At 55.2% G+C, this 249,678-nt stretch overlaps 20 protein-coding genes across 39 annotated transcripts; 7 read left to right on the top strand and 13 right to left on the bottom strand.

The window, feature by feature from the left end:
• The first annotated feature begins 14,514 nt into the window (after nucleotides 1–14,514).
• SOX10 (SRY-box transcription factor 10) lies at nucleotides 14,515–25,450 on the top strand. 2 transcript variants are annotated; one of them, XM_075051519.1, is made up of 4 exons: nucleotides 14,515–14,725; nucleotides 15,916–16,374; nucleotides 22,325–22,590; nucleotides 22,993–25,450. In XM_075051519.1, exons 2-4 carry the CDS (start codon nucleotides 15,965–15,967, stop codon nucleotides 23,706–23,708), a joined length of 1,392 nt encoding a protein of 463 aa, XP_074907620.1. In that variant the 5' UTR covers nucleotides 14,515–14,725; nucleotides 15,916–15,964; the 3' UTR covers nucleotides 23,709–25,450. The 2 variants fall into 2 exon arrangements, with proteins under 2 accessions (XP_074907620.1, XP_074907621.1); XM_075051520.1 differs by having other exon boundaries at nucleotides 14,515–16,374.
• A 3,221-nt stretch (nucleotides 25,451–28,671) lies between these two features.
• On the bottom strand, nucleotides 28,672–32,817 carry POLR2F (RNA polymerase II, I and III subunit F). The gene is made up of 5 exons (XM_075051522.1): nucleotides 32,659–32,817; nucleotides 32,495–32,564; nucleotides 32,210–32,340; nucleotides 30,538–30,609; nucleotides 28,672–28,865 (listed from the first exon to the last, which is right to left on the bottom strand). Exons 1-5 carry the CDS (start codon nucleotides 32,676–32,678, stop codon nucleotides 28,775–28,777), a joined length of 384 nt encoding a protein of 127 aa, XP_074907623.1. The 5' UTR covers nucleotides 32,679–32,817; the 3' UTR covers nucleotides 28,672–28,774.
• Nucleotides 32,818–32,838: 21 nt separating this feature from the next.
• On the top strand, nucleotides 32,839–37,302 carry C19H22orf23 (chromosome 19 C22orf23 homolog). Its single transcript, XM_075051521.1, has 7 exons — nucleotides 32,839–32,957; nucleotides 33,219–33,301; nucleotides 33,617–33,802; nucleotides 34,278–34,412; nucleotides 35,600–35,700; nucleotides 36,008–36,624; nucleotides 37,101–37,302. The coding sequence occupies exons 2-6, from the start codon at nucleotides 33,241–33,243 to the stop codon at nucleotides 36,110–36,112; spliced, it is 588 nt and encodes a 195-aa protein (XP_074907622.1). The 5' UTR covers nucleotides 32,839–32,957; nucleotides 33,219–33,240; the 3' UTR covers nucleotides 36,113–36,624; nucleotides 37,101–37,302.
• Nucleotides 37,062–59,963, bottom strand: MICALL1 (MICAL like 1). 4 transcript variants are annotated; one of them, XM_075051516.1, is made up of 16 exons: nucleotides 58,924–59,963; nucleotides 52,014–52,062; nucleotides 49,980–50,121; nucleotides 48,752–48,855; nucleotides 47,884–48,020; nucleotides 44,952–45,538; nucleotides 44,359–44,422; nucleotides 42,879–43,264; nucleotides 42,059–42,537; nucleotides 41,445–41,579; nucleotides 40,989–41,115; nucleotides 40,554–40,644; nucleotides 40,101–40,174; nucleotides 39,640–39,754; nucleotides 39,260–39,306; nucleotides 37,062–38,937 (listed from the first exon to the last, which is right to left on the bottom strand). In XM_075051516.1, exons 3-16 carry the CDS (start codon nucleotides 50,062–50,064, stop codon nucleotides 38,816–38,818), a joined length of 2,553 nt encoding a protein of 850 aa, XP_074907617.1. In that variant the 5' UTR covers nucleotides 50,065–50,121; nucleotides 52,014–52,062; nucleotides 58,924–59,963; the 3' UTR covers nucleotides 37,062–38,815. The 4 variants fall into 4 exon arrangements, with proteins under 4 accessions (XP_074907617.1, XP_074907615.1, XP_074907616.1 ...); XM_075051514.1 differs by lacking the exon at nucleotides 58,924–59,963 and adding an exon at nucleotides 58,264–58,449; XM_075051515.1 differs by lacking the exon at nucleotides 58,924–59,963 and adding an exon at nucleotides 52,972–53,042.
• A 2,280-nt stretch (nucleotides 59,964–62,243) lies between these two features.
• EIF3L (eukaryotic translation initiation factor 3 subunit L) lies at nucleotides 62,244–72,433 on the bottom strand. The gene is made up of 13 exons (XM_075051000.1): nucleotides 72,326–72,433; nucleotides 72,182–72,230; nucleotides 71,891–72,101; nucleotides 71,228–71,307; nucleotides 70,882–70,943; nucleotides 69,443–69,512; nucleotides 68,654–68,727; nucleotides 67,478–67,649; nucleotides 67,066–67,220; nucleotides 66,111–66,281; nucleotides 64,319–64,816; nucleotides 63,251–63,331; nucleotides 62,244–62,495 (listed from the first exon to the last, which is right to left on the bottom strand). The coding sequence occupies exons 1-13, from the start codon at nucleotides 72,356–72,358 to the stop codon at nucleotides 62,457–62,459; spliced, it is 1,695 nt and encodes a 564-aa protein (XP_074907101.1). The 5' UTR covers nucleotides 72,359–72,433; the 3' UTR covers nucleotides 62,244–62,456.
• A 326-nt stretch (nucleotides 72,434–72,759) lies between these two features.
• On the top strand, nucleotides 72,760–80,651 carry ANKRD54 (ankyrin repeat domain 54). 2 transcript variants are annotated; one of them, XM_075050925.1, is made up of 8 exons: nucleotides 72,760–73,015; nucleotides 73,441–73,488; nucleotides 75,721–75,867; nucleotides 76,331–76,402; nucleotides 76,804–76,851; nucleotides 76,976–77,100; nucleotides 77,996–78,103; nucleotides 78,839–80,651. In XM_075050925.1, exons 1-8 carry the CDS (start codon nucleotides 72,781–72,783, stop codon nucleotides 78,911–78,913), a joined length of 858 nt encoding a protein of 285 aa, XP_074907026.1. In that variant the 5' UTR covers nucleotides 72,760–72,780; the 3' UTR covers nucleotides 78,914–80,651. The 2 variants fall into 2 exon arrangements, with proteins under 2 accessions (XP_074907026.1, XP_074907027.1); XM_075050926.1 differs by having other exon boundaries at nucleotides 75,769–75,867.
• A 6,709-nt stretch (nucleotides 80,652–87,360) lies between these two features.
• On the bottom strand, nucleotides 87,361–93,365 carry GALR3 (galanin receptor 3). 4 transcript variants are annotated; one of them, XM_075051244.1, is made up of 4 exons: nucleotides 92,134–93,365; nucleotides 90,734–90,849; nucleotides 90,478–90,599; nucleotides 87,361–89,869 (listed from the first exon to the last, which is right to left on the bottom strand). In XM_075051244.1, exons 2-4 carry the CDS (start codon nucleotides 90,833–90,835, stop codon nucleotides 88,987–88,989), a joined length of 1,107 nt encoding a protein of 368 aa, XP_074907345.1. In that variant the 5' UTR covers nucleotides 90,836–90,849; nucleotides 92,134–93,365; the 3' UTR covers nucleotides 87,361–88,986. The 4 variants fall into 4 exon arrangements, with proteins under 4 accessions (XP_074907345.1, XP_074907343.1, XP_074907342.1 ...); XM_075051242.1 differs by having other exon boundaries at nucleotides 90,478–90,849; nucleotides 92,134–93,364; XM_075051241.1 differs by having other exon boundaries at nucleotides 90,478–91,049; nucleotides 92,134–92,190.
• A 20-nt stretch (nucleotides 93,366–93,385) lies between these two features.
• On the top strand, nucleotides 93,386–94,374 carry LOC142041955 (noggin-like). The gene has a single exon (XM_075051245.1). The coding sequence runs from the start codon at nucleotides 93,395–93,397 to the stop codon at nucleotides 94,175–94,177; it is 783 nt and encodes a 260-aa protein (XP_074907346.1). The 5' UTR covers nucleotides 93,386–93,394; the 3' UTR covers nucleotides 94,178–94,374.
• A 2,627-nt stretch (nucleotides 94,375–97,001) lies between these two features.
• GCAT (glycine C-acetyltransferase) lies at nucleotides 97,002–102,857 on the bottom strand. Its single transcript, XM_075051668.1, has 9 exons — nucleotides 102,636–102,857; nucleotides 102,426–102,556; nucleotides 101,697–101,798; nucleotides 101,021–101,167; nucleotides 100,565–100,719; nucleotides 98,865–98,947; nucleotides 98,313–98,484; nucleotides 97,752–97,873; nucleotides 97,002–97,348 (listed from the first exon to the last, which is right to left on the bottom strand). The coding sequence occupies exons 1-9, from the start codon at nucleotides 102,838–102,840 to the stop codon at nucleotides 97,197–97,199; spliced, it is 1,269 nt and encodes a 422-aa protein (XP_074907769.1). The 5' UTR covers nucleotides 102,841–102,857; the 3' UTR covers nucleotides 97,002–97,196.
• A 577-nt stretch (nucleotides 102,858–103,434) lies between these two features.
• H1-0 (H1.0 linker histone) lies at nucleotides 103,435–106,270 on the bottom strand. Its single transcript, XM_075051161.1, has one exon. The coding sequence runs from the start codon at nucleotides 106,085–106,087 to the stop codon at nucleotides 105,512–105,514; it is 576 nt and encodes a 191-aa protein (XP_074907262.1). The 5' UTR covers nucleotides 106,088–106,270; the 3' UTR covers nucleotides 103,435–105,511.
• Nucleotides 106,271–112,128: 5,858 nt separating this feature from the next.
• On the bottom strand, nucleotides 112,129–134,539 carry TRIOBP (TRIO and F-actin binding protein). Of its 7 annotated transcripts, XM_075051662.1 has the most exons (22): nucleotides 134,324–134,396; nucleotides 133,436–133,563; nucleotides 132,848–132,981; nucleotides 132,339–132,450; nucleotides 131,742–131,997; nucleotides 130,961–131,312; nucleotides 130,015–130,147; nucleotides 128,654–129,637; nucleotides 128,295–128,390; nucleotides 122,684–122,740; nucleotides 122,260–122,328; nucleotides 121,742–121,831; nucleotides 120,774–120,883; nucleotides 119,767–120,325; nucleotides 119,010–119,120; nucleotides 116,881–117,028; nucleotides 116,231–116,342; nucleotides 115,576–115,735; nucleotides 115,111–115,224; nucleotides 114,712–114,798; nucleotides 113,688–113,851; nucleotides 112,129–112,950 (listed from the first exon to the last, which is right to left on the bottom strand). In XM_075051662.1, the coding sequence occupies exons 5-21, from the start codon at nucleotides 131,932–131,934 to the stop codon at nucleotides 113,690–113,692; spliced, it is 3,537 nt and encodes a 1,178-aa protein (XP_074907763.1). In that variant the 5' UTR covers nucleotides 131,935–131,997; nucleotides 132,339–132,450; nucleotides 132,848–132,981; nucleotides 133,436–133,563; nucleotides 134,324–134,396; the 3' UTR covers nucleotides 112,129–112,950; nucleotides 113,688–113,689. The 7 variants fall into 7 exon arrangements, with proteins under 7 accessions (XP_074907763.1, XP_074907761.1, XP_074907762.1 ...); XM_075051660.1 differs by lacking the exon at nucleotides 133,436–133,563 and having other exon boundaries at nucleotides 134,324–134,539; XM_075051661.1 differs by lacking the exon at nucleotides 133,436–133,563 and having other exon boundaries at nucleotides 131,742–131,943; nucleotides 134,324–134,538.
• Nucleotides 134,540–136,979: 2,440 nt separating this feature from the next.
• On the bottom strand, nucleotides 136,980–143,168 carry NOL12 (nucleolar protein 12). The gene is made up of 6 exons (XM_075050833.1): nucleotides 142,967–143,168; nucleotides 142,755–142,860; nucleotides 142,491–142,539; nucleotides 141,911–142,053; nucleotides 140,813–140,913; nucleotides 136,980–140,133 (listed from the first exon to the last, which is right to left on the bottom strand). The coding sequence occupies exons 1-6, from the start codon at nucleotides 143,041–143,043 to the stop codon at nucleotides 139,962–139,964; spliced, it is 648 nt and encodes a 215-aa protein (XP_074906934.1). The 5' UTR covers nucleotides 143,044–143,168; the 3' UTR covers nucleotides 136,980–139,961.
• Nucleotides 143,169–143,330: 162 nt separating this feature from the next.
• Nucleotides 143,331–153,225, top strand: LOC142041744 (arf-GAP with dual PH domain-containing protein 1-like). Of its 3 annotated transcripts, none has more exons than XR_012653537.1 (11): nucleotides 143,331–144,623; nucleotides 145,617–145,747; nucleotides 146,658–146,749; nucleotides 146,839–146,921; nucleotides 147,634–147,746; nucleotides 149,314–149,460; nucleotides 149,883–149,966; nucleotides 150,300–150,362; nucleotides 150,475–150,624; nucleotides 150,874–150,945; nucleotides 151,461–151,621. XR_012653537.1 is itself a non-coding variant. In XM_075050831.1 (11 exons), the coding sequence occupies exons 1-11, from the start codon at nucleotides 144,083–144,085 to the stop codon at nucleotides 151,806–151,808; spliced, it is 1,587 nt and encodes a 528-aa protein (XP_074906932.1). In that variant the 5' UTR covers nucleotides 143,331–144,082; the 3' UTR covers nucleotides 151,809–153,225. The 3 variants fall into 3 exon arrangements, 2 of the variants coding, with proteins under 2 accessions (XP_074906932.1, XP_074906933.1); XM_075050831.1 differs by lacking the exon at nucleotides 150,475–150,624 and adding an exon at nucleotides 151,780–153,225 and having other exon boundaries at nucleotides 151,461–151,692; XM_075050832.1 differs by lacking the exon at nucleotides 150,475–150,624 and adding an exon at nucleotides 151,780–153,225 and having other exon boundaries at nucleotides 151,618–151,692.
• A 2,136-nt stretch (nucleotides 153,226–155,361) lies between these two features.
• Nucleotides 155,362–156,468, top strand: LOC142041891 (urotensin-2 receptor-like). The gene has a single exon (XM_075051124.1). It carries the CDS (start codon nucleotides 155,362–155,364, stop codon nucleotides 156,466–156,468), a length of 1,107 nt encoding a protein of 368 aa, XP_074907225.1.
• Nucleotides 156,469–158,803: 2,335 nt separating this feature from the next.
• On the bottom strand, nucleotides 158,804–162,279 carry LGALS1 (galectin 1). The gene is made up of 4 exons (XM_075051216.1): nucleotides 162,181–162,279; nucleotides 160,874–160,953; nucleotides 159,399–159,570; nucleotides 158,804–159,012 (listed from the first exon to the last, which is right to left on the bottom strand). The coding sequence occupies exons 1-4, from the start codon at nucleotides 162,187–162,189 to the stop codon at nucleotides 158,869–158,871; spliced, it is 405 nt and encodes a 134-aa protein (XP_074907317.1). The 5' UTR covers nucleotides 162,190–162,279; the 3' UTR covers nucleotides 158,804–158,868.
• Nucleotides 162,280–185,120: 22,841 nt separating this feature from the next.
• Nucleotides 185,121–187,652, bottom strand: PDXP (pyridoxal phosphatase). Its single transcript, XM_075051159.1, has 2 exons — nucleotides 187,054–187,652; nucleotides 185,121–186,760 (listed from the first exon to the last, which is right to left on the bottom strand). Exons 1-2 carry the CDS (start codon nucleotides 187,628–187,630, stop codon nucleotides 186,435–186,437), a joined length of 903 nt encoding a protein of 300 aa, XP_074907260.1. The 5' UTR covers nucleotides 187,631–187,652; the 3' UTR covers nucleotides 185,121–186,434.
• A 360-nt stretch (nucleotides 187,653–188,012) lies between these two features.
• Nucleotides 188,013–199,085, bottom strand: SH3BP1 (SH3 domain binding protein 1). The gene is made up of 18 exons (XM_075051157.1): nucleotides 198,319–199,085; nucleotides 196,434–196,476; nucleotides 195,960–196,064; nucleotides 195,050–195,126; nucleotides 194,645–194,756; nucleotides 194,471–194,547; nucleotides 193,665–193,800; nucleotides 192,932–193,000; nucleotides 192,456–192,546; nucleotides 192,031–192,173; nucleotides 191,832–191,943; nucleotides 191,655–191,736; nucleotides 190,862–190,942; nucleotides 190,637–190,753; nucleotides 190,107–190,204; nucleotides 189,790–189,919; nucleotides 189,508–189,623; nucleotides 188,013–189,023 (listed from the first exon to the last, which is right to left on the bottom strand). Exons 1-18 carry the CDS (start codon nucleotides 198,378–198,380, stop codon nucleotides 188,677–188,679), a joined length of 1,998 nt encoding a protein of 665 aa, XP_074907258.1. The 5' UTR covers nucleotides 198,381–199,085; the 3' UTR covers nucleotides 188,013–188,676.
• A 1,395-nt stretch (nucleotides 199,086–200,480) lies between these two features.
• GGA1 (golgi associated, gamma adaptin ear containing, ARF binding protein 1) lies at nucleotides 200,481–211,912 on the bottom strand. Of its 3 annotated transcripts, none has more exons than XM_075050891.1 (17): nucleotides 211,669–211,912; nucleotides 210,853–210,937; nucleotides 210,468–210,543; nucleotides 209,749–209,847; nucleotides 208,312–208,435; nucleotides 207,697–207,797; nucleotides 206,516–206,596; nucleotides 205,972–206,109; nucleotides 205,747–205,828; nucleotides 205,223–205,330; nucleotides 204,764–204,919; nucleotides 203,923–203,987; nucleotides 203,601–203,779; nucleotides 203,204–203,487; nucleotides 202,817–202,986; nucleotides 202,456–202,566; nucleotides 200,481–202,278 (listed from the first exon to the last, which is right to left on the bottom strand). In XM_075050891.1, the coding sequence occupies exons 4-17, from the start codon at nucleotides 209,830–209,832 to the stop codon at nucleotides 202,168–202,170; spliced, it is 1,794 nt and encodes a 597-aa protein (XP_074906992.1). In that variant the 5' UTR covers nucleotides 209,833–209,847; nucleotides 210,468–210,543; nucleotides 210,853–210,937; nucleotides 211,669–211,912; the 3' UTR covers nucleotides 200,481–202,167. The 3 variants fall into 3 exon arrangements, with proteins under 3 accessions (XP_074906992.1, XP_074906990.1, XP_074906991.1); XM_075050889.1 differs by lacking the exon at nucleotides 211,669–211,912 and adding an exon at nucleotides 211,504–211,656; XM_075050890.1 differs by lacking the exons at nucleotides 209,749–209,847; nucleotides 210,468–210,543; nucleotides 211,669–211,912 and adding an exon at nucleotides 211,504–211,654.
• Nucleotides 211,913–225,847: 13,935 nt separating this feature from the next.
• LGALS2 (galectin 2) lies at nucleotides 225,848–228,112 on the top strand. Its single transcript, XM_075051852.1, has 4 exons — nucleotides 225,848–225,853; nucleotides 226,298–226,380; nucleotides 226,654–226,813; nucleotides 227,907–228,112. Exons 1-4 carry the CDS (start codon nucleotides 225,848–225,850, stop codon nucleotides 228,051–228,053), a joined length of 396 nt encoding a protein of 131 aa, XP_074907953.1. The 3' UTR covers nucleotides 228,054–228,112.
• A 1,296-nt stretch (nucleotides 228,113–229,408) lies between these two features.
• CDC42EP1 (CDC42 effector protein 1) lies at nucleotides 229,409–237,609 on the bottom strand. 2 transcript variants are annotated; one of them, XM_075050887.1, is made up of 3 exons: nucleotides 237,417–237,609; nucleotides 232,910–233,794; nucleotides 229,409–231,880 (listed from the first exon to the last, which is right to left on the bottom strand). In XM_075050887.1, the coding sequence occupies exons 2-3, from the start codon at nucleotides 233,349–233,351 to the stop codon at nucleotides 231,075–231,077; spliced, it is 1,248 nt and encodes a 415-aa protein (XP_074906988.1). In that variant the 5' UTR covers nucleotides 233,352–233,794; nucleotides 237,417–237,609; the 3' UTR covers nucleotides 229,409–231,074. The 2 variants fall into 2 exon arrangements, with proteins under 2 accessions (XP_074906988.1, XP_074906987.1); XM_075050886.1 differs by having other exon boundaries at nucleotides 237,317–237,609.
• Between the last annotated feature and the right edge of the window lie 12,069 nt (nucleotides 237,610–249,678).

The following is a 249,678-nucleotide window of genomic DNA, read 5'->3' on the forward strand; positions in this document are numbered from 1 at the left end:
CCAGGTGAGGCTCAACTTGTCCCACTGTCCTAGCACTTGGGTGGTGTTGCCGATTACACCTTCTACTGTACGTTCCTCCAGCTATCATTTCTTCCAAGCTGGCCTTTCCTAGCTTAGAAGCTCAGGATCTTAGTCTCCACTCCATAAGACCTTCACCTTTTCCTGCTTTACATATTCCCCCAAATGCATTTCTGCTGACTGCATTCTCATCCTCTTCTCTCTTCTCTCTTCTCTCTTCTCTCTTCTCTCCTCTCTCCTCTCTCCTCTCTCCTCTCTCCTCTCTCCTCTCTCCTCTCTCCTCTCTCCTCTCTCCTCTCTCCTCTCTCCTCTCTCCTCTCCTCTCCTCTCCTCTCCTCTCCTCTCCTCTCCTCTCCTCTCCTCTCCTCTCCTCTCCTCTCCTCTCCTCTCCTCTCCTCTCTTCTTTTTCCATCTGTTTTAGGAAGAATTTTAAAGCAAAGTCCCTATCTTTTTTTTTTTTTTTAAGAGATCCATCTGGATTTGAGTCAAGAGGATCTGCTGGAGGCAAAACAATAGGGCGCAAGGTGTGGGAGAGAACTGAAGAATGAGCGCGTCTGTATTGGTACAATGTGCAGCGCATTTCAGGGGGACCAATGCTGTTAACCTGTTTGAGATAAAGTGCCACAAGCTCTTAAAGCCATGGCAACCTCTGTAAGATCCAGACATTTTTACCTGAAAACACATTTCAAGTGTCTCAGAGCTGAGCTTGTTGCCTTGCAGCTGGCACATCCTGGTTCTCCCCCTTACTGGGTTAGACTTTGAGTGCAACTGGACAGGCTAGACTATACTAGTCCCGGAATGGAGTGTGGCTTGAATTTGGTCAGAATGGCCTAGGTATGGCTGGCTTGGCCTGAGTTACGCTGGCTTTGATCTGACTGAGCTACACTTACACGGATTGAGTGCAATCTGAATGCAGGTTTGAGATGGCAGCTTGTGATAGGCATGTTCTGGGTAGGCTAGACTGGACTGGGTTAGCTGCCTTAGAGTGTGTTGAATTTGGAGCTGAAAATGGGACTGGTTTGGACTGAGTTAATATTTACAGTGGATGGGAGTGGGCTGATGGGAAGAGTTTGCCTGGATACAGTGGTCCTGAAATGGGGTAAGTGACTTCACTGTGGCTGGTTTAAAAGCCTTGTTTCACTTATACCAGAACCTGTGGCCTCATCTGGGAAGCCATTTGCTGGACCAACTTTCAATGGATAGGAAAAAGATTATTCAGCAAGTACTGAAATGGGATCCCCAAAAGGCTGACAAAAATCTTTAGTTCCTCAGTGTCCAGCTGCTCCAGGCCATCTCCTTCTCCCACAACCTGTGAGTGGTTCATGCCAGAACATCTGCATCTTCTTCCCGATCTGGTCCACCAGGTCAAATCTGTTCATCACTCAACATCCCAGCCTTAAAAAGGAAACCCCCCCTGTCTGAGAAATTTCCCAACCAGGGATGGCTACCAGTGTTTGGAGTGAGGAAATCGGACCTGAAAACCTCACACGTGACTTCTTTTTTAATGACTAGGTTTCCTTGATAGTGCAAAATTCCATGCAGTCTAATATGGTGTGTGTAATGCATTGCCACGGTGTTCTTTATCAAGGGGATAAAATAAATACTTGACCTGGACACAGGATTAATCCCCAAGTAAAGGAAAATTCAGACTGTTTCCAAATAAACAATGTCTCAACATAAAAGGCTGTACCTGGACGATCTGGCAAGTCAGTCTAGGTGACAGTGCTGCCAAATCCCTTCCCTTCCCACTTGTTCTGGCTCTGCTTTTAAAAAAAAAATGGAAAGAAATGTGTAGCGATGGGTAGGAGATGGTGTGGTCCTGGGGAGAAGCAGAGCCCCATCTCCTTGCACAGCTAGCAGAGAGTGGAGCAGGAGAGCGGAGGGTAGCACAGCGCTGTACAGCTGCAGGGCCGCTCACAACAGGGCAGAGCTCCTGGAGAATGCGCTCTTTGTTCCCTGCCTTTAAAGGGTAAGAGAAACACTTATGCATGGCAAATTAGCCCAAAAATGTATTTCTCTAAAACACCCGATTGTCTGGCCAGCTCTGCAGCTGCAGGGAAGTTCCAGGGAGAGAAGGGGGAGGCGGCGGGAAGGAGAAGGAGGGAGGCAGGGAAGGAGGATTTTGATGGCTGGAGGGGGGGGAGGCAAGATGATTGTGCGAATGAAGGAGAAATTCTCATGCCTCGATTCAAACAGAGCTGACCAGTGAGCAAGGGGACCCCTGACAGAGGGGCCACGTTGGTGGCCAGGGGACCACGGATGCTGTGCAGTCTCCTGGGGGGTAGGGAGAAGAGGGGACACGAGCCAGCTGTGCTCCGGACAGCGCGGGAGCAGGCACTGGTGCAGCCGGCGGTGCCGGGGAGTCCTGCCACCCAGCAGGTTCAGCTGTGCCATCTGGGCCGGGATGCTCAGCGAGCAGTGCCATGCTCCTCTAGTCACCGTGTCGTGCGTCCCGGGGGGTGACGGGCTGTGACTTTTCTCCTGCTTTGGAGCAAAACGCGCAGGGTGTGACTCTCTGCGGAGGTGCAGGGCCTGTGCTGTTCCCAAGAGGTGGCACTTGGGTTTAAAACGTCCCAAATGTACTTCTTGATTAGGAGCTTGATCTGGGCTTGTTATGAATTTCCAGCCTAATGCTGATACCCATTTAAAAACTCCCAGACCATCGCTGGCAGACAAGTGATTCCTTGAACTTCCCTGGGGTTCGCAAAGCAAAACCTAATGGTAAGATTCTTGGCAACTGCTCAGGCTGTGAAGTTCATGGCGAGTGCCACAGTCCTGTCCCTGCCCCAAGGGATGTCACTGAAAGCAGAGTCAGGGCCACTATGAGCACAGCTGAGAGCTCAGTGTCCAAGGAGCATCTCCCATACTGTCTGGGATGAGATGTCCTCTTTGTGTGCATGATGAGAATTTATTTTCTCTTCCATTATCTGCTGATGTGGAAGGAGAGGTGCTCCCTGCTGCAAACTACAGTGCTTTGCAAGCACAGCCTTGAGGCAACCTGACTGGTCCTCATTACTGCCCACTGAATGCTCTGTGGTGTGATCCAGATGCCGCTCTCAGGCTAGACTTTGCCTTTGGGGATGCTCGGGGGTGCACTTCCCTGCTATAAATCCACGTCCCAGCGCTCTGTCCTTTCTGTGACGTGACATGACCTACTCTGGGCAGACAAGAGCATCTCCTTCAAAGCCACCAGTGCCACCGGCTCCAAGGGCTGATGAGATTGGTGGGTAGCCTTAGGTTAGGCAAAGTTTAGACTGCCCATGAGAAAAAAGAGAGACGTGAGAGTCTCAGAAAGGGATTTGGCTTCGATACATTTCTGTGACTGTCCAGCTCAGGTGTAGGGTTGATGTTGCCACCGCTTCACGCTGGCACAGACAAACTGTACTCTGTTTCCAAGTTGCTGCTAAACTCATTGTGTGAACAGATTTTTCCAAGGACAACCCTGTAACTCTTCAGGTTTGTAATCCAGAAGCTCTACGAAGTTCCCTCTCACTGGACTGGAGGAAGGGAAGGGCAGGTGGACCTGGATGTTTTAGCTGAACAAGTAGTGATACTGACTGCTGGTGGGAATTATTCATTCTTTCTTTTCAGAGGTTACATGAAGATGCTTTGGATGACACTGGTTATGGAGGTACCTGCTGGCTATGGAACAGTATCTGACTGGGGGAAGCCAGCACTAGGTTTGAGAATTTCCCATAGTGGAGAAGCTGATCAGACTTGTGTGGGAGAAGGAGTGTGATGGGTAGAGGAGGAGGTGGGGAGCTGAACCACTCTTGAAATGAGGGTTTGGGAAGCTGTTGACAACTGTATAATCCTGTCGTCACTACCTGGCTCATCTCTGTGTGGCCACTGGGATGGTTCACTCTCTCATTTTATGTTTACATGGGAGAAGAGGGTACGAAAAATGTTAACTTTAATCAAGTCAGCAGTATTTCTCAGCTTTGACACACTTCATTTTCCACTCAGGTGAAAAGGGGTCCCTCTGCGTGCATTGCCGTGCATCCCCATGATAAGGGAGAGTCTGTCCCATCCCCTCCTCTCCTCCTCTCCCCTCCACTTCTCCTACAGTATCAGACCTTCACATCTCTGCCACCCAGCTCTTCATACGTCTCTTTAGAAACACCCTGAGCAGCAGCCGCACAGACATGTGCCACTGTGTTACGTGAGTTTAAGCCTCTAGTTTTTAAGGTCACAAAGCTACAGCTGTGCCAGCGCTGGGCTCCAGGCCCGACCTTCAGGGAGTGGGTGGCACAGATTGATGGCAGGCCTGCCGTGAGTCCCGAGATCACTTGCGGCAAGGTGGGACTTGGGGAAACCAAGAATCCAGGCGCACTCCAGCATTTTGTGGAGACCCTGAGACCTCCCAGGGATGGCAAGGGTGTGGCATCATCTGAGGGTGGGAATGACTGGTACCAGGAAAGTATTTATTGGTAAATAATTTGCCAAGAGATGGGACTTCAGGGGAATGAAACCAGTTGCAGATCCAGACCTAATTCAACAAGTACTTTTGGCTGGAAAGTGACTGTGGGAGGAGGATTTTTAAAATATCAAAACATATCATTTCAAGACAATATTCCTGAATTATTCTGTTTTCTAAATGCCAAAATGTTGTGAATGGACATTTTCAAAGCGAATTTCTGACATTTCATTTCAAACCAGCATTTTGCATTTAAAACTAGACCCAGGTTGAAAGATGAGAAGTCAGACATAAGAACCTAATAACCACAAAATAAAACCTGTTATTTCAAGTTCAGGGAAAAAAAAAAAAATCACAGCAGAGCTCCTATGTGTGTCCAGATCGACATGTCCCTACATGAGACCTCTGAGGTGATGGAGACACTGGAGCAGAAACAGACAGTGTGGTTGGGATAAAACCAGCCAGGTAGTGGCCTGAGATGAACTAGAAAATGCCCTTGAGCATCCCAGACAGAACTTTACTCTTATCTCAATACATTTCACTCTGATCTCGATAAGGCTGTTTATGGTGGGATGTGCATCTCTTAGGGGTGCTTGCATCTGTTCAGCTCCATGCATAGCAACAGGCAGAGCAATGACGAGCAAAGCCCCTGTGGCTGTGGCAGTTTTACCCGTGCTGTCATCTAGCTTTAGGCAAAGTGGCAACCAAAGTGCCGTTGTCTTCCAGCACTGTCCCGCTGATGCCTATGAAAACCAGCGGAGCTCTCCATAGGCATGTGTCCATAGGCAGGTCCAGGGGAAAAAATGCAAGTGTAAGCAAGATCTGGGTGCAAGAAAATCTCTGCTAATTAGCGATGGGGCCCTGGTACTTCTCATAATGGGTAGTTAGGTTGGGGTCGATGACCAAGCGGGATGAAGGACACTGCCAGTGCTTTGAGAAGATGCTGTGCCCCCCAACTGCCTCTTCTGTACAAAGGCAGGTTGAGACTCGAGGGGCGTAAAGAATAGTCTTCCTCCCCCTTCCCCGCTGGCCCCAGCCCCTCGCTCCTGCCGCCCCATCCTCTCTGCCGTGCACACGTGGTCCCCGCTGGCCATGAATAGAGTTGGCACGGGTGGGCCCAGCCCGAGCCACTGGGGCTCACGACTCCCGACCTGAATAAGCAGCATAAAGGCACAGAGCAGCCCCGTCGCGGCTCCGTCCCGACCCATCCTCCCCAGCTGCAACAGCATCCGCTGCGGGCCCAGACCGGCCATTCTTACCAAGTCCTTCTGTGCCGTTTGTCTTTCTCTGCCTCTCTCGTCTCCCCCCTGCCTCTTTTTTTTTTTTTTTTTTTATTTAATCCCCTTTTTTCGAACATATCATTACAGGAGCAACAAAAAAGATGGGACAATACAGCCATTGATGAACTGCTCTCGTCCTCCCGTCCCGATCCCCCCCCACTCCCTCCCTCCCCTCCTCTGGTGCGTGCCAACACTCTTTCCACCCGCCCAGGGCTGGAGCCAGCGCCAAACAACCTCTGCTAATAAACAAGAGGAACCAGATAAACCAGGAACACAATAGAGGGATTTGTTGCACTTTAGTGATGGTGGGAACAATGTCAACTCCGTGGCGCAGCTGCATGGACCCCCTCCCATCCTCTCCCCCACTGCCTCGCGCCCCCCGCGCACTTGCAGCCCAACACTGTGATTTATGAAAGGCCAGAGGTCACCGTGCATTAAAGGGCTTCTTTCTTGCATCATTTATTAACCCCTCTACGACAAGGCGCACTTATTGTGGTGGTGGTGGTACAGCGAGTGGGGAGGGGGTAGAGGCATCCATCCTGGCGGCACCGCGCATCTCTCGGAGGATACTGAGATGCAGAGCTGGTGTTTAAGCCTGGTTTTGTGCTGAGCTGGTGTGTGCAGGAAGGAGGGGAACCTTTGGTGAGGTGCATTTCGGCCAGCAAAAGCAACTCGTGCACTCCAGCATGGCTCCATTCACATTTCATGCAGGTCACCGTCTGCCTGACGGCTGGTGAGCTCAGATCACAGTCCGTGCTGTGGCCATGCGCACACCGAGGACTGACCCGAAAGGTTGCCCTGAAGACCCCATAGTCCATGTGGTAGGGTTGACCATGTTGCATCACCAGAGCCTTGGGTCACTTTGGGCTACCAGGTGTGGTCACGTGGGCCAGGCAGAGGGGAGACAGGGCACCACGGGACAGGATGGACCACTCCAAGGTATCCTTCTCAGGCTAGTAGAAATGTGGTCAAAATCTTTCCTTGTCTCACCGGAGCTGGTTGCCATTGCAGGCAGCGCTGCAGTGTCACCATGCAGCACTTTCAAGCCTTCCTGTGTGGCTGTGAAGCAACGCCGTGAAACACCAGCATGATAAGTCGCTGGCCTGATCTTTTTCTCCTGAAATTGCAGTGACCAAGTCAGATTGGGCAAGAAGATGCAGCGGCAAAGGCTTCAGTACCGAAATTTGTGGTCCCCTGAGCTACCGCCCCATGTCCCCAGCCATGCTTGAGGGCTCCCTGGAGACCCTCTCCATGGGCAAACTTGCTTGGGAGGACAAACAGCATGGCCATCACAGGCTGGGGGTGATGGGCGAGCCCTGGAGAGGGGGTCTCTGCTGGAGTTCACGTCCACCGTGAGGGCGATGGGTTTGTGCTGGCGCCTGGTTGCCTGGCCCACCCCTCCCAGCTCAGCGGAGGGGAGGCTGCGGTGTTGACGGGTTGGGACATCTTCCCCCCCGGAATGAAGCGATGGGGAACAAGGGACAAGCTTAGGAGCTGGTGGGAGCCCTTTGAGTACGGGTGTCGGGGTGAGCCCCTGCACAGGGCAGAGGGGACACGGAGGCTGGGGTGAAGGGGAAGATGGTCCCGCTGCCCAAATGCCGGCCAGTAACGTTGGTAACCAGCCAAACTGCTCCTGCCCTGGCTTTGGTGCCTCAGCCTCAGGCCGTGCTCCCTCGCTCGCTCTCCCTCGCATTCCTCCGGGAGCTGATCAGGGCTTGAATGACACCCCAGATGACTCTTTGCTATTAATTCCTGTGAACAGAAAGGGCTCCTTGTTCTCCCAGTCCTACTCTCTGGAGGAATTACAGGGGCCAAGGCAGCAGGCTGAAGCCTTCCCGACTTAACCCTTCCCCCGGCTCCCCAGGAGCCTCCCTGCAGCCAGAGGACTGGCAGAGGTGAAGATCACCCTGGAGCCACCTCGGCCACCGCTGAATGAGCCCACCGGGGTCACCCAGCACTGCTACAACCACAGGTCCCATTGGGAGAGTCCCCTTTTCTGGTTGTTCTGCCCAATCTTGTACAATTCCCTTCCTCTCCCCTCTAGGCATCTCTCCTCTGTTGTGCAGACCGACAGCACCCAGCTCCCTCCATTACATCACACTGGATATGCCAGACTCCATCCGAAAAAAGGCGAACCCAGTCCCCTTCTGCCCCAGCTCCCCACCCCTTCAGCGCTTACTTTTTGGGGTTCGCTTTTCGGGAGTACACCTGGCCTCTCTGGCAGGAGACGAGGGAGTTAACAGCCAGGGAATGTCCGTGCCACCCATCAAAGCAGGTAGCAGACAGACATGCTTGCCTCGCTCCTCTTTGATCCTCCCAGACCCGAGTAATGCAGAAAATTGTCCCGTTTAGCCATCACAAGTCCTCGGCATGCCCGTGAAACATTGGGCTGGCCAAGACAACGGGCTGGGAGCTGCCTGGGGTCTTTGCAATGCTCAGAGGTGATTCTCCTCTCTTCTTTCCACGAGGTTTTTCCCTACACCTCCTCCCTGAAGCAGCTGGCACCGTAATCCACTACTTTAAAGCAAAAAATGCCTCTGAGTGAAGTCTCCTGCTCGGGCACATCAAGGCACACACCCCAGCGGCAGTGGCGTGGTTTCCTGCACCTGCGGCAGCCCTCACCGTGCCTCGGAGAGGGAACAGGGTTTCTGCTGCTCCTGAGCCGGGTGGGACTCTGCAACCACGTCCCAGACCCAGTCCCCAAAATGCTCCCATCCCATCCTGGAGCGCAGGGCCACGCGCTGATCAGCATCACCCAGATTGTGTCGCCCATAGGGAACGATAACCCCGGAGGAGAGCAGCCACCATGACATTCCTTTTGCTGCCCCGTGCAGGACACTGGGTTAACAACAAACCTGGTCAGGCTGTAAACAACTCCAGGCATTGCCTGCCTTTTGTTTCTCCTGATACCCCATGGCAAAAATTACTGCACACCCCCTGCAGCTAACTCTCCTCTAACCACACGAACATGGCGTGGTGCTGCCAAAACCCAGGCAGAGCTACGGGCAGCTCTTTGCTTTTCCTTGGTGAGCCACACCACTTTCTTTCTCCTCAGGCTGCCTTGTGGGCAGCCAGTTCACTGACACCCATGACTGGAAGCGAAGAAGCATCTGAGAAGGGCTAGGACCAAAATTGGGAGCTTCAGCCAAAAATGGCGAGGGGTGATGAAGACCAGAGCCTGGCACTGGCTCCTGTGCCCACCTCCCTGTTGGGAGGATGCCTACGGCACAAGGCAAACTGAAGGGCTCTTTGGAGATCACAGCCACAATAGAATCGCGGAGCGTTACACAAACGTGGGTTTTGGGGACCCTCTGCTTCTCCTGTTCACGGAAAGGCCTTGAAAATGACCCACATGCTGGGGGCTTGGGAGGCCAGCCCTGACATCAGATCAGGGAGGAATCTGCAGACAAGGGCATGAGGAAGTGGTGGAGACAGGGCTGGGCTTGGGTGTTCCAGCAAAGGGTACGGCCCGGTCCTGATCTCTCCCAGACTGCCATCAGTCATGTCCCATGATAGCTCATGAGTGAGACTGGCTGCAGACCCATAGATTTTCCAAGCATTATGGTGGCCTCTCCCTTTGCTCCTCCCCGCTTTTCTTTGGAGCATCACACTCAGGCAATCTTCAAATAAAGAGTAACCATTTGAAACCTTGCTATTTTTTTCCAATTCTTTCATGACTCCCTCTGTGGCTGGTTCAGATGGTCACCTGGCCATCCCCTCACTAGTCTCCACTTCCCCCCAAGACTGAGTAACCAGCTTCCCAGCTATTTTATGGTCATGGTGATGAGGCGTGATAGGGCCCCGTGGCATCTCCACACCAAAGGGGACATGCAGTCCTCACTGAGGATGTTGGATATACTATTTCTGGCTGGGGCAGCAGGACTTTGAGCATGGGTCAACTGTCCCTGCCATCCACAACCTTCCCACGACTGCCTGGGTTGCCTGGTCCTCTCCCTTTCTCTTTCTCCCTCCTGGGCCACAATGGGACTAAGCAAATCCATTCAGATCTCCCCACACCACAGCTTGGGCGGGGAGTCATCCCCTGCTTTCCAGCAGGAGGGCTGCCCCCCTTCCTCTTCCTCACCAAGCCCACCCCTCCAGCCACGGCGGGACCAGCAAGCCTCATGCTGGCGAAGATGCAAATCCCACGTGGGAGCCGGGAAGGGTCAAGGGCTTGGCTTTGGCACAGGAAACCTGGTTTCCCTCCCCGGCAGAGGGAGAAGGGGAGACTTCTGCATCCCCTTCCCCAGCACGATGTTGGGATGGTGACCCCCTGTCCTTCCTACAGCATCATGGGGGGACACAGCCAGTGCAAACCCTGGCCGGCACGGGCGAGAAGGCAGCAGGGACAAGACCCCCACCCACCCCCAAATCCCAAACCTTGCCCCCCCCACCAGCCCTCCTGTCCCTCATTGCCTCACGTGCCCACCTCCACGGGAAGGGGAGAGGCGGTGGCTCGTCCATCCCGGTGGCCGTCCCCATCGCGGCCACCGCCGCCGCCTCAGCTCCTCCTAGCCCGGGTTTCCTCTCCCGTCTTCGGGTCTGGAGAAAGCTGGACGCTCTTAAAAAGCTTTTTATGTGCGCGCGCGCGTGTGTGTGAGTGTGTGTTAATCACATGATTGTCGTTCACCTGTATCCCGAACAAAGACGGCGCACTGTTTAAGGCCCAAACAAGAAAGCCGGCAAGGGAAGGAGGGGGGGAGTGTTGGGAAAACTGAAGGGGCCGTTGAGAGAGCGGGCGCGCGCGGGAGAAAATCCTTATCAAACTCCCAATTCATGGGTCTCCCTTTCCCTCAGCACACTGCGGGTATTGTTTGGCTGGGGTGTGTGTGTGTGTGTGTGTGTATTTTTTCGAATGTCTGTGTCGTCCTCCCCTCGCTCCCCAGCTCTGACGCTCTTTTACTGTATGGAAAGATTTCATGGGGAACCCCTCCCATTTTCCCAGGCGGTCTTGGGACAATACCAGCGCTGTGTCCCCGATCTGGGCAGGGGACAAAAGCTGGCCCTGGCTCTGGTGCTGGGGATCCTGCTGCTCCTCCGTTGCGGACAGGCTCTCCCCTCTTACTCCTCTCTTGCCACAGGTGCAGGGGATGGGTGTCATCTAGCAAAATCCCTCCCCAGCAACCTCAGTGGTCCCACCTTGGTGGTGGAGGTGTCCCACCAACGTGGTCCCCTCATTGAAAGCCTACTAAGCAGGTGCCCCTGCGACGATGCACTTCGCTTGCCAAGCACCCAGCCCGGAGCAGGGTCCCCTTCCCATCACCCTTGGGAGCAATGTGGGTGTAGGGGCACCTAGCCTGGTGGGACATCTCCACTTCCCACCCACTTTTACACATTGCCCACCCGACATGGCTGTATGGTGGAGAGGTGGCATCCTTCCACCTTTGCATATTGAGGACTGAGGCCCGAAGAAAGCATTTCACTGATGTGTCACAAGAAATTCGTGGCTTAGCAAGGTCTCTGGCTCATGAACCACCTTCACTGGTTGGTCTTTCATCTGCAAAGGACCGTCCCTTTTTATGGCCCTGGGCACCCCATCCATAGAAATATATGCTGAAAAGAAGGGGTGAAAACCTGCTATAAGAGCATTTCCCCAGGAACCAGTCATTAGGAAGACTTGCATTTGGAAACACCACTTCTGCAATGTTAGCTGCTGTGGCCAGTGGTGGCTCTTGGAGGGTCCGTGTCTCTAAAAAGGGCTCCCAGGGGACACTGGAGGAAAAGACATGCCACCCCAGTGATTCCTGAAACAGGGACAGTCTCTCGCCCTTCCCCTCTGCCTGTCTTCTCACCTCAACTGAAGAGAAAGTATCACACCTCTCCCTGCTGCAGTAGAGGTATATTTTCCACAGCACTTTCTCCTGCATCTGCCTCTTTGTAGCACAAGAGATGACACATGAACAGAAGAGACTTGGAAAAGGATATACGAGCAGTCAGTGCTGTGAGAGGGGGGTGGAAACAGGGGAAAAGGCATTACAGGGAAAAAGAGTTCAGAAAAAGGAGGCAGGACCAAAGGAGACAAAAAGCAGGAACTGGAGAAAGGCAGAATGAAGGGAAAAAACCCTTCCCTGCCATTGAAATGTGAGGAGACGCTGAGACTGCAGATTGCAGAGACTGTGTGGCCAGTACACACTCCTTTGAGGATGTCCCGGTCTTCAGCTGAGGCACCCACAGCTCTTCCAACAAGGCACGAACGGGACCCGGCTCCTGTCTGGCAGGTGGCAGCAGCCCCTGACAGGGATGGCGAGCAGTGGGACAAACACGGGTCCAGAGCCCTGTGGGTTACTGAAATCCCTTCTGGGCTTGATCCTTTTCTTGCCCTGGTTCGGAGTGGTGGGTCAGACACTCTTCTGCTCACCCAGACCCTGGGCATGCAGGAAGATGTGAGCCCCACCACTCCCTGTCCTGCCAGAGTCAAGTACCGTCTCGTTCTCCCTGCAAAGCTTGCCAAGAGGCCACTGCGTTTGGGGTATGAGCTGAGCAGGCTGTGAAGTTCCTCTCAGTGCCCTGTGGGGTTCCTTTGTCTCCTGGTTTGGGATCTTCTCCAACAAAGCACTAGGAAGACCCCCAGCCTCTCGCTCCCTATCACTTAGTGCCCAGCACCCTGTATCCCCACTCCAGAGGGAAATGAGAAATCCCTGCCCCGTCGTCTTTTTCCCATGGGGTCCACAGGAACCTGTCACCTGAAGGGAGGGCAAATAAACACCTTTTTCTGGCCATTTTTTTGTGGCATTCTTCTTCCCTGCCCCTGGTTGCAGCCAGGGGAACAGGCAGGACAGTGTTTCTCAGCAGTGGCTATCTCCCTGTGGGCTAGACCAACCCTCCCTCCAGTTCTCCCACACCTCATATGCAGGGTCCCTGCAGCATGAGGAAGACCCTTGCTGGCTGGAGGAAGATGCCATGAGCTCTGCAGCATCATTGACTCTTCATCCAGTGGGCCACGGACAATTTTGTATGAAGCGACCATGCCCCGTTCGTTCTCACAGACAGAGGGTGAGCTGCCAAACTGCCTCTGTCTGTGCTGCGAGATCCCTTCTCGCAACAACCACAGCCGAGGTCTGTCTTAGTGAGAGAATTAATGCCGTACTGCAAGACTTGAGGTTCACCAGCTGCTGCTTTGGTCAAGGAGGCAGGGCCTCGATGCTGTTTTGCTAGGCTCTCCATTGGGTTTTCTCAGCATCCAAGCAAAAGGCACCTACATTCCTCTCTCACAAAGAGAAAAAGGCATCACGTGAAGAGGAGTATCTGAGCCCATCTTTTTTCTGGAGTAGGTAATGCTGAAGAGAAGAAAGGTAGGAGATGATCCCTTGGGATCTTTCTTCTGAGGGATGCAAGAGGCACCTTTAAGCACCTCTGCCTGCTTGATGCCAATGGCATGCAGCCATCCTCCCTCCCAGCTCTGCTCAGTAAAGACTTCTCACTGGGCTCCAGTGAGGATTTCCCTGCAGCCACCGTATGGTTTGAGAGCTTTACTTACTCCAGACAACGGCAGACATGCAGGGAAATGGCCCTGTGCTGTCAGCCAGGCCTGCAAGGGCAGCAGCCAGTCCCGCAGGTTTGCTCTGAGGGCTTTAGCTCCGGTGCTCAGCACCATCCTTGGCACTGGTTCCCTTATGCTTCCTGTGGTGCCAGCCAGTGGTTTTTGCTGGGCCTTTCTAACACAAAGTTTCTGGAGAGTGAATGTCTGCTACAGGAGTTGAAAATGTTCCTGAAATCCCTTGAAGCTGGTTCCCTGGGTCACATCCACTCATCTCTTTCTATTTTCTGACTTAGCACTGAAGCGTCTTCAGGTTGGCTCTCCAGTGAGGACCTGGGGCAGGAGCTAGGTTTATGTCATTGCTAACTCAGGAGGACCTGGGAAGGTCATCAGATTTTTCGTGGGTGACCTCTCACGGTTACAGGGTTGGTATTGGGCTATACCAGCCCCAGTGACAAAGGAAACTGAAGAAGCCAACTACCAGAGGCATCTGGGAAGGAAAGCGAGCTAGAAAATGGAAGATGTGGTGAAGAACATCCTAACCCATTGAGTGCCGAGATCCTCTATGTGTCCCAGTGCATGAGCAGCAAGAATGAGGGTGAGCGAGTCCTTCTCATCAGGAGACCTCCCTTTCCTCGTGAAAGACCCCACATTTGCCTTCAGGAGCAATTCAGCACGTCGGAGGAAGCAGAGCCTGCTTGTCTTGGCAAGACCCCACAGAGACGAACGTGTTGTGACGAGCCCATCCCTCGGGTGCAAAAGTCCTAAGAAGGTTCAAACTGGGATCCACTGTCCAGAAGCACAGTATTTTCCCTGGACCTGATGTCCTCCATCCTTGGGACACCCCTGACCTCCTGCATCCCTTTCCCCACCCTGCAGACTCAGATCCGAATCAGGATGCCCTTTTGGCAGCATCTTGACCCCGGGGTCCTGGGCCAACTTGTTGCACAGTGGGGTCCCCACGAGATTCTTTGACAGGGACTGGGGACTCATTCGGCACATGGGGAGCGCCAGAACCCACAGGAGCAACCGTGCTAGCAGGGGAAAGAAGGGGGATCCCAGTCCCGGGGTGAACACCCATCTCCCCAAACCCCCCCAGACCCCAAATCCCCCCAGGGTTGAATCCTCCAGCACCATCTCTGGGGCGGCCACGCCGCCGAGACCAGCCCAACGCCGGCGGCTCTCGTGAAGAAGCCGGCATCGGGCGAAAGCGGGGAACGTGCCGGCAGCCGAGGTGGGGTGGGGGGCTGCCCGCGTCCCCTCCCCGCCGTCCCCCGACTGTATTCTGGCTCTGAGGACTGCTTGGCTCCACCTTCCGCCCTTCCCTCCCCCGGTGCTAAGCAGCAAAGCCAGCTAGAGACATCCAGCCGGGGTATTAGTAAAAACCAAGCCTCCCTCTAGGAATGGCACTCGCCTGAGAGCCTCCCTGTGCCGTGCGCCCCGACGCCGCCGGGGCTGGGAGGGAGAACAGGGGGGCTATTGGGATACAAATCGCAGCCCTCGCAGGATCCGCTCAGCACACCGGCCAGCAACGTAAGTTTTTCCTACCTGAGCTCGCTCGCCCGCGCGCACGCTTTTTTTCCCCCTTTACTTTCTCTTACTTTTTTTGCGATTTCCCCAGCGAGGGTCTGTGTCACCCTCTGAAACTGGAGGGATAGCAGCCCTTGGTCTGCGCTGGCTGTTTTTCAGCTAAGTCAGAGGCATGCTTTTCTATCACTTCTTTTTTTTCTTTTTTAATTTCTTTCTTCTTTTTTTTTTTTATTTTATTTCTGGATGGGGTGTATAGAGAGGCCTTTCTTTTTAGAATGTTTCTTTCTCCAAGGGGGGAACTGCTGCACGGTGGCAGGGACTTTTAGAGGTGACTGCAGGCAGAAGGAGAGAGGAGGAGTGTGTGGGGCAGGCAACCCAAAGCCTTGTCTTGTCTCAAAGTTAAACTTGGTCTGTGTTTGTATCTGTGTGTATATATATATATATATATATAAAAATGTGAATACGTACATGCATACGTAGAGAGGCGTGCGTGTGGGGATGCAATGCGGATGTATTTTAAGTCTTTGGTTTATGAGCAGCAAGAGGAGGGTGAGGGATGGGGTGTCCCCGCAGAGGCACTTTCCCACAGCTGGGATCGGGATCTCTGGGTGCGGGTCCGGGGCCCCGGGCTGGTTCCCTGCCCAGTGGTGCCGTCTGCTCAGCTTCCCCCAGTAACCGGGATAGAGATCCCTTCTGGTTTATCGATACGGTGCCAGCGCACCCCCTCCCACGCCTCCCCCTGAGCACCGCGCTGGCATTTCACCGCATGTCTTCGAAAGAAAGGGGCACTTCCCCACCCAAGTTTTGGGGCCACCCCCCCCATCCCGCTCCCCGTGGGGAGCTGCGCCCAGGCAGGACGGTCCACGTCGCTCTCCTTTCAGGTCCCCAACCCCCCTTATCCCTCTTGCCGCAGGCCCCTCCACACATCAGCTCCAGACGACGGCAGAGATAGGGAGCGATATCTCAATTAATCAGGGGCCCCGACCCATCCCCACCCCCATCGATCACGGGTTTTGCGGTGTGCACGGCAATTGCTTTGCTTGCGCTTTTATCGAGCGGCCCCTGTCTCGTGGTCAGCTCTTCAGAAACCTTGGAGTCCCTTTCAGATTTGGTGGTTGCTTCTCCTTTTCTCTCTTTTCCCCCTCTCTTTCCTTTCTTTCCTTTGTTTTTCTCTTCCTCCCTCCCCTCCCCAGTGAGAAGAAGGACACCAAGAAGGAAGAGAGAGAGGGCTCAAGAGCAACAATGGCTGACGACCAAGACCTTTCGGAGGTGGAGATGAGCCCGGTGGGGTCTGAAGACCACCACTGCCTCTCGCCAGGACCCTCTATGGCATCGGACAACTCCCCGCACCTCACCGGCTCCGGGAATGGGGAGATGGGGAAGGTCAAGAAGGAACAGCAAGACTCGGAGGCTGACGACGACAAGTTCCCGGTGTGCATCCGTGAGGCCGTCAGCCAGGTGCTGAGTGGCTACGACTGGACCCTGGTACCCATGCCCGTCCGGGTCAATGGAAGTAACAAGAGCAAACCCCACGTCAAGCGGCCCATGAACGCCTTCATGGTCTGGGCACAGGCTGCCCGGAGGAAATTGGCTGACCAGTACCCACACCTCCACAACGCCGAGCTCAGTAAGACCTTGGGGAAGCTCTGGAGGTAAGAGCGGGCGGGCAGAGGGGGAGCACGAGGGCTGAGGTCCGGAGGTGTCCTGGAGAGGACTGCGTGGTCACGTGGAAGGATGGAGACTTAGCGGGATGGAAGGGGTGTCCCTCGAGGGGACTTTCTTCCCCATGGGGAGCTCCCTCGCAGGAGGAACGGTCGGTGACTGGGGCAAGAGCGGTGGTTGGATGTAGTGAAGGGCTTCCGCAGCAAAGCTCGTCTCCATCCTGGGCGGCAGCCCTTTCCACATGTTTCCCACTAACTTCCCCTGTTGTTCCCGACTGGGACACTCTTGTCCTGGTCCTCTCCTGCCTGACTGCCAGGGGAGATCTTGTTTTATTGGCTCACCCTCTCTGTTGGACCAAGATGTGCACTAGCAGGAACCAGGCTGAGCCCCATCCAGCTTAACTCACTGGTGGGTGCCTCAAGCCTGTTTGAACTCAGGTTCCAATGCCAACAGGGGTTATTTTCCACACAGTGCCGCAGAGCAAGCGGGAAACCAAGTTACGGCTGAGGAGGAAGGTCAGGGGAAGGGAGCCAGGCGGCCAGAGCCCCGCACCCATCCTTCCCAGGACGGTCCCAGTTTTGGCAGGCCATGCAGGTGCAGCGAGATGGACAAGGAGAGCCCCTGCTAGAAAGGGGGACTGAGGCTTAGCAGAAAGGAAGAGACCTGCAACAGTCCCAGCCTTAGCAAGCTCTCTTGCAACATGCTGGCTCAAACCAGCCCCGACTCTTTTTTGCACCCAGAGAGATACCCTCCCTTCTTGCCAGCACACACACGCTCGTCCTTCTGGCCCCACCAGTTTGTTGCGACCATTTTAATTTTGGCTTCGTGCAGATCCCTGGGTCCTTTACGTACCTTCCCCAACCCGCTCCTCCTTCCTCCGGCAGACCGACACGCTGCCCCAGTTGATCGCAGCCAGCCTGTGGGTGCGCAGAAAGTGCCCGAGCCAGCTGTGTCAGGCTGGCCGTGCCACTTCTTTCCCATCTGACGGTCTCTGCCGATGACCCCATCAACCTGCCACAAGTCCCCAGCACCGTCCCCCCACTCACGCTAACCAATGCAAACCAAGGCTCATGCAAACGTGCCCTCTCATTCTCTCTCCTGCCCTGACGGCATTTTGTGGAGGAAGCCCTCAACCTTGGGTGGGCCAAGAAACATTTTTCCAAGCAGAAGCAAAACCCATCCCGTCCAGCAGCTGATGCCGAGGTGTCCTCCTGGCTTCAAACCTCCTTGCTCGCAAGGAACCAAGCCCTTAGGTACTAGCTGCTCCCTCTGCTATGTCAGCCCATCTACCCCGACCCATCAGTGTCTAGTGTAACCCCAGCAAAGAGATTTCTCTGGGAAGGCGAAGGCAGGGCGTGATTGTGGATTTCTCACCTGATGCTCTTTCCCGCTTTGTTCCCCGCTGCCATCCCTTCCCTTTACCACGGCACTTGCTCCCGCCTGGGACTCTGCTGCCAGCCTCTGGACTGTAAAGCTGTGCTGGAAGGGGTGCGCGTGTGGGGGAAACCCACCTTTTTTGTTCCCAAAGTGTTATTTCAAGGTATCATTCCTTTATTGCAAAATATTGCCAGATTTTAAAGCAACGGTCTCCCTCCAGACACTGCATTTCCCTTGAAAATACAGCAGAGCCGGGAAACCCTCCATACTTATCACATTCAGAGCACAGGGAGATACAGCCCCGTTGGCACACTCACGCATCCGAGTGTCTTCCTGCTCCCAAGGCACAGCTACCGCCGTTGGCAGCATGGGATTCGGAGCGGGGGGACGCTGCCGCCGGACGATGGGCGCCGTGCAGCCAGGGAGAATGGGTCAGGCAGAGAAGCTCGCAGGATCAGGCCTGGGGTTGTTACGTGCTGCTGGGTTTGCCACCCAGCTTCTTTGCTTGAACACATCTCTCTGAGTGTCCCTAGTGCAGGCTGCGGCTCCCCAAGCCGTGTCAGCCCCTACAGGGACCGTACAGCAGAGTAAGCTGGGTTAAGGGTGCAGTCGGTGTCTGGCCTGGGTAGGACCACATGTGTGTCTTTTTGCGAGGCTGGGGGGGGGGAATATCAGCCCACAAAACTCCAGGGGAGGTGGCCCAAAGGTTAGCAGGATAGTAGCCTGAGCCTCCCCTTCCAGCCACTGTACGGTTGGGTCTTCCTCCACTGAGTTTCCCACTGCCCTCATCTAAGCCGTCCCCAAGGTACAGCTCCTACGTGTCGGTACAACTGCAAGCACTCGGGTTTTGCTCTGGATGGCTTAGTCTCAAATATTTGACGAGGGTCTCTACAAAGGGCCCTGGCCATTTGCGTATCCGCACCCTTACAAGGTGGCCACCCAAACCCTACAGCCTACATCGCTAGTCGCTTTGGAAAATGTGGGTGACTTTTGTTTCCACATGGGCTGCTCTGAGCTTGTACAGGTAAAGGGCACGTTAGGCAGAGAGAGACGAGCGCTGGCGAGCACGGAGACTGCCTGCAGAGCACCATTAAACCAAACACGTCCCCAGCAATCAGCGCTGGGTGAGGACGGCAAAGGCTGGGAAATCTTGAAAGGCATCCAGCAGATTCCACAATAACCCCAGTGCCGTCTCACGTACTCCTCTGCAAAAATGGGCTGCAATGGCCTGGGCTTTTTTTTTTTTTAAGCCTGGTGGTTGCTCCGGCTCTGTGCTACCACCATGTCCTCCGTGGGTCCCAGTGCTCGCTGGGAAGGGCTGCAGGACATGCCCCGATGGCCACGCTACCCGCCTGGCCCCAAGTACGGTGCTGGGGGGGCTTATGGCCCCATCCACCTCCCTCCGTCTGTACCCACTTAGGGTGCAGTTGATGAACCGAATGTACTGGAAAGGAGGAACGGAGTGTTTCTGTGTTTGACAGTCATGAAATCGCGCCTTGGCTGCTTTCTTGCCATGGGGTGGGACAGGGAGCAGCTCTCAAATGGAGGCCAGCTGCTGAAAATGTCGGCATGACTCTCAGCCAAAATGCCAGCCAGCACCACCTCCGGGGTCGAAAACAAGCGAGGCATGGGAAGAAGGGGAGGAAAGCTCGGCAGGGAGGAGCGAGGGGACCCGACGGATGGATCTTTGCATGGGGTGGCAGCACGCAGGGAATAGGGTCATGCCCACAAAATCCGGGGCCGTGGACGTGTAGCAGAGCTCGCCTGGCTGCTTTCTGCTCCCTTGCCTTGCATCAGCCCCGATGCCCAACCCTATCACCGCACTGACTCATCGGCAGCTGAGTCCCAGCACAGGATCAGGCCTCTGGCCGCCGACCCAGTCACCCGGCACGCAGCGCGGTGCAATGCCAAGCGACAGAAGGGGAGGCTGCAAGAGGCGGGCAGGAAGATTTTAGCCCTTCTTTCTCCCCCCCCGGAGAGGAGCGCTGGGTGCTCGCCCCTCTCCCCTGGCTCGGGGGGTGAGCATTCGGTGTCGGGGAGGGTGGCGAGGGCTCGGTTAAGCCCCATGAAGGGCTTTGCTCTGTGATCCATAACTTCTCTGCCCGTGCAAGATTCCTTTGCATTATGGCCTGGGGAGTGTGGGGGGTCAGGAGGGGGAGGGCAGGAAGCAAGTGAAATCCAAATCCCCCCAAATCTCCTGGCCTTTGCCTGCTCGCACCAGTTTCACTTTGCTAAAGCCGATTTGAGCTCTGATCCCAGTGGGAGGGAGGAGGGAGCAGGCAGCTTTGGAAAGGAGAAGGCAAAGACGCGGGGAGTGGACTTGCCGCTGTCCTGCTGGTGGCATTGCCCATGGGCTGCTGTCAAGGGGAGAGGAGGTGAGGCACTCGGGCATAGCTCAGAGGGCAGGGGTCTGACTCCCGCATAGCCTCGAGTGGCTCTGGTTCACGCCATCCACGAGATGGATCTGGGAGGCTGAGCTTTGGTCTCCATCGGAGGCTCTGCTCCGAGCTCGCCGTGCGGTCCGCCCTGCAGATCAAAGCTGGTTGGGCAGCCTACAGCCCCCTCGCTCCAAGAGGGGCCCACATAGAAAGAGACCTTTCATTCCCGACCGCAGCATCTTATTAACTTTAGCACCATCTGGGCTGGGAGTGCAGGGACGCCGGAGCCTGGCTGCCTTGTAGTGAAGTGCCCTGGGTTGCAAGGCTGCAGGTTTTGCCTCTACTCTCCATCTCCTGTGGAGATGGGGCGTTTTGCAAGGATGAAGGTTTTGCCAAGGCAAGGTCACCTCCCAGTCCACGACACCTACAAGGGTTGGCCATGACACCCCTTTGGACCCCTTGGAAGTCCATCTGGAGCAGCACAGGCTGAGGGATTAGACCCCTCCAGGATGTGTGAGCACGGTGTACGGTGGTGGGAGGGAGACAGGAAAGCTGGTGTTGGATTCACGGTGGCTCAGTTGCTTTAATCTCCGGGATTAAGGCAGTGGAGGAATGTGGTGTGCGGCCGCGACCTGCTCAGGCTGCCTGGAGTGAACCCAGGTCAGCACCGTAACAGGCTCCAGCCCGTGCCATACACCTTCTGGCTGCCAGCCGAGGGGATGCACAAGGAGCAGGGGGAAAAGGGGTGCTTAGGAACCGACCCGTTACTTGCTGGCAACCCCTTTGATCCCCAGCAGATTTATCTGTGTGCTCCTTGAGCCATGCCTCCTCTTCATCTTCAGTTTTTCAGGCCAGTTCAGGCCTTTGTATCTTCCTCAGTGCCTACAGCTTAACAGAATTGGTCACATTTTAGAGCTAAGGGATTCAGGGGTACCAAGGTGCTGGCACAGCCTCATCTCTAGGTAGTTCTTTTGTTGGGGAGAAGAAGTCGTGGACGTCTCATAAATGGAGTATTTTTTGCCCTTTGGGAGCCCTGCCATTCCTAACAGCTGCTGGAGTTGCAAGTCATGCGAAGACTGGTCCCTTCTGAGAGCACTGGTTTCGGGTTGGAAGCAGGATGACTGTGAGTCACAAGAATATTTGAGGGGAAAAATCATAAAATGAAACTGAAGTGCTTCCAGCCAAGATGCTGCTAAAGGCTTGAGTAATGAGGTTGATCTCATCTTCAGATGCTCTGAGCCATCCTGCCCGCACACTGCACCACTTCCTCGGAGAGCCTATCTTAACTAGAGCAGCCCATGATCTGGCAGGAATACAGAGAAGGAGCTTACACTTCTGCAGTGCCTTTCATCCAGAGACCAAAGCTCATCTATTTCTACAAGGCCAGCAATGTAGCAGCTAAATTTTTTACAACTGCTTGGCTAAGTTCAAGAAGGGCTGGTCCTTTGTGCTTCAGCCTTTTGCATTATCCATGTCTAAGGTGAGCAGGAGCCCCAGGAACAGCAGAATACACTGCTTCCCCCTGTTCCAAATTTTCTTTAATTCCCTTCTAGGATATTGTAAGATGCTTAAAGGCCCAGCAAACTCCACGCAGCAACATGGGTACTGTGGAGCCAACACCAATTGCTGACACTTGTGCTCAATAGAGCTCCAAACTTGGAGCAGAGCCTGTGGAAGGGTGGGAGGTTAAACTGGAATAAATACAGTCTGGGGAAGAGCAAGAGACATGTAGGAGGCAGCACTACAGGTAGCAAGGGTGTGCCACACTGCTTTAGTCCGAAGGATGATCCCAACTGCCCTCAATCTGCCCAAAGTCTTTGAAAGCAGCTTGTCCAGCCTTATTTTACACAGCTATGAAAGACTGTTCTTTGCCTTTGGACAATGTAAGAGAGCGTTGAACTTACTGAGGTGAGACACATCACGCAGCCAGGGAAGGGGGACCCAGCGCTGGCACTAAACAATGTCAGGGCTTAATAATTAACGAGGAGGAGGAAAACATTGCTGTCTCCACTGAAACACTTCCAAGCTCTCCCTGTTGTTCTGGGAAATACCCTCAATGGGACAACACCCTGACATCTGGATTTACATGCTGTGTCCCACGATGCTGTGTATAGGTGGGTTTTTTTCTGACATACCTGCCCTTCTCCTTCCCCTCTTCTCTCCTTTACCACCTTGGCCTCTGCAGGCTGTTGAACGAAAGCGACAAGCGGCCCTTTATCGAAGAGGCGGAGCGGCTGAGGATGCAGCACAAGAAGGACCATCCCGATTACAAGTACCAGCCCCGTCGGCGGAAAAACGGCAAGGCCACGCAGGGCGAGGGCGAAGGCCAGGTGGAGGGGGAGGCTGGCGGGGCTGCCGCCATCCAAGCCCACTACAAGAATGCCCACCTGGATCACAGGCATCCCGGCGAAGGGTCGCCCATGTCCGACGGTCATCCGGAACACTCCTCAGGTGAGTGCCAGGTCTCCGTGAACCTACTGACAGGTTACAGCCAACTCAGAGGCTCAAAAAAGACAAGTCATCACGGTGAAAGCCTTAGCGACGTGGCTCACATCTTGCCTGTGACCCAACAAACTCTGCTGGAGTCAGCAGTGTAAGGACATGCCTGAGTTTCACGGGCACTTGCATTCCTCTGGTCAGGCAAGGTATTGTTGCACCCTCCCTCTTTTACCACAAGATGATATAAAAAGGTTTGGTTTTGGCTGGCTATTTCTCTCTCCCTCCACTGAAGTCTCCAGCCAAACAGCTGCTGGCATACTGGGAGGAGCAGAACTGGGCTGTATAAAGCCAGGCATAAAGCATTAACTCACCTCTTCTCTCTTTTTCCTCCTCAAAATGTTTTTCACGTTGCAGGTCAGAGCCACGGGCCCCCCACACCTCCTACCACCCCTAAGACCGAGCTGCAGGCAGGCAAAGCCGACTCCAAGCGAGAAGGGCGTTCCTTGGGGGAAGGGGGAAAGCCACACATTGACTTTGGCAACGTGGACATCGGGGAGATCAGCCACGAAGTGATGTCCAACATGGAGACCTTCGACGTCAATGAATTCGACCAATACCTGCCGCCCAACGGACACGCCGGCCACCCAGGCCATGTTGGGGGCTACGCGGCAGCGGCAGCTGCTGGCTACGGCCTCGGGAGCGCCCTGGCTGCGGCCAGCGGACACTCTGCCTGGATCTCCAAGCAGCACGGAGTCTCCTTGTCCACCGCCACCTCATCAGTGGTAGACTCCAAGGCCCAGGTGAAAACGGAGGGGTCCGCCCCTGGAGGGCATTACACCGACCAGCCCTCCACCTCCCAGATAGCGTACACGTCCCTGAGTCTGCCCCACTACGGTTCGGCCTTCCCCTCCATCTCCAGGCCACAGTTTGACTACCCGGACCACCAGCCCTCGGGACCCTACTACAGCCATTCCACCCAAGCCTCCGGCCTCTACTCTGCCTTCTCCTATATGGGACCTTCCCAACGTCCCCTTTACACCGCCATCTCTGACCCTGCACCCTCTGTGCCACAGTCCCACAGCCCCACACATTGGGAACAGTCCGTGTATACGACTCTCTCCAGACCGTAGGGAATGGGGAACGGTGACCGAAGCAGCGACGGAAAGGCTCCGAAGAATCAGCACAGGCAGAAGAGCCTCCGAACTCCGAGGTCACTCAGTGCCATCCAGCCACCAGAACCCACTGAGTATACAGAAGTGCCTTTCTTGACCCCGGCTATCGCTGGCTCACCCGCCTAGAGGAAGGTTTTTCGTCCTTTCACCCTTTACCAATTTCACGCAGGCCACGCGACTGGCTTGCGACACCTTATTGGCCTTCTAGATGAGGAGGATTCTAGACATGGAGTGACTGGTCCGTGGTGGGTTTCGTTGTGCGCACCCTGGGCTGTACGATGAGAGAGACTGTCCTTTCCTTCCCCTCCCCAAACTGCTCCAGGGAGTTAGCAAGTGTTTCCAACAGGCCGCAATGGCCAACACTTTGTCACCTGCTGCGGGTGAAGGGTGGTTGCTCAGCCTTGGTGAACATGTTATGGGAGGAGTAGTAGGGAGGACGGCACGGCCGGCTTCCTTGCGATCAGCGTCGTGCAGCAGTCCTGCCTAAGATTCACACATGCATGAATCTTGAACCCCGTTGGAAGACCAACCTACGCTTGCTTCCCTGCTGATTCCCACAGCTGCATCCTAGCTTTTCTCCCCGCCTCTCCTCTCCATCCTGTCTCTGTTTAAACCCACACTCTTTCCTGCACGGAGATTTTAAGGCTTGCCTGAACAACACGTAGGACTCAGGAACCGCATTGTTGGTCTTAGCGTTGCTCATATCACAGCTTGTGTGCACATGCGTGTTCATGTATGGAGGTGCAAGAGAGGTGGGGAAGGGCCAATGAATCATTAAGGTGCTGTGGGTGAATCCTCCTGTCTTACAGTTACTCTATATCGTTCATTTATGTCTGGCATTTCTGGCATCTCAGTCTTTTCTAATCTCTTCAGTATCCCAAACAACCTCTGAGCAAACTTGGCCCTTGCTCTTCCATGTCTGACTGTGCCTGCCTGAAACAAAGAGGCACCAAGAAAGCTACTATGCACTTGACAACACCCCAAGTTGAATCCAATACTCTCTTTGAAGCCCCACTCCAAACTGAGGCTGATGGGGTGTGCATCCCTGCTCGTTTGTTCATCACATCTTCCAGTCAGTCAACACCTCCCCTCCTACCTACGCTGAGGACGGAAAGATACTCCAGCGGCTATATGCAAGGTAGATACGCACCCAATCTTGGATGAGTGTAAAGAAAAAAAGCCTATTTAGGTGCAAAGGAATTTGTTTTCCCCCTTGGGTTTCAAACTGGAAGCGACCAGCTCTCGCAGTCAGATCAACCTCCTTTTTTCAGCCCAACACCTGAGGACAGTCTGCTTACTTCTCCTTTGTCACCTCCAGGATTGGGGTGGTTTGTCACGCCAGGGAGTGAACTGGCAAAAAAGTTGCTGCAGGAAAAGATGACCCCTGGCAATTGATCGCAGAGACGTGTTGTGGGACCTTCCAATGGATATTCCAGTCTAGAAAGACAAAATACTTTGACCAAACATGGACTTGATCGGTGCCGCTGTATCCCCCTGCTGATACGACTGTCAGATGCCCTTCCTGCCTCCCTTAGCTATGGATGACTTATCCTTGTGGTGTCCGAAAAGACCATGTAGAATGTTTGCTCCGTGTACGCATGTAACCTCTTCCAGCCCTGTCCCCTTATTTATGCAAGTAGCACCTTCCGCCCCCACCTCCCTTTCCCCAGTCTCTATGCTGTCCTAGCACCATTAACTCTGCATTAAACATATGGAATAATAAACTTAAAAGTTTCATTTTCACATGTCTGGGTTTTTTTGACCTCTTTCCTGCAAGTCTCTGTTTTTTTTCCCCCAGGAAGTATATGATGGGTCACACCACCACCACACAGATCCCATGCACAGCCTTCCTCTGCCTGTCATGAACAGGACACAGGCAGAACTCTGACTGGCTTACCAGACTCCTTCACAGAGATGAAACTCATCTTCTGTTCCCACCCCAGCTGTAGTCATTTCTTCAGCAAGAAATGTAGTAACACTGACTTCTGTCCTCCAGCTAAGATTCAGCATGTGCAATTAAGAAGAGCACCATTTTGCACGTGCTTCACCCAAGAATTTCTTAGTGTGATTGTTAATGCTCTCCAGAATAGGAATGTGGGGTTTCTAGTCTTGGTTCCTCATCACCAGGTGGCAGATGATGTACCTTCAAAAAAAAACTTCCCCACATACACAAACTTAATGTATTTTGGAAGCAACCATTAGTCTCTCTGTAGAAACTCTCCCCCCCAGACCTCTTGCCTTCCACAAGCAAGAACCTAAATACAAACACTCACACACGGAGCGTATATTCGAAAATAGATGTATACACCTTCTTACTTGTTGAAGAAGACATCCTGGGCGTAGTCAGGTCCTGGGAGGCTATCTCAAGATGTTTGGAAAGAAAATGTACAGCAGGTATTGGTCTGCTTAAGAACATCTCTCAAGGCCAATGCTAGCAAGGTAGGATCCCAGTTAACACAGAGACTCCACAACAATTACAAACTGATTCCACAGGGTTTCAAGGCTGATGCATGTGATCGATCCAGTGAGTTTGTGTTCCCCAAACGCTTTATGGGTGAGTAGTGTAAGCAGGATGTCTAGGAACTGTGGAACACGTTCAAAGCTTTTTAAAACTCACAGCACTATTTGGATGAAGTCCGGTATAGGGCCAAGAGCATCATCAGCAGAATGGCTTAATGGATCTAACAGTGGTGATGCCAGCTGAAGAGCTCCATGCAAAGTAGCACTGTGGTCATTCACTGGAGGGGAGGAGAATCACCACCCCAAATTACAGGCTGTGGGAAGAGTCCAGAAGGGAACTATGCACTGCTGAGCAGCTCAGGAGCGTGTGTGGGGAAGAAGAGAAGCCATGGTGGAGTTAGGGGTAGGAGAGCTGATCACAGGGGTGGAAGAGAGAAGGGACATGGTGCGGACGAACAGAAGAGCGGGAGAAGAAAGTTCTTAACCACACACAAGTACCCTTCTCCAGCTCTTCAAACAACAAATTAAGAAAGCGAGTGGGCTCTGCCTCAACCATTCTCTAGTGGAAGGGGATGCCTCCTCTCATTTAGGAGGGTCCTCACAACTGAGACAGGACTGAGAATGTCGCTGGTAACAGAGGGGTTAACCACTCCTCCTGCAGCCTAGCAGGAGCTGGCCCGGCATCCTTCCCTATCCCTTTAATCGTATCTGATACAGATGCAAGGCTGGGGAGGGGAGGCGGGTAGGGAACAAAGAAGCCATTTAAAAAAATAAAAAAAAAAGGACAAGAAAACGACCCCCGCCTCCATGGCGGACGCCAAAACGATTGCACAAAGGCACCATTTCAGGGCTGAAATTTCACCGCACCAACGTGATTAAAGGATTCCATGGAGGGTGGGGGGAGAAGGCTGAAGGCCACAGTGCTGCAAATTAACCTTTTCTTAGTAAGGATGGCCTGGACCAGGAAGCGTTTGTGTTCCTCACAGTCAACCCCCTTCCCACACCTGCAAGTGCCTCCACATTCCCTTTGACCTGTCATTTCGCCCAGCGACCCATTCAGCTCTTGCATTATCACCTCCAAAACCAGCCCCTCCTGTGCACACCGACAGAGGAAGGATGGACCGGTGCTTTTACAGGGAGCAGTAAGAGAATGACATTCATGGTTGGTTATATGAGCTGAGTTCTCAGGCAGGTGGATATAAACTCCCTTTGGGACATGGATGCTTATGTGCAGGCACCGACCACACATACAGCATGGGGAATGCACACTTTATATATAAGCACGAGCTTTAACACAAACTAGTTGGAAATATTCTTCCTGGACTTAGTGTAAAGAGAAAAATTAACGTAAAGCAGAACCCACAGGTTAGGTGCACCTTCCCCCTTCTTTTCTTCAGAAAAAAGACAACAAAAATTCCGAGAGCGCTTTTTAATAAGATAATTGAGAAAGACTCAGTGTGTTCTGCCCAAAAGCTCAGATCTTCCTCATACAGAGCAAGAACCTTGGAGCACACAGATCAAGAAATGAAAACTTGGTAGTGGCTAGCTGGAAGCCCTTGCAGATTGTAATGCATGCCCCCAACTCCTGACTTAAGCATGTAACCTCCCCACGCATCCGAGGTGAGAGTGCAGGTAGCTGAAGGGGACAAACGACTGATCTTTCATCACACTACAGATTAAAGAACTCTAGGATTTAACTACTGTTGTGCCACCATAAGAACCACCAGAGTACGTACAACTGAGATGGCTGGAGAGCACCTGCACCCCCAGCACCATCAGTTCCACCGTGTGTCAGAGACCAGCTGTATGAGTAACAAGCGCAGCGACAACCTACAACTGACGAGCTGGTGGGACAGTGAGTGGCGACTGCGCTTCTTCCGGCTGGGGCAGTGCCATTGAAAGGGGATCCCCACTTCTGATAAGCAGCAGGAGCAGGGAAACAATAGGTGATTTGATGAGAACTGCTCTACGATACTCCTGAGAAGCCCCAGAGCCAGCCCCAGCCAGAGAGGAAATTGGGGGTTTCCACAGCAACCTGCTCAGGGCACAAAGGCTCAACTGTCTAGGGGGAAGCAATGGAGGTGTCTCAGCGCTCCCGTTTTAAGAAGGGACAGGGGTTGAGGGCTGGAGTCTTTCTGAAGCCAAAGTACCTGCAAGAGTGTTTTTGTACAGCAGGAGTTTAATTGGCTATCGGTCCTACAACCAGGGAGGAGCTGTGCTGGAGGAGGAGGAGGTAGTTACTGCAGTCTTTAGCCTAGGTGAAAGGTAGGGCATTCACAGGTGAAAAAAAGCTGCAAGAAAAGCATGGCACTTGGCTCCCTAACCTTACCAATACAGCCCATGACACAGAAAGAAAGAATAATGACGAAGCTGGTAGAGAGAAGTAAGAAATTCTTCTCTTGGGCATGTAGGACTGAGATGAAAGAGAAGGTGGGAGGAAAAAAAACCAAACCCAAACACATTTAACTTAAAATGGGGAGGTTTATAATTTATTTACACAAATATAAACAAAAATAGAAACATCTCTGGAGAAGGAAAGAACCAAAACAATGGCTGGAGGCAGATCAGTCTGTGATAATTAACTCATCCACACCCCAGTCTTCATAGCTCCCATCTGGTAGGTAACGACGGATGATTATGGGGATCTTGCGTGCTCTGAAGGGAGGACAGAAAGGTGAACAGAAATGCCAGAGCCTTCACTATGCCACTTCAGCAGGCAATGGGAACTGAAGTGCTTTGTGGCTTCGGTAAGCTCATCAGGTTTAACTAAGAGATCTGTGCAGCACCAGTGATTTGGTATTACATGGTAGAGGGAAGTCCCAACAACCTGCTCTCTTTCGCAGGTGCAAAGCAATGAGCACCCTTAGACTTGGAACAACCAACGACCTACAGAGGGTCAGGCCTCTGTTGGTACTGCAGGAATTGAGCCCTGTGACCTGAAGCCGCTATGAGACAACACCAAGCATCTAACACAGATAAAGGGAAAAAAATAAATAAATCAAGGGACTTGAAGAACAAATCCACTTTTTGTTTGATGGAAGATTTTTCCCCACAAGACACTACAGAAGTGGCAGAATTCTGAGAACCTTCAAGACAAACTGATATTTACAGAGTATATTGCACCCTGAGGGCATCAGTTACATTTTAAGGATACATGAAATAGGGCCTATTCAGGTACCAAAACCTGGTACAGCTTGGGGGGAGCACAGCATCTGCTAACAGTGCTTCCAATTAGAAAGCAAGAAAATGCTGAACACAATTTAACTTAATGGAAGTAGATTTAAGTCAGCAGCATGTAATCAGACAGTCTGGAATCTAACCAGGGCATCAGGTTTCAACCGTATCAGACTTGAAAAGTAATACAACTTCTTTAATGATCACATTCAGGGCCACTGTTTTTCCAGTAGCAAAATAGCTCCCTCATGCCAAGAATTACAACCGAATTTTGGCACAGAAGAGGATGCCACTATACTTTGTCACACCCTGACTTACTTTCTAGAGCTCATGCTCAGACAGTGACCAGAAGCAATTCAGTCTGAGCTTGGAGATCTGACAGGAACGTGACCTAAGGAGCTTTTGGCAACAATAAAGGGAGCTGTAATAGATACAAAATCTGCAAGAGCAACAGCAATGCACTGAGAAACTGGGGGAGCAGAGGGACAATTCAGTTCAAGAACAGGGATTTAATCAGTCACGGAGTCCAGTTGCTCTGCTTGAAGGATACCTGCATGTGATCTAGGTCACCGACCATGCAGGCAAACTGTGGGCCAGCAGGGAAAGGGGGGCCTGTAAGTGGTCATCCAAAAGCTGCCTCTGCTACAGTCAGAAAGGACTTATCTTTCTGTAAGCAGGGGACAGGCCCCCTTGCAAGCACAGTAAGCCAAGCGTGCAAGGGTGCAGGAAAAGAACATTCTTAACAGAGTCTCCACACCATCAGCCTGACCCTTATTTTACTTTTTGCCAGCACTTCATATGAACACTGGTCTGTTCAGATGGCTGTTTCGAATCAATTCCATTCAGGAAATTAAACCAATTCCAGAAAGATGAGGACCTTGGGTTCTCATCATAGAAATAAAGAACACTTCGACTCCAAAGTAAAACAGGTCAGAGCACTCCTAATCATCAGTACTTTGTATGAGCAACTAGGATGGGAGAGAGCAGCTGTGGAGAAGTCCCTACGTGAAAAAACAGGGAAGGCAACTGTAGTGCTCACTGCTGTCGGGGGAAGACAAGTTGCGTTGGAATAAGCTGCTAAATGCTGGGACAAGGAGAGGACTGCTGGCTTTATGGAAATCAATACGCTCACCTGCCAAAGCCCGGGACTTACTTGAGCTCTTTCATGGCAATCAGCAAGGGGTCCGTCTCTCCTTCCAACTCCACCATCACAGGGGCACACATCCTGGGACAGAACATCAACAATCATTTGAGCGAATGCACAGAGAAGGAAGAGGAACAGCTAAGCACATGCCTACCTATTCACCTGCACAACGGCCAGTGAAGTAGGAGGGTGGGACACTACCTTGGCAAATCTGATTTGCTCTCTTATGCACTTCAGGAAGAAAATTACCCCCAAGTGGTTCCAGACTGAGCTTTTACTTGCATATTCTTCTTGCCCCATCCCTCAGCCTCTGCTGACCAGCTGGTGCTCACGGGCTGGCTACACCCTCCTAGTCACCCTCTGCTGTACTTCAATGTGAGGAAAAGAGTGGTTCTAAAATTAATCCAATGAAGAGGGTGGAAACGCTGTAAAATGAGCATGCCTCCCACGACTCTAACACATCTCTTGCGTTCCAATTCGCTCACACCTTCCAGGCTTTGTTTGGGGGGAAGCGAGGGGCTGGATTTACAAGGCACTCTACCTCTAGGAATTAAAAATTAAGCATTTTGCAGTGGGTTGTAACAGCAGAGCAAACATGGGTGACAACATCTGCCCATTAGACAGCGGCAGCAAAGAAAGTTCACGTTATACGTGGATAAGGCCACTGGGGGCTGCTGCTGGCCTAGGTTCAGCACTGAAGGCAGAATCTGTAGGTGAAGCAAAACCAGGCGCCAGAGTGTTTTGGATTAAAGGCCTGGCACGGGCCCATCTCGTCTCCCCCATTTTTCTGGCCTTCCACCAGTTGACAGAAGTGCACAAAATAGCTTCACAGAGTGAAGACTGTGCAAAGAATAGCTTGGCAAAGCGATGATTAAGGAAAGATCTGATCACCACCTACGAGCTTCTAAATGATGTAGAGGAGAGACATCATTTTAAGGGTGGATATAACCAAGATGAAAGTCATAGATGTGCTTTCAGACAAACCTTGACGCAGCCTAATAATCTCACTCATAAGGCAGTTTTTCAAAAAGCACAGAACTTTTTGACATGTATTATTAAAACAAGTCTAGACAGGCAAATGGATGAAGTTGAGAGCAGCCAGCCATTCTTAAAATAGAATTTAAGTGTTATTACCTATTATAAATCAGGCCTTCCTATTCCAAACACTTGAAAAAACTTACAGCTTGCCACAATGCAACTGCACTTAAAACAGATTTTGGGTTGGTTACTCCAGTCCCAATTCCTACAGCCCTGTGGTATCAACTGAAGATGTCCTGGAGCATCCACCCCTCCCTCTGACACTGGCTTTTGCAAACCGGTTCTCAGCTTTCCAGCCCACGCTGGCTCCCTTATGAAAGACAGAAACCAGGATCAGCTTGCCACATCCCCTACTCATTTCGCCTGCAACCTAGGAAAGGTCCACTGCAGCTCCTGAATACCCCCCCTCTCTAGGCACAAGCACCACAGCCTCAGCCAAGGCAAGAGCCAAGAGACTTCACAGGCAGCTAAGAGCAACATGGTCCTGTGCTTCAGTGCTGACCAAGACGGTGATCTGCAAGCAGAGCAGTCGTTTAAGGGATTACATGAGATCCAGGAGTTTTTAAGGAAGGAGGAAAGCAGCTTTCAGCGGGAAGGGAGGAGAAGCTGTGGCGATGCTTGGGATACGGAGTGAAATACTCACGCTATCTGGAGGGCACGAGTGCCCAGGACTCTGGCTCGCTCGTATTTGGTCATGTAGGGGGTAGTGATCCGCTTCTGGTTCGCCTGCTGCCGCTCTCCCGAGGGAAGGATTTCCACGTTCTCCTGTCCCTCCTGGGGAAAGCAGACCAGCGCTGCACCTCAGCTGCGCCCATCACCGAGGCCTCACGCTGCTGGCAGAGCCCCCCGAGGCCTCCCCAGCCCCAACCACCGCCTCACCAGGCCTCGCCCGGGCCGGCCGGCGCGGTGGACCCGCGGGGGCACCCACCTCCTCCGCGTTCTCCAGGTCCTCCAGGCCTTCATCCTCCTCCACATCATCGAAGTCGTCCCCGTCAAAGCTGCGGGAGGAAAACGGACGTCGAACACCGGGCCGGGCCGCCCCCGACCCGACCCGAAGGCCTCCCCCCCCCGGCTTCCCACCCCCGGCCTCACTTGTCCTCGTTGTCAGACATGTTGCCTCCTCGCCGCCTTCCTGCCCGCCGGAAGTAAGAACCACTTCCGGGGGCTCGCCGGGACGCCACCGGAAGTGCCTCGACGGCGCCGTTACCGGGGCGACGCTGCTCCGTTCCGTTCCCTTCCGGGTCGCCGCTTCGTCGCTGTGGAGACGTCGGAGCGCCGCGGCGTGACGTCAGCGCCCGTGACGACGGCAGCGGCGGTGGCGGGGCCGGGGGGAGGCGGCGGCGGCGGCGGGCCGGCCCGGTACAGCCCGGCGACCCGGGAGCTGCTGAGAGGTAACGGCGGAGCGGGGCTGAGGCCCGGCCAGGCCGTTCGGCCTCCCCGTAACCCGCTCACCGCCGGAGCGCCGGGATCCGGCCGGTCCTGCCCCCGCCGCGGGGGAGGAACCCGCGTCCAACCCCGGGGGAACCGGGCGGCCTGAGTCTTCTAAACCTCCATCTTCCCCCTTGGGTTTGGGTCGTGAGGTGGGGAGGGGGAGCGGGGGGGAGGATGGCCCCGGTGCCGGTTCCCCAGCCCCTTCCCGCTGCCGTCTTCAGGCAGCCGTCATGTTTTTCAGCGATGATGGAGGAATCGAAGCTGACGCCTTTCCAGAGGCGATACCTGATGGACCGCGTGAAACGTGAGTGACGGCCCTCTCGCCTTCGTGTCCCACCTTGAGGCAGCGGCGTTCGCCCAAAAACACGGGGATGTCCGGGAGTGAGGTGTCCCCAAGGGTCATCCAGGGAACGGGACGCGATGGCGTGACTTGAACAGCAAGTGTGTCTCGTGTCAGCGCACACCAACAACCAGCACGGACGTCTGTGGCACTCCTGGGGTCTCCGCTTGCGGTGCTACGGTGGATCAACAGGCAGATCTGCTGCCAGTGGTAGCTTGGGGCCATCCACCCCGGCTCCTCTCTTATCTGACCTACCGTTATTTTTGGTTTGTTCTCCAGGAGGAGACACCCTGCCCCTCCAGTGTCACCCCACATCCAGCAAAGAGCCAGCGCCTGCAGCACCTGCTTTCTTCACGCCAGTTTGTCAGCCATGCAGGCTTTCGGCGAAACCACATCTCCGGCCTGCCGAGGTTTGCCAGGCAGGAGATGCCTACACCCGAGAGAAATTCAAGCCACGGGCGAGGCGTAAGTCAGCAAACACCGCTAATAAATAAATAAATAAATGCCACCGCCCGCTCCCTCTCTTCCCCTTATATCCATCCCCTGCCTGCAATCTCAGTAGCGGCAGGGAGTGTCTTAATTGCTCTTCGTCCTCACATTTTCTGTCTTCAAAGATGCTTTAAAAATGGATGTCTGAGGGAACATCTACTGTAACCACTTGCTGACTTCTGCCTACTGGCTGGGAGGGTGACAGGCAACAGGGACTCACGCAGCCCTTGCGTAAGAGGGGAACGCTGTGTAATTTTCTAGCTTATAAATGTGAATCAAACCTCTGATGTCAGTTTGGTTGGCTCTGTATGCCTGTGCAGTGCTTGCGCAGTTCAGACTGGGCTGTCGTTAACGTAACGCTTCCTCTGGCATCGTTAGCCGGGAAGCGGTGTGGCCAGGCTCCTCTCTGAGGAGACAGGCTGATAATTTTTTTTCCCCTTGGCATTCACAGGAGATTTGGAAAAGGAGAAGCAAAGGCTCCAAAACATCTTAGCGACAGGGAAGGATGTGGTGGAGCACAAGGTGAAGCAGATCCAGGGTCAGACAAAGAAAGAGGAGATACCTGAGCCTGACCGGTTTGAAGAATGTACGTCTTCACGTAGCCCTGAGGAAGGCAGGCGGGAAGCCTGGGAAGGGCTGGGGTGGCAGGCCATCTTGCCGGTAACCTGAAGCCTGTTGTGGAAGGAGGCACAAAGCCCAGTTTCCAAGAGAAAGGACTGGCTGCTCTGACTTTGTGATCCAGCTGTCCTCGCAGAGCTTACCCTGCAGAGGTTTGCTGGCAGATACAAGCTCCCTGGGCTGCCCATACAAAATGAATTCCGCTGGCAGGGAAATCCCCTGGGGATGCGCAGGGTGACTTGGGCAGGAAGCCCGGGTACTGCAGGTCCTTTTTCCAGCCAGCGTAACTCAACATAGACTAGGACGCTTGCCAGCCTGACCATGGTTTGGGCTCTGTTTTCTTTCACTCCAAGATCAGAGCAGTTACACTAGGAAAGCTTAAATGTCGAGCAGAATTTTAAGCAGTGAGGGACTTTGGCCTGCAGAGTATTCTGGGATGGCAAAACCCCACCTAATACCTCTCTGTGCTTGAATCTTCAATGCGTGTGTACACCGCAGCTGGCCCTTTGCTAGTGAGGGCAGCACAAAGATGGACAACGCTAGAATAACGTGTACAGGAGGGGTGCTTTGGTCCCTGCTGCAGGGAAGCCAGCGCAGCTGGCTTCATGCATGCTTTGTATCCTCTAAAACGTGTTGCAAGCTGAGTGCTGTCCTTGACACATCTGAGATACCCATGTACTTTGTACTGTGGCAAGATTTGCAGCAGCTGGCTGCAGGTCTGTGCTGCAAAGCAGCAGCTAACGCTCTGTGCCTGTGCTGGTCCTGGGACCAGAGATGATTGCGGTCACTGGGTGATGCATGGCAACTAACAAACCTCAACAGCTTTAAGCAGGTTCTGTTTCCATCCACAGGCTGGTTAAATTGCCCACAAGCAACAGAGAATTGTCTGTACAAATTAAACTAGAAAGTCACCATTCCAGCAAGACGGGGAATGGCAAGAAGATGGGCAGGGGGGACATTTCCCATTGCGGAAGGGACTACTGAGGTATTTTGATGACATGCACAAGATGAGTGTTAGAGCAGACATCACCCTTCCTCTGGCGGGACCGCCGTTCAAGCAGAGCTAGGAAATTGGGAGTTCAGATCCAGACAGAAACATGTTTTCTTGCTTTTTGGTCAAATCCTGTTTCCACAATGTTTTCTCTTATCCGTCAGTGGTGAATGAAATTCAGGAGAGAAGGGAATTCCTGGCAGAGATGGAAGCTCTAGGACAGGGCAAGAAGTATCAAAGGATTGTCCTCACTGAAATCTCACAGGTATGCAAGGGCCCTGGCAGCACTGGTCGTACAGTACATGGAAGGAATCCCTAGTGTCCAAGACCTTAAAGCAGACTCTCCTCCGATACCCAAGGGGTAAGGGGGCAGAGAACTGAGTGTTTCCCTTCATGGCACAGGACAGGTGTGAATTTGGGGAATGTGAATTAGAGGTTTTTAGCCTTTCTATCTCTGTGTGTAACTTAATCAGGGAAATAGAACTTTTGTTCTTGGGACTAGCAAAAGAAGAAAAAAAAAAAAAAGCTGCTGGCTTTCTCCCTGTTCAGCCCTTCCCCTTTGTACTTTGCAGAAAATGCGTGAGATGGAGATCATTGACAAGAAGAGAAGTGAGGAAATGAAAGAGATCATGACAAAAGACTTCCCTGGTGGGAACAAATCCGATCCCCATGACTAGGCCTAGGGAAAAACACAAGTGCAATTTGTTCCCACCTCTTCTTCCCAGACTCTTGGCATTGGAGTCTCAAGGGCTTTGTCTGTGCCTGTGCCCGAAGAGGGGGCAGCACCACCTGTTGCCTAAAGCCAGAAGGCAGGAGCAATTGGTACGTAACTGGTGACAGAAGAAAGCTGTTGTAAAATCCTACCCAAGCACCGGATCCCTTCTCGCTTAATGATATTAAAAGAGACAAAAACACACAGCAGTGGCTACCGAAACATGACAAAGCAGAGCCTCCCTTTGCTTATGCAATGCCTCAGAGTACAGCGATCCATCGATAAAAACGTCACTCCTTTCCATCCACCCAGAAGTGGAGGTTTCTCCTGACATGATGCTAACGCTCGTGTTGCCACCCACATCTGTGACCCCCTCCTGCCCCCACGACTCTGGGATCGGCTGTGCTGGCAGACGGCGGGGAGGAAGATGCAGCCGCGTGGCCTTGCGCAAACAACGAGCCTCCGGCGTTGCTGCAGGTCAGCGTGACTGTGTGCATCATCAGCAAACTTCTCAGCGGCAGCTGAACTGAGCAGGCGCTCAGGGAACACAGCTGTGCTGAGGAGGGAGAGGGGATTTCAGCCCAGCGCATGCTGCTTTTTGCTGCTGGCTTGCTGTGGTTTTTTGGTTCCTGAAAGCCTGGTATGCAGAATAGCCATCGGTCTCCCACAGAGCCTGGAAATGGCTGTTTGCTCACCTCATGCATAATCCCCGCCTCTGTCCTCCAGCAGGCTGAAGCATGATGCTCTGCTATTTCAGCGTAAATCCCAGCATAAAGTCCACCTCCCAATTTCCTTAAGATCCCATCATCTGCTTCTTAGCAATACTCTTGTCAGCCACTCCCCAAAGCCAGGCAGCACGCCCTGTCCCCAGGACAGCGCAAATGCGCAAAGGAAATCAGAAACCTAAGCCGTGATCGGTTTTTAAATCCAGCGTTTCTTTTATTTCTGTTCAGGTGAATGGAAGTCACGGAGTTAGTACAGTATAATTTACAAATCAGAGTTCTGACCGGGCGCGGGGCCAAGCGGTGTCAGGCTGCAGCGATCCCGATGGCCTTTGGCAACAGTGACGTGACAGCAGGCTCTAAAGCAGATGTGTTTCTCCTTGGAAAAGAGCTGTGCTTTGGGATCTCCCCTCCCCTCCCACTGCTCCTCATCAGCCTGCTGGAATATGGCAAGAGTGAGATGGCGTCACCAGCGTGGGGCTGAGCTTGCCACCTCCCAGCCACGGGGGCCACGCTGGGATTGAGGAGGGACTGGGGTCCCTCAGGTTTTGGGAAACAAGGATCCCCTTCCAGAGTGCTACGCCAGCCACCTTGCAAGGCACTGCTCTGAGAGCGTTTTGGCTAAAGCCTGTTGGGTTTTTAGAAGGGACTGCAGCAGTTTGCTTGGGGCTGGTTATGTCTAATTTGCTAATGAGAAGGCATGATGAACAGCTGACCAACCAAACACCCTTGTAACTCTAATTCAGACCGATCCAACAATTCAATAAATAGCTCCTCGCCTTGGAGGAGAAGGCAGGAAACAAAAATGGAAAGAAGAAGGGATGGTTGGAAGAACACTGCCCCCCCATTCCCTCCTCCAATGTACACACACGCACACACACATGACAAATAAAATAAGGGGTTTAAAAAGTTTTAGGGTGGGTTTGAATTCATCCAGTAAAGGAGGTGTAAAAAATAACCAGCCAACCCCTGCACACTTTAAAAGTGTACACAGATAAAGCTGAGTAAAGGTCAGTTGTGACCACGCCTCTCTCCCCAGCCGCTCAAGGGTGGCACTGGTGAGCAGGGGCACAAGTTTCGTGCCCCTTGCTGGCACTGAGTCAGTCTTGAGCTTTTCTGCCCTTGCCTGGAAAAGGAACGTTCCTCCCTCCCCCCGAAGGCAACAGAGTCAGCGGTGTTTAGCAGCAGTGGGGGGTACGATGTCCTGAGTATGGCGCTTGAGCTACGTCCTAGCAGCTGTACACCGTCCCCTTGGGTCCTCTCAGCCCTGTAACGGAGCCCACCCAGCCCTGGCTTGCGAGGGAGGGGACAGCTCAAAATAAATAGGGCACCAGTTATTTTTTTGGCTATGGCTCTACAGCCTTGTGATGCGGGAGTGTTTTCTTAACATTTTTAGTTTAGGCCAGTAAGACCCAAAGAATCCTGATTCTAATGCCAGAGTTTTCTCCTGAAGTTAAAAAATGGGACAGAAAAGGGACAAGAGCGGGTGGGCAGGGAGGGACAGGCAGGTCCAGTCCCTTCCCGGCAGAGGTCGGAGGCACGTGGAACTGTCACAGTTAGAGCGGGAGAAGGGACGGGGGGCAGTTAGTGCAAGTGCAACACCAAACTCCTTGGCTTGCTTCTCAGTTAAGAACACGCAATGGGGTAACGTATCCGAAAAGCGAATCCATCTTCTCCCCGCCTCGTTAGCAAGGCTTCACGAAGGGGACAGTCAGGCTCCTCCACAGCCTCGGGAAGGGGAGCGCTTTGGTCAGACTCCCCCACTCCGGGCAGAAGGGCTGGCGTCTCCCCGGGACAGCAGCTCCGGTGCCTGGGGAGGGAGTGGGGGGAGAGGCGAGGGGAGCGGAGGGAGACAAGCCCCCCTTCCTGGCAGGTGTCCCAGCCAGCTACGGAGAGGCCGGGGCAGTCGGGCAGCACATCCCTCCCACTGCTGGTGTTCCCCTGCTCTAGCTTTTCTCCTTTGGCGACTTGCTTTTGGAGTCATGCTTGTTGCCCAGCAGCTTAAGCACCTTCATGGGCTTGAATTTGCCTTTCTTCTTGCTCTCGGTCTCCGTCTCCTTGTGAAATTCTGGGGTTGCAAAAGGAGGTTGTTACTGCAGGGTGCTGATGGTTGTACACGCATGCACACACACACGTGTGACAACAAGGGCAAGGGCGAGAGCCGTGAATCAAAGCCCTCCACTCTATGCACACTTCTTCCTGTGATAACAGGGGTACGCAGCACAACTGTGCCCCAAACTTTAACCGACCCTACAGGAAAGGCTCCAGAGTCTACACAGAATAGATTCAAGCTCTCCTTCTGCACACAATTTCATGAATGGCTTATGCTGTCCCTCACTGGGGTCAGCAGTGAAAACATCACTCCAAAAATCTCCCCAACTGTTTCTTACCTTTCCTTTTAATCATGGCTTCCAACATTTTATCCTCCTCCTCCTCTCTGAAAGAAAGAATGGGAAATAGGTCAGCAATTCAGCCCTGAAAACAGCTGCTGTATTGTTTAAGGCTAGAGAACCTCCTACTTAAAAGCCATGGAGGGGCAGATCCATCACTGTCTTGTGAGCATTTGCTACCAGCAGGATAAATCCCATGTGCTGCACCTACTGCCCTGTCTTTCCCACACAAGGCATTCAAATAGAAAGAATCGGGAAGCCTGGAAAAGACGTCAGCAACAGAGACATCTTGGGACACCGCCATGAGCTGTTCGTGTGATGCTGAGTCAGACAGGCTATGTTCTTCCCCTCTCCCCCAGCCCACCCCACTCCTCACTCACCTCTGCCGGTCCTCATCCAGGCAGTTCACAATGGCGTTCCTCTGCTCAATGATGGTCACCAGCTCCTGCATCAGCACCTTCTCCCTCCCTCGGTCCTCATCGGTCCAGTCCTTCTCTACCCAGCCAAATCCCGAGAAAGGACAGGCAATTAAATGGCTGAAGGAGCTCTGAAATTCAGAGCTTTGGGGCAGAGATCCCCTAGCACGATCCCCTGCTACCCTGCCGTGCTGCAGGGCCAGTTGGGCTAGCGGTGCTGTGGAGGGAGAACCCTGTAGGTGGCATCCCATGGGGACAAAAGGAGCACTGGGGCATGCAGTGAGACCGGACAGCAGCTCCAGAGCCAGCTGATTGCGCTGGCATCCCTAAAGTTCTGTCTCTCTTCACCTGAGACCCACCTAGACAAAGGGGAGATGATGCCCAGGGGAAAAATGGAGGTAACTGCACCCAGAGCGATGCTTTACCTGGCTTGTTGAGAAGGCAACGCAGTTCATACTCCACGTCTGACTGCCGCTGCTCCAGGTTCTGCTGCTTGAAGCTGCAAGGGAAGGGGGCACTGCTGGGAACAACTGCAAGGCTCCAGAGAGGCAGAACATCATCCCAAGGTATGGGGTGAGCTTAGAAAGAACCGCCAAGATGCTGATCTTATCCTGTATAGCCAAGGAGCCAAGCACCAGCAAGGACCAGCCCTGGCTACTCAAGGCCTTCCTGGAGGAGATGCTACAGGGGCTCTGGTGATTTGCAGTGGGTCAGTTCTGAGTGTATTTGGATACATTTGTCTGCTTTCCCTCTTTCCCTCCCTTCTCCAGGCAAGGAGGCTGTGTCAGGCTCTCCCCTGGAAGCACAATTTCAGGAAGGCTGAGACAGGACTCCCTGCAAGAGCATCAGTGCCTCCCCACACGCCTGCACACACTTACATGTAGATGAGCTCCGATTCGTGGCGCACCAGCATGTGCTTCTCATGGATGAGTTTGAACCAGTCCACCAGCAGGCTGTCCTCAGGGCTGTCTGCCGAGCAAGGGGACAATTCAGAGCCATCCCCAGCCCTGCAGGATCCCATCACCCTGCAGCACGATGGGCTCTGCCACACCAGAAGGGCACTGGGCTAGAGCCAACCTGACCTCAGCCTGTTCCTGAGCCCCAGAGAGACCTTCTCTCTCACCTGTTTCCACTCTAGGGACATCTCCATGTCCAGGGTATGGCTGCGACCATTCTTGTAGCCCAGCACAGCCCCTTGTGCTCTTCCAACCCCAGCATCAGCAGGAAGCCACTGCTGCTATCTCCTTGGCTGGACACAGGGCAGCCCTAGGGTCCATCCTGCCCCACACCCGCAGACAGCCCACCCCACGTACCATTCTCAGCGCTGCGAAGTTTTTCCTCCAAGGCCACCCCACGGTGCTCCAGCTGGTCCAGCTGGTGCTCGATGGCATCCATCTCCCCATAGATGTCTTCCTCCGGGATGTACTGATCTGTCTGCACCTGCCAAACCACAAGGCAGAGACTTCCATTACCACCAACTTCCAGTCTCCAGGGGTAACCCAAGGGCTGGTCAACACTAACAGGGGTGGGGGGACAGCAGAACACTCCACCTAAGCATGGATCCAAAATCCCCACCCCACTGTGGAGCAAAGGGAGACCATGGTGCTGCCATCAGCGTGGTCTAGCCTAGACACCATCCTCCCCAGCCACAGCCACCTGCTGCAATCCCTACTCACACATCCATCAACAGGGTGCATGTATACAGCTACGGTCCTGGGGGATAGTACAGAGCTGGCTTTTTTCCCCCCTGCTCCCAACGGCCCTTTTACCTTGCGTTTAATCAGTGGGAAGCCATGACCCGGTGCAGGAGGACGCACTGGCTTGGAGCCCTTGGGAGGTTTCTTTGCGGAGGGGGAGGCGGCAGGCGATGGCTTTCGGTTGAAGGGGTTCTCTTTGCAGGAAGACTGGAGCGGGGGGACAAAAGGAGATATCTGAGGGTCCAGGAAAGGGAAGGGATATAGCATCCCAACAGCGGGGACTGAGCAGACAGGGCAACCCTAGGGTTCATCCTGCCCCACACCCTTCTAGAGGAGGAACACAACTCTGATCACCAGCAGCCTAGCCACAGGGCAAAAACCAGGTGTGCTCCTGTTTGGCATCAGTTCCCCAGCTTCTCTCTAACAAGCATGCTGAATTATTTTCCTTCACAGTTCCCTTCCTATCTGCTCTGACCACAGGACACCCTGCCTCTTCTCTAGCATGCAGGGCAGGCAGAGTATGAGCACAGCCACCATTTAATGAGCACATGCCTGGGGCTTGCTTTTAGGGGGTCACATGAGGAGACCTAAGGGACAAGCCTGGACTCATGATCCCCACTGTGACCGAGTGATGGATGGGGAAGAAAAGCCCCCTGATATGGATGGGAGGAAGGTCACCATCTCACCTTCAGTTGTGGCTTGGGTGAGGAGGGTGTCTTAGGGCTCCCAGCACCCCCATCTGAAGCCAAGAGAATGGGTGTAGGGCTAGCCCCAGCAGGAGGTTTGGGGGGCAGCCGGCTGGGGCTGGTCTTCAAGCTGCCGGTGGAGACGCTCCTGCTGGCATGCGGGGTGCTGGGCTGCGCCTCCGCACTGAAGCTGGCCAGCTCGCTGGAGGACGAGAAGGAGGAGTTGGTGGAGAGGCTGGCTGGGGCAGCAGGGCTTTCACTGGAGGAGACGCTGGCCAGCGGTGTGTCAGTGCTAGAGGTCTTGGTGGCCGTCGGTGTGTGGACAGTAGGCTCAGAGGAGCTTTTGGGCACTGAGGCCTCATCGGTGTCACCCAGCACCTTGGCTGAACTCTCAGAGTTGATGCTCTCGAGGCTGAGGGCTGGAGATGGGGTGGAGGATGATGGCTCGGAGTGTGACAGCCTGGAGATGGGGTGGTGGGCTGCAAAGCAAAGGGAGAGCTCAGGGAGGACCCGGGGGGAGGCAGCCAGGAGAGAAAGGGAGAGTGGTATATACTGGAGGCAGGGGCAAATGCAAAGGGAACCAGTCAGTGTCTGTCCATCTCCAGAGAAGACAGACGGGACCCTCCAGCGCTAAGGTTTTGCCTGCAAATGCTGTGCTCCAGTGGCCAGAGAGGACATGGCTAGCGCAAGTCCCAGCACAACCACCACTGTATAAAGGCCTGGCCTGCCAGGGTGATGCAGAGGTGCCTGGGAAGAGGGAGCCTCCAAGGGGCCGCACAGGGGTTGTGGAGGAGGGATAAGGGAGTGGGGGCAAGCTCACCTAGTGGGGAAGCACTGGGGGCTCGAGGAGCTGGCCGCTTCTTCGCCTTTGGGCTGCTGGTGGGAGTGATGCCATACCAGGGGTGGAGAGGCTTGGCAGCAGTCTCGCTCTGCTCCTGCTCAGGCGTGCTCTTTTGGGTGGCAACACTCTCCTCTTCCTCCTCGTCTTCCTCCTCAAAGGGGTTGTACGGTTTGGGCTCTGGGGCATCAGACCTGCTCTCCTCGCTCCTGCTTTTCCCCATCTCCTCCCCATCCTCCTCCTCTGAAGTCCTACTCGGAGTCTCATGGCTGCTGCCTGGGGGAGGAGGGGGAGCTGGCTTCTTCTTGGGCTCCGCTTGCACCAAGGCCATCCACGGTGGGTCCTTGGCTCTCGCAGCAGCTCCAGCACTGGGAGGAGAAAAAGAGAGATCAAGGTGGCAGGGAGCAGAGGCAAGCTGGGATGGCGAGGCACAGGAGAGGGATTTAGCCCTCAGGGGAAAGGACAGATGGAGCAGGATGTCTCCCATGCAGAAGCAGCTTTCTCATCCAAGGGTGCCCCTAGTCTACCCCAGATACAGTGTCTTGTCCTCTATGGGCAAACCTATGGGCCTGTGGGAAGCACAGCCTGCCTGACTTGCCCACTGGGCTCAGGATTTTGGTTCCTAAATATTACAGCCCCCCTCTGCTAAAGGCTGAGCTTTATGAGCACAGCTGTTCTCCCCTCCCCAACACCATTCCTACACCCAGCTCTGCTCCCCAGGCTGTGGATGGAAGGGAAGTCAAGATCAGATACCTGCCCTCTGTGGTCACACTCCCTTCCTACACTTCAGAAGGCTGTTTGTCACCTTATCATCCGAGTATCCCAGGGATGTCTTTGCTAACTCCCGCAGCTGGAAGTGCCGCTGCTCCTCTGGGGGCACAGCCCACGGCAAGCCTGCACCATGGCTCAGTGAATCACCGCTCATCAGGAAAGCGGCCATCACCTGCCACACGCACGCAATCCTTGGCTGTGGCAAATGCGGGGTGCTTGTGCAACCTTTGTTCCATGAGCAGGCAAAAATGAACCAACACCAGCGGGCTCCAGTGTAAGAGCCCAGGAGGTGTAAAGTTTGCAGCCAGGCACTCGCAATGCCCCTGCACTGGACCTTTCCCGGGACAAACCCTCCACAAGGTAGACAAAGTGTCCCCTTCTCAGCACCAACAAGCAGGGCCATTTCAGAAGGCATTTGGCCATCTGCATGTGCCACAGAAACGCCTTTCTAAAGCCCGCAAACTCTACAAACCCTAAGAGACAAAGACCCTGGGAAGTACAGACAAACACTGTCAGCCTGACTGTACTGGGCTGGCACCCATTAGGTAAGGGAAGAGACCTGATGATAGCCTATATCCTCCTAAGAGCAGGGGCTGACAGAGGAGGTGGGAGAGGAGACCACAGCTGAGCCGTCCCCACAGCCCAACCTCGCTATGGGGTTTGCAGGTGATCTGTGAACAGAAGGACGTACCGATCAGAGTAGCAGGGTCTCCCTCGGGGTTTTGGGACAGGGGGGCTGGGTTCAGGTACCCTACCTAGAAAGACACAGGGTCAGACTGTCACAACACCAAAACGACATAAAGAAAGAGATTAAATCAACACGAGGCACCTTTTGCACATCTCCCCACAGGAGGCGGCTATTCCCACTCTCTGAAGACCTCATGGCGTTTCTCCCACAGTCGGTGCAGTCAGTCAACTGCAAATATCCCTTTTTGGCTTTTTCTCTCCACCCCACCCCGGGAGCTGCACCTGGAGAACTGACATGCCCCTCTGTCCCCACATCTGCAAACTGCTCTAGCACTGCCACCTCCCCTCCACACTGGCAGCAGCCCTTGGAGAGCTCTGGAGAAATATAAGGGAGCAGGCAGGTGTGAAACCTAGCACTGCTCTCCCCGCTATGGGGATGGCTGGCAATCGAAGGGTCGGTGTCTGAGCCTTCGATTTATTCGGAGGCAGAAGGGCATCAGGCTGCAGAGAAGGAACAAAATTCGTCCAACCTGCAGCCAACCACCTTGGCCCCTGGGGAGGTGGAGGGTAACCCCTGCCACCACTGTGCTCTCTTACCGTTCATCATGCCAGGTCCACACTCGCTGCCCTCACCCTGGAGGGTGGACCTGGGCCGAGGGACAGGGTGAGAGGTTGGAGGGGAGAGGGCTGACAGATCGGTGGCCCTCCTTGGGGCAGGCGTGGGCCGTGTGTCTCTGAGCCGTCCGTCCAGCGAGCTGGCTTTGTCCTGGGTGAGCGTTGTGGGCTTGCTGGGAAGGGGAGGTCTGGGGGGAGTTTGGGAGACGGGTGCCCCACTGCCTGCGTGAGCAGGGGTCATCACTGTCTCTGCTTTGCTGGATGTGCTGTTCTTCTCTGCTGGGCCAGCTAGCCCCTCTGCAGGCATATGGGTCTCTGCCGTACTCTCCGGCGAGTCACCGTCGTCCTGAGTCACCGTCACCTCTGCTCCTGTGGGAAGGGCATCCTCACCCACGCTGCCAGCCCCAGTTTCAGTTCTTAGCTCTGGCGATCGTCGGTCCGGGCTGGGCCTCCTCTCTGCCTTCCCACTCACGGCCAATTTACCACGATGCTGCGTGCAGACAAAAGTTCCTGCCTCTGACCCGGGCTTGTATGACCCCGGGAGCAGCGTGCTGGAGCACTCCTTACACCTGCCAATGAAAAGAGAGAGCCCCGTGAGATGGGGGATGCCATCCTGCCCCTCAGGGAAGGCAACACACCTGGGAGGATCCTTGCTGGACCGTGGAGTTAGTTCCCAGCCCTGCTACTAAATCCTAGTGTGGTTTGCGGAAGTCACTGGGGAAAGGAGAGGAACAGAGAAACATCACTATGCCACTGTATGAACCCATGGGGAGTTCACAACTCAAATACTGCACGCATTTGGGTTCCTCCTTCAACTCAGAAAGGTTTTAATAGATGTGGAAGGGCAACAGTTGGTATTGGGATACAGCATGGTTTCCAGACCTGGAAAAGTAGAAATCCACAGTTTTCCTGGAAAACATGCAGCTGGTGGGGGACAGGAGAGAGAGCTAAAAGATCACAGGTGGCCCTGGGAAAGGGAGAGGGATCAACCATTCAGAGACATGAAACAGGGAGTATCAACTGGAATCAGGGAACAGCTAGTTCAGAACCAGCACAGGGAGGCTACAGGCTGCCTTGTTGGGGCCAAGGGTGCAGGTGGGTTAAAGAACCATCAGACACATTTGTGGGGAAAATAAAATAAACACCACCACCCCCCTCCCAATCTGAGTATTAAGTAAAATTATGCCAATTCCAACTCAGCAAATCCCTATGCTGGAGGCTTGAAGAGTCGTCAGGAGAAGCAGCATACAAGCCTAGCCTGGTCTCACACTCACCCTTGCTGCTGCTGACCATGGACCCCACCAGGGTCAGGGCATTTGGCTGGAAGGACGAGGGAATGACGCAGTAGGGCCATTCTTACACTTTGCCTTGCCTGTTGAAAGTGGGCTAATAGCGTCCTTGTCCCTCACTGTCTGCCACATGTCCTTAGATCATCCACTCTTTCCCCACTGAGCCTTTGAATCCTCCCTAATGAAGACCTCCAGGTGTGTGATACACAGCACTGGCAACCAAGTCAGCCCTTTTCCACCTGGGAAGGGAGGCAGATAGCATACATGAACAACAGCCAAGGGCAAGGGGCTGATCAAGCACTCCCATGAAAACCAAGCTTGTTCCTTCTTGTCCGAATACCTGGCGCTCCCAGCAGCTGGCTGCCCTACACTGCAAGCAGATAATTTTGGTGAGGAATTCTGCTCTGGGTGTCCAGTTGACTGGCATTTCCTTTGAAATGTAGAGCAGAAGTATGAGGACGCATGGGCTCTAGAAACAAGGGATATGATGAAATGAAGAGATGGCAAGTTCGGACAAGGGGAGAAAGAGGTTTGTTTTGGATTTATCTTCATCAACCCTCAGAAAATGCTGCCACAGGACATTCCCGACCAAACAGTGCCCATGAATCAGCAGGGGGCGGGGCAGAAAAACAAGGACAAGAAAAGCATAAGGAGGCAAAACACTTGGGATAAAATTACAGTCTAGTAATGCTCTAGTCTGAAGGGCCATGAGTTGTGCCAAGGCAGACATGGCACCTCTCCTGTTCCTGGCCCACGAGCAATGCTGCACCTGCACCCCAAAGCTCCTGCTTTTGCCCCAGCTGCAGATGGGAAGCTTGATGGGCGGCAGCTCTGCTCCCCTCCTGCGACGCTGTTTCTATGACACATCCCTGGCTGGCTTAGGCAGGAACTGTTGATAGAGGTGAATGAGGCCTCCCATATTTTCCCAGTGGCTCAATATTTCTGTCCTCAGATGCCAGCTGCCCACTTGCCAGCTCTTGCCCTGTGGCCCACAGGAGAGATCTCACCCCTTCATCACCAGAGCAGGGAAAGTAAAGTGAAATGACTTCATAGGTACTGCAGGTAAGGACCTGCACACAGGGAGTAACCACAGAGCTGCTGACGTCTAATCCCTCATTCCTTGGTTTGGTAACAGTCTGCAGCTCTCCACATGCTCCCCTGAGAGCTCAGCACCACCCCAGGCAGCGTGGGAACCTGTATATCCAGTTGAGGACATGGAGTGTAGATGGAAGGAGGTCTGTAGGATGATGTCCTGGCTTAGACCTCATTGGAAGGCATGGGGGGGCGGTTCTGGTGATAAAGAGGCAGAGCATCCTGGTTTATGGAGGTGGGAGAAGCACAAGGGGCTGGGATCCCAAGTCAGTGAAGTGGAAAAGCGCAAGAGAGCAGGGGAGGCAGGGAGCAGGGGAGGCAAGCAGCCCAGGGCTGGACAAAAGCGGACCAGTCAGACCTCTGGGACAGGGGGCTGGCAGGCAAACGGACCCTCTTCAGTACCATTTCAGGCACTGTTGTCGATGCTCCATGTTGCCCAAGGACACGGACACACAAAGACGGGGTGCAGCTGGCCACAGACCTCCAGTTTGCCAAAGAGAGCGGCCACCCCACCAGGCCTGGCCATGACATACCTAAAGCACTGGCGGTGGTAGAGCTTGCCCTCGGCCAGGTAGCGCTGGACCAGATGGACGTGCTGCTGGCAGGCTGCGCAGGTACTGCTGAGCGTGGTGCGCTGGGACTGCTCCGATGGGTCCGAGGGGGCATCGTCCTGAGACATAATGCACGGGGAGCTGAGGATGGGGGCCACAAGCTGCTCCCCAGCCCATGGCTCCTCCAGAGCAGCTGCTCCCTGTGCAAGGCCCACTGCTGAGCACTTGTGGCACAGCTCAGGGGCTGACCTCAGGGGCTGACAATGCACAGAACAGCTGCCCCCAAGTCCAGGCACAGGCAGGCTGCCTCTTCCCAAATTAGAAGAGGCCACTCCAAAAAGTGCCTTGCCCCTGTCTAGGGCCGAAGGGCTGTGGAAGGGACTAATCTAAACCCCGGGCAGCAGGGACCTGCAAGAGGAACCCCCTCTCTTTGGAAAATGTGCCATCCCAGACATCTGCTAAAACCTGAAATAAAGGGCCAAGAAAGAAAAAGGCGTATTTTCTGCTCTTCTATTCCTACATTCCTGCTCATTCCTCATCTATGGGGTTATCCTCCCATAGGAAGGAGGGTGCTTGTGCCCTGGGTGGCTCAAGGAACCATCCGGCACCAATCCACCCAACCTCTTGCCTGCCATGGACAAATTTCAGTCCACAGACTCCTAGAGATAAATCACTCCCTCAGCTGGGTCCCCCAAGGCACCAAAATCCCAAACACCCCTCCCACCCCAAAATACATAGGTAACCCCCTGCAAAGATCCATCCCGCTGTGACAGGCTCTCTCCTGTCTCCTCACCCACAGCACAGGGAGCACCACTGCCTCAGGCTGGCTTTGAATCAAGAAATTAGGTACCTGTGGTGCTGGGGGATTCTCGACCGCAGCCACGGGCTTCTTGTGGGACAGCAGTGGAGGCGAGGAGGCAGCAGCTGAGCGCTTCATAGGCGGAGGGACTCTGGCTGGAGGCAGAAGGCAAGGAGGATCAGACACGAAGAGGAGCAGTGACTCACACCACCCATGTGGGGGAAGGGGAGGGGAAAAAAAAGAAAAAAAAAAGTCATCTAGCCTTGTGACATAGGACGGGACTTGCCGCTCCCGACACTTCAGTGCCTATTTTAGGTGGAAGAGACAAACACAATCTAATAATGGGACGGCTGCGAGGCTGCCAGAGAGGCTAGCCCTGCTGTGGATCCCCTTCTGTGGCCCAGGGACACCAGCCTCTCACTGTGATTTGATTTACTCATCAAATGCTGCTTGGCTTCCTTTTAACAAACTCCCTAAGCAATGCTTAAAGCCCTGAGCACCCTGGGTAGCTGCTGACGTATTGTTGTGACCCGCTGGGCCCCAGGGCTTCTGTGCTGTCAGCAGGTCTGTGATGCATCCCTTGCCTGTCAGGGCTGGCACTCACACACCAGTCCCCAGCGGGAGGCCAGCATCCCTGGAGAAGTATATGCACATAAAAGAGATTTATCTGATGTTGTGACTAGAGAGCAGAGCAGAGGAGACCTGGAGCCCTCATCTCCACCCGGGAGGGATGCCTTGGACAAGCTGTCTCAGAGCAGCACTCAGCTCAGGTTGCAGTTGCAAGGACAGATGAGCTGATTTGAGACACTCCACCCTGGCTTGCTTCCCTCCCTCTGTCCTCCAGTCACTTTACACTTACCGATGTGATAAAAACTAGCTGGGGTAGACAGGTTGCCTATCTAGCTTTCTCCTATTTTAGTGGGTTAAAGCAGATCACAAAGGGGTCTGATGAGCACCAGGGGTGGTGGCCCAACCCAAGCGGCAGGAATGCAGCCCAGAGGGAGGAGAAGAAACAAGGCGTTCCTCCTTCCGCAGCCGGAGCTGTTAAATCACTCCCCACCTCTTGTGAAACCTCGCCCTACCCCACTCCCTGTTGCAGGCCTTCCTCACCTGCACCAGCCAGATCCAGGAGAGGCAGGCACTACCCACTCCTCTCCCCTTCCCCACAAACACACACAGCTCCCATTTGCCATAGGAAGGAGGAAGCACAAGGTAATGCTGGGTGTCCTGTACTCAAGTGGGGGCAAACTGGAAGCCAGAGGGGTGGGAGGACACTCACCTTGGCTGGGGTTGTTGAAATGGTTGTAATACTGAGACACATAAGTCATGATGCTGAGGCAGTCGGGGACTTTCATGGAGACCATGTCATTGGGATCTAGCAGGGCTGGGATGCCCAGCTCCCGCTCTGCCAATTCAAAGGCCTGCAGGAACAGCAGAGAGGTGTTAAGGAGAGAAAACTGATGCTCTCTGAAAAATAACAGAGAAATCAAGTTGGAAGGACCCTGGGGAAGGTTAAGTAATAAGCCTATGGCATCCCTGACGGACAGAGGCTCCCAGACATGCCGCTTGACTGGAAAGCTGGCACAAGAAGCGAGGGAACAGGTTGCTGCAGCTGTCCTTTCCTCCAAGTCATTTCAGCTGCCTGTGTCCCTGCAGCTCCCACCTGAGGGGTCTTGGTGTTCGGCTGCTGCACTGGGACAGGGAGGGTAACTCTCAGGAGGTCTCAGTTTTCATTGGAAAAAAAAACCAGTGTTTTTTTCAGCCCGTGAAATGGGCACACCACCCTCACGCAACAACCCAGCAGAGCCTTGGTGGACACTGTGAAGGGCCTAGAGCTGGCAGATACTTCCAGCGACACAGCCAACCACCAGCTCTGCTGAGCAGTGTCCCCGACCACCCCAAATGCTCACCCCACAGAAACACCGACTCTGCCCATCCTTTCATGCTCTGGGGTGCCACATCTTCCCTTCCCACAGTTAACATAGCCATCCCAGCTCAACAGCCAGCAGCTTGTCACACACAAGCCACTTCAGTACTTTTCTGTGTCTCAGCAAGCAGAAATGACAAAGACATTGTGGTAAGAAGCACACAGCTCCTACAACTACATACATGGCTACTTGAAAGGAAGGAGTGAAGGAGGAAAACAGCTGTTTGAGAGCTTCCCACTTAGCAGCGTATGTGGATTACTGGCTATAGACTGGCCATCCCGCTGTTGTGCCAAGGGCAGTGTACCCACATTGATCTCCAAGGGAGGGGGAACATGAGACTACAGCAGGGATTGAAGAGAAAGCGAGTCAGGAGGAATGGATGAGAGCGGTGTGGGCACTGAATGGTGAGGTACCAGGCGCAGGGTGTGGGTAAAGACTGAAGGTGCCTGGTCTCTGGGGCACAAGATGCTGTACAGGGTGTAGGATCTAAAGAAAAGGAATGGAGAGATAAATGAAAACAGGTATTTGCAGTAACTGGGGGTGTAAAATGCACCCTGTGGACACCCAGCTCTGCTCAGCCTGGCTTTAAGCCGGTTCTCTGAACTGAGTCTTGCTGAAGACAAGGGTGCAAGCAGCAGGGAGCAAGGAGAGACCCCAGCTTAGGGGTCCCTAATGGGACAAGAAACCCATGGTGTGGCTCTCAAATGAGAAAAGATAGCTGCTAATGGCTGAAAGGGGCCAATGGATCTAGAAAAGGGCATGGCCAGGACCCAACTGGAGACCTCTAATCCTGAAAACCCAAACAACCTAGCTCAACTCGTCTTGGGAAGCTGATGGCCCATGTCTCTCCACGGACCATCAGATGGAGCCTGCAGCAATTAGGTCTTTCTCTCAGAAAAAAACCCAAGTCTATTGCTGCTCTGTCCTACCCCTAGCCCCTGAGGTTGGGCATCTCCCCATTCCCCACTGCCTGCTTCTATTGTTGGCTCCAGCTGTCCCAAGCAGGAGGGGAACATTGCAGATCAGCCTAGGTCCAGCACGACTTTCCTCTCTGCTTATGCCTGGAGTAAAACTAGCTTCCTGCTTCCATTGCCTGCAAGTCTGGAACAGCTGAGGTCAAGAAGATGTTGCACCATTTTAATCTTCACCTGAGATGTTGTCTTGGCAACTATCAGGATAACCATCTTATCTTCTCTTCAGTACATGCTGGAAGCTGATGTTTCAGATTCCCTTATGCTTCCAGAGAAGCTCCTGCTTGTTACTTACAAGCACAGATTTTTCTTACACCCTTGCCACCATCAAGAAGTCCTTCCACACTACGTGACCTCCATCAAGTCATTCTCACGTCCCTTCTTCCTTCTGTGCACTGCATAACGGGGACTTACCAAGCGGTTATTCTCATAGACGTCATCCTTGGAGAGAGAGTCAAAGTCTCTGAAATGAGAAAGCACAAAAAAGCCACATAAGGTACAGAGGAAAAGTGCCCTAATGCCACCACATGCAGGTTCTCAGGACAGCCAACCTTACAACAACTCAATATATAAGACCCTAGATAAACAAAACCTTGGCAAAGCAGATTTCAGGTTGTAAAGGGACAAAGAAACCAAAGGGAAATTGCAATTAAAAAAAGAAAGCAAGTCCCAAATGGGTGGTGACCAGGAAACTAACATGTCATTCTTGTCTCTCGTTACCCACTTCTTCTGCCCTTGCAATTAAAGGCTGCAGAAATACCAGGGCCATGTTCTGATTAGCATCACATACCGCTGCACTGAAGTGTTGCACGACATCACCCCAAACTTGCCCCTCCAAGGCCACCAGCACAACAGCAGGAGGAGGATGGGGAAGCAGATCCCCCACCTCAAGAGAAAGAGCCACCTGTGCTAGATAACTCCCTCCTATGAGGGTCCTTAGACAAATCTCCCTGCACCACCTTAAGGGATTTGAGGTCACCCCAGGATTTGGGGGTGACCAAGAAGGTCTTAAACTGCACTTCTGTCCTCACTTGCCCCCCAACACTCGCAGTACACAGCAAACCATCCTTGGCCATAGCCTTTACAGCGAGGCAACTTGCTGAATGCAAGGCGCTCAGGGCAGAGAGAGAAACCCCAGCAGCTCCCAACTCGGGCACTTTGTGGCATCTCACTTGTTCCCCTGGATCCCTTTGGGGGATAAAATCAGCCCAGCCACAGGGATCAACTAGCTGTCTTCATCAGAAGAGCTGAGGGTAGAGGGTTAAAGCAGTCTGCAGGTTTTCAATAGAGGGCAAGAAATACAGGAAGGAGTTAGTTATGTCTTTTGCACGTGCACGTGGGTATAATGTGTGAAAACAGCATCACACTAAACTGATTACAGCCTCTTCCTGCCAAGGATCTCAGCTCTGTTACCAAAAAAAACCTCATGCAGCAGCTTGGTGTGCCTGCGAGCTGGATTCACAGAAGAGGACACAGCCCAGAGAGGTTTAGGGTCAGGCAAAGCCATCCCAATGGCCCAGAGAGAGGTGCAAAGCTTGGCAGACCGACCTAGAAAGACAATTCAGATTAGAGGGGGCGAGTGTATCCCCTGCCCCAATGGTGGTGTGCAGGAATCGGGTGAGACAGCAAATCCTCAGCCATGTGCCGTGGAGAGGGGCTGCGGGAGCCTCCCTTCCTCCATCCCCCTTTGGATTTTATTGCCTTTTCCTGTAACACTGACCCAACCCACCCCAGCACCGCACCGCAGGTCAACCGGCCCCTTCTCGAAGCCCCTCTCCCAGTGCTGCAGAGGAAGTCCGTGATGAGCTCAGGAAGATTTTCCCAGCTGCCTGCGCCACCATAAAATTACACTTCCTCCGTTCAAAAGCAAGAGGCTGCTGGTGCAGTTTCCTCTCAGATAAATGAAACTGCAGCAGCTCGCTGCTGTGGGAGCAAATGCGGCACTCATGCAGAAGATGGGCTGGACGTTCAGCTCTGTGCTAAGCACCTTTCTGAAAGCTCATGCAAATACATGCACAGAACTCAGCCTGTTCAAAATACCGCAACTTTTCCCTCTCTACACGCTGCTGAGAAAAGGCTTCAGCTGCAGCCTTCGCTTTGATGTGAAAACTAGTGCGTTTTTTGTATTTATGACTAGTTTCCACTGGGAGATGTTTTTTCCCCAAGTCATTATTTTTTGCCTAGAGAACTCCTGTAACCTTGCTGTATTTTTTTTTTTTTTTTCCCTTTTAAAGAAAATACCAGCTTGGGAACACAGGAGAAGTGATGACAGCAAAGTTGATATATCAACTGCCCTCTAAACATTCATGACCTTCATTTTGAATGCCCTTACTTTCAGGATATGGGAGTGGTGCAGCTGGAAGCTCAAAGACTCCTTGGTGGCCTGGGCTGGGATAGTATTTTATGACGGGCAAAATATCATGTCCATTCCACTCTGCCCCAGCAAACCAAAGCTGTTCTAGTAAACCAAGGCAAATCTGCCTGGGAAAGCGGATGCCAGCAGAGAGGATGTGAAGCTCAAGAGGTAATGGGGGGGGGGGGCTACCAAGCAGCAAGGGAACAGAAGATTTTTTCCACTAACATAGGACTGCAGACTCTCAGTTTTTACCCGAGATACTGAAGCCCCTCAGTACGAGGCCCCAGAGATCACAGTTTACGCAGTACCTCTCCACTGCATTTTCCAGCTCCTTCTCTGAACAAGCCAAGCAGGACCGTGCTGATCTCCATCACTCCTGACATGAGCACTCCCACATGCCACTCTGTCGTGTGGCATCCCTGCAGCTCCGGGCACATTCCCTGTACCAACGTGCAAGGAGCACAGCCTCTCAGACATGGGGGAAAGTCACCCCAGACATACCCCTTTCCTCTCTATAAACTGCCTCCTCTGCAGAAAGACCAGAACTTGCCATCTTGGAGCTCCGTGACATGTGGCTGCATGTCACGTTATTTCCTTGCCCTGATCTCAGCAGCCTTTCATCCAGCTCTGCTCAGGCTCCTCTCCTGACGACATACCAGTCCAAGGGATCGGATGTAAGAATAGGCGAGACTCTGGCTATCCCAGTTGAACAACTGTCTTGACTCAGCAAACCCCAGCGTCGTAGCATATCCTGGAGTAATATTTCCATGCAAATAACATCCCAAGCGCTTACCTAATTAGATACATACAGAGCCACTAAGCACTCCGGGGTTTAGGGCAGCTGCCAGGGAGCAGAGCAGACCCAGGGAAGGGGGAAGGGTGCGCCATACAGCTTGAACCAGAGCAAATTCCTGGATTCCTCAAATATAAATCATGAGCACTTTAACGGCAGTGCCGCATAATAAGCCCTTCAGTTTTCTAGGTCTTGTTGGGGAAACGCGGGCAGTACATGGGAAGGAACAAATGAGATTTGTGATCCTGCCTGTAACCGAACCTCATGGCTCTAGGGACACAAAACAGCGTTTCTAATGCATGGCTCTCATCTCCTGTTTTCCTCAAGCCTCCATCTCTCTCAGCACTCAAAAAGCATGTGCCATGCTCTCTTATTCTTCTCGCCCCTGAATGCGTATGCCAAGAACCTCCCCTGAGCTTCGGGGAGGCTGCACAGCTTGGGACGCTGAAAGATGCTTTTTGCTTCACTAAGCTGTGGCAAATGCCTTGTAAACACTAATTTCGTGCTTTAGATTTCTAAAGCACTGAGCAAACAAACTCATTAATCCCCACAGTCCACTGTCAAGTTGGCCTGGATGCTTCCAGCTTAACTGACAAGGGAAAAGAAGAGATTAAATGTCTCTCCTCGAGATCACACAGCCAGCAGCGCAGTCAGAAGCTAAATCCAGGTTGCCCATTTCCCCGATTGGGAGAGAGGCAGTGAAACCAAGTGAAGTGCGTACACCAGCAGAGCTAGAGTCAGGGACTTTCAGCTTCATGGTTCAACACACAGGTCCCACAGGTATGCACATCATACTTGGTGGTCAGTTGAAGACACCTTTAGCTGGAGTCAACAGACACCAAGCACTTCCAGTCTACTTCTTTAAAAAAAAACCCCAACAACAACAAACCAAAAAACCAACCTCTAGTGTTTCCAAGAGCTCCGCAGGAGCTGCTCCAAAGCTCTCCAGGGGAGCATCCCTCTGATGCCACCTGCCTTATCCCAAGGTGGCTGTGTTCAAATCAGGAGCCCCATGGAAAACTGTCCTCAGCCTCACTTACCCGTACGGCCTTTCATGACAGCCTCTTCCCCAGCACATCACCTACCAGCACAACAGTGCAATGGTGGGGCATCTGGGCAGGGTCAGACAACCAGGACAGACCAACAGCCACAACAGCAGCAAAAGAGAGCCCCGAGGATTAGGGTGCCAGAGGAGTTGGTGCCATACAAGTAGAGAAGAGAGCTCTAGCTCAGCTCTTGTATGAATGTGCTCGTTCCTCCCCTCTGTGACCCAAGGGGAAGGCAGCAGGAAGCAGGGAAGCAGCTGAGTACAGAGGAACTTCAGCCTTCGGGGAGCCATGCGGCCGCTTCATGCGGGCCAGGAGAGCCCCGCACAAAGGAAGACCACGCAAGGTCAGAAACGTACTCGCAGGTCCCTGCCAAGTCCCATTATCAGGCTGACTGAAAGCACTTTAGAAGAAAAGAAGGGCAACCACTTTTCCTCTGCCGTCAGACGATTTACTGCCTCTGATCCAATCTTCCCACTTCCAAATCGGGACAGGCTGAAGCAGCTGGAATCAGATGAAATGATGCTACTCTCCTGACCACCCTCTGAAAATCCTTCTACAACATGCCATGTCCTTGTAAGGCCCTAGGCTTTGTCTATACAATACAGCTCGTGCAGAGGACCTGTGAAGCATTTAGTTAGGACATCTGCCAGGAGTAGATTTAAGCCCACTGACAACTTAAGAGCTGCGACTGCTGCTTAATGGGATGGTAAATATGGTTAATGGGAAAGCATCAGGTGGTTTTAGTGGTGTTTATTGTAAGCTTTTGCTGAACCTCTGCTTTTCAGTTCCCAGTTACTGTGCCACTTACCAAAAAAAAAAAAAAAAGAAAAAATTTCAGAAACACAGTAATTGCAAGTGTTCTGTCCTTAATTTGCCTCTTCCTCTCCAGCAGCTTTGCGACTGGGAGCATTTTCAGAGGCTCTATCCTAGTTGGTCAGAGTGAGCTGTACTACCCAGGAGCTGCCGTGACAAGACCATGCAGCTCCCTCAAGACCCAGAGTGATGCAAAGCCACTGTACATCTCGGCTCTCGGTGGTTCCCAAATGCCACACTGAGGGTTTTGTGGAGGCCACCTGAAACACAGCAGGCAGCAGTTTGCTTTCTAGCCTAACTGTTCAGCTTCTGTGTGTAAGAACACAAGCCTGTTTTGCCCTCTCATGGACACCACAGCTCCACAGCAGAGTCACTGTCAACCCTCCACCTGCTAGAGGTTGCTGTCGTGACATAAGGCTGTCCTAGGGCCAGCTTAGAAAAGGGGATTTGGTCAATTCAGGCAACCTCAGAGGAAGAACCACCAGTCCCGGAACAGAATGTGACAGGGGACAGACACACCGCCGGGCTTTGCTGGCAGGCGAGGAGCACGTGCATGCCAGAGGCATGGCAAGGTGGAGCGATGCCTACCTGCACTGTGAGGGCTACGAGGGCTATGGAAGATTAGAGCAGACAGGAGGCGGATTCCCAGCAGTGCTGGGGCATGCAGGGTTACAGTGGCAGGTCAGGGCAGATTCCTTCCAGTAGCTCAGCCAGTTTCTCCAGCCTGACACCGTGCCCCCAAGCAATCCCGAACTCACCAGCTGCCTCTTGAAACTCGCATTCCCCCTCAGAGTTGCCCTGCAAAAGGGAGGCTGACAGAGGAAACTCAACTCCGAGCCATTTGCCAGGGGAGGCTAGCTAGGCTCGATATCCCTGCCGGTATTTACCACCTCCTGCTTTCACTATGGCACCCACAGGAAACAAGCTGGAAGCAAATGCAAGAAGCAACCTGGTCCTGGGCTCTGCATGTGTGTTTTGGAGTGGCTGCCACTGGCAGCCAGGAATGCCCCTGTGCCAGGCAGGTCCTTGGGAAGTGGGAATGCCCACCTCCCGCAGAGGTGAAACACCCCCACGGCCAGCTGCCAGTGCCATGCCTCCTCCCGGGCAGGCACCCGTCCCAGTGGGCTGTATGGACCTAGCCCACCTCCACGCTCTCCTCGGCCTTAAACCACACGACTCCTGCTAACCCTGACCTTGGTGGGTCTGCGAGCCCGGGTCAGAAGATCGCTCACCGGAACACGGCATCCTTCATCCCGGTACCCAATTATTTTGGAAGGCGACAGAGCCACCGCTGGGCTCTCTGCCCCTGAACCCCCTCCACAGGGAGGCTCTGTCCCTCCCTGCCAGCCAGCCTGGAGCCGTTCCCTACGGCACCTCCATCCCCACCTTCCCTGGGGGGGGGGACTCCCTGCGAGCCCCCCCACCCGCCCCGGCAGAGCTGCAGAGGGGCACGACCGGCCCAGCCCCTCCAGAAACGCGGCTCCTAGCTCCCCCCGCACCTCCCTTCCTCCTCCTCCTGCCCTCAGCGACCGCAGGCCGGAGCCGGACCCCGCACCGCCCCGTCTAGGCGCGGCGGGTGAGGCGAGGCGAGGCCGGTGCGGCGCGGCCTGCACACCCCCCCCCCCCCCCCCGCCCCCAAACCCCTCCGCTCACAGGAGATCGGGCCGGTGGCGGTGGAGGATAGCGCAGAAGGCTAAGCCGTCGCGGAAGGAAGAGCTGAGATCGCGGATCTCCACCCCGCGGTACCCCTCGCACTGCCGCCGGCACCAGGCTTGCAGGGCGACCCGCGGGCCCGACATGGGGGCGGCCGCTCCGACTGCCGCCGCCGCCGCCCGCCGCCGCCGCGAGCCCAGGGGCGGGGCGTCGGGGGTGGGCGGAGCGTGCGGGGGTGGGCGGAGCGTGCGGGGTGGGCGGAGCGTGCGGGGGTGGGCGGAGCGTGCGGGGGTGGGCGGAGCGTGCGGGGGTGGGCGGAGCGTGCGGGGTGGGCGGAGCGTGCGGGGTGGGCGGAGCCCGCGGCTCCTGGGCCACGCCGCCGAGGTCTCTCCTTCTTCTCCCCCGGGGCTGCCCGGTGCTTGCCCGGTGTTTACCCGCTTTTCTCGGAAGGAAAGAGCACCGTAGAGTCTCCCCGGAGAGGAGGGGGAGGGCTGGGAAAGGGGTGGTAAAGTCAGACCGCGAGGAAGCGGCGGGGAAGGTAGGAAAGAGGGGAGAAAAAGGGGGCAGAGCGGTAGGTTAGAAAGAGGGGGCCCAGGGCTTTCTGCTTGCAGGGGTGTAGGGCAGCAGGGTGGGGAGACATACCCGCCCCGTGGTACTCACCAGCTCAGGGAAGGCGGAATTCTCAGAGAAAAGCCCTGAATGAAAGCTGTGTGGGTTGGTTTTTTTTCTGCTCAGTCCCTGAAGGATGGGGGAGGACTGCAAGCAGGAACTGGAAACAGTTGGGACTGAACTCAAGTGTAACTTCAGCTAAAAGAAAAATAACACCAGGCAACCTCATTTCTGGATCTGAAAGGAAAAAAAAAACACCAGGCAACCTCATTTCTGGATCCTAAAGAAAAAAAAAAAAAAACACCAGGCAACTTCATTTCTGGATCCAAAAGAAAAAAACATCAGGCAACCTCATTTTTGGATCCTAAAGGAAAAAAAAACAAACCACCAGGCAACATCATTTCTGGATCTGAAAAAAAAAAAAAAAAATACCAGGCAACCTCATTTCTTGATCTTGTTCAGGCTTAGACATAGGCTGCTGTAGGCAGAAGCAGTTCTCGGCAGTCCTAGGGGCATAAGCTGCGGCATTGGGGGACATGGAAACATCAGACAGCGGAGTATGCGTGGGATGTAGGTGGTTCCCGGTGTAGGCACGGGGCCAAGGAGGGCTTTGAAGATAAGGACATTTGGAGTTGCAGGCAGCACTTCTCAGGAAGCTGTGGAAGAAGTGGAGGAAGGGTGCGATACGATCTCAGGAACCCACGACATTGAGGAGATGGACTGTCACGAGAGCTGGCTTGCATGCTTAGTGTGATGGTCTGACAAGGGGTGGGGAGAAAGCACACTATTAAATGTTAGTTTATTTTGCTAAACATTTTTTTCATTTCCAATTAGGCAAGGTGGGGGGCAATAGCTACCTCTGTGGACGACTGATCCATCACTCAGATGTTGAGCTTATTGCTGGCAGTCCCTCCCTCCACTTTTTTTCTCTGTTAATGGGCTCTATATCCCTTTTTCCAGTCAGCTCTCATGCTTAGCACCCTCCTTCTTCTATTCCACTGTTTCATTCTATCACTCCACAGCCCCACAGCTGTAACAAGTGAAAAATAAATTCTCCGAATGGCTTGTGCAGCCTCCCCTGTCAGTGCCCGGGATAAGCTGTGATATAAATCACTGGAAAAGCTACTATGTAGAGAAAAAGGAAATGAAGTATTGTCTTGGTTTTGCAACGACCGAGCTGCTGCTCAGGATCCCCCAGACCTGCCTGACGGCATCTTCCTGATGTATCCTAAGGGAAAGCAGGATCAGGGATGTTTTCTCAAGTGTCTTTTCCAGGGTCCATAATCACACTGACTCCGTTCACGACCACAGGTCAGAGACACAGAGTAGATAACCCTGTGCTGTGGTTCCCTCTGATAAAACCGTTTTGACCAGAACTGCCGGAGAACATTTCCACTAACCTAATGCTGCTGCGGCAGGCAAGGCTCGAGCTGTAACAAACCCACCCCTCCTCCCTGCAGAGCGCCTTTCCAGCAGCAGCCAGGCTCTGTTGATGCTGCTGAACGCCCTGCATTCCTCTAGCTTCAAGCAGTGCCAGGCACCGCAGCTCCCTGAGCCCATCTTTCCGCCCCGTGAGAGAGCTGCAAGCTCTTCCTGGCTTCGTTCCACCAAGTGCCAGTCCCGCTCAGTTAACCTTCAGCAGTCCCTCAAACAAGGCGTGGAGCCAGGCAGACCGGCGGATGGTCTCTGTGCATCCTCTGGAAGCCACTCTGGCAGACACAAACACAAGCAGCAGCATATTCACATACCTGAGAACAGCCTGTAACCGCTAGAGTGTTTAAGATGATCCACATATGCATTAAAAGTCTGTAACTCCAACATGCCAATCACAGATTAAAAATGGACCAAATCCCAGTAACACATTGGATTCCTTTGCTACGCTATGAACTAGAACTGATCAAGGAGATACTGCCCTGCCAGAGGTTCTCCTGTTGTGTATCACATCTATCTTACCACATGTTCTGGGCAAGATTTAGGCTTTGGAAAATAAGAAAGCAGCAGAGAAGTTGCTGTTGACAGTATCCTCGGTGTGCTGCTGTTGGTAAATACACCCAGACAGAAGTGGCAGCCCTAAATATAAGAAGGACCAGATTCACTTTGTATGATACCCAGCTCCCTTGGGCTGCTGCAATGCAGTGGTATCTCAGTCCTGTAATTTCTTTAATCATATGGCTGCCTCAAATTCTTCAGAACTGGAGGCAAGTCCTTGGCATGAACAATAGTTAACAGCAGCAGCTAGAAGGCCAACAGGAGTTGCCCATTTAATCTGACTCTGCGCTGCCTGTACCCTGCCCACCTGAGTTACAGGAGTTTGGGATGGGAAATGCACTTTTGAGCAGTATCTAGGACACTAGAAACTTGACCCTCATTCAAACACAATTCAACAAAGGCTAATTATTCCTGACTTCTAAACAGAATCGTATACGAAGCCAAGCTGGACTGCCAGGACCCCTCTCTCAGTGGAAAGGAACGAGAGGGAGAGGTACAAAGAGGCAGATGGTATATATGAACCACGCTTTGTCTAGCTTTCCTATTACGCATGCAGGTTTTTCTCTTGCACCTGCTTCTACCACTCAAACACCAAACTATTTAAAGACAGCAAAACGAGAAGGGAGAGAGGGTGTGGAGGGCAGATGAGATGCGATTCATTCTTTGCATTCTCTTCCCCAATATTTACAGGTCCTTGATTCCCCTTTATAGGGCTAGTATTCAACTGCCTTTTCTAAGGCACTGCAAGTTTGCCTTGAAGAATCCAAAGTGGCTGGAGAGCTGGGAAAATTAGCATTTAAAGGGTTTTAATAAATTAAACACCCTCAGGGAGTTTTCTGGAGAAACTGAACTCCATTAAATTAAGGGCCAGGACTCGGGCATCACTTGTGCTGAAATAAAACACAACCTCCAGCAAGGACATCTGATCAGATGACCAAAGTTAATGTTGGTTGAACGTTTACAAAAATCCTCCCCCTTCCTTTAAAAACATGTCAATCCATTTGGGAGCATTCCTACTTCATAGTAACTAAAAAAAGAAAAGAGGGGTGGGAAGGCAAAATGCAACCTTCTAGGAAAGCAACTACAACTCAGGTGTATTCAATGTGTGGAGCAAGATCTAGAAGGAGTAATATTACCTTGTACCTCTTTTCCATATCCTGTGGAAACACTGTTGAACAGCTAATTTTCTCCCTGCTAATCAGTTCTGCAGCCTTCCCTGTTCACTGTGTGCAGTGCCTTTACAGAAAGAGATCTGCTCCCCACTGTTACCTGCAACAGCATGGACTAAAGAGAGCACAAACGAGCAGCAGCTGCCCATGTCTCCAGATGCAATTATATTCTTCCACAGAGGAAAAATAAATGAGTACATCAGATACTGAATGTTCACCAGGAAAATTCTACTAATTTATTAGATGTCATGTCCTTTGTAGGATAGTTTGAGCCAAACGAGTCTGCTCATTTAAGTACAAAAACCCTTCAGAGTCACAGGAGATTCCAGAAATGCCAGAACCCTGAGCTCCCCTCCCTCACCACAAAGAAAATAATCTCTCCCACCCACTTCTCTGCTCAGGCCGATCACAGCATCCACAGAAGTTTTAGGGTCTCTGGCCCATCTTCTTCAGGGTTCGATTCAGCTGGAATTAGAGAAAGCAAAGGTCAGAAAAATACATAGTGATTGACACACACTACTGTTCCCCTCAGCAGCCTTTATCCAATGCCTCTACCCCTTCCTCTCCAACTCATGGACAAAAAGAGCTCTCGTGCAAGTGCAGGCAGTGTGTGAAGTAGAAGGGGAACTAGTAAAACTCCCTCCTCCTCTCCAAGACAGCAGAGAAAGATGTGGGGAGAAGAGAGGGTGCAAACTTCCAGCAGTGGTATCACAACCCTGTATTGCTCAAATCCTCATATCTCAGAATTTGCTGCCTAAGTTTCCAGTGTGCAGCAGCCTCTGTCAGGAGAGTAGAGCACTGACAGAATGTCACCTCCTGGCTGAGCACAACACTGAACTCACCTATGCTCCAGAAATGTTCAAGGCCACTTTTTAGAGCCATAGTTATGAGGTAGAGATATGATTTTGGTTGTGTTACTGACAGGAACACCACAATTGTCTAGGGACAATGGAGTCAGTCCCTTTGGACAGTAAAATCCTCCTCCTTTTCCACTGTGGCTCAGATGAGCACTTCTCACACAAAAACATACCATTCTTCAAAGGCCAGCAGCTGCTGCTTAAACCACCTGCTTTTGCCCAGTGCCTTGCAGAGCCAGAGCTTGCCCCAGCAAGGCACCACACAGCTGTCTCACACAAGCGTGGCTCCGCCAGGGCCTGCACAGCCCAATGCTTGCCTCACTTTTCCTAAAGAGCTACACAGCCCTCCTGCCCAGGCCTCACCTCCTCAAACTTGTGGATCTGGCGGATGAAGAAGTCCCCATAGCGTCGAGCAACCTTTGTGTCTGCGATATGGATCATGTCCTGGGGAGGGAAGAGCATGAGGTCAGGAAAAGGACTGCGCTAGCAGGAAGACAGCAAGCACTGACAAATGCGAGGAGCTTCACTCCAGCCCTGGTTCAGCATCACACATATCTGACCTGTGTTGGTCCCAGCGCAAACATTCAGTTCTCTGTGGGCTATTCCTTCGCCTGGGATGGGTCCCAAATTCACATTGTATTCACTTTTCGCATCCTTGCACACTCTGCCTATTTTTGTCTCTCTTTGCAGCAGTTTGACAGTCCCAACCCCGATTCATGCTCTGCTTCCCTCTACCAGCAGCTAAGAGTCATGTTATCTGCCAGGAGAGCTAGGCTGAGACATAGCATGAGACCTTACAGCAAGAGGTCTGCTCTACAGACCAAGAACAAGGGGCAACCTGTTCTCCTTTGTAGCAAGAAACCTAGTTGTTACTGCTATCTTCTTTGAAAATGAAGTCCTAAAAGACTCTTTGCTATGTTTCCTGCTGCCTGGAGCTCCAAGGGCAGGATGGTGACAGGATCATACCTTGTGTTTAGATTCCTCCAAGAGCAGACAGAGCTAAATGCTGCTCCAGTGAAAAATGGACCTGTAACACGACCAAGCAAGATCCCTGCTTTGTCAAGCAAACCAGAGATGTGGGTGAAACCTACAAAGCTGACAATGCCACCTGACAGACTGACAGCACTGTCATCCAGCTGTCACCTCCTGAGAACACTGACAGACAAACAGTTACCTCTGACCAGAGGAAGACATTTAGGACCTTTACTTTCTGGGTACAATGACTGCCAAAGCTGCCTGCGACATCCCATCACTGTTCATCCACTGACACGCCTATTAAGCAGGGCTACAACTTCACTGTGGGCAGCGAAGCCCTTCACATGGCAAAGAAGGAAGGGATGTTTCCCACAGACTGCAGCAAAACTAGGTGCTGCCACTTCCAGAATTTCCTGGGTGAAGGAATTTCCGAGCCAGCAAGGGGCAGATACCAACCTTATCAATATAGAAGTCGACCTCAGAGGCAGACTGGAACTCCCCGTCCAGGGCAGATATGCCACTGGTCCATACCAGGTTCTTCATCTTGTGCTTGAAGACAAGCAGCTGGATACGAAACTCCTGCTCCGTGAGGTCTAAGAAGCCAGCCAACTTTGCCACAGGCATGGTGGTGTAGAGTTTGAGGAAGCTACGGATGGTGGAGAGCTGGGCCTGCTGCTGAACCTCATCAGCAAACACCTTGAGCTGCTGCAGGAAGGGCTCCTTGTGGTAGTTGGGGTGCACGTTGTCGTAATTGGGCACCACGGGGGAAAGGAACTTGGGGCAAGCATAACTGAAGAGCTCCTCATAGACTTGTGCATCACCCTTCTGCATGCGCAGCATCTTATCCCCGTATTTCTCTCGCAGCTGCAGGTGGATGCTCTCATCTATGCGCATGGGGTACATGGTGAGGGCGATGGCCAGGAGTGCATGCATCTGCTCGTTCTGCTTGTTAATCTGAGAGAGAGAGGAGAACTTGTTAGCTGGTCAATGGCTCAGGCTTTACGGTGCCGGAAGAAGCTGGGAGCTGCATTTTTGAGACAGACCCTTTACCCAGTGCGCTGATGGTCCTAATGCTCAAGGAAGACAGCACAAAGAAGCAGTGCCTCTGGGCAAAGCAGATAGATTAATGCTGTATCGAGGCTCTCATCAATGAAAAAGAGCACTGGACAACAGGAAAATACAGAGTGAATGTATCCAGAGCCATAGAGAACCCGGACGGCCAGAAGCAGATTTGACTGTTTTGGTGCAAAAAAGTGTAGAGGAGAAGAGAAGGCAGATAGTTTAACAATGATCTCCTGGCAAGGGACAGTTATCAGGGAGGCCAGTGAAGAAAATACTGAGAAGGAAGATTTATCTGAGTATGGGATGAAACAGACAGCTGTGTGGCTGAAACAGACATACCAAATTTTGGAAGTGTCATGAAATTAAGAACGGCAGGATTTGGCTACACAAAGAATGAGAAGTGAATCATAAGGATGAAAAGGAGACAGCAGCAGCAGGGGGTAAAACAGGCACCGGAGACAGCTTAGGTGGAAAGAAAGATTTGTTTCAGCCATGCTGAATTAAAATAGTCTGTGAATGATTATCTGATAATGGAAATATATCTGACAATGGCAGTAACCTGAAATGCAGGAATGGACTAGGAACAGGGCTGAGTTTGAAGAAGCATTGACAAGCATATCATTAGCAGCTGATATTCATTATGGGTGATATTCATTGTGGGTGCTGGTCTCTTCTGTCAGGTGGCTGGAGATAGGACAAGAGGAAATGGCCTCAAGTTGAGGCAAGGGAGATTTAGGTTAGATATTAGGAAAAAATTTTTTACTGAGAGGGTTGTCAGACATTGGAATAGGCTGCCCAAGGAAGTGGTTGAGTCACAGTCCCTGGAGGTATTCAAAAAGCCAGTAGACAGGGTACTTCAGGACATGGTTTAGTGGGCATTGTGGATGGTTGGACTCGATGATCTTGAAGGTCTTTTCCAACCTAAGTGATTCTATGATTACCAACACTGCCTAGAGGGAGAGTGCAGATGGAGCCCGGAAAACTGCATGGTGAACACCCAAAGGAACTAGTAACACAGTTAAGAGAAAATATTGCCGCAAAGGAGTTCAAAGGATCCCCAGTCACAAGCATAGTCCAGGAAAATAAGGCTGGACTATTAGATGTAGTTATCAGGTAACAGAGGACGGACAGGGAAGAAGAAAGCAGCTTTTTCTTTTGGGAAGTCTAGACCTGTGCTATCTCTTACCATCTCATACTTGTACGTCGTCCTCTGAAACATGCTCTTGGTCCTCTGGATGTAGAGGAGGATGTTGGCAAAGACACGGATGGCATCCTGGTAACGCCGCATCATAAGGTATGCGAAGCCCACATAGTAATAGGTGGTCACCTGGCACTCAGGCACCCGGGAGTACATGCTCTGAGAATGAAGGATCAACACACTGCGTTAGAGGGGAGACAACCACCTTTGATCCAAACAGCTCATTACCCAGAATCCAGCCACCTCTGCTTTCACTCCCATCCCAAATATAGAAAGGAGAGGGTTAATTCAGGATACCTCACCTCCCACCGATCCCTGCAGCAGCTTCCTCAGGGTTTATTAGATCATCCCATTTCCTATATTTCCCAGTTTCAGCTTCCTGCAAGCAGATGACTTTTGCCTTGCTCAGTTCCCTTTCCCCCTATTTCACTGCATGTCCTGTCCTGTGCCAGACAGCACATACATAGACCTGTGCCAAGCCTTGGGCCAAGCCTATGTTGCAGCTGGACTTTTGTTACCCACTCTTCCCACAAGTAGCACTCAATTCTAGGGCAAAAACATCCAAGGTCAGTGTGGGCACAGTGAGAATGAGAGTCAAAAATAAAAGAACAAGCCATTGACCAAGGTGGGAACAATGTGTTAGCTAGCTACCACTGCATTCCCACTTACAGTTCAACTGATATTCTCTATAACAACACTGCCTTGCACAACACAGCAAACCTCCTAAGAAAATAGGCATTTGTGCTGCAACAGCATCAGGCATTATCATATGGCTTGATTTAACGCCAAAGCTCCAGCTGTGTTCAACTACAAACTCCTGACAACTACAACAGCTACAAACAGCTCCTCAGCTGCAAGATTCATTATGGCAATCTTTCACCAGCATGTTTGAACAGAGGCATTTGGAAAACCGCCATGGAAGGTTTAAAACATGTTTTATTACCTTCTTGTTGAGCTCAATGTTCTCCAGAACCTTGATCGCTTGGTAGTAATCACCCAGCAGAGAGTGCAGACGCAGTAGCCCAACCAGGCTGAAATAGCCCAGCATCTTGTAGAGGGAGTGACGACCATATTCACCAGCCACGCTTTCAGGGTCACCTAGGAAAAAAAGGAACAACGATGCTTTCCTCCAAGGAAGCAAGCTCCCCTTTCAACACCTCAACAAGCAAAGGGAGCAAGACCTCAAGTGTAATCACCGGCACTTCTCACATAAGGCCAACAGAACTTGTGCCCAGTCAATCCATCCACCGATTAAGGGTTTAATCCAGGTCCCAAACAAAGCTAACAGAGCTTGGTCAAATCAAAGCAAGGCAGCAGAGACACCAGTCTTGCTTGGCATCACCCAGCTAGCTCACCTCCACTTGTATAAACTTCCAGCTGTCGGTTAATATTGGATTTATCCACCAGAGAGTGCAGCACATTAAGGACACTGTGGACGTTCCAGATCTTGGGGTTGGAACGAAGGAAATCAATCTCCTCTTCAGACTTCTTGGCTGTCTTGCAGCGGTACTGGCTGAAAGACTGGAACTACAGGAAAAAGCAGAGATTCAATGATGAGAGACTAGTTTGGAAATGTTCAGCTAAGTGCACTAAGCTTACAAGTTGATCACACAAATGCATTAGAATAAGCTACAAGTCACATGAAAAAAAGTTTTATCTGAGATCACCCGGCAATCAAAATGGCAAATTACACCAACTTTAAAGCACCTAGGGAAAAAATGATACAGTGCAGGGGAAAAGGCCAGAAGACAGAACAGAACGAAACAGAGAAGGATCTCTTAGACAATTAGGACAGGCAACTAAACACAAATTTGCCGTCTGAACAGGTAGCAAAGAGAATGACCAAGTCATAAAATGTGTCTGCATACACACACATCTTTTTCTATATATGCACATGTCCTTTTTCATCCTAAAGCTTGACAAGACTGCACTTGAGGAATTCCAGGCAGCTCTATAATAAAAAGTTACAGACAAAGGAACCAATAGAGAAAAAACAACAGCATTTGCAATCTGTATTGCTGCACTCAGAACAATAAGTGGAAAAATATTTCCTAACGTCAAGACCTTAGACCATAGATTATTTCAAATCAGGTCAGCAATCTCTCAGTGCAAGCATAAAGGCCCTACTGACTAAGAAGTACAAAACTAAAATAAAACCATAAACACAATAAAACTAATTTGAACAAGTATCTTCACAAGGTCTTTGTGATTATAGCAGACTTCACTCAGGCTGCTTTGAACAAATCAGGCAGAAATGAAGGTGAGTTAAAAAAAAACCCCGAAGCAGCAACTGAAACAGAAATATCAATAGAAAGCCAGGACTCCCCAAAGAGCTCCAGGTAACTTAAAAATCTGTACATTTACAACTACTTCATCTACCTGGTGACCCAGGAATAACAGTGCTCACCAAAGTTTTTTGACCTGCAATGGTATCCTAACTATGAAAAACACAGGGAGGGAGGAGATGGAAAATTTATAGTGCTAACAGAGGCAAGGCCACCCCAAAATGGCCCAGTCTCATAGTCATATACCTGGTATATGAATTCATCGATGATATCCCAGAGCCATTGGTTGGGCAGTTCCAGAGGAGCAGGGCCATCAGCATCTGCAGAAGAACCCAAGTAATAGATGAGAGGCTTAATACCTTCAGCAAGAACAGTGGCAGAACTGGAGGAACAGACAAATTAAAGAACACAAGAATTTCCCTGAAATGGGAGATGCAGCAGCAGGAGAATGAAGCTTCCAGTAGGGCGGTGATACGTAGCTTCGGCTATCTCAACTGCCTTCACTTCTAAAGAATACGAGCATGTATGGGGCTAATCTCTAGAGTGCAACTGCTCAGCAGCAACGACTCTCAGAAGCTGTGCACAGATCGTGGGGGTTTATCCTAATTGATCTATTCTCCCCTAGTTGCCTAGCAGGGAGTCACAAACACTAAAATTTGTTCTGAAGGGAGTCAACAATAGTAAGCAGTTGTGAAACACTGCAAATTTTTTCTAGCTTACAACTTCATTTTGCTTTTTAATAAAGATGGGTGAAGCGGTTCTCAGCAAGACAGAAAGCTAAGTAACTTTTATTCTTTACAGTATTTCAGAAAGCACTGGAAACTATCTGCGCGTTTTGTTGTTTTAAATACGTGGATGTAAAGTGTTCTTCATTCAACAAACTCAAAACATATGGAAAGCTTGTAGACTGCTTCTCCCTATATGATCTATAAACAAACACGTTCTAGTTCTTTTGACCCTCTCTCCAGCTCTGCCCTCTCCATCCACTCTCCCTCTCCAAAATTCACAAACCAGAAACAAATTGGAGCAACTCACTGAGGATGTAGTTGAAGAGATTGCAGTAGTTGTAATAGGATTCAAATCTCTGCTCCAGCGTGGGCCCCCCCTGCAATGAGAAGTCAGCACAGTCTGCTTAGTTTCAAGCACGGCAGGAGTGAGTTAACAGGCAACAGCATATGAAGGACAGTCAATAGCCACAGCAGTAGAGGGTCTATTTCAGAAATGTTAGAGCCAATATTCAACCAAGACACCCACCAGCACCACCCAGAAAACTTGAAATTGTATCACTACTGTCCCACAGAATAGGACTGACTTTTCATGTACAGGCAGCTTCTCCCATGATGACCGAGCATTCAAACCTTCTGTGAATAGGATGCATTAACCTTCCTTGTCCTCCCCTCTACTGTCCAGATTTAAGAGCTTCCTATTACCTTCAACAGCTTTCCTTCCCTCTCCCCTCATGAGAGGACTTAATAAATCAAAAATTCTGCATCTGGACAGTATTTCTAAATGCTTTGAAAGACCAGTAAACACAGTAGGGAATCACTCATCCTAGAATCATCTTCCTTGTTTCACCTGGAGACACTCAACGGCAGTCTGAGAACCACTAACAGCACAGCTTGAGAAACCAGTCTCTCCTGTTAAAGCCTGACTCAGGTTAATACAGCAGCCTTTTTAAAGTGCCCATTTCTCCACCCTCTGGTCCACATCAAAACTGCAGTTATTACTTATTTACTCTGTAAACCATGCTTCTGTTCAGCTTCTTTCCTTGAAGATTTTCTCACTGACTTCAAATTAGCATAAGAAAAAAAAGTCATGTTTGTTTTGTTTTATAGAGCATTATTCCTTCTGTTTCCTTCTCCTGTATCCTTTATGGTGTCCATGCTTCCCTCTCCACAAGGCACTCTGACCCCGTGTGTTTTTTTAATCATGAATATTGCACCCTTTTCTTGTGACACTCCCTCTCACCCACCTGCTAATCTGAAGAACAAAGAGCCACAAGAAACACACAAAACCAACTGATCTATAGGTCTTACAATTACAGCTCTATCAAAAAGAAAATTCAATTACCTCCCAACACTTCCTTCTTCTTTAACTCACTAACCACTACATTTGATGTCAGTAACAAACATTTACATAATAGCCTCCTGAAAACTCAGACCAGGTCTTCCGATTCATATAAGGTGCCAGGGACACCTGCACACTCATTACAATCAAGCTTGAGGACACAGCTAACAAGCCTCAGAAAAACAGTCAAATCTTTCCTGCTTTTCAGCAATCTGTGAATCCTTACTAAAATAACAAATGGCAAGAATTTTAACTTCCCTAAAAGCACCTTGACTTATAGCTTATCCAATCCTGTCTTGCAAAAATTATGGAGCCACTGATATCGTGGTGACAGCAAGATTTGGGAAGTTTTATGGCACGGAGAAGGCAGCATGCAACCAACAGGAAGACACAGGACAAACACTCACGCTGACTTTGGCGTAGATGTGCCTATAATACAGCTCCTTGTATAGGATGAGGAAAACAGCATCTGGAAAAGATGACAGAACTGGACATTAGCAAGCCACAAGGCCTAGGCAACTGGATCTCTCAGGTACGCCAGCAATGCTCCTCCTGCCACAGTAATAAAGGGAGGCACAAAAGGATACTTCATTCAAGTTTGACTTCTTGCCAGGCATCCACTGAAGGAGTTGCCAGAGCAAATGAAGACGACTGACTCAGGCAGCAGCAACACTGTGCACCTGCTCACTCATGTATCAAAAGTGATTTATCTCCTTCTCTCTCTGACAAGCAAAAAGAAAGTAAAAGACTTACCATTTCCAACCTGAGAGGCAATGGCCTCAGCCTCTGGCCATGGGGTATTCTTAAAAAATCTTTCTGTCAGCTTTGTCCAGCTGAAAGATAGACACAGGTGTGGTATTAGAAACTATATCTCCGTATGACAATGCTAGAGTTAGAGATCACAATACAGAGGCCTTGGACTTGATGAAAGTAGACCACTGCCACCACCATCCCCTTTTAGTAAGTCCAGTGTTGAAGCAAAGAATGAGAATTGCAAACTAAACAATTAAAGTCTTTGATTTATCCCCAAAGTATGGAACAGTTGAGTATGTTACTTTCACATCCCCTTTATGGTAAGGTAACACAGCTATATGCACCAATTACACCTCACAGCTTTCTGCAAACTGCCTAACTAGCACTACTGAGGTCACTTTTTGCTGCATCCACATCTGTTGGGCACAGCACTGGTATTTTACTTCAGATAGGTCACAACTCACCTATATTTATGTGAGCCTAATGGTCTGGAAATACCTGTTTTTTTCCCCAGTAATCAAATCAAACCTTATGCTGTATTTTAGAGAAAGCCCAAGCCTGGAACAAGACAGGTAGTAGTCTGCCTTTCCTTTTAAGAGCAAGGGTGCACTTTCATCACAGTTTAAACAGCGATCCCCCCTTGCAGGGAGAACAGCTTTGTACCTGTTTTCATAGATGTCCTGGATCTCGTACACCTTCTGGTCAATAACATCACTGGAAACACGGCTGGCCTGGAGCTCGTACACCTTCTGGTCGATGAGATCCGACACCGTCTTGTGAAAATACTGGATGAAGTTTTTGATCACTTCGGGGATCACCTGGTAGGTCTGCTGCTCGTACTGGCGCTCGTAGGCCAGGTCTTGCTTCGGGTCTCCTGAGGAGAAAGAGGAGCAGTAAGGCGGTTACTGCCCGGCCCGGCCCGGGCCTGCAGACCCGGCCGAAGCCCGCACTCACCCGTGTGCATATCATAGTCGTTGGAGTAGGCGTACGGGTCGTAGGCGGCCTGTGGAGAGAAGGCGGCAGCGAGTCAGCGCGGACACGACCCCCCCCGGGTCCCCAGCCCTCCTCCCCCGCCGCCCCGGGACCCCGGGCCCGCACCTCATTATCGTAATCCTCCCCCGGGTAGGCCATGGCGGCGGCGGCGGCGCGGCAAAGAAAGGAGGTGGGACCAGGGGCGGGGCTCCGGCCGGTCGAGCGGAAGGACTTGAGGCGGCGAAGCGGGGCTGCGCCCTTCTACTGGTTAAAATAACTGCCTGTCTTTCGGCTGCTGAGCTGCCATAGGCCTGAGACGGCCCATGGCCCCGCCCCTCCTTCTGATTGGAGACCGTGCCTGTCCGTCAGACCTCCCTGGGCACCGCCTCCACCTCCCTCTTCGCCTCTCTCCTCGCCTTCCTTCTACCCCCTCCCTCTGCCTCCCCATTGGCTGCGCGCACACGGGGTGCGGCGCCTTCGATTGGTCGAGCCGGCAGAGCCCGCCCCGTTGCTATAGCGACGGCCCTCCCCTCTCCCCGGCACCCCGCGCGGCGGCCCGGCCCGCCCCGGCCCGTGAGGGGATGGAGGGCGGCGGCGGGGCCGCAGCAGCGCCCGATGCGGGACCGGGCCCCGGACCGGGCCCGGAGCCGGAGCCTGGGACCGGGCTGGCCCTGGGGGCGGTGACGGGTGCCCCCCTCGGTTACCTGCACGTCCTGTGGCAGCGGGAGGAGCCCGCGGGCAAGATCCCGGCCCGCCGCTTGCGTAGGGCCGCCCGCCTCCACCGTAGGCTGGGGCCTACGGGCAAGGAGAGCCACGGTGAGCGCCTCTCCCTTGGAAGGGCCCTTCTTTCGGCCGGCCCCGCTCCGGGCTCCAAGAGCGGTCCCGCCCAGGCCTCGGCGGGGTGGAGAGCCTCCGGTGTGGGGAAGCCGGTAAAGCTTCGGCTTTCCCGTGTGTGGGGCCTGTGGAAAGAGGTCGGATCTGCTCGGTGGGCGGCTTGGGAGAGGCACCCTTGCTCCTGTCAGGGGAGGGTGGCCGTCAGGAGGGGGAGGGCCCGTGGCCAGCCTCAGGAGGAGGAAAGGAGAGTGCTTCTTACCTGGCATGTTGATCTCCTGCTTCCCCTTCTCTGGGCTGAGCCAGCACTAGCCCTGCACCTGGGCCTGAGCACCGGGATGGGATGTTTCGATAGGGAAGCGCTCCTTTTTCCTCCGTGCTTTCCAGTAATTGCTTTCTTTTCACCATAGCTCTGAAAAGGCTGCGTGAAGCTGCCAATAGCAACGACTTGGACACAGGTGAGACTTCTACCAATCCTACTTGGGATCTCTTCCTGGAAGGGCATTTTTGTCGGGGACCTTTATTTTAGGAGAGGAGGAGCAGGGTGCAGATAGTTTGCAGACATGGTGCCTTAGTTTCTGCAAATCTAGAAACTGCTTTTCTGGAGCCTTGTTTTGTTCTCTGAGCAGAGTGAGCCTGGTTATAGTATTCACTTTTCACTGCATCTGGTTCACAGTGTTAGTTTTCCAACAGCCTCAAGCTAAACCAGCACTGCGCTGTTTCAGCTTTTTTGGTATGTAACTTTTGCCCATTCGTAAGCAGCAAGAGAGTAGTGTTTTGGTAAGGTGGAAAAGTTATGATTATCTAAGCCGTACCCTGTATGATGAGACAGTGTGACCCGGTAGATCAGAACCAGGACCAGTGCTGGACTCTGCTTCTCGCTGTGACTTCAGAGAAGGCTTGTGGCCTATCTGTGACTCCCTTTACCTCTCTGTACTATAGATCAGAATTGGAAACTGGTTTGACTGGTAGAAACTCCTAGTATATCAGAACGAGGGTTTGTCTGGCATGCTTCACCCCTCGGCTCCACGATAAACCTTGTTTCATGAACTGATGGGTAAAGCTCATCTGTGAGCTCTGTCAGTACAGAAAGGGTTGGCTTCAGTCACCATGTCAAGAGGAAGAATGAAAGAATCAGGCTTTATGAAAGTCTTGGTTTCAGTCCATCTTAGAGTTTTACACCTGTATTTGATACGCAGGTTCCCCTGTTCAAAATCCTGCTGTGTTTTGTGTACTCTGCAACTTGAGGAAGTGTCTGATGATGAATTTATTCTTCATCAACATGTAAAAATCTTTGCTGTTTCCTGTGGCGGCACTGGGTGGGAGAGGTTATGTCATTTCCTACTGGCTTCAGGGAAGAACTAGGTAAATCGTTCCCCATTAATCTTTCTCAATGGTGGCACTGTCAGTCTCCCCACCTTTCTTCTGGAGTATCAAACATCCCCTGTTAATGCCACTTCCATCTTGTCAAGTGTTCCTTTCACTTCTGGACAACACTTAAAGCAGTAGGTGTACAGGAAGAAATTAAATTTGACTATAATTTGATCTCTGGAAGCTGAGACAAATGGTGACTTTCAGTGGTCTGATCTGTCTAGCTTCTTGTCTCAAATACTGGTCAGTCTTGACTGTTGCAGGATATGCTATTAAAGATCTCAAAATACAGTGAATCTGTCTGTATTTTTAACAGCTGTGGAATGACCTTTATTTTGCACGCTGATTACTATATCAGGATAATCTCAAAACAGCAGGAGTAATAGCCCTTACAGTTGCCCTTACACATGTTGCTGTAGATGCTACTTTTATGTCCCTAATCTTTTCAGCCTTTACTGGTCTCGTTGCCTTTGTTATACCCAATACTGGAGAGTCACACTAGTTTCTCTATCTTTCTGTGTGAGCAGGTTTTTCCTTATCTAAGAAAAGGAGGTAGTTCAGGTTACCAGAAGTGCCAGTGGTGACATGGAAGAAGTAGCTGAGGGGAAAAGCAGGGGGCACAAGTGTGAGTAGATGATGGTATGGCTACTCGGGCTGTTCACTAGCTCACTTCAATACATCGTCTCCTAAGGGTATATTTGCACTGCTATTGGCAGGTTGGTGCACTCACCTACCAGCTTCCCAAACAGTAGCCACCATTAGTATGGCAAAAACTAGTAGTTTCAGCTGAATCTAGGAAGGGACGTATTCAAAACATGTTGTGAAGAGGTGGCTTTTCTCGCTGCATGTGGTTACACTGTCAAACTTCTTGCCACGGGTCCATGTTGCTGTGAAAAGTTTACACAGATGCAGAAAATGACCATGCAAATCTACGGAGAAAGCCCATGGAGGGATAGTAAGCACAGGATGCTAATTCTAACTTGGGAAGTGCCTGAGATGCAGCTGACTAAAGGCTGTGAGAGTTAGCCCTACATCCTTGCTATCTTTTTACACTCTTCTGTAGGCATTTGCTGCTGATTGTCCTTGGAGCATGAAAATTTGGCTAGATGGATCCTTAGCCTTAGCCACTACAGCTGTTGGCTTATCTTTTGTGGCAAAGATGGTGAAGGCTGCAACAGAGAGTGGAGGGTACACTGCCTAGGCTGGTTCTGCTGAGCCGGGAGGCTGGCTGGAGCTGGTTCACGTCCAGTTGACTTGGCAGCTGGCAGAGTGTGTACCTACCTGCAGAAGAGCAGATAGCATTACCTCTTTCTGATCAGGTGCCCCTTCAGCTTACCCGCTTATCTTCTTCTCCTTGACACTGTCAGTGCAGCAACTGTTGGAGGATGGAACTGACCCCTGTGCTGCCGATGACAAAGGCCGGACAGCCCTGCACTTTGCATCCTGCAATGGCAACGATCACATTGGTGAGTGGGGAGGGGGAGTTCTGGCTTCCAGCCTCTCTGTGGCAGAGATTTCGAAGGATGCTCTTTATTTTGATTCAGCACGTGACAGAGATTGCTGTTTTCCATGTGTTTGGTGGCAGGGTTGCCAGCTGAACTGTGGCTCCAGGACTTGCTGTGTCCCCCTGCTGAAGGGGGAGCAGGAGCCCCCAGCTCTAGGGCTGTACTGGTGCAGAAGGAAGGATGTCCTTAGTCCCAGTTCTTCCCCTCAGGGAGCCCAGGGCTAGCGGCACTGCCTGGCTTTGTGCTGGGTCCTTCTGCATTGCTGCGCAAACCTCCATCCCCTGTCTCTGGCAGGAAGCTGATGAGCTGAACAGAAGCACCCGTAAGGCAGCATGGTGGCTGCCACGTGGACTTGCGACCCATTTGGGCCTGACCCGTGGGGAAAAGGGAAGGGACTGATGTGGCTCTGTTTCCTTGTTTGCAGTGCAACTGCTTCTGGACCATGGGGCTGACCCAAACCAGAGAGATGGGCTGGGAAACACCCCCTTACATTTGGGTAAGTGCCACACAGATGAGCTTTGCATGCAGACAGGTGAGGTGAACACTGCCTTGCTGTTTCTTTCCTCTCCACCTTCCTCTTTCTTGTGCATCACAGTGTGCATCCCCAGCTTTAAGGACCTAGGAGGGACTCTTTCACTAGCTTCACTCCTCACAAAGGTTTAAGGGTCAGAGTTTGAGAATATCAATTTCCCTCCCTCTGCCAGCCCCAAGGAATGTGAGATCTGTTCCAGAGAGAGTACTCAGGCTTGAGTATGAGGTTACCCTTAGCAGTTGGGCTGTTCCTCTTTCCAATGGCAAAGAGCCCTTTGGGAAGCAGCAAGCTCCACACTTGAGCAGAAACTCCTTTGTTGTTTGCTAGTACCTCTGAGTTGTGTGTCCTGTGTTTTCCCTCCCCAGCTGCCTGCACGAACCACGTTCCTGTCATCACCACGCTGCTGCGCGGAGGTAACATTTCCTCTGTAACAATTACAGCCTGTCCCTTTCCTGCCCTGCCTCGGTTGATACTCCCCAGGGACACTAAGTCTTGAAGACAGACCTCACTTTCTGTCCTTGCTCATGCATCTTGCAGGGGCTAGAGTTGATGCCTTGGATCGAGCTGGCAGAACCCCGCTGCACCTCGCTAAATCAAAGCTAAACATCCTGCAGGAAGGACTGTCCCACAGCCTGGAGGCTGTACGCCTTGAAGTGAAACAGGTAAAAGAAACAGTTCCATGTTATGGTAAGGTGGTGCAGCCCCTGGCAGTCTCCTGCACCCTTTAAGGGTCAAATATCATTTAGCAGCTGTGTTAAATACCTGTCTGTAGGCTCTTAGCTGCTCTGGGGAGAGTTTGACTTCTTCCTTCTGTTTTCAGAGACCTTCCTTTTTCCCAACCACTACTCTGAATTTTTGCAGGACCTCTTTTGGCTCTGGTAGGCCAAGGACGCATTGCATGTCTTAGTTCTCAGGCTGTATGGAGCACTCTCTTTTCTTCAACCACTGTGTAAGACAGATGCCTTGTGGCAGGAGAGGGACCACAGCATGGGGCTATAGCTATGGCGTACACATGCAGGGTCTCTGCATTCCTAGCACATTCTGCCCTGCTCCAGTATGTGGAGGTGTGGAATAGGAAAGCAGTCACAGGGCTATGCCACAAATGCACAAGGTGGGGGCCTCGCTTCAGGAGCCATATAGGAGCCACAAGGATTTTCATCCTCGGCGCACAAGCGGATCTTGCTGGAGCGGGATGTCCCTGCTCCTCACAGCGAGGGAAGCTAGTTAGCCATAAAGAAGAGCTTGGTGCTTTCAGGGCTAGACCTTATGCTTCTTCAGCTGGGCCTGTCTCTGTTCCCTGTTCTTAAACCAGGCACAGGGGTCACGACTAGTCCATCTGTGGCTGATCAACGCCTCTGGTGACTCACTGGGCTCTGATGCTGCCATTAGTGCTCTCCAGTTGCTTTGCATGTGTTCTTCTCTATGGGTCGTATTCTGCCACATACCGCAGCATCAAGGCTGTGCTTGGCAACTTAACTGCAATTTAATTGTTCCTGTAAAAACATCCCAGCCTGGTGCAGCTGTCTGATGTTTGCCTCTTACGCCTGTTGGTTTCAGATTATACAGATGTTGCGGGAATACCTGGAGCGTCTGGGGAGGCATGAGCAAAAGGAACAGCTGGATGACCTCTGCTCCAGGTTACAGATGACTAGCACAAAGGAGCAGGTAGGAAGCGTTGAGCTGCTGTGACTCACCTACTTGCATTGTGACTTCTGCGTTTAGGAGAATGCAACTGCATCAGCAAGGTGACATTGAAGACATGGTTATGGAAGTGTTCTTGCTCACATTGAGTAAAGCGGGCAGGTTATGTGATGACTCATGGTACTCCTTTAGGTTGAAATTCAAAATGCAGAAAGCCTAGCAGTTCACCAGAGAAGCTGAAGATCAGATGGGCTGAGGGCACAAGCATTTTAAGGCCAGGATCAGCACAACCACAGAGGGTTGCAGGGCCTGGTAGTTTTTTGTTGGGTTTTTGGGTTGGTTTTTTTGGTTTTGTTTTTGTGTTTTGTTTTTTTTTTTTTTTTACAAAAGATTGGCCCTTAGAAACAGACTTAGAGGAAACGGCCCTGATACCGTTGTTGAGTTCTGGGTAATGCAGCAACATGCTTCTATTTTAAGTACTAGATAAATCATGCAAGGTGGAGGTCAAGCATTGACCTCCTGAGGAATGGGGAGAAGCTCCCATTGCCTTGGGTTAGGACTTGTTTGATCAGGAGGACAGGAGCCCTTCTACACAGCTGTGGGATCAAAGGGATCCTGACCTAGTATAAGCTCAGCATGGGCTTTACTGGCAGTCCTGGTGCAAGGGTGGTCCCTGCTGCATGGGGGTTTCTTCTGTGGTGGTGGGAGACTGCACAACTGCATTCCCCTGCCTGACAGCCAGCTGTGTTCTTCTGGCAGGTGGACGAGGTCACAGACCTCCTGGCCAGCTTCACATCACTCAGCCTGCAGATGCAGAAGATGGAGAAGAGGTAATGGGCTTCCAAATCATCTTCCTGATGCAGCAGGAGAAGCCATAGAGAGAAAAAGAGGAAGCTGAAGCTTGCTTCCCAGATCGCTGAATGAACATTACTGCCAGCAGCTGCTCCTGCCAGATCCACTCTCCTGTGGTGCCCAGACTGTTCCTGTTGGTGCTGCCACAGCTGCCTTATGGGGAGACAGCGGGCTTTGGACAACAGAGACAACGGAGTGCTACAGCTGAGACTTTTGGAAAAAAAGACCTGCTCTTTTTATCAGATGGGCTGGCGCTTAATAGGATACCCTTCCAGAGATATTTTGCCTTCTCCTAAGCACTTCAGCTCAATGTAGGTGGTGGCTGATGCCATGTGCAGTCACTAGCCCTGACTATTGCACTCAGCAGCTGGCCAACATCACAGAAATGCTTGGAACAGGCACCTCTTGCCACCTCCGCAGTACTCAGTTGCATGTGGGAGAAAGTAGATGCCTCAGGCAACAGAAGGCTTTGTGCTGTGAAAAGAACACACACTTAATTCTGCATGCTAGCAGCTGAGCAAACATACTGTATTGAGAAACACTCACCGAGGCTTAATCCTAACCTTCCCCAGAGCCTGTGGTCAGAGGGCAGAGAATCAGACTGGTTACAAATGGGATACAAAGCTTTTAATCATTAGACTAACAGCTTTCACTGGCCCTGGTTTTTAAATCACTGCTGCAAGTTAGTGCTTAAATACTACAGTGAAACACTTGCAAAAAATACCCAGGTAGACAGCTAGCAGGTCAGGGCTGCCCTGATGCAAGATTAAGGTTTTTTGGGGGGGTGACTTAATGCTAGCACAGTTTTAGGCAGACATTTACATCTTGAAAACAAACAAACAAACAAACCAACAGAAAACCAAACCACCATAACTGACTTTTGTGTTTCCTACTAGTGGCAGTCTCAGGCAAGAGGTCTAGTTGCAGCAGGAGGTGTTGTGTATTCAGCCGTATTATTGAGCTGGGATGGAGGTGGATTTACGGCTGCCTCAGCAGCACCAAACCCAGAGCTCACCCATACTGTGTTTCTTGCTTGTCATGGAGAGGTGCTGCTCCAGGACCTTAAGTGCAGTGCAAAGAACGAGTTATGACCTCTGCTGGGAGCCCGAAGTGATGCAGCTATGAAGGATGCAGGGAATTGCCTTTGCTAATCTTTTGCTTCTGCCCCACTGTGGTTAGTAATGAAGCTGTAGATAGCTTTGTTTTGGAGCAGGTTTCCATAAATTTTGTAGGTAGGGTGTGAATAGCAGCAAGGTGACAAGAACATGTGCAATGGCAATCTGAGTTCCCACCTGTGTACCACACCTAAATGACACAGTGTGCTGGTAGTGATACCCATCCCACAGCTTGGGAATCACTGGTTTGGAAGTGTTCATTCTTAGGATTCAGCTTAACCGTGCAACAGCCACGGTCTGGAGCATTCTTCAGAGACCTTCAGGTCAGCGTGTTCTCTAATATCTGGCCTCTTGTCCAGGAAGAGGCAAACTGGACCTCCCAAGCTGAGATACCAGAAATACACACAGCTTTTAGATGGGTTCATCCATGGGGTGCTGGAGGCTATGACTGGGACTGACGGTCTTGTGGTTTGGCTGGAGCTGTCACTGTGAATACTGATACTGCATTACGATATGCTGGATGGAAAGGATACTGAGGGGGGTGGGAGACAATCTGACCTTTTTGTATGCTGAACTTCAATAAAATACTGTCAGCCTTTTCAGACTCCTCAGCCAAGTTCTCTCTTTTTTTCCAGAGCGGCTCATTCCTCTTTCTTTACGTAAGTTTCAGTCCCCATGCACAGCACCAGACTTGGCAATTGCTACTCTTATACCTGGTCCTGAAATCAGAAGCAATGACACAAAGTTGTTTGAACTCAAACACCAGTGTGTTTGCAGATCGAAGTACATGGTTGTTGGCTCACCTTCTGATCTTCCACAGCCAAGAAATCCAGACTTTAAATCTAGTTAGTTGCTGTAAAACTGTACAAATAGAGGAAAGAGAATCTCGGCGGGATTGCTTCAAGCTGGAAGACAGAATGTTTTGCAAAGAGGAAAAGCAGCCTTGCCCAGTCTGTACTGCTGCAAAAGTACGGAGCTGGTTGGGAGAAGGCGGCTGAACTCATGCCTTGTCCCGTGCTAGATAAAATGGTTGTGCTGTGAAGAGGCAGCAAGAGGATGAGGGGCTGGGGAGGGACATCTGGGCAGGACAGAGGATTTCCAGGCTGGTCCCTGTGTGAGGAACAGCTTTCGCGTCCAGTCTTTACTTGTTTCTTCCCGTCTTCGCAGCCTAGTCTTGGTGTCCACATACACCCAGCTATCAAGGCTTCTGCACTCAACAGCCTTGTTGCTGAGGAGACCATTAAGGTCCCCCAAGAGCAGGCGGCTGAAATGCTCTTTATTGCTGCACTTACTTACCTTAGTTGCTGATGTGTCTGCTAACTAGATGCAGCTTGGAAGCTTTCCTCAAAACCAGGAATACACCTACCTGGGACTCAGAGCGAAGCTTTTAGCCTGAGCACAGGTGATGTTGTTGTCCACAGCTCTTCAGGCCTTTGTCTTGCCTGGCGCTGGAGCTTTTTGTAACTGCTCTTGACTTTACGCTCGGAAGGGAAAGGTGGGGGGGTCCTGCAGCCAGCCAGGAGCAATTGCCTTCCCTCTTTTGCAGCACTGCTCCTTCCATGGGAGGTGAAGCAGCACTGGCAGTCCCCTGGAGACTGGCACAATGAACTGAGGAACAATAAAATGAGCAGGCTTATAGGAAGTTTTGCCACTGCTTTAGTGATAACAGCAGATAAGAAAGAGAAAAGGGGTTCTGGTTTTCAGCGGGGAAAAAATTGCATCATGTAGGACTCGTATTCTGTGAATCACTGCAGTCAGTTCTGCTTTCCTGCCTCAGGGCTGAAACATCGGGCTGCTGAGAGCTGTGTCATGTGTTTGGCACTGGACTGAGAAAAGTTTTAGGTTTCTTTGTGTCAGCTGGTCATGCCAAAGCCTTGACTACCCTGCCGTGCTCAGCAGCTGTATCTAGAAAGAGAATTAGGTGCTGGGCAGGGAAAGGAGGAAAGAAAAGGCTCCAGGAGAGGAAGAAACTGTGGCTTCATGCTGCTCTCAGAGCTGTTCGCTGACACTGTCTGTTTTTTCTGCTGCTCCTTGCCTAGAGTCTTTGGCCTCTCCCAGCACCTTTTCCCCCTGCCCTGGCACCCTGGGCCACAGATTTCCCTGCATGGCCCATAGGTGTGAGGCTGGTGGCAGCTTTCTGCATCTCCCAGAGGTATCTGCTGCAGTAACGAAGAATGAAAACAACAGCAGAGGTTTCCCTCTGCTATTGATTTTCCCATTAAACTCAGTCTAACCTCCTCATTTTCCTTGTGCTACACCATCAAACACACCCTCCAGGTCCCTTTCCCAAGCAGTGGTGCATCCCCTTCTCAGGGCCATGATGTCAATCAGGACTTGACCCAAGGCCTTTCTTCCCCCTCACTGCTGTCTGGTGTCCACAATTACACTCCATTTCCCCTCCTCGTTCAGAGCACAGCTCTGCAGTAACGTGCTGAATCCCCAGCCACTGAACCCAGCAGCAACCTCCCCGTCTTTGCAGCCACTGCTGTGCTGTAAGATGCAACCAAAACCAGCCAGGTTGAGGATCTGGCTCATCCAAGCAAGTGAAGACTGAAAACCTGCTTGCGACTCACTGAGGACCCACAGCAGAAGCAACAGCCCTGAACAAAGCCTCCTAACAAAGCTGCGTGGGTGTTATTCAGCAAGAGGCCTTTCGCTGAAGCGGCAACTTACCTATGCAAGCAAATGCAAAGCTCACACTGCAGTATGCGTGAACATCAAGAATCTGTTCAACTCTTCAGCAGCTGAAATAATTAAAGTCCAGGGTATTGAGCCAACACCTGAACTCTGTTGCTTTCTCCACTTTTGCCTTTCTAGCAGACTCCAAATCCATCACTGTAATTATCTGCGCTGCTAAAGAAGCCCCATGAAGCATCTCTGGCAAACCTCCCACCCTTTCATCTGCTTCCTCCGCTCATTCCATGAGCAAGACAGATCTCTTCTGCTCAGTCATAGAAAGCTACTTGCAGAAAGATGCCTTCTTTGTGCACTGTGCCCAGCCAGCGTGGGAGAGCAGCCCTGGGCAGCTCAGGGCCCATGAGGTGAGTAGGTGGAAAAGCCAGGAGTTTCGATTAGGAAGCTGATAAAGGAGACAGATACAGCAAATAGCCTTCCTCTGTTTTTTTTCTGAAAGCTCTGAGAGGGGAAGAGAGTACGTGGTTGTTGGAAGAATTAAAATAATCAGCTGGCAACCTGCTAAGGCTGGTCATGGATTAGGAACCAGCAGCTAAACCCAAAAGCAAATAAGCAGAATTCCCTATAGCTAGTAGTGCTACGTGCCTCGACCATGCCTGTCACACTGGTACTTCTCTGCCTGCGAGCTGGCAAGGTTGTCCTGCCACGAGCTGCCTTTGCAGGACTATCCTGGCTGTTTGCAGAGTGTCCGTACCAGGTCCCATTCCTGTCAGCACAAGGGCAAACACAGGCAGCACCCGAGCCTGTTGCTCTGCCAGGGAATTAGGAGCCGTCCTCGTAACAGCTTTCTGTCTGCCACAGCCCCATGTGTCTGCAGACAGGGAACCCCCCGCTCCCAGGGCTGCCAGATTTGCACACCAGGGCATCAGCAGAATCAGCTTCTCGGCACCTGGGTCTGATATACCTCCCAGCAGCGTCGGGCTCACGGCATGCACGCCGGGGAGATGCCAGGCACCAGAACCAGCACACGGCTGGCAGGGCTGAGTTGGTCTGCAGAGGGTAGCTACATAGCCCAGCTTGCAGGGGAGCTGGTGCCGACTGCTCACCACCGAGCCCAGACCTGCTCCCACCTCTCCCGTTCCTTCTGCCCCACGCGAGCTCCCAGCCGATGTGGCAAACCGGCCTCTGCAGGGTTAAAGCCAGCTCATCAGCCCAAGTGATGACAAGTGGGAAAGAAAATGTAAGCAAGGAGTCATTAATTAAGGTGAGAAGCTGGGAGTGGAGACTGCAGAATGCTAAACAGTCTGGAGGGGAGGCTGCGTGGAAAGCAGCAATCAAGCTCCTTCAGCTTTAATTAAACCTGGCTCTATATCAAGGATGTAACACCTTTTCTTCACCCCTGCCTTTGAGCTGAGAAACCAGTTGGAGCATGTGTGCTGTTACTGGGCAGACAGGAATTCCCTCCTGGCTCTGGAGCCTCCCCAGCATAGGCTCAGCATCCACCTTTCCTGCACACATGCACCCCAAAATCGGGGCTTAGCACCAGGCAGAGCATAGGGATGGGAGCCAGGGCTTGCAAACACTTGCCGTGCTAAATATACCTTCTCCCCCAGCTGTTCTCTCTGTCCTGTTTTATTTAGGCTTCACCCCAATGCGCAGCAGTCAGTCCTGACCTGATCTGCTCCCTTTGCAACCTGGGACCGGGAGGAGCAGGATCAGGGGTGAGCAATAGCCCGGCCGCATGTGGGCAAGAACAGGCAGCGTCTGGCTGTGCCGTACCACTGCTCCCGACTGCCGTTCCCTTCTCCCTCCAACGCTTTGGGGCTGTGACGTGAGTCCTCACCCACAGAAATGATGTACACGTTCGTTTTACCCAGAGGCTGCTCGAGGCCATGTGAGCTGGCCACCAGCCACGGCTTCGCGTGCAAAGGGCGGCTGCAGGAGGACTAGCCATCCCTGGGAAAGTGGGAAAAGCACACTGGACACGTTTCCAAAAGGCATCAGCCGCAGGGGAGTGGCAGCTACCACGAAGGAAGGGAGCTGGAGAAATCAGAAACGGGGATAGGAAACAAGGGAGGCTCAAGGTGCAGACAGCAACGTCAGACACTTGGGTGGAAAAAGAAAAATAATTCCCAGCACAGCGCTTCGGCTGGCCTCCGCACGGGGAAAGAGATGTCCTTGGAGCTGAGCTTTAGCGAGGCATGCGACAGCTTCAGCGAGGGTTAGAAATATCACGTTGCCTGGGAATTTTAAGAGTGGGCAGGACAAATCAATAAGGGAAGATTTACGCAAGCAGAAGCAGGGGACAGAAAGAGAAGACAAATAAGGAGGGGGACTCGTGGCTCTGCTCACGCACGTCGCAGGTCTGCAAGCCTCTTGCTGCCTGATGTCTCCCAGCCCCGCCGTACAACACCTGCAGCACTGAGAGCATCAAAGGGCACGGTTGGGGCCAAAACCTCTTTAGTTTTGACGTAGCCTCCAGCTGCCTTGCCGAGGTCCCACCATACACAGGGACCAGCGAGGACACCAGCGGTTCCCACAGCCCGTGCGGGGCTCGGGACACCCCCGACGGGGCTGTGCAGCCTCTAAAAACTTTGCATTTGCTGCAGGCTCACACTGGCAATCGGCTCCTGATGATCAGTGGGCTGGCAGTAAATGGCTCCTCTCTGCCAGCTGGGGCTCTCCAGTGTCAGCTGCCTCGCTGTTTTAATTAGCTAGAAAGCAAGGAGTACGGTTCTTGGAGATGTCCAGGCTACGGAGTCTGCTGTAGCACCCAGTCTTTGCATCTCCGCCTGGAAAGTCAGCCTGTAGGGCTTTGCTGTGAGGGATATCTCCACGCACACGCTGGCTGTGGCAGCAGGGTGCGGGGCAGCAAACTGCCGTGGAAGGAGAACCACCTGCCCTGTTCAGGGCAAAGGTGTTCACTCTGAAACCTACTGCCGCCATGATGATCTGTAACTGTTTCCTAGCTTCAGTGTGGAAGTCTGGAGACTCCCACAACGTCACTGCTTTCGCTAAATACTTTCTGCCAAGCTTTCCCTCTTTCACTGCTCTTAGGGCATTACGGGTGAAGATCTGCTCCGTGTAAGAGTTACACACTCAGGAGCCACACAGCACTGAATAAATGCCATATGTAATTAAGGAAAAGGAGAGCTGTTGCAATCATGTAAAGTTTACTGTAAATATTGAGCTGGGATGGTGGAGGTCTAATGATTTGTGGCCAAGGCATCCCAGGCCTGGCTGCAGGACTCTGGATGAGATCACTGAAGGAGCTCTGTGGGGCTTGAGCTCAGTTTAACGGGTCGGAACGAGCAAGCTCATCTCTTTCGCTGCCAACAGAAAACCATCTCAGTGGGGATAAGTTGTGGACCTGATGATCCTGGCCTCTCCCAGAGGAGAGCAAAGCCCCTGAGATGTGATCAGAAAGCATAATGCTAACGGAGATTTCTCCCTCACCTCTCCCCATGGAGGTCCTTCCACAGGCTGGTCCCTTTCACTTCCTCAGGGCTTTCCTGGCCAGCAAGAACAGTCCCTTTTCCCCCTCCTGGTCTCTCAGGTGATCTGTCTTTGTCCCCTTTCTAGGGCTTCTTCCTCGTCTTGTACTACAGCATCACCAAAAGCTCCCAGGCCACAGGACCGAGGCTCAGGAGCTATGTCTGTGCTGGCAAAAAATGCAGGATCTGTCCTGCTTGCACTTGCAAGCCAGGTGGCATCACACAGCTTGTGTCCCCACGGCAAAGCTGTCTCGTCCCCGCAGAGTATGGCCTCAGGTGGCTGCGGTCACCTGTGGCACATAGACTTGGCACGCTGGGGAAGCCGAGTACCCCGCTTGGTCCCCCTCCCCTCTCCACTCATGTCATGACTACGTGACAAAACGGGAGCTGCGTGAAGCCAGCCACGTGCCTGGACCTGGCTCTGCCAGGCACCGTGGCAAATCACAGCGTGCAGCAATGCAAATCCCACCAGCTCCCTCCCTTACATGTGCGCTAGACTGATCAAAGACCTCGCTTGGCTGGTGTTTTTCTGGGCTTCTCCGGCAGCCTGATGATGCAGAAAAATGCTGGAGAAAGCTGCTGTAGGCTGGGGTCCAACACAGCCCAGTGATGCTCACCCCAGCTCCGGAGCAGCGGGACACTGCTGGGATGGGGGAAGGCTCCTGCCAAAACGTGGGTGCTCTGCCAGCACACTGCTTCCCACCTCCCTCATGCCCTTTTATCCTCCCTTCTGCTCTCTGCTTCTAGCCCCTCGTTTCACCCTGCCTTCTCATCGCTGCTTTCTGTCCCTGCGGATGGCTCCCACCCGGCCCCACACATTCTCATTTATATTGCCCCCCTCTGCCTGTCCTCTCGCCATCCCTCCTTTTCCCTCTCCTGCAACCTGTTGAACGCCAGCAGTGCTGGATCCCTCTTAAACCCCTCATTGTTTCTTCCATACACTTCTGCAGTGGCTGCAAAGTCAAATAAAATAAATGATGCCCTGCTAGTGAGTCAGAAGAAGCAGACTCTGCTCGCACAGTTCATACAGCCTCCACCACCTCCAGCCCAAACTGCAGAGCCCCACGCCAGGCAGAGATTGTATCCAGCACACAGCAAACATGGCAGGATAAGGAAATTACGAGGGTTTATTATGGTCAAGCAGGGGAGAAATTCCAGCACCTTCTGGTGAATCTCTTTTCTTGTCCCACCCCGCCATCCCCGCAGCACTCCCCATCCTTCCCACTGTCGGGCTGGGAGGACTCTTGGCCCTGCTGCGGGGTGTCATTGAGCTGCTACCGCAGCCAAAGGCTCCTCCGTGGCTCCTTGGGGCAGCAGGGACAGAGCAGGGGAAAGTTTTGCTCCCAGGTGGACATGGGTCCCACCACAATCCCCCAATGGTTGCTCTCTTGGAAGATGTCCCAACGCACTGAGTGGTGTTGGTCTCTCTCTCCTGGAAGCCTTCTCCATCAGGTAGAAAGGGGCACTGAGGAGACAGAAACTAAGTGCACATGGGTGTGATGGGCCTGTTTCCTTCTCCTTTGCCTCACCACAACCATCACTTGGCTCCACAGCTCATTTTGCAGCTTGGCTACTTTCTTCTGCTCTGGTGACAGCCATCAATTCACTCACAATCATCGTCATCATCACGTGGAAAAAAACTGTCTGACCAAGTCAGTAAACCACACACATGGGACTAATATCACTGAATAATGTCTGCTGAGAGAGCAACAGGTCCTTCAGCCCCAGAAGGAAGGGATGAAGCTCCGAGTAGCAAGCAAAGATCAAAGAGGAGGCAGCAATCCCTCAGGAATTTGCAAAAGGCAAACAGTAAGCAGAGGGGTGGAACAATGTGGTGGAAGGAGGAGTTACCGGGTTTGTTTAGGAAGAACTGAGGATGGCTGTCAGGAAATACTTCTGAACTGCAAGCAGTACTATGAATTGGGACAGTGTCCTGCAGAATCTGCTTGCAAGAGCTAAAGCCAGGTGGGACAGAACTCTAGGAAACATCCTCCAGCAAGTAATTCTCGTGGGACAGGGTGGAGAGAAGAGACTGGACAGAAGATCCTTTCCTTCTTGAACTTCAGAGAAGCCAGAGGGGCAGAGGGGAGGCACGCAGAGCTGTTGGCATACAAGCCTTTCCATTCTTCACCTGCTGTGGCATAAATCATTTAAGTATGACTAGTGACTGCTGTGGAGTTTGCATCACCGAGCTGTCAGCACAGATGGCTGACTTCCTCATAGCCGGTGTGGCAAAGGTCCTTCGATCTGGATGCAGGGGCTAGGGAAGGGGATGGAGGTGGACAAGGGCTGGCCCATGGGAAAAGAAGGGCATGTGGGCAGGGGACAGTGTTTCACCGCTTGGGGCTGCTAAGGAGAGAGGCTGCCAGCCACCCTATTCACACACAGGTCCCTGTGCACTCTCTCCACCCTTCCCACCTATGCTCTGGTGCACCCTTTACAGCCTGGATTTCCTACCAGGATGTTTTCATTTTGGTTGCCTCCCTCTTAGAGTTTCACGGTGCTGCCCAAAATTAGCAAGTTAGGCAGCTGGGAAACGGAAGCCTTAAAACCTGTTGCAGGAATGCCTCCCAGGTCACTTGGCAGCACGTTAAGATGTCCCTCCATTCTGCAGCTGTACGGGTGGATTGTGCCGTTCCTATATGAATGCTGTGGGCCAGTGAGTGAAGGTGAGTGGGGACAATGGGTTAACCATTGCCACAGGATCTTTCGGTGGCCCTTCTGCATCCATTACCCTCTGCCCCACATTATTCTGCCTGTTTGGGAATGGAGTGGCTACTCACTGGCTGGAAAACAGGTTTCTTCACTTTGTTCATCTGTAGTGAACAGTCAGAAACTCCCGAGTTCCTCTTGGAGGGGTCATGGCTAGGGGACGGCCAGCTGTTGCCAAACTTTCTTCCTCCAGCAGCTCCTTCTGAACAGAGACCATGGTGTCTTGTAGCTGGTGAGTCCATGCTCTGGCATGACCAGCACCTTCAGGGTCCCTCTTCCTGATGTTCTGCTCTGGGACCTGGGTCACCTCAGTGTTGCCTCCATAGAAACCTCCGGTGCTGTTGGTGAAAGCTTTGCCCACGTTGACCACGTGGACTTTCTTTCCAACTCTCTTCTTCTTCCTGGTCTTGTTCTGGAAGAAGAGGCAGGTGAAGACCTGCTTGAAACGCTTGCGGAAATGCTTGGAGATGAGGGCATAGACGATGGGGTTGAGGCAGGAGTTGGCGTACGAAAGGCAGTGGGAAGCCAAGCGGCAAGCGTAAGTGGCTCGGTTGAAGGGGAAGTGGCCAAACCAGAAGCACAGGATGACCAGATGGTGGGGCAACCAGCAGAGGCAGAACAAGATGGCCACAGCCACAATCATCTTGGTGACCTTACACTTGGCCTTCCGGGACTCTGAGATCCTTTCTATGGGGTCTACAGAAGTCCACAGGAACTTGATGGTCCTGGCATATGCCATGCTCACCACGAACACGGGCAGGACGTATCCGAAGACAAACGTGAGGATGTCCAGAATCTTTCGGCGCTGGTCCTCCCAGATGGGGACGCAGATGGGCACCCCGTGGTAATGGACAATCTGGTAGTAACTGAGGTAAGGCCCCGCAAAGAGCAGCGACAGTGACCAGATTCCTACAATGGCCACTCCTGCGTTTCGGGAGGTGCGGAGATCCCGGGACTTCAGTGGATAGCGAATGGCCAGGTACCTGGCGAGGAGGGGAAGAAGAAGGAGAGATCAAACACAACGTGGGTGAGATGAGGTATCTCTCCTGTCCTCTGGAGCTGCCATCTGTGCACCCCTTCCCATGCAGCCACCCGTCTCTTCCCCTCCCCACCTCCTGGTAGGGAGGGTTACGGTGAATTCACACAGAGATCAGGGTCATCCCAACAGCGGGTCTGAGATCTCCATCACCCACTCTGCTGTGCTGGGTCGGGAAGGGCAAGCAGTGTGCCTCTTGAACCAGGGAAGAGAAGGATGGGAGCAGGACCCAGAGGGCTCCCTGCTTCTCCTGTAGCGTGTTGCTGCCCTGGGACTTTTGCCGTTCTTGGTTTTGCATGATGGACACCAAACCTCAGCATGTGCCTGCACTCCTCCTTCTCAAGCGAGGGCTGGGTAACCAGGCCAAGAGCTTGGCTTGGTGCTGGGAGAGGGCACGGGGAGCTGGGGAGGCTGGCTCTGCCTCTGGGGACACCCTACCTGCTTCTTACAGGACACTCAACAGGGCAAGGACTGGCCTTTCTCCCACCCCTCAGCTCAAGGGTGGCAAACACGTTGTCCCCGAGCTGAGGGACTCAAAGGGAAGGGGACACTTACCTGTCAACAGAGACAGCGGCCAGGGTGAAGCTGCTGGCGTACATGGTGAGGTAGATCAGGAAATGCACAGCCTTGCAGGCAAAGGCCCCAAAGAGCCATCCATCCAGGGTGTAAATGGTGGCCTGGAAGGGGACGCAGCAGACGATGAAGCACAGGTCGGCCATGGCCAGGTTGAGGATGAAGAGGTTGGTGGTGTTGTACTTGACTTGGCCATTCCGCAGCAGCACGGCCAGCACCAGCCCATTCCCCACAGTACCCAGGAGGAAGATGAGGGAGAAGATGACGGGCACAATAATCCCTGCCGCTCGTAGCTCTGGGCTGTCGGAAGAGGCGTTCCATCCCCCTGGCATCTCTCCATCTGACCGCGGGGTCCTGCGCAGGGAGAAGGGGAGACACGGCCCCTGTGCACGGCCATAGGCACGTGGGTGCTGGTCAGTGTTGACCACAGTGGCTACCAGAGCTCTGGCCCTAAGGGGCCTGATCCCAGCCTTTGTTTGACACCCACGTTTCTCCTAGAGATACCAATCCCAACCAGCCGGCTAAGTGGTGACATCAAGATCCTCGTGACATCGCTGGCAAGAATGCTGTTGGGATCAGTCAGCCCACCTCTGCCCGGCTGAAGCCCCTTTCTCCTGCTCACATTCACACCCCCACCACAGCATCTCCTGTGCTCCCAGCCCCCTGAAGGACCCCCTGCCCTGCCGCCTGGCCTCCACTACATTCCTCCTACCATCCCAAAGCTCTTGGGATTGCTTGCTTTGGCAAGTCTAAATCTCGCCTGGTGCTCGACAGCGCTCGGCCACGGGGAAAGGGGCTCCCGTGGGGCTGTAAGTGGTCCCGGCACACTCCCCCCAGGGCTGTGCCACCTCCGGCAGCAGGGACCTGATGGTCCCCGCAGCAGCAGCACCCCACCACGCTCCCGCCCCGAGGGAGCTCCTTAAGCTGGGACCACCACCACCGAGGAGCTGGCTGCTCCTTGCTCCCTGTGCAGTAGTTATGCTCCACAGAGGAGAGCCAACCTGATGCTGAGAGGTGGCCATCGGCTGGATGGAGGCAGCTAGGAGAGGATGTGGGGGGGGGCAAGACCTCGCAGCCACCTGAAACACACCGCCACGATCATTACAAAGGAGCAATTACCGTATAATTACTGCAGCTCGAGGTATTGTGATTTGCCGCAAAAACTTCCTCCAGCCCTGAGCAACACCGCGCTCAGACGGGGAGCGCCAACAGCCTATTTCCTAACGAGCCTTCCCCGTGTTGTGCCGTCATTAGAACAAATTGTCCTTTGCTGAGCAGCAACCAAGAGGGAAAGACACCATTATCTAGCAACTGTTGACATGCAATTAACTGTTTTTTTGGGTCATGCAAGCTCCTTCATCCCATGCCCCCCCATCCCTCAGCTCACACCACTTCTCCTTCCCAGCAGCCTCTCTGTGTCAAACCAAAAGGTGATCCCTGCTTTTCTGGCTCTGCTGTCCCCTCTACCCTACTGGTAACTATCTGGCTCCTCCACCCGGCCCCGTGGGATCTTCTTGGTCGAGCAGAGGACCCCGATCTTCCTCTGGGCATGCACCTCGCGGGTAGACTACGGGGCATCTCTGGGCACCAGCGTGTCCCTGCTCAGGCCACCTCTCAGCTTGGGAAGCCGGCACTCACCTCTGCGAGGAAGGGCTTGCAGCTTCACCGCTTACTCCGGGGAGACCTCCAGTCCAGCCCAGGCAGCGGTGGCAAGGAGGACACGGGCCACCGAAGAGTTTGTCCGGCCAGCGCCGTCACCCCTGCCCCTGCCCGCTGCCAGCTCTGCTCTCTCCTCTCCTGGCTCCTACACGATCTGTCTCCTTCTGGAGCTCCTCTCCTCTCTCTCTGTCTCCCCCTTTTCCCTCCCTCTGCTCTTGCTGCTGATCCATTGATCTCTGGTTGGGTGTTTTTTTTTTTTCCCCTCTCCCTGAGGTTGGGTTTGGAGTTAACTCCTCTCTGCCCAGCTTTCCCGCAGGCTCAGCCGTTCCCTGCTCCAGTGAGGAGGGGACAGTGAGAGAAAAAGCCCACTGCTCTCCGGTGGGAGAGGGAGGATGGAGGGGGGCAGGGTCCCACGGACCCCGGCAGGTCTCGCAGGCACCCCTCGACGCTGCGTCTTCAGGACGTGTTGCCCAACACCTCCGGGGAACGTGAATATCCCACCACGGTGAGCCTGGCCCCTGCCCTGTCCTCGGGATACGGCTCTAAGCCCTCTGGAGCATGAGCAATTAATGGCTCCTACTAGGTGTTATTAATTAATTGTTAGCAGCGCGGCACAGAGCCATAGAGTGTCTCCCACAGTGTCTGACCCCAGGGAAGGAGAGGAAAGCAGGTTTTGGTTTCCATCCAGCCCAGGTCCGCCCTCCACCAGCATTGCCGGGGCACCGCAGCGTGGGGAGGGAGGACAAGCCGTCCAGGGAGGCCATCTCCAGAGGTTCAGCTCCATCACATCTGCCCGGGACACCTCGTGTGCTGACTGATGTACCGAAAGGCGACAGTGACCCAGGCAGCCCTCCAGCCCGGCTTGGCGATCCTTTCCCGGCGAGACCCAAAGGCCACCAGCTTCCCTTCGCTGGGAAGGTGCTGGATACCTTTTCCAATGATGGAGCGGGATGTGGAGGAGGAGGAGGAGGAGGCACCGGCCCCTTCCCCTCCACAGCAGCCCCCATGCCCCTCGCCGGTGGCACCTCTCGGCATGGCGGGAGGGACGATGCGGCCTCTCCTCCCCGCCTGCCTGCCCCTCCGATGGGAGGGAGCGAGGTGTCCCCGCCGCCATCTCGTTATCAGCCGCCACGACCGGGGAAAAGGGGAAGGCCGTGCCTCGGGAACGTGGCGATAACCCGGGGCAGCGGGGGGGGATGCGTCGGAGCGCAAGCCCCGCAGCCCGGCACAGCCCGCCGCGATGCCGCTCGCCACGGAGGGACCGCACCGCCGCTGCCTCCTCCTCCTCCTCTTCCTCCTCCTCTGCCTGCTCCCGCCACTGGTCGCCTTGGGTCCACCTCCGGAGGAATCCCGGGATCCGCCGCTGCCGCCGTCCGGCACCGCCGACCCCGCCGCCCGCCTGCTACGCGGCCGCCCTTCGGCCCCGGCGCGGCCCTACAGCCTCTCGCTCTCCCCCGAGGACTACCGCTACTCCCCCAAACCCCGGCACTTGAAGCCCGGCCGGTTGCGCCGGCTGCTGGGCTCGGCTTTTGACCGCTTCTGGATGGCGACCGAAGAACCCCGGGCTCTCAACGGCAGCGTCCCGGAGGAGAACCTGGAGTCCCTAAGCCGGGATTTGGCGGAGGGTGCCGGACGCTACCGACGCGAGCTGTGGCGGGAATTGGAGGGGCTGGAGCTGCCCACCCTCTTGCCCCCCGCCTCGGGGTTGCCCCCCGAATTACTGGGGACCCTGGCCCGCCGCCTGCAGCGGTGGCTGGTGGAACGGGCCGCCTGCCGCCTCACCTCCGCCTGGGTCGACCTGGGACCGGTCTTCTGGCCCCGCTGGGTCCGCCACACCGCCTGCGAGACCGGACCCCCCGGATGCTCCTGGCCCCCCGGCATGACCTGCCGCCCCGCGCAGCTCACCCACATCAAGCTTCTAGCCTGGCACTGCTGGGTCCCCCGGCCCCCCGGACCCCCGCACTGCGCCTGGCGGCAGATCCCTTACCCCGTCGTGGCCGCCTGCAAGTGCTCCTGCCGCTGAGGTGGGGGGGGGGGGGGATGCGGAGGGGACCCCCCCGCTCCCAGTGCCTCTTCTTGGAGCCAAATGGCCTGAAAAGGCGAGCGGTCACCTGGACTCACCCTTGGAGCTGGGGGGGATAACCCCCCAAACGGAGAAATAAACCTCCAGAAGGGAAGCGGGGATCAGCTGCCGTCATTGCTGTTTCTTGCCGAAGCCCCCCCGGGGTTGGGGAGGCATTAACGCCGGCGGAGGCCCTTGTGTAGCGTTTATCTCCAGCAAAGGATGCAGGATGGGAAAATCGTGGCCCCCGACAGCAGGTCCAGACCCCATTTCCATCAGCCCCACCGGGCTCGGTCCAAACTGGGACATCCCTGGCTGCCTGGGCAGGGCTGCGGGCAGGGGGGGCGAGGGATGCCGGCGGGGAAGGGGTAGAGGGAGGTGGGTCACAGCTCAGGGTGGAAACGGTGGTGTGGAGAGGGGCTGGAAAGCATCAGCGGGATGGGGGGGCAGGTTTGGGACAGCCCGGTGAGGGTGGAAGGAGTTGGGGGGGTGGGCAGGGACCCAGGGCTGGAAGCATCTGTAAGGGTGGGGGGTATGGAAATGGGATGGGATGGGACAGACCCCTACTTCGAGGCACAGGGGGTGAGATATGGGGATCCCACATCTATCCCACATGGTGTAGAGGGTGACGGCTCAAGACCCAGGGGAAAGCCTGGCAGAGCAGCGTACGGGGTCTGGGGTGGGTCAGCGAGCCTGGAGTGGGACCTGCATCCTCGAAAAGCGGCGTCTGCCTCTATGTTCCACCCGGCAAAATGTCCTCTGCTTTCTAGGCTAAAAGCTGCAAAGAGGCTGGGAGGCCTTGAAGAAAGAAAGAGCTGGAGGCTTTGCCTGGGTATGCAACGTTAACACTCGATGCACGCTGCATTATGCATTTCCAGCATGCCATCGCCTGACCCTCCTGCCTTCCCCAGGCTCCAGCGCTCCCCGTGCCGCCGCGCAAACTGCCGTCTGCGGCACAGCTCGGCCTTGAAGCAGGCGGAGAGGCAGCCGGAGCGCGGAGGGTCGGCTGCCGAGGGATCTGAGAGAGCCGGAGGGGAGAGGGAAGTCAGGGCACCTGGAGAGGAGAGGAGGAGGAGGAGGAGGAGGAGAAGAGGGGAGCCCACGTTTGCATGCAAGAACAAGTGCGTGCATCGCAGGGGAGGGAGGCTGCTGCCGCTCTTGCTCGCAGATGACATCCGTACGGCTCTTCTCCCATTGAGGGGGGGACTTGAAAGCTGGAGCAGGGTTAAACTGCTTGGGTTGGCTGCCCTGAGCGGAGCAGAGCCGTCAGGAGGGCTGCCTGCAGAAACCCAGGGGAGAAGGGGAGTCCTGGGCTGGGGACCAGCCGGAGGCAGGGAGGGAGTGTTGGGGGAAGCACGGTACGGGTGTGCGAATAGGGGCGAGCAAAGGGGTGCACATGCATCGGGCTCGAAGCAGCGGTGATTCGGTTTAGGGACTCAACCCCCCTGTCCCAGAGCCCAGCTAGCTGAAACCTCGTCTTTTCCAGGTTGCAAAAGGGGCCTGGGCGCAACCCCCTGCCATTTCCCCATTCCGTTCCCCGTTCTCAAAATACTGCCTGTGATAAGGGCGAAGGGTTCGCCGCACTGTGAGGGCCTGGTGCCGCACAGAGGGAACTCCATATCATACTTTATCAGCAGGCTGAGCTCAGGGCCCTGCGGAGACGGAAAATTAAATAAATTCGGCACACAGTTACACTACCAGGTGCTCTAACAAGGTCCGGCGGCAGCCCTATGGAAGACGCGTTTCTCCGCTGCCCTCTGCATCCCGTAAAGCCCTGCAACCCTGGATTAACTTCTGTATTCGTCTGCAGTTGCTCTGGTTCAGGTCAGACACGTTATCGCCCTGCAGCTCGCTCCCTGACTGCCTAACAGCAGGTAGCGTTTTCGGAGCAGGTCTTTGCTGAAGTGACCCAGTGCTCCGGCACCCAAGCACAGCACACCCTCATTTCGGCTGGAGTCTGTCCCAGGCGGGCAGCTGGTATTCAGTTCAGCACGTGGGCAGACGGCAGGCTGCATGTGATTTCTCATCTGGAGCAAAACTAATGTAAACAAAGCAATCCGGAGAGATGCCCAGGACCCACTTGCTCCCGCTTGAGTGCTAAATCACTATCCCAGCATGGCTTGGAGGAACAAATCCAGAGATCCCAGCCTGCCGTGTGTCCTCTGCTGTGCAAAAATTGCAGCTGATGGAGGAAAATTGCAGGTTTCTGGCACCTGCTCTGCCCTCCAACCCCAGTCCCAGGCAGCCGCAGGCGCTCTCACCGTGCTGTTGGCCTCTGCCCCCTCAGCTTGCCCGCTGCCCGATGGCCTCTCTGGGGAGAGATGCAGCTCCCAGGGCAGGTTTGGGAGCACCACAGCGACAGGCAAAGCCTTAGAACCGGTCCTGAGGACCAAGCAAGCCTCACACCTAACACCCGAGAGTGAGAAGGGGAGAAAGGAGCACCACAGCTTTGGCTGGCCCACGTCCTCTTTCCCAAAGCAGCTGCCGGTGGTTCGGGTTGCCAAGGGCTTGGGAAACCTCCCTGCCTCGGTGGGGAATTACCCAGGGGGGCAGATCTGCCGGGGTGACGCTGCTGGACCCGCAGGAGAGCGCGGAGGGAGCAAGCGACCTTGGGCATACCAGCAACGCTACGTTTCCATCAGTAGGAGACAGCAGAAGCTGCAGCACTTCAGCACCCGGACTGAGGCTTCAGGGAAGACACAGCAGAGTGTCGGGTCACAGCGAGGGAGGATGAGGATGGGCTGCAGCTCCTGGATGAGAAAACAAGAGCCGGACAAATATCCGCTGCACTGCAGGATACCTTTAATGACGCAAAAGCTGGTTGCCAGCGCCGCTGCCAGCGTGCTGGAACGGCCACAGCTTCCCGCAGGCTGCGATGCCTTGAGGACCGGTCCTGCTTCCAGCAGCGTGCTGCTCAAGCCGTTTCCCCCGGGCACAGGCATGGGTAGGGATGGTGCCGGAGGAGGTGTTCGCTGGCCCCTCAAGGCAGCGCTCCGTGTTTCCGTCCCACCTCGGTGAAGGCTTCCACGCAGCGGTCGATGTCCTCGTCGCTGTGAACGGCCGAGATCTGGACCCGGATCCGAGCCTTTCCCTTGGGGACCACGGGGTAGCTGAAGCCAATGACATAAATGCCTGGGGAGGAAACGCACGAAGAGTCAGAGCTGGCTGGGAGGGAGGCTGAGGTGGTAGTGGGTGATAGAAAAGCTTTTGGATCCTCCCTCCCAAGAACCATTTTCAGGCTTCAGGGTTTTCAAGTGGCTTCTGCTCCCAAGCATGGAAATGAGGGTTAGGGCCAGGGATGGGGATGGACTCCAGCATGGCAGGACAAGAGGGCTGAGGTAACCCCCCCAAAAGAGAAAGGAGGTGAAGCCAGCAACGTCTGGGGGGACCACGAGGACATTCGCAGCTGGAGGGCAGAGAAATAACAAATTTCATGCAGGAACATCCTCTGGAGGAAGGACGGTGGTGGTGCCACCACTGGCTGTCCCTTCCCTCGAGGCACGTGTCTGCATCCAGAGCTCCCTCCCCGGTTCACCTCTGTTCAGCATGTCCTCAGCCATCACTGCAGCCAGCCGAGCGTCCCCGAGCATGACGGGACAGATGGGGTGGTCCTTCCCCGAGATGGTGAAGCCGGCTGCCGTCATCTTGCTTCTGAACCTGGTGAAGAGAACACAGAGGATGAGTAAAACCTCGTCACCCCTGTCCTTGGGGACTGCTGCCTCGCTTGCCCCCGGGCACCCTGGCCACCGAGGGCTGGGTGTAGTTCTGGTCCACTTGCACCTCCTGTGCAGGGAAGGGATCTCTCTTTTTGGAGCGACCTTCTGCCATTTCCCGCTCCATGGGACTGCAGCTGCTTGAGGGGCAGACGTGTCCCAGCACGCAGAGCATCCAGATGTGACCCATCTGCCCGCACATCTGTCTGACACACACAGGCACATCCCGCACTCTTCCCTGGAGCACCCCCCAGCCATGACTTGCAAATTGCCTTGACGGCTATCACCGGGGACAGGGGGGACGGAGCACAAATAAACACATGTGGATAACTCATTCCTAACGAACCTCTCCCCCTGTTCTCCCCCCAATACGGCCCCCTCACCGCTGGGTCTTGGCAGCCATGGACTGTGCAATGGCATTGCTCTCCATGAGGAGGTCGAGGGCCTTGGACGCGCAGCCCACCACGGCGGGAGGCAGGCTGTTGGAGAAGAGGTACGGGCGGGAGCGCTGGCGGAGCAAATCGATGAGGGGTTTGGGGCCAGTTGTGTACCCACCTGCAGATGGAGGAAAGAGTAATGGACAAGGCACCCCAGGGAGATCTCGTCAGAGCGGGGCCCCTCGATAAAGCCAACCTGTCACCTACAGCAGGAGTTTCAGTACAAACCAGGCCTAAAAAAATCACAGCTGATGCCTTTTACCAAGAGTTTGCACCTTGACCCCAAAGGCAAACGCATGGGAAAGACGACAGTGGAAGGAGCACACGGCAGGAGCTCCCTCGACCCTGCAGCAGGGTCCCAAACTGAGCCTCATGCCACCAGCAGAAGAGGACAACATGCATTTCTTGCTCTATCATTAGGCAGAGGAAGGAAACATCAGAGCAATGCTGTAGAGCTCTTTAGGGCATGGAGGGCCTTGGACAGGAAAACGCCTTCACCTGCAGCTCCTCCAAGAGCTTTTCCCAGGGTGGAGTTGATGATGGTGACTTTGTCCATCACTCCCAGGAGCTCATCGGTACCCCTGTAGAAAAAGGAATGCCACGTTATCAGCTGTGCCAGCATGCACCAGGGAAGCTGCTCTACACCTGATGCCTTAAGGGAAACAAAGTGCCACCCACCAGGTCTCTGGTGTCCCCTTTCTCGTAAAGAAAGAATACCAACACCCCCCTGTTGTAGTTCAACCCAAGTGTTGACCTCCCCTTCTCCTGCAGAAAGGCTAAGCTGGGATCCCCCGAGGTAAGAGCATGGGTTCTTCATCCCTTACAGATGGCAGAACGCTCAAACTCCCCACAGAAGTTTAATAGTCCAAACTATTAAACAGAAGTTTAATAGTCCAAACAGAGCGCTAGCCACCGATGTCGGTCTTGCGCACGCCTCTGACACACACCACACCATTAGCGTACACCAGGGAAAAGCAGTTGCCTGGCTCGAGTAGCCGATGTCCTCTGAGGTGGGCTCTGCACATCACCGATGTGCTGCCCTAAGAGCACACCAGGCCTAAAGCACCCGTGTCAAGGTCTACGCTAGTGGAACCAACCAGATGTGGCAAACGTACTCGGCAGCTTTGCATCCTCCGGCCCAAAAAGGCAGGATGGGGCACGGCCACCCAGCTTCTCCGTTGGCTCTCTTGAAACAGTGTTGTAGACAACAGCACCAAGTTCACGCTGAAACTAGCATAACTCATGAAGCACTCAGTAACCATTCTCTCCTCCTCAAGCCACTGCACACTTACACACCTCAGAGCAGGCAAACAGTTGTTTTTGCAGCTGCTGGGACCACAGAACCCCCTGGGACAGAGTGACAAGGTCTACCTCAACCCATAGGATGGCTACCATGCCCCAAGGAAGGCAGGGGGCTTAGTTCCCACTTCTCACCCACTTCACAGCTTGGTGTGGACTTGCCAGCTTCCCACATGGGATCCGTCTAGAGAGGAGAGAGCTGGAAGGGAGCTCTTCACAGAGCGACTTTTGGCTTTTTCAGAGATGGCTTTCTCCTCTTGTCATCTCCTGCACTATCCCTCCATCTGAGGAGGGACCCATTGCTCGTTCCTACAGGTGTTGCCTCACACGGGTCTCTACCTTCCAGTAAAAGCAGGAAGGACCACGCACCGGAGCGCTTGGCACTCATGTGCCTGAACGAAACAAGCACGTGAAGTGTCTGTTCTCGGCAAACACCTGCAGCAAGTGCACTGCTTAGCACCTGGAGGATCCCCAGGGGATGGAGGAAAAAGCTGCGCCGAGGGAATTACCGAACTGTGCAAGCTACCTCCACAGAACCCCCAAGACCTAAGTATTCAAAAGCGATAGCTGAGAGGAGAATTTGGCAATCAGGAAGCCCAGCTGCTTGCCAGGAGAGGCAGATGAGGCGGTCACGCACCATCCCTCACGCAGAGAGTAGTGGCTGTCGCGTTGGGATGGGTCAGTGCTAAAGTATCTGCCTTCGATCCCCTCAGGTGCCCCAAAAGGGAGATATCATCGGGAGGGCAGGGCTGAGGCAGAGGTGGGGTGCGAAGCCTTCAAGAAACGGTGGTTCCAGAAGCCCCCCCACAAAAACGCATCGGCCATCACCACCTTTGGCCTTGCCTCAGAGGTAATTGGGGTCGGTGGGGGGGAGAAACAGGGGTAAACCAGCCCCTTACCGGCCACTGGGTCCCAGGAAGCCTGTGGCATGGCATTCGTCAATGAAGACCAGGGCATCGTACTTCTGGGCCAGCTGGCAGATCTCCCGCAGGGGTGCGATGTCACCATCCATGGAGAAGGCACCGTCGGTGGCCACCAGCCGCAGACGATGTTTCTGTAGGAGGGAAAGTGGCATCCCCAGGGGTGAGGATGTCACCCTGAGGAGAGGGGCTGGCGAAGGAGACCGGGACACAGTCCAGCTCCCGTAGGGAGTGGATATATCTAACCGAGACGGGGCGTTTGCATTGCAACCAGCTGCTTCCCCACCTTGCCTATCCATGCCTACCTGTGCCTATCAGCAAAAACGATGCCTATTGCACGGGAAAAGGCAGAGCTCACCCTTCGGGGCTGGTTACTGAGCAGGGAGCACAGCTGAGGGAGCACCCTCGCGTTGGGGTGGGAGCAGACCTCCGTACCTGCGCGTCCTGCAGCTTGGCCTCCAGGTCCTGCATGTCCATGTGTTTGTAGCGGTACTTGTTAGCCTTGCACAGGCGGATCCCATCGATGATGGAGGCATGGTTCAGCTCATCCGACAGCACCGCATCCTCCGGGGTCAGCAGGGCCTGGCCACACCAAACAGAAAGGATCTTCCTTCGCTCTGGGGTGCCGACTCACCGAGATCTTCCAGCATCTCTCGGTGCAGAGGACAAGGCTGCATTTGATTGCAGCTGCCACGTCTCTCCTGGCACCACTAAACTTTCCACTTTCCTTCCCAGCCAAATTATCGCCCAATTTCCTTAGGCCAGGCTCTTGCCTGTGGCTTCTGAGCTCAAAACCTCCCTCTCCTTCCCTAGTAAGCCTGGGGGATCACCCCTTCCCCCTGTCTACGCTTCAAGGGGGAGTACAGACCTCCCAGGAAATGGGTGCCCTCCCAAAAAGCTGGAGCTGGCCAGGGAAGGGGGAGGTGAGGGCTGATGAAACAGCTCCACACGGCTCCCCCGGTCCAGGGGCACCCAGTCAGGGTTCTCCACCACCAGTCACTGCCATCTTCTCTGCGGCGCAGAGCTCACATCAGAGATTCTGGAAGGCACGGCGGGCACATCGCCATCACCCCCCCTCCTTCACGCACAACACAAGCAAAGCCCTACGAACCTCAAAGATACCAGCATTGGCATCAAAGCAGCTGGCGTAAAGAATGGCATCTTCCCGCTGATGGAAACGTGCGATCTTCTCCTCCAGGTCCTTGTGTATGCTCTAAAGAGAAGAGAGGAGCGAGTATCACTAGTGAGGCAGCACAAGTTCTCACTTGCCTGCTGCTGTTAGATGCTGACTGCAAGGGGAGGAAGCAGCCGGGTTTTATCCAGAAAAGGTGTGTGTGCGTGGGAAAAGTTAATTGTGTTCAGAAAGTCTTTGCAAACGCGGCCCTAAAATGCCGTTATGGGTTTGGACGCCAAAAGCGCAGCAGGGACACTCCAAGCTCCCCACCCACAGGGGAGCAGCTCGGAGTTTTCTTTGCACTTAACCAGCTGGGGCTCTGAAAGGGCTCCAGCGGGGATAAACCGGAGTGGTTTGACAGAGCCGTTTCAAGGCAGGCTCGTTGTAATTTTGACCCTTAAAGGGGAGGGAAATGACATTTGCTTTGTGAATCCAGAGCGGCATTTCATTTCTTTTCCCTCTCCAGGGTGGTAATGGTTTTAGCTGGCCTATTTCCAGAGCTTTGGCCAGCAGGAATTCTGCAGGCTTTTTTTTTTTTTTTTTTTCCTGCCTGGCCACATGTACTTTAGGACCGTGCCCACATGCGAGTGCCAAGATGGGAGTGTGAAGCAAAACCCCCGAGAAAGGCTACCCCAGAGCAGGGGATGCTGCCCCGGTGCCCGGTACCTGGGTACCGCAGATGAAACGGACGGAGCTGAGCCCAGCACCGAATTTCTCGAGGGCCTCCACGGCAGCACGGATCACCTCGGGGTGGCTGGAGAGACCCAGGTAGTTATTGGCGCAAAAATTGAGGATCCCTGCGGGAGGAAAGAGAGCAGCACAGACCTCGTACCGGGAGATAAAGCCCAAACCCGCTCCCCACCGTCCCGTACCCACCGGTTCCACCGCCCTCCAAACGGAGATGAGGGCCTTGACGGGAAGAGATAATCCGCTCGCTTTTCCAAGTCCCGGCACCTCGGATGTCCTCTAATTCCTTCTCCAAACGTCGGCGGAACTCAACCACCGCCGCCGTTCCCGAAACGAACCGGGAATTCCCGGCGCCGCCGCTCCGCAACACCCGCGCCACCGCTCCGCGCCACATCCCTGGCCCCGCCCCTCCCCGCCGGCGCGGGGGCGTGTCCCCGGCGGCCAATGGCCGCCGGGGACACGCCCCCGCGCCGGCGGGGAGGGGCGGGGCGCCGCTCTGGCTCCGCCCCCCGCCTGCAGCATGAATGGAGCCCTCGTTCGGGCCCCTGGGGTTGGTTTGGGGTTTTTGGCTGGGGGTAAGGCTCTGTCCCGGGGGGTTTAGACACCCCTAAACCCAGGTGATTTGGGATCCCTGGATGTGGGAGAAGCCCGTCCGTGGGGTTTAGGAATTGTAGCGGGCGAGGGCGGGGGTTGTGTGTTAGGGCCGAAGGGATTTTGGAGGAACGGGGCCAGCACGGACCTTGAGGATCGAGAAGGTGACCCTGCGTCGGGGATTTGGGGTCCTCGGCGGAGGTGGATCCTCGCATTCAGGTGGTTTACGGGCGCCCGCCGCAGGGCTCTTAATCCCAGGGTTGTGGGTTCGTGGGCGCCAAAAAGGACTGTGGTGGGTTGACCCTGGCTGGGCGCCAGGTGCCCACCGAAGCCGCTTTGTCGCTCCCCCTTCCTCGGCTGGACAGGGGGAAGAAAATGATAACAAAAGGCTCGTGGGTCAAGATAAGGACAGTTTAATAAAGTGAAAGCAAAGGTCGAGCGCAAAGGCAAAGAAAAACAAATGATGTTATTCTCTACTTCCCATCAGCAGGCGATGTCCAGCCACTTCCCGGGAAGCAGGGCTTCAATACGCGTAGTGGTTGCTCTGGAAGACAAAAATGCCCCCCTTCCATCTCCCTTTACTTAGCTTTTATATCTGAGCTGACGTCATATGGTATGGAATATCTGTTTGGTTAGTTTAGGTCAGCTGTCCTGGCTATGTCCCCTCCCAAGATCTTGCCCAGCCCCAGCCTGCCGTTGAGGGGGGGCAAAAATGTTGGAGAGACAGCCTTGGTGCTGTGCCAGCACTGCTCAGCAGTAGCCAAAACACTGGTGTGTTATCGACACCTTTCTAGCTACCGATGCGGAGCACAGCACTACGAGGGCTGCTATGGGGACAATTAACTCCATCCCAGCCAGACCCAATACAGGGGGTAATGAAACGAGTGCCTGCAGGATTTGGGTGCGTCCAGCTGAGGCGAGCAAGGATCCTTTGGTCTGAGAGGTTTAGGACTTAACCAGCTGAAGGAGGTGAGGTAGCTGAGCCCAAGGAATTTGAGCACCTTTGGCCGAAGGGGTTTGTGACCCACGGACCTGCCGGGTTTAGATGCAAAGAGCCCAGCTGGGTCAGGCGTCTCCATCCTCCACTATAGCTGACTGGGGGATCCAGAGTGGTTTAGACCCCTCATGTCCAGGAGGGTTAGGCACCAGGCTCTTGAAAGGGGTTTATGATCTTCAGCCTCGGTGGTCTGGGAGCCTTTGGTCCAAGGGTCTTAGGAACAAGAGCCCAAAGGGATGAGGTACCTCCAGGCCAAGGATTTCAGTACGCTGAACTACACAATTTGGGATCCTCGATGGCTAAAAGGCTGAGGCACCATCTGCCCATGAGATTTGGGGTCATCAGGCCAACGGATCTGGGAGCTACCATCAGGGCGGGTGAAGACCCAGGGCCCACGAGATTTAGGCACAGCAAGCCCAAGGGGACTGGGCGCCCACAGCCTCTGCGATTTCGGAGCTCCTGGCCCAGGTGGTTGGGGATCCTGACATCCAAGGAGTTTAGACGTCTCCAGCCAAGGGGCATTAGGCACCTCCTGCCTGAGGCTCAGACCCTGCAGAGCAGTAGGGCCGGCCCCCAGGCTCCTTGCCAGCCATCAGGACCGCCAAGCCCTGCCCGGGGAGGGGGTCTGGCAGGGGCCAGACAGGCCCTGGGGTCATGCCAGCTCTCGCTGGGCACACAGCCAGAGCCCCCGGGGGTGATAACGGGGCCGTACCCAGCCGTTCATAGCCACGTTTGTCCTTTCTCCCCAGGGATCGACCCCCTTCCCGCTTGCCGGACACCTCCAACTCCTTGAAAGCAAACGTGGACGGACCCCCTGGCCCCGTTCCACCTCCGTCCGTCCCATCCCTGCCCAGCACCCAGGGTGCTCCGCAGGCAGGGCAGCTCCATCGCCCCACCGGCCGGGTGGTTATCATCTCCAGCACCGGCCAGACCTCACACCCAGCAGCAGCCCGGCACACCTCGCCTCGGCCCCGTGGTTGGGAGCCAGGGGGGTGGAGGGGGGAGCGGGGAGCCCCTTTTGCTCCTCCTGGGAAGGCCGTGGCTCTTGCAGCCGTTACGTGCTGGCTTCCCCTCCAACACAAGGCAGAGTCTTTGCCCAGCCCCAGCAAACACCACCCCCCCCCCCCGGGAGCTGGGGCAGGATCAGGATTTGAAATCCTGCACGGCCCCAGCAGACACACGGAGTCACCGTCACGCCCGACACACAACAACACAGGCCAGTGTTAAAATCAAACAACAGACACAGGCAAGAAGTTTCTGAGACATTGAAATAAAAACCCAGACCAGTAACTCTTAAAAATGGGAACTCTCCATATCAAATAAGTTCCTTTTTTCTTTCATTAACTGCCTTGTTTTAGCTATTTCCAGACAGGAATCGATCAATTCTTTATAAAATGCAATAGAAAGGAGTAAAAATACAGGCAAAAAGCTATTTACAGAAACCAACGGGGAGAGTACCGAAATGCCTCTAGACTTCTCACTTCTTCTTGGGTGATTTCCGGGCGCTGGACTTGGCTTTGGGTTTCGACCGCTTTGCCTTCTTGGGCTTGGCCGCCTTCAGCGACTTGGCCTTAACAGTCTTTGGCTTCTTGGCTTTCTTCGGGCTGGACCTCGACTTCTTCCTGGCTTTCCTGGCAGCAGATTTGGGCTTCTTTGCCGGCGACTTGGCTTTCCTGGGTCTAGCCGCTTTCCGGGGCGACGTGGATTTCCTGGCCACCTTCTTCTTCTTCTTCCTGGCCGGGGACTTCTTCGCCTTGTCGGCCTTGGCCAGGCGGAAGGAACCGGAGGCGCCGACCCCTTTGGTCTGTTTGAGGACGCCGGCGGCGAGCAGGCGCCGAATGGCGAGCTTGATCTGGACATCGGCGTGCTGGCCCACCTTGTAGTGGCTCTTCACGTACTTCTGGATGGACTGGCGGGAGGACCCGCCGCGGCTCTTCTCGGCGCGGATGGCCGCCGTGATCATATCCGAATAGGTGGGGTGGGCCGCCGGCCGTCGTGCCACCCTGGCCCGCTTCGGTTTGACCACCAGCACCGGGGACAGGTTCTCCGTCATCCTTAACGCTTCGCCCCGCGACGCCCTGCTATCCCTTCGCGGTGGGGGAAGCCTGGTCTGCCCGGCCGGGGGACCCCCCCACCCTTGGGGAAGGAAGCGGTGGGTAAGAACCGCGGCGAAGCCGGTGCCGGTGCCGGTGCCGGTGCCGATGCCGCCTCTGCGGCAGCCCCCGCCGCAGCCAGCCTTTAAAGGCGGGGTGCGGACCGCGGGGACGACTTCCCCGCTCGCGCCACCCACCCCGCCACCGGTGTCCCCGTGTCCCCCCCCCGTCTCCGTTCCACCCCCCCGTCAGCCACAACCCGACCCGACTCGACCCGACCCGCCGGGCTGGGACAGGGAGGGACGCTGGGGATGAGGAGGGACACGGGGAGGAGCGCTTGGAGGGGACACCGGGGGGGTTCGCTGGGGGACAAGGAAGAGTATTTGGGGGGGAGAGTGGGTGGGGAGAAGGAGGGACACTGGGGGGGGACACTGGAGGACAAGGAAGAGTATTTGGGGGGGCACTGGGGGAAAAGGAGGGACACTGGGGGGTTCACTAGGGAACAAGGAAGAGTATTTGGGGGACAAGGAGGGACACTCAGGGGACACTGGGGGACAAGGAAGAGTATTTGGGGGGACAAGGAGGGACACTTGGAGGGGACACCGGGGGGGGTCACTGGGGGACAAGGAAGAGTATTTGGGGGCGACACTGGGGGACAAGGAAGAGTATTTGGGGGGGACAGTGGGTGGGGAGAAGGAGGGACACTGGGGGGGTCACTAGGGGTCAAGGAAGAGTATTTGGGGGGACACTGGGGGACAAGGAGGGACACTTGGAGGGGACACTGGGGGATGAGGAGGGACACTGGGGGGGTTGCTGGGGGACAAGGAAGAGTATTTGGGGGGGACGCTGCAGGACAAGGAGGGACACTGTGAGGGGATGGGGAGGAGCGTTTGGGGGGATACTGGGTAGGGACAAGGAAGGACACTGGAGGGGACAACAGCAGGACAAAGAAGGACCGCTTGGGTGGGGAGGAGAGACACTGCGAGGGGCATGGAGGAGACAAGGAGGGGCACTTGGGGGGGGACACTGGGAGGGGACATGGGGGGACACTAAGAATTGCTGGGGGAGACAGGGAGGGACATGGCAGGGACACTCAGCAACATCAAGGCAGATGGAGGGACAGTTAGGGGGATGCTGGGGGTCAGGGAGGGACATCTGGGGGGGCACAAGGAGTGGCACAGGGAGAAATGTCAGGGGACAAGGAGGGACACTAGAGGAGACACTGGGGGGGACACCAAGGAGAAGAGGGGGAGCACTGGGCTCAAAATAGGCTCAGCAGCAGTACCCCACAGCCCAGCGCCTCTGCCCCCCTCCTCTGCCCTCTTTGCTCCCCACTGGCTGCTCTGGGGACATCAGCTCAGCCCTCGCATGTGTGTGGTGGGGGTCACAAATAAGAGGCTGTCCCCTTTTCGGGAGGGGGGAACACACAACTCTTCGTGAGGGGACAGAGCAAGGACACATAACAGTGACAACCAGCCACCCTTTCCCAGCTGGGTGAGTGGTCGGCTGTTCCTGGGAGATTAAACGTAGCTGCTATCATCATCTGGCCCGTAGGATTTTGATGATCTTTTCCCCCTTATTTCTTAAAAACACATGGGCGCAGCCTCCTGGTGCCTACCGACACGATGTGCGGTGCTCAGAGGTGAACCCCGGCACCTCCAAACACCCCAGCGCTCCAGCAGGGCATTAAAATACACAGCGAGCATCTGTCTGTAACCTCGATGCGCCTTAGATGCCCAGGGGCATGACAACCACTGGCCAGGGACACACAGAAGTATACATAAAAATAGATATAGATATATAAAGACAAATAAATATAAGTATAGGAATAGAAAGAGTAGAAATAGAAAGAATGGAAATAGAAATGGTAGAAATAGTAGAAATAATATAAATTAGAAACAGAAATAAAAGGAAACAGACATTAAAAATAAAGAATAGAAGTAGAAATATTTGATGCCCCCTTCCTGACATACACACGTATTACGTGAGGGCGCGTCGTGTCCTGGGCCCAGGAGGAGGCACTCGGCCCCCTGATGCCTTCCCACGGGTGGAAGGGCTGCTGGGGGCATCCCCGTGTGCCTCCCTCCCTGGTGCCCTGCTTCATTCGGGAAGCAGGGAAGGTTTGCAGCACCTGCAAACTACTTGATTTTATTAAGAGCAAAGAGGTCCTAATTACGGAGAGGAATAGCCACCCTTCCACCTCCCCTGGGTTGTTTTTTTTTTTGCTTAAGACCTAACAAATACATGATTTTCCATCCCATATGGAGCATACGGGCAGCAAGCTCCGACCGCCTCTGTCTGACGCTTCGACCGGCCGAAGGACCTCTCATTTTTCCTAGCCAGGAATAAACCGCCGTCGCTGGCTGCCTGCACGTAGGCAACCCAGGTGCACGCAGATAACACCCCATCTGCTTTTATTTGCATCCAAGTTTTTAACCGTCAGAAGCGGCTCAGATGTATGCGGGGCTCGGAGGGTAGATGGTGGGGGGTGTAAAGATTGGCCCCGAGCCCCCGGGGTTGGTACGGCACCGCGGGCTGACTGCAGAGCCTCCAGCCTGAAAAACCAGGCAGCCGTTATCAGGGCAGCGCAGTGATGGGGAGGCAAGCAGAGGGGGAGGCAGGGAGGAAGGAGGGCAGATGCTTCACCTAACTTTAGCCAGCTGAAAATTAAAGGTCTAATCTCAACCGATCACCTGGGCAGCTCCTGCAGTCGACCAGGGTTGTTCAGCCTCCTCTGGCGGGTGCCGCTGCTGGCGGGCAAACACCCTCTCCTCTATACATGGCAGTTCTGACCCTTTCATCCAGACTAGCTCCCTAATTTTTAGCCAGTTAGAACAGGGGGAAAATCCCGTGCCCCCAAGCGACTCAGTGGAGGGAAGGTGTACGGGTGATCACAGCCCATCAGGCTGCTGCTGGTCTTGCACATGGGGGGGGATCCTGGTCAAGGTAACCCCTAAATGCCCCACTTGATATTGGAAAGTACCCCTTGAACCCAGCACTGCTACACCGATGCATCCTTAAGATGAGTTGGCCAGGATCGTGAGGAATTTTCCGGCCCCTGGCAGGATGCTAGGGCTGGAAATGGGATGCAGGTGCTGCAGGGCAATGCAAGCCCCGCTGCCTCTGGGAAGTGGGGTCCAGCACCCCACTGCAGGCAGCATGGGGCGGCTCATCCAGAAGGAAAAATTATTCCCATAGGCCACCCAGTCCCCTGTGCCCGGCTTGGGCTTGTGCCTGTATTTCTGGCCACAGGAACCTGCCACCATGCCCGGGCTGGGGTGGGTTACTCCCTGCACCCCCTTTTCTCCTCGAGGAGAGCTACCCAACCGCTCCAAGCCTCCTGTGCCTCCCGTTTCTGGCATTAGTCGGCAGAGGTGGGGAAGTCCCACTTCTCCAACAAACCCCAGAAGACAGAGCCTGGCAGAGGACTCCTCCCCGTAATCCCATTTATCTTCTCCTCCCTCCCCACACTGCATTCAACCAGACCCCAAGAGGATTTAACGCACTTCCAGCTGTGGATTTCGTCTTAAATGGTCAAACCGTGTCCATTGTGGATGTGCTATGGATCCACCGGGTATCAGCCCCTGCCTTGTAGGGGCAGGATGGCTGTTCATTGGCATCCGAATGCACCGGGGCACTTCTGGTGACTAATGCCAGCAACATATTATTTTACCCGGTTTCCATTTTCAAAAAGGCTCCAAATTCCCAGCAGCGGGATGTGGCCTCACTGGCACTCAGATCCAAGAGCTTCAGTGCTTTTTTAGTGGCCAAACAGGGAAATTAGCTGATTTTCCAGCCCTGCTCATCAGAGCTTCAGCCCTGGCGTGCAATACAGCGCGGTCAGCCCAGCACGGACGCTCAGTCCTGGCTGCTGCTAATAGCAGAGTGGGCTTTAACAATACCAGTAAATGGCAAAAAGGTATTGCCTCTGGCTGCTGGACCCATTACCAGTGTTTTAAAAGATTTATGAGCTGGTTTTTAAGGGCAAGCTACTTATGTGAGTTGGGGTGCTGGCTCTCATGAAACTGGGTTCTCCCCGTGCTCGAGGCTGGGACATTTCTCGCAGCCACAACCCAGCTGCGAGCAAGGGGATGGGGTACAGACATCGCTTTGGGGTGCTTTTTTTGGGCTTTGCGGGATGCGGCGGGGAGCTGGCCTCCCTCCAGCCATCATGCCTGTCACCCGTGGGCATTTTTGCCGCCTCCTCTTCCCACTGCTCTCCCCCCACCCAGCTCCCCTGCACCCAGGAGATAGCAATGCAGAGACGACAGGGCGGCCGTATCGCCCAGCCACAGGCGAGACGGGGGCCGCCTGATTAATGCCGTGCTGGTTTGGGAGGTGGCAGCTCCCCATCACCCCGGGATGACGGGATGCTCCTACCGAGCCGGTGGCTGATCTGCAGCTGCAGAGCCTCGAGGAGGGGCAGCTCAACAGCATGTCAGGCACCCACACATTTCACCCACGCTTACGCGACACGTTTATCGGGGTCAGCAGCCCCAGGTCAGGAAGGGGAAAAAAAAACCAAACCCAAAACAAACAACAAAACCACCACGCCAACAAACCAACCCAAACAAACACAAGATACCGAACCCCTTGGGGAAGGGGCTGGCAAGCCGCACGCACCAGCACTCTGCAGTTCACCCCTCGCTCACCCTCAGCTTGCCCCCAGTGCCCCACTTTTGGGAGTTTCCTCCCCCAGGAGCAGGTACAACCAGGCAGACTATTGTTTTTCCGAAAAACCACGCACGCACCCCCTCCAGCCCAAAACACCATGCCCTGAACCCTGCTTTTTTTTTCCTCCTTTCTTGATCCCTACCAATCTCCCGTGGCAAGACCAAGCCCTGCCTGCCTTCCCATCTCAACCCCCCAGCGTGCCGAATGCTCACCCCGTCCCAAACTCGATGGCAACAGCCATGTCCTTGCTGGGAAGCAGGGGGAAAAGCCTGGACCTCTGGACGGGAGGGTTTCTAGGCTGGAAGCATGAGGCCAAGCACCAGCGAGAGCAAGCCTTGGCTCTGCACGGGCGCAACGGGGAGCCGGCTGCCAAGCTCGGCGCCCGGCCCTCCTGCACCATCCGCCGGGTTGCCCGAGGACCTCACGCGCACGACAAAAGCCTGCAACCCTGTTTTACCAGAATTTGTGACTTACGAAGCGGCTTGCCTTACCTGGGGAAAGCAGTCGCCGCAGCTGTGCCCATGGAGGAGGGGGTCTTGCATTTGCCTGCGCCCCCCCCCGGCCCAGGGGCCACGGATACCACGGCGAGGTTATCGCGGGCTGAGCGAAGGCTGCCCTAACTCTCCTCACTGCGGCTGCCACTGCGTCCTTACACCCTGCTTCCATCCCCATCTCTCGCAGTACTCCAGCCTCCCAGCCGAAGCATCCATTACCTCCATCCAAGGGTCCTCCTTGACCCCTTCATCTTCCTCTCTTCAGACGGTGCCTCCAGCCCTGGCACAAACCCGCAATTAGGGCTCTTCTGTAATTGTCAGCAGCCTCTCTGCAGAGCAACAGCTCACGTTTACATTGGGATGGGGCTGAACGAGGAGCAGTCACCCCCAGATCCTCCATCCTGCCAAAAAGCAACGTGCTTCACCCAAAAACATGAGGAGGAAAGCATTTGAGATCACTCTGATCTCCCCCAGGATCTAGACATACTCTACCAGTAATTTGCAGTGCCATCTGCCTCCACCGATACTAGATTTACTGACGCAGCCCAGGCTCAGCTCTTCCTCCATGGGGCTGAGGGTCCATGTGGGATTTTCAGAGCGGTGTGGTGAAGCAGATTATTTCCCCCCTCGAACCCAAAGGTGGAGCAGACAGCTGGATAATGGCACTGCAGGGCTCCGCTCGCTCTCCCGCCAGGGCCTGGGGGTGCTCCAGCTGCTTTCTCTCCCCAAATCCAGAGGGAGAGAAGTGACAGGTCAGGATGCCCCAAAATCACACAGGAACCTGGAAAAATGACCCCCCCACCGCCACACTGGGTTAGGGCCACGTGGCAAGCCTTTGCCCCAAGGAACACATTTTTCTCAGCAAAAGGGGAAGATTTTATTAAGTTAAAAGTTGAAGGGCACAGCAGAGCAGCAGCAGCTGCCACCTTGGGGGAGGTTGGCTCTGGCGGGTGCAATAGCAGCCTCACAGCTCCTCTTCCCCAGAAAGGAGAAGCCCCGTGGCTCTGGGCTCCTGCCAATTTGGGTTCTTGAAGGAGCCAAAGGACAGTCACGGAGAGAGCTCGATCATGCGGACTCTTGCCAAGGTCTCCTCTTTCAAAAGTCCCAGGCAAGCACGTCCATGGCAGACTGCCCCGGCGGCTCCCTCCTATGGCTTGCATGTCTTCTCCGCAGGTCCCCGGGGGTGGCACGGGAGGGGGAGCGTGGTCGTTGCCGTGCATCCCAGCGGGGCCACGGAGACATTTGGAAGAGAGGGAATATGTGCCGAAGGTGGCTGTGTGGCTGGGAGCAACAGGGCTGGGGAGGGGGGGAAAACCAGATTCTCTTTTTCAGGTTAGAAAATGCTGGTGATGTAGTAAAAGTTCTCCCCCTCCTCTTCCCCTTCTTCCCAGGGGGAAAAAATTCCTCTACAAAATATAATTTTCACATATAAAATCCTGGAGAAGGTGCATGTAAGGAGCCAGTCCAAACAACGTGCTCAGGTACGCAGGCAAAAGGGGTTCATCAAAAAAGCTTTGGGAGGGGAGTGAGGAGGTTGAGGGGGGTGTGGGATTCCTTGCCAAGGCAATAACGGATGGGATTCAACCTCCCCCTCCCCGCAAGTGAGGAATGGAGCAAATACAAACCGAGAACAGATAAACAAACGAAGAGCAGACCTAGAGAGAGACAAAACCAGAAATGGTTTAGAAAGGCTCCACCGAGCGCAGAAACGCCGTCCCTTCTGCTCCCCCAGGAGATGGCCGCCTTACGCGCTGCGGCAGACCAACTCATCTCGGCGCTCACCAGCAAGCGCTGGCGGAGCAGGGTGACCCCAATCCCGATGGCCACGGCATCCAAGCAAGGAGCAGAAGCGCTCTGGACAACGGGACGCCCTCGTTCCCGTCACCCTGCTTCCCTCCCCAGCCGCAGCGGGGACGCCTGCAGGCGAGCGTGGGAGGAAGGCTGGGTCTAGTCGGGGCTGCTTTGATGCAGACCTAAAATTTCCATGCTGCGATGGGGAAACCGCTACAAAGGCGAACGCAGCAGAAACATCACCTACGTAAAGTAGCGCGTAACTGCCCCCGCGCTGTCACCCAAGCCACAAGGCACAGGCCAGCGGATCGCCGGCTCCCACCTCCAGCCCGGTTGAGCAGCGGTTGGTGCTGGCTGCAGGAGCATCAAGAGCAGCGCAGCGAGAAGGGGGCTGGGGACCTTGGGAGAATGTCAGGGATGGCAGGAGGGCCAGGGGTGCAGGATGAGAGGATGCAAGAAGCAGAGAAGGAAGAGTTTAAGCCTAAAGTTTCAGCAGAGTGGAGCGGGAGGAACCGGCGGCTTCCACCCCGCTGTCAAAGCGGGGCAGCTAGTGTCAGCCACCGGCACCCGCAGGGGACATCGCAGCATCCCCGACGCTCACCGTTACTCGCCGACGCTGTTGCACAGTGACTCCTTCTCCTGCAGAGCCGCCATGGCCAGGCGCAGGTGCTCCTTCAGCTGCTCGATCTCTCGCTCCGAGCGCACCTTAATGTGATTCAGCTCTGCATAGACATCTTGGTATTTCCCTGAGGCAAATCTCTTATCCTGCCAGGGGAGGGAGAAGGACCAGCAGGTGAGGAGGGGGGAGCCAGCCCTGGGTTTGAAGCCCATCCCAATCTGGACCACGCAGAAACCGTTCAGAAGAAGACCGTGGAGGTAGCACTTCCCAAACCCTGGGCTGGGGAGGAAGGCAGAGTCACTGGTCCCGCAGCAGCGGGTATCTGCGGCATCAGAATTGAGGAGGTGAGGTGAGCTTTACCATGGCTCACGCGTATTTGGGCCAGCCATATTGGAAAAATAAACCCCACCAGAGACGCAGGCCGCTGAAAGGGCTGGTCCCAGCCACTTATTCGGCAAAAAACTTAAGTTAGAAAGTTGTAAGCTCCTGGAGCATCACTGAATCTCAAAGCCTCTTTCAGATACCCCTTTGGCAGGGGTCTTTGAAAATCCCTCTGAAGGAGCTGCTGCCAGTGGAGGGAGCAGCACACCCAGCGACAGTGCTCAAGGAAACACATCCACCCAGTGAGGGGACAAAAGGGGAAGAGAAAAGTGGCTTTGGAAGTGGAGTTTTCTGGGCAGGAGGCACCCAGGCTTCCCACCTGGGAAAGAAGGGCTCCTGGCTTGTCCACACTCATAGGTACATACATCTGGGGAAACCAGCAGCAAAGTCTCCGTGACATTTCCCTGGTACAAGGTAAATCTACACCAGCCCATGCTGTCTGGAGCGCACGGCTGCTATGCGCTCCGGAGCGAGCAGGGACAAGGAGCACAGGTGACAAGAGGGTTTGGCCTGAGCATCCCATCAAACCCAGCTGAACCCTGTTGACAAGCAGCGCTGGTGCTCCCCTCCTTCCCTTCTCCTCCTTCTCCTGCCGCTTTCCCAATGGCTCCCGGAAAACACCAACCTTTTGCATCATCTGCAGCTCCTCCCGCAGGCACTGCACCTCTTTCTTTAGGTATTGGAGCTCGTTCTCCTTCACCCGCAGCAGCACCTACGCCAGGGAGGTGGGAGAGGAACCAGAGATGACTCAAAGAGCCACCATTTCGGAAAGGCCAGCCGGCCCTGGCGCAAGCGCGGTGGTGGAAAAGGAAGGAAGGGCCAGGAGGGCTGGAGCAGGAAAGAGCACGAGCGGCCCAGGGAAAGCGGCGGAGGGGAAGCTTGCGTACCTGCTTCCCACACCGGCCCCGCTGCTCCATGCGGCAGCCCCCTCCCACACGCTCCAAGCCAAAACCACTGCGAGGAGGAGACCCCCGGCACGGGGTAGGGACGGAGGCGGCGGGACAGCGGGAGAGGACCCTCATACCTCCAGCTCGCAGGAGCTCCGCTCGTTGTTGTGCGGAGAGCGGTCCCCAGAGCTTCGTGACGAAATAAAGCTTCGCAGCTTCCCGATCTCATCCGAGAGGCGGGTCTGCAGCTCCTGCAGGCAAAACCAAAAGACATCAGAGTAGCCATGGCACAGGCCTCTCTGCTGTCCTGGCCCCTCCATCTTATGCCAGCCCTGCTTCAGCTTAAAGACCTCCTTGTAAGTCCCTGCCCATAGGTGACGGCAGCACCTACAAGTAGCAGAATACACTTGCCGTATTTAACCCCATAGTTAAGATAAGCCCATCTACAGCCTCTAACTCTTAATTTTTTTTCTTTCTGATGATAAAACCTCAGAAGGGAACAAATACGAAACAGGTAGGGGAGTTTTAAACAGAGAGGCTGTGCTGTGCAAGGGAGGAACGCGCTCTGCCGTCTCTGCTCGTGGGGAAATCCCTTCTCTTGCCTGGTTTTTCCGGAGGAGCTCCTTCCCCTCCTGCTGACAGCGCTGCAGTGTCTGCTCCCGCTCCTCTGCTTTCTGGGTGAGCTCCCCGATTTCCAGGCACTTTTGGGAATACTGCTCAGAAAGCACTTGCAGCTCCCGCTTCAGGGAATCCACGTCCAACCTGCCAAAGAGGCCGCCGGCTCATCGCTGCCCCACAACCCTCGCCGGCCCCTGGCCATCAGCGTTGCCTTCCCCCCTGCCACGGGCAGCCTCTGCCCACATCGGTCATCGGCACAAAAAAATGCTCCATGTGGACCAAGGCTTCAGTTCCCACCCTCCTGCACACGAGCATGGTGCTTCTAGGAGCTTCAGGCCATGCAGGAGAAACGGAGGAGCTTTCCGTAAAGAAAATAGAAGGAAGAAGCTACAGGGAAAACAGAAGTGCTGTAGGGAACACAGAGGTGCTATAGGGAAAATAGCCAAGCAGGGGATAAACCTCCCTGCCCTATAGCTCCAGCAGCCCTGGCAGTCTCCGCTGGTCACCCACCGTCTCTGGGGAAGGAGTTGGGGAGGCGGCAGGAGGGAGAGCTGGGGGCTACGGCCGCAGGTGGGGTGCGGTGACACTGGCACAGGGCGGCAGCATCGGGCAAGGGAAGCGGGAGAGGTGGTTTCTTACTGGTGCTGCTTCTGGAGGGCATCTGAGACCGAACTGCATTGCTGGAAGCTTCGTGTCCTGCCCAGCTCCTTGTTCATCTCCTCCCGGTGGGCTTTCTTCAGCGCCTCGATGGCTGCAGAGGGCGACAATGGGAGATGGGGGATCAGGCTGTGCCAGCTCCGGCACATCTGGGGAAACCACGCCAGGGAACTGGCTGAGCTCTTTCTGCTGCAGGCTCCCAGACCTGTCTTTGCAGATTCCCTCTCCTTCCCTTCTGCCCTCAGGGCATTCCCCACCTTCTCCATGCCCCAGGATCATCCTGACAGACCAAATGCTGCTGAGAATAACACAGTGCAGTGTGGGAGCTCCCCGCCACCTCTGCCAGCCCTGCCTGCCTACAAGAAGGTGCTGGCCCCCTCCCACCTATCCACAGAGACAAGACCCCATTTCCCACAGCATCTTTACACCCCGTCCCCCCCGAACCCAAACAGACCCCTGCAGCACAGGTCCGAGGAGCACAAAGCTCATGCTCCAAGGAACATCAGCCTCACACCAGTAGGGTCAGCGGCGTGGCTCCAGATGACTGGGATGGCTGGTTTCTGGCAAGAAACATTTGGGAGAGGCGGGAGGGACCCAGCTGAGTGGGGACACGGCTTGGTGTTCGCTCCTACCTGCTGCTGTCGCCGCCGCCTCCTCTGCGAGGAGCCGCTCCTTCTCCTGCCGCAGCCGCTCCAGCTCCCGCTGGTGGTGCCTCTGGAGCTCCTCCATCACTTGCTGGTGGGACGACTCCATCTCAGCCAGGCTGCGCTCACAGGCCTCCTGCCGTGCCAGGGAAAGGAGCGGTGAGGGACCAGGAGGGCAGGAGGAAGGGCTCGGGCCAGGACAGGCACCTGGCTGGGCTAATGTTTGCCTTTGCAAACCTCACCCGAGTCCAGGGCCATTTTGCGAGGAGTGAGACCACTTCTCAGGAGGGTCTTTTCCTTCTCAAAGCGAGATTATCACTGAACCCAACCATGTGACAGGGCCACGCATCTTGCGATCCCCTTGTGCTTTGCAGAGGAAGAAACATTCCTCTTGCTGTTCTTAAAACTAAGGCAGCAAGACAAGAACATTCCTCTTGAGCCAAGAGCTGGGAATAATGCACCCGACGCCCCAGTCCAGATCCTCCACCAGGCTGCACTGCCAGAGAACCGCATCTCATCTGCCTTTTAAATGAAGCAGCATCCCCCAGAATCAATGAAAGCTAAGCCTCTTCTGAAAAGTGACACCCTGCACTGCCCTACAGCCTGACAGAGGCTGCCAAAGAGCCCTCCCCAAAGCCTAATGCTTAGGGATCCCCCTCACACAGCTCACTCTTCTTTCTGATGGCTCTGAGACCAAGGGGATGGGTCTTTCACCACTAAGCGCTGTGGTTAACTGGTGTTACAGCAAAGCAAAGCGGTTCCCACCTTGGGGCTACGCCTCTGCTCTCCCTCCAGATGCTGGCAGCACTGCCTCAAGCCTCTCAGGAAGGGTTTCTTCACCACCAAACCATGCCAGAGTATTATTTTAAAAAGCCAGGGCCTCTAAGACATCAGTAGAGAGCCAGGAAACCATTGCATCCCCCAACAGCCCCTTGCCACCCCATTCCTTCCCCCAGTACTAAGGCGAAGGCTGATATAAAGGGCACTGGAACACATTGTGGGAATGCAAGTCCTTGCTGGCTAAATCCCTACTGAGACGAGGGAAGCTGAGAAGCTTCACAGATCGACCAGAGGAGAGGAAAAGGCGAGGGATCGATTTGGTGATCTGTCCACAGACTGGCAGCGAACCTCAGCAGGCTGAGAGAGAACGAGCCCTTTGGGGAAAGGTCAAGTTTGGCCTCAGATGTGAAATGCTGGCCTTTTGAGTGAAGTTATTAGGAAGAAAAGGTGCCATTCCTCCCCACTTCTTTTGCTTTTTTTGACCATAAAGAGGCCTGTGAGCTGTAAATATTAGATCAAGATGACAGAGCGACTGCTAAGTGGCTGGTCTGGGCCCCACGGAGCATGTGGGTTTCTTTATCTGGGCTAGGTACAGCCAAATGACTGCAACAGGCTTTGCCAGCCCCAATTCCCGTCCCCCCCCAGTATCTTTCAACACGTAGGGCACATCCTGAAATCCTCACAGCGTGGTGGAACGGCAGCCTCCCCCCAGGAAATCCCTACGGGATGTGACCCCGCTTGTTTTAGACAAGTCCATGGCGGGTGGAAATAAATAAACAAAGAGAAGCGAGAGGCTGAAGCACGAGCAAACTCTGCTTGGCGGGCTTTCCCATGTGCCGTCCCAGCAAACGAACGGGCTGTGCTGTCAAAGTGACCTTCAGGGCTCGGGCGGCTCTGGCAGGGACGGGAGCTCCCCAGGGCCTGACGGACTGCTTTTAACAAGGGATTCGGGAGCCCCTGTTAGCAAGAACAACACGTGGTGAGCCGCAAACCGCTGGGGAACGTGCAGGCAGCTCGGCAGAAAGCTGCTGACCCGCTCCCGAGCTGGGGGACAGCTCACCCCCCCAGCCCAGGCCAGCACCACGCACAAAGCGGGGCACAGATCCTGCACCTCTCCCGCTCCTCCTCCTCTTCCCCATTTATACTCTGGCCCCTTTAAGGCCAGGCAACACGCACCAGCCTTTATGTAATTAACATTGATTACAAGTGGGCTCACTTAGGGTCACCATGGCAACCCAATGATTAGCGATACCTGCTCGGCAATGAGCTGAGTCCCAGCGTTTCCCAGTTTGGGACTGGGAGCAACCCCAGGGTCCCATGTCCAGCACCCTGCTCACCTGTGAGATGTACCCCCGGGGCACGTGGCCGTCTCCCTGGGATTTCGCTGCCTCCCGAAGGCTCTCGTTTCGGGCCCGGCAGGACTCCAGCTGCGCCCGCAGTGACTGGACCTGCACCAGGGAGGGGAGAGAGATGCTCAGCCAGGGTTGGAAAAGTGCCGCGGCCTGACCAACGTGCTGCATTCAAACCCTGGGCTTAGGGATGGGGAGGACCATGCGCGGCCAATGGAGATGGATGCTTCCCACGGGAATGGCAGCCTGCCAAGGGACCAAAGAGGCAAAGCCAGCCCCAGCCTGGTAAGGGCTAGCAAGGAGGGGAGGAGACATCCCAAATTCCAGAGTTGGATCCGTGCTGGAGGAAACCACTGCTACATGGGTAGCTGGGATGACAGACAAGCGCATGGCTCTTTTCAAAGGCTGGGAGGTGAAGCACTTGCAGGCTTGGGAACAGCCAGAGAAGAGAGGCTGCGGATGTACTCCTGGGAAACACAGACTCCACACAAGCAGTGCCACCAACTAACTTATCCTGGACCAAAATGTGGCCTGGGGAACCTCTCCACGTGCACGAGAGCAGGTCTCCAGCCTCGCGTTACCTGGCTGCAAAAGCTCCCATGCACTCAAGGGGTGGCAAATGGAGCCAGAAAGAATGAACATCTCCCTGCACCTCTGCCTTGCTCTTCTGCAGAGCCTCCTGCTGCCAGGCACCACATTAAGGAGCCACCAGAATCCCACTTCCAGAGACCAGGGATGCTCTTACCTCCTTTTTCAGTGCCTCATTGGTGTCTCCATGGCCCCCCTTGCTCTGGTTCAGCAGTGCCGTCAAGGGCACTCGCCGCGAGTCTTTCAAGGGCAGGCGTTCCAGCTCCAGCCACTTCTTCTCTATCTCCTCATTCAGCCGAACCCGCTGGTCCTCTGAAAGCGGGGGAGCGGGGAGGTCCTGCTCCCCCACCTTGCGGGAAGAGTCTCCTGCTGGGCCATCGCTATTTGGGACCCTGCCGTCGGGGGTCTCAAACCATTTTCGCCTCTCCTCTGAACGGACGGCCAGATCCCGCTCCAGCTCCTCATGCTTGGGAGTTCGGTCGGAGATCCTCAAACTCCCTCTCGTCCTCTGCAGGGACCCGTGATTCCCAGGGTCCTGCGGCAAGGGAGACAGCTCCACGTAGTCAAAGGCATGGCGCTGCCCATCCGCCTTCCAGTGACCACCCTTCGAGTTCCCCTCGGAGCCCAAGCCCGGCCGCTGCTGCTCCTCTGTCCGGAGTGAGCCCTTCTGGGGGACGCAGTTACGGAAGGAGTTCTCCTTATCGCAGTCAGAGAGCCTGAAACCAGAGCAGCAGCCAGTGAAGGAGAGGCACCACGTGGGAAAGGATGCCGGTGGAGACGCTGCCAACTGCCCAAGGCTCAGCCCTTGCTCAGCCCAGCGTTACAAAACCCCACCCTGAGCGTGGAGCTGGGTCTGTAGCATCCCAGCCCTCGGGGAAAGGGGTTCCTCCATAGGGTGGGAATGATTCACCTCTGGTTCCAGCCATGCTGGTGGAGAAACCCGGCTAAACTGATGTGGCACGGCAAAAAGTGGGTGCAAGAGCAGGAGCCATCAGGCTCTCATCCCCCGTCACCAGCTGGTGTATCCGGGCCATGTTCAGGAGCGGAGGGCAGGGCTGATCTGGGAGCAGCCAGATTTCCAGAGGGGCCTTCCCAGTCCCTGCCTGCCAGGGGAGAGGGGCAGCAAGACGGGGAAAAGGAGAAGCGGCACGGGGCAGCTCTTACTTGGTGACGTCTGGAGCGCTGACCGGGCGCACATTCTTCCTCAGGGCTTCGATCCAGTTGCGCCGGATGCCCGAGGTCATCGCCGACAAGGTGAAGACGGCATCCTTCGTCTGCAACAGGGAGGCAATGGAGGCCCTGTCAGTGCCCAGCAGAGGTGCAGGCAGCTCCCACTTGCTCCCTGAGACCCCCGGGCACCCGCTTGCATGGGTGCTGGACAGTGTTAGAGAGGCCACCCGCTGCCTCAAAGACTCTCGGGGCCAGGAGGAGGGGTGGGAGCGGAGACACGCTCTTTGTGGGGAAGCCCGTTATGCATCCTCCATGAGACCATCTCCAAGCAAAGGCAAAAGAAACTTTGCTGGCACACTTGGCCAAACGTGAGCCGGTGCAATCCAGCCGTTCGGGTGCTGGGAGCTGGGCACCAGCGCTGGGGTACAGCAGCAGGCTACAGGGAAACCCAGACCGTGAAGTGCCCAGCCCTGCACACCCACAGAAATACAATTTTTTGTGCTGCCTTAGCAGCCACCTCCTGCTGCTACAGCAAGTAGCCAAGGACAGGATTGTACCGGCGCCAGATCCAGGGTACAGGCTGTTACTCGGAGCATGGTCAGCCAGGTTACACTGAGATCTGCAGTGCTCGCCTCTCCATCCCCACGGCTCTAGAGAAGCTGCCTTGGCCACCGGGTCAAGTAAACACTCCTGGCGTTCAGCTCGGCTCCTGGGCTGTCTCCAGCACAGCCTTCGGCCAGCCCTGCAAAGCTGCCTCCTCCTCCTCCCTTTGCAGGCGGGCAGCACTCGTGTCCCTGAGCACCGCCACCCACGCGTCACCGACCAGCGTTGCCGGGCCACCGTCCTGGCACAAGGTTTGCATGGCTTGCCTCTCGGCATCTCGGCACAGGGAGGGAGCGCGCATTCCCACCCGGCATCCCTTGGTGCTGCTGCTCCGTGTCCACACGGTGCCGGACACTCACGTGTATCTGGAAGCCATAGTTGCGCTGCACCGCAAACTCCGTCACGTCCGTGCAGGAGCGGAGGTCGATTTCTCCGTCGAGGTCATCAGCCTGCAAGCACGGCCACCCGCTAGGACATCAGTGCAAACCCAGCTTTGAAAAAGCCCCCCATCACCTGCCAGCACCCTAACAGAAGCGCAGGCTGCCTCTGCCTTCACCCCATAGCTCCCCCACACAGCACGGGGAGCCAGCAGCGTGGATGGAGAGCGTCAGAGATGCCCAGCCACAGGACCAGCCCTTCTCCCCACCTCCCACCACTGACAGCCCCCCCAGGTTTCACCACCCCACCGGCCCGCCTTCAGACACCTGTCCTCTTCGTCACCCCTTGGCAAAGCGCGGTTCGCCACCTCCAGCGCCTTTCAGGGGGACGTGACGCTGCCGATTCTCCTGGGAGCGTGCTGGTCGTGCCAGGGCTGCGGTCCTCTCCCCCCTTGGCCAGGAAGGAGGACAGGGGCTGGAGAAAGTCCGGCCGTGCTTACCTCCTCCGCATTCGAGTCCCGGTAATACCTCAGGCTCGAGTCGGTCAGCACGAACCAATGTTTCTTCCACTGCGGGTGGATTGGGCAGGGGGAGGGAAGGGAAAAGACAGGAGGGAAACGGATAAGCAGTTACCGGGGGAAGCGTAGGAACAGGGAGGGACGCGCTGCGCCGTGACCTCTCAGCCTCCTCTTCCCCCTCCTCCACATCCCTTCCAGCTCCCCCTCGTGCCCCTCGGCTGGGAGAGGGGCACCGGGCGAACCTCCGTGCCCGCACACAAAGCGAGGCACCTCCACCAAAGGCTTCCCGCTGTCCTTCCCAGCAGGAGCGACCTCAGCGAGAGAGGGGGAAGGAAATCAGCTGTTCACCAGGGGATCAAGAGCCGCAGGGGCTGGGGGAAGAGGCAGACCCTTGCCTCGGGCTTACCTCTCCCGGCTCGTCCAGAATGGACATCCATCCCTTCTTGAAATTGAGGAGATCCGGCTGGAGAGGAAAGGACAAAACAGAGGGTTACTGTCTTGGAGAAACCCACAAAAGGGCTTTTCATGCCAGGGGGTGGAAGGCGAGTCCCCAGTGGCAGAAAGACAGTGGGAATAGCCTGGCATCGCTTTTAGGAAACTCATGGGGGTGTAGGACCCAGTGGTGAAGGAGAACTGGATTTAGCTCTCGGCAGCAGGCAGTTGTTCCTGTAAGAGGAAGCAGGAGATAAGGAAAGAGGTTTAAAAAAAAAAAAATTGAAGGAAAATATGCAGCAGGGAGGTTTCCACAAGGTGCCTCGGAGGTATTTATTCAGAGAGGGGGAGGCAGGGACAAGGGGAGCGGGCAGAAGGGAGTGCTCCACTGCCACCGACGGGGCTTGCCTCGGAGACAGAGGCAAAGTTGCAAAGAACCACAGGCCTTGTCCAAACCCTCGCCATCCGTGCCCCAGAGCTACGTCCCTCCGGTAACTTCACCACCGATCATTTATTAAAGACACAAGCAGCTCTCTACAAGAAACAGCCCTCACCGCAAACGTCCAGGAGGCAATTCAACAACTGTGAAAACACGTTGCCTTTAAATGACGTGCCCCAGGGTAGAGATGAAATCAGAGTCACAACCAACGCTTGATCCTCGACCCTCTCTAAGACTCTCCAAGATGCTGGGGGCTCCTCTCTTACCCAGCTCTTTCTGCCCCCTCCTGCTGCAGAGCTTGCCCTCTGCCCAGCCTCAGCCACAGCTACAGAAGAGGAGGACGAGCAGAGTTTCACCCAGATCACCCCGTGCTAGAAAGAAGTTTCCCCCCACCCCCCACCTCCTCCTAACCTCACGCCACTGGTGCGGCATCCCCAACCAGTTTATCTCCTTCCCAAGGTGGAGCGTCAGAGAGCTGACTCAGGGGAACCGCTCTCCCTGGCTTTGCCTTCAGCCAAACAGGCTCGAGCTGCTCCCTCCTCCCAACCCTGCTGGCTCCGGAGAAGTTGCACCACCAAATAATTCAGCCCAATGCCTCTTCTCCCCGGGGAAGCCAGAGTTTGCCGATCTGCCCCTTCTTCTGCAGCCGAACCAGGCAGGGACAGTGCCGGAGAGGTGACGGTGCCAGAGCTGGACCTCCCAGCGGTCTGCACCAGACCTGCCAGCCCGGAGGAAGCCACCAGCAGTCCCTCACGTGCCACAACTACCACCCGCGACCAAGCTGCCGAGAAGGGGTGGCTCGGCAAGCCGACGGGCCACTCCGCGCCCCCCGAACGAGCCCGGCGGCCGGCCGCGGCTGCCCCGCAAGCCCAGCTCCCCGGCCGCCCAGCTGGGCTGAGCTTTCCCCTGCTTTCATCTCCCCGAGCTGCGCTCTTGGGTTACACCCAAGGTTATGGGGCGGCAAGAACCGAGGACGTCCCGGCCCACCGCGACGCTCCGGCTATTGGTTCGAGCAAGCATGGGGAAGCTCGCCAAGGGGAGGGTCACCGGCTGCTACAGCTTCAGGCCTGGCCAGAAGCATCCAACGGTGGCCCCGAGCCTCCCGGGAAGGGAGGCAGGCAGGGAAACCGGAGCGAAAGGGCACGGGGGACTCCCATACCTCACCTCCCGCAGAGGTGATGGGCGCTGCTGGCAGCTGGGAGACGAGGGGGACGCACGCATTCCCATCCCTACGGACGCGAACGTCCCACTGCCGCCCTGAAAAAGCACCCCGAAAATTAATTCCTTCCCCGTGGCAGCAGCTCCACCCTTTTTCCCGTTATCCCTTCCAATCCGGTGACTTCAGCTCCGGCTCCGAACTGGGAGCGGCAGGAGGGAAGGAAAGGAGGCGAAACGTCAAAGCGCAACCTTCCCCCCTCCCGGGACGCACGTGTGCTCGGCAGAGGAGAGAACGGGCAGGCTCTGCGGAGGTGGAAAAACAATACAGGGAGCAAAAGAACTCCTGGTTGGGGCTTTTGTACAGATCAGCTGGGTCTCATCTGATTGAGGATTTACAATCCCAAAGCATTAGGTGCCAAAATAACGAATGTTAACGGGCTGTATGCCCCTGGGAAAACCAGCAAAAAGTCCTGCCAGAACCACTGCCCCTGATGCAGTGCTGGGGCCAGAAAATCCCCCCGGAGGGCTTCTCCCAAGCGGGTGAATTGCACAGGGGTCATTTTCCCTGCCAGCCCCATTTTCCCTGCCACCCCCAGACACAGAGCTGCAGCTCTGGAATTGGCTTTGAACTATTCTTGTCAAAGAGGGGCCGGTACCGTAGGACGAGGCATCAGTTGATGCACAAAGTGCTTAAAGCCACTTTTCTCCCCCTCCCCACAACCAAATCCAGCTTCCTCAACCGGCATAAAGAGCTCAGGATACCAGCAGAGAAAAGAGCGGGGTTCAAACCGAACACCCCACCCAGAGGAAACGGCTCAGCAGCGGGAGGAGGAAATATCCAGGAAAGCCGAACCGCTGGGAGAGATCCGGGTGCCGGAGATGCAAGGATGCGGCAGGATGCACCCCCGGCAAAAATGCACGGCCCTGCAACGCAGCTCGGGGCTGCGGATGGTGAGGCTTAGGCTCCGGAGGTGGCAGCAGCAATTTTGCCTGGTTGCATCCGTACCCACCGGAGTTATATGTTCAGCCCCGCAGCTGGCCGGGTAGAGGCACTGGAGGGGGTCCCAAGGAGCTGGGGACATAGGTGACATCTGGAAGGACTGGCTTACAAGAGCAGGTTAAGGAGAGGCAGCGTTCTGGCTGAAGAAGGGCTACAGGGGAGGTGATAACAGCCTGCAAGTATCTGAAGAATGTAAACACCAAAGAAGGAAAGGGAATGGGGTGGGAGCGAAAGAATGGCCCCTGGGTGGTACAGAGGCGCTGGAATGAAGAAATGGAGAAGAGGCTGCGGCAGGCTGAGAAAGCTCAGTGTCCGAGGGGGGAAGGCTGGGATGGTCAGGTGTGCTCCTTCCATCGCCGTGCCTCCCGCTCTTCCCACTCCCAAAAAAAAGCTCCTCAGGACCGCAGGTCCTGGGGCTGTTCCTTCCTCTCACCTCTGAGAGATGGTGCAAGGGGCTCTCGGCCTCCCGGAAAGCACAACGTCTTCTCTCCTCCAAAAAGGGAACCCGCTTCGCAAGGCGCGGGGCCCCAGGCCAAAACACAAAGCAAAACCGCTCCGGCTCAGTTTAGTGGAAGCAAAACCGCTCCTAGGCTGGGGCACCCATGCAGCTCTCGAATCTAGACGTGCTGCAAAAAGCAAGCGGGCGACAGGCTCGCCCTTTCCCACCGCCCCCGTGCGAAACGCCGGCGGGCACAGCCCGGCCTGTCACCTCCATTACCCCACTCTGCTCAACAACCTTCTTCTCGGGCCGGCAGACACCCGCACCGAGGAAAGCCTTGGCCCCAGGGATGGGATGCTCCCTGCCCCGAAACCGCATCTGGTTCCCACAGGGAGCAGGAGCTCCCCACACCCGGGGGGTGAGGAGGCGTGTAGGGGGGGATGCGGATTTCACACCCGGCTGCGGTCATCGGTGCGGTGAGCTCGGCGGGCCTCAGCTTTGGGGTGTCTGTCTGTCTAGGGGGGCTGGTGCCCGTCGCTAACGAAGCGGCTGAGGGGAGCCCTGGAGGGGTACCCGGCGGTGGTGGGGGGAAGGCGGACAAGGGGGCACCGACCCCTCAGCCGGAGTGTCCCCCCCCGGGGGAGCAGCAGGGACCCCGCAGAGGCGGCTGCTGACAGCCGGGGGGGCCCCGCCGCCCCTTCCCCAGCCCCGCTGTGGTCCCGCCGGGCACCCCTAAGGCCCGGCCGAAAGAGAAGGAGAGCGGCCGGGTGGAGAAATACACCCCCCCCCCCCCCACAACCCCCTCCCAAACCCCGCGGGCCGGTCCCGACTCACCGTCATGGCGGGGGCACCGCGGCCGGCGCCGGGACCGGGACCACCGGGACCACCGGGACGACCGGGACCACCGGGACCGGGGTCGCGGCGGGGCCGGGCGCTGGCAGCCAGGGCGGCGGGGCGGCTTCAGCGGCCGGGCGGCTTCCGTGGCCCCACCATGCCCGCTCCGCCGCCTGCCCCACGCTCCCTTTTTTTTTTTTTTTTTTTTTTTGCAATTTGGGAAAAAAAAAAAAAAAAAGGAAGAAAAGGCGGCGGGGGGGGGGGGGAAATCAACCCAAAAAAACTTTTCTTTCCTCCCCCTAAACTTCCTGGGAGGGCCCCGGTAGGCCAATAGCAGCCAGCCGCCGCCCGCAGCCAATGGAGCCGGTGGGGCGGGCGAGGCCGCCGGGCAGCGCGGAAAAGCGGGGGGGGGGGTGGGGGTCGGCCCCGGGACGGCGGCGGTGCTGGGGCTGGAGCCGCGGCCCCCTCCTTCCCCGCTGCCCCGGGTAAAGATGAAGCCTGGGGAGGGACCCCCGGGCAGCCCAGCCCTTGGGCAGGCAGGGTTTTCTTTCTTTCAGGCAGGGATTATTTTTTTTTTTTTTTTCAGGCAAGGATTTTTTTTTTTTTTTTTTTCAGGCACGGATCTTTTACAGGCAAGGGTTTTCAGCAGTCCCATCCATGTGTGTCGCAACACAGCGGGTTCTTCACCTTCGGTCTTGAAGCTGCTCGGTTTTATCCCCCGTCCCCCACCCCCAAATCAACCCCTAAAGCAGGGATTTGCAAGCTTGGCAGAGGTGGTAGCAGGTCCGGGGGGCTGCCTCTGGTGACCCCAGAAAGCCAGCTGGCATCGGGAAGGGGAATTGCTAGAGTGGGTCCCAAAGAAAAAGGGGCAGGGGCTGCGTATCCCAAAATGCCAGGCTGCGTATCCCAAAATGCCAGGCTCTCCTGTGCAATTACAGCGAAGCAATGCTTCTCACCGCAAGGCAAAGCAAAGGTGTCTGGCCCAGAGCTCGGTGCTGAAGGAACCTGGAATAGGTGGGGTGAACCAGCCCCAGGTGTGCAGGGAGAGCTCAGGGCTTTGGGCTCCTCTCCAGCCCGGGGCAGGGAAGCGAGGGAAGGGATATCACCCGTTTCGAGTTTCAGAGGCCTTTGGGAGCTTCTTGCCCGGCTGCGGTTTGTCCTTGTATAAAGCACAAAGCCAGGCACTAGCAGGGGACAACCTGGCCAAGACGACTGACACACACGGAGAAGGGATAGAGGCAGGGATTCGGGCACAGCTGCCAGCTACACGGGCTCCCAGGACACTTTCTGCAGCCCTCCAGAGCCGCGCTCATGCCATTTTTGGTATCCCAGGAACGCCAACACAATTGACTATATCTTCTTTCATGCTGCTAAAGCCCACTTCATCCCCATAAAACCCTTGGTGCCATTGAAGCACCGGGCAGTAATGAAGGGAAGTAAAGCAGCTATGCTGATTTTTTTGTCCTAGGTCTACTGCTTGCCTCTCTCTGGCTTTGAAAAAAAAAGGCTCCGTGCCTCAGTTTCCCCACCTGAGAAGTGGGCGAAGGACAAAGGAAAGGGGGGGTGTTAGTGAGCGTGGTTTCTAAGAGGTCATGGGAAGGCAGCACCATGCTGAGCCTGCTCAGATCAAGTGCTGGAGACCCAGGTGCTGCCCACAGAGACCTCCAGGGAAGGGCAGCTGCCCTTCCTCACCATTCCCAGGGCCTGGCCCCTACCTTATTGCGCTTCTCACTGGCGTTCGAACGTGGCTGCGGGCTTCCTGAGGAGCCGGTGCTGCTCTGCGGTGGGAAGGTGCCTCCATCCAGCTGGGGCTGCAGGGGGAGAAGGCAGGAGATGAAGCCATGGGGGTTTAGTCCTCGCCTAGGTTTCCCAGATCCGAGCATCTGCCTCCTGGCATGGGGCGGCAGGGGAAACATCCTCCCTCCTCCCAGTGCCGAGCAGACAGCGCAGCTCCCCTGGAGAAGCAGAGGAACTGGGGTGCACGGAATTGCGTCCCAGGGGACCCACCCACCCTGTGCTTGCCAGTTTTATGCCTGGTGGGATTCCTATGAGCTCTGGCTCCTGCCCTACTCACATGGTAAATGAGAAGCCTCTTGTTCCCCCAGTCGCTTTCCAATGGCTTCTCTGGATTGTTTGTGTCTCGAGCGTGCTCGGGACCCTTCCACTCATCCTCCAGCCGCTGTGCTGGACTCTCAGGCCTTTTCCAGCTGTCATCCGGCCGTAGCCCTACATCCAGACATCTAGCGGGGCTTTTCCAGTCCCTTTCCAGCTGGCGCATCAAGTCCGCATGGCACACGGGCTTCTCCTGGCGCTTCCAGTTCTTTTCCCACGCCTGCGCTTGGTGGGCATCCCCCCGACCCCTGCAGTCCTGCTCCAGCGGTCGTGTTGGGCTCACAGGGCGCAGGGGCTTGCCTCGACCTTTCCAGTCATTGCCGGTGCCCTTCCTGGGGTGGGAGGGCTGCAGCTTTTCCTGGAGGCTCTGCCAGCCGCATTCGGATGGCTTCCCGGGCCCCCCGAGGTGCAGCGGCTTGCCCGGCTTCACCCGTTGCCTCTCTGCCCCCCGCACCGGGCCGGGAGGGGAGATCTCCTTCTGGCTTCTCCACGTGCTCTCCGTACATCTCCCGGGACTGAGGGACCGTGGCGGTGGCCCTAGCCGGCTCAGCCTGCTGTTATCCGAGCCCTTCCCAAGGCCCGCGGGGTGCAGGGAGTCCCCTCGGCTCTTCCTTTCCGGGGCTTGCCCCGTACCCCCAGCCTGCCAGGTGGCTCGACCCCTCTCCGAGTTTTGGGGGTGGCCAGGCTCCCCTCGGCTCCTCCAGCTTTTTTCCGAGTGCCAGGGAGGGCTCGTGGGCTCCCCTGCCCTCCTCTCTGACCGGCGGGACGGACTTGCGGAGCGTGGGCTCCGGCTGCCTTTCTCCAGCAGCCAGCCGGGGCTGGCAGGGCGCTGGGGATCTCCCCGGTTCCTGCTGGCCTTCTCGGGGTGTCGAGTCAGGCTGGGGGAATGGAGGGGCTCCTTGGGGTCTCTGCTGCGCTGCTCGAGGTGCCAGGAGAGCCGCTGACCCTAGGGACATGGGGGAGAGAGAGCAGAGACTCCTCTTTAAAAAAAAAAAAAAAAAAAAGTCCGATGAGCGGGAACAAGATGGGATTAGGGCTGGGAGACAATTTGGTTTAAATAGTTCCCCAGACGGCAATTGCACCCCTGTGCATGCAGCCAGCCTGTACTGAAGAGAAGCCTCTTGCACCCAAAGGGTGAAAGGGCTGCTGCCATTTAAGAGCCAAGAGTCCCAATCCATGGCAGGGGGAGTGCTGGGAATAGAGGGAAGGGGAAGCAGGGGACTGGAAGAGAGACACACGTGGCAGAAAGAGGAAAACATGGCAGGAAAAAGCAACACAGCTTGGGGAGTTGGGATGGGGTCCCGCCACGCAGCGAAGCCTCACCTCCCTGGGCAGGCTGGGGCTGGACTGCCTCCGGACTAGGTGGCCTTTGCTGGGTGGCACGGGGGTCTTGCCATCGAGCCGGTCCACGCGGCCCTCCTCCAAGGCCTGGAAGGCCTCCAGGGTCTCCGATTTCCTACGGGCACACAGAGTTTGTCTGGCCGCCGCCAGGTTCAGCTCAGAGGCAGAGCCCCTGCGGACCCCGCTCCATCTAAGCCTGACCCCACAGACCTCCCTCCGCCTGCCCCAGACACCCTGTGCGCCGTAGCCTCTCCCTGTCCCCATCCCTTCAACCACCCCAGCTTTTGGGTCCTGCTGCCTCACCCGTGTCTTCTTCATGCTATTCCTTAAGCTTCCCTCCCTCTGGTCCTTCACAACCCACCCACCTGCCCAGGATACTTCCCTGGTCCCCATTTACACCCCCTCCTGCCCTGTACCACCGACGCTGGAGCCACTCTTGCTTCTCCAGCCAAGACCCAACCAGCACTGGGTACTTCTGGGCATTCCCAGTCCGTTCCTGAGCGGCTCCTACAGTGGACCCTGGATCCCTGGGGAGCCACTGATGCTGGGAGTGGGGACTACCTCCGTCCTTCCCCCATTCCGTGGCTTGCCCTGCTTCGCAGCACATCCTGCAGCTTCCAGGAGGTGGCTGTGAGGATGAGGAGGGTGGGCTGCTCCCTCCACCTCCAGCAGCTCAGCTTCACTCCACCTTTCCAACGGCCTCAGCTGCCTGCGTGCCGCAATGGGGGAGCATCCCAGGCCGGGAGGTGCTGAGCCTAAACCCAATCCTTGCTTTAAGGGAAATTTAAGCACAGCTGAAAGCTAAGCTTTGCCACCTAGCCCTGCTCTCTCCCTGAAGCACAGCGATTTGGAGGTGGGGGCCCCCCCGACAGCATAAGGGGGGGCAATCCCCCACCTCTGACCACCGTGGAGACCCGTTGCTTCTCACCTGCGTTCGCAGCCAAATATCCTCTCCACCTCCACCCGGCCGGGGCTGAGCGTGCGGGAACCACAGCGGTCGACAGCATCCCGCTGGCCGAGGCGTTTGGGCTTGGGCAGGTCCGCCAGCACCGTGTACTCCTGCCTCTCCAGCCCGTGCCGCCCCTCCGTGCCCCCGCCACCGGGGTGCCCACGGGGCTCCCGAACCCGGGAGCCGGCGAGGTGCCCGCCGCCGGCCAACGGGTCACCGCGGGCCAGCGAGGAGCCGGTGGTGGCACGTGGCGGGGTGGATGCCCAGGGAGGGTCGGTTTTCCGGTGCTTCGGCCAGCTCTCCTCCGGCTTCTGGCTGGTGGGACGGCGGTCTGGGACGGGGAGAAGGCCGTTACTGGGGGAGGCGCGAGCGACGCGGGATGCCACCACGTCCACGGCAAAGCAGGTCTTCGGAGGAGAGCTAGAAACGGTCCAGGAGGGCAGAGATAAAACCCAGATTCCCTCCAGGCGGGGCGGGAGTGTTGGGATGCAGCACTGCGAGCCGAGGGCACGCCAAACCATGCAGACAGAGAACACCCGGGAGACCCACGGTTCATGGTCAGCACACACAGAGATGCCATCTCATGGACTCTGGGCCTCATCCCTTTGCATGGTGGCCACGGAGGTGTTGAATGCCTCCTGGGATCAGAACTGGGTAAAGAGATGCTAAATCTAAATAGAGATCTGCCATGAACTTCAGAGACCCCCGGGTGGAAAGCAAACCAGAACTAGGATCTCACACGGGAGCAAACCAAGTGTACCTGCTTTCAGCGGGCAGATTTCTTTCCTAAAGCCCTGGGCCTCAGTTCTCACCCAGGATCCAGAGGGAACGGGCTGAGCCCACCTGGCTCTGTCTGCCTGCAGGGCTCGTGGCCGCATCTCCTCCTTGTGGCCTGTGTAGCTCATCATGTCCCGTTTGCCTGATCCCAAAGTGTTGTCCCACAACCGGGTCATTTCCCCGTCCTGGGAGACAAGATAGGGCAGATCTCTGCAATGGGGACTGGTGGCTTTTGTGGGCTGGAAGGAGGTAAGAGCATATATGAGAAGTTAGAGCCCGTTCAGCCCAAAGCTGCTGGTAAAAAGGAACCAGGAGAGGAGCTGGGTGAGCTTAAGATGACCCCAGCCCAACATCAGTGGGCATGGCAAGAAACAACACAGGGAAGTCCGCATGGGGGAATCCGAGAGCAAATCTCATGTGCTCTTTAGGGGGAGAGCCTCATTTGTGGGGATTAAGGGTCTCAGCTGATCCCCCCTCGCATCTCAGGACCTTCTGAATGTGCCCAGCAGAGGTGGCATTGAAGAGCCGAAGGGGCTGGTGAGAGCAAAATAACCCAGACCACAAAAGATCCCCATCTCACCCTGGCAAGCGTAGAGTTGGCTTCGGCACAGGCGCGGGGGTCGGTGCCGGTTTCTCTGTGCTCACCCACAGCTCCGGGGCTGAGTGGGGGATATCCCCTGCTCTCGTGCCAGCTGTGGGTCAGGGAGAGAGGACAGCTGGTGGTCAGCACAGCCCGCAGAGCTCAGGGGTGGGTGGCAGTGCTGGCAGTCCGAGCCACACCGGCTTTCTCTCTACTGGATGGGCAGAGGCTGGCAGAGCCCATCCTGGGACCACTAGCCTTGCTCTAGAGGCAGTGAGGAAGAAGGAGACTCTTTTGGTGGCCCCCTGACCTCTCCTGGGACAGCCAAGAGGAATCCAGTTAGAGGGCACGGCGTGGAGGTTGCTCAGCCCTTTTTTCCCAGGCACTGGTGTACAGAGCATCAGGGAGAAGGCATTTAATTTCCCCCTGCTTGGCTTCCTGCTCCCCCTCCTCCGTTCTTCCCACCAAGGGTGCTTGTTGGAGCAGCGCGGCTCCCGGCTGGTACTCACCGCTCCGTCCCCTCCACTGGCCCCACGCACAAGTATACCTCGCACTGCGGGGCTAAAATACGGAGAGCATCCCAGGGCCCGCCTGGGTCTGCGTCGCTGCCGCCATCACGCCCTGGGACCTCCGCGGCATGCTCCTGCGAGGAAGAAGGGGGTGCAATGGTGCAATCAGCACGTTGAGGATGAGGAGGAAGGCTGCCCTTTGTAAACACCTGCTTCTACCTCCTCCGAGAGCAGCCTGGCCTCTGGGGCTCTTGATGCCTCTCCCAGCTCACCGTTGAGATTTTTCTCCTACTTCAAGAGCCAGAGAGGCCCAGCACGCTCCTATTTGATGCTGAATGCTGCAGGCATCCCAGAGACAGCGCGTGTGGATGAGGGCTCAGGGAAACTGCCCCCCCCGCCACATCAGAGTTGATGCTGCTGGCAGCCGCTCTCCCTCGCCGCCCAGATAACCCGCAGTGAAGCAATGGAGCCAAGAGGGAGGGAGATTTTTGCAGAGAAGGCTGTAGCCCCAGCCCCTGCCTCTCTCTCTCTGTCAGGGCTTGCAGGCATCTCAGCATCCTCCCCAGCCCTGTTACCTGCGGGGCTTACGAGCAGCAGTGGGGGAGGCTCCGGGGAGCCGGCTGTCCGCACCGCCTTCCCTCCAGCGTCTCGCCCGCACCGGGATTCGCTCAGAGGCGACGGCTCTGAGCAGATCGTGGGCGAAGGGCTGAGGTAACCTTAGAGGGCCCAGGGCCAGGGGGAGAGAGGGAGAGGGCAAGAAAGAGAGAGGGAGGCTCATTACTATTTAATCATCCCAGGCCAGTCGCTCCTGGAGGACGGCGAACAACACGAAACCCTCCGTGAACATGAAACCGGCTGTCACCCAGTCGGAGGCAGCCAAGCGGCTTTTGCGTCCGGCCCTGTGCCGAAGGACCATGTTGGATCAAGGTATCCGGAGCCCAAAATTCTGTGAGATTTATCCCCCTCCTGCTTTCCCCCACTCCCTGAGACCAGCTCACTGCAGCTGCCCCAGGGACAGGACTCAGCCCTGGCCCTAAACCAACAGCCAGGGGCCACAGGGACAGCCACCAGGACCACATTTTAGGCAAGGCAGGATGTAAATGCTGGCAGGCATCAAGCAGAGATTAATCCAGGGCGGGTCCCTGCTCTGCCAGTCCCCCCTTCCCTCCTTGTAGCTTTGCATCTGCAACATCCCTGCTTTCCCTTCCAGGATCTATCAAGCCCCTGGTACCTGGTGTCCAGCTCTTCCCTGCTAAGGCGGCTCCCGGCTCTGACCTGGGCACGGTTAAATGATGGATTTCCATGCCTGGGAAGACTCTCTCCCCATGCAGCTTTTCCCCAAAGATATCTAGAAAGTCTGGCTGAGCCTTTGTCTTAGGGATTTCCATCTCTACAAAGGCACATGGAGTCCCAACATGGAACAAAGGGGCCCTTAATGAAGAATTCATAGCCTCCAGGTGGGATGGAGGAGCTCACCTGGATAGCATGCTGGTGAGCCCCTGCGGCTCGGAAACAGTGCTGGCACAGGCTCTTTGCAAATATGTTGGCTTCAAAGTTCATGCAGGGCACGTCATCTACTGAACCAGACATCGTCGATAGCAGGGACGAAGATCTGTGGCTGCTGGGCTGCTGGCAGGGGGCAGCCAGGAGGAAAAGGAGGAAGGAACAGCAGCAGCAGACCAGAGCTTAGAGTCCCCCAGCCTCAGGCTCCTGTGGAAGCAGGAATGTTATTCCCAGACTGAAGTTTGCTGCTCTCAGCTGGCAATACTGGAATCAAAAGGCATCCAGGTGCAAGGTGATCAGTATGATCCATATAATTATAATTAATGAAAGGGTAGGCTCCAGCAGGGACCTCTTTTAGAAGAGGGCACTGCACTGCACCCTCAAATGACTGCTGACACCCCCCAATTTGGGAGTCCCCCGGATAGAGGGAGTGATGCTCATGTCCTGCTATTTTATTTGATGGAAGTTTTCTCCCTTCAAGCTCTCTTAAAAGGCACAAAAAGGAAACCTTTCTTCTTGACTATGTTGCTCATAAAGGGCTAGCTATAAGCAGCTTAGGAAATTTAGAAACCCACTGAGACTCTTCCTAAACTTGTTGATCCCACTAAAATTTCTGAGACCTATAGGACAGTCAATTGCAAAACTGTGAAGGGCAACAAGCATTTCTAGCACAACAGCTGGCCTCCACTCTGCTGTCCTGGCTTTTCACAAGCATCCTGCCCACCATCACCTCCTCTGTCCCACAGGCTTTGAGAGCGAGTCCTTGGATTTGAGGACGTGATCTGTGCTGGGAGGGCTCCGCTTAATTTGCCGGGAGGAGGCATCGACAGAGGTACAGGAAATCAGTGTGGGATGAGTCCAGCATCCCTGATGTGAACATGTCACTGCTCCCCTAAGCACGGACACGAGTCAGAGCAGCTGATCAAGGCTATGGCTGCTCCCCAAAACAACCAGGGCCAATTTTCAATGCTAAAACTAAGCTATAATTTTTGTTTGTCAGTGCGCTCATTTGCAATACAGCAAGTTGCACTACTGCTAATCTTGCAGCCTCCCTCCTTGCACTGGGGCGTTTTCTTGACTCGTTCACACAAAATGCCGGACAGGACCCTAACCACTCACCTGCCAGGGATGCAGCACGAAACACCCCAACATCACTGCCCACCCCTGCCCATGGAGTGCCACCTGTGGCTGGAGCCCATGGCACCCCACTGCCTGATGGGCAAATCATCGCTCCCCACATCCCTTGGGACCTACTGCCAGGATAATGCTGTGATCCCCAAGGCCTCTGGCACGCAGCCAGCCACGCTCAGCGCTCCCAGTGCCTCCCAGTACCCCCAGTACCTCACCTTCCCCAAGGCTCCCAGCACCTCGCCGCCCGCCGAGCTCCCCCCTCAATGAAGCTCGCCGTGGGAACCGCGGGGAGCGAGGCCCCGCCCCTTCCCCTCTCATTGGCTGCCACCGAGCAGTCATTTAAATATCGCTCTCTAGACTGGCTGGCGGAGGCGCGGGGTTATGGCGCCCACGGGTGCGGGCACCCACGTGTCGGTGGCAGCGGGCGGGCGATCGACCCGACCCGACCCGGCCGGGCCGGGCTTGGTGGCCGCGGGGCTAGTGAAGGAGCGAGGGGGGGGCTGCGGCTGGGGAGGGGGCACCGGGCTACGGCTCCTTCGCCCCCGCCTTGCGCCCTCGGCCTCTTCCCTGCCCTTCTCCTCGGCTGCATCTCCCCCGGGACCACCCCACCGCCTGCCTCAGCGCTCCCCCGGAGGTTATCGCCCCAGGAGGTGGTTAACCTGAGCCCTAAAAAGGTGCCAAAGCAGCGGAATCATCTGCAAGCACCGAGACAGCCAAACGTCACCGCGTCCCCAGCATAGCTCCAACGGGAGGTCATCCCTACCCACAGCACTCCCCAGAGAGGTTTGTCTAAGCCGGGCTTTACTTGCCGAGCACAAGCCCTGCTTGAACCTTGCTGTTCCTAGTGAAACATGCTTAACGTCCGTCTTCCATTGCTCCTGCTACAATTCAACTTCCTTCTCTTCCTGGTCCTGGTGAGCGTTAAAAAAAGTTTAATTTCACTTCTTGTTTACCCATTGCAAACCACTCTTCAAACCTGTCTTTCCTAGACAACCCCAGTTACTCGGCTCCATTAGTCCCCAAAAGTTCTTGTCACTCTCGCAGTAACTTCTTTCCCCAGTTAATTTCTGGAATACAATGCTGGAAGCAGCAGTGGGACTGTACTGGCTACAGCCTTGAGCTTGATACGCTACTTAAGAGCAATAAATACAGCACACTAATTATCACACAGCTCATGCGCATGCTCCAACCATGCCTCCTTTGCGCTGCACTCCTATTTTTCCCTAACTGTCTGACCTTTTTGGCTCCCGGACTGGTTTTGATCCTCCGTAATCCCAATTATATTTTTGTGCGCGCATGTGTGTGGAATCGCCGTCTAGCCAGTGAAAGCCATCGTGCATGGAAACCCCAGCGTGGCAGCCCACGTCAAAGCCTTGCATCTCTCCGTGTGAACCCTCAGGCGCAAGCACGAGTAACGCGCAGGTGCCCGAGGTGACCCAGCTGCAGAGCCAAGCGTGAAAAGCTGTGTACAGGCCACGCAAGGGGGAGCACACAGGGAACTGCTGGTCTCTGCTTTTCCTTTTCGGAGCAGCAGCTGCATTAGCACGTTGATTTTTGCAGGTACCTTATATTCGGAAGCAGCCTCCTCCTGAACAGCTGGAACTTGTTTGTGAGCAGCTGGGGGGTGGGAAACCAAACAACAAAAATGCTCAAATCCATCCTGAAAACAAGGGGAAGCAGCAAACGAGTTTTAAGCCACAGTCCGATATGAACTGTGATGTGTCTGGCAAACACTTAATGCGCTAACTTGTGTGTGGGAGCTCATATCCTTGATCCAATATATCCTGGGGTAGCCCGACTGCACACCCTGTGCATAACAAAGACAGCAGGCTAGGGCTGAGTCAGTAATTTACATTACAAAATAAAACTTTAATCAATCAAATGGAGAAATCAATAGTGCAGCGAACAATCCTGATGGTTAATGCTGTATAGGATTTTACAGTTCTGTTCTCAGTTTTTCCATATGCTTCCCCCCCCCCGCCATGTGAAAACACAACTTCCAGCAGGAACTGGAAGCTTTCAGATCATGGAAGAGGCCACTGAAGGTTTCGGCTGACACTTGAGAAAGGCTCAGAAGTTATTAGGGCCAAGGAAACAGCAAACTAAAAGAGAGATTCTTCTAAATCACCTGGCAGCAAAGTAACAAACACCAAAGTGCTATTGAGGTCACTTTTAACATCCCATCAGGATTACAATGAGGTAATCCAGCACTATCCAACTACCATGCCAGGCTGTCTACAGGCTGCGGAAGGCAACCCAACCCACAGTTTTCACAAACACACAGACTGTACATTTCCTTTACAGTGGCTATCCCAGCTCCAGAGCAAACTCCTGGGGTGGGGAAGTGCAAGTCACCTTCTGCCCACAGGCACGACATCCCAGAGAGAAGGGAAAGCTGCTGTACAACCCAGACTGAGGGTGTCACACACTGTCCTCCAGCTTTGAGCTGCAGTCCCCTTGGTGTGGTACACCACTCCAAACAGAACTTCCCTCTCCTTCCCTCCTACATCTCTCTCAAACCCAAACAAACAGCTCTAGAGCACATAATTCCCAAACCAGAACAAGAAACACTTGGTGCTCCACACACGGCACCTCTTGGACACTTTGGATGAGATCCAGTGCAGCAACAGACTTTTGGCCTTGCCTCCGAGTTGCATTTTTGCAGCTCTGAAACACCCAACACTCCGAGATGAGACAGGAAAGACGGGTAAGGTCACACGTTAAACCCCATGAGCTTTCTGGAGCGGCCTTTGAGGTAGCATATGAGAACTATTTTGGAGGTGAGGAACCACACACTGCACTTTCATGATGTGACGGAGGTTATTCAGCGTTAGTGCCTAAGAACTCAGCTCAGGATGGGACTCAGAGTCCAAGCACACAAGACACCAGTGGCACATGGGATAACAGTGTCCACTTCCCCACCACTGACCTTCTTCAGAAGGGAGAGGGAGGTGCAAAGGACCCAATTCCTCACAAGCATGCATGTCACCCAGTTCCCTCCAGAGGAAGATGCTCTAGCAGAAATTGCGTAGCTGCTGTCAGTGTTGAGATCATACCCGCCTCCTCAACACACTGAAGAATTTCTCCATGTGTGCATGCTCCAAGAAATGATGGGGAGACACATCAGGCTGGTGCTGCTAGCTTTAGCAGCTGGTGGCCATCAGCATTGCTCTGATGTTCCTCCATGAAGCCTCAGGCACTGGTTTACTCTTTCCCCTCCCATTTCTGGCATGAGGAATCTATGTACTCGCCCATTGCCGAGTTGCCAATTTTCTGGTGTGGGTTTTGGCCACACAGGCCTCTTTGTCATTTCCTTGCCAGTACACATGTGGCATGGGAGAAGACCTAGCTGACAGAGGCAGAATAGCTACCACCTCCTACAGATACGACACGACAGAAGCCAGCATGCTGCGTAGGCTCACCTCCTCCTCAGAGGATTCACTCACGGTTTTGCCACCAGTATTCCTCAACCCCAACCCTGCAACCACCCCTCCTTCCTGCTGAAGGCATCCATGCTAAAAAACATATACTGAGGTCCAAAGAAGAAAGGCAATTAACTGCTGATGACTGCAGCAGCCCTGAGGTAAAGGGCAGCCTCTGCTGCTCCCCTCCCAGAGAAGGCCACACACATACAGCAAGGGCATTAGGGCATTTCATACTCCTTTGTGCTATCGCAATTAAGATCAGCATATTCAGCAGACAACAGAATGAGCCATTCCTGCTCTGGCTGGCTCTGCGTTACCGCAGAAATAGCTCCTAGCTATTCCATTTCCCAAGCACCAGTGGATTTCAATATCCTTTAAGCACCAGGAATCATCTCCCCTCTTTAAAGCTGGTACTGGTGTTTTCACAGTTGCTGTTATGCTTCAAGTAAGTCACAGATATTTTTTTCTTAGCAAAATGACTTTATAAAGATTTATTCACAGTCACCAAATTTCACTTGGCACAGGTACCAAACAAAAAGTACCCCTGCATTCAGGTGTGGCACTGGAGAAGAAACACGTGAGACTAGAGGACACCATTTCTCCATGGAAAAAGGATTTACTGCACAGCAGAAATACCAGGGCATTGATGCACGAGTGGAAGCAGAGCTCTTCCAAGTCTCATAAATTGCCCTGACCATGTGCCTGTTGCACTCCACCCCAGATCCTCTCCTTTGATAAAGCCAAGTATCAGCTCTGGAAGGGGAGGCCCAAGGACAGAAGGATTATGCAAAACAGAGAACAGGACCCGCAGCAGAAGCTTTTAGAGACTCCGTGGCACCCAGACACTTAGCTGGAGATCACTGCAGAAATAAGTGGGTGGAGCATCTAGTCACCCTGGCCAGTGCTCAGGAGGTGAGAGAAAGGCTGAACTGTGCTCACTGCTGGTCAGAGAGCCAGGTAAACAAGGCCCTTGCACACAATGAAGGGGCCCTGAAGAGCAGCGGGCCAGACGTGGAGCACTATTCCAGCTGCTGGTCTGAGCACTAGTTTCTCTGTTAATCTTGGTCGCGGCCCATTTTGCCTGTCAGCCGCCGTCTCTGAGTCTTAGTGGTTCGCCCCGTGCTGGATTTCTGGATTTTCTTGCGTGGGCCTTGCCCCCGTTGGGGTCTCTTCCCTTTCGTCTTTTTCCGGCTGTGCATGTGCAGCGTGGCAGTAAGAGAAGAGATCCTGTGCAGGGCAGGAAGAGAGAAATGTTTGGGGACCAAAGTCTGCAGGAGCGAGGCGACACCACAACAATAGCAGGAGAGCACTGTGTGGCCCAGTGGGAATGGATGCCAGCCATGGCAAGCCCCAGAGGAACTCCACTGTGCTGGGCATCACCCTGACAGGGCAGGAAACCTGCAAGTCTGCATGTGCAGTAACAACCAAAATGAATTTTCTGAGCACTGGGCAGCCCAGCCACCACAGAGTTAAGTAATTCTCCGCATCCCCAAAGTAGTCGTAAATCCTGGATACTGAAAAATGTGGAGAATGTCAAAGCTTTAAGCTTTAGGGTCTTCTGACCTTCAATCCTAGAGACAAACCCTGCACCCTGCAATATAGCCTTCCCTGCAATATCTGCCGAGAAGAAGGACTAGGTAAACAGTTTAGGACAAAGCCCGCCCTGCACCACATCCTCCTCTTTCTCTTCTTGCTGCTGCTGCTGTCACCAGGGATCAATGCCATGGAAATGGAGCGTCTGGGGCAGGCTTGTGCTCTACCAGTGCCCTCTGCTGGCTCCTGCCCACCGGCACCCAGGCAGCACAGCATCCCCTCCCTGCAACCACACTGCTGATCTGGGAACACAAGATCCTCCTGATGAGTGTGCACAGCACAGCAGCAGAGAGTTGAATGAATTCATACATACTTTTCAGATAGGAAGGGGTTTCTGGACTTCTTGGGCATTGCTTTTATAGGCTTGTTCACCACCTCTTCCCCTTTCTCTTCTTCTGATCCATCACTTTTTCCCTTAAAAAGGAAGCAAAAAAGAGAAAAAAATCCCTATAGACACATTAAAACAGGCAGTCTTGTGATTCCAGTGTTTCTGCTGCCTTCTTGGTTTCATCCTGTTTTGTAAACCACCTAGTCATGGATGAAGTCTTTTTTGATTCTCCATGTCCCTTGCTGTCCCAATCTCAAGGTTTCTTATTGCAGCCACTCAGAAAGGGACAACCAGCAAGAAGTCCTACAGTAATCCACCCTAAGATCTAAAGACTTCAGCATGATCTTAATGGCCAAGCAACTAAAGTCTGAAGTATGCATTAAAGGTTTCAGCTTTTTTCTTAAATTACTATTAAAACCTTTTAAAGTGGCTTTTCAGATTAGAAGATGACCTTATAACTGTACAAGTTTAACTGCCAAACACAGGCACTTCCCCAAAGAGCTCAAATCCAACCACAAGTCATGAAGATCAAAAGGATCAAGTCAACCAGTGCCTGAAAGCCTCTATGAAACAAATAAGAGATCTCAGTGACAATATGTTTTGAGAATAAAAGCAACCACAACCAGAACTGAATGGCTTCCTCATTTGTGGTCCAAGCACAGTATCACGGAGAAAGAATTCCCTCCTCGTGCTAATAGTAATTCCTCCTGGACAGGACACAGGAAAGAGGTTGAGGATAGCCCACGCAGCAAAGTCTGAAATCTTGCTGCTTGTGTTGTATCGGCTTTTAAAATACATTCTCCCCATCCAGCCCTGTGATGCCATTCACTTGCACAAGGTAAGCTGGGACTTGCAAAGGATTCCAGGAAGGTTTGGAGTGAGCTATCCCCACGTAGGACATTTCGTCCTCTTTAGAGGCCCAACATAAGTTGTGGAGGAATGTGAAAGTTATGAGTTTCCTTTTCATCCCTGCAATCAGCCAGCTGCAAGTTTTTGGGCATATTCAGGGACCACCAGCCCTACCTAGCCAGCCCTAAGCATGTTTATGGCTGATACAATCAGAGAGGCAGCAAGAGGCTTTACCACAGAGTTGGTCAGTCCCAGCTGGCGTGCCCCTGAGAGGTCCAGGTCACTGATGGTGGTCACTGTTACAACATGGTTTGGGTGGTCGATGTTCACAGACTCTGTCCGCGACGTCACCAAGTGCTCCAGTTCATCAGCCTCATCTGGGGAGACAAGAAATCCTGCGCTGCAAAGCGCCCAACTTTTCACAAGATACGCTCGCTTGTTCCTGCAGCGCCACGCTGAGGGGGAGTAACCCTGCCTTTGCATGCAGGGTTAAAGCGCGGGGGGGCTTGAACACCGGCACTACAAGCACGAAGGGCAAGCGCCTTCTCCCAGCAGAGAGGAGCTGGTAACACCCTGGAGATGTCCTCCTGCTTGTTCCTTTCCGTACAACCCACCTGAGCCCCTGCGCCAGCGAGGGTCCCCACTCAGACCCCTGCCCAGCTTCCCAGCGGGACACGGGAGGAACGAGGAGCTGACATTGTGGGACGGTGTGCGAGCACCTCTGCTCTTATCACCCAGCCGAGGGGGTCGGACCACGGGCGCCCACCTCCCACCCCTCAGGCGTCCGCCCTGCCACCGAAGGCCCAGCACGTACCGAGCGCCTCTTCCCTCTCGCTCAGCATCTTCAGGTACTCCTGGTGCCGCTGAGGGATGGAAACAGGTCACTGCGGCACCTCTGCCGCTCCAGCCGCCCACCCTCCACCCGGGACGGCCCCTTGTCCCTGGCAAACGGGGCAGGGGAAGCCCGAAGACCCCTCCTGCCCGGCGGCCTAGGTCCCCGCGGCCTGCTCCCCCGCTCATGGCGGGAGGGGTCGGACCCTTCTCCCGCGGAGGACCCAGGGGACGTTTGTAGGGATACCTCCTCCTTCATCTTCCTCTGCTCCTCCTTCAGCTTCCTCTTGATCTCCTCCAGCGCCGCCTTCCTCCGCTCCACCTTCCGCTTGTGGAAGCCGGTCAGGTACTCCCTGTCGCCGGCAACGCAGAAAACAGACATTCCCCCCCCCCGCGGTTTTTAGTGACCCCCTTCACCGGGGAATGCCTCCCCACCCCCGGGGTCGGCCCCGGCCTCACCTCCGCCTCTCCTCGTCGAAAGTCACCACCAGCTTCCCCTCACGGCCGGCCGGACCCTTCTTCTTCTTGCGCGCCATGGCGGTTCCACACACCTACTACCGCCGCCCGCCTCTTCCGCCGCCGCCCGGCCGTGAGGGGCGGCCCTCCTGCTCCGCCCGCCATTTTGTGCCACCCGCGCCTGGCCGGGCATAAGGGGTTTTTTTCTTTCTGTGTGTGTGGGGGGAGGTTGGTTTCTTTATGAGGCTGAGGGTGGAGCGGCCCCAGGGTTTGGGGGAGCCCCGAGAATGGCGGGCTGTGGGGTGGGAGGGAGGGGATGGCGGTGCCACTGCCTCGGCTGTGAGGCAGCTTGAAGGAGCGGAGCGAGGCAGACATGGGGTCCTCGTGTCCCAGCGGTGTGTGGGAGCTGTGCGCGTTCCCTTTGCCCGCTCCTGGTGTGCTTTCTTTCCCCAGGTTGGGGCAGGAGAGAGAAGCCACCATCGTGGACCTCGCGGGTGTCTGTTCCTGGCCCTAACACCCAGCCTGGGGTGGACAGGGGGTTTCTTCAGGCTCAGATGCTTCCAGCTCCTGCTCCTCTTCAGCTCCCTCCAAGGAAAAGGCTCTAAGCCCGCTACCTTGTGCAGCCAGCGTAGCACCCGCTCTTTCACCCCGAGACCCGCTCTGCTGCTTCTCCGAGTACTTTTACATCAGCATCTCTTTAATAAAGGTCGCTCATCCAAATATTTAACGCCTGCATTTCTTCAGTAAAGGCCTGAGAGTTTATTTCAAGCTATCGTCATTGCTTGGTGTCAGTGGCACCTGAGCTGCTCCTCTTAGCTGGGGGAGGCAAGTGCCAGGACAGGTCTTGGCTCTGACACCGAGTCTCCAAGGTGCAGGACCTGAAAGAACAGCCATGGTTTCTGTAGTTGATGGTGGAGAGGGGTACCAGCGTGAGTAGGGGGGGGCATCAGGACTGCCGGGGCGTCTGCTGGCTTGAGCGGCTTTGGCTGAACTCTTGAACCTTTCTTGCCCTCCAGTCCTCGTGTTAAAAATGGGTGTCATGCTTGCATGGTGGCCAGCTGACTTTGGTGGAAGCACTGCGGGGGCAGCCAAAGACACCCCCCCAGCACACAGAGCGTGATGAGTCCTGACACAGCCTGGTGGCTGCTCATCCAGGGCCGCCTCGCCTTTATCAGCTCACTTGCTGCTTGTGCTCTTTTCCTGGCCTGTCCTTTCACCAGCAGAAATGCGGAAAAACCAGTTCTGTGGTTAATTGCTGCACTTCCCTCCACGCCCATGGGGCAGGTCTTCTCCTCCTCCTCCTCACTCACAGTCTGGGTGCACTTCAGCCTCCGGCCTCTTTGCCCCTGCCTGCACTCAGCCAGCTCAGGTGCACCGTCAGGCCTCCTTCCATTAACCTTACGGCTTCTCCTGCCTTCCCCTTTTTCCTCCATCTGCCAGAGCTTCCGTCTCTCTGGTGGCTCCTTCTCCCTTGGGCAACCCAGTGGGTTGGCCTGCAGGTGCAGAAGGTGCAGGCGGCTGCCCTCCTGGCCCTGTCCTGCCTTGCCTGGAGGGATAACGTTGGAAGTGATGGCCGGAGGCAACGAGCGGAGCATGAAGGCCCTGAAGGAGGTGTGGAAAAGAGCGGAAAACTCTTTGTGCGCCGACTGCGGGAAGCCGGGTGAGTCCCTGAGGGCTGCTGGAGGAAAGAGTTGGAAGCAGGGAGCTGGGGCTGGTCTCTAGCAGCTATTTAGTGCCGGCTGTCTGGACTGCACAGGAGCTTGGGCTGGAGAGAAAGGAGAGGCATTGCTCTGGGTATTTGCTTCCTCTCCCTGGAGGTGAGTTGGCAAGGGAGGAGGAAGGAGATGCCACAGCGCTGGTGGGAAGAAGGGCCGGGACGTGGTAGTGCCAGATGAGCAGGGGCTGTGTAGCTGCAGCTCTGTGGGTTGTAGTTGTGTCAGATCTCAAATACAAACCAAGGTCATGCCCAGTCAGGACCTGACAGGAAAGCTCCTGGTGAAATCCTAACTGCTCCAGAAAGAAGGCATGATTCAGGAGGGCATTGTCTCCTCCGTGACTCAGCTCTGAACTGACAACCTGCCACAGCCACCTTGGAGGGTTCTTTTACCGAAGGGCTTGCTCTCTCAAAAGGGTACCCAGTTTGAGGTCTTACAAGCGCTGCTAAAAACACCCATCGTACTCCTCCCAAAAAGGGCATGTGCAGTGTACCACCCAAGCCAAATGAAGACTGGGCTAATTAGTACCATTTTACCTTCTTAAATTCTCCCAGGAAAATTCTGAATTCAAGTCTGCTGAGCTAAATACTGTTGGGGATTTGCTGTGTTGCACTAAACAGCTCCTGGAATCTTTTCCCAGAGGTGGTGTCATTTTCATTGTGGGTGACCCTTTACACAAAGGGGAGTTTGCAGAGCACTTTAGAGTTTCTCAAGATTCAGGTCAATAGAGATTCAGATGAAGTCGTTGAAGCAGGGGAAATGAGGAACTAATAGCTATGCTTTTTCCTGACTGGCATCTGTACCTTGGGTGTTAATTAACCAGCATGGATGAAACAGTGGTCACCCGGCTCTCTGTCTCTCAGGACTACATTCTCAGTTGAGGCATATCTCCCAGGGGAATTAACCACTTCTAGTCATACCCTTTTTTATACTCTCAGATCCTGACTGGGCATCCTCTACTTTGGGTGTCTTTATATGCCTCAGCTGTTCAGGAATTCACCGCAACATCCCTAGCATCAGCAAAGTCAAATCCCTGAAGATGGACCACTGGGATGATGCTCAGGTGCAGGTGAGATCGTTATCCCCACTAGTATGTCAGGTGATTTGGGTCTAGGCCATACACTAACTGTCCTGGGAAAATCAGCCCCTTGTCCTCACAGAGTTGGAGATTTAATCTGATTTAATCTGTCCCTTTGCTACTCATGCTCTGGATACTCAAGTGGGGATAACTCCCCATAACCCACTGAGAGATGTAGAATGCACATGCTTTATGTATCTCCCCATGTCCCATTACTTTATGGCAAAGGCAGAGCTCTTGCAATGTATCTTGCCAAGGCTCAGGGTCTTTGTCACTCCAGATTACTCATTTCCCACATGCCAGCACCATCCAGCCTCAATGTCTCCTCTTGGTTTCAGCAGTACGAGGGGAAAACCTCGGGCAATTCCATGCTCAGAGAAGTTTCCAGATATAATGTGATCTCTTGAGAAAAAATGGCATTTATGGGAACTTGACTTCTCCCTGTTCCACACCCCTCAACCCATTAATCTTCAGGGGACTGAAAAAATTTTCTGGAGATCCAAAGAAAATAATCTGTATCTCGCTGCTCTTTGGAGAAGAGCAAAGAGGTTTGGAATGTCCTCCTAGACAGCATTGCAGAGCTGTTGTTGAACTTGGTCCCCCCTGAGCTGTGAGGCATGGCAGCAAATCCAGGGAATGTGTGTCCACCCAGCCCCGTGGAAGTGACATTTATGGCATTCTGTTGATTCAGGTGCAATCACTGTAACTTCTGAGAGTAGACAAGTCCTTTGAGACCCACTTTTCTGTAGCCAGACTTTGCTGGGATGTTGCAACAGAGGGGAAAGAGAATGCTCCATTAGAGCTCGATGTGCATCTAGCTCTGTAGTGGGTCAGGAAAGAAAAAGGTCCAACATGTGCCTGTATCAAAGGGAAGGCGCTAACTCTCTGTCTAACTCTGCAGTTTCTGGCCAAGCATGGGAATGCTGTGACTAAAGCCACATATGAAGCTCACATCCCTATTTACTATTACCAGCCAAACTACAATGACTGCCAGTAAGTTGCTGCATACAGAAGAAAAGGGGGAAGGGCATTTCTGGGTTCTCCTAGTTTGTTTCTGAGCTACCTGTCACCTCTCTCCCTAGAGTGCTGAGAGAACAGTGGATACGGGCCAAATATGAACGCAAAGAGTTCACTGAGCTGGGAAAACACCTGCCGTATTCTGATGGTAAGAGCAGAGTACAGCATCAAAATATCCTGCCTGTTGCCTTGGCTGGAAGCTTTTGAGCACCATGAGTTTAAAGCTCATACTGTCAGTGTTGCAAATCCCACAAGTACTCCCAAGAACCCAGCTGGTACTTACAGGGCATTGTTTTGGGGGGGGTGTTAAATTGTGGGCAGCATAAGTTGGCACTGCCATGGGTTGCTCCCAAGCCTGGTATTACCGGCTGGCATTTTTCAAAGGCGTTTGCTGTCCTGGTGGAGCCAGACCTCTGCAGTAAGGAATTTCTGTCCTGCTGCATGCCACCCCCTCCAACCCTGGCAGTTGTCTTTGAAATGTCACTGCCAGTGCAAGGGCCTGCAGAGTCAAGTGGGAAGAGTTCTGGTCCAGCACCAGGGTCTGCGTGGGCCAGGACTCTGGTGTTCACAGGAGAGATGGCTCTCACACTGTCAGAGGCAGTAATGGGAGCCAGACTAGGAGGTGGGAAGCATCTGGGAGTGTCTTCTGGTAACTGTTTATCTGGGCTGCAAACCTAGGAACACCATCACCTTCAACTGTAAGTCAGAGGTGAGACATCTCCTTCTCAAGTGTTCTCAGCAATAGTCTATCATGTGCTTTATCCCAGAGGTGTGGCTGGGAACCCCAGGCTGCATGCAGCTCTCTGATGCCTACCATGCCTGTGGGGGGATGCTCTTAAACGTGGCCTTTCTGCTCCTAGGGGTGAAGGAAGGTATCCTCTGGAAGCGAGGTCGAGACAATGGGCAGTTCCTACCCCGCAAGTTCCTCTTGTCTGAGAGAGAGGGGTGTCTGAAGTATTTCACCAAGCAGGATGTGAGTATGGTGGTCAACTCCCACCTTGGAGTGTACTCCACCCAGGGCAGTGGGGTCACAAAGATGTTTCTATTTCCTGTGCATGTTTGTGAGGTTGCCTTGCTCATCCCAGGCCAGGGATGATAACAAAACATGTCACTGAGGAGTGGGGTCCCCTTCCTACTGTCAGGGTGACATTTCCCCACATTCTCCCTTTGTGCTTCCCTACACCCTTCCCTCACTGCTGATAAAAGGGCTGATCTTTCACTTCACCCCTTATCCATTTGCCTGGCTGTGTAATCCTGCACCATCCCTGGAACCAGCCTCACCCCACTGTGAGCCAAATTGGCAAAAACCTGTTGTTTGGTTTGTTTTGAGGAGGGCTACCTGTCTGCTCGTTCATCTCCCTGAAATGAATGCGGCAAGGGAGGGAATGGCTTGCGACAGGGAGGAGCAGGAGATGCCATCCAGAGGGACCTGGACAAGCTTGAAAAGAGGGTCCATGTAAACCTCGTGAGGTTCAACAAGGCCAAGTGCAAGGTCCTGCACATGGGTTGGGGCAACCCCTGGTATCAATACCAGCTGGGGGCTGAAGGGATTGAGAGCAGCCCTGTGGAGAAGAACTTGGGGGTACTGATAGATGAAAAGCTGGACATAAGCTGGCAATGTGTGCTCGCAGCCCAGAAAGCCAACCGTATCCTGGACCGCATCAAAAGAAGCATGGCCAGCAGGTCAAGGGAGGGGATTCTCCCCCTCTACTCCGTTCTGGTGAGATCCCACCTGGAGTACTGCATTCAGCTCTGGGGCCCCCAGCATAAGAAGGACATAGACCTGTTGGAGCAGGTCCAGAGGAGGGCCACAAAAATGATCAGTGGGTTGGAACATCTCTCCTCTGAAGAAAGGCTGAGACAGTTGAGCCCAGAGAAGAGAAGGCTCTGAGGAGACCTTATTGTGGCCCTTCAGTACTTAAAGAGGGCTTATAAGAAAGATGGGGACAGACTTTTTAGCAGGGCCTGTTGTGATAGGACAAGTGGTAATGGTTTTAAACTAAAAGAGGGTAGATCTAGACTAGATCGAAGGAAAAACATTTTTACAATGAGAGTGGTGAAACACTGGCACAGTTTGCCCAGAGAGGTGGTAGATGCCCCATCCCTGGAACCATTCCAGGTCAGGTTGGATGGGGCTCTGAGCAACCTGATCTGGCTGAAGATGTCCCTGCTTATTGCAGGAGGGTTGGACTAGATGACCTTTAAAGGTCCCTTCCAAACTATTCTATGGTTCTAGAAGTGAGCTCTTTCCTTTTGAGGTCAGTTAGCCTTTAGACTGGCTCAGCTGTAAAGTCAGATACACTCTCAGTGTTTCATTGGCAGTTCCAGGGTAGGCACAGCTCAAATCTAAATTGGAGGGGCTGGGCCACTGGTTGGGCTTGAGCACACCACACAGTGAAGGGAGTGTGTGCTACAACAGTTTTGTTGGGAAGGGGCAGTTATTACCTTTTAAAACCCTCTAACCCTGTCTTACCCCACTAAGTCAGTAGCTCAGGTCCTTTTCCCACTAGGATTGCTGACCAATGCCATTCTGTTTTCAGGCCAAAGAACCCAAAATCAATGTTAAAATAGATGTCATCAATGCTACGTTCCAGCCAGCGAAGATTGGGAACCCCAATGGCCTGCAGATCACCTATCTCAAAGACAACAAGACCCGGAATATATTTGTCTACCATGAAAGTGGAAAGGTATCTGGTTTTAGCATCAAACACTGCAAAGCACTGAGGTGATTTGAGAAGCTGCTAATATTAAATAGTCTGAAGCATGGGTAGAATGGGGGGTGTGTGAGTTGCTGTAGGTAACAGTGGGGCTTCTGGCTCTGTGTTTGTGTGTCCATGAGGGTTTTGCTGCAGGGAGCAGGGCAGGAGCACTGGCTGAGTTGGTTTGTGTGGGAGGAGCTGCCGTAGAAGATGTGCAGGTGTGCTGCCTGTGCATGTGGGGAATGGGGCAGCTGGGCTGGCTGTGTGTGTGTGAGGGGGATGCTGTAGGTGCAGTGTAGGGAGAGCTGGCTGTGTTTGTAGTAAACATAGGGTTGGGTGCAGCTGGGTGAATTTAGATGGCTCGCTGTTGCTCTGGCTAAGCTTTCTGTCCCGTCCTTTTCTGTTCTCAGGAGGTAGTGGACTGGTTCAATGCCATTCGCTCTGTGCAGTTCCATTATCTGAAGGTAGCATTTCCCATTGCCAGCGATAATGAGGTAAGGCAGCACTAGAGCGCAGTGCTGAGTCTCCTGCCAGTACTTGGTTATGTGATAAAAGAGCTCATTAGTTACTATTAGAACCCCAGGTACAGAAGTGGAAATTGCAGTGTTTAGATAGAGGGATGAGAAAATGTGTGTATAAGGGCCTGTGGTGGCCAGAGAACAACAGCTCTCTGCTGTTTCTGGGCACTTTGGAGGCAGAAGTGACTCTAGGCTAGGCAGTTCTACAAACATTAATTTAAAAGGTGACTGAATTTGGGGGAATGGAAGGAAGGCGGGGGGAAGCGAAGAAACGTGGCTAAGTGAATGTTACTCTTGTCTTTTTGTCAGATTAAAAATCGGCTGACAAGAAACTTCCTGAAGGAGGGATACATGGAGAAGACTGGTCCCAAGGTGGGCTGCTGTGGGAGAAAAAAATCTAACAGGGACCTGCCAGAGAGCCACTGACCTTCCCTACTTCAATGTTTTTCTCCTGCTGTTTCCCCATTCCCCCCTGACTCTTTAGACACCCGTGGGAACAGTGTGTGTGCACCAAGGGAGGGGAGAATAACAGGAAGGGGAAGGACATATGTGAAAGTAGATGAAGCCAGAGTCCCTGCTTTCTCCCAGAACAACAGATCTCTCTGCATGTGTCTGTGTGTGCGTGACCTTACAGGTATTTAGCGTCTAGATTTCTCCTGTCTCAACTCTGGGGTCCTTCACACAAGTCCAAGAGTTGGGGACAGCAGTTGGGGCTGAAAAACCTGATACTGATCCCCGCTCTCAGCTCAGAAAGGGCGAGGAGGAGGTTGCTGTTAAGGCAGGGGCTTGGTTCAAGCGGTTGGGATGAATTTTGGGTATCCATTCGCACTGCTCGCAGCAGAGGGCACTGTCCCCTTACATATGTCACCTCTTCCCTTCACAGCAGAGAGAGGCTTTTAAGAAGCGCTGGTTTACGCTGGATCACCGCAGGCTCATGTACTTCAAGGACCCTTTGGTGAGAGGGAGATCTGACGTCTGGCAGCCGCAGGCAGCAGTGCTGAGGGCAGGGTCAAAGTGCAACCAGAGTCTTTGCTCTGCAGTAAGGGGGTTTGCAGGTTCCCCAGCTGCTCTGAATAGACTCTAGGTCTTCCCCTTTCCATCCCTCTTAGTTCATTGTGCACTTTCTGTGTTTGTTTCACTGCCTGCAAACAACAGGAACAGGGAGGGCAGTGGTGTAAAGGTGGTGGTGCGGAGGAGGGTGGCATGGGAGGTGACGTGGAGAGACAGGAGCAGCAGTTCTTCTCTCAGACCTCTCGAGACCTATGCTCTTAAATTTTCCTTTCTGCCGCTGCCTTTGAGCACAGCCTCCCTGCTCTTCTGAATCCCCTGACCACTTTCAGATCTTTTTGCTGCTACATTCCTGGCCCTCACCCACTCTCCTCCTGTCCTTAGGTGCACTGCTATTATTCCCTGGTTCTTCTGGGGAATTCTGGCTTCTGTAAATCCCTCTCTTTCCCTCCTGATGTGCAGGATGCATTTGCTAAGGGTGAGGTATTTGTGGGCAGCAGAGAGAATGGATATAGCGTCCAGAAGGGATTGCCTTCGGGGACACAGGGCAACTTCTCTTGGCACTATGGCCTCACCATTGTCACCCCTGACCGGGAATACCTCTTCACCTGCGAGACAGAGACTGACCAGCTGGACTGGATTGCAGCCTTCACTAGCATCATCAACCAGGCCATGACACCACAGGAATATGCAAGTAAGTACCTGGATGCTGTTTCCTTCCCCTCCTGCCACTCCGGTTCAGGGTATTGCCCTAACGCACCACCTTTTTCCTTCACTACAGTTGAAGCCTACTTCAAGTTTAAATCCTAGGAAGCCATGCAGGAACCTTGCTATGACTCAACTCTACCTGGACCTGTTGGGTGGGCTGTCAGGAGAGGAGACGAGATCGACGTCAGAGAAACACAGTGCTCTCGAAGCACCCCTTGAAGCACTTTTTTCCCCCATAGATGGTCCACTTTGTTCTGAGGGCCCAGTTAAGCTGCTTCCTTTCAAGTGCAAGACTTTGTGAGTGTGAATCCTTGGTGCAACCTGTCACTTAAATTGATCTGACTGGATGCTGGCAGGCCTTGCCTGTCAATTGGGCCTTGAAAACTTGGCACTTGCTGTGTTGGACATGGACCTAGCATCACTCCTGTGTGAAACTGCAGACAGCCATCTGCCTTATGCAAGAAAAGAGCTGCCTGGCTGGAGCTACACCCCAGCAGGTTGCAGGGGCTGCTGGACTAGGAGAGACTGTTCCTTTACAAGAAATGGCTTCTCTGCTGGCGACAGAGATGTGAAACATCTAGATATTTGATCAGTTAGAGCTGTAGTTGAGAAAGGTCACTTAAAAGATGTAATCTAACAGCCAAATGTGAGGCCTGTTTCCTTCTGCTGTGTATGAGCTTGAAAGCTTCTTCAGACCTCATTTGTGTAGAGACCTTCCTCCAATTGCTGCAGAGAAGATTAAGAGATCCACTCAAAACCAGTGTGTGGGTATACATGTGTGTATGTGGATAATGTGTGTGTGTTTGCACGTGTAACAAAAAGTGGTGGGAGGTGGAATACTGTCATAGGGAAGATACTGTAAGGGATATTCATGCCATTGAAGTTCAGCTGTCAAATTTGAGTCTCTAGTCAAACAAATGGAGAGAGGTTGGGTCCTGCAGAGAGCAGCTTATGGCATGTCTGTTAGGGAGTTCAGACTCTCTGTTGTCTTTACTAGAGCCTAGGGGTTGATGTCTGAAGATAATAGTGCATGGTTCTCTACTCCCTCATTGTCTGTACGTCAAAGGCCTGGCACTTTCATTCTGCCCTGTACATTACATATGTTTATACTGTATATCACATATACATATAATTTTATGCAGTAGTATAACAGGGAAGTTTGTATGTTCTTGTCCTTCTAGGAACAGTTAGCCCTAACCGCTAAATCAGGCTATGATTCATATCTTGAAGATCATTTCTTAAAGCTCTCCTGGGAGAGCTGTGTTTCACATGCTGGAAGGACCAGCTGAGTTCTGCTGATGACTGTAGTATCTGATGTGTCTGCAGTTTTACGCAGGCAGTGTGAGAGTAGGCAGCTCGTGTGTTAAGGGGAGCCAACTGGAATTAATGAGGCAAACAGTATTTTAATTAGCTCCTAAAGAAATTAATTTTAAAAATCCCATTGTAATTTATTTTAACTTCCTAAACAAACTGAGCTGCTAACTGCTAAGGTATGAGGTTGTTTCTTGAAAAAAAAAGCACTGACAATCAGAGCAAAGAGCCATGGCTATTCATTGCATTTCCTGGGGCATGTGGACTGTGAATCTTCCCATCAGAGCCAAACAGGCAAAGTCATGGTCCCCCTCTGCTTCTCTGGGGATGCCTCTCTGTGCTGAGACCACCACAACCTGTTGGGAGCATTGACTTCCTGGATGAGAAGCAGCGTCACTCATTCTGCTGCCATGGCCTGATGGAGCTTTCCACCCAAAAGTCTGTTTTCACTGCAGTTTGCTGATCTCTCCCAGTCTGGAGCACGACTGTCCTAAAAACTGAATGCCAATGTAAAGCTTGTGTTCCAAAACAAAGTGCCTATAAGTTCTGGTAACATGAAATGGGGTAGTCTATTAGAAAACCTTAAGCCCCATCTAAACAACCTGCACATTCAGTTCTGTGTGAAAAAGAGTAGAGAGCATGACCCAGATATGCCAGGAGCTAATACAGATAATCCAGAGGGAGGCCTCTGAAGTTCCCTCCAGCAATGCCATACGTGCCATATGCCCGCTCCTGTGGCGTGGTCATGCTGAAGCTGATGCTGTTGCATGCAGCACATTGCTCGGGAGGGTGCTTGATCCTACTGCAGTGAGGGCAGTACCCATGAGATGCTTCCTTCTCCTGTTTGCTGTTGAGTTATCGCTGCTGGAGATGAGTGGAGGCTTTTGACTCAGCCACAACGAAGCTAATATACTGACGATGCAAAAAAGCGTGGCTGGAGTGGCCTGAAAACCCCTGTGAACTACCAGCAGAGCACATTTAGTAACGGCACATCTGTCTCTGCTCTGCAAATTCTGTCCTACCGTGTCGGTTCCCTGAGACCGATGAGGCTGGGATGTGGGAGATGAAAGAGCAAGGTAGCGTTGGGTGCAGAAGTGTGGGGACATAGGTGTCATGCAGTGATGCCCCGCTAGAAGGCAATGGTGCCTGCTTAACAGGCTTTTGCTCCCCTGCTCTGAGGTGAGGCAGCAGGTCCTGGGGGTTCGAGGGAGGGAGGGGGAAAGCTTAAAGAAGGAGGATGGTCTTTGGGGAGAGGGAGGAAAGAGTGGCTCTAAAATATCCAGCCCTATGAGTGTCTAGGAGCTTGCTGCTGACCAGGGCACAAGGGTGGAAGAGGCCCAGGTCATAGAAAGTGTGAGATGTCCTACCATCTGATGGGTTTGCAAACTGGGGGCTACATCCATTGTCTACACCTCAAGGGGCCCTGCTGTCCTTGGAAGGGAGTGGGGGACAGACCCTCTCAGCCTGGCTTGGCGAAGGGCTGAGAAGAGCAGTGTGGCAGCTCCCTGCCTATTGCACTTTCAGGGCTGGCCCTTGTTTCCCTTCTAAAGCCGCAGCGCAATGCTTTTTCCTGCCTTGCCACATTAGGAAGTCTTGGCTTTCAGTCGTCTCCTCTCTCAAATGAGGACAATTGTGCAAGGGGAAATGGGAAAAAGAAAGGGAAACAAGAACAAGAAGGAAGAGGGAGCAGGAGGAAGGTGCAGGAAGACATGGGGGAAGAAAGACTGTGTCTGCAAGAAAAAGGAGAGAGCCAGCTGGGCTCCGCAGCTAGTGGCTAAAAGCCCAGTATAAACTGGGACTGCGTTCGCACCGGTGTGTGAAGCTGTGAGTCAGACACATTCCTCCGTGCAGTGGGCAAGGCAACTACTCAGGGGTTGGTTCAGGGGGGCAGAGCCCACCTCTCCAGAGTCTGTCTGAGCTGAGAGGACACAGACTCAGGAGGAGAAATCCACTCGTCCACCAAGTCTGCTGGTTTCCCTGGGCCCAGTGAATGCTGGAGAAGCAGCAAATGAGGAGCCGGTGAAGAGCAGAGACGTTTCCTCCTGGCTGGCAGAGGTTATTTTGCACCTATTGGTCTTGAAGGGGAGGGCAGTCTCCGTTTCTCAGCCCTTTGATGGTTAAGGGAAACCACCAGACAGAGCTTGTGATGGACAAGATCAGCAAAATGGACTGGGCGGCTGGAGGTGAGAAATAGACTTCTTTGGAGTACCTATGCCTGATGAACTCTTTCCATTTTCCCTTCCCGCGGCTGCTTTCCTGTTAAGGCTAAGTGTGCCCCACACAGCGAGGGGGGGAGGAGCGGGTCTCTGACAGCCTGACTTGCTCTTGCTCGCCCTACCCAAAGATGTCTTACGACCCTTCCTTCATCGGCACAAGGCCTGGAGAGGATCTTGAGGCTGGCAGCTTCTTGGAGGAAGGCAGCGGTGGGGGTGACGACAGTAGTGCCCTGGGAGGGGACAGCCCGATTACGGGGCCACTGGGTGCCGTGCTGCTGGGCATGTGCCTCACTGGGATGGCGGGGAACATCTACACCGTGGTGGTGGCCTCCGGCAGGGTGGCGGGCTACTCAGCGGGTTCCTTGGGGGTCTACGTGATCAACCTTGCCCTGGCTGACCTCCTGTACCTCTCCACCATCCCCTTCGTGGTCTGCACCTACTTCGCCCATGACTGGTTCTTCGGCGACGTGGGCTGCAGGCTTTTGCTCAGCCTGGACCTCCTCACCATGCACGCCAGCATCTTCCTCCTGACGGCCATGAGCCTGGAGAGGTACTGGGCGGTGGCCAGGCCGTTGCGGGCCAGGCGGGCCACCAACGCTTGCCGCAAGCTGGCCAGCGCCGTCCTCTGGCTCCTCTCGCTCCTGCTTACGGCCCCCATGATGGCGATGACCCAGCTGCGGGAGGAGGATGGCCCCCACAAGCGTCTCTGCATCCCCACCTGGACGCCGGCAGCCTTCCGGCTCTATCTGACGGTGCTTTTCACCACCAGCATCCTGGCACCCGGCGTGGTGCTGGGGGTCGTCTACACCCGCTTGGCCCAAGCGTACCGGTCCTCCGCTTGGGGTCTGGGGCTGCCGGCGGCCGGCCGGGCCCCCACCCGGCGGCTTTTCTCCAGGATCTCCGCCATCGTGGTGGCCTATTGGGCTTGCTTCCTCCCCTTCTGGGCCTGGCAGCTGGCCGGGCTGTACCAGGGCGAGGGGCTGGGCATCGGACCCCCTGCCCAAGCCTACCTCAACTTTGGCATTACCTGCCTGGCCTACGGCAATAGCTGCGTCAACCCCTTCCTCTACACCTTGCTTGCCAGCAGCTACCGCCGGCGCCCCAACCGCAACGGGATGGGCACGGCACGGCCCCCGGCATCCTCCCGGCAGGCTGTGGGTGGCCCGGTGGGAGACCACAGCGTCCCCCTGGCTTCTGGGGAGTTGTTGGGGTCTGTGGGAAAAAGCGAAGGGTAAGCAGTGCCCCCAGGTTGGGAATATCTCCCGGCTTTTGGCTGGGGTCGAGTTGAGAAATAAAAATGCATCACTTTCCGTGCAGCGTCTTCCGTCGTTGTTGCGGTGCCTTCTCCTTCGTGCCCTTTGCAAGGCTGCTAACCCTCCTCAGGTTGGGGGAGGACGCTTGTCCCAGGGATCCTGACTCCATCCTCAGGTCCTTCAGCCCTCACACGCCAGCCTCCGCCTTGCGCAAGGCTGGGAAGTAGGTGGAAGGGAGCAGTCAGCCTCGATACGTGTAAATTATACAGCTGGGGAACCCTCGCCACCCCTCACCTCCTCGCGAGCAATGGGCCAAGCCATAATAAAGTCAGGGTAACAGTGAGTCACAGATTTCACAGGACCAGTGAGTCACTTCAAGAAGCAGCCACGCTAGCAGGAGATCTGAATGAGGTTCATCCTCTTGTGGTAAAGCTCACACTCATCTTTCTTCCCCCACCCTCCACAAAAGAAATCTTTGAAGAGTCTTTCTAAAAAAAAAAGACTCCCAAGTGTGGTTAAGAGACATTGCGAGATTGCCCCGAAGTACAGCTTGGGGAGGTCAGCACATTTGCTCAGCTTTCAAGATCAGCCCGGCAGAGGAAGCTGCGAGGAGAGACCTCCACTGTGTGCCCACCATCACAGCTCAGGGAGGGGGCCTTCACCAGCACCATGTCCCTGCTGTGGCTGAGGAAATCCCCAACTCCCTGACCTACCAAATGTAGCCCAGTCTGCCAGACTGTCACCACCACTGCATAAACTGGGCCAGGTCTCTCGCCTGGAGGCCATCTAGCCTAGCATGGCTCACTTTCATACAGCTAAATTCTCTTCTCATCCCCAGAAAGGATGGCCTTATCGATATCACCCCACGGGAGGAGTCCCCAAGCTATGCTGTCCCCCAGCCATGCCTATGCACAGGGTGGCAATGTTAGATGCCGTGTATACTATTATAGACGTAGCCCTAAAGAGCAGGCGATCATCCCGAGCAGGCTGGCTTTGGGCAACACAGGGCTTCAAGAGAGATCCAGCTGCAGAGCCTCAAGTTGCTTGTGCACCCCAAGTGTTCCTGCCTTCCAGCTCAAAAGCCCACCTTGAGCCTTTGTCTCCAACTCGTCTCTTTCTTCCTCCTCAGCCCCCCAATTCCTAGCAGCCGAGCCTCCCTCTGCATGAGCACCTGAGACACAGGACCTGGCAGAGCCTCATGAATTATGGAGCAAGAACAGGAGGTGCTGCTGCCGTAGGAGCAAGTTCCCGTGTTCCAGCTGCTCTGCAACTGCTTAATGGGAGGAATCAGCCCAGCCAGGCCTGCAGGGAGTCCTTGTAGGACATCAGATTGTTTGTGCTTCACATCCCTCATGGCCAAGCCTGGAAGCGAGGACCCAAAGATTGGGTCCTTCCATCCCAGACCTACCTAGTAACTACTGTGCACTGTGGAAAGGGCAGCTCCCACCTTTCCTGTGCCCACCAGGCACAGCCTGCCCAACAGCAGTAGTCGTTGCTGCAGAATTAGCTTTAGTAGCCAGCTGACACCTTGGGTAACAACCCACAGCCCAGTGAGAGCTATGCTGTAACATCAAACATGCCTCATCATCTCCAGACTCCTCAGAAGCTAGCCTCAGTTTAGACTGAAAAGTGCTCAGGCTTGTTTGGGCTAATATGAGTGAAGGAGTAAAAAAAACATAGCGGACACGTCCTTAGCATCCCACACCCCAGCTGGAAGAAAGGATTTGGATGAGGAGCCCACTGCATGCTCCACCACAGCCAGCAAGGCATCCTTTCCTACTGCTGTCCCCATGCAGCAGCAAGAGGTCCCAAGACAACGTAGGAGAGCTGTGTCATGAGTAGGACCAGCCTCTACAGAGGGGCGCAGGCCAAAGCTAGCACAATTGAGGACTCTCCCCTCACCCCATGCCCCACTAGGTTTACCTAGCACAGCAACTCAAGGCTCTCTGAGGTCAGCTGGGGATGCTTGGTTCAGGGAGAAATAGATTTAATCAACCCATTTTACCAGGCAGGGTAGGGTGTCAGTCTAGACCTCAAGAGTGGGTGACTTGAGTATCATGTGTGGGTAGGATTGTACCAGCCTTGGCCCTTAAAGTCATGGATGGAGAGGAGGGTAAGTGTCAAAAGCGCGGGAAGGCAAGAGGTAAAAAGCCCAAGGAGAGTCTCAGGACAAAACACTAGGGCTAGATGTGACTAGAGGGGAGAGTGGAAGGGTCCCTTAGGCAAAGTTGGCTATCCTCCTCCCCACACCCCTCCAGCAAGGTGACCAACCCATGTGGACTTGGCAGTATGAAACAGATTAGATTCTGAGACTGGGTAGACCAAAACTCTTATTTATTGATTGCTTTTTCTGCATCTTTGAGATGGAGGTGCCAGAGGAAGTTATTCCCAGCTGATGGACTGGAGTGTGAAGTCCCCTTGTGCATCAAAGTAGTCAAAGACAGAGAGACCAAGCCGGTTAGGGAACGTGAACTGGTGGCCTGGCAGGTGGACTGTCAGATCATTCTGGTTGACGCCGAAAGTGATCTGCAAGACAAATGGAAAAGTCAGAGAAAGTTTCTGCCACGATACCCTCGAGCCTTTCCCCTCCACAGCATTGCTGTGCCACCCTTCACTTTGCAGGGTGAACACGCTCAGCGGCACAACCTGCTCTTCAACAGCAGGAGTGTTATTCTAGCCTCCCAAGAGATGCCTGTTCCCTGCTCAGTTCAATAGTAACATCCCTTTGAGCTAGATGGAGCTTGCGTGTTTGATCCCCACCATCCATCACTGCTCAGAGCCCTGGCTGGTGGCACCGGCTGAGCAGGAGAAGCCAGCCACCTCCCGTAGAGACAGCCCCTGCAGTTGGGTGCCCTGTGCCAAACACCCTCCCTTTGCCAGGGCACGTACAGAGAGTGCATCCCAGGCCTCACCTCTATTGGACTCCCCTTCTGGAAAGGGAAGACAGTCTCCCTGTGCTCTGCACCCCACTCTTCCACCTTCTTTGAGTTGCACACGATGGTGTTCACATCACCGTGAGCATCAAAACGGGGGTTGAAGTGAAGCCCGAGGTTGGAAGCATCCTTCCCCAGATTCATAACAAAGCTGCAGAGAAAGAAGACATCAATACTATGGTAGCATGTTGCTCATTACCATGAACGTCTTTTGCTCCAAGCCCAGCTGAGGGTAACCAAAGAAAACGCCTTTGCTAAACTGCACAGCTTCCCTAAAAAGACAGTGCTGCGTCAGTAAGGGGTACTCTCCTCTGCTGGGGTGATAGGTCCCACAGTGCCATCCCTGGGAGACACACCACTTAGTTTCCACAAAGCTTTTAACAAGAGAAAGGTTCAGCACTTAGAGCTCTGAGCAGGGAGTTATCCTGCACCCAAATCAGCTCCCCAGGAGTCAGTTGCTTTCCACGGATTTCCTTTCAGCCCCGAACAGTTAGCTGGTGCTGCATTCTGCCTGACAGTCACTGCCTTCTCCCCACCCTGCAGGCAGCTGAAATAATTACCATGTCATTAGCTGTCCCAAAGCATCTGCCACAGCACTGGGAGGAATCAGCTTCCCAGCCCAGTGTCCACCTTGCCTCCAGGCCTCTTACCCAGGTGAGTAGAGAGGAAGCATATTATTTGGCAAGAGAAAGCCCAGGAGGCTTCACTCCAACACTATCAAACTTCAAAGGCACTGGGAAGAGCTGGGACATGTTTCCTGGAACACCGCTAGTGCTGGTACAGCAGCTATGGGCTCCACCTTACCCACCAGGAGCCCCCACCAGCCACAGACCTGCACAAGGGCCAGGGGCTGCTGAGGCTTCCCTGGGGACCCCAGCCACCCTGATCCCTGCACATTTAAGAGCACATTGCCACTGAAGCCCACCAGCTTCCCTCCTTCCTTCCCTGCCAGCATCTGAGAGGCTTCTCCACTGGGTAAAAGCAAACTTCAACACCCTAAGAGCCGCTGCTGCAACATGCACCCTTTCCGTTCGCACCATCAGCTGGAGCTGTGGCTCCGAGCATCCGTGGAGCCAGAGCAACCCAAGACCTCCCAGCTACTTGGACCATAATCTCCTCCTGCCCATATTCATGCAGGGAAGAGGATGTAGCTGTGGGGCTGGTCTCAACCCAAAGCTCAGTATAGACACAGCTTCCATTTCCTTTACCCTGCACTAGAGAGGATGTGGTCACTGCCAGTGCACACAGCTGGAGCTTCACATCTGCTTCGGCTTAGCCCCTTGGCACTCGTATGTGTCTGCAACATGTGCGTTAGGCAGTGACTCACAGGGAAGCGCTGCTGATGTTAACTCCTTCCAAAGCTGCTCCTCTCCCATTCAAGGGAGGGATTCTTTCTGTCCCCCGCCAGCAGAAGACAACTCGGTGTGGTGCCTTGGCAGCACAGCACAGCTTACCTCTTGGCACTTGGTGCAATTTTCCCCTTGACGGTGAGGCGCTGGCCAGGCTTGAGACCCAGGTTGGTGCATACTGGTCCCTGGGGAACATGGAAGCAGAGACATTAGCTCAGTCCCTGCTGGCTCACTTGCTCTGACTTGGCAGCTCTCCTTGCAAGACAGTGCATCGCTTTGGATAGCTGGAGAGACAGGGAAGCTCCCTTCCCCCAGGGCATTGCACCAGGGACATCCCAGAGAAGTTACTCCAGTCACATGGGACATGTGCCCAATTTCGCAACCTTTCTCCTGCTGCTCTCATCAACATATCTGTATTTCACGGCAGTGAAACGTAAAAACCTGCTCCCATTGCACCCACCCTGTCCTGAACACACCTGTGGGCCTTCTGGGTCTCGTATCATCCCACACAAGCTTGGCTGTGCAGGGATGGAACCTCCACTCCCTTCTCCTGGCTTGGATTTGAACTTCAAGCCTCACCCAGGTCTGGGGGCTCAGACACTTTGCTCCCCAGCTCCTAAGGGCTTGGTTGTTTTTCTTGTAGGCTCAGCCTTTGCAAGAGCATTCTCCTGCTCCACGTACACACCTTTCCCCACTTTCTCTCTAGAACTAAACTAAACCCTTATGTACTCATTTTTTAATCACAGCAGAGGCAAGACCCCAAGAATACTAAGAATCTTTCCCCCACCCCACTTTTATAAATAAACCTGTGGTTGGGACACCCCCTGATTAATCACCCTCAGTCTAACAAAAGATAAATTAACCAAAGAAGCGCAATCACTCTTCTGACACAAGCATCTCCCCAGCTATCCTTGACACTCACGGAAGGACACTTCTGTATAGCACATTTCCTTACGAGAGAGGGAGAGAGCGATTCAGTGACTCATGAAAACTTCAGCCAGGAAGCAAGCAGCAAGGCAGCCCAGAAGAGACATTCAGAGAGCAATAAATATTACTGCAGCTGCTTCCCCAAAGCAGAGCTGCTGTAAAACACGTTACCCCAGCTCAGGAGCCAATGCAGCAAGGACCCCCCCACCGCCCCATACCCCCCCAAAGGGATCCTGCAGGGAAAAAACCCCACACTCCTGCCAGAAGAAGAAATAGCAGCCCCCCCCTCTGTAATGATGCAGCAGGGATCCTTCCTCCCCAGCAGCAGGCACCCAGCTCCAGCAGACCCTCTGACGCAAGGGCTGACGAGCGGATAGAGAAGAATAGTGCAAGTACCCTCACACCAAGCCAACGCATCCCCCCCCAGTCCCCGTTCCGTGAAGCATCACCTCCAGCAAAGCCGCCCCATCCCTTTCTCTACTCACGCAAGACATGGTGCTGCTCTCCGGGCTAGTGCTCCTCTCCACCAAGGAACGGTCCCAGGCAAGTAGCTGATGGGAGCCCCACCCTTGCCTTTAAATAGATGGAGAGCTGAGTTGTCCCAGCCCTTCTCCACCCCACCTGCCAATCAGACCGAGGAAAGGGTGGGAGGGGTTGGTTTTGGGGGGAGGGAGGACCTATCAGGCAGATGCCTCCTCCCACCCTCACCCAGGCTCCTCTCCAGGATGCTAAACCCGACCCATCCAAGCAGGCTGCCGGCCGCTCCAGGAGGAGATCCAGCCGTGTGTGGTCGTAAAGCCAATGGAAAATAGTTTTACAATGAGTGTTTTGCTATCCAAGGCTTTTATCCCACACGGAAAATGGTCAGATGGATTGAGACTTGGCGGGAAGGGTCTGGGAGGAGGGCTGGACTTTTCAGCTCTGGCTAAATGAGGAGCAGAAGAAATATCACTGAGGGCACACCGTACCTTAGGAGCCCTTTGTGGGCCAGGTGAAACCCCAGGAGCAGAGCACTGAAGCTGGATCCAGGGTCACCCAGCTGCACTATCAAGCCTTGCCGTCCCCAGAGGTTGCCCAGCTTCTGACCCAGCTCTTACCAGCCACTCTTGTAGGTACGGGACCCAAAGGAGGGAAAATAGTCCTTATTCTGCAGAACCCCTAAACGCCCTCAAAACCGCGCAGTTCATTTTGGTTGTAGGGCACAGCAAGCCGTGAGGAAGCTGTCTTGGAGGGGTGGGGAGGAATTATCCAGGAAAGCTCAGCGCCTGGCTCTTGCACCTACCCTGGACACACCTGGGGGGCTGAGGAACAAGGGGATGGGGGCAAAACGCTCGATCACAATAAGCCATAGGATCTATATGTCTTTTATCTGTCTCCATGTTCTGTTTGTGGCAAGTATGATTCACTCTGGGTGAAAGGATTCCTTTGGAAAAAGTTACCCAATTACTACATGGCTCAACTGTAATTACACTGAAAGAGGAGGGAAAAAATTCAGGCAGTGGGCCAAGCCTGTGGCTTAAAGCTCTCCTTGTCTTGCATATTTGTCTCTAAATCACAAGACGCTCTGTGATTTCCTTAGGAGGCCCAGAACTGAAACTCACTGAAACGCTTTCTTCTTCTCTTTCTATGAGGCCCATCAGTTCTCCATCTCCCGAGAACGTGATAGTCCCCATCCCTCTTACCCCCACCAAGCACAACCCCAGACGCTGTCGCCCCTGGGTGTTCCCAGTCGGTGCCATCGATGCCAGCAGAGGTAGCAGGGAGACCCTCCTGCCTGCTGGAGCCAGGGGCGAGGGGGGCACGGAAAGGTTCCAGCCTTCGGCCAGGTCGCTGATCACCCCACGACACAAGTGGGCTGGAGTAAAGGCCAAAGTGGGCTTCGCTGCTCTGACACGCTTGCTCCTTCTTTCCTCCTCTGGAAACCTGCCTCAGGGTTCAGCCTTTGAGCCTGATCCCTTCCATAGGGTGAGGGACAAGAAGTGCTCCGTACCAGCAGGAGAAAAAGTGAGTAGAGCCAGCTTCCCTCTGCTCTTGATGTGTGTTTAATTAAATCAATTCATTTCAAATCCAAGATTTTGTGAGACCGAACCCCTGCAAAGGAACCCAGACGTCTCTCCAAGGAGATGAGCTGCTGCCGGAGCCGTGGTCTAGCAGGTTGCAGGGGCCAGACTAGGAGGGACTGTTCCCTTGCAAGAAATGTTGGACGGGGAAGGGAAATGTGTAGCTATTTTCTCACTTAGAGCTGGAGACGGTGGAGGCCATTTGAAAGGTCAGGGGTAGGTTCTGTGTTTCCTGCAGCGTTTCTGGGAGCTGGGCACCGTAAGCCAGCCTTAGCAGCCACCAGCTCCTTGAGTCCTGCCTGTCCAGGGACCTTCCTCCCAATGCTGCTGGGAGATTAGAGACCAGCCCATGGATAACAGGTGATAATGAGGCAGGGGATACATCCCAGGGGAGACTCTGGAAGGGCTGTTCACATGAAGGAAATTCAGCCTTTAGACTTGAGTCTACCTCGGGCAGCCTGAGTTTGTCTGATGGAAGTCCAGATGTCTCTGCTGGCTTTCAGGGAGCCTTGAATTTAATGGCATTAACCCGACAGGCTAATACCATAGGCAGGAGGGCCATGGGGTGTCCCATTGCCTGCAGGCCACGGGCTACCTCCATCAGCACAATGCCATGTCTCCCTTCCTACCTCTGCCACCACGATGAGGTGACAAATTCTAAATCCCCAGGATCAGCGTCCCCACAAGGTATGGCTGAATTCAGGCGAGGGAAGGTCCCTGCTCACCCCGATGGCACACCAGAGCCGCACTGACACCCACTCCACCACGCTGAAGATGCAGAGGTGCTTGCCCGTTATTTTGAGGAGCGATGCGGTGGAGGAAGAGCCGCTGTGGGCTGAGAAGGCCAGAGCCAGGCTGGCTAGAGCTGGCAATCCTCACCTCCTGTCACCTCATTCCTTATCAGTGTGCGGCGGGTCAGTTAGCTAGGGGATGTGCCAGCAGGTTATCGGCCCGTCTGATCTGTCAAGGACGGAGATGAGGAAGATGAGGACAGATCACAGCAGACCTTGGTGGCACGGGCTTATCCTGCTGTCTGGGAAGTCAGCAGTGGGATAGGGCTCTTCTCCTCCACCCTTCCAGCCAGGCTATTCCTCACCAGGAGAGCTATCCTGCATTCGCATTGCAAATCCTTACTTTGTATTAGAGGGAGAGCCGCTGATCTGCATCGTGCCTTGGGAGGCAAAAGATCTTCTATGCCCAAGCCGAAGGGAATGACCGGACCTGATGCTGTTGTTGCAAACTGAGCCCTTGGCCCTCGGCCGGAGGGAGCCGCAAGTGTGGAGAAGGGAGGAATGTCTGTGGGATATTACTTCAGCAGTGCCTCATCTCTGGTTGTGAGGATGAGGCAGGTGGTGTTTGCATCTGCACCTGCTTTCTCCAAACTGGGATTGTGTGCCCTGGACAGGACGGGGCCAGAAGAAGGGGGTGTAGAAGAGCCAGCTGCGTTGTGGTTTAACCCCAGGCAGCAACTAAGCACCACGCAGCTGCTCGCTCACTCCCCCTGCACCCAGTGGGATGGGGGAGAAAATTGGGAAAAAAAAGTAAAACTTGTGGGTTGAGATAAGAACGGTTTAACAGAACAGAAAGGAAGAAACTAATAATGATAATAGTAACAATAATAAAATGACAATAATAATAAAAGGATTGGAATATACAAAACAAGAGATGCACAATGCAATTGCTCACCGCTCACCGACCGATGGCCAGTTAGTTCCTGAGCAGCGATCTGCCCCCCCCAGCCAACTTGCCCAAGTTTATATCTGGAATACCCCTTTGGCCAGTTTGGGTCAGCTGTCCTGGCTGTGTCCCCTCCCAACTTCTTGTGCCCCTCCAGCCTTCTTGCTGGCTGGGCACGAGAAGCTGAAAAGTCCTTGACTTTTAGTTTAAACACTACTTAGCGACAGCTGAATACTTCAGTGTGTTATCAACATTCTTCTCATACTGAATCCAAGACGTAGCACTACACCAGCTACTAGGAAGACAATTAACTCTATCCCAGCCGAAACCAGGACAGTGTGCAAGGCCAGAAATCACAGCAATGACCCCACCAAGCATGTCCTATGCTAGGGGTTAGGCATCCCACTCAGGTCCTGACCCTGGGCACCTCCGCTGTGGCCTGAGCTTCAGACACAGCCCAGCTCCTGGGAACGACTCGCCACCCTCTCTCTAGCCTTTCCTTGCACAATGTCCCCATCTGCTCACTCCTCCTTGGAAAGTGCAAATTGCCCTTGTACGGTGAGCAATCCCAGACAGTCCTCAAAGAACTGCTGCTGCCTTTGGGGCCTGAGCTCGTTCCCCGACGCTGGCTGTGACCCATCATTCCTGTAGAAGGGACTGGACATCCCCATCTGTAGCTAGGGGTGCCCATGGTCTTCGTTGTAGCTCTTCTCCCAGGGCCTCAGCCTTCTTCCTGCACTCTCCTCGACACCCAAAGAGCCCGTGCTGATCTCTCCGTGCTGAGACGGCACAGTTTCTTGAGATCCCAGCAATCCTCATGGACATCCCCACCCCTCCCAACCTCCAAGCTGTAATTCAGCTTAGGTCGAAGAGGGAAACATGATTGCTAAGGGTGAGTTTCATCATTGCGAGTAGCTTTGATTTAGGACCTGCCTTCTGGTCTAGCTGATAGGCACTGGTATACCTCAGCATACCCAGACTGGTCCTGCGTGCTGAGGGCTGCAGTCCAGCTACTGCAAGTTGTGGGGTTGAGCTGAACGGCTGGGCTGAGCTGTTGGGTGGCTCTAACCAAGGTGGTTTGGCAGCCACCGAAGAAATAGCCCAGTCAGGCAAGTGTCTGAAGCAAAAGAGGGAAGATCTGCCCCCAAATCTGCTTGTGAGGGATGCAGCGATAGACGGGGCATCCCGAGTCGTGACCTTGGAGGACTGGGAAAGGGCCTGGCTGAAGAGCCCGTGGACTACGTGACTAAAGTCCACCTGTATACATTGCTCTCCAGCTGGAAAAAGCCTGTTTCGGCTGCAATTACTCCTTCAGTGATTTGCAACATCTTTCCACTGGGAGAGCGTCTTTGTACCTGTTCAGCCACTTTGTGTTATGTGGGCTGTGGTATTTTAAATTCAGGATTAGGTACGCTAAACTCAGATTTATTATCTCGCGGACACAGAGCCTCTCATCAGGAATGAGCCACAGCAGGATCTCCCAAGCTTTGCCTGCTGAAATGTTTCCAACCACATCCAATTTCCTGGATTAGGAGCCGTCTGCGAGGCTCCGGCTCCTGCTGACTCCAGAATCTCTGCTTTCATTAAATCAGTATGGAAATATGTTCCCCAGTGGTGAAGATAATCCTGCAAATGCTATCAAAGGGTACCTGGACAAGGTGTTTGATCCGGGCGAGCCTGAAGTTACAGCTTGGGGAAGCGGGAATGACTCCTGCTCATGCTAATGACACCGGGATGCGTTAGACACACCTCAGAGCGCATCCCGGGAGCTCCCCAAATCCGTGGTCCCCACCTCCTCCCCTGCACCTTTGGCTGCTCACGTTGGGCTCTGTCTCACCTCTGGGGTGTAAACCTTCCCCGGGCACAGCCGGTGGGCTTTGCGGCATTTGGTGGGGAAGGGAGCGCTCCGGGTCTGCCAGCCGGGGTGGGATCCCTGCGGCTGCGGGACGGGCACAGCATCCTGACCGGGAGGGCAGGGAGGGAGCCGGGTGCTGGGTCGCAGCCGCGGGCAGCAGGATCAGCCTGCGTCAGCCCATGGAGATGGTTGTTCCAAGCCGTTCCTGTGCTCTTCCAGCACGCGAGAACGGCGAGAAGCCATCCGCTGATTGGGGTTAGCTCCTCCGCCTGGGTGATAGGCAGGAGGACTCCTCGCCTGACGGGGCTAGAAATACTGACGACACAGCAAAAAAACCGCCAAGCCTTCGATTAACTTGGGTGTGAAGGATCCTGACTGGGAGGCTGGAGCAGTGGAGTTAGCAGATGTTTAATCCCAGCCAGGCAGTGACTGGTCAGGAAGGCTTCAGGCTGTTTGCATTTCAGTTGAAGGGCACTTGGCCCAGGACGGCACAGCAAAGGTAAATCAAGGAGGGGCAGCCTGATGCTTTAGGAAAGCACGTTCTTGGTCTTGACACAGAGAGGTTGCTCGCAATAACGCGGCCTGGACTGGGTGGTTGCTGCACGTAGAGTATTTCCAAGAGCTGCAAATGCAGGTTAAGAAAAGCCTTGCAGCAGGTCGGGCAATCGCTGCCGAGCCAGAGGGCTACAGCAGATCGGGGAGGGCTGGGAGGTGAATGGACTAAGGGTTAAGTCCTCCTGTAGGCAAAGTACAATTAGGGCAACTTTGTACAACTGGACAACTCTGCCACGCAGTTTGAAACTGATAATGTTTTTCTTATTTAAAGAAAATGGGAAATCAACTTCTGACCGGTGGCGTGAATTTCCAATTTTCTTTAAATAAATCGAGTTGAAGAAATAGAAAGAAAGGAAAAGGTAGAAGTGAAAATGAGTTGGGGTGCAGCATGCATTGTTCAGGCTGTGCGGGCACTGCAGGCAAGGCTTCAAACATAACCTTTAAGAAATGACATGTTTCGAAAGCAGAGCTACAAGCTTAGCAAATGCTGACTATAGAGGGGAAAACATTGCCATCGCTTGTCTGGATGTTGGCTAATGGTTTCCAGAGGGCCTGCAACATAAGTCCAGTGCCACCACTGCAGGAGAGAAAGGGAAAATTGTGCTAAAATATGATGCTAAGGAATATTCCTGGGCTGCTGGTTAGTGCTGGGAGTTCAAGGGCAAGGAAATGCAGCTCCATGTGGGAGGGTCAGATGTTTGGGCACTGATGTGCCGGAGCAGCAGAGCTGCAGGCTATCGACTGACTGTGGCCGCCGGCTCTGCACTGCTGTAATACCCAAATTGTGTACTTGCAGTGCCTTAGAAACCTGCCATTTATTAAGCCTATTTCAAGCCTAGAAACAACCTGCTGAGGCATATTCCCTGTCTCGGGTTGTTGTCTGTTAAAGTGACTTTTGAGACACGCTGGGCAGAGGTTTGTTTGCTGTACTTAATATGCAAACTGTAAGTGGATGCTGTGTTTGAACATGTTGCCGTAACTCAGATGCTGGTTTCAGCTCTTCTAAGAAACAGTGCTCCGGAGAAGTATGTTCATGGAATACAGGCACGTTCTCCTGGAACACCCTTGAGACCGAAACTCAGCCGCATGCCATTTTTCAGCGAGTGATGTGTGTAAAAAGCAGTGTGGAATGATAATCCTGAAGAAAAGGGTTAACTTGAATAGGCTTTGCTGGCAGGAATGACAAAGAAGCCTGAGAACACCCTTTTTTTTGTGCATGCAAAGTGGTACCTAGAGTGTAGGCTGTGATATTAGTCTCCACACACGGCAGAAACGGCATCAGAGCTGCTCGGGAGGTGATGCCAGCAGGGAGCCTGGAGCACGTCGGGTTTTTCTCACTGAGACGTACCCCGCGTGGGCCATTGCATCTGCTTTGGCAAACGCGTTTGTCTGCAGCCGGCCCATGAGCCAGCACTGGGGGCACATCTCATGCTTGGAGAGCATCCAAAGCACAAGGGACCACAAGGCATCAGCACAGCCGAGCTGAAGCCAAGGCAGGCGAAAGGCCAACTTGGCCTTTCTGAGGGGCAATGGGGCCCCGCCAGGCAGCAAGAGCTGGAGAAAAGAGAATTGCCTTGGGCGGACAGGCTCCTGCCCTCCCTTGGGGTCCTGCGGGTGGCACAGCTCATCATTCCCCATCATTCCTGGCAGGGGCAGCACCCCAAAGCCAGTGCAGCCCGGGACTCTCCTCCACTGCTTGACCAGGGACTCCCCAAACCCCCAAAACTCCCTCGGGGGGTTTCAGTAGCATATGCCATCCCTCGCTTGGTGCCCCAAACACTTCGGCGGTACTGAGCCTTGTTAGGCAGCTGCTGTCTGCCACCCTACAGCCAGCTGGAACCATCACCCTCTCGCTAGTAAGCTGTCTGTTATCTGCCGGGATCGGCTGCTGAAATGGGAGGGTGTTTCGGCAGGGCTTGGCACCCTCCCTTCCCTCGAGGCTCGTACTATTTGGGGAGAGAAAGCGCAGGGCGCACCTCTCCAATGCTATCGCAGTTTGGAGGCAGTGGAAAGCACTGGGATGCGTCATCCCTTGCAACGCTGGTGGTTCCCCCCTCCTTGCGAGGGCACCCAGGCACCCTCCGGGGCCGGTGGGCACACATGCACATCACTGCAGTGGTGAGGCTGTGTCGCTCTTTTGGGAGTTTTTGCAAGCGGATCTCTCTGAGGAAGCTCTTTGCAGAGCCATCTCTACCCCTACCAGCAAGCACGTCCATCCATCATCATGATGTCCCACCAAAGGCCTCGCTCTTCCTCACCTCTGGCTTCTCCAGCTTCCTCTGCTCCCCGGGGCAGAAAGCAGGTGCTGAACCACCCTGTCGACACCAAAGCTGGGCTTTGCCTGCCTGCAGCACTAGGGAAGAGCCGGCCTTGGGTGCTCAGCCCAGTCCAGGTCTCATCTGTCCACATCTTATGGCAAAAGATAGGGTCCACGCTTGGGATGTCCTCGGTTCTCTCCTCCAGATGTGGAGCTGGGGCAGGTTCACAGCAGCAGCTGGTGGGATGGGAATACAGGCTGTTTTGTCAGGAGCACGAGCTCCCGCTCCCGCAGCACTGGTGGCACAGACGTATCCTCCCTCTCTTCTGCCCTGTGCTCCAGGGTTGGGCTCCTAAGCCTTTCTCAAACAAAGGACCTTCTCATTTTTCTGGAAGAAAGCCAAGGACCAGCTCACATCCCAGCAGAACTGGGTGGCTTGGGAGAAGGTGGGGGGAAGCATGTTGATGCACTTAGCACCAAAATAAACAACATGGCTTTGTCCTATGGGATCATAGTCTTGGTCTCGTTATAATGGACATTGGGGCTGAGCACTGACAAACTCCTGACTTTGGCTGGGGGTGCAGATCTTGACATGCCTATTGGCTGCCTGACCATGTGCATAGGCGGGGGGGGCTTTTCTTTGGGGCAGCTTTGAGGATTTTACGAAGCATTGTTGGCCCATGCGCTCTTGGTTGAGAGACATTTCGGTAGGGAGTAGGGTCACAGATGGGACAAGGGGTTGGTTAGACATAATGTCAGCTTCTGCTTAGCCTCTTCGCAGCAGGAGCCTGGGGGAAGAGGGACGGACATTCACTTGCAGCACCCGCGCACCAGTGATTTGGTGGCAAGCTCGCAGCATGAAGCCTGCTCTTCTCTCCCAGCGCAGAACGTAAGGGAGAGTCCATCAGCCAGCCAGGTATTTTTGGGTGTACCCCATAGGTAGTCAGTCTGTGGGGCATACATCGTGGGGTGGGTCAGCGCCGCCTGTTCAGCTCACAGCAGGTTCACCAGATACACCGTGAAGCCAAGGGCTGCTGCGCCCTTACACCCCGGGGTGCTGATGCCAGAGACTCCCCCAGAGCTCGGAAGGGCATTAATGCATTTAGCTTCTCTCTTGGAAAAAGCAAAGTAAATGGCTGCAAGGGAGTGCAGCCCAGAAAGGGGTGGCAGAAGGCACTGCCTGAGGATGGGGGAAGGCACTGGGCACATCCCTGTGGGCACGATGAGACAGAAGCATCGAGGAGCAGAAGTGGGACCCCTGCGAAGCTCCTACCTGGGCAGATGGGCATTTATCACTTCCCCTTGGCTCTTCCAGCTACTGATGACGGTTACCCAACAGGGTTACTAAACCTGCCTGACTTCCCCTTCTGCTTCAGACCCTGGGCTGGTGACAACATTTCAGAGATCACACTGACATGGCTCACGTGGTGTCCCCTGGCTCTGGAGGGCTTGTTCACGCCTGTTCACCCTCACCCTGCAGGTCCACAGCCTTAAGTCCTACAGTCTAAGAATTTTCTTGTGCAGGGTGGATTAGCTTCAAAAACCCTGGACATCTGAGAGGTACCGGCCTCCAGGCCCTCGGGCATTTGCTCCAGAAGCAGGCGACAGGCGGGATGTGTCATTTCCATTCCCACCGAAGCAAACAGGGAAAACCAGGGAGGTTCTCCCAGCCCCTGCACTGGCTAAATTTAGTCAGGCAGGTTCAAGCTGTAATATAATGCACCTCCTCCCATTCAAAGGGAAGATGGGGAGATGAGAGTAGTCCCTAGGTCAAGTCCATGATAAGGAGGTAACCTTAGAGGGAAAGCAATATCTCTACAGGGTCTGCTGCTGTGTAAACTTGCCCCAAGCGGGACAGGCTTTTTGCAGGACCCAGCCCTAAGCCAAGCTCTGGGCGAGGTGTCCCCCAACCCAGGCAGGGTGAGCATCCTCGGCTTGTTTCACTGGCTCTGCCGCCCGAGAGCTCCTGGAAGCAGCAACCCGAGGACCACTGCTGGGTGCAGATGTTGGGTTGGAGCAGCGTGAGCTTGGTGCTGGGCAGCCCCAAGAGAAGGCCACTTCTTTAGAGCTCAGTTTTGGCACCCCGTGGGGTGCCTGCCAGCCCAGGGGCGTACGGAGAGGTCCAGAAACAGGGGCCTCCCCGCACACCCCTTGATGAGTGCCAAGCTGGTGTCTGTTCAGGATAAGAGCCGTCGGGGAGGGAAGTCTCCCTGGGCAAGCAGGCATCAGCCGTGACTTTCCTGGAGAGGAACAAGCAGGGGGCAAAAGCCCCAGCCCTCCCCAAATGCCCCCCTTCTTAACAATAGCACTGTCAGCAAGGACTTGGGCTGCGTGGCAGGGCTCCCCGTGGCCTTCGGGGACTCAGCTAACCCCTGACGAGACGCAGGGAGACATGCCATTCTGACAGTCCTTCCTTCCCGCTTCGGAAACAAAGGCGTTTGTCTCTCTTTGTGGCGGTCTGCTTATTTGGGGGAAAGGGAAGGAAAAACAGCAGAGAGCGGAACAGAGCCTTTCCCCACATGGTGCTTTATTCGACCGCCCTGGGGGTGCGAGCTCAGCTTCGTGGGCAGGGAAGGTTTTACCTGCCGAGCAAGTTGAGGAGGAGGAGGACCTGCGCCCATGAGCAGGCACAGGAGGCAAAGCAGTGGCTGGGAGAAGGACCCAGTGGGACTGGCAGGGCAGGGCTGCTGGGGGCCAGCCCTGCAAGTGGACAGGACCGCTTCTCCAGCCATGAAGGTCTGAGTCCAAGGAGGGTGGCCAAAAACACAAGCAGCCTGCCAAAAACTGCGAAGGCACTCAGCCTTCCCTAGCTGGCTCCCCACCGATGATAAGAGGTGACCCCAGTTGGTCCAGGCACCCATCCCACCTTCCCTAGGGGTTGGTCCCCTCTCCAAATGGCCCAGCCAGTCTCTTGGCTTGGGTGCCATAGAGAAAACAGGGCTGATGCTCCCCCTCCACTCCTCCTCCTCCTCCTCCTCCTTCTGCTGTGCTGAAGGCTGTGGAGGGAGGACTGCCCGCCTCACCTCGCCTCCCCACGGAGCTCAGCACTCCCAGCTGGTGGGCGAAGGTGCTCCTGAACTTGCTTGACAGGTAAAACCTTCCCTCCCTGTGAAGTCTCTCCCTGCGTTTATGACTGCCTGCCTCTGAGCCAAGGATGCCTTTTTGGCAGTTCCAGGGGTGGGCCCGGCTGGGTGCGGAGCACTGGTTTTCCTCTGGGATTTTATTACTCGCTGTGTTTCTCAGGGTGTCTCAGTTGGCTTTCTTTCAAACTCTCCATCGCTTCATGGCCGTCCGCTGTCTTCCTTCCCCCAGCCCTGCACGGACCCCACGTACGGCAGGGAAACCACAGACGGCACCTCTCAGCAATCTCTCTGGCCAAAACACCCGCTACTGAGCTTCGCTACAACCGCCACGTAGACTGAGCCATGTAGCATCCTTGTGACAGAGCCGGTGGGTTGGGGAGGAGAGGGGGGGGCTCACGCAGGACCTCTGCCGCTGCTGTGCTCCCATCTCCTCCTGCTCTCTGGCTGGCCGCGCTGGGAACCTGTCACACCACTGCCAACACTATCTCTTGCTGGGCAATGGGGCTGAGCCCCACGCCCTGGTGCCGGGCCACCTAGCCACATGTCCTGGGCTACCTGTTCCCTGTCCCTCTGCCTCGTGATTACTGCTTGCCTGCAGGGACCCCTCAGGGCAAGGGAGCAGTTTGACCACCCTGGGTCCAGGTAAGACCCTCCAAGGAGCCCCACTGAGGCCAGCGCGTCTGTCCTTGCTGCTCAGACCCTCCAAGCACAGCCCTGGAGCTGAATCAGAGAGAAAGGAGCAGAGAGCCCAGGACTGATGTTCATCTCCAGATGTGTGGGGCAGCCCTCTGGCAGGGCAGGGTGCCATGCTAGAGGGATCTGGTCTCACCGAAGACCAACCTTCATCTCTTCTTGCCTTGCGCAATGTCCATGAGGTTGAGGCTTCCTGAAAAACACCTCCTCAAGTTCCCAGGGAAGCCCTGTGAGCTTCCAATAGCCTGGACCAAGAGGATCTTTAGGTATTACAAGCTGTTAAAGGATTCACAAAGGTGCAAGAGGATAGGAACTGACAGCAGCCGTTCTTGCTTTGGGGCAACTCTATCCTTTGGGAAAAGCAAACCTGTTAGTCCCAGGTGCTGCATATATTGTGACCTGAGCAAGGTCAGGATCTGTGCTGGGACTGGTTCATTCAATGCAATGGGGTTGTTAAACCCTTGGCCGGGGGGAGAGGCCGCTGCAATCACTTGGTTGGGCTGGATGCGACTGCATGGGGCCATGGGATGCTGGAGGAGCAGCTGTGGTGCCTCTTGGGCACATAAAGGGATTTGAGACGAAGGCTAGAAGGTGGGCTGCCGTGCCTATAAGGCCGCTAGCTGTCATGAGAAGGAGATGGCTTGCAGAAAGACTTTCTCTCTCCAAAAAGCGATGACTAATGCTGGGAAGCCATCACACCCCATTTTTTGGGACACAGGAATGGGGGCCAAAGGGAAGTGTCATTTAGCCCTGGAGAAAAAGGACAGTGGAAGATGGGGATGAAACCTTGTCCCTAGAACCAGGGCGTCCTCCTTCAAACCTAATAATAAGACCCTAGTCGAGCAAGGGTATTCCCAAACTGTGTCTGTACAGCTCTGCAGTGAAGGCCAGGGCACTGGGCCAGCTGGAGCAGCTCTGCCAGAGGAAACCTAACCCCTCCACACACATACCCACCCTTGGGGATCACAGCATTGCTGCCGTTTGGGTCAGGCCAGCCTCAAAAACACCAGGTTCAGCCTTCTTGAAAGCAGACGACATAAGTGAAGAGCATGACTGACCAAGGCTGGTGAGCTGCAGCTGCCCAGGGGATGCTCTCAAGGACTGGCCCTAGATGCTGACCAGCTCCCCACCAAAGTTACCATTTCCCCTTTGGAAAACTGGCACTCTCTGACTGCAGAAAGGTCAGGCTGTGCCCGGCATGTGTCTCAGCTCAACTGGGGGACAGATGGTTTTACCCCTCAGAGTGAAACTGAGATGCTGGGCTTTGCGCTGCTATTCCCAGAAGCAGAAGTGGGTGAGGATGCTCAGCCGTGTTGCGAGCTGGCAGTCCCTCTTGCCAGCAGGAGGGTGACTGCTGGTTCAGAGCGATACTCCCCATGGGGAAACGGGATGCTTTTCCGAGAAAGGTAGGCTCTTGGCAAGCAGCGTGCCAGCAGCACGGTCTGGGCTGGGGCGAGAACTGCTGGAGATAGGGTAGCCCAGTTTGCTGGGCATGTGCTTGCCCTTTCCAGGACAGACTCGCAAATGGCTCAGAAAATTTTGCTTCTTTGGGTTTTTTTGGCATGGCATGGGTCTACCAAGGGCAGAACAACACCCCTGTGTGTTTGCAGAGCCTCCCTCTGTCCGGAGTGCCCAGGGAAGGGAGTCTCAGGCCAGCCCTGCAGAGCCCCAGCACTGTGTCAGGGTGCAGGCACCTGCAGTGGGCAGGAAAGGATTAATCCCACGGGAAGGTGGAAAGCAGGACATGCACGATGGTTGACACCTGAGCTTATTTTTTTTTTTTTTTTTAACTTTCTGGGGGTGTTTCTAAAGATGAGATGCTCTTTGGTCTCTCCAAGAGGCTGAAACCTGAAATGCACTGCTTTTCTTTCTTTTTTAATGCAATGTTGTTCAGTCTTCTGGGAACACCATGACATCTACTAAAGAGAATCACCCAGTGCTGTAACACCAGGGACCAGGCCTCAGCAGCACCAGCAGAGCTGATGGGAATGCAGGCTTAGGAGCGTGGCACAAGAGGCAGAGGCAGAGCTGGCCTGGCCAGAGGGAGAGAGGATGGTGGGTGAGCAAGCGGTGCTTTGGGGATGAGAACGGGGACCCTGAGACCTCTCAAGGCATCTGCTCCCCAGGGGATGCACCATACTGCGCTGCTCCTGCCTCCACCGAGCTGAGGGAGGAGGATGCTCAGGGCACACCAACACCCACCACTCCTTCTCGGTAGCCACAGCACCCTCCCCACTTCTGGGTCTCCCCCCCAGAGCAGTTTTGAGTGGATGTTTAACAGAGTGCTGGCACGCTGGCCGTTATCACAGCAAAACCGGGTGCCTGGAGGAAGCCCTGCCTCTCCCCGACACCAGGCTCCCATTGCTGGTAGCATCTCAACGCCACGCCGGCTGCAGGCGGACCGAGTCCCCGGTCTCCTCCGTCTGCAACCGGAGCAAGCACCGACAGGTCCCAGCTCCCCAAACCGCCTTCGCCCAGCCGGTGTGTTTCAGCTCTGCCTGCAGAGGAGCAGAGAGCTCCCTCTCCGTATTGCACCCAGGTGCCAAGCCTGCCTTCGCTGCCGGCCGTGCCCGCGGGCCACCTCACCGCAGCCCTGGCTCTCCCGGGGCTGGGCAATGCCACGGTGGCAACCTCGCTGGCGTGGTGGTTGCCTTGCTCTGGCTCAGCGTCTGTGGCCTCCTCCTGTTGAAACATCACCCCTCGAGGGCAAACCAGCTGGGCACCGGCGAAAGAGCTGGGCTGAAGGTGAGGGCTGCCATTACAACAGCAAGGCTGCCTACGTGCAGCTTCCCAGCATCGTGCAACCGCAGTCCCAAGCGTTCTCCTTCCCCAGGCCCGCATAGCTGCAGAGGAGAAGGGGCACTGCCCGGCTGCGCTGTGAAATCTGGCTGCTCACCCAGCCTGGATCAATAACTGCCCTCCACGTGGATATGGAAACGGGCACCACACATGGATTTGGGATTGCTGCACCCCTCGGAAGGGGTTGCAGATGGCTCTTTTCCTCACCCCGCTGCTCCAAACTTCAGTTTTGATTCACAGAGATTTAGGCACCTGAAACTGCTGCTAAGGGTTTTACAGCAGTGCCTGAACAGTTGAGGTCCTCCTTTGCTTTGACTTGGATAGGCAAAGAAATACGCTACAGGCCTGGAAAATAGAAATTGCGATTCTTGTAGCAGTGCAGCCGATGGAGCAGTGAGTAAAGCAGCAAGCAGGGTGTCTGGCGTTCATCAAGGGATCATGAAAAACTGCGTAAGACAACTATTGAAGGGAGGATAATGTGCAGACTGGAAAAGATACATCTATAGTATTGAAACTATAGGGCGTAGATGGAGGGCACGGTCCCACTAAAAGCAGCTGGAAACATGACAGAAGATGCCAAGCGACAGCGCGGCACAGCCCGGCACAGAAGGAGCTGATTAAGTGTGCACAAAAGGGAGCCGTGACTTGGATGCAGACTGCAGGGCTGTCAGCCACATTGTACGCTGTTTACTGTCCAGGACACAGCCTTGTGCTCGCCAGTAACCAGGCTCTCCTGAGCAGAGATGCTTGCGTGACCAAGCCGCTGCCGACCGGAGCTGTGGGGGGAAGCGAGGATGGGCTGTGATGAGAAACAGCTCCGGACTGGAGAGCGGCAGCCGCGGGGTGGTTGGCTGCACCCGGGGTGCCAGCAGTAGTTAGGGGCCCTGCAGTGGCGACAACGGCCAGCGAAGGAAGCTGACGCCCAGAGAACAGTCAAAATTGTCTGGGGTTATAAATCTGGCTTTTCAGCTCTCGGGAAGGGGCCTTGTTCAACAACTCAGAGGAACGCAAGTTTTGAACGTGGGAAGGGACAGGACTTCACACTCTTTTCCCAGCCAGCTGCCATTTATCAACCCGTATTTCTGTGAGCGAGCTGACAGCGGCCAAGATGACACCCCAGACCATCCCATCCTGCTCTCCAGCCTTCAGCTGTTCACCCCTGCCTGGCACAGCCTCCTCTCTTGTGGTGAAAGCATTCCTGTCGCTGAGCATCAGACTGATGTGAAAATAACTGAGTTTTTTGCAGCAGCAGCAGCTTAAGTTGGGTTTGCAGATCTATGGAGCAACTCTGACATGGAACCTCCCACTCCTTCCCTCCTACTGAGGCAGACAGACAGACAGGAGGCTCAGGCAACAGTGAAAGTGAGGTCTGCTGGAAAGTAATTTCAGCTGCACTTCTTTCTATCCAGTTGCATTTTTTTCCTCTTACCATTCCCAGCACTGAGGCCTCTAGGTATCACCCAGCTGTGTGTTAAAGGACAGGGTAACAACTGGTCTTGGTGGGATGGATGGTGGCAGGGGATGCACAGCTCACACTCTGTTTGTCTGAGGAACTGACAGGCAGTGGAGCCCCTGGTAGTTGCAATAGAAAGGAAAAAGGAAAGAGAACATTTGACATGAATATTATTAAATGAAAGAAAAATCTGGTGTCAATTGACTCCAGCCAGCATAACGGGAACACAAGGCAGAAGCCTCCTGCATCTAGATTTATTTTCAGCCTAGAGAACAACAGTCTAGGAGATGGAAGAATGAGAGCCCAAGACAGATGACTTACTACAGATGTCTAATTTACTTATTGCACCTGGCACAGCATCCAAGTTCAAGAGACAAGGAGCAGATAAGGATGATCCTTTGCAGGTGCCTTACTCTTCTGCATTGCAGATCATTGCCAGTGAAGGAGGAGGAAATACGGGTAGCGGACAGGATGCCTCCACGTCACTGAGCTTGGAGGTTTGCTGCCAGAAGTCCCAGGGTAGCTCACAGAGTCCTTTTCCAGGGAGTTGTATCTCTTCCTAAGTCACTACAGGGATCAGACAGGTTTTCCTGCTGCTGTTTATGTCCCATTGCTGGAGAAGCTGTTCTGGAAAGCTTACCACACACCTAAAGTCGCAATGGCAGAGTTTTGTATTGCACCAACAAGCAGCAGCAGGGGATCTGCCTCACACCCTCCACTTAAAAGATGGGCCAGCCAGGGCCATGTGCTACTTGCAATGACCAGCCACCTCCATCCCTGGATTGACCTGAGGAACAAGCGTGCTTTTGCTGCCGGGTCATCAGCAAGAGACAAGTAACCTTTGGGATGAGGAAGACCACTTCTGTAGAGAGTTCTCCTGAGCATTCTTAACATCAGGCTGCCCGAACAGATAACTGAGAAGAAAGCAGCTCAAAAACCTGCACCAACAGGTAGATTTCCAGCAACATTGGCTCAAGGGCATTCAGAGTTGCCTGTGACCAAACAGGAGTCAAACACGGTGTGAGACTGCTCAATGACACAGGTCCTTTCACCCCTGAAATTGTTGAGGGAAGGCAACTAATGAGACTGTGGTGGATTACAAGGCCGTGAGCATCAGGAAGCTCAGCCTAAACACAGCTTACGCTCTCTGCTGGAGTACGGCCACCCCATCTCCTGAGATGTGTCACTCTCCAGGTGAGCAAGGCTGTGGCAGGCACACAGTCCCCTAGTTGTACTGGAGTGCTGAATGGGAGCGTATTGCCATTCTTCACATCTGCACCCCCAAACTTTGCGACCGCACAAACAGGGACTGGCTCTGCTCAGAGTTAGCTGAATCGGCAACTTCCACGCATTAGGCCAGAGGAGGACACCATGTCAGGAACACCTCCGTTCTGTGAGGAAAGGGCACCTTGCCAGGGCCAATCAACATTGTCCTAGCAGGTGGGAAATCTCTAATCTACTGCCCACAAAGACTCAATTCCCTCCAGCATCTGTGCTGCAGAGAACAACTACTTAACTTGTACACAGGCAGCTGTAGTCCAACAGCAGAGCGCACCTGGAGGAAACAGAAAACCATATCTGAGTCATTTCAGGTTACGTGAAACAGGTCAAGTAGGAAAACAATTCTTGCCCCCTAATTTTAACCAGGTACCATTTTCTGTGCAGCTTCTGTGGGAGCCAGAATAGAGGTTCAGCAAAGGCCAGTGAGCAGAAAGGCTGGCACAGGGCTTCGGGCAACCTGGTGGACAACAGTGTCCATTTAAAGGACAGGTTTCTCTCACCCATGACAAGTGAAGAGAGCATCTCAGTGCTCAGCAATATCCTATTTACGGAACAGAAACTGCTATTTGCTGGAGCTGCACATCTAGCAGGCTAAATCACGGGACAGAACAACCTGGAAGGTTGCAGGCAGCTGCCCTGTGATCTGGGAACATTTCTGGCATGATGTTTCCCTTGTGTCCATGCTGAAGGCTTACAGAGCTGACAGTGCTTTGCTGCGGTGGTATAGTGAAGCTACAAAGACCAGCATAACCCCCTAAGTTGGTGGAGTTCTTAATGGCTTTCAGTTGCTCTTAGCAGGTTCAGCTGTTCAGTATCTCCCAGGGATCATACGGAGCGCTGAAATAGCTTGTCTGCCAGGAGCACTTCCCATACATTATCCACACACAACTCCCAGGCAGGCAGAGTCCAATGCCACAGCAGCAGTTCCTGGATGTGCATAGCCACGCACGTCTCCTGGGCTGCCTGGCGAGTTTGCTGGAGTCACAGTCTGTAGAGCAAACGAGGCAGCAATAAGGAAAAAATGGATAATGCCAAGGGGATGGCAAAGGAGTACCTGAAAGCCCATGTTATGGGGTGGACGGGGCAATGCCTCGTGTAAGGAGTGAGGAGAGGGAAGCTGTGCTGCAGAGGAGGGACTTCTACCCACACCGCTGCTGGAGGAAGAGCAAACGCTGGCTGCCTCCCCAGGGCAGGCAGTAACAGGCTGCTGCTCCTCACCTTCTCCTCCTCCTCCCTGCCCGAGCTGCTGCGGGACAGGGTGGTGCCAGAGCTGCCTGCCTTGGCAAAGGGGGACTCTCACTTCAGGTTGGGCAAGTACTGAGTGAGTTCCTAGGATCATGATCCTTTCTTGGCTCTGGAGGCACTTTCCCATGCAGAAAATCCTCCTCTGTCCTGCCAGTCCCAACACCTTCCAGATCCTCCCAGTTCTCTTACCATGTCATGTGGCTGAACAGTAACAACTTCCCAGCCAGGATCATCATTAGTTCCTCATATTAAAGGCATCTACTTACCGATTAATATCTTTGGGCCCATTTGTTGTCTTCCTGAAGTGCCAGTCGCTCGGCCAACTTGATAAACTTCTATGATGAAATGACTGGCTTGGCAGATGACGGGAGAGCAGTGGACATTGTCTACCCTGGCTTCAGTAAGGCCCTTGACAGTGTCTCCCGTAAAATCCTCATAGAGAAGCCAATGGAAGTATGGGCTAGGTGAGGAAACAGTGAGGTGGACTGAAAACTGGCTGAACAGCTGGGCCCAGCAGGTGGTGATCAGTGGCATAAAGTCTAGCTAGAGGCCAGTAACTAGTGGTGTACCCTAGGGGTCAATACTGGGTCTGATCCTGTTCAGCATCTTCATTAATGATCTGGATGATGAGGCAGAGTGTAGCCTCAGCAAGATTTGCTGATGACACAAAACTAGGAGGAGTGGCTGATACACCAGAAGGTCGTGCTGCCATCCAGAGGGACCTTGACAGGCTGGAGAAATGGGCTGGCAGGAACAACCTGGTGAAGTTCAGTGAGGAGAAGTGCAAAGGGAAGGAATAACCCCAGGCACCAGTAAATGCTGGGGACCACCCAGCTGGAAAGCAGCTTGGCAAAAAGGACCTGGGGTCCTGTTGGACACCAAGTTGAACCTGAACCAGCAATGTGCCCTTGCAGCAAAGGATGCTAACAGTATCCTGGGCTGCCTTAGGATGAGCGTTGCCAGCAGGTTGAGGGAGGTGATCCTTCCCCTCTACTCAGCACTGGTGAGGCCACACCTGAGTATTGTGTCCAGTTCTAGGTTCTCCAGTACAAGAGAGACAGGGACATACTGGAGAGAGTCCAGGGAAGCGTCACAAAGATGATGAAGGGACTGAAGCACCTCTTCTATGGGGAAAGGCTGAGAGGGCTGGGACTGTTTAGCCTGGAGAAGGCTCAGGGGGGACCTTGTCAATGTGTGCAAATACCTGAAGGGAGGGTGTGAAAAAGATGGAGCCAGGATCTTCTCAGTGGTGCCCAGCAACAGGACCGGAGGCAATGGGCACAAACTGAAACACAGGAGGTTCCCTCTGAACATCAGGAAACACTTTTTTTACTGTGAGGGTGACTGAGCAGTGGCACAGGTTACCCAGGGAGGTTGTGGAGTCTCCATCCTTGGAGACAGTCAAAAGCCGCCTGGACACAGTCCTGGGCTGCTGGTGCAGGCCTGAGCAGGGGTGTTGGACCAGGTGACTTCCAGAGGTCCCTTCCAATCTCAACCATTCTGTGATTCTGTGAAAGGGAAGAAAAGCAGTATGCTTGAGAAGGAACATAGGAAGCACCTGTTAATATGCTGATCCCAGCAAAATAGGAGCATGAAGAACATTTCAAACTAGGGGACATAAGCTTGCCAAAGTCAGGCCAGTGAAAGCAGACTAGCCAGAGGTCACAAAGCAGTAGAGAAAAGCAGCAGATGGCCATGGAGGAGCACACACAAGACTGCTTCCATGTTACCTGCTGTCAAATCACAAATGCTGCACACAAATGGGAGCAGTACAGCTCAGTCCATGCTGGCTCAAGGGATAGTTTCTTAGGGAAGCAGCCTCACCTACTCATATATCTGACTCCTTTCCACATTGCCCCAAGCTCCCAAAAGCCCAGAGAGACTTCTCACAGCTCCTTGCCTCCTCCATCCGTCCGTGCCCAAGGATGGCTGGAGTCTGGGAGGCAAGATGAAGTTGCCTCTCCCCCAGCCAGGGGAACACAGGTATCCCTAACCTCTCCCTGGGCCTTGCCCAGAGCAGGCGATGCTCAGCAGGTTGCTGCTTACATCATCCAGCCAGTGGTTGCCACAGTAACCGCACGATGAAGGATTCAAGGTTCCTGGGGTAACCTAACGACTGCCACCCGCCTAGGTGTTGTCTCTATTGCACGGCAGGAAAGGATGATGCAGTTTTCTGGAGGTGAGAAAATAAATACCCTTCCCCGCACTACACCAAGCTGAGCTTCCCATCCACTTCATCCTCCCATGCACTGCCGCAGCTCCACTCTCCACAGCCCTGTGCTCCCTGGCAACTGCACTGCTTCCTTGAACAGTCAACCCAAGAAGAAAATCTGCTTTAGACAAGAAGAAATCAGCCTGCCCAGGCTGGAGCCATCACTTTTTTCAGTTTCAACAGCACGTGTGCTCTGCAAGCGTCACCAGACCCACCCCAGAGGGAACCAAAGCCTGACCCCCATGAGGGTCACAGACCCTTTCGTGTCCATGGTTTAACAGATGTCTGAAGGGCTTGGATGGAGAACTCACCATCCCTCAGGGACCCTTCCAGTCTAGCTTTCTGATAAGATCTGCTCACACTCACCTTCATTATGTGCAGGAGCGATAGTAGCAGAGGGAAGCCGCACAAAACTAAAGCCTGCCAGACCTGATGGACCCCTATAGCGCTGCTCTCATCTCCATTCAAAGCAAGGGCAGCTCTGTGGCTAGAGGCAGCACTTACCCTCTGCTTCCATTGCTGGGGAGAGGAAGCATTTACAGGACACAGGTCACCCCTGTCTGGTACCCTCAGCTACATGAAGACCAAGGGAAGGCCAGGTAAAGCCTATTCCCCTTCTGCTCCAAGCCCACCTCTGCTTCATAGCAAAGCTCTCAGGGAGAGATGCACCAGATCAAAAGAAGTTACATGGTCATAAGACAGGGATCAGCCATCGCCTCTGCTGAGCTCTGTTTTCAGCAGCAGCCATGTGAAAAAGAAAACCTACTCTGCAGGCTCACCATTTGGGATCCAAAGGATGAACTCCAAAGTCTCTTTGGAGAGGGCCCAAACACAGGCTGTAATGCTCCAATTAGCTACTGGTCCTGGTGTGCCAGACTGGGAGACCACAGCCTCCCACCTCCCATCTTCTAGCTGGGAGAGCTGGAAAGGACAGAGCAAACAAGGCAGAGAGCATGAGAAGCATTCCCCCTTAAAGCACCCTAGAAAAAAGGGGGCATCTCCTGGGGATGCTCTTGCTATGCACCTTCTCCTCTGTACATGCACAGGTAACCAACTCAACCTATGCAATTTGCAGCCATACTGAGCATTCCCAGCAGTGGCCCTAAGTCACAGCACCCGTGGTCCGAGTTGCAGCCTGATACAAGAACTGAGAGCTCTGAAAAATAAATCAGGGCCTGGGTATCTCTAGTTAGGCAACCGGAGTTAGCAGACACATTAGGTCTCGATCTTGCTTTGCTTGATGATGCAAGCGTTGGTCAGGCGCTCATTAAGGGAGTACCAGTCCTCTGGTTGTCTAATTGGAGACAGCACAGACAAAAGGGAGAGACAGACACATACAAAGGGGACTGATTAAGATGACAGGCAGTCTTCAGAGAGCTCTTTGGATCTTCTTGTATTTTGGAGGGCTGTTTCCCAAGTTATTTTGGGGGAGGCGGGGGGCAGGGAAAGACACTCAGCACCTGGAATTATCCTACCACCAGTAAGTTGCATCTAGTTCTGCCACACGAGCTGACACAGCACTTAACTTAAACCGAGATCAGTTATTGAGCTGAACAGCTGATCTCTCAAGCAGGAGATGCGATGCTTGGTTACCCTCAACAGCTGTTAAAGGGGTCTGGCAGACAAAGGGAAGGATTTGGCTCCCATAGGAGGAATTGAGGACAAAGTATATTCAAGCGATTTCAAACTCTTCTTACCCCATGTTTTCTCTCTCCTGGCTGGGACCACAGCCAAACCCAGGGAGAGGACACAGGCCATGGTAAGCTACAGTCCGGTGAAGGTTGCTTCCAGGTGTATGGTGACACCCACCTCCCCTTCGCTCAAAGCTTAACGTAGTTGAGAAGGGTCACAGCAAAACCTTACTTGGGCAGCCCTCAGCCCTCTGCAAGCTACATGCGGGTGACAGTGGTGGCACCTCACCCCTACCCCAGCAGAGCTGGGCACCACTGCACAGGGCCACACGGATCATTGGGGTCCACCTGATGAGCAGCAGGCAGACTTCAGGCGCAGCACAAGAAGTCACCCTTCCCCAGCAAGGAATCACTCATGCTGTGAAACGCAAGGGCAGCTGGCAAAGATCGCATCGCTCACTGCTCCAGTTCACCTGCCCGGACCCCGCACCCTACGCCATAGCCCCACCGGCCACCTCCACCCTCAACTCCAGTTCTGAGACCCCAGTAAGAGACAACAGCAAACAGGAGCTGGAAGACGCTGTCCACAAGACATTGTCCACCCCTCTCTTGTCTACTCAGCAGCACCCCCTTGAGTGAGGAAAGGTCTTGCCATGTCCTCATCTTCAAGGGCTCAAAGATACCTAGGCCACTTTCATCTTGATGGCATCACAAGCAAAAAAAGGAGCCCATTTCCAGCCTACGCTCACACTTTATTATATACAGAGACACGGTGAGTGTAAGAACATCAACATGGGACATGGACAGTAAGGGAGGCCCAAAGGCACTGCCTCCTGTCCCCTTGGTGCAACCAGTCAGCATAGTTTATACAAATAATACAGTATTTGAACAATAAATAAGTTTGATAAATAAGATCAAGAAATTAAAAAAAAAACGTAGAAAGACAAAGCAGCAAGGAATGATTTTGAGGGCTGTGACACATTCACAGCAGCGACAATACCACCAACATCTCACCTGCACACCAGCAGCTGGAGCACAGACCCCCATCAGCCCTTTTCTCTCACCGTACTATGGCAAAATCCAACTGAGGAGGGGGAACCAGGGAGAGTTGTACAGTCCACTACTGCTGTGCTGTCGTGGTCTAGAAGCCCTCTCTCCTTCACAAGCCCCTTCAGAAAAGGCGCTTGAAAACCAGGTACAACCGCAGACCCGCTGTGCGCAGCCACAGCTTGTCTGTTTGGCACAAAAAAACCTCTCAAACCAGTCTCTTCCCTTTCTGTAGTGCTTCAGATGGGCACTGGCACAGTTATTAACCGAGTCAGGGCAGGGGGTGGTGGGGGCAACATCTCTAAGGAATGGGGGAGAGAAAAGATGAGGCAATGCTCCCTTTCACTTGTGGGAGGCAGAGATGCTCTCATTCATCACTCCAGAGCACCGGCACGCTCCTTCCACACGCCCTGGCACCGATGGGAGATTGGGTGGGTGACAACACCAGCCAGCCCCCTGGCAAGGAGGGGGTTACCACAAGGACTGCAGGGATGCAGCTCAGCAGTCAAGAGTTACACAAGTGAAGGGACAGCAGTAAAAGGCCGCCACTGGTTATCTAAGAGAAAAATAATAAGACAGCCGGTCCCTAACCCCACACAGACACACTGATTTGACCCCCCTCTCAGCCTCAAGGCCTCCAGCTCTCTCCCAGAGACGCTGGCAGCTGGCATATGAGGGAGAGAAGGACTCTGTCCATCATGGATAGCTCTCAGCAGAAAGGAGACAACTTGAACCCTGCCCCCTCCTGCCAATCCCCCCCATTTTGCCCCCAAAGGGCATTGAAATGTGGAGAAACCAGGAATTGAAGGAATAGGGCAGTGAGAGAGAATGGGAACAGATGGAGATCTGGGATGGGAAACCTGACCCCTCTGCCCTCACGTGTGCAGACTGCTACTCATCCAGGCCCGGTATCAAGTCTGCAATGCTGTCCACATAGTAGTTGGGCACCAGATCCTTGGCAGCAGCGCTGTCGCTGGCCAAGTAGGCCTGTGCCTCTTCCAGGCGGGAGACACCTGTCAGGGTGAGGATGGTGGAGAGGCCGCAGTTCTTGCCGAAGAGGATATCTGTCTCCAGACGGTCTCCCACCATAAGGGTGCGGGACGGGTTGACGCCGAAACGCTCCACGATGCAATCAAACATGTATGTGTTCGGTTTCCCCACCACCAGCGCCTTGCGGCCCGAAGCAGTTTCCACCGCTGCTGTGAGGCTGCCAGTCCCTGGAGCAGAGAGGGGAGGGGATAGCGTGGAGAAGAAAGAGAAAAAGAAGTAGCCATGGGCTAGCTGGCTGCAGGCAGCTCAGCACCCCGGGTCCTGCCAGAGGATGACCAAGCGGGGTACTGGCAACACGGCTTCAGAAGCTGGCAGGGACGCGTGAGGGCAGCCCTGCCCGTCCCCACGGTCAAGGAACCCCCTTGTCAGGGCCTGGGACAGCAAACCCCAACCGAGACCAACCCCACCATTGTCCCACCGCCATTCCCAGGGGCAGCAAGGGAGGGGAACGTGGGCTCACCGGGGGTGCGCTGGCCATCGCTGAGCGGGTGCCAGGGGTCGGGGTCGGTGGCTACCAGGAGGCACTGGGGGTCACGTAGGTAGCCGCAGGCCTGCGCCAACTTGGCAAAGGTGAACTGGTCGTCGTAGCCCACCAGGACGGCCCGCACCGGTTCCGTAGCGCCGGGCAGCGGTTCGCCCTCACCCGCCAGGCGCAGGCCGGCGTCGCGCACCTCGCCGCGCAGCCCCTCGCCGCCCAGCACGAAGACGCGGCCTCCTCCGTTGCCGGCTTCGCCGAGGAGACGCTGGCGGAGGAAAAGAGCGGAACAGAGCGCGGAGCTGAAGACGTGCTCGGCGCGGACGCCGCGGAAACCCAAGCGGCTGAAGCGCCGTTCCAGCTCGGCCACGGAACGGCGGCTGTTGTTGCTGACGAAAAGGGCGGCCTTGCCGCTACGCCGCAGCCTCTCCAACAGCTCGGGGGCGCCGGGGACGGCGCGCTCGCCCGCCCACAGGACGCCATCGCAGTCGAAGAGCAAACCCTCGGCCGAGCCCAGCACCTCCCGCAGCCCAGCGCCGCTCAGCCGCCGGCAGCTCGCCATGCCCCTCAGCCGCCGCCGCCAGTCAGTCAGTCAGTCAGTCGGTCGTCAGTCAGTCAGTCAGTCAGTCAGTCAGTCAGTCAGCCAGCCCGCCCGCCCGCCGCGTCCCGCCCCGCCTCGCCGGCCCGCCAATCACCGCCCCTCACCCGCCCGCCGCCACCAATGGGAGGTGGGGAGAGAGCGCCGAGCGGCGGCCGAGCTGCCCTGTCGCCCTCGAGGGGAAGGGGCGGGGCCGAGAGGCGGGAGGCCGGCTCCCCAACTGACAGCCGAGCCGCCCTGTTGGCTGCTGAGGGAGGGGGTGAGGAGGCGGGGCAGACCCTGAGCGCGCTTGCCGATTGGCTGAAGCCACCCTCCCCAGACGCCGCCTCCCCCGGGTGAACGCGCGGCCGCAGGGCGTCCCCTGCTGCCCGCCGGGGCAGCGGAGCCGCCATTACCCCTCGGCCCCGTCTCTCCGCCGGTCGAGGGGGGCTGGCTGCCCTCCCGTCCTCGGGCTGAGCCGTGTCTCTCCGCCCTGGCGTCCCCGGGGAACCCTCCCCTTCCCTCCTCCCGGCTGCAGCCTGGGGAGGGGCGGGCGGCCTCACACCTGCCTGCGACTGTGACACCAGCTCTTTAAATAATATAGTTGCAAAATATATATATATATTTATATATCTCCGTGTCTGTGTGTTCCTGGGGCAACAGGGACAAGGCAAAATGGGGGAGAAGGGGCTGGGATCGTGGCTGCGCACCCGCAAATGGCCCCACGGGGCCAACCTGCCCACGCTGGCTCACCCTCTCCCGGACCCCCACGGGGACCTGAGAGCGTGGCCGACCCGCCACCGGCGGATCCTGGGTCCCTTAGGGGTGGCCGGGCCCCGGCAGGGACACGGTGGTGTGGGGAGGAAGGCTCTGTGGAGTCGGGAGAAGAAAGGGAGGCGGGTGAAGGGTCCCAGCTGGCGTGGAGCAAGATGGAGGAGCTGGAGGGGCACGCCGTCCCTTCAGGCCACCCTGGTTTCCACAGCGCCTGCTGGGTCTCGGCGGGGCACCGGACTCCATCTTCCCGGCCCTGCTCAGTTCTCCTCTGGTGGCAATGCAGCTGAAGGGCTTCTTCCCCCCGCAGGCAGCGGTTGCTCCTCATCCGTGGCTCCCGGGGCACAGTCCGTGGCGGTCGCCGCCTCGGCCTCGCCGGCGGGAGGCTTGGGGGACGGCGGGGCGTCTCGGCTATGGCGGCGTGCCGGCTGCGGGGGGAGCGGTGGTGGGACGGAGGGGGGTCGGCTTGGTACCCCGGCCATCCGTCGCGGCTGGGCTTTGGGGCTGGCAGCGTGCTCGGGGGCTGCCGGGGTGGGAGCCGTGGTCCGGGGCTGCGCCACGGGCGGCGGTGGCGGCATCGTGGGTCGGGCCGGAGCAGGGCGCTTGCCTGGAAAGAAAATTAGGGTGGGCTGGGGTTGCCTCTGCTGGGGTCTCTCCCCAGGGCAGAGGGGGTCACGGTGCCGGCCATGAGTCAGGCGGAGGGCTGCGGGCAGACTGACGGACAAACTGCCCCTTGCCCAGGTCCCATAGTGGAGAACCAAGCGCGCACCAGCTTTTGGGGGCTTTTCCCACCTTCTTCCCTTCACAAGGGGCCATGAGCTTTGACACCCCTTTACAGGGGGCTTTTCAACCCAACACTGGAGGACGTACCGTGCCCATCCCACAGTCCCACCTCGGCTGGGGCTGGAGCACGCAATGAGGGGCTGGATCCTGGCCACGCTGCCCCGGTCAGAGGCCGTTCCTCTAATTCGGTGGCAGGGATATCCCCGGCACCCTTTCGTGCGGGGAACGGCGGGATGAAGGCAAACCAGAGGAGGTGGCATTGGGGGTTGTCATTTCCCCAAGCGCTGTGCCGTCTGGGGCACCCTAACCTTTGCAGGGGGTGTTTTCGGTCATCGTTGGAGACAGCGGCCCCGCAGCTTCGGGAGACGGTCTGGTCCCCACTGGGGATGTCGGCTGGGACCTGGCCTCAGGGTCGCTTGAGGTGCTGGGCAGAGAATGGGGCAAATCAGGCTTTGGTTGGGCATGGCGGTCCTGGCCGTGAGGCATCTCGCGTCCACCTGCGAGGGTACGGCCCTTGGCGTGGGGTGGGACGGGGGGAGGACATGGGGAGAGCTGGGGCAGCCAGAGCCCCCAGCTTCCACTGGACTTACACTTCTCCGTCTGGGAGAGCGGGTGTGCTGGCTGGAGGGGGTTTGGGGGTCAGCTCTTCCACCGGAGTGGCCTCACCAAGTCTGGCATTTGCAGGTGGCATGAACATGCCTGAGACGTTGAAATCTACCTCTGGGTGGAGGGAAAGGAGAAGACCCAGTGAGGAAGTCCTTGCTACCCAGAGCTTCCCCCGATGACCCCGTGGTGGGCAACCGGAGCCACCCCCAGCTTCCCTCCTCTTAGGGATGGAGAAATGTCCCTTTCCCTTCCTCCCCCCTTCACCTGGGCTGCAGCGCCCCAAGCGAGACCCTGGACATACCTCCGGGGAAGAGGACGTCTGCGTTCTGGATGAGGGCTTCCACCACACCCACCACCTGGATGGAGGAGACCGAGGCCAAGTCCAGTTGCATGGGGTCTCTGAGAGACAGGGATGGTTTGAGGCATCAGAAAAGGGGTTTTGGGGCATTAACCCTATTGGTGTTCATTCCTGAGGGCGCAGAGCCTGAAGGGGAGACGGCCCAGCTGAGGAGGGGGTGGTAGGGCAGGAGGTGGGCCTTTTTCCCCGTCCTGCAAAACCCTGGTTTGGTGTTGGAGGCTAACGATATTGGAGGCCATTCGTGTCACAAGTGCTCCAGGTCTCAGCTACTTTGCAGAGTGGCTAAGAGGACACGTGCTTGGCGAGGGGATGTGCCACTCGGGGACTATGGGGACAAGGGACAGGACTTGAAGACGGAGGTGCTTTAGACCAGCCTGAATGCTGCTGGATCAGCCTTTCCCATGGTGTTTGAGCTCAAGGCACCCCAGCCGGGGCTGGGGAGCTGCCTCCCACCCCTCCGAGCCAGACCTTACCCTGTGTTCTGCTGCGACCACAGCAGGTTGGGGCCCAGCACGATGGCGATGTTGCTCGGAGTCATTTTATTCACCTCCTGGTGTTCAGCCAGCTTGGCTAAAAACTTGATCAGATACCTGTGGGGTGAAAGGAGGGTGAGGGGGTGGTGAGTACGGGTTCGGGGAGGGGAACAGCTGCCCCCGGTGATTGCTTAGGGCTGAAGAAGCCCTGTCCCTGCAAAACACCTCAGATTGTTGTAGCTCTCCTGGGGCAGGCGGCTGCAGGTATCTTGCAGTCGCTGTAGGCGGCTGTCAACGTCCTTTAAGCTGCAAGAGAGAAGAAAGAGGAGCGGAGAGCTCAGCCCGTTCCCTGTGGCAGAGAGGGACACAGTGTGCAAGGGAGGAAGGCCGGCGTCGGCCGTCCATGCAGGCCATAGCCCTGGGGACAGAGATGCCCTGCTGCTGCCTTTACTGGACAGCTAAGGCAGGCATCCACGGAGAACAAAACTGCACCCCAAAGACTCAGAGGGATTTAATATGATGCGCATTTGGCCCAGAGGTGAGCACCACCTTGCCACGAGCAGCCACCCTATTTTCCCCTGACTACGGGGCACATCGACACTGAGCTGATCCCTTCAGAAAGATGCTCTCCCCCTTCCCCCAGGGCTTTTTGCTGTGCCTCCTCCGCCACCCCTTCCATCCCAAAAGCAAGAGGCCAAACCGGGCTGGTGGGCTGGTGAGATGGGGCTCATGCCGTTGAGGCTGAGCGGGTCTTCTTCACAGACTAAACTCTTCTTGCAATCAAAAAGGCTGCAGCCTTCCCCCTCCCCCTGCCATATTTTTTATTGCTATTCTCCGAGATTTTGGGCCATCTGGATTTCTGCCGAGCACGGGACAGACCAGGTGCTGCGTTCTCATATCTCTCCACATGGCAAACGAGGTTGAGCAGCCCTGCTCCGAGTGCTGGGAGGCACGGAGGGGGGTGAGCGGGGGCTTTTTGAGCCCCACCAGGCTTTTCTACCCCAATACCTGGACCTACCTGGCCACTTTGACCCATTCGTTGTAGAGCTCGAAGGTCATCAAAGGCTGGGGCAGCTCCCGCAGGTAGGATTTCAGTGCACCTGGGAGGGGAGGGGGAGCAGCAGGGGTGATGGTGGCTGGGGGACGGCAGGGACTGCCCGATCGTGTCCCCCTCCCCGGCCTCGCCGGCACCCACCGGCCACGGCGTGGGGGTCCGAGTAAAACTCCTCCAGGGCGTTGGAGCCGCTGGCCAAGCTGCTCTTCAGCTTCCTCAGCACTGAGGCACCCGCTGCCAGCCGAAAGAGTCCCTGGGGATGGGGAGAAGAGGGAAGGGATGTGGGGGGGGGCTGCATTTGGAGGGAGAGGGTGGTGGGGGGCTCAGGAGTGCTGCCCACCTCCTCCCTCATGCCGGAGGCCAGCAGCATCATGACACAGGCTTCGATGGGCAGCGCAATCTCCCGGCCCAAGCTCTTGAGGTGCGTCTCCAGGGGCACGCCGTAGTACCCTGCCACTGGGGTGTCTGCGGTGAAGGTGGGCTCTGGAAGAGGGAGGTGAATGTCGGGAGGGACGGCAGCTGCCAGGGCCATCCGGCATCTGGCCATCTTGCTCCGAGCCGAGCCTGGCTGGGCGCAGGCAGAGGCAGGGCAGGCAGCATCCCCAGCCTGCCTCGAGCTGCGATCCCCAACCCACCAGCCCGATGTGGGAGGCAGCAGGAGGTGCAGGGAGGGAAAACTTGCCTTTCCCAGCCTCGCCGGCCACACTTGCATCCCCCGGGCTCGGCTGCAGCCCTCCCCGGGCTGCACAGAGAGCCAGTGGGTACCTGTCTTGCTGTGGCTTTCCTTCAGCTCCGCCAAAGCTGAGTCCAGAGATCCCAGTGACTGCCGGTGGTACTGGGCTTGGATTTCCAGCAGCTGCCGGACAGGGGACAGGCAAACAGTACTCAGTTTGGCACCAGCCCCTCTCAGAGAGACCCCATCCCCAGGACATTGCACCCATGTGCAGACAGGACGAAGGGGGAGCTGCAAGGGGAATCCCCCCAGGGTCTGTGGGACCATGTCTGTAGTAAGGTGTAGAGGGCAAATTGGAGGGGGGGGGGTCATCGGGACAAGCTGCTCTGTTTGCAGTTGGTGCTAGTGGTGGCATTAACCCGCGGTGCATGGAGCAAGGCTAGCTTTTTGGTGCCTGGGGTGTCCCTTGCCCTGGACGGAGGGCTTGGTGCAGATGGGGACAGGGCTGGGCTCAGACATAGCCCAGGAGAGGTTCACATGCCGAGGAGGAGCGTGAGAGAGGACTTACTTTGATGAAGTAGCTGGCGTAGCTGTCCTCTTTGGTGGAGAAGTGGTAGAGGTCAGCCATGTACTCATCCTGGGAAGGGAGACACAGAGAAGAGCAATCTTTCACCTCCTCCCTGGCACCCAAGGAAGAGGGGACACCTTCACAAAGTCCCCTCATCCAGGCTGTGAGTTGTCCAGACAGGGTCTCAGGGTGCAGTGGGGGGCAGGCTGGGACTGTGGGGGGATTCCTCCTTGCCCCCGTCGCTTGCATTTGGGTAGTGGCAGTGACCTGTCCTATGATCAGCGTCCTGGCACAAGTGGGTCAGGGACAAGAGGTCCCTGCACCTCCAGCTCCGGTGATCCCATGGGCTCTGCCAGACAAGGCACTGGGCTTTTCAGAGAAACAGGGCCGAAGTGGAGAAAGTTTACATGAAAGTCCCTTGCCACCCAGCGCAGACCCCAGCTCAGCTGGCTCCCAGCCCGAGGGGGCCCCATAAGCTCCCTGCTCTAGCCCCTGGAGTCAGTCTCCTCTCTGCACCAGCTTGTGCTTTGAACCCTTTACTCTTCTTCTTCCCAGGGCTTGGGGCATCTCCCTATTTCTGCTCCTTGAGGGACCGGTTTGCTTGCAGAGGCCGGGACGTGCCGGCTGGCTTGCATCCGTCTCAGCGTGGGGGTCCCTCGGACAGAGCCGGTGGAGGGGAGCAGGTCTGCAGCCCCGGAGCTGCCCCCGGGGGAGAGCGAGTGACTGATCTCACCTTGCACTGCTCCACCTTCCTCTTCACCTCCTCTTCCTCTTCCTTCAAGATCTCCAGTTTGTTGGCAGCAGAAGATGCCCCCGGGCCAGCACCGGTGCCAGCGCTGTTACTGGAGCTCTTGGCAGCTTGGTTCAGCCTTTGGGGTGGGAGAGAAGAGGCACATCCCCGGCCTCAGCACCAGGGACGTGGGGTGGGATGGGCGTGCAGAAGGGGTACGGGGACCGCGACGGGGGACGGCAAGTCACGGTCCTGCCCTGCGGTGGTTTTCCCAGCACCTCTGGCTTCCCTCACCCAGAGAAAGAGGCTGCTGCACCAAGGGGTGCGACCTGGTTGAGACGGGGAGCGCTCAGCACGGCTGCCTAAAACACCCAGGGTCTGCAGGACCCTTCCCAAGCCCCCTTCCTGAGATGTCCCCTGCTGTCCACCCTCCAGCCAGAGGGAAGGCAGAGTGGAAACGAGCCATCAGCAACCCACGGCTGCCCCGCTTTCCCAGAGAATCCCGGCACGGCACGGGTTTCTCACTCTGTGATAGTCGGAGCGGGGCGATCTCAGTGGCACTGAGCACTTTGCTGCCTTCGGCGACGGCACTGCCTTTCTCTCCTGTGCCGTGGAGCAAGCAGCTCAGCCCAGAGCAGCGTGCGCCTGCAATGAGGAGCTGGCAGAGCATTCCCGAAGAGCTGTTCCCTCTTCAACTTCGTCCCCAGCCCTTGGAAATTCGCTTTGCAGGGCAGTCATCTTCCGCTCTCCCCCCAGCCTGGCTGGGAGCTCTCCCCCGTATGCCCTGACCCCACCAGCGTGCCCCATACCGGCTCTTGATTGTGTTCCAGTCAGAAATCAACTTCTGGAGGGTCTTCTTGCGCTTCAGGATGATGGGAAGCTCCTCCTGGGGGAGAGAGAGGCCAGAGTGAGTGGGGGAGGCTTGGGGATGGGGAAGGGGAGGTGGGACAGCAGAGTGGAACCGGGAGGGTGGCCAGGGCTACCTCGCTGAGCTTGTTGAGCGGCTGCAGGACGTCGCGTTCCACGGCGATCTCAAACTCAGCCAGGATTTTGGCCAGCAAGCTCTGTATGCAGCAGCCCATCTCCAGGGCTTTCCTGCATGGGGATGGAGACGAAATGACTGCAGGCTGGAGCCATGCCACTCTCTGACCCAACACCCCCTGTTGTACCCGTACCCATGTTGGGACCCTCAGCCAGCCCCTGGACCCCGCTGCAATCGGAGGCTGAAGGCACTGGCTGTTCCTTCTCCCCCTGTGACACCAACGTTTGCTCTGACAGGGTTTGACAGCTCAGCTTGGCTGTGGGAGCCCCTCGACCAAGACAGTGGCTCTGCCAGGGTCTGCCATCTTTTGGGGTCACCCCCAGCACTTTGTCCCACTGGCACTTACCCGAGGCTGGACTCTGTGTCCAGTTCCTTGAAGCTCTCGGCCATCGTCGTGGACAGAGTCATCAAGGGCAGCTTCTTCTGCAGAGAGCCAAGGATTTGGGAAAGTGATGGTGAGCTCGTTTGTGGCAGCTCCCTCCCCGTGAAGCATGCCACAAGGCATGGGAGCAAGTGGCCAAACCCTGCACTGGGTCCTGCATCCTTCCCTGGTCCACCCATCTCCGTTGGCCCTGGGGCCTGAGGGGATGTCCCTTCAGCCAAAGCCAGGATCCAGTTAGCTAAACAAGATGCTGAGGCTCCATAGTTGGTTAGAAAACCTCCAGTCTTCTCTAAAATAGTCCCCTGTGGTGGACCATGTCACTGATGGAGACCGTCACCAAGCCCAGCCCTGCCACAGCTTCAAATGTATGGAGCAGTTTAATCACCGAGAGTAATTAAGCCAAACTGGGGCTTGTCAGGCTGCCAAGAAGAGAGGAGCCCACAGAATCATGCCGGGGGCTAAGGAAAGCGTGAGAGGGATCCACTGTTTGCTTCCCAGACGAAGGCTGGTGAGGACCAGCCGGGAGGTTCGGACCGAGGAGGAGGAAGCGGTAGCACCGCTGTGCCCAGCCATGCTGGGGTGCTCCTCACCGCGGGGCACCGTGGGTGCCGGAGGCTCACAGGGCTTCAGGAAGGGACATGGACAACAGGGCTTTGGAGGGTTATTCAAGGCAAAAACCTCCGCCTCTGTCCCAGGAGGCCTCAAGTTAGTGGAGGTTGAGAGGGTTGTCCTGCTCTACCCGGGCCACTGCTGGAGATGGGACCTAGCCTGGGCTTTGGGCCATCCTTTGGCAAAACCGGAGCCTGGCATCCCGTTTGCTGGTGGGGGACAGAGCCGGGGCGAGCGTGGGCTGTGGAGGGAGGACTCCACTCACCACTCGCTTGTCCATCTCGGAGCCGCATTGCCCTTGCAGGCAGGCTTGGAGCCTCTTGGACACGCTGTGAGCTGCTCGCTTGGCCGGCTCGATCCTCTGCTCGATCTGGGGGCAGAAAGTTGGGACTGGGGAAGACCTTTCGCCAACCGTGGGTGGCCCGAGGCCATCTCCCCACCACCCAACTCTGGGCGTGGGTGAACGCGGTCAGCATCCCGTGGCAGACCAAAGCATCCCCGGTCTAGGGAAAAGGGAGCACAGCTCCCGGTCAGGATTCATCTCTCTGAGCAGCCGGGGAAGCCCTTTCCCGTGGCAGGAGCCTGCCATTCCCGTAACGCCATGGTCCTGGAGTGACCTGGCAGATCCCAGCTCTGTGACTTGAACGTGCCGGCAGCGCAAATCGCAGGCAGGAACGGGGCAGGTTCCCACGCCCAGGCACAAGCAGGCACATGCCTGCCAGCCCAGCCCGTGCCTCACCTGCAGCAAGTCTTCTGGCAAGAGCTCGGTTGCTTCTTGGGCTCTGCAGAGGAAGGAGAAAGAGCCATCAGCAGATGGGGGTGACCTCCGCTCAGCCTCCTCGGGAAGGCAGGTCCTTATGCGTCTCTTTTTGGGCTCCCGGGAGCAGGAGACACTGGCTATGGACCATCGTACACGAGGTTATGGGCAGAATGAGCCCGGGGGGACAAGAACAGCAGGAGCAGGGCAAGGCAGCCAGCCTTGCTGGTTGGTGGACACCCCATCAGATCAAACAGGGCTTCCAGTTCAGAGCACCACAGTCAAAACATCCAGATGCAGCCTGTTTTTTGGAGGCAGGGTGCCTAGCCGGGCCACGGCAGGGGTGGGATGTTTGCTGGTGAAACCTTCTACCCCTGACAGCCTGCCTGTCCCCCGAAGGCAAATCCAGGGCAGTGCTGTTGGAGCCCAGCACGTGCCTTTGCAGGCCAGAAGGTGTGGGGCCACCAGTGCCGGAGCAAGGATATCTTTGTGGTCAAGTTGGGGACTAAGACCAACACCAGCCCCCAGAAAAACCTACATGAAACCAGCTTTCTGCTCGGTTTGGCAGCAGGTATTAGGAGCAAATCTGGCAAAGGAAACTTCCGGCTCGCAGCAAATTCTGCTCAAAACCAAATTCAAAACCCACCAGCTGCCATCACCACCAAACCTCCCTGATGCCTCCCATAGAGGAAACCTCGTTTCACGGCCCGCTGCCATTGCTACGCCCCGGGAACCCCGCTTGCTTTCCCTCTGCTGCTGCTGCTTTTTCTCCAGTTCACGGTTCTCTCTTTTCACCGCCCGCCAGAGCTGACGTGGGACGAGGCTGTGGAGCCGCAGGAAACGGGGGCGGCTTGGTTGAAGGCAAGAAAAATCATGTGAGACTGTGGCCCGCGGAGGAGAGGCTCTGCAGCGGGCGAAGATCTTGCTCATGGACCGCGCGAGCTGCCCGGCATTACATGGGAAGGAGGTGAAATCTAACATGGAGAGGAGACATCTTGAGGGAGGAGGGATGGGAAAGGGGATCATTCCCTCTGGGGAAGGCAAGAAGAGCAAGAAGCCACCAGGATGGAGGATCTGCTTCCCTGTGGCCGGTCTGCTGGGCTGGCTGAAGGACCTCAGCGGTCCAGGGGACACAGTTGGTCCCACTCAGCCTCCCAGCACTGGGGAACCTGCGGAGGTGGCTGTAGGAAAGAGGGAGCGAGGGGGCTGGGAAGGGAGGGCCCAGCCCTGTAATTTCAGTTCTGGGTTTTGCAAGGGGAGAGCTTTGGAAAGCTAAAAGAGAAAAATAAGGAAGCTGTGGAGGTAGGATGGGGCCGGAGGGATTTGTGTGAAGCTGTAAGTCCTCCGTGGGTGCTCTGAGGATCCCCGGTCCTCTCCTTGAACAGCATCCCGCGACACCCATCCTGCCGGGCCAGCTAGAACTGTGCAGGGCATCTGGGTCCCGGGGGACACCCTGGGCTCAGCGGGGAGGGCAAGTTCCAGCTCCTAACACCCTCCTGGTCACCGCACAGCCAAGGGCATGTGGTTGGAAGGTCCCTCTCCACTGCCCTCACATCCTGGGGATGCCAAGCTCGGGAAAGGCCTGTTTCCAGGAGGATACAGCATCCCTGGGAGAGGTAACTGGGCTTGGGAATCATGTCCCTGCTAAGCAGCACCGGTGCAGCCTTCCTGCTGCCCTGTGGGTGTGGGGGAGCCGGGGAGTCACAGCCCCTCAGCTTATGCAGAAGATGCTCTAAACCCAGGGTCGTTCCCCCCTTTTCCCTGGCCACCGGCCCTGGGACATCAGTCCAGCCCCAGCACAAGCCCTCCGGGACCGGCATCCCGCTCCCTCACAGCCCTCTGGCACAGGTAGCAGAGAAGTCCTTACCGGCTGGTGATGTTGGGATGGGACAACTGCTGCCGCATCCGATTAAACTGCCTCTTCATCATCTTGAGAGCCGGGAGGAGACCACAAGAGCCGCTCCGCTTGGCTGTACCCGCCGCTCAGCACTCCTCGGCGACGCTTGGCATCGGATGCCAGTGGCCCCTCGGCTCCCCAGTGCCCCTTGCTTTTCCCTGAGGACCTCTCGCTCCCTACTTCTCTCCTTCCTTCCCTCGTTCCCCCTTTTTCTCTTTCCCCAGCTGGCCCCCTCCCTCGTCCCTCCCTGGGGATGCCCTGCTGCTTTCTCTTCCCGTCCCTCGGACTCCCTTCTCTTCTTGCTCCCTCTCTCTCTCTGAGTTTCCTTCCGCCTCCGTCCGCCCCTCTGCCGCAGATCAGGTAAGAGCAGTTCAGGGCTCCTGCTTCGCTCTGTGTTCCTGTCACCACCCCACAAGTATAAATAACTTCAGCCCAGCCTTAAAGGGGAAATATTATTACAGCAAACACGTAACAAGGCAGGACAAGCACATGCCGCTGCCGAGCGCAAGCAAAGGGCCCACGCTCTGTTTCTTGCTCTCTGTCTCAGACGGGGTGGTTTTTTTTCCCCCCCCGCTTGCCTTGCTCACCACCAGCTGCACCACGGGGCAGCCCATGGCCGTGCCCGCTGGCTGTGCGGTGCATACGGGGTGCCCGATGTACACCCTGCCCTACCTGGTCACCCAAACTCTGCCAACCCTCCTCGGGCGCTTCTCCATCCTCTTCCCCCTGCGACATATCCCCCTCGTCGTGACGAAAGCGGGAGGACGAGCAGCAAAGCCACCCCTGCAACACCTTCCGTGCCCCCCACCCCGCTTTTCCTCCCTGCCCGTCGCCGGGGCTCTCCGAATCCACCGCAAAGCTGCGGCCAAGCGCTCTTGCCCTTTTCCCCCGGGGAGGTCCCCTTCCTCCCCGCTCCCCCACCGCTGGCAGAGCAGCAGCACCCGGGGACCACAAACTCCCGGTTCACAGGCTCGGCTGCTGCCTGCTCTCTGCAGATCTGCAGCAGGGCTCAGCCTTTTTTTCTTTTTTTTTTTTTTTGTGTGTGTGTGTAAAAACATCCCCCTCACACCATCACCGCCTTTGCTGCTGGCTCTATGAGATGGAAACCTCGCCTTATCTCTGGCTACCTGCAGCTGGGACTTTCCTCCTTCTGCACTAAGAGCAAGCAGAGGTTGCTGTTGGCTGGGTTACGTGGCTGGCAAAGGAACTAGCACACAAGCCCAGATGGGAAGCGGTCAGCTTTGTGGGCAGATGAGAAGCAGCAGAGGAAAAAGAGGTGGAAAGGCCACTCCACCTGTGCCCCAAAGCCTAAGGAGCAATAATTTGGGGACTGCTGGGCTCTTGGCTCCTTGGTGGCGGGCGTAAGCCTCCAGTAAGTGCATCGCAAAGCAGTGCTGGCAGCTGTTTTCAAGCAGAGACTGGGCGAGGGAGCACAGTTCTCCCTGCCCAAAACCACCAGATTGCTCTAAACCTGTGGCCAAGCACATCTGATCCCCCAGCTGCAATCCCCGGGGGTGTTCCTAACATGCATTGTGGTTGCTGAAAGCAGACAAGGGCTTCAAGCACCTATTGCAAAGACAGAAAAGCCCCACCAAACCCTTGCTGGCTGCCTTAGGTGGTGGCCAAGCCGTGGTCTTTTTCCTCCCATGCAACATCAGACCCCTGATCCCGGTGCTGGCGCTGCTGCTCGCCAGAGCAGATCCACCTCTTTGCACCCCTGCAATAAAACTGCCCCCATAGAGCCGCTTCTTCCGCGAGGCAGCCCCCGGCAAAGCTGCAAACAGAAAAAGCAGCTCAAGCCCTGCTCCCCGGGGGCTGCGGGGCACTGACCCCTGCCCGCTGTCTCTTCCCAGGGAAGGAGGGAAGCAGGCAGCGCCCAGCTCGCAGCCTGGAAGTGACTCTGCTCTCAAACAGGAATTGAGAGTAGCTGGGGGACTTCCAGCATCCCCTCTCCCTGCTCACGGGAGTGGGGAAATCATCATGACAAGGCCCCGGGGTGAGCGGGGGATGAATTACAGGATTGCAGGGGCAGGATTTGAGATGGAAAAGAGCCCTTGCAGGGTGGAAACAGGTCCTCGGGGGTCAGGGGAGGGGAAAATACATGCCTTAGGTCAAAAGGCAGAGGGACAGGATCAGGAAAGAACTCTTTATTTCCCATAAATACAGCAGATTCTTCGCGCCGGGCGTTTCATTTTAAATCTTTTTGTTTGTTTTCTTCCATTTACAGAATTTTGCACTGAAAATATATACAAGTCTGTTCAAGAACCAAACAAGATCTGCAAAGAAAAAACCCCTACAAAACCCTGAAAAGAGACCAGAAAGGGAAGTAAGACACAGCAGAACACCAGCATAAAGACCTTGCTTCCCCCTCTCCTCTACTGCTCGCTGCGCCCAGCTCCAAGACACCTCACCTTTGCCGTCCCCAAGCCAAGAGTGCGAGGCACCCCGCTCGCTGCCTCCGACCTCTGGCGAGCCGAAGCAGGGCCGCAGCCTGCCCCTGCTTTTAAGATCAGGCTCTCTTAAAACCAGCTTAGGGACGGGAAGCAGCTCCCGTGGTCGCCAAGTCCCACGGGGATGGGGTTTGCTAGGGGATGTGCCACCCCCGCGTCTCCTCCGTGCCTGCAGATCCCCGCTCTTGTGTCACAGTGATCAGGCGGCTGGGGCGAGCCCCCTCCCTGCCGCAGGGAGCCAGGGCTGCCCACGGCTGTGGGCAAGGGTGCGCAAGGCACAGCTATACCCCCCCCCCCCATACCCCCCCAGTGCAGAGCTTAGTGGTGCCCCCCCAGTGATGGGCTGGACTCGTCTCTCCTCAACTCGTATAGCCCCTCATGGCAAGAAGACACTGAAGAGCTGAGAAAGCCCCCTGCCCCACCACACTCTCCAGCCCAGTCAGGGGGAGGAAGACCATGTGCTGCTTCCTCGCCCTGTTGGGCAGGAGGCTGTGGGGAGACTCAGCTCCCCCCCCCCTGCCCCCAGCACACCCCTCTCAGGGCTGGCAGGCGGGACAAAAATCTGGCAGCAGTCCCTAAAGCTCGCTTTAAAGCAGGTGGGAAGGGTGTGGGCTTCCTCCCTGCGGGGGGGTTCGGTGCCCAGGAGCTCCAGCTGAAGGGGACAGGAGGGCACAGAGCCCTTCCCAGCACCGGGGGTCCCACTCCAGGGCCCACCTCCCACCAACAGCTCTCTAAGCAGCTGGAAGGAGGGAGATAGGAGATCACTCCCCCTGACCCCCCCCAAAGCAAGGGCAGCTGCCTGCTCTCTGGTGCTGGAGAGACATCCGTCCAGCCTTGCTCCACACCAGCTCCAGTGTGATCCCACCACACAGGGAACCACTGGGGCCCAGCTCCAAGGAGGGGGCAAGGGGGACAAGGGGGAGCACCACAGAGCATGAAGCAGCTGAAGGGCTGGGAAGCACGGAGGGGACAGACAAGGAAAAGGATCTTCCTTCGCTAAGCCCTGCCCCAGGCTGAGGCTGTTAAATCTCCCCAATCCTCATTCCCCACTGCACCTAGAGGCGGAAAGCAGGGTTAGAAGAGAAGCTGGACAGACTGGGGAGGGAGTGTTGCCTTCGGAAGAGCAGGGAAGGCAACTGTTCACCCACACGAAGCTTTCCACTCCACTCCTAGTCTTGTGGGATGAACATCTCCTGGCATCTCTGCTCTCCTCCTTGAGGCGCGCTCCCTCCGGCCCTCGCCCGGCCACCTGGAGAATAGAGCGTGAGCGGCAGCCCCCCACCCACCCTCCCCATCTCCTCAGGCTGCTCCAGCCCCGCAGGGCCGGCTTCCCGAGGACTCTGCAGTGTAGTGCCTGCAATGTGTGGCCCTAGAGGTTTCCCCAGGACTCCGGTGGGGGGAACTGGTCCACATCCCCCATTTCATTGTAGGTTTGCTCTCCCATGGTGAAGGTCAGTTTGTACCGTAGCCTCACTTTCTCCTGCAGACAGTGGAGAAAGGATAAGCAGTCAGAAGGGCGGGGAAGAAAGGCATGAGGTACAAACCATTCAGGTCTCTAGGAAGCTGCAGAGAGCAGAGGGAATAGAGACAAGGTAGGCAGGCTTTGCCCAGGCAGCAAGACCAGCCTCTGCTCATGCCTCAGGGATGGTGCCGTTACCTTCTGTGGGTTAGCGAGCAGCAGGACTTGTGTGATGGCACTGGGGTGGACAATGGGGTTGAACGCCGGCAGCTCCGTGCCTGAGGGAGGCTGTAGCTTCACCTTCATCACCTAGGGAGAGCGAGAAGAACACCACACATTCCTGAGGGGGACTTGGCAGCCAGAGACCTTGCTCCCATATTTGGGGACCTTCCACTGTCTACTCAAAGAGAAAAAACATTGTGCTGGTTCCTGCTAATCTGAAGGCAACACAACTCGCTCTGAGTCCCACGGAGCTCCCTCCACCCACCCGGCCTTTCCTGCAAAGACAGAATCATACTTCAGCCCAGTCTGGGGACCTCAGCCGCTGCAGCCACCTTACCTTGGGGACAGCAGACTGAAAGACAATGTTGCGGATGGGCTGCGGGGCTGTGCTAAGCATAGAAATCACCACCACAAGCACATCGGGCCTTTCGGGCAGGGCATCCTTAGCAAAGTGGAAAAGGACACGGAAGCCGTGCTGATCATACACCGTCACAGGGAGGATGCTGCCTGTGGAAAAGGCAGGGACAGGCAGCAGTCAGCCAGGAGGGAATCGGCCCTGCTGCAACCTTTCCCCACCACCCAAACTCCATACAAGTGACAGAGACGCCACTCCTCCTCAACCTCCACAAAATCCAACAAGCAAAGAGTTTCCTCACATTCTTCCCTTCCATGTGTGCACGGTTTGTTCCCCCCAAGCTTGCCCCCCTCTTTCACCCTGGCTCACTGGGTTTGATTGACTCCAGAGGCACAGTGATGTTGGCCAGCGAGATCTCCTGGGGCAGCGCGGCAGCAGGAGGCCGTGGTGGGACTGCAGTACTTCCTGCTGGTGCGGTGGCAGCTTTTGGAAGCGTAGCAGGGGCAGACAGCTCCGAGGTCAGGGGCAGCGTGGGGTTAGGGGAAACACTCTGGAGCACGGGCAGAGCACTGGGATTGTGGGCCGTGGTGCCAGAGCTGCTCCTGTTCTGGAGATCCCTCAGGGTGAGCCGCGGGGGTGGCTGCTGCTTCTCCCTGTAGGGAGAGAGAGAGAGCAAGGAGTGGAACAGGGCACTGAAATGTCATGTGCAGCACCCCAAAAATGGAAACAATGAGGAGAGATGCGGGATTGCACTATCCCTGCTTACCATCGCACTTGTTGAGACTCTGGAGGCAAAGACTGTTGCAGCAGAGTCTTGCCCAGGAGGTCCAGGTCATCCAGGCCACTGGTGAAAGGAGAAGGTTTTGGGGAGGATGCGCCAGCTTCTGCTTTGACTGGTGGTGTTGCCGTGATAGGAGTGATACTGAGCTCGGTGCTATCTGATGACTGTAAAAAAGAGTGGACGGGAGAGTCCCTCAAGCAGGGTTGCATATCAGCACCAACCATCAGATGTGGGATGTTTCCCTACCTACTCCATTTGCTGCTTTCACCACCCTCCCCACCCTCTGCCCTGGCTCCCAGCACGTTACCTGGAAGCTGTTCCAGCCACTGCTGTCACCAGCCTGGGCAGGATGCGGTGCTGGGTCATTCAGGCCTGCCAGGGGTAAAAGCAAACATGAAGCTTAGCTACCAAGTGGGTAAGAGCATTAAACAGGGCCCAAATAAGACACAGAAGCAGCAAGGCAGAACCACCAATGTGGTGTCCATCTCTGGCCCCCATCCTTGCATGGGGGAGAGCTGGGAGGGCAATAGTGTTTTTTCTGCCCAGAGATCCTCATTTACAGTCTAGTTCTCACTGCAATTGGCAGAGTAGTGAATACTACTGGGCTGGCAAGCCCGACCGACCACGTTGTCTACTTCATGCTTTTGTACTCAAAGCACCTATCTTAGGAAACAAAACACTTTGTTGGGAAAAGCATGACCCTACAGCCTTCTAGGATTGGCACCTCACAAGATCTCCATGTCAACAGTTCTGGAAGTCCAATGCATCTGTTGTCTGCTCATGACTTCAACTGCAAGGAGTAAAGATGAAGAGCTGGGGGTGATCCAACCTTGTGATCCCATGTGGGGATGGCCATTGCATCACTGTTGATTTACCTGCCAGGTCAGTTTTCCCAGAGCAAATCAGAGGGCACATCCCTGCAGGCTCTCTCTGACTAGCCAGGAAAACCGCACGGGACTGAAGTTCAGAATCATAGCAGAGTCTTTCCCTCCTTCTGCCTCACACTAAGTGAAGGGCACCTCTTGGTCTTTCATTATTCACCTCTCCCAGAGCTCTCCCTTATTCGTGTTCCTGCCACAAGGAGAACATCCATGCAGACTGTCCAGAGTCAAGGAGAGAATAAAGAGCTTTTGCTCTGGATTTCTCACCTAAAGACATAAGTTCATCATCCAGCAAGGAGACAGAGCCAGCTTGGTCAGGCACGGGGACTGCTGAGCCACCTGAAAGGGTGGGCAAGGCTGGGTAGGAAGGGCCTGTTGCTGGAAGATCCAGGCCTGACAGATCCAGAAGTGCTGAGGTGCTGCCTGCAAAGAAGGAACAAGCTGAAACAGAAACCCTTATCCAGTGTGCTGAGGCCAGTTCCCATCCTTCCTCACACCTGAGAGAGGGAACTCCCCCTCTGTTCTCCCTTCCTATTCCCTCTCTTCATGCATCAGTCATCTCTACAAGCCAATTTCCTGATCTCACCAGTCCCAGTCTGACGTCCTGCAGGTTTCACCTTTCCACTTCTCTCAATCTTCTCTTACATTGCAATTACATACTGCAGGAAACCAGCAATAGGGTCCCTCTGCTTGACCTTCCTGTCCCCATTCCCCAAGTCTCCTCACCTCGAAGGGGACCAGCCACCGTCTCCCCATTGATCTCTTCTCCCCGTACAAGCTGCTTGTAGAGATTGATCACCTGTGTCAGATTGTCATTGGCTTGCAGGATCTCTGCTGCAACAGAATACGTGGGAAGTAAGTTTGAAAATTGTGAAGAAACAAAGAGAGTGACTTTTATACCCCAACTCTGTCTATTTCTTCAAAGCAAGGCCCAAGGAACTGCTAACAGCCTGCTGCAGATAGCGCATTCACAACTGTTGCTGCAGACTGCACCAGGGTACCGTGACACCTCCATGTCAGTCTCAGCAGGACAAGCTTAACCATCATTCCTACAGTGAAGCAGAGGAAGCCTGTAACACCGCTGATTGCCCCTGCTTAGTGCCAAGCCATAGACTGACTAACCTACAGTGAGCAGTCACCCCAAACAGAGCGGCAACTGCTGATAGATGCCATGCCATGGGCAGCTGAAGCACAGGCTCCCTGAAAGAAGATGGAGGGAGGACAGAATGAGAAAGGCCAGATACGCTTACCCAGAGCTTCATCATTGTCTTCTGTGTCACTGGCGAGCCGGAAAAGCATGGGCCTCATGCGCTCACAGCGCTGATACAGCTCCTGGGGGAGAGAAGAAAGGGGTGCTGAAGCAAGCAGCAGGATGCTCAGCTGGGGGTACAAAACAGGCAAGAGGAACTTGGGGGGGATAACGGTCACCCATCTCTGCTAAGCCCAGGGAGGGTGCTAGGATGGCGTTTCCTCACCTTCATTAGGTCCTCATTGCTTTCCGTTGTCTCCCCCTTGCTGTAGCTTGTCACCATCTCTGTCAGCAGCCTCACATTGTTGTTCACCTCCTCAATGGCATTCACCCTCTTGGAGATCTTCTCCATGCGCTTCTGGTCCTGGAGGGGAAGCACATAAGGAAGGATGTCCTTGCTCTTGTCTGCAACTTGGAGAGGAGGAAGGCTGGGCCAGCCAACACACCAACGCCCTGGACTAAGGCACAGCAATGCTGCCCTCAAAACAGCTCCCACTCCAGTGGAAAACTCCAGATCATCTCTGGGCCAGCACTTGCCAAACAGGGATGGAATTGCTGCAGATCTAGTGCTGCAGCAGGGCTTGAGACACAGAAAGCACCCACAGCCATTCCTTCAAGTAGCCAAGGGATGGCAGAAATCACACAAGGACTCTTTAGCAGCTGCTGCTGCAAGATTTTGGGCAGAAGCTCCATATGTCTGCATGAGGACAGAGACCCACTGCTCCCTTAGTGCCAAGCATTGCCACCCAGACCATGACCCCCAGCTCCACCTCCTGAACCATCTCCTTGATGAGCTTGTTGGCAGCCCGGAGGTCCTCAGGATGGGAACTTTTCAGGAGACGAGCCAGTATCTGCAAAAGAGAAGTTATCTCTGAGTCCAAGCTGATGGGTGGCAGCCAGAGTCAATCGTGCAACACTAGAGCCAGTAGAGTTACTACCCCTGCCCCAAACCCGTATCTGGCAGAGGCAGCAGACAATGCCAGCCATTTGAAAGCCCAGCCACAAGAGCCTGTGGGCCATCAGAGACCAGGGAGAGAAGTAGTACAACCGGTCTTCCTTTTCCCATTGTGGTTCTGGTTATGTAAGATAGGTCTTTCTCTGAAGATCCCCTGCATTCAAAACCTGCTCCTCCCTGCCTGTTACGCACCATGGAGACCCTGGAGCACAGCAGCACTAGTACTGAGAACGACAGAAAGCCTGGTTTTTGCAGGAATTACCATGGGATTGTAATGGACTCCTACTCGGACCTCTTCACATGCCTCTTTGCAGGTGCAACGGGGGAAAAGGGAGAGCTCCCACTTTTTCTCCCCCGCCACAGACACTGAACAGTGCCACTGGCCACCTACAAATCCTCATTTGCACACTGTGACCCATGGAGGCAAAATAAATCCCCTGCAGTAAATTGGGATCACACCTCTGATGCAGAACTAGACCCAGAGGAGCCTAATACTTGCTTAAATGTATCAGCACTAATAATGCAGGAGTTTGCCTGAGTGGTGACACAGTTCTGATGGAAAGGCAATATAGGATGGGTCCAGGAGGGTATAAGTAGTTGGGCAATAAGCAGATTGCTGTGCTGGGGGTGGGGAAGAGATAACAGCAGCAGCATCTGGGGCTGGGATTTAAACCTCATTGCCTGGAACTCAGAAGCATGGAGACTGCACAGCAGCAAACCTCCCAGAACCTGCTGGGCTAATGTCAGCGCTTCACCCGTTGCACCATCCTGCAGCTAAGTGCTCCAAAGGTCAAACAGACCCACATGCCCCACCTCTGGCTGTTTCCTTCGTCATGATTTTGGAGCGGGCCCTCAGCATTCCTGTGATGCATTTTCTGAAGGAGAGCATGTGGAGCAGGGGGGTGAGTCTTTCTGGATCTCTGCCTCAAGGGGATAGGAGATCCTGGAGCAGGGAAGATGTTGCCCACTGTCCCTCTCCTTGCACAGAGCCCTTACCTTGGATTTCTCTTCATCATCAAAGATGATGTTCTTCGGCCGAGGGGGAGGCGGTGGAAAAGGAGCATCGTCAGGCAGTTTTGGGTCACACTTCACAATCCCTGCAGTAGACACCAATGGAGAGGTCAGGAAGACTCGCCCCACTGGGGGATGGGGCTGCCACCTAGGTCCTTTCTTCCCTAATGGCCCACCAAACCCAGCTGGGACTGAACGTGTGTGGGTTTGCTCCTGCTACCCATGATCCTGGACTGCGTTTTCATGGAAGAACAGCTCTCCACTCCCAATAAATATCCTTTCTTAGAAAAACCCAGCATCAACTGCCAAAGCACTCGCAACCCTTCAGTCCCAGACCCTTCCAGTGCCCCATCTCCTGTAGGAGCAAGCAGATGTCCCCTCCAACTCATCAAGAAACTCAGACCACCAGCAACTCCCTCTGGCCAGCCAGGAGCCCCAAGGCACCTGCTCTTGCACCTGCCCCTGGTGCTGAGCCAGACTGATGGATGTGCTGGGTCTGGGAACAGGAAAGGGAGAGTCTGTTTTGGATTCTACCCGGACAAAAACCAGGGAAGAGCAAACTGTCCGTGCCCCTTCCTGTTTCAGACCACTGCCTCTCACCTTGTTTCTTCAGCATCTGGTAGGCTTCTGAGATCTTCACCTCGTGAGGCAGCCCTAACGTCCAGCTGTACATCAGCTCCAGGATCTTTGACTTCACTTTTTCTGGTGTCCGGCTGCCAAGATACTGGAGGAAGAGAGAAGTGGTGGCTTGAAGCTGATCTGAGCCGTTGCAAGCCTGGCCTGTTCCTCTCCTCCCCTCCCCCAGGAGAAGTGAGACCGTTCCCAACGGCACAAGGAGGAGGAAAGAGGAAGCAAGCAGGAAAGCTCACGAGGTCCTTGCAACACGTTCTATGCTGTGCTTGGTTTCCACCATAGGAAACACAAGAGGTGAGAGAAGCGCTGCACCAGCAGCCCCTCAGAGACACACAGGGACAGGTGGGAAGGCTCAGGCAGGTCTCTGTCACCTTGTGAAGGAAAGGGTACTCCAAACAGGAGCTGCTCGGCACAGCAGCCCTCCAGGAACAAGGGGACAGCAGAGCTGGGAGAGGGGAAGGACTGTGCGTAATGGTCCCTAGGGCAGGGGCCAGCCCTCTCTCTCTCTCAGGGGCACTCTCCAAAGCCTGGCACCCTTTAGAACTAGTTGAGCTCCAGATGACCAGCACCCAGCAGTGAGATGTCCAAACGTTACAGCTCTCTCTCTGCCACGCAATCATCCTTCACCCTTCTCCCCTCGGTCTGCTGGGGGCATTGGTGTTAGAAACGGCACATGTGCCACCGGAAGCCAGTGGCTTAAGGTACAGGACATTCTCTAGGGCGCCTAGCAAGGACTTTAGGATGCCGCTGTCACTGTCCCTGACTATTTGTTGACACAGATCACAAGCTGTAACTGGCAGACGAAGATTTTCCTTAGTCATATTTAGTCTGTGTTCCCTTAACTCTATAGTTGCTGGTGTTAACTGCCTTGATTGAATAGGAGAGCATGCACAGCTTATTCTGCTGCAGGACCAGCAGCATCAGCAGAGGAGCAGGTAACGACGTGGTGCTTCAGATGGACTCGCCAGAGTACCACTGACCAGGCCTGGGCTTGCCCTCAGAGAGTGTCTCAACCAGGCTGGGACACCCCAGAGAGACGCGGTCACGATGTCAAAGCTGGGGGAGGTTCCTGAGCACATGCAGCACAGACAGAGCCCAACAGAGATGCAGGGAAGGTGACTCCAGGCACGCACATGAGCTCAGCAGTCTCACGAGTGCTGGTTGCATCATGTCTAGCTGGCCCTCAGCTTTCTGCATGAAGAATCAGCTTGGAGCAGAGGGGTGAAAGCTCACCTTCCCAACAGAAAACTCACCAGGGAACAAGGACTAAACCTCCTACTAGCACTGCCCTGTTTCCTCCACATCACAGCAGGTGCCTAACCTTTCTGCTCAGCCACCACTTCTTCCCAAAGCCCTCCTGCCACCAGGCTTCAGTCCCCTCCAGCACAATGCTCTGAGACCCACCTTGGGTGACACCACTTTGATGAGCTCATTGAGGAAGCGGAACTTGCCCACCTCGTCATGGAAGCGTTTGCCGCAGCTCTTCATGCAGGACTCCAGCACCTGGGGAGAGGGGCCAGGTGAGCCCCAGCATGGGGTCAGCAGCAGGTTCAGGAGCCAGCTCCCTCCTGCTCCACCCTGGCCAGGCATGGAACCTATGGCTAACCTCACAGCAGCGCGGAGGGACACCCCCTTGCCCTCCCAGGTGGCCAAGCACCCTCCCAAAGGGAAGCAAGAAGATTTTCCTCTTTGGGGTCAGTCTTTGCAAAGGTGGCTCAACAGCCCATGGAAAGGGATCCCCTTAGAGAGCTCACAAACACCAGGGTTTCACAGCGTGGATCCACAACACCATTAAGAATCATAGAATCATTTAGGTTGGAAAAGACCTTTAAGATCACTGAGTCCAACCATTAACCTAATACTGCCAAGTCCACCACAACAAAGCACAAAAAGCTTCCTATCAACTTCAACAGGTTATGAGCCTTCCTAGCAACAAGGCCTTTCCTACCAGTCACCCCTCCTCTCTTGTGGAATGACCTTCAGCCCCTCTCCCACCCAAGGGCCCAGGTGCTCCAGGGCTTTCTCAGAGGGAATTCAAAGCTTCCCGTGCTCCTCCAGTCAAACTGGAGCAACTCCACTCCCTGGCCCTCCATCTAGTTCTACCAGCCTGCAGATGCCCTTACCGTGAGGGCCTGGATAGCTTCCCATTCCTGTGGAGACTGGATCTTGTGGGCAAGAAGTCGGGTAGCAAGCGGAGGACTGGAAGGAGCAAGGGGAAGAAAAAAAGCTAGCCCGTTATTGCTGAAAAGCCTGGTACCTGTGTTTCTGTCTAGGAGTCCAGGGTTGAAAAGCATGTTGCAATTTTAAGGCACTGATAAGGCACCACCAAGACACCTCAAAACCCTGGGGGAACCTTCTGCTAGTGGACCAGGACCCCCCCCCCACCCCTACTTTGAGGAGCTTTGTGCCTATTCAGCTCTCAGGACAATCCCACTTAATTTTACCGGGTGAGGAATCATAACCCAGGGTGTGACCCAGAGCAGCCTGGGGAAAGCACGAAGCACTTACCCCTCTAGCTCCTTATTGAGCTGCTCACAGAAAGCATTGATACCATCCCAGTCCAGGTCCTTGTTCAGGGGGTTTGTCGCTTTGTCTGCAGGTGGGAGAAACGGAAGGTGAGAAAAATCTCCCCAGGCTCCCACCCTGTAGATGCGAGCGTCAATATCGCTCCCACTCCCTCCCTGCCAACTCCACCAGATGTATCGGCGGAGGACGGCGTGTCGGGAGAAACACACTCGTGTCCACTCGCAGCTTCCCGTAGAAACCCGGCGCACAAACCCCCTCACCGCCACCGGCGCACATTGACCCATCTCCGCTGCGACGGACGCCTGCCGACACTCTCCCTGCCCTGCCATCAGCTCCGGGGTCTCCATCCTCAGACCCCAGCCGACCCCACGACCACCCACCCCTCACGCCTGGCCCCAACACCCCCATTTGCCCCAAGCCAACACCTCCAGGCCCACCCTGACACCTCGCTACCTGCGACCCCCAGACCCTCTCTGTGACGGTCTCCCACCCCTTCCCTCACACCCCACTGCCCTCCCCTCCCCCAAATACCAGCACCCCCTTCCCATTCCGTCCCCCCCCCGGTGTCGGCCGGGGCCCGCCGGCGGCGCGGCCGGGTCGCGTCGTGTCAGAAGCGGTTCCAGCCGCACTCACTGATGCACGCCTCCAACGTTTCGGGCTCCATGGCGGAGGGTCCCGCCCGCCCACCGGTTTACCTCAGCGGGGTAACAGGGCTCCGCCGCCCACCCGCCCGGCCCGGTACCGCCGAGCCATGGAGAAAGGACCGAACCGTCTAGAGCGCCTCTCCGACGGTCTTACCATAAAGCACCGGAAGTTGGGAGGCGCAGAGCGCCGCCCCGCTCCCAGCGCGCCCCCTGCCGAAGCACACCTCCAAGGCACCATAGAGTTCAGCGCGCAGAGTTGGGGGGGGGAAGCAAGGCGCAGGACGGGGAAGGAAGCGGAAGGGCTCCAGGAGAAGGACGGAGAAAGCAAATGAGAGCAAACGTAGGCCGGGAGCGCCGGAAACCGACCGCCGGACGGAAACAAGCCGACCTCCCTTCCCGGAAGAACCCTCGTACTGGCAGGTGAGGCCACTTCCGGTCGAGAGAGCGGGCACTTCCGCCTGGCGGGGGAGCCGCGTGTCCTTTGAAAGGACACGAGCCCGCCGGCGCATGCGCGCTGCGCGCCCGCCCGGCCCGGAGGGGAATGGCGGGGACGCGGTCCCTCTCCTTAAGGCCTTGGCGGCTGTGGGCGGCCTCTCGGAGGGGCTGGGGGCTTTAGGAGACATTATAAAGGCTAGTAGGCGAGCCGCCGTGCCCTGGTGGGAGTTATCTTTAAGTAGCTGCCGGTTCTCCCCCGGCAGGCCTTCTCCCGCCCGGCTGAGCAGCTGGGGGGAGGTTGGCAAAGGCCTGCAAATAACTGAGGGCTTTAGAAACATAAACTCCATTTGTCCTCTTTCTCGTTGCAGCTCTGGTAATCTAGGCCAGCCCTAGCTGTATCGCTTAATACCGCTCGTTTTCTCTGTGCCCCAGTGGTCTTGGAGGGAACTGTGTTCCTGTGGTGATTTATTGCTTTTGTTGTTTTTAAATAATGCCGGTGAAAGGTGCCAACTCGATGACCTTTGGGGAGCACAGGCCTCTACCTCTTTGAAGAGTCCGCGGCGTACCGCATCAGCGCTGCTGCTCGAAGTCACCCGCTGGGGCTGGCCCTGCCGGAGCCTTGGCCACAGGAGTGCAAGTGCGATACTGCCTGTTCAGCCCTAAAGCCTCTGATCCTGGAGATAGACATCTGAGTCACAGTGGTCCTGCGTTGGGTTACTCATTTACAGTGCTAATCCCACAGATGGCAGGCGAGGGAGCTGCCCTGATGTCACGCCTAATGTCTTTTCCTTATGGCTAGCCATTGTTTTGGAGGGGGAAATTTTTGGCCATTAAAAAGTACTTTTCAGTGCTTGAATGTAGTTCTTTTTTTAACTGTCACTGCCTTGCATCACAAAGCCTTTTTTTTAAGTGCCTTTCATAGAAAATTGCCACATCCTTCCCTCTGCTGTGTTTAGGCACGTTTTACATGAGTTATTTTAATCTTATGAGTCAGCCTTGCCTGTCACTACTACCTCTTTGATTTTTCTGAGAATCCTTAAGTCATCTTTAAGAGACTGAGGCCTAGATACTGCTCTTCTAGGTCATGTACAATCTGCGTAGAAGGCATACTTCTCTCCAACCCACAAAGCCATGCCTCTGAAGGAGTGGTTTTGCAGTCTGGTGTTTCATAGCCCCCTTTTTGTTCAGGTTTCGATCCCTTGGAGTCTCAAGGTTGTTTATTTTTCTCTTTCTGGCAACACCCAGTGGTTAGCAAGTCTAGGATGAATGGAAAGCTGCGCCTCTTTTCAGCTGGTTGCAAACAATGGCGAGTGAACTCATGCATAACAGTTGTGTCAGCAGCGGCCTTTCAGACTTTGCTTTTATTTCTCATCGATTTAGGAGTCTCTTTTCCCTTTGGTTACTCCCGCTTTCCATCTAAGAGGACCCTAAGTGCAACAAAAAAAAGATCTGAGTCTGAATTTTGCTCCCTATAACAGTGGCTAGATGATGCGTGAGGAAAAACCTTTCTCCTGTCCCTCGATTTATTTTTACCAACAGCTGGAGTCCCAAACTAGGTTTGGATGGAGTGAGACGCTCCATGTTGTAATTAACACCGCTCCAGAATGAAAGTACTGGAACTATAATTAGCTCCTAGCCAGTTGCGGAGGAAAGTGATTACGTGCAAGCTGGAGGCCTGGGTAGTTGGCGTGAAAGCTTGTGCTGGCGGAGGGGTGCAGGATCCCAGGTTTGGCAGGCCTTGCAGCAGGCTGTCCCGCAGAGGGCAGCAGCAGGCAGGGGAGAGCTCCTGCCTGATCAACCTGGGCTTAGCAAATGCTCTTGCTGCCTGTACAGTCGAGGTGAATCGCAAAACAGGCAGTCTCCCTCAGTCGGGAAGGGAAGGTGGCGTCGCAGGAGTGGCCGGGTCGCCTGGGAGAGGGGTTTTCCACCCACCAGGTCATCTTCAGCCAGCCAGAACTGCCCTGTCACACTCGCTCTGTCCCAGCTTTTGTTTGGTTTCTCTGCCTTCTGTGTTTACATGAACCCTGCAGTGTTTTTCAGATGCGCTCGTCTGCGGCAGCGAGAGCTTTCCTGTGCTTCCTGCTGGGTCGTCGGCTCTGGCCTGTGATGCGAGGTTCCCTTTCCCCGTCACATTCCTCTTTCCTTGGCAAGGCATTCTGCCAAGGCATACCTTTCACTTTCCTAAAGCTCGGTACTGCAGTCTTTTGTTCCCTTTTCTTGTTTTCCTGCTCCAGCTGACTGCAGCAGCCGGTTCCTGGGATTTTGGCTCAGTTTTACCTCTGCTACTTTCTCTTGGAACAGGACTGGCAGCACCTCTCCTGACATCACCTCGGACCATGCACCTCTTACGCAATCCTTTGGATTTGCAGCCCTGCTATTCCCTGACCTTGGCTAATCTTTCTTTTGCAATACTTGTAAGCACCTTTCCCAGCAGAGGGTTGCAATTAGAGAGGCAAGTATAGAATTGCATACTTCTCTAGAGGGAGAGCAGGTTTGAGCTCCTTTAATCTAATAGGAAATGTCTCCTTCCCTTTCATATGCAGCACTTTCTTGTGGTATGCAGTCATCCACCAGGATTGCTCCCTTCCATTTCTTTCAGCGTTTCCCTTTTCGCTGTAGGAAGACCTGTCCCCGGTGATCAAAGACATCCTTCTACAGCTACGGGAGCAGAATGAGGAAACAGGATGCTGGATAAGGGATCAGAAAACCTGCTGGCTACATCTCTGCAATTAAGCATGTCTCGGAGCAAGACTCAAGGAAATACACAGCTATGCTCGCTGCCTCAGTTTCCCTGGTTGTTAGCATGGGGGTAATTGCACTTGCTTCCTTTGGGGAATTGCCTTGACCTCTGTATACTAAATTTCCTTTGCACGTTGGTTCTGTCATTAGAGCAACTGGCTCAGCGAGACAAGCAAATACCAGAGTTAGGGGTGAGCTGTGCAGCTTGCTGCTCCTTGTGTGCAAGCCCTCCTTCCAGACTGGGCAACTCAAGGGGTGTCTTGATCCCTCGACCGAGTGGCCGGCAGTGCCCTCCTGGCCAGTGTAGGGAGTGGCAGTGCCTCTTTACCCCCTGGGGAAGGCTCACCTGGATTTGCCGTTGCCGATAGCTTCTTCCCAAGAGAGTCCGGGGCAGTCAGGGGATGCTCTGAGAATATGGGAATGCTCTTGCTGCTGAGGAACAGTATCGGCAGCAGGCAAAGATGAAAGAAAACCAGCAGGACAGAAGCCCTAGTCATAGCCGTGGCTTAGTGGGCTGGTGGGTTATATATCTGGGTAAGCCAAAAACAGAACAGGGAGAGAAAGACCTGCCAGGTTAGAGAGAGCGGCTTAAATTTATGGGCCTGAAGTGAGCATCGAAGGCCCTGAGCCCGCAAGAGGGAGCCTTGATGAAGTCATTCACTGCACCACTGATGAGATCAGCTCCAGACTGGAGCAGATCTGCTACTGATACAGTGTGCTTGGGATTCAGGTGTCATGAGAGGCACTTGAAAAGGTGAACAGATTCACCCATGCTTGCTCTAGCCCTGACTTGCTGTGTTATCACTAGCAGATGGAAGGGATGTCATTAGAAAGCACAAGAATTGGGGAAAAAATGGTTTAAGAGCCTGGATTTTGCTGAGATACAGTTTGGCTCTAAAGAACAGCAGGAGGGAGAAGGAGAAAAATCCTATTGCAAATGCATTTTTCATGGGCACCCAAGCATGATCTGAGCAGAGATCGGTGACACAAAACTAGGCATCCTGGAGCAAATCAGGGAGCCCAGCTGCGGCAAATCCCCAAGCCTGGATGATGAATACATCCCTGCATTGCGGCGACAACGAAGTGTGACTTAGTGAAGCGTTTGCTGGGGATGTTTAGCGTAGCAGCAGCCCGGGGAGCTCGGAGATGCAGCCATGTGCAGCCTCTCTTTTACAACGCGGCACAGGGAGGAGGCATTCTCGCTGCGGGGTGCCCCGGCGCCGAATGCACGTGCTCTCGGCTGTGCAGCTGGCTCAGGTTTGGCAGCTGGTGAGCTTGAATAGATGGGTTTTGGCCCGGGCTTGAAAATCCTCCCATTGCCAATGATCCTGCTTTGGCTGCAGCTGCCTCAGGTTCCCTAGGAAACTTCAGCGCTGGCTTAAGTCCGGACTGTGAAACGACAGGAGGAGGCAGTCCAGCAGCTCTCTGCCTCCAGCCTGGCTGCTTGGCCTCTGCCGCTTGGCACCGCAGCCAGCTTCAGCCCCGCTTTTGGCTGCGGCGAGGAGCAGCAGGGCGGAGTGAACCCAGTGCCGGGGCATGGTGGACGTGGGGTTAGGAATAAAAAGAAAACTGTGACCCAGGAGGAGGACGGAGACGCAGAGTCTGTGTACGCAGATTTCCCAAGGGTGGACCTGGCCTTTCGTAGGCTCCTTTCTGGTTCCTCTGGCTTCGTCTGTCTTAGTAAACGCAACAGGAGCAGGGCCAGGGCCGGGCGCTGCCTCGGGATGATGGCTGGTGCCATGCAGTTGTTAGCAGCCTCCCTGGCGTGGTTTTGGGCTGTGCCAGTTAGCAGTGCCTCAGTGCCCAGGCACGGCTGGGGACTGTTCCCAACAGAGCCTTGCTGTCGCCGAACATTTAACCCCATGGATGGGAGCTGTGACCTGCTCCTTGCATTTAGGGCCAAGAGCGAAACAGCTACACCCTGCAAGCCCAGGTCCCTCTGAAGGCAGACTTTGAAGTGCAGTCCCCTGCAGCCTGCATATTTACCCCCTAATCTTCCACTTTTCCCCTCTCTGAAGATGGGAAATGTCACGCAACAGGTTGTAGGTGAGTGTGTGGGATGGGAGTGCGTGCACCAGACTGAAACTGGGAAACGCTCTGTCTGCTGGGCACGGCTGAACCCAGGGTTGTGACTCAGTGTCCTACACCCCGTGTTGTGGATCACTCACCACATTTGACCTCCTGCCTTGTGGGGTGGGAGAGATGCTATGAGGAAACGTTGCCTGAGCGCATGAGGTCATGGGGGTGTGGGGACCAGCTGCTGGATGCAGGGGACCATTCCAGCCTGGGTGCACAGACATGTTGAATTTGCCCCGGGCAAGCAGAACAAGGAGCCCATCATGTTGCTCACGGAGCACATGATTCTGCAAGGGCTTCCCATGCATGCACAACTCTGTCCTGTTTCCCCCCCACCCCAAACTACATCAGGTTTGGGAACTCACTCAGAGAGCAGAACGGGGGCAGAGCTTGTGTATCCTCCATTTAATGTGCTGCTGACAGACAAGTCCCCCAGCCAGGAGAAGGATCAGGCGCACACCTCCGGATGCATCCAAACAGCCTCTGCCTTGTCTCTGCCTGGAGGGGCTGTGTTCAAGTGGCACGCTGCTGTTCCCCTCAGCCCAGCGGGCATTTCGAAGGCAGCGTCCACGTTCTGGGTCTCACTGCAACCACGTTGCACCTTTGCCGTCCCTGATTTGCAGCCCAAATCCCCCTCCTCTGTCCAGAAGGAGGAGATGCTCCCAGCAGAGGCTGCTCCTCTTTCCACCTCTCTCCTCGCACAGAGTAGCTTTACGTCTTGAATAGCTTGCCTCCCTGTAGCGACACTCTGGCTGAATTTCAGGAGGAGGATGCGTGCTGGGAGTCGATGGGGTTAAGAGGAACAGTGTTCCAGTGTGGCTTAAGAGTGGGCTATGAGACCTCTTCCCTCCAGCCATTCTCTAGCTGCTGTGCCTGCTGGTGTCCAGAACACACACTAGGCACTCTTGAGCTCATCCTGAGCTGGGTCCCTGGAGAGCTGTGTCTCTGCCGGAGTTCTTTCAGGAAAGATTCCCACCCCTTTCCTAATGAGACCGAGTGAGTAATAGAGATGTTCCTCAGGGACGGTGTTGTAAGGAGTGCTACGTGCACGTTCAGGACCAGAGAGCAGGTCTTCACTAGCTTTTCCCTGCTGTTGTGCACCAGACGTTGATGCGTGTCCCATCTTGACAGAAGAGATAAGCTATCTGCGTGGGGATGGGAACTTGCCTGGCAGTTGCAGCCATCGGTCCTCCTCGCATTGTTCTTATCAGATCTCCTGGCTTGGCAAGTCCATTTGTTGCGTGGTGAATGGCAACATGTTTGGGGCTATTCAGCCTGGGATATGATAAGATTTGTCTGGTGTGAGTCGTATTCAAAGCATTTCGTTTGTAATACCCTTTTCCCCTCTCGGGAACAAGCGTTCTCCATCCAGGAATCTGACTGCAATTAAAACCGGGTTTCTGCTTCGCTGCTGGGGGACTCTCAGGGCGGGGGGGGGGAGCAGCACGAAGAAACCTGGGGGCAGCCAGAGAGACAGAGCCAGGTTCTGGCCCGGGTGTGTTGCCAGTGGTGGGGAAAATGAGGACAGCAGGAAGAGGCACAAACTGGAGGGAAGGGAAAGAGAGCCAGAGAGAACAAGCAGCCTAGCACGACGGCTGGGAATGCAAAATAAACATTCACTGTGGTCAAGCGAGGGCTTATGTACGACTGCCTAAGTGGAATGGGTCAGAAAGAGGAGTAGAGGCTCACAGGAGCAGTCCGGAGGAGGGACAAGATGCCCATATAGGACTGGTCAGCAAAACAGGGTGTCCTCAAATGCACGGGGTGTCCCTTAGTGCCCAGTATAGTGGTGGAAAGGGAGATGAGGTGTCCCAGCAGGGCAAAGCAGCTGCTGCCTTGTTCCCTGCGGTACCGTGTGGAGATGAAACATCTCTGGGCAGTGCCGTGACCCAGCAGGCTCAGGTGCTGGCTTCGAAAGCTCCTTGACCTGGTGGCAACTCTAAGCAAGGCTGTGGCTGTAGCTTCTCACTGGGAAGCAGGGAAAAAGTAATTTAGCACTCCTCGTGCCAGCCAGAGTTGGGACCTCCTCTGCACTTTGGTTGTCCTTAGAGCTCCTGCAGCAGGTCAGGCTCAGCTCTTTTCCCTGTGGCTTGCTCTGAAGGTCCATGGGTTCATGTATTTCTCGTGCCCTTCCCTCTGGAAGGCGGGGAGGAGAGGAACAGGGAGTCAGTTGTGTGGGCCTGGTCTTTTCTTAGGTCTCCTTCAAATGCAGTTCCCTCTTTAGATGCCCATTTCCCGCACTGAGTCAGTCATTTCGGGATTTGGATTCCCTTTTTTTTGGCAGCTTTTCTCTTCCATTTCCATCTGGTTTGGTTTTTACCATTTCATTTTGCAGGGCCATCAAGGGAGTGTGTTCAAGCTGATTTTGGAGCAACAGATAGTTTTGACTTGACAACCCCTTCGTCTGCAGACCTCAGCCATGGCCTTAGATCCAGGGTGGATCACCCCTTCAGACCCTCTCAAAGTGGATGGGTGGTAAGGTGGCTTGCTGCTTCCCGGCGGGGATGAAGGATACTTGGCTTTAATGACATAAGCATGGGAGAACAGACCTTTTGTTTTTGCTCCCCTTCTTTCCAGCCCATAAGCTGTTAATTCTTGTGGCTTTTCAAAACTTGCTATTTCTCCCTTAGCGTTTCTTTCTCATTTTTAGTTTTTTTTTCCAGTGGATGAGCCACCCTTGGCATCGTGCCTTGTGCGTGTGACTCAGACAGTTTCTGCTTGTCTGAAGGATTCCTGCAAGTCCTCAGAGTTGTCCAACCCGCCTGGGCTCAGCGCTGGAGCCCGTGAGAAACACGCTCAAAGTGAGTCACGCAGTGCCAGCAGCCTTGTTCTCCCTGTGCGGGATGGACTGCTGCGCGCGGGGACTCCACAGTCACTCTCGCTGCGTGCCCTTGCTGTCCTGGGGGGTTGAATCTGGGGTGGCTGCTCGGAGCTCAATGGAGGGAGGTCCCCACGGACCTTTTGTGTATGGCGCAACGCTGCGTTTCTTTTTTGCTTCTTCGAGTTCCAGCCAGCTGGCCTCGCACTGTCTTTGTTGTGGGAAATGGTCCCCTTGAAGTCAGGGGAGTTGGGCTTGGGGCATCTCGGAAGTCCCCTGGCTTCCACTGTTGGAAGGCATCCGTTCATTTTGAATGCCTCTGGTTTTTGGACTTAATCGAACCCACCCAAGAGCTAATTTTTTTCAGAGGCACCGTATGCCTCAGCACCTCCTACTGATAGTAGCTGGTGTGGGGAGAGATCAGCATCTCTGATACTCGAGCTGCATTAGCTAAGGGAGCCCAGATTCTTTTTAGCGTCTCAGACAGGTTTGCAAAGCTGTATTTTTTTAATTTTTTTTTTTTTTTAAATCTGTTGATGGGATCTTTGAGATGAGACTCTAAACAAGAAGAGGTTTTTTTGGATGTGAACTTGGGTATCTGTGACTCAGTTTCCCCATGTGCAAGATGAGGGGACTGCCATCTTCCTTACTTAATGGTAAGATAAAGCTGTTGGAGATCTTACTCTTTTGGTGCAAGATGCAAGTGGAGCATAAGACCTCATGAAGCTGATCCTTTGTGGAGAGCTCTTTGGAAGATCCTTTTCCCATTAAGCTAATAATATCTCATCTAGCAAGTCTGAGTAAAGCTGGGAGATCCCAGAAGTCCAGGAGAGGGGGAAGCTATGAGCCTTCTATGCATCTTCTCTTTGCCAGTAGGGAAGCTTTCAACAAAAGTGCATTTTTATCTCCAGGCGTGTTTTTGAAAGCCTTTCCCACAACCCACATTCCTGGCATGCCCCCACGAGGGAAAGAATTAGAGAAATGAAGGCTGGAAACGGAACTGGGTGGCATGTAATCAGTCCTCTGCCCTCCCTTCCCCACGCTCTGCCAGTTCAGTTCCTTCTCCTGCCCCTCGGGCAAGCTGAGGACCCCTAAGACGTGACTCATCTGGCTGCTTGGGTTGATGAAATGGCCCTGATGCCTTATGAGCCAGCTCCCATGCACATGAACTACCTTCCTCCCTGCTCTGTGCACAACTCATAGCACACGAAAGTGTTGCCACAGACTTCAGGGCTGCCCAAGAGAGATGTCCTCTGCAAAGGTATAAGGACATAATTTGGCCCTGCGGATGGAAACCATCCACCAGAACGCATTTGAGCTCCCCATGGAGATGGGAGATGTCAGTCACCGTGGCATCAGCACCTTTCTGGTGGGTTAGGGAGAGAGATGGAGTCTGAGGCTACACCCTTTTCCCTGTGCTCTTCATCTGCTCCACTGCTTGGTGCAGGTTCCCTCCATTGCTGCCCCTAGCCCTGAAGAAAGGTGGGTTTTTTCCACATTTTAGCTCTTCGGCTAGCTTTATCCTTCCTCCTCCTTATTCCCCACATCCTAAGGAGGAGAAATTGCACCCTACAGATGAAGGAGGGTGATGCTGGTGGAGACCCTACCGGAGGCCGATGGCCTCTAATCCCTCGCCCCCACATTCAGAGCATGGATGCTACCTCCATACTTCCCACAGGAGCTCCACATGACACACTGTCAGGGAGCTGGGGCATGAGGGGTGGCAGGGGATTCACCTCCAGTCCTTTGTTCCTTCCCATTTTAGTTGATCCGAATGCAGAGACTTCAACGCCTTCCCTAGAGGAGCCGTCCTGCCCTGGTTAACCTCCTAGGCATGAGGTTAGTGCTCATGGGCACTAGTTCCCTCGTGCTCATCATTGACTTGGCTTCTCCTGCATCTCCTGGACAATCCTCTCCTGTACACACCCTCCAGATCCACAGACCTGCTTATCCAGTCTCCTGCTTACCTCAGTGTTTGGCTGAGGTAAGTACATTTTGTTCTCTTGGTCCTCCTCCTTTAGGAAGCTGGCTGGCTTTCAGAGCTTAGGGATGGGTTGGGTGAAGGTTGCAGCACTATCTGCTGAAAGGCAAACCAACACCTCTTGACTAAAGGGGAAACCAGTCCTGTCAAACCTACCTGGGAATTTCTGTGACTGACGGGTGGAGGACTGAGCATCTCCATCAGGAGGTGGTGGAAGCCTCTTCTCAGTTGCGTCCTGAGCGCTGGCCTCTGAAAATCCAGGGCTCAGCTTCTTGAAATCCACCCCATAGCCCTCTAAGGCAGGGGCCATTCCCCCCTAGGCTTCATAAAAGGGGGAAACCAAGGCAGAAATGTGGCTTAATCGCAACTCCTGGGAGGAACCGCAACCAGAGCCCAGATGAGATCAGAGAACACGGTTTAAATCAGGTCACCACTTGATATTTATTGTGTGGAGTTTTTCTTTTTTCTTTACTCCCGCACTGAAATCCTTCCCCAGAGGCTATTCAAGGAAATAAATAGCCAGTGGAAAGGGACAATAGCTTGCTGTGGAGTACAAATTATATGAAGCAGTAGGAAATAATAGCAGAGTGAGCAGCTGCTACTCCGAGAAAGAATGCATGGTCGGTCTCTCCAGCTCCCTTTGCCTTGAGCAGACACTGATGCCCAGTCCACGGCACAGGCTCCCTGGTGCCTTGAGTGCAAAATGGGACAGGCGCCTTTTCGCCTCTGCAGCATCCTCCTCCAGCGCAGCTTCTTTGGTGTCTTAATTAGCACCGAGCTGAAACCGCCGCCTTCTGTGAGGGTGCCAAGGGGATCTCTTGCCTCTTCTTCCAGAGCTTGGTTGGATCTGGGGGCAGCAGCCCATGCATCCACACACCCAGCGTGGCCGCCTTGCCTTCCCCTCTCTCCCTCTTCCCTTCTGGGCTGAGCATCATGTCTGGCGATGACCCATATCAGTCCTGCGAGGGACGGTTCATAGCTCATGTCGTCTAGAGAAGACGTGTTGGCTGCCCTCTTCTCCGAGCCCCTTGGAGCCCTTCCTCAGAGCACTGCTGGGGAGGGATGGTGGGGACCACTTTGGTGTGCTGGGATGGATTTTGGGGGCTGCCCCTGCCACAAAAGGCCCTGAGAAACCTCTCACAGCTGGGGTGGTTGGGCTACCTTGGCCGGGAAGTGGGGAAGCTTGTGGTTTTCCTCAGGGCTTCACACCTGGCTGGTTTATCTCCTGCCCGAGTAAGGAAGCAAAATAAATACTGCTGCCAGCAATGATGCTGCTGAGGATCTTGGCAGCCTGCTGGGGAGGGTGGCATTCAGTCTGTTCTCAACAGCTGTGTGGGTGCCCTGTGGTAGAGGTGGCAGCTCTAGGCTATGGTACCTGAGGTGCTGCTGTCTGGAACAACCCTGAGGGTCCTGAGATCCTATGGGTGTTCCTGGCGGCCTGAGGTCTCCCCAGGACTAGCAGAAAGGCTGGGAAGAACTGTTAACCCCCAAACTTACCTTATGGGACCTCTGCAAATGGAGCTGCCACATTTCATGGGGTGAAAGCACTCTGCAGAGGACCTGCCCTGCCACCCTTCTGGCTGAAAGCCGACGTGGTTGCATTGGTCTCTTCCCTCCTTAAAATATGATATTTTTTTTTGTTTTCTCCATGCAAAATTGCAGGCCTGCCTTGCTCCCTGTTGGAAGCTCGCCTTGCCCTTGGGTTGGGCATGGCCCCCACCCTTGGACCAGTGACCGCTTTTCAGGTCTCTGCTGTCCCAAGGCACCCTCTGGGAATGCAGCAAAGCCTCCTCTGGTGCCAGCGGTGTGAACATGGGTGTCGCACACCAGTACAGACCAACCGCCCTCCGGCCAGGATGAACATCTTTATGGGGCCCTGGAGAGGCAATCCCAGGCAAGTACCCTATTATAGGATCATCTGTCTGGGGGTGAAAGGTTCCTGCATCCCTTGCATCAGTGGCTGCCAGCTTCCACAACCATTGCTTATATTTTCCTCACTGCACAGACCCTCCACCTCCTTTGCAGATGCCCTATAGCCGGATTTCCTCTTTCTTTGGGATTTACTTTCCCATCGTATTACTGTTTCCCCAGGCTTTCTGCTTTGCAGTGTCTGCAGGGAAGTATCAGCCTGCCCCCTTCACCTTCCTTTCATCATCCCAATCACCACCTCCAATTGCACTGGAGAATTTCGGCTCTTCTGGGGTCCCTAAAGTCTCAGCTCCTTCCTATGTGGGGAGCACATACCCCTGCATGAGAGAGGCCATCTGCACAGGGCTGGTGTCTGACCACGCGGAGGCTCAGCTCTGCAGACGAAGGAAGTCGCCAGCGCTGGCAGAGTTGCTGCCTGGTTTCCCACTATTGTTCCCAGTGGCAAATAAAAGGGGGGTGAACGCCCCTGCTGAGCATTGTAGGAGGGGGGTTAATGTTATCTCGATAAAATCTCGTGGCCCCTCTCTGAGCAGCTCGTGCCTCTTTCCTGCCCATCTCCCTCCCTGCATATTCTCACATCCGTGGTACTTGCGGCTCTGCACATAACTCTGCACACATAGTTTTTTCCCCATCCCTCAGACACAAGCTGCTTTCCCTCCTGGGCAGCCTTCTGCTCTGCCAGTGGGATTGGTGGATAAATCCCAGTGAGAGCGATGTTTCTGTCTGGTCTGTGTGGGAAGTGGGGGGAAGGCTCCTCTACGTTGCTGGCCCGGGACCTGGACCTTTTCTCTGCCACAACAGTCCTGGGTCACCTTGGCCAGCCACGTAGGACAGGATTTTTCTGACTGAGTTTAGGGTCTATCTTGGGATGTAATTTCTTGAGCCCTAGAAGTGTTTCTCCCTGCTGGCTTAAAGTGAGTTCAGATAACTAACCCTGATGGTGGCTATGCAAACAGTGTCTTTGTACTGCCCTGCACAGGGACCACGTGAGTTGCTGGAAAGAGAAACCTCCCATAGCCAGTGGGATGCTCTGATATTTTGAGAGGGGGCCTCTGGGCTCTGTGTCCTCCCTGGGATGTCTGCAGGGGAGCAGGGTGACGTGAAAGTGTGTGCGGGTGGGACACAGCAGCGTGATGGGAAACCGACCCAATGCCGAGAAATCGCCATCCCCAGCACCTGCTCCTGCTGACTCCACGCCCAGCTCAGGGAGGTTTCACCAACAGCTTCAGTGACCTCAACAGCAAACAAATTTCCCAAAGCCTGCTGGGCTTTATGACCCCCTGCGAATAGGAAACATCTCCAGGGAAGGAGTGCTTATCAGCACTTACCTCTGTTTGCTTCGGGAGGCTTTGGGGAAGAGCAGAAGCTGTCTCCCAGCTGGCTGTGCAGCAGCAGGATGACTGCACTCAGTTGCTCTCCGCAGGGCTTGGGAGGGGGGCTGAGGGGCTGCTGGTCTCCTGAGCCTTGCCCTCCTCCTCTTTTGCTTTCCCTCTGGTTTCTGGAGTCTGGCAAAACACCATCAATTTGTTCAGCCAAATCTAGAACACTGTCTACTGACTCGTAGCTCTTACCTGGGAAGAAGACAGCAGGGGTGATGCTCCTCTGTGGGGACAACATTCCTGTGTCTCAGAGTAAGGGAAGGTGTGCATGGCTTCTCAAGAGAAAAGGTTTGGGTCTCGATGGAGGTTGGATGGGGGGTTGCAGATTGCTCCTACTTATTGCTAGTGTAATCCACGCAGCTGGGGCTGAATCTAGAGCCACGAGAAGAGAAGGAGCTGAGATGCCACTCATGTCACTCCTGCAAGGGACTGTTCATAGCTTGTGTCATCTAGAGGGGATGTGTTGGCTCCAAGCCCCTTGGAGCCCTTCCTCAGAGCACTGTTGGGAGAGATGGTGGGGACCATTTTGGTGCGCTGGTGTGGATTTTGGGGGTTGCCCCCCGCCACAAAAGGAAAGAGCTGGGATGCTTCTTTTGGCTGAGCTGTTACATGCAGAACAGAAGTGAACATGGTGGTCGTACCTCCATGGCCAGCTGGGACGATGCTTGTCCTATATGGTGGCTGGAGTAGCACCCCTAAGGGCTGTGTGTGGTGGTCCCCTCACTGAGAGCCCACCGAGGAAATTGGGAATTGGTTAAATCTCCTGAAGTCCCTAATAAGAGGACGTGTACATAGGGAAGCTATTTCTTTGGATCAAAGTCTTATAGCAAAGGCTGGATCAAAGGCTTGCAAAGGCGGAGCTGCTGCTAATGTGTAAGCCACAAGGAAGTCTAGGGGTGTAAAATCCTCCATCTGAAGTGTTTCTGAGCTGAACTGCTGGTGGCTCCCTGCCTGGTTGCTCTGTCCCCTGAGGAAGATGGCTGTAAGGGCTCCTGCTCCTGTCCTGTGTCACCCAGGGTCCCCTGGGTGTGACCTGCAAGCCGCAGCCACCTCTGCTCTCACCACTTGTGTTTCTTGAGCTGCAAGCGATGCTGCCCACCAAACCCTGGGTTGTGGCCCTCTGCTTTAACCCTCTTTGTACCTCTGCTGTCACGCTTGTCCTTCTGCTGAGGACAGGCCTGTTTTCATCTCCTCTCTCTCTGATGTCGTTTCTCACTTTCTGGCTTCATTCAGCCCACTCTTCCCTCACTGAGTGAGAAGCATGGGCAAGACGTCCAGCATGGAGGGTTTTTGGCCATGAGAGGAACACTAGCTGAGAGCAATAGATGTTCTCCTGGCTGAGGCACCTTCTCTAAGCGGCACCATCTCATTGGCAGTGGTGGAACGGCTGACGGAGCTGCACAGACTATTTTTCTCTCTGCCTTAGGAAAGAATTGAAATCTTCAACCTGGATATGAAGACTGGGGACAGCCTGAAGGTCAAGGGCAAGATATCCAGTGATGCTAACGGGTGAGTACAAAGAATGTACTTTGTACTTCGACTTGCCAGGACTGAAGGTGGGCTGCAGAGGGAGGTGATTTTCCAAGGTCGCCAGGTACAAAAAGCATGAGCATAGCTCAGCGTTAGGGGAGCCCCTATGCCACCACCGTGCAAACTCCCCTGGAGGCATTAAGCACCTGCAACGCTGATGGAAGAATTGGGTGCAGAGCCGTGTGTTGGATCTCAGGTCTTCCAAGACCCTGTCCTGCCCGTGCAGCTGACCTTCCTTCTGTTCACCCACAGCTTCAGCATCAATCTCGGCTGCAGCTTCTCGGATCTAGGACTTCACTTCAATCCCCGCTTCAATGAGTCTGTCATCGTCTGCAACTCCAGGTGCTCCAATGCCTGGCAGGCAGAGCATCGTGATAAACACTTCTGTTTCTCCAGGGGCTCCACTGTCAAGGTGAGGGGTCTGTGCTGGCGTGGGGTTGTGGGGTCTGTGTGTGGTGGGGGAAGACCCTGGTTACCAGATTCCTGTACCCTAGTCTTCCCAGTCCCATCCAATGCCTCCTGCTCCTTCCCAACACCCCCTAATCCTCATCCTCTGGGTTTTTGGTCCTGATTGCCATTTCCACTCCTTCAAAACCCCAACAATTCTTCTGGGAATTTTGCGTGAGCCCTGTCTGTCTCAGGCTTTGTAAGTCCTTCCTGCCCCTTGTACCTGCTCAGCAGGTGAGTGCACCAGGTACACGTATGAAGGTAAAGGGCATCTCCAAGAAGCAGGATCTTGCTGCTCTCTACTTTATTTCTCTCCCTAATCCCCTCCTGTGCAAACACAGGCTTTAAGGCAACCCAGAGTTTGGAGCAAAACCTCTCCCTCTGCTCTTCTGTCTTCACTACTCCTGGATTCACACTGCCCATCTGTCCTCTCTCTCCTCCTGCGGGGGATGCTGTCCTAGTTGCTGTCTCACCCCATCTGATGTCCCAAGACATTAACAGGGCTGCATTTAGGAGCAGTCCTGTTCTTGTTGCTGTAGAGAGGATGCTTGTTTCCTCAGTCATGGCTGGCTCTTAGGGAAGGGGTGGCGAGGTGACGGCTTTGGGGAACGATCCCTTTAATTTGCAATGATCAGCAATGTGTTCTCGTCCTGTCTGCTTGTGCGTGTTTATCAGCGAAGCTCCTTTTCCCTGGTCCCAGTGAGCTGCTGAGGGCATTGGGGTGACAGATTTATACTGCCCTGTTCAGAGCAGATCTAAGCCATGTGGTGTATAAAGACACACTTGGGTTTAACTGCTTTGAGTTTGCAATCTGAGTAGCTGAAACAGCCCCGGGAGAGATCCTGTCCCCAGGTCATAGTCTAGATAACAGCTCAGCCCCTCGATATCAACTGCTCTTTTCCTGCGTCACCCTCAGCTCAATGCCCAGCACCTTGCTTAAGGCTGTAGGGACCAGGTCTGACCCTCACATATAACAGTCAGGCCTTTCACCTGAAAGCTCATGTCCTAATCTTCTCCTTGTCCCCAATTCCTGCCCTTCCTCCCCTCTCTTCTCCCAGTTCGTCATTGAGATGCTGGCAGACAAATTCCAAATAAAGCTGCCGGATGGGCATCAAGTGGAGTTCCCCAACCGGCACTACTACAACAAGATCAGCTACATGAGTGTCAAGGGAGACTTCAGGGTCACCTCCTTCAAGCTGGAGTGATGGGTGCCGCTTCCTAGCTCTAATAAAAACCCAAGCAGCGGGAGGCTGCTTGCTCCAGGTGCTTTGGCTTCTGTGAGATCTCTGGCTCTGTGGGAAACAAAGCTCAGGGTTTTTCCACCAACAGGAAAGGAGCCCTCGTTGGGTGGAAATAGCTCCTAGATAACACCAGGTGCTTTTCCAGGTCAGACCAGGATGTGGGGTGGATAGTAGGTAGGGCGAAACAGGCTGTAGGTGGGGTTCAGGAGGAGGAGGGCACTATGTGATTGCTCGGGGAATGGCTGTGTAATCTCTTCACAATGCACCATTTGAGTTTTTGGGAGGGAGGGAGGAAGGGGAAGAAAAGCATGGATGCGAGCTATGTGGCATTCAGTGCCACAAAAGCGCGTAATTAAATGTTAGGTTTGGGAACCTCGGGGCTTGGGTTTGATGGGTTCCTCTTGGCTGCTCTGGCAGCCGGCAGGCAGGAGGAAGGGGTGCCTTGTCCTCCCCCAGGAGCAGTACCACGCAAATGGTGGCACGGGGAAAACAGCACAGGTGTGCTCCTGCGCCAGCATTCCTGCCCGCAGTAAGGAGTTATCTTCTCCGACTTTCCCCCTTATCTCACCTCACTTATCTGCTGGCACATTCCAGCCGGGTTACCTATTACTCTGACATTTCCACACCGAACCCTACTCAGCGAAAGTGAGGCAGGGAAAGGCAGCGGGGAGGGAGGACGGGGTTGGGGCTGGGTTACGTGGCTCAGGACCTCCCAGTCTGTGTCCCTCACGCGGGACTACAGGGGATTGGTGCTGATTATCAGAAGCTGCTGCTCTAATTAAAAAGTGTCTTGCCAGCCTTAAGCGAGGCAGATGTGCGAAAGCAAACATGGGGGCACTTTAGGCTGGGTGGGAGGAGAGCAGAGAAGAGCATCTTATGGAGAGCCTGGTCCAAGGCAAGGTGGCAGTGCCCCTGTCCTCCCTCTCCCCTTGCTTGCTGCCCAACCTGCGGGACTTTCTGCTGCCTGAGCGCACAGGCAGAGGATGTCTGATGGGCTGGAAGGGCTTTAAGTCAAGGCAGCTTTGGGAAAGGTACCGATCTGCTTCAGGCTGCAGGTGAATTGTTGCTGGGCTGGAGAGGAACCTTTGCACCTTCCTGCGTGCTACACGAAGCCGAGTAAATAGGATGTTGCTTTGTGTTAGCCACGGTGAGTGGCAAAGTACCGGGCTAGTTAATCCAGGGATCCCAGAGGTGCTGGAAAATCCTGCTGAGAGTGGAGAGGATGGGATTTTGTGGCTGGGGCACCGGCAGACGCAGCAAGGGAGACGATAAGGTTGCTGCAGCTGAGGGGAGGCACCAGAGGAGAAGTTAGTATCAAAACTGTTTTAATAAGGACAATAATAAGTGCGTGGGATACAGAGTGGAGGCAGAAAGGATATTCCACGGATGTGGGTCTTTGGTCTGGAGCTTGTGTTATGGTCTGGGAAGCAGATGGCGGGGGGAGCTTGTCCTGAGAGCCAGGGTCCCCACCCCGGAGAGCGCAGGGGTGATAAGGCTGATCCTGCTGGCTACCAGTGGCCAGAACTGGGGGTCTCCCTGAAGTTGCCGCCTGCCCCGGCTTACTGCTGCTGGCCGGCACGAGGCAGCCGCCTTGGGGAGGCTGAGGGAGAACGGGCTTGCCCGTAACCTCGATGGCCTGACTGCGAGCGGCACTCCCGTGTCCAACACCACGCTGGAGCCTCTTTATTCTGCTCTGACGAGCTCCCCGCCAGAAGCAGGCGGGTGGCGGGTGAGCTGCGTGGGAGCGGAGCCTTGCAGCCCCCCCCCGACGCACACCCCCTCCTGTCCCGGAGAACAAGGGGGGTCCTGTGAGGGTCCCTCCGGTGACCTCAGCCCCCGAGCATCTCGGCTCCACGCTGCGGCACAAAGGCGCTTCTGTGAGGGCCAGTTTGTACGTGGGGCGGCGTGGGGGGGGCAGCTTGTTCCAGGGCGGCCGCGTCGCCCCGGGGCCACTCGGCGAGGGGCATTAGCCATCCTCCGCGCGTACCCCTGGGAAGGGGAGCGCTGGAAGAAATGGGGTGTGCGCATGGGGAATGAGGAGAGGGGGCAAGGATGGAGAAGAGGTGGCGCAGACCCAAGTGGCTGCAGAGTGGGAGTCTTCTTGTTCTGAGGCAGGGGGAAAGGAAGGGATTTTTAGGGCCCAAACTGCAGAATTTGGTGACCTGATAACCTCCCCTCCGCCTCCATCCAGCCAAGAAGCTTCTCCCCTCCCTGCTGTGAGGGGGCGGGGGTCAGAAAAGGAGCCATCCTAAGTGACGTTGTTCAGCAGCAGGAGGCAAGTGGAAAGATCCCTGCAATTATCTCTGTGTGTGCTCTCACCTCCTGAATGCTGAGCTCGTGGCTTTTTTTGGGGGGGAGGGAAAAAGAGAAAGCTCAGCTCTGTGGGGTTTGCCTGCCCCTTGAGCCCCCAGCTGACCTCCCCCAGTAGATAGATGTGCTATATGGGAGGGTCTGGCACCAGCTGGAGCTGGGGAGAACCCCATGCCCTACACGCCAGAGCTATTGGTGTGAATATTTCCAGGAGGGCACTCGTGCCAGTGCAGAGGGCGATTGGGGGCTTCGGTGGGAGGACAGAGCACATCCCCGGACATGTTGGTGGGGCCAGGCTGAGGGATGGGAGAGAGAGAGATTGCTGGGGGGAACAAGACGGGGTAGGAAGTGGTTTTGGGTTTCTTTGGCACATGGGAATGTCCCTTTGATGTCTAACGGCAGTGAGGCTGGGGAAGGGCTGGGATGCCCAGCGCTGTGATGCACAGCCCTCACCAGCCCTCCGCAGCAGCTTGGCCCAGCCCCAGGGAGTCTCCCCAGGAGTCGGGCTCTTCTCCTGCCCCCCCTCCATCCCCCCCCAGTGCCCCCAGCTTGGCAAGGAGGTCGCCCGCTGGGTCTGCCGGCAACGCTGGCGGCTGAGGTTGGGGGACAGGGAGGAGGGTGAAGACCCCGGCACCAGTGCCTCTGGAGAGGGGCCGCGATGGGAGGAATGGCCATTCACACCTTGACTTCATCATCCTCCTCCTCATCGGCATACTCGAAGGAATTGCTGCGCCTCCCCCGGGTACCAGCGTACCCCTGCTGCAGGCTGGAGAGCATGGCCTCCTCGTCCTCCTCCTCCTCCTCCTCCTCTCCTTGGTTCCAGGTGGTCTCGGGGGACCGGCTCTCCCCTGTCACTTGTGACCGCCACGAGCTGCTGCTGGGGGTCTCCCACAAAGCCTGCGTCCGGGCTTGCCGGGGACCCTCGCCCTTCTCCGAGCTCCGCGGGGTGCTGGTCCCACCGTAATGGCGAGCCAGGACCTGGGCTGCCCGGTCAAACTCTCCCGCCTCGATGGTGCAGTCGTTCCAGTGCCCCTGCCACGGGATTCCTCTGGGCGCTGCGCCGGGCTCCGAAGCCCAGGCAGGGTCCTGTCCAGCGCCCTCGATGGCGTGTGCATTTCCATTGGCACGGACCGACAGTCCCGACAGCGAGTTGGCTCCCGACAGGCTGCTCTGCCCGGAGCGGTCCCAGAAACTGGTCATTGCCTTGTCCTCTCCCTGGGATGCACCCGATGCCGGAGGGACCCCGTCCTTGGTCCCCTCACCACGCAGAAGGTCTGGGCCATCTTCCCCCACCTCGTTCCCGTTGGTTTCGGAGAAGCTCATCACCTGGAGGAGCTCGCTCATCAGGGAGGGCCCCAGGTCCAGGCGGAAGGAGAGCAGGGAGTCCGAGCGCTTCAGCTCTGCTTCCCCGGAGAAGGTGCTCTCTTGGGCCTTTTCCAAGCGAGGGACGCGAGGGATGGTGCAAAAGCCGGACTCCAGCCCTGCGAGGCAGAAGGGATGGAGGGTGAGGTGGGGGGGGGATGGCTAGGTGGGAGGAAGCCTGCTTTACACCTGCGGGGGACGAGGGACAATGCCACCAGAGTGGCGGAGGTCACGCTCTGGTCTTTAAAGGACAGGCCAGTGTTTGTGTGGACATCTCCAAAGCCCAGAGTTACAGAAGAGGGTCTCCAGGTGGGTTCTGGGCTTGGTAAGATGCCGGTGGGGGCTGAGCCAGGCAGGTGGGACCAGGAGATGGCAGCATTGCCTCAGCTTGCCTTTCCCTCCGAGCCCAGCCACCTCCCGAGGCTGCTGCAGGTCCCCCCAGAACCCCCCGACACCCCAAGACCCTCCGCTCCAGACCTCTCTCCCTGGGGAAAAGCTGAACCACATCCCAGTGCTGTGAGGCTGGAGAAGAGCCACCCAGCTATTCCGTCACGTCCTTCCCACAACCCTTCCCCAAAGGTCCCTCCTGGACCCGAGCCGGCAAGGACGGATGTGGGCGCAATGGGGTTGGAGTCCCCTGAGGACCACATGGAGATGGAGGGGTTGGCACAGCGAGGGACAGGTTTAGAACATCGGCACGGCGGTGGGGAAAGCCGTGCCATGGGTCCCCTCGACCTCGCAGCCTTGGTGTGGGCATTGCCCCACTGTTCCAGCACGCTCTTGGCTTCCTCAAGGAGGCTGCTCCTGGGGAAAACATAGGGCTGGGGGGAAATGGGGGGCACCCCCTTACAACGACACCACGCAGGCTGCCAGGTGTGTGGGGCTGTGGGTGAGGGAGAGGAGGAGAAATCATCCGTGCCTCGCTTTGGGGGGCACCCTGGGAGGAGAAAACTCCAAGGACTGTGGTTGAAAGCAAGGTTAGGGTTATCTCCTCACAGGGATGAGCAAGGCTGGGGATTCTTAAATGTCCTGTCTCTGCTGAGAGCCTAAATTCCGTCAGCAGGGAAACTGAGGCACGGAGCGATGGAGGAGGGCTGCGGAGGATGCACTGTGCCTGGGCGCTAGCCTCTGCCCCGCGCTTCACTCACCGTAGGTCTGGTGCGTTTTGGAGAAGCTGTTGGAGGCACTTTTGAAGGAGAACTTGCTGGTCAAGCCCCGGCCGCCACCGCCGTCGTACGTCCCCTCGTTGAGCTGGGGCAGGGAGACGGCGTTCTTGATGATGGGCGAGACGGCTGGGGGGGCGGGCGACGTCCCCGCTTGGCCCCCACCGCCCCGGCTCCTCAACGGCGTCCGGCGGACGTGCCGCAGCGTCCGGGCGAAGAAGTTGTTGGCTTTGGCCGTGTCGGCCCCGCCGTGGTTGCTGAGGAAAGAGGTGTCCCCGAAGACGTCCCCGCCACGTCCCACGTGCATGGTGTGCCGAAAGTCCCCCAGCGGCGGGCTGATCATGTCCGGTGTCAGCTCCGACTTCAGCCGCCGCTTGCCGTGGGAGCCTGACACCCAGCTGAGCACCGGCAGCTTTCCCAGGCTCATGTTGCACCCCTCGCCTTGCCCCTGCCTTTGAAAAAAAAAAAAAAAAGCCCCCCAAACCAGCCCTTGATGGGCTTCCAGCACCGGGGTGGTCTGTCACATCCCTGGCCTCCCCATCGCTCCTGCTCCGATGCTTTTGGGGGAACAGCTCGCGTCCCCTTGGCTTTCAGCAGGTGGGAATGGCGCCGGTCCCCCTGCTTCCCTGCACTACGTCGCGCTCATGAAATCACCCACAGAGGGTACGTCCCCGGTGGCGAGGACGGTGGTGGGACGGAGGTGTCCCCACGGGGTGTCTGGGATCAATCCGGGTGCTGGAAGCTGTGTCTGGCCACGGGCTTAGGGGTTAATCCACCGTCTTCGGCCGCCGCTGGGCGAGCGGGAGCCGGTCACAGGTCGGGCAGCGGGTGGGCTGGCAGGGCAAGCGCCTCGGTCCCCTCGTCGGCCACCTAAACAAGATAAGAGGAACGGTGAAGCCCTCGGAGAGGATTTTCCCGACCACAACAGCTGTAGCCCCGGGGACTGGCTGGGGAGGTTAAAGGCAGTGCATGAGCAGCGTTGGGGAGGTCGCTACCGGCTGTCCCCCTCGCTTGGCACTCCTCTTGGGAAGGGAGAAAGAGGCTTTCCCTGCAAAACACGTGCTCTCCCTCACCCCTCTGACCTCCCTTGGCGTGCCTCAGTTTCCCTTGCCTGCAAAGCGGCTTTGCTGGACGCATGCTGCAATACAGGCTGAGGATTTCCCTCCCAGGCAGCACCTCCTCCCGGATCAGTGCCCTGCCCGGCTGCCCAGGCTCCCGGGGCAAGAAACCTCTCCCTCCTTTTTTGCTATTCAGATGAACCCTTGGGGAGAGGGTGAGGCCTGGGGACCTTCTTGGGAAGGAGGGGCGGCGGGGAGAGAAAATGCAATATTTGTATATTTGTTTTGTTTGTCCTCCTCCTCCCGGGCGCTGGGCAGACACGTCGGAGCAGCAGGGAGCCAGGGGTGCGGGGAGGGCAGCTGCTTTGCAGGCAGGGGAAACTGAGGCACGGCAAGGGAGGTGATTGCTCGAGGTGGGAGGAGAAGGCAGCATGGGTTCCTGTGCTCAGGCAGGTCCTGGAGGCACTGGGACAGGCAGCGGCTGGATGCAGGACGGCAGGGCAATGACCTGCCCGGTCAGCAGGGAGGATACTCGGATCAGCAGATCTCCCGTCGGCGTGTGTTGGCAAGAGGGAGAGGGCTGGTTGGGGAAAGGAGAAGATTTGGGACACGGGGCACCTCAGAGCATCAGTGGTCCAGGTGCAAACCTGGGGACATGTCCCTCCCTGGGCTCAGTCCCCACTCAGGGACTGGGGGAACGGGATGGGACTGGGTCCCTTCAGCAGGGCCGGCTGTGGAGGGCAGCGTGCCAAGAGGCGATGCAGGACCCCCGCATCCCTCGGTCCCCGTGTGCCAGGACCCCCATCGCTACGTGGCTCCGTCCGTCTCCCCCTGCCACGCTGCCTGCCTGTCCCCGGATCACCTCGGAGCAAGCAGTCAGGCAGTGCCAGCGTAGCAAAACCTCTGGAGAAGGGGAGCCCTGGACGTGAAGCTGCTTTCCCGGCTGGCTACACGTGTTTTTTGCCTTGCCCTGGCCTTGTTTGCTCACCCGGGGTCCCTCTTATCTGCCAGGGGTTAATGCCTGGGGAAGGGAAAACAAACCACCCCCAGCAGCTCCCAGTACCATTGGCTGCCTCCAGGGTGGCAGTGGCTGGTGGCAGCGGGTTTGGTGGCAGGTTGGCTTCCCGCTGCCCCCCAGCTCCTTGGCTTATGCAGCCCACGTCTGCCTCCTCCTCACGGAGGCCGTGCGGTTCTGCCTCTCGGCCGGGATGGGCCAGGCACGTGGCAGATTTGGGGTGGGAGGACAACCGGGGAGCGATTTCTCCTCTCTTGGCAGAAGCCCACCCAGAGCTACTGGGTCAGGGCTCTCCTGGAGTGCAAGGAAACCACTGGGGTGGTCCCTGCAGCACAATGGGGGGGGGTCTCAGGACCACAGGCAGAGAGATGCGACCCCATCTTTGAGCTGTCCCCCGGTCCCCCCAGGAAGGTGCGTGACCCCGGGAGCGGGTATTAGGTGAGTTACAGCCCTCGAGTTTTCCTTTCCCTCTGCACACTGGAGCCCCTGAGAAACCCAAAGTGGGGACTGAGCCCTTCAGTATGTGCTGCAGGACGGCAGGGCTACTCTAAGAGGTGGACCCCCCCCCAAATCCCCCGCACAGCAGAGATGCCCTGCAGACCCCTGCAGGGGACCGGGGCTGGCATCATCCTAGGGATGGGGTGGGGAGGAGGGATGCAGGAGGAAAGCATCCCCTTGCTCTCTGCCTGGAGAACTATGGAGAGGAGAGCTGGGAGGAGGAAAGCTTTTCTCCTTCCTTGTCCCTTGGTCACCACGGGGACGCAAGCCAACAGCTCCTGGCCTCCGGCTCTCCCTGCCTGCTGGCAGGCGCTGGGAGAGGAGGGAGGGAGGGAGGAAGGGAGGGAGGCAGCTGGTGCCCAACCCTACCTGGATGGCAGGTTTCTGGCAGCCCTCTTGGGCTTTTTCTCCCTCCAATCTCCCCCTTTTCCTCCTTCCCTCTGCCCCTGGTGCATCCCCCTGCCGGCTGTGCCCCTCTGAGCCCTCCCCTCCGGCCAAGCCGACTCCTCCACGCCGGGGAAACTCGTGATTTTACGGGCAAAGGTTGACCCATGCCCTCTCCTTCCCTCCACTGGGCAAGGGGACCTCCCGTCTGGCCACCCGTCTGTCCGGACTCTGCTTCTGTCCGGTAGCCCGCCACGGTCGCCAGCCCCCGGCACGGCGAGCCCGCAGCCCATCCCGACCTCCCCTTCCCCGGCATCCTCTCCCTGGCTCCCTCCTCGCCTCCTCTGGGAAGCCCCCTGCCCTCAAAGACCAACCGCCGGCACCTCCTCCTCCTCCTTCCAGCCTGGCCTCCCCCGTTTCCCCCCCGTGTTCAGCTGGTTTCCACTGGTTTTCCATTTGCCAGGAATGGCCAGAGCTGTTCTGCTTGTTGGGAAGAGCGGAAACCAGAAAGGGGGGGAAAATAATCCAGATGTCTAGTTGGCTGGAGCTGCTGAAAGCAGCCGCTTCCCTCCTCCTCCTCTCCTTACAACCACCCCCCCCAAAAAAAAGGGACATACTCCAAAAGAGGGCGAGGAGATGTTTGGGGTGGTCTGAACAGGGGAAAGAGTGGGTGGAAATGATTGTGGGCGGCCAGGAAGGCTTTCCGAGCTTTCCCGAGTGCGGAAAACCCTCCCTTTACCCAGAGGAGGGGAGGCAGACTCCCCCGTTGGGTCACTGTTCTGGGATGGGGAAAGCCGGCAGGGACAGGATTTTGGGAAAGGGGGAAAGGGGCTCGGCTGGCCGGGCTGGGCCTCTTCCAGCTCCCCTGGAGAAGTGCCGGGCAGGAGGCGGACAAGCCTGAGTCCGACCCTCATGCTGCCAGCTGCTATATATATATATATATATATAGTTATATCTCTCCATGTAACAAGGGTATTTTTCCAAGCAGACGCGCTGGGATGTGGAGGGAGGCCGGGACTCCAAAGGCAGGCGGTTTCCAGCCATCCTCTCCCTGCCCCCTTGCCCAAAAGTGCTCCCTTTCTTCCTCCAAACCCCCAAAATCGAGGCGCTGAAAGCCTGTGGGGCTTCGAGGGGTATCCAGAGCAGGGTGTGGGAGGGGGTGCCCCACTGCCTTCCCCCATCCCTTTTCTCTCCTGACTCCCCCCCTCCCCGGCCGGTCTCCCCTCTCCTCGCTCCCGCTTTCCTTCCTCCCGGTTTCCTGTTGCATTCCTGCCTTCTTCTCCCTTTCTTTTTCGCCATCCTTCCCGTCTCCATTGCCTTGCCACCCCTCCCGCTTCTCCCCTCTCCGACCACCCTCTCCACCCTTTTCCTTCTGCTCCCGAACCACCCACCCCGCCAGCTCTACAAACTGAGGAATCAAAACTTTCAAGGATTTACCTCTTCCGAACCAGGGTTATTATTTTTTTTCCCCCCGTCCTCCGGCCGAAAAGTTGGGCAACACTCCCGGTGGGCCCCTGTAACTTGCTCCGAGGCTTACCGGCGCCGCGTCCCCGAGCGGACGGGGGAAGAAAGGGGAGGCATGCCCCCTTCCCTTTTCCCACGGCTGTCCCCCCAAGGCTGGCTCTCCCAGGCTGACGCCCCGATGCCACGGGAGAGAGGGAGCGAAGCTGGCGGGGAGGGGACGTGGGAAGGAGGAGGGCGGGCTGCAGCACCGCCGAGCCAATCCTCGCCTCGGCAAGGAGACCAGAGAAAATGAGATTTATTCCAACTATCCAGGACAGAAAACTTCAGGAACTTCTCTGCCGCTCCCCCCCGCCCTCCTCCCCACTTCCCCAGTGCCATTTCCCATCCTTCGGCATCGGCTGCCTCCCGCTCCCAGGCGCCCGCTTCAATGGATTTGGGGGAAGGGGGAAGCCCAGGTTGCTGGCTAAACTGGTTAGGGGAGCATGGCCGGGGGGGCAGAGGAAAGGAGTTTGCCCCCCGTGTGTGTGTGACCCCTTGGGTATCGCATAGGGTCATCCCGTCCCATGGTGGATGGGAGGTCGCCGGTGCCCACGGTGTGATGCTGCCAACCAGGAATGGGGTCTGGGGGTGGGTGGTCATGCCAGAACCTGCGGGTAGCGTTGGGTTGAGCGTTAGCAGGATAACAGCCTCCGCAAAGGCTGCGTGGGCCAGGTCGGTGTTTGTTATGGGGTCAGGACAAGCGTTACGGGGTCAGGACAAGTGTCGTATCAGCGGCAGCGCATCAGACCAGGGTGAGGGGGTGGCAGTGGGTAAATTCAAGGAGGTCCTCTTTGGTAGCACCGGGGAGGGTTTCTGCCCACATGTGGGACAGCACATCCCTCTGGCATCGTGCTTCATTGCTTTGTCCCTTGATGGTCACAGGGCAGAAGACCCTATCAGTGCCAATGAGGGATAACCTGCTGGTGGGCACGGCATCACCGGTGCCATCGGTGACCCTCATGGCCTCCAGACGAGACTCGGTGGCCCTGCTGGGGAGCACTTGGCCAGGCAAAAGCACCTATTCAGGGCCCTGTGGAGGAGAAGGGAGGTGTCTCCGCTGGTGAAGGCGAGATGAGACTTGTTGGGGTTAAGCAGGGCCTGGCTGAAGGGTTGACAAGATGTCTGCAGAGGAGATGTCAAAATGGAGCCTTGGCCTTTTGCTAGGCTCAGTTGGCTTGTGCTTGGCTGCCTGGGCAGGAGCACCCTATTGCTTAGAAGTTTGATAAGCAGCAGTAGGGTTTTGGCACCCTTCTCAGCCTCAGGCTTCTCCTCTGTGAAATGGGATGGTTGGGGTTTCTGCCTTCTGTGGAGGTCTTCTCCATTAGGAATTAAGAGCGCACGGGCTGTGCATTTTGGTGCTACTTCTAAATGGGTCTATGTCTTGGAGGGAGACGGGAGCTCAGGGCTGGGGAGGGGGGGTGAGCTGTGCCACCAGCGGGTAAAGGAGAAGAAACCCTGACGTGCATCCTCCCTGCTTGCCAGAGGTGTGGTAGGCATCTCTTCCCCCGTGGCTCAGAGGAAGCCAATGGGGTGGTGGGAGAGGCAAGAAAAGACCCTTTCTTTGGATCTCCTCCCTCTGCATGGCCCACCAGGGCATCTCCCCCCCAGCCCAAGGGGCTCCCCCTCACCCCCATCGCCGTGCCCTGCAGCGGGGGCTGCGGCAGGGAGCGGAGCCCGGGCGACGGCAGCCGCCTCCGCCGGGGAATGCAGAACAAATCTCTTCCAGATGGGACAGGGGCCACGTTCCGCTCCTCGCGGGGCAGCCGGCTCTCCGCTGCCTCCTCCTCCTCCTCTTCACCCCTGCTTCAAGCATCTCTGCGCTCCGGGCCAGGATGGGCTCCGTTTCCAGGAAAGCAGCTGGAAATCCCCCCTCTTCATCACCCCTCCCCAAACCTCGTGGTCTTGTGGCCATGCCAGCCGGGCTGTGACTTTTGTCCTTCTGGGGCTGGCACTGAAGTGCTTTGGAGACCTCCAGGGTACGTGCCAGCTCCAGGACTCAGTACCCATCCTGGCCTCTGGCTCCCTGGTACGAGCAGAGGTGGTGTGGCCCCACCGGCTGTACCCTAGCAGGCATTGCACCCTCCCAAGACCCCCTGTTTAGCCACCTCGGCTGATAAATGAGAGGTGACTGTGGGGCTGGCCGGTGCTGCAGAGCCACTGTACCACCCATGGGTGCCCTGGGCAGGAGCTAATGCCTGGACCCCTCCCAGCCCAGCTACCTCATTTACCTGCAGTCACCCCAATCTTTCATCCCATCTGTAACCCTGTGCCCCAGGCAGCAGTACCAGTCTCACCATTACAGAGACCGGCCATCAGGCTTATCATGGGAGCAGACAAGCGTCCCCGCAGCTTTCCCAGCTGAGGATTTGCTTTGATTCCCACAAGATCAAAGACAGGGCTGCGCAAATTGCATCCCCTCTTCTTCCCAGCGCTCATCCCTCCGGTGTGGGGCTGAGGTCTTATGGGTGGCTGAGTGCGATGGGGATGGAGAGAGGGATGGAGGGATGCTGGGGGGGGCTGAGGTCTCTGCCCCACACCTCCAGGTACTCAGTCTTTCCTTCCATCTCGCTTTGCAGCCCCTGCTGCTCGCAGACCTGATGCTCAAAGGAGGCAGATGCAGGACTCCCCTCCGGAGAAGAAAAATCCCCCTTCTCCCTTTCCCAGGTGCCTGGGGGGAGCCAAGAGGTGACAGAGGCATCCCAGCTTATGGACGAGGTGCTTGCCCCTGGTTTTCTATTCCCTGCCATTTCTGTTTGCTGCCTTCCCGCCTGCCCTCCTTCCCTGGGAAATTTCCAGGGATGGGGCTCCAAGAGTGTGGCAGCCCCAGGCGGAGGTCCCGGAGCCCCATCCCTGGAAATTTCCCGGGGAAGGAGGGCAGGCGGGGGGCTTGGTGGGAAGGGGGTGCCTCGCTCGGCACACAAGAAGCAGATATCCTGTTGCTGCCCAGGGTCTCCGGCTCATATTTCCTCATTAACTGGGAGTGCTGCTCGTCTGCGGGTGACTTCCAGATGTTTCCATTCTCCTCACGGCGGCCGCGAGGGCGCATACCGCACGGGTATGGGAATTATTGCCAGCAGCGGGGTGGGGGACAGACCCCTGCCATGGTGGGAAGGGGGGTCCCTAGGGCCCCCTGCCCCACCACGCATCCTGGCGTGGCCTCATCCAGCTCCCCCTTACCCTGGTGCTGTCAAGTCCCTCCTCCCTGCTCCCAGCCCGTAGCCCTCGGCGCTGCCTTCAGCCTGCGTCTCCCTGTCCTGGGGATGAGCTGGAGGCAGAGCCGGTTTTAGGGTGAGCAAGCTGGGGTGGTGACAGGAGGTGACACCCTGGGGCGAGGGATAGGTGTGAGGCACCCAGCATCTTGCCTAGAGCGTCCTCGGTCTGATCCCAGCACTGGCTTTGTGGGCACTGGATCCCTCATGCCCCGTAGTTTCTTCACTGGGATGATTTCTCCTCTGGCAGCACCCCCGGGGATGTGCTGGGCCAGGCTTAGCCCATTTTTGGGGCTGTGCTGTGGGTCCCTCACTCTGTGCCCGTAGCCTTTGTGATAAGTGGGGAGAGGGATCAGACCGGTGCGGTTCCTGGCATCCTTGTTCTGCACCGGAGCGGGAAAGCAGGTGGGTTGTGGTGAGCACCACCAGGCAGGCAGCAGCATCGGTTTAGACCCACTCATGCTAGAAGAGGGTGGGTCGACCTCTGTAAAAGCCCATTTCTAATTTCCCCCACCAATTCCTCCAGCTCCCCTTCCCTGGAGCAGCGGGAGGACGAAGGAATGGGATTGACCACGTCCCGCTTGTGGGGTTTGCAGGGAGTTGGGGGGGCTTTTCCCCCTGGGAGCTGGGCTGGGAACTCAAAGCCTCAGGGTTTGCCAAAGCCCAGGAGGAGGTAGGGATGAGTTCCCAGGCTTGCTGGCGGGCTGCCTCCCTCCCTCTGCCCATCTCCTCCTATCCCAAATGTTTTCATCCTTCTTCCTCCTCCCACCCTCCCCAGTTTCCTCCTCGTATGCCAGTCCTGTTCACTGGCCGGGGATGTGGGGTGCTGTAGGGGTGTTGGGGGGTGTTGTGGGAAGGAGGATGGAGGGACAGACCCTGGGACAGACCCCAATCTGCGCTCTCACTCCGACTTTCAGCCGGGCGCAGAGGAGAGGGAAGGGGGGGGGGGTTGGGACATGGCTGGGAGGGGAGAGAGGATGTTGCATAAACCAGAAGCAATCCAGGAACAGCTGCCTGTGGCCTGGAAACACCTCTGTGATTCCAGGCAGTGGGAAAGGAGATGTATATATTTACGTATGTACATTACGTCTTCCCAGAACACCCCCCCCCCAACACCACTTGATTCTCTGCTTCCTTTTCAGAGACCTTAAGGAAGCACAGGAGGGACCGGGAGGGCTCAGATAACATTTTGCTGCTTGGAGAAGCAGCTCTCTGTGTGCAGGGGCATTTGGGGGTCTGTTTGCCCTCCCCCAAATATGTTCCCTCAGCAGGATAAGGAGGGGGAGCACATCTGCAGGAGTTTAAAGCTGGTGCAGGCTGGAGGGAGCTGGGATGGAGGTTGCTGGGGTGAGGAGAGAAAGGGGGAGATGGTGAGGGTAGGAGGGATGCAGCGGGGAGGGAGGGTGCACAGAGGATGGGGGTTAGGAGTGGGAAACTGGGGGGGGCTCTGGGGGCAAAGACCCTGTTGGAAATGAATTGCGTGAGGAGGTGGGGGAAGGCGCTTTAGGGAAAGGAGGAGCTGGGGGGGGTCTCAAGAGAAGGGAGTAGGTCCCCAGGGTTGGTGTGGCATGGGAGAGGGGACTGTCAAGGGATGGGGGATGCATCCATGGAGCAGACGGGGAGCGGGGTGCAGGGATGAGGAAGGGTGCGATGTGCAGAGGGAGGATGTGGGGATATAGGGAATGAGGGATGGGGATGGAGAGTTGAGGGATGGGGATGGAGAGTTAAGTCATCCATGGCAGGAGAGGGAGACCACGCATGAGGAACCTGTCCTGGCCCAAGGGAAGAGCTGAAAGCCGGGGGAAGAGTTGGACACAACGCCTGGACAACTCTTTTATCGTAATGATTTTGCCTGTCCATCCAGCCCGTGTATTTTTGGCCCACGGAAGGAAGGGGGTGGGGATGCAGAAGCGGCTAAAAATAGGGGTGTCCCTGCCCATTCCCCCAAGGCGGGCATCCGTCTGTCTGTCTGCCTGCCTGCCTGCGGGGTTGCTGCGGGATCTGGAGGAGGGGAGCAGGTCCAGCCTCCTCCCCACAACGTCTGGCTCTGCTTTTGTTTGTCTCGCAGCCCTACGGGGACAGGAAGAGGCCGCAGGGCCGGGGAACAATGGCTCATTCTCTGGGAGTCCGCGCCTGCCGAGGAGCGATAGGGGACACGGGACGATGGCCAGAAGGCAAGCGCAACCTCCCAGCGCCACCGCCACGGGAGCTCACCCCACCAGGAGACGATGGGGTCCACCAGTGGGATGCGGGGTGGGGGACACACACCTTCCTTAGCCCATCCCTCTTCCCTAGACCCCAAACCAGGCTCCCGTGCCTGGGCGGAGAGGGGACAGGGGACCGTCTCGCGTGGGCGCGCTTTATGGAGGAGATGAGGGAGGCAATGCCGGCAACCCGAAGAATGGTGGGAGCATGTCTCCAACCGGCACTGGGGAAACCTGTTGTTTTGCAGCCTCTCCTTGAGCCTGCGAAACCTGCAGGGAGGGTGGCTGGAGCTGGCATCCCTGGTGGGAATGTCCCCAGCCGGGGCCCTGGAGGTATTTATTTGGGAGCTGTAACGTGCCTCTGCATCCCGGCCGTCACTGCGCTTGCCGAGGCAGTGCCAGTACTGCTGGTGGAAGCTCTCCCCGTGCTCTGCGCTCCCTGCCGCCTGGGAGATGGCCAAGGGGCATGGATGGGTGTGCCTGGCTGTGATGGGGGTCATAAATCCTTTTATCCCACCTCTTTCTTCTCCAGACCTTTCTTTTTGTGGCAGTGTCTCTCCCAGGGACCTTTTCCTCCCGGGATGTTGGATCTGACAGCGGGGTGCTGGAAACGCCTCAGGGAGAGGCTCTCCCCACACTTCTGCAGACGTGGTAGGGGTGAGAGGAGGTGGCATTAGCACCTGAGGTAGGGGAGAGGTTAGGAGATATCTTGCAGAGGTTGAGCAAGGAGGGGACAGAAGAACCTCCCCATCTCCAGCCCCCTTTTTTCAAGGTCTCGGATGCTTGGGGCTGAACGCTTGCCAGGGCTCCTCTTGTTTACTCAGCCGGGGAGCTGACACATCCAAGGTCTCTGCTGACTCCACTTTCCCACATGCTGCTGGCGGGCGCATTCCAGGGCAGAGCGGAGATCAGCACAGAGGCATGCCAGAGGTTTCCATCCGGGATGCCATCCCCCCTCCCCGCTCCCCCCTGGGCATCCGGCACCTCCTGCCAGGCATCGCATGTGAAGAGCGGGCATCACATCTGGCCAGCGTCCTGGGCTTTTACAAGCCGGGGCTGGCATAGAGTCCAAGCGTGGACCAGGACCCTGGGAGCTGCCTCTCAAGCCGAGTATCTGCAGCAAGGCTCGGTTTATCTCTCCATTCACCTCTGGACATCTCAGTCCCGCTCCCCGTGATGACCCATGGGAGACATGCGGAGGGACAGGGGACGCCTCTCTTAGCTCAGTCCTCCCTAGAGGGACTGGGGGAAAGACGTAGCACCCTCCTAGGAACCAGTCCCAGCTTTTTGATCTTAGGATGGGCACCTATTCCTGTGGCTGGGCTTAGCTTGCCGAGGGTTAACAGCGCTGCAAGGGTGACTGCGTGAGCTGGAGAAGAAGCTGCAGCCTTCTCCTGCAGGCACCGGCTCTGGTCCCTCCCGGGCAGCCGCCCTGACCCAGCGTGGCTGCCTTTTGGTTTTAGGAGGAAATGCCACAAAGCTTTTAAAAATAAGCGCCAGGAGATAAAGAAGGGTTTGGAGCGCTGGCTGCGGGGCCGGGACGGCAGCGTGGCCCTCGCCCTGTCATTTCGGCCGCAGGCTGCCCGTCCCAGCGATGCTCCCACCTCTCCGGGGGCAGCTGGCATCTTTGCCTCCTCGGACCCGGGGTGGCTGGCAAAGGACCACCGTGACCTTTCCTCCCCGCCGCGGGCTGGCCCGCAGAGGCCCCTTTACGCCCAACCCCAGCGTCTGGAAGAAGGGGCCTCGTCTCCCTCCTCGGCTGCCGCAGGAAATATGGAGCCTGGAGGTCAGGGGCCAGCCGGCAGCTCCTCCCGTGGGGGCCAAGCAGCCCAACGCTGGGGCTTGTAGCACGCCGGAGAGGAGGGGAGGGAGGCAGAGCTGTGGAAAGCGGTGGGGGAACGGCCAGGCTTTTCCTGTTTATGTGACTACCAGACCCCCCCCCCCCCCCCCCAAGAAAGGCAAAGGACTTGGAAAGCTCGTTGCTCTTGGGCAGGCTCCAGCTAGCGTCTGTCTGCGGCTCTCGGCCCCCGGGGGGATCACATCTCTGGGGCAGGGTGCGACTCCTTCCCTTGGGAAATGGGCATCCAGCTCCCAGGGGGGCTGGGGTTACGTTCTGGGGGCTTGCGAAGGTCTGGTCTAGCGGGGAGGCTGCGGTTGGGTTCCTGGGAAGTGAGGCACGGCTCCTGCTGCGCCCCAGGCTTTGAGTCCTCCCGTGGTTGTCTCTGGCTTTGGCTGATGCTGGTCTCTGCGGGACAGTTCGAAGGGCAAAGAACCACTCGGGCCAAGGCGAGGAGGTAGCTGGGTATGTTGGCTTTGGGACACAGGAACGGGGAGCTCTGGGAACGCCGGACGCGGAGGAGCGCTTCAGGGAAGGTCACAAATCACAACATGTTCAGCCACGACGGCTCCAGCACAGATCCCGTGCGGCAGGCAGAAGGGCTGCGAGACCTCCCGCGTTATCTGGGGTCACATCCTGCAGGGCATCTGGTGTGGCCACGGTGGTATGCGGAGAAGGAAATGAGGTCCAAGATGTTGTGCTCTCGCCTTCACCTCTGGCACCTAACCGCTCTGGGCCACATCTGTACCGAGTTTGTCAGGTCTCAGCTTTGTTTTTTGTAGTCCTTGGCCCACGGCTAAACGTGATGAAGGGGTGCTCTGTGCAGACCCGCCTCTGACAGATGCCCTGGAGCACACGCCATTAGGCAGAATTAAGGGGACCAGAGCGGAGTTACGGCCCCTTTGCTGTCCCATAGGTAAGCCTGGTCCTGGCTTAGTGCAGCAGCGATCTCCGATCAGCTGTAGGATGAGAAGAGCTGGGCCCAGCGTAGGTCAGGGCAGTGATGGAGGGGTGTGCGTGCATCTTGGTGTGGGTCCAGCATCTTCGGAGTGGAAAGACTTGGGAAGGGCCTCAGCACTCAGGAGCAAGGAACCCTGGCAGGTCTGCGTGGCAGGAACAGGGACAGCCCTTGGCTCTCCACATCCTTCCCTTCGTAAAGGCTCCAGCAGAAGGCCACGCTGACCCAAAACTTTTGGGCTTTGCCCAGCCGCCTCCTCCACCAAGGGCTTGGGCGGTGGGGTGGTGCCACCCTATGGCTCTGGAGCGGTGTTACAAGGGCCGGTGGCACTTGGCTGCTCTTTGCCCTCTTCGGAGACACTTTGCCCCTGTTAGCATGAGCTCAGCTCTTTTCCCTGTCTGTGTCCTGGACAGGTTTGCTCTCCAGCCAAGGGGAAAAGGTCCTGGCCTGCTGAAACCCCAGCAAAGTCTCAGCATGCCTCCCTCTCTTGCAGTTGCTTTGCCCTCCCTAGGGCACTCAGGTATTCCTGGGGCTAGAAAACCACCAAGCTGGGGTTTGTTGCCCAAACCATGAACTGCAAGGCCAGGTGCACCAGGATGCGTCCTCTGACAGTTGCTGCTGGAGCTTTGATGGGTTGCAGGCTGAAAAGCCAACACGCCTTCTCACGTACATCGCCAACCTGGGCCCTCAAAGCTCCAACTATTGTAGCAGAAGGGAGTTTTGGGGGACTTAATTTAGGTTGTCTGTTGCTTTATGGAGCAAATTTGCTGGTAGGTCTGAAAAAGCAGCATCTTCCTTGCCTGACACGTGAACCCTGTCCCCTTCCCTGATATGGCACATGTTTAGTGTCACGGGTGTTATGGGACGCTATCACACCCTCCTGCCTCTTCTCCGTCAACATCTGGCCAGTCTCAGCCTGACAGTGGCTTTTAGGGACTCTGGCTGCCAAAGACCCTGGGGCATGCTTGTGTACCAGCTCGGGAGAGGAGCCATATGGGACTTCGATCATCTCAGGGAGGAGGAAGGAAAGCTGGAAGTGGTGTTTTCCATCTATGCTCCTTCCTTCCCTCCTGTCGAAGCTGCATGAGGCAGCAGAATATTTCTGAAGTGGGCTGAGCACAGCTCCCAGCTAAGCAGCTAATCTCTTGGTGGCAATTTATTCTTCTGAATTCAAACTGCTCACAGTCAGTTTGCTCATCTGTGTGATGGCATCTGAGCTGGTGCTGGTGAGTCTCACCGTCTCAGTGTCTTTGACTTCAGCTGCCCTGCAAACACAAGGCAGGGTTTGCGTTCTGGTCTGTCTTTGCTCCCATCCTAAGCTACTACTCATATGAAATGGTGAAAACATGCTTGCTCTGGGCAGCCGGCTAGCTTTGGGTAGAGAACCACTGATGATCCTGTAGTCCAGTGGAGTCTTCCTGGAGAAGTCGTCTCTCGTCTAGGGAAACCTGACATCCCACAAGGCTGGAGGTGAGGCTGGAGCTCTGCTGGACGGGGAATAGGAGTGTTCTGTTTGCTCTGACTAATTGGGTGTCCACATAGCTGATAAAGCAGTTGGGAGGCTAGGATGGAAAGGGCCTCTCGGTGACTGTTTGAGGAGGTCTAGGGGAGGACATAGGTGAGATGGAGAGGAGAAGGTAGCTGGTACGCATGGGAGTGCAGAGGAACGACTGGCTGCTGCAAAGCTCTCTAGACATATTGATCTCTGTTCTGCACAGTCCCATTTTCCCTGTCTGACTCCTTCTAATCCAGATTGATGACCCTGCTCATTTAACCCATTTGACTTCCTCTGGCTGCAGGTCAGCTGCTTCTTTTATTCAGCCAGGCTGGATCTGTGGCAGACCTTATTCACTGTGACAGACCTTACGCCCCAGGGAGCAGAAGTGGGACTCGAGGGAGGACGGGTAGCCCATTTCCACTTGTTGCTAACAAGGCAGGTCTGGGACTGGTGAGAACACCCGAGTGATGCTGAAACCAGCAGTGTGAGACATGTGCGGAGTGACTGGAGCATTTGTGGGGTCCTGTAGGACCACAGACAAGTAACAGAGTCTCAAATCAGAGTGTCTGCGGGATGCTAACTGGGGCTATTGTCATTCTCAAGCCCTTTTTTCCAGGATAGTGCTGAGGTCACATTGTGATTAATGCGTTGAATGTTGGTATATGTGGAAACCTACCCCAAAGTTATTTCCCGAGAGGTGGAAAACGCTACCTACTTCATATTTCTGTTTGTGGTGCCAGTTTCAAAGGCACTCTATGCAACACCCAACAACTGGTTGAGGTTGACGTGGTCACATTGACCTCTGGTGGCTGCAGCCTTAGAGTGCAAGGAAAACACGAAGGAAAAAGCGGGTGGGTTTGATGAGCTGTTGCCTGCTGCAATTAAAAGGCAGTTGGGTTTGCTCCTTCTTTGGACTCCATCCCTCATCGCCTTGCCCCTTGGACAGTCATTTCTTTTCTGCCCGAAGCAGGTGTGATCTACACCCTCTTTGTGTGTACATCTTCAGTCCATATGGTTCTCCTCCCTTAGAATCAAATCCTGCTTGCACACACACCAGTAAAAAACAAAGGTGGATCCTCTGTTGGAGAGCTGAACTCACTCCCGGTTTCTAAACAGAGTAGGTCATACCTGGGGAGAGCAGATCCTGCTCCCCTGAATTCACTGTAATCTCTGTACGGTCAGTGTTTGGACTCTTCTTACGCAGCGGAGGGCAGACTTTAGGGGTCCCCTTGCAAAGTCTGATGCAGAAGCAACCAACTCGATTGGATTCACAGTGACCAGCGAGATGGACTCTCTGTTGGCACATTTTCTGGAAAGAGAGGAAAAAAAAAGCTGGGACGGATCTCACAGGGGTAATGCTTTAAGAATAAGGCAATTGCGAGAAAGGCTGAGGTGGGAGCCAACGTAAGGAGATTTCCAGGCTCAGCCCTGTTGAGGTGGAGCCCCTTTGCCAGCGGCAGTCGGGCAGCTTTGGAGCGAGGAAGCCCATCCCAGTGACTCGAATCCCGGCAGCCTGCTCTAATTCAGGTCTTCCTTGCCACCCTGCACACCTTGGTGCCCTAATGAGGACAGAGATGTTTTGCCAATACCTTACCAAAAGGCTCCCACACACTTTTGCCTCCTGTAGCTCCAGGCAATGGGTGTGTGCTCAAGGGGAGGAATGTTGAAGGAAATATTCGTTTGTTTTGCTATCTCCACATACAGATACATGCATTTCCTTCCTGCCATGAAGGCCACTCATCCCTTTTTTTTTTTGGGGGGGGGGCTCGTTCCTCCTCCCCTTCTGCAGTCATCACCACCATCGTGAAGGGAAACAAACCACTGTCAGCGTGCCGGGGCAGTCTTACATCCGCTATGAAAAGTGTCAGGGAGATGAGCAGGTAGTCAAAGTCCTTGCAAAGGTTGTTAATATAAGCACCGAGTCTGATGAGTGTCATTAGGAAAATAAAAGTGTGGGTTTTTTTCTGTCTGTGTTGACTAATCCGGTGCGAACCAGCGTATGAGCCAATTAGATCAGGCTGGAGTCGATAATTCTGTTTCACAATTTCTTTCGAGTTTTCAGCATTTGTTTTTGTTCCACACAGGAACAAAAACTGCGGAGTGTTTTTCACGACACCCAATCATGTTGGGACAGCTATTGCAGGGTGGAAGTTATTATTAGGGGGTTTATTTCAAACTCTCTTCCTCAACCTGACTAAGGAGACCACCCCGGACCTTAGCAAACCTCCCTTCATTAGAAGCTGTAGGTCTTTGGAAATCACCAGGCTGCGAGAAGAGTATTTTGATTGGAAATAAAAAGGACCAAGCAAGAAATATATTATTGAAGACGTTCAGACCAGCTCACATTATGAACACTGTGTGGGTAGGAGGTTTCAGGGCAGGTTTGTAAAGATCCTGCGCTTCCCCCAAAATACAGGGCAGAACTTTACAAAGCATCTAAGCTCACCATCTGTAACCACGGCTTGAGCTTTATACTGACGGCGTTTTAGCCACACGGTCAGGAATTTAATGAATTCCTTCCCCGCCTCAGATCTTCCTAAAGCTGTTTCCAGGCGGGGGCAAACGAGGCAGTGCTGTGGCATACCCAGCC

The sequence above is a fragment of the Buteo buteo genome, chromosome 19 (assembly GCF_964188355.1).
Source record: "Buteo buteo chromosome 19, bButBut1.hap1.1, whole genome shotgun sequence".
Classification (NCBI taxonomy): Eukaryota; Metazoa; Chordata; class Aves; order Accipitriformes; family Accipitridae; genus Buteo; species Buteo buteo.

Bases quoted from the DNA above. Each gene is read 5' to 3' on its own strand.
- SOX10 (XM_075051520.1), top strand. From the start codon at position 15,965: ATGGCTGACGACCAAGACCTTTCGGAGGTGGAGATGAGCCCGGTGGGG. The intron at 16,375-22,324 runs GTAAGAGCGGGC...TGGCCTCTGCAG, and splicing joins ACCTTGGGGAAGCTCTGGAG to GCTGTTGAACGAAAGCGACA. The intron at 22,591-22,992 runs GTGAGTGCCAGG...TTCACGTTGCAG, and splicing joins TCATCCGGAACACTCCTCAG to GTCAGAGCCACGGGCCCCCC.
- POLR2F (XM_075051522.1), bottom strand. From the start codon at position 32,678: ATGTCTGACAACGAGGACAA. The intron at 32,341-32,494 runs GTGGGTGCCCCC...TGCTTTCCCCAG, and splicing joins ACCTGGAGAACGCGGAGGAG to GAGGGACAGGAGAACGTGGA. The intron at 30,610-32,209 runs GTGAGTATTTCA...GTTCTGTCCCAG, and splicing joins ACTCGTGCCCTCCAGATAGC to GATGTGTGCCCCTGTGATGG.
- C19H22orf23 (XM_075051521.1), top strand. From the start codon at position 33,241: ATGATGGAGGAATCGAAGCTGACGCCTTTCCAGAGGCGATACCTGATG. The intron at 33,803-34,277 runs GTAAGTCAGCAA...TGGCATTCACAG, and splicing joins ATTCAAGCCACGGGCGAGGC to GAGATTTGGAAAAGGAGAAG. The intron at 34,413-35,599 runs GTACGTCTTCAC...CTTATCCGTCAG, and splicing joins GCCTGACCGGTTTGAAGAAT to TGGTGAATGAAATTCAGGAG.
- MICALL1 (XM_075051514.1), bottom strand. From the start codon at position 58,409: ATGTCGGGCCCGCGGGTCGCCCTGCAAGCCTGGTGCCGGCGGCAGTGC. The intron at 40,175-40,553 runs GTAAGTGTGTGC...CTTCCCTTGCAG, and splicing joins GAATCGGAGCTCATCTACAT to CTTCAAGCAGCAGAACCTGG. The intron at 38,938-39,259 runs GTAAGAAACAGT...TTGCAACCCCAG, and splicing joins AGCCATGATTAAAAGGAAAG to AATTTCACAAGGAGACGGAG.
- EIF3L (XM_075051000.1), bottom strand. From the start codon at position 72,358: ATGGCCTACCCGGGGGAGGATTACGATAATGAG. The intron at 66,282-67,065 runs GTAATAAAACAT...CTTCATTCTCAG, and splicing joins ACATTGAGCTCAACAAGAAG to AGCATGTACTCCCGGGTGCC. The intron at 64,817-66,110 runs GTAAGAGATAGC...TCTCTCTCTCAG, and splicing joins CGACGTACAAGTATGAGATG to ATTAACAAGCAGAACGAGCA.
- ANKRD54 (XM_075050925.1), top strand. From the start codon at position 72,781: ATGGAGGGCGGCGGCGGGGCCGCAGCAGCGCCCGATGCGGGACCGGGC. The intron at 76,852-76,975 runs GTAACATTTCCT...TGCATCTTGCAG, and splicing joins CACCACGCTGCTGCGCGGAG to GGGCTAGAGTTGATGCCTTG. The intron at 77,101-77,995 runs GTAAAAGAAACA...TGTTGGTTTCAG, and splicing joins TACGCCTTGAAGTGAAACAG to ATTATACAGATGTTGCGGGA.
- GALR3 (XM_075051242.1), bottom strand. From the start codon at position 90,827: ATGCCAGGGGGATGGAACGCCTCTTCCGACAGCCCAGAGCTACGAGCG. The intron at 89,870-90,477 runs GTAAGTGTCCCC...CCTCCTCGCCAG, and splicing joins GCCGCTGTCTCTGTTGACAG to GTACCTGGCCATTCGCTATC.
- LOC142041955 (XM_075051245.1), top strand. From the start codon at position 93,395: ATGCCGCTCGCCACGGAGGGACCGCACCGCCGCTGCCTCCTCCTCCTC.
- GCAT (XM_075051668.1), bottom strand. From the start codon at position 102,840: ATGTGGCGCGGAGCGGTGGCGCGGGTGTTGCGGAGCGGCGGCGCCGGG. The intron at 98,485-98,864 runs GTGAAGGCGTTT...CTCCATCTGCAG, and splicing joins AGCTCTTGGAGGAGCTGCAG to GTGGGTACACAACTGGCCCC. The intron at 97,349-97,751 runs GTGAACCGGGGA...TTTCCTCCCCAG, and splicing joins TGAGGACATGCTGAACAGAG to GCATTTATGTCATTGGCTTC.
- H1-0 (XM_075051161.1), bottom strand. From the start codon at position 106,087: ATGACGGAGAACCTGTCCCCGGTGCTGGTGGTCAAACCGAAGCGGGCC.
- TRIOBP (XM_075051660.1), bottom strand. From the start codon at position 134,437: ATGTCTGGTTCAGTAGATGACGTGCCCTGCATGAACTTTGAAGCCAAC. The intron at 129,638-130,014 runs GTGAGGCTTCGC...CCATGTCCCTAG, and splicing joins GCCCCAGCCTGCCCAGGGAG to GGTCAGCGGCTCTCCTGGCA. The intron at 115,225-115,575 runs GCAAGAGAAGGG...TTTTGCCTGCAG, and splicing joins AGCTCCTCCGGAAAAACCAG to GAGCTGCAGACCCGCCTCTC.
- NOL12 (XM_075050833.1), bottom strand. From the start codon at position 143,043: ATGGCGCGCAAGAAGAAGAAGGGTCCGGCCGGCCGTGAGGGGAAGCTG. The intron at 142,540-142,754 runs GTATCCCTACAA...TCCATCCCTCAG, and splicing joins AGAGGAAGATGAAGGAGGAG to CGGCACCAGGAGTACCTGAA. The intron at 140,134-140,812 runs GTATGTATGAAT...TGCCCTGCACAG, and splicing joins AACCCCTTCCTATCTGAAAA to GATCTCTTCTCTTACTGCCA.
- LOC142041744 (XM_075050831.1), top strand. From the start codon at position 144,083: ATGAGTCCTGACACAGCCTGGTGGCTGCTCATCCAGGGCCGCCTCGCC. The intron at 146,750-146,838 runs GTAAGTTGCTGC...CTCTCTCCCTAG, and splicing joins CCAAACTACAATGACTGCCA to AGTGCTGAGAGAACAGTGGA. The intron at 146,922-147,633 runs GTAAGAGCAGAG...TTCTGCTCCTAG, and splicing joins ACACCTGCCGTATTCTGATG to GGGTGAAGGAAGGTATCCTC.
- LOC142041891 (XM_075051124.1), top strand. From the start codon at position 155,362: ATGTCTTACGACCCTTCCTTCATCGGCACAAGGCCTGGAGAGGATCTT.
- LGALS1 (XM_075051216.1), bottom strand. The intron at 159,571-160,873 runs GTAAGCTGTGCT...CTTTCTCTGCAG, and splicing joins ATTGCACCAAGTGCCAAGAG to CTTTGTTATGAATCTGGGGA. The intron at 159,013-159,398 runs GTGAGGCCTGGG...TTTGTCTTGCAG, and splicing joins AGAAGGGGAGTCCAATAGAG to ATCACTTTCGGCGTCAACCA.
- PDXP (XM_075051159.1), bottom strand. From the start codon at position 187,630: ATGGCGAGCTGCCGGCGGCTGAGCGGCGCTGGGCTGCGGGAGGTGCTG. The intron at 186,761-187,053 runs GTGAGCCCACGT...TCTCTGCTCCAG, and splicing joins CGATGGCCAGCGCACCCCCG to GGACTGGCAGCCTCACAGCA.
- SH3BP1 (XM_075051157.1), bottom strand. From the start codon at position 198,380: ATGATGAAGAGGCAGTTTAATCGGATGCGGCAGCAGTTGTCCCATCCC. The intron at 194,548-194,644 runs GTAGCCCTGGCC...TCTCTCCCCCAG, and splicing joins CGCTCAACAAGCTCAGCGAG to GAGGAGCTTCCCATCATCCT. The intron at 189,024-189,507 runs GTTAGGGTGCCC...TTTTCTTTCCAG, and splicing joins CGAAAACACCCCCTGCAAAG to GCAAGCGCCCTGCTCCGGCC.
- GGA1 (XM_075050889.1), bottom strand. From the start codon at position 211,534: ATGGAGCCCGAAACGTTGGAGGCGTGCATCA. The intron at 210,938-211,503 runs GTGAGTGCGGCT...TCCCACCTGCAG, and splicing joins AACGTTGGAGGCGTGCATCA to ACAAAGCGACAAACCCCCTG. The intron at 205,331-205,746 runs GTAAGCGTATCT...ATTCTGTTGCAG, and splicing joins AGACAATGATGAAGCTCTGG to CAGAGATCCTGCAAGCCAAT.
- LGALS2 (XM_075051852.1), top strand. The intron at 226,381-226,653 runs GTGAGTACAAAG...GTTCACCCACAG, and splicing joins ATATCCAGTGATGCTAACGG to CTTCAGCATCAATCTCGGCT. The intron at 226,814-227,906 runs GTGAGGGGTCTG...CTCTTCTCCCAG, and splicing joins CCAGGGGCTCCACTGTCAAG to TTCGTCATTGAGATGCTGGC.
- CDC42EP1 (XM_075050887.1), bottom strand. From the start codon at position 233,351: ATGAGCCTGGGAAAGCTGCCGGTGCTCAGCTGGGTGTCAGGCTCCCAC. The intron at 231,881-232,909 runs GTGAGTGAAGCG...TCTGCCTCGCAG, and splicing joins CAAAACGCACCAGACCTACG to GGCTGGAGTCCGGCTTTTGC.